The 257747-nt window shown below is 38.4% G+C and overlaps 1 long non-coding RNA gene across 1 annotated transcript; it reads right to left on the bottom strand.

The window, feature by feature from the left end:
• Window positions 1-17981: 17981 nt before the first annotated feature.
• Window positions 17982-199008, bottom strand: LOC131492590 (uncharacterized). The gene is made up of 4 exons (XR_009252152.1): window positions 198848-199008; window positions 152091-152176; window positions 121734-121861; window positions 17982-18640 (listed from the first exon to the last, which is right to left on the bottom strand). It is a non-coding gene; the product is annotated as an uncharacterized LOC131492590 (long non-coding RNA).
• Window positions 199009-257747: the final 58739 nt, after the last annotated feature.

The raw sequence follows: 257747 nt of genomic DNA, 5'->3' as shown, positions 1-257747 counted from the left end.
TATGAAGCCAGTATTACCTTGATTCCAAAATCAGACAGAGACCACACTTAAAAGGAAAACTATAGACCAATTTCTCTGATGAACATGGATGCAGAAATCCTCAACAAGATATTAGCCAACCGGATCCAACAATACATTAAAAAAATTATTCCCCAAGACCAAGCGGGATTTATACCTGAGATGCAGGGCTGGTTTAATATCCACAAAACAATTAACATGATTCATCACATCAATAAAAGAAAGGACAAGAACCATATGATCCTCTCAATAGATGCAGAGAAAGCATTTGACAAAATGCAGCATCCTTTCTTGATGAAAACCCTCAAGAAAGTAGGGATAGAAGAAGCATACCTTGAGATCATAAAAGCCATATAAGAATGACCCAATGCTAATATTATCCCCCAGGGGAACAACTGAGAGCTTTCTGCCTAAGGTCAGGAACAAGACAGGGATGTCCACTCTCACTACTGTTATTCAACATAGTATTGGAAGTCTTAGCCTCTGCAATCAGAGAGGCTGATTTCTATAACACAAAGAAATAAAAGGCATCCAAATCGGCCAGGAGAAGGTCAAACTTTCACTCTTTGCAAATGACATGATACTCTATATGGAAAATCCAAAAGATTCCACCCAAAAACTGTTAGAATTGATTCATGAATTCAGCAAAATTGCAGGATGTAAACTCAATGCACAGAAATCAGTTGTATTCCTATACACCAACAATGAAGTGACACAAAGAGAAATCAAGGAATCCATCCCATTTACAGTTGCACAAAAAAACCATAAAATACCTAGGAATAAATCTAACCAAAGAGGTGAAAAATCTATACATTGAAAACTATAGAAAGCTTATGAAAGAAATTGAAGAAGACAAAAAAAATGGAAAAAGATTCCACGCTCCTGAATAAGAAGAACAAATATTTTTAAAATGTCAATACTACCCAAAGCAATCTACATATTCAATGCAATCCCTATCAAAGTAACACCAGCATTCTTCACAGAGCTAGAACAAATAATCCTAAAATTTGTATGGAATCAGAAAAGACCCCGAATAGCCAAAGAGATTTTGAAAAAGAAAATCAAAACAGGAGGCATCACAATCCCAGACTGCAGCTTAACTATAAAGCTGTCATCAAGACAGTATGGTACTGGCACAAGAACAGACACTCAGATCAATGGAACCGAACAGAGAACCCAGAAATGGACCCACAAACATATGGGCAACTAATCTTTGACAAAGCAGGAAAGAATATCCAATGGAATAAAGACAGCCTCTTCAGCAAGTGGTGCTGGGAAAACTGGACAGCGACATGCAGAAGAGTGAACCTGGACCACTTTCTTACACCATACACAGAAATAAACTCAAAATGGATGAAAGACCTCAATGTAAGACAGGAAGCCATCAAAATCCTTGAAGGGAAACCAGGCAAAATCCTCTTTGATCTTGGCCACAGCACTTCTTACTCAACACATCTCCAGAGGCAAAGGAAACAAAAGCAAAAATGAACTACTGGGACCTCATCAAAACAAAATCTTCTGCACAGTGAAGGAAACAATCAGCAAAACTAAAAGGCAACTGACAGAATGGGAGAAGATATTTGCAAATGACAGATCAGATAAATGGTTAGTATCCAACATCTATAAAGAACTTATCAAACTCAACACCCAAAAAACAAATAATCCAATGAAGAAATGGGCAAAACACATGAATAGACACTTCTCCGAAGAAGACATCCAGATGGCTAACTGACACATGAAAAAAATGCTCGACATCACTCATCATCAGGGAAACACAAATCAAAACCACACCTTACCTCACACCTGTCAGAATGGCTCACATGAACAACTCAGGCAACAGATGTTGGTGAGGATGTGGAAAAAGAGGATCTCTTTTGCATTGTTGGTGGCAATGCAAGCTGGTGCAGCCACTCTGGAAAACAGTATGGAGGTTCCTCAAAAAACTAAAAATAGAACTACCCTACGACCCAGCAATTGCACTACTAGGCATGTATCCATGGGATACAGATGAGCTGTTTCGAAGGGACACATGCATCTCCATGTTTATAGCAGCACTATCAATAATAGCCAAAGTATGGAAAGAGCCCAAATGTCCATCGATGGATGACTGGATAAAGAAAATGTGGTATATATATGTGTATATATATATATATATATATATATATATATATATATATGTGTGTGTGTGTGTGTGTATATACACACATATATGTATACACACACACACACATTGGAGTATTACGCGGCAATCAAAAATGAAATCTTGCCATTTGCAACTACGTGGATGGAACTGGAGGATATTACGCTAAGAGAAAGTAGTCCGTCAGGAAAGACAAAAATCATGTGACTTCACTCATATGAGGACTTCAAGAGACAAAACAGATGAACATAAGGGAAAGGAAACAAAAATAATATAAAAACAGGGAGGGGGACAAAACAGAAGAGACTCATAAATATGGAGAACAAACTGAGGGTTATTGGAGGGGTTGTGGGAGGGGGGGATGGACTAAATGGGTAAGGGGCACTAAGGAATCTACTCCTGAAATCATTGTTGCACTAGATGCTAATTTGGATGTAAATTTTAAAAAAATAAAAAATAAAATTAAAAGTAAATAAATAAATAAAGCAAAAATCTTAACTTTAAAAAAGTACTTAAAACTTTTGTAATTTGACGAATATACTATTTATAATGTAAACATACATAAAAACATATAGTGAACCTTGTACAACTGTCAAAATACACTGACAGAGGTTTTCTCTTTGAACAAACTAACCAGGCTCCTCTGAATCATCTTCTCAACTGGGCTTCGACATGGCCCTACAAAAACTACAGATGCTCAACACAAAATATTTTATCCATTCACACTCCTCCCACATTAAAAGACTTAAAAATAATACGTTTCCAACAGCTTAACACTGCATGGCTAGGATGACCCAGCCCCTCGTAAAGTGTTCTCCTAAGAAAGCTCAAGGCCTCCAAAAGAATTTGGTGTTTGTTCAAGCCAACACTTGGGATAGGCTCCTGGTCACTTTCCAAAAAGGATTTGCAACTGTGAATTCTTCCTTTGTCTCTTTGGGCTGTATCTCCCACCATGCAGTAGTGTTTTCCTCAAGGAACTGAAAAACATTCCTTTGGAACATAACCATCAGCAAGGATGGGGCCTCTGATTCCAGGTCTCTCTGGGCGGATGGAGCCTATCCTAACTCCATTAACTGCCAGCAAGCAGACAAAATTGGCCTAATCAGCATCTACCCTGACTAGCCTCCTTGTACAAATATTTATAGTATATTTTTAGAACTGAGGATGAATTATTTGCATTCTTCTAATGAGGATCTGTATTCGTTTCTGACAGATAGCTAAGGCAGTGCAAAATCCGGGTGATAGGATGTTACATAAGGGCTCACTGGCTGGATCTTTTTCTCGTGTTCTAACACCAAAGTGATTTTTTCTTAGTTGCCTGGAGAAAGGGAATGGAGGAGATTTAGTTTGGTTCTCTTTTACCATAAAGTCATAGCTCTGGAATTAATAGGTGGGGAGACAAAAGTCTCCTGATGCCCTCTTCATCATGGACAAGCCCCCCTTGCCTGTAGTGAAATCATGAAAACCCCCAACTGTCAGGGTGCTAAATGCAACTCAGTGAGTTTTGCCTTCTGGAGGTGCCTTCACCTATGTTCAGGCAGGCATGATGAATTCTTCTAAACCAAGTTTGTTTGTTGATACTTTTATCAACACTTAACTATGAGTTGTTTTCTACTGGTAACTAACTTGATTTACCATATTACTACTGGAAATGAATTTCCTGGAAGCCTTTTAAATATTAAAGAAATTGTACAGTCCCCAAATCCCACAAACCTGTGATCTTTCTACCCTTGAAGCTACATCTGAGTGAGGTTTTTCAGCAAGACTGGCTGGGACTATTAGCCTTTAAAGCTCCCAGAGAGGAGGCTTGTAATGAGAAGTTTGTACTCCAAACTAAAAACAAACAAACAAACAAACAAATTAAAGGGGTGCCTGGGTGGCTCAGTCGGTTAAACGTCCAACTTTGGCTTGGGTCATGATCTCGCGGTACGTGAGTTCGAGCCCCACTTCAGGCTCTGTGCTGACAGCTCAGAGCCTGGAGGCTGCTTCAGATTCTGTGTCTTCCTCCCTCTCTCTGCCCCTCCCCTGCTTGTGCTCTGCCTCTCTCTCTCTCTCTCTCTCTCTCAAAAATAAATAAGCATTAAAAAAATTAAAAAGTGGCAGTTATAGTCATGTGAAGTTACAGTCAATGTGGCTGTATGAAAATTTCAAAAGTCAGGAAAGGTTTTTCCCCAATGTTCACACATAACAAGAGCTGCGTTCTGAAGGCTTCATGATCTGTACTCTCTCTGCGAAAGCCATGGTTCAATTTAAAACATTCACCTCAGTGGCATTTTCAATCATACTACTTTTAATCAGAAAATATAATCACCACATCATTTACAGCGCAACAGTCCTATTATTGTGACTGGCTAAATATCCATGTGCAGGTTAGTAATAATATGTGTACAATAGCAAAAGAACAACGTCCTAAACTTATTGAGTAAACTGAAGGGAAAAGAATATGCCCCAGGGTATTTTGCAAACCACCTGGGAACTGAGTGGTGGGCAGGGGAACACAAGAATCTGGGATAAAATAAATATGCATCTCTTAACCAGGAGTCTGAACGATTTTTACACAGCTAGAAATTTTAAAGTATGTACCTCTCAATCAAAAATATACCACACACAAATATAATAATCAGGTATATAATATCTTGAGCTAAATTAAGGGGAAAAATCTGCCTTCCAAAACAAGCATCTGATTAGCTATTCAAAAGCTATCCAAACTTGGGGTACCTGGGTGGCTCAGTCAGTTGAGCATTCGACTCTTGGTTTCAGCTCAGGTCATGATCTCACGGTTTGTGAGTTCGAGCCCCGCATTGGTCTCTGTGCTGACGGCTCAGAGCCTGGAGCCTGCTTCGGATTCTCTGTCTCCCTCTCTCTCTGTGCCTCCTCCACTCACGCTGTCTCTGTCTCAAAATAAATAAATAAACTTAAAAAAGAAAAAAAAAGGTTATCCAAACCTTATGTCCTATCACCTCACAGATTGCCTGACTCCTTGAAAGTAGAAATAGCTATGCTCATAGGGAATTGGAGTAATTACATGATATTGGCTTAATGCTAGACTGTATGTTATGAGTACTCCCAAGAAATGTTTCTGAGGATTTATTGTAAAAACTGGTGTTTTGGAAAATAATAGAACATTTGGGACTATTATATAATTTTTTTAATGTTTATTTATTTTTGAGAGAGAGACAGAGCATGAGCAGGGGAGGGGCAGAGAGAGAGGGAGACACAGAACCCGAAGCAGGCTCCAGGCTCCCAGCTGTCAGCACAGAAACCAATGCGGACCTCAAACCCGCGAACTGTGAGATCGTGACTTGAGCCGAAGTCAGATGCTTAATCAACTGAGCCACCCCAATGCCCTGGAATTATTTTACTTTTTTTTTTTTTATTTAAAAAAAATTTTTTTTTAATGTTTATTTATTTTTTGAGACAGAGAGAGAGCATGAATGGGGGAGGGGCAGAGAGAGAGGGAGACACAGAATCAGAACCAGGCTCCAGGCTCCGAGCCATCAGCCCAGAGCCCGATGTGGGGCTCAAACTCACGGACCGCGAGATCGTGACCTGAGCTGAAGTCGGACGCCCAACCGACTGAGCCATCCAGGTGCCCCCTAAATAGAGAAAATCTAATGAAAGAAAGAATGAAAGGAAGGAAGGAAGGAAGGAAGGAAGGAAGGAAGGAAGGAAGGAAGGAAAGAAGGAAGGAAGGAAGGAAGGAAGGAAGGAAGGAAGGAAGGAAGGAAGGAAGGAAGGAAGGAAGGAAGGAAGGAAAGATGGTCAAAAAGTAGAAACTTCCAGTTACAAGATCAATAAATTCTGGAGACATTAACATGTGACAACATGGTGACTATATACTTCATAATACTGTATTGTATATTTGTAAGTTGCTAAGAGAGTAGATCTTAAAAAAAAATGTATCTATATATGGCGATGGCAGTTAACTAGACTTCTTGTGGTGATCATTTGTCAGTGTCCCAAATCATTATGCTGTACAACAGAAATTACCATCATGTTGTATGCCATTTATATCTCAATTTATTAAAAAGAATGAAAAAGGTAATGTAAGGTTTTATTGTTATTGTTAAGTAGTACATTTGTCAGTAGTAAAAGTCTTTATTGCATTTAGCCACTTCAGGATTCCAAATGCTAGTTTCCTCCTTATGAATAAGTCAGTTCATACCAGAACATGCTGAAATTCTGATTTACCAACTCCCTGAACAATAGGAGCTAATAAGTTTGAGTCATTGACTTATTCATTTGTTTCATCTCTAACATTTCTATTATACTAAAAGTCCAAGGTAGTCCAAGGTGACACAATGCCTAACAAATAACAAAAAACGTTATGATTCAGCCATCTATTCAGATATAGATTTTTTTTTAATTTTAAGTAGGCTCCCCACCCAACGTGGGGCTTGAACTCACGATCCTGAGATCTAGAGTCTACAAGCTCTACTGACAAAGCCAGGCAGGTGCCCCCAGATTTAGACATTTTCTAATCAGACATTTACAACATATTTAGACTAGCAATACTTAATATTTATTTTGTGGCTGGATACAACTGAAGAAGGTATTACTAGGGCATTGCATGGGCAAAAAAGATTTTAAAATAGCACATAGGACGTGTGATCAAAATATTAATTAACTGATACTAATAGTCATTCTGTGACTGCATAGACCTAATGCATTTTACATGATGATATTTACACGTTGCCTTCTTTTGTATGCCTAAATTTATAATCATTAAATATATATTCAATTTTAAATATTTTGGAGGATGATAAGACATTAGAAAATATTGTTTCATATTGTAGTATATCCAAAAGTCAGGTAAAAGTAAGATTTTTTTTGTTGCTGTTAGTTCATATTTCACACAAGACTTTGAAGGGACTACAACACTAATATGCACTGAGGAGGTCCGGTGGAGAGATACACAGATCTAATACAAAGACTATGTTTTGAGAAACAAAATAACCTGCATTCTCATTAAGGAATTGTTTCAACACAAGAAGCACTGATGTTTGACTTCTGGAATAATTTATCCTGATCTAACTCTTCACAATTTACTTTGCATTATGTATTCTATAATCAAAGTAATAAATTTTATTTAGAAAATATATGTTGGGGCTCCTTGGTGGCTCAGTTTGTTAAACGTCTGACTTTTGATTTTGGCTCAGGTCATGATCTCATGGCTCGTGAGTTCAAGCTGCATGTCTGGCTCTGTGCTGACAGTGTGGAGCCTGCTTGCGATTCTCTCTCTCTCTCTCTCTCTCTCTCTCTCTGCCCCTTCCCACCATTCTCTCCAAAATAAATAAATAAGCCTAAAAAAACCCATATGTTTGTATTCTCATTATTTAGCATTAAGATTTTCCTCTGAAATTAAATGTATGCCACAAATATGATATTTAATAGCAACATCCTGTTCCATCTGTGGGTAAATTTTGGTAACTATTCCCTGAGTTTGACCATTTGGATGGCTCTTAGTTATGAGTTACAAATCATCTTTTGCCATTTTCTGTGCACGAATCTTTTTCAACATCTCTGATTTGTGCCTCGCGGTAGATCCTTATACACAAGCATTGAATTAAGGAGTTTCTAAGCCTGTGAGGTTCTCATGCTCATCATGCTCTTGAGAAATTATGTTAAGACATTTTTAGAATCATGGAGATTAAAAAGTTTCATATCTTTTCAATGGTTAATATCCACTCAAACTTACATAATGGAAATGTATCTAATTACCTTCCTGGAAATAAACATTTCACCTATTATCAAGTTCTTTTCTTCTATTGAGGTTTATCAGTCTAGATCTTTGTAAGCTCCTGCGATCTTGACGTCAAATGATTTACTTCCTGTTGGCCATCTTTTATCTTGACACATCCGGTGTGCTCCATCTAAGTGCCTCTTCACGGAGACCTCCAGGGCACTAAGCGGAGTGGCATGTCTGTATCTGTCATACCCTTACTACCCTCCCTTTCTTACTTGCCTAACATGGGTTCATGGGCAAACATGCTAAGCATTCATCTCCACTGTCCTTGTGCAAAGACTACCCACAAGCAAGGGTGTAGTGCAAAAGTAGTGCAAGGACTACTACATAAGCACAGCAGCCAAAGGGGAAAAAAAAAAAAAAAAAAAGACCAGGATGCTGCCAAGTCTCCCTCAGCGTTCATGACCCCAATTTTCAAATGCACACTCAAGGGTAGAGCACCGTGTGGCACACTGACTGAGATAACAGATTCTGCATTTCCTTAAGACTTACCCAAGCAACTTCCACACCATATTTTCATCTCAAAATAAGGATGCTAAACAGAATGTGCCACAAGTTATGTTGTGAGGGTTGAATGAGTTAAACAATGTAAAGCTTGTGTAAATGTTCTGTACTTACTGTTATTTCGGCATTCTCTAAACTTTACAACAAATATTGATCATCTCTTTTTTTTTTTTTTTTAATGTTTACTTATTTTTGAAGGAGAGAGAGACAGACTGTGAGTGAGGGAGGAGCAGAGAGAGAGGGAGACACAGAATCTGAAGCAGGTTTCAGGCTCTGTGCAGACAGCACAGAGCCTGAGGCAGGGCTGGAACCCGCAAGGTGGGAGATCATGACCTGAGCTGAAGTCAGATGCTCAACTGACTGAGCCTCCCCTGTACCCCAATATTGATCATTTCTTTTCTTAGATTTCTAACCCTACCCTTCAACTCTCACTGTCAGCTGATAACTGTGCCTTAACTCTTTGACAAAATAAAAGCGCTAGGGACTATTTTTTTATATCCCCTCCTCCCAATTTATCAGCCTAGCCCCCCCACTTTTCCTGCTCAAAACAACCTGATCCAGTCACAGGAAAGCACATGGCATGTGAATGGGTCAACAAGCATGTGCGGGACTCTACACAACGAAGGGTCTATTGGCACACCAGGTACTTCTGCTCCCCCGATGTCCATTTACCACAATCACTGCAGACCAGCTGTTACCAACAGAGACAGGATCCCCAGAGACAGAGAAATTCTCAATAAGATGAGTACAAAGAGCACCAAAGGAAAACTACCACCATGAACAGGAGGCAAAACACTCAGCAAACAGAAAATATCCCTCAAGAGAAAAAAAAAAACCCACAAAGGAATTTAAATGTATGCCCCCCCCCAACTATAGATAAATAACCCATCCACAAAAGAAATAAAACGTATTGCCAAATTTTGGAAATTAAAATATGATGGTTGAAATAAATGAGTTGATAAGTGAATAACTCAGTTAAATAGACTAATAACATGGCCAAAAAGTGGAGAGGGAAGCTAAAATATCAAACCAAAAAATTCACCAGAATACAAAATTTCACTGTAATAATATTAAAAAGAGCCTATACAGAAAATATTTTAAAAAACATTCTAGATAGATTCGGAACTTTAATACCCATACCAGAGTGGCTTCAGAATAGGGGAAAAGAGAGAATGGAACAAAAGAAAGCAGATATTTTTAATAATAATAATAATAATAATAATAAATTTTAAAGCGATAAAAGATTATTACTGATTTCTGATTGAATGGTGGTGGAAAGGGTGAATGAGAAAAATAACTTGAAATTCCAATGCATTTCTTTCTTATCACAGGGCGTTCTGAATCTCCGTGCTTCTAATTTCATTAAAAATACCTGTGGAGGGGTGACTGGGTGGCTCAGTCGGCTAAGCTTCCGACTTCGGCTCAGGTCATGATCTCAGCTCATGAGTTTGAGCCCCACATCGGGCTTTGTGCTGACAGCTCAGAGTCTGGAGCCTGTTTCAGATTCGTGTCTCCCTCTCCCTCTCTGCCCCTCCCCCACTCACACTCTGTCTCTCTCTCTCAAAAATAATAAATAAACATTAAAAACAAATTAAAAAAATAAAAAAAATACCTGCAGGATATTCATGTGAAGTATTTACAGAATACTTTCTTTTTTAGTCACCATACTGTATATTAGATCCCAAATCTTATTTACCTTAGAATAACTTCCAGGTATAGTTTCCATTCTAGATGTCAGAAGTTAAATTAAAACAGAGGAGTATGGGGGACCTCAGTCTCTTAAGCGTCTAACTCTTGATTTCAGCTAGGTCATGATCTCACGGTTGGTGGGACCGAGCCCTGTGTTGGACTCTGTGCTGATGGTATGGAGCTTGCTTGGGATTCTCTCTCTTTTTCTCTCTTTGCCCCTCCTCCATTTGCACTATCTGTCTCTCTCTCTCTCTCTCTCTCTCTCTCTCAAAAATAAATTAATTAATTAAAAGAAGGTAAAATAAGTTAAAGTAAAATAAACCAACTAACTTTGGGAATTGGTTAGAGAGCACCTGGGTGAATCAGTTGGTTAAGCCTCAGACTATGGCTCAGGTCATGACCACAGTTCACCAGTTAGAGCCCCGTGTGGGGCTCCATGCTGACAGTGCAGTCTGGTTGGGATTTTCTCTCTCTCTCACTCTCTCTCTTTTTTTGCCCCTCCATGACTTATATTTTCTCTCTTTCTCAAACTAAATAAAATAAACTTAAAAAAAGGTGTGTGTGGGTTGGGTTGGGATGGGGTGGGAATCAGGTGCCTGGGTGGCTCAGTCGGTTGAATGTCTGACTTTGGCTTGAGTCATGACCTGGCAGTTCTTGGGTTTGAACCCTGCACTGGGCTCTGTGCTGACAGCATGGAACCTGGAGGCTACTTCGGATTCTGTGACTCCCTCTCTCTCTGCCCCTCTCCCGCTTGTGCTCTGTCTCTCTCTGTCTCTCAAAAAAATGAATAAACGTTAAAAAAGTTTTTTAAAAAAGTAAGGGAATTGGTTAGTTGCCATATGTCTGTAATGTCCTGCTAAGAGTCTGTAAACCTTACAGGTAGATTTCATTCATGGATCACCAAAGTAATTGTACCGAGGAGAAAAATATAAATAGCTATTCTGCTTTGCAAACTAGTTAATAGTTTTAAATATAAATTAAAATTTGGCCAAACATCTATGGTTAATAATAGAGTAGAGAAGTAGAACAACCAAATTTTCATATTTCTTCCTTGCAATTGTGTATATTACTTTTCTCAGCTATCCACATTCAACTTTAAACTATCTTTCCATGCACAATTTTTCCTAATTATAATTTCTGCAGACAAATTAGCCAAGTTTTATAAATTGAGTGGAGGAAAGACTGGATTTTGTATCCCCAGTCAGTTATGGGTAACCTGTATTCCACATAATTTAGAAAGGTGAACAGTTGAGGCTAGAATTACCTAGGTCTTTCCTGTGTTTTCCTACCGATCAGATAATATCTTCAATTTTCCACACACATTCAGTCAAACTGGCATACAAAAGATCATGTGTTCCCGACCCGTTTGGTTAGGACTAGGAATGTTGTTATGTTTCCACTGCTCTGAAGGATTTTCTTCTTTGGCTTCTGATACACAGAGCTTCAGAGCTTCCTTACACTTAAACTTCACACAACTCTTAAAACCCCAAATCTCTGTCTTCGTCCAACATACATTATCTAACATGCCTCAAATGGGAAACCGTGCAAAAGAAGAAACATCAGCATTTGGGTGAGAGACACCATTTCATCTGCCTCAGCCTCTCATTGTTTTGTAGAAAGAAAGAAAGAAAGAAGAAAGGAAGAAAGAGAGAAAGAAAGAAAGAAAGAAAGAAAGAAAGAAAGAAAGAAAGAAAGAAAGAAAGAAAAAGAAAGGAAGAAAGAAAGAAAGAAAGAAAGAAAGAAAGAAAAAGAAAGAAAGAAAGAAAGAAAGAAAGAAAGAAAGAAAGAAAGAAAGAAAGAAAGAAAGAAAAAGGAAGAAAGAAAGAAAGAAAGAAAGAAAGAAAGAAAGAAAGAAAGAAAGAAAGAAAGAAAGAAGCCAGAACGCTAACCCTTCATTCAACATCGGGTCATTGCGATGACTGGGCATTTGGGAATCACAGCGTATAATGCTCAGCAAGACCCAATACATGCTAGTTTTCTTCCTTCTTTTCCCAGTTGATGGCGCTGACAGATCTACCTCTCCTGTGTGCTACCTGCCCTATACTGGAAAAGACACTGTGATGTTCATCTTCCTTCCATCCAATCTTCACACCTGCCAGGTGGAAGGTTAGGGCCAATTAAGCTACCTCTTCAGAAGCAGCTCTGCCAGTCATGACAAACTTGACTTTAAAGCACATGAACAGCTCGGAATATAGGGAGAGCCATTTGGGCTCCCCAGGTTGCCAAGGCTGAACATCCCTAGGCAACACTTCAAATGTATGAAATCAATCTTTGGGTGGTGGAATCAAATAATGTGTCTTTTTTCTATGATCCCGAAATGATTGTGATGTACTTGAAGTTTGAAAATTGGCCTTTTAAACCTATCTTCTCAATCCTTATATCAAATTCTTCTCACATGAGAAAAGTGACTTGCCCAAGGGAACATTGCCGGAATTACGGATTAAACAGTGAACCCACTTGAATTTACCCACTTAAAGCTCCTATGAATTAAACCCTTAAGATTTCCTCTCCTATCACTTTAGGCATTACTACACCTACTGGCTTTGTAGAAACTTGATCTTGTTTAAAATGAAAAAAAAAAAAATGCTCCCCTCTAAGAGAAAGGAACTATCAGTTTGGTAGGAAAGCAAAACCAAAACCACAAGAATATGATACATCAGAAATCAATGGGAAAAATAATTTCAAGGAGGAAGGCATTATAAACTCTGTCACATGCTGCTGACTGATCACTGAAGTAAGACAAATATGTTCATTGAGTTTAGCAACTTGTAAGTCCTTGACTATAAATATTTTTACTTGCCTCGGGGCACCTGGGTGCCTCTGTCTGTTGAATGTCTGCTCGTCATGATCTTGCGGTCTGTGAGTTCGAGCCCTGCATTGGGCTCTGTGCTGACAGCTCAGAGCCTGAAGCCTGCTCTGGAATCTGTGTTTCCCTCTCTCTCTGCCTCTCCCCTGCTCATGCTCTGTCTCTCTCACTTTCAAAAATAAATAAACATTAAAAAATTAAATATTTCTACTTGCCTATTTGTATTTATTTTGAGGTCTAAAGTTTTGATTTTCCTAATTAATTTTACTTATTAATTAGAAATATTAATTCTTTATAACAATTCACTATTTTATATTTCCATTGTTTAACTGACACAAATAAAACTTTTCATTGTAGACATACAAATTTTCGCCATTTTGATTTCATATTGTACTTATTTATTTATTTATTTATTTATTTTACAGAGAGAGAGAGAGAGAGGGCATGAGCAGGGGACAGGGGCAGAGGGAGAGAGAGAAAGAATCCCAAGCAGACTCCATGCTCAGCAAAGAGCCCAATGTGGGGCTCAAAGCCATGAATCATGAGATCATCACCTGAGCCAAAATCAAGAGTCAGATGCTCAACTGACTGAGCCGCCCAGCTGTCCCCATGTTTTTTTAAATAATAAAGAAAACTGGCTTTATCTTCTGACCATAATTGTTAACTCTTACTCATTAAAAGTCAAAAAATAAATGTGTGAGTAAAAAAAAAATTACCTGAAATCCTGTTTTTATATCTTAAAGTTCATAAATGTAAATGTGTTTGCAAACATTCTTCCAGAAATATTTCTGTACATGCACATACTCCATACACATATTTAAATAAGATTATACTTAAAATGCTGATCTTCTTATTTTTACATGATAGTCTATTATGAATATATATATATATATATTCCACTTTTTTCAAGATCTCCATGTGAAACTATTTAGAAGTAGAATAGAGGGTCAAAAGAAAGTACATTTTATGTTTTCATACATATGCCAAATTATCTTAAAGTTCATACCAATTATTTAATCCTCCTCTAGTGCTTTCAGACATTTTCACAAATTCTTTGATTCTTGTTCCTTCAAAGAAGTAGACCTTAATTCCTGTCCTCTTGAGTATGGTCTGTACTTAGTGATTCATTTCTCATAAATAAAATATGAGAAGTGTTGATGTGAAATCCCAAGTGTAGATCATAGAAGTTTACGGATTCTTCTTTGGGCTCTCTCTCTCGATCTCCTTTTTCTCTCTGTTGGATTACTTTCTTTGCAGACAGCCAGAAGCTGTGCTGTGGGGCCATTCTAGCTGCCCCTTGGAAAGGTGTGCATGGTGAGAATCTGGGGACCCTGGCTCACAGCCATGTGAGCGTAGAAGAAGACCTTCCAGTCCCAATCCAACCGTCAGATGATCGCAGCCCTAGCCAGACTTGGCTACAGTCTCATGAGAAACTCTGATCTGGAACCTCCAGCTGAATCATTCCCCAATTCATGGTTCACAGAATCTATGAGGCCATAAATGTTTATTGTTCTAAGCTACTAAATTTGGTGGGTAATTTGTTATGCAATGATAGATAACTAATACAGAGTTCAGAACCCAGAAACTGGGGGCTGCCATTACAAAATCATGAAATGTTGGCATTGCTTTGAAACTGGGCAACAGTGAAAGCTGGATAAACTTTGAACAGAGTGATAAAGACAGAATGAGCACAGAACAGACCGTGAAGCATGTGCTGGTAGAAACATCCGGGCCTTTGGGGAGGCTGCAGGTGTGGCCTTAAGGAAAGGTGAGGAAAGTAGCTTGCCAGTTAGCATGCAAGGGGTAGACAGAATTCCAGCCTGTGCTTTTAATTCTTAGGCAACATTGGAATCAGAACCCTCAGACTTGGAGAAATTGTAGAAAGCATTTGAACATCATAGGGATTCAACCATGTGATAAAAAGTACTTAGGACTATTACTTTTTAATATTATTTTTTCTCCCTTTTAAAAAGTTTATTTATTTATTTTGAGAGAGGCAGAGACAGAGTGGGAGAGGAGCAGAGAGAGAGAGGGAGGGAGAGACAGGATCCCAAGCAGGCTCCACACTGCCAGCACAGAGCTCAAGGCAGAACTCAAACTCACGAAACCATGAGATCATGACCTGAGCCGAAACCAAGAGTCAGAAAGAGTCAGCTTAAGCGACTGAGCCACCCAGGCAGCCTTTAATATTCTTATTTCTAAAAATTGACATGTTAAGGGATTTCAAGAACATTTGTTTAAAAATTAAGAAATCATTGTCTCCCATTGAGGAAACATCCCTAGATTAAGTGGTATTGGGTTAAAGTGTACAAGAAGCTACTTAATTGCACACATTTCACTCACTCAGTTTTAAGTTAAAAAAATAAAGAGAAATCCCACCCCATTATTTATTAATTATATGCAATTGCAGGGTGTAGACAAGGGAAGGATGAGTTTTTGTAACAAAACTATACATTTAAATGAACAGACATAAATGTTTAAGACAAAAGAGATAATGGAGAAAACCATGTTGCATTTCCTTTACTAATCATTATTTTATATTCTAAGTTAAAACAGCATATTGAATTCCGGTGGTAATCATCCCTAAAAATTAATTTTACGTAAGCTCTTTCCAAGTATTATGCTTCCTTCCAGAGAGAAGAAGACATTAAACACCAGTGATTGAATTTCAATGAGTAAGAGCCTCAGTGGCCAAAGCAGTAAATAAGTTTTTAAAAGTAAAACAGATTCTTTTTTTAAAAAAATGTTTTAATGTTTATTTTTTAGAGAGACAGACAGAATGCAAGCAGGGAAGGGACAGAGAGAGAGGGAGACACAGAATCCGAAGCAGGCTCCAGGCTCTGAGCTGGCAGCACAGAGCCCGATACAGGGCTCGAACTTGTGAGATGTGATATCATGACCTGAGTCAAAGTCGGACGCTTAACTGACTGAGCCACCCAGGCGCCCCTAAAAATAAAGCAAATTCTTTAAACAGTTACTGGTATCAAGTAAAACTTTTCACATGTTGGGAGAATTATGGTAGGAGAGCTTGTAAAGTAACCTTTTTTTTTTCTTTTTGTAAAGCAGAGAATAACAATAAATTGTGTTAATTAAAACTGCAAAGGAGAAAACCCACACCTCTCAGGAATTGCTTAGCCTTGAATTTCATATTTAGAAGGTGTCATATTTGCAAATACTTTCGGGTTTTGCATTGGGCATAACTAATCTTACTATTAATTTAGTGGGTGATTTGCCTTTTATCTGAGGATGGTTATGCCCTGAGTGAAAAAGGATTTGATTTACTTTTCCCAATTCATATGATTTAATCGTGACTGGACTGAAGCTTCTACATAGAGAATTGCTCAGCTTACTTTCTGTGAAATTAGTGGAGGGAATAATCAGGACTGCGGTGACTTCTGCGGATTGCAATTCATAATGTGTCATCCCCTTCTGCATGGCATTACTTTCCTCCCTCAGGATGGAATTTTGCATCGAGAACAGTCTTTGGAGTATGCTTGTCAGCTTGGTGGACAAACGTAGAACGAGCTTCTGATTTTCAGAAGCAGTGCCCCATCCATCGAATCTAACACTCCAAGGGCCAATACTATGAATATCTTTTTGACTAAAGCTATTGCCATTCCAGCTCAAGATAAAACAATAGTTATTGTCTACCTTCATATTTGCATTCATCCTTACAAATGGATTTACTAAGGGAAGCCTGGGTGGCTCAGTCGGTTGGGCGTCCGACTTTGGCTCAGGTCATGATCTCACAGTTTGTGGGTTCAGGCTCTGCATCGGGCTCTGCGCTGACAGCTCGGCGGAGCCTGGAGCCTGCTTTGGATTCTGTGTGTCCCTCTCTCTGCCCTTCCCCTGCTCACACTGTATCTCTCTGTCTTTCAAAAATAAATGAATGTTAAATTAAAAAAAAATGGATTTACTGAGAAAACAAAATCCTACCTAGTACAGTTTGTTGTAAGAATAGAAAAAGTTCAGACTTTTGTCCCAGAATATTCCCAAAGACTTTCTCCAGATCTCTCATTTGCATGCAGTTACAAATCTGTCAGAGTTTCTACGTTTCTGCCCACAGCTTAATACCAAAAGTTAACATGGTACTTGACTTTTGGCAAACTGCCTCAATCATAATGCTTTGGGTAGAGCCTACCTTGGTTTAATTCACAAAATAGATCTGAATCACCAGTGCACATTCTCTTTTCTTTTCTTTTTTTCTTTCCTTTCCGTTTCCTTCTTTCTTCTTCTTCCTCCTTCTCCTCCTCCTCCTCCTCCTCCTCCTCCCCTTCTTCTTCTTCTTCTTCTTCTTCTTCTTCTTCTTCTTCTTCTTCTTCTTCTTCTTCCTCTTCTTCTTCTTCTATATATTTAAGTTACCTAATATACAGTGTAATCTTGGCTTCAGGAATACATCCTAGTGATTCTTTTCTTACATATGACCCTCAGTGCTCATCCCGAAAAGTGCCCTCCTTAATACTCCACTCATTTAGCCCATCTCTACACCCTACCCCCTCCAACAACCCTCAGTTTGTTGTCTGTATTTAAGAGTCTCTTATGATTTGCCTCCCTTCACAATGAAAAAATGAAATCTTTCCATTTGCAACAACATGGATGGAACTGGAAGGTATTATGCTAAGCAGAATAAGGCAGAGAAAGGCAGATATCGTATGATTTCACTCATATGTGGCATTTGAGAAACTCAATAGATGTACATCAGGGCAGGGAAGGAAAAATAAGATTAAAAAAAAGCACATTTTCTTTTTAACAGATCTCGAGCTTCTTTGTTCCAACTAAGAATCCTTCTTTTTAAACCTTGACTACTGTCTAAATACCATTTCAGAAGAATTACTGCTGACAAGATGATTAAGGGAAATAGTGACCTCCCTGACATGAGAATGTGACGGCTGCCTGGATTTCTCTTAAGTGACTCTTCATGTCTCAGTCCCATGCCCAACCACTTGGATTTAAATCTCAACTCAGGAAAATTACAAATGACTATGGTTATTGACTTTCTGCATTACTCACAAATAATGAAAAACACGCATTTTTAACTTATATAATTTTACGTAGCACATATTTACCAGGGTCAAAAATATACATAAAGTCATAGCTGAGCTAGATGAAACAGGATGTCACCTATTGCTTCAAGATCTTTTCCTTGTGACCATATCCCTTTTCTCATTTCTGGCACCAAATGTGTCTAGTTGCCCAGAGCCTTCTAGATCTTGCTCAGTTTACCCTAACCTGCTCTCAAGTTGCACACCTAAGCCAGAATGTTCATGATAAACTAACTACAACTGCCCACTGAAAGCTTTTTCTCCACTGTTCTTTGTGGTTCCAGAATTTATAATGAATGGCTTGTAAACACTCATTATCATATCCTTTGGAGATAAATATCTCTAAGCACATATCTGTGTATATGAACTTAGTCTTCAAGTCTTGAAGTCAATTTAATAATTAAAACAAAAAGATAATTTCTGTAGCAGTGGAAAGCTCACAGCATTAAGATTAGAAGGTTTATGAGGAGTTGGCACTGTGAGGTCACATCAGGGTAAGCCTGTCCTGGTCACTTTCACTAATAAAAGTTAACTCTTTCTCAGGCCATTCATCCAGATGAACATGTTTCAAGCTCCAGAGGTGTTTGAGACGAAACTGCAGGATTGGTTCTTACCTGTAAGACTAGATGTGGCCACCAGACCCCTGTTGTTGACATTTCAGTGATAAGCTGACTCCACTTTAAAAGGTACACTTCCTAAAAAAATAAATAAATAAATAAACAAACAAATAAATAAATAAAAATAAAAATACACTTCTTGATTGGTAAGCCACTTAAAGAGACCTGCTGTGGCTTTGTCAACCCAGACTCTTCTCTAGGTGTTAAATGTACTTCAGAAACATCTTAGAGTCCTAAGGAATATCTTCCCTCATTTGTTCTTTCAATGAATATTAATTATCTCTCTTCTTTGGGAAAAAAAACTGTGTGGCCTTTGCCAAATTGTGTCACTTAAAAATATATACTCTTCTGAATCATCAGAGTGGTTGGTGTGGGGGTGTATGTGTGTGTGTGTGTGTGTGTGTGTGTGTGTGTGTGTGTATTTTTATCTGCGAAGTGGTATGTTTGGATTAGCTGATTGCAAAGAACCTTCTACCCGGAAACTATTTCCATGTGTTTTCTCTATGTATCTAACCACCACTTCAAGGGGGTGAAGTACATAAACTCAAATGAGCATCTATTTTCTAGCATTATGCAACAATATAGTTTTCTGATGCATCATTAGTTGGTAAGAAAGAAACATGAAGAGACGTGTTGTTGTGATACGGTGTTTGGGCTTGTGTTCTAATTCCACCCTTCTAATAACTATAGAACATTATGTCATTTAAACAGTCTGACCCACCATTGTGTTCTGCAAACTGAGATAACACTATCTATCCAGAGACTTCACAGGGTTAAGTGAAACAAGACTGAAATACACGTTAAAATGTTTGCACCATTATGGAGCTGTAGAAATGTCAATTAGCTACTTATGCATCCAAACTTATTGCTTTATTTAAACTTCTCTCATGGAGGAAGTTCGGAGATGATTGAGTTGGATGATAAATAAATAAGGGTGATAAAGATCACAAAAATGAGCCAACTGGGAAAAGAAGAGTTTTTATAAGAAATAAGACCGATGCAAGTGTTTATTTATTTATTTTGAAAGAGAGAGAGTGCCAACGGGGCAGGGGCAAAGAGAGAGGAGAGAGAGAGAATCTGAAGCAGGCTCTGCATTGTCAGCACAGACCCTGATGCAGGGCTCGATCTCATCAACCATGAGATCATGTCCTGAGCTGAAATCAAGAGTCAGACACTTAACTGACTGAGCCCCCCAGGAGCCACAATATTAGTTTTTATATAAAAATTTCAACAGGTAGTATTTTCCCATCCATGTTCATGACTCTATATATCTTCAATCTAGACCTATTTCTCTTACACAAAAAATGAAAAAATGGACACAGATAAAGTTCAGAAAATGATAAAGATGAAATGATAAATTTCCACGGAGAAGCTTCCACATAAAGTGAGTCAAAATAAAAATCAGAATTCTTTAGCCAGAAACATTTTTAAAATGGTGGAAGATATGATTCAAGAGAATGGATAAGGTGGATATAGATTATTTTAAGCCAGTTCTAAGATACTATAATAAAAGAATGCCAGTGCTGAAGATTATAGCCCCTGCCTCTGCCCACTTCCCAGTTTGACACCCTTAGTCATGTTTTTTCATCTCTTTGTGCTTCCTTCCCCATTTGCAACATAAGGGTAACATTATATCTCCCTTGGATTGTTTATGACCATTAAATGCATTACTATGCTTAAGCATTTAGAGTAGAACCAAGTACATGAAAAGTGTCCATTGTTTTAAACAAAGAGAACTTCTTTTTGTTTTTAAAAGTTTTTTGTTTGTTTTTGTTTGTTTGTTTGTTTTGAGAGAGAGAGAGAGAAAGCACGAGTAGGGTAGTGACTGAGAGAGACGGGAGAGAGAGAGAATCCCAAGCAGACACCCCACTGTCAGCACAGAGCCCAATGCGGGGCTCAAACTCACCAACTGTGAGATCATGACCTGAGCCAAAGTCCGCCATTCAACTGACTGAGCCACCCAGGCACCCCTGGAGAGAAAACTTCTCAAAGCTCAAAATAGGTAGGCTTACAGAGAGAAAAAAAAGAGGCACTATTTGCACATTGGATATTAACATTTGATATACACGCCTTATCTATTAGTCATTGGGGTTTTAACATTACACACATATGGCAAACTTGAAATAAAGATTTAGGAACACTTATGGAAACTAAATCCACGATAGGTTTAAATAATTATTTGACACTTATATCTAGTTTTTGAGAATGCTATCTAAATGTCAACCATAAAGGTGTCTGTGCCAAACAGAAACAAGATAATGGTGTTGGTGGAATTCAGGACTGAGTCCATAGAACATTTCTGGGGTTGTTACATCAATTCAGTGAATAAAGCAGATGGTCTTGTCTCTTTCATAGCCATGATGTCGTCTCATGTGCCTCCAAAGAGATTAGTTTTACAATAAGTGTGATGCTTGTTATAATCCTACCTAGACAAGTCAATCTTCGACTTTTCAATTGACAGAAAAGTTTAGATGCAAAATCAGACCTCTGCATATGAAGGTAAGCAGGACACAATTGGTAAGCAGGTAAGCAGGACCTCAATGGTAAGCAGGACACAAATTTCCAGAATGAGCATTTGCGATAGAAATGTTATGGACAAGAACAAAGAAATTACAAATGTGAGTAAGGCAGCTTTTAGAAAGATATAGCTAAATTATAGAAATATAGGCAGTAAAAACATCTACATTAAAGAGTTTTTAAAAAGTCGTTGAAGGGAAGAAAAACATCAAATCCTGCCAGCATTAGTTCTTCCTTGAGTAGTACATAGGAAACCTCTATTTCCCTGTTCCTTAAATTCCTTAAGTTTCTCTAAATGTAAATATTTAAAGTCCTCTTATATTTAAGGGCTTGAAAACAATATTGCTTATTTTTATTTTCTGTAGTAGTAAAATGTATAAAAGGCAGACCTTTATAGGTGGGATGCATGGCTATCTATAAAACATGATTTTTTCTTAAAATCTTAAGGGAAATTCACTTTAAAGTAATAAATGCTTTGAGAGCCTTGTCATGAGATCTTAATCAATACATTATCTCATCAAAAAGATGTCCACTAATGATGATATACAAGCACTGTCCAATTCAGTATCATATCATCCCATTCAAATTATCTGCGTGGCACTTACCACTGCTTGACCTTTTTTCTCTAAATAGTCATTCAATAAAATTTTACTGAGGACCTACTGTATCTATTGTGTTAAGTGTTGGGTATCCATCAGTGAGTAAAACAAGATAACAAACCCATCCTCTCTGTGCTGATGGCTCAGAGCCTGAAGCCAGCTTCAGACCTATCCACCATAGGTTTTCTTCCCCTACAGTCTAAAAAGGTTTAGTAAAGAGAGAATACAGCAGAAATTGCCATACTTAAGGGGTTTCACTAGGAACCTCCTAGAAGGTCAAACTTTAGAAAGTATGGCCCAAAAGTCAAAGTATATAACAAATTTAATGAGTGCTATTCTGGCAGGGGTGAGGTGGGGGTGAGGGATTTGATTCAGAGCTGCAGCCTGCCTCAGGCTACCCCCAGCCCACTCCTAGGCACAGAATTTAACAAAGACCTCTCCCGTTCAAAGATTAATCACTGGACCTGAAGTCTTTGAATTATTTCCCTTCTTCATTTTTATGATAAATTATCCATTTCTTGGGATGTAGATCTCAAGTCAGTTGGATTGTAAGCAGCAGATTGATGAAAGGCACATATTTGGAGATGGAAATACATGGCAAGTTGTTGACATTCCTATGTATCATCTCATGCTGAGGAAGAGGAATATTAACGAAGGCAGAAAGGTGATAGAAATGTCAAAAGAAGATTTGCCATTCATTCATTTTGGTTCCTCTTCAGCAGTGCTGGTTTTCCATCGACTGCTTATGTATTTGGTACTGTATTTCAGAATCGTGTTCCTCCTAGGGCAAATGGAGACAGGTTGGATCAAAGTGGGAGAGACACAGGTGAACTTGTTGCTGTGATATTTCTGGCAAGCATTTCTCACCCTCATGTCACAGCAAACAAAGAAATGTGATAAATGTATACATATATATATAATAAATATACATATATTTATTAAATATATAAATATAAATATATATAATATAAATAATAGATAAATACATGTATATTTATTAAATATATAAATATACAATATATATATTGCTGATTTTAGCAAGAATAAATGGATAAGCCAGGAAAAAGATTTGCAGCAATGCCTTTGTTACAATATTTGCTGTATCTGCGATCTAGTATCTATGTACCTTATCTTGAGAGCAGCAATACATTTTTCTTTGCTAAAACCTTTCTTCCAACACTTTATTCCATAGTATATGGGTCTATTAATTCTACCCATAGATCCAGAACTGCATATTCATTGACATTTCTAATCCCTTGGCCAAATTACTTGATATAGAGATGTACATTATCCAAATTGACCCAATTAGCTATCTGAAAACATATCACCTTTCCGTTGATCTAGAAGCCCTATGGAGTTTGACAGTATAACTCTTCAATTTTAAAATTTCCATACACTTGTGACGCCAGAATGATCTTAATCAGTGCAAAGTTAACTTTGTGGTTGGACAAATTCGTAGTTTATTAAAGATACCGAATTTGCTTATAAACAAAGAATGACAAATGGTAGACATACTTCTAAAAACAGAACAAAAAGGAAAGTCAGACCTCAATTCAAGGTTTTCTTTACTTTTTCAAATTATTGAATTAACTCTAAAATACTGTTTTTAAGTAAAATTTTCTGAATTTCATAAACCAAGCTCTAGTTTTTTTACATTTCAACATTTTTTTTTTCTGAGCTGAAGAAAGGTTAAGTCACCAAGGCATAAGCAACTGTTTAAAATGCAAAGGTAATTTCCAGGGAGACAATTTCAGACTTTCAGGGAGGTCAGTCTTACATATTTCCTTTTTTTTTCCTATGCAAACAAATGATAGAGGGAAAAAATGACAAAATGTTCTTTTTCACTTTTCCAAACCCTATTTGCCCACGTGCAAAGACACAGCAAACATGCAAATACACACAGTTTGCCACAATATTTGCAGAAGTCGTTCTCTCGGTGACAAGTTAACGGAAGTGGAATACCCTGGCTGCCGGTTGAAAATCAGAAATGATCCCAGGTGACTAAATGATAAAACATTCAGAACTGGATTTTATTTTCAATCGAAGTGAATGTATTTTTCAAAAAAAAAATTATTTTCTTTCCAATATTTCAGACATTTCAGCGCAAGTTTGTTAGTGTACTTGAAATCACCGTATTTAAATGCAGAGTACTGAGATTACTCAACATCTTAGTATGTAAACAATCATCACCTTCCTTGACAGCTAAGAAAAAGGATCAGTAGGGTTCTTCTTATCTTGCTCTAGGCTTCACTTCGAGAAAATTCTAGGTGATGGACACTGTGCTAAGGGCCATGAGCATAATTAATGGCTAATATCTTTTCTGCTTATCTCACAGACACGGGAAAATTCTAGGTGATGGACAATGTGCTAAGGGCCATGAGCATAATTAATGGCTAATATCTTTTCTGCTTATCTCACAGACAGTTCCAGTTCTGACTGTGTGTCCTCTCTCTTTCTCTCTATCTGGTCATTTTCTGTCTTTGTCTCTGCTTCTGTGTCCTCTATTTCTGTGTTCCTTTCCCCCCCGTCTCTTCCACCCTCTGGTTCTCATGTCCATCTGTGAACTACAATAGTCTTCACTGTGTCTCTGCCAGCCATGGTAATAGAACCAGGACTTTGGAGGTTAGGCGTACTGGCCAACACATGGGGAAGGTAATTCTCTTTGCTACTGCTGCTTGCTCACAAATCTCTGTTGAAACATCAAAGAGATGATAGCTATGGTTTGCATTGAGTTTTTACACTCTTAGATCTGCTGGCCACTAAACTTCACAAAGATTACTAACTGAGGATATGTTAAGGTTGACAGATTAATACTTGAAGAATGAATAGCAGATTTATGAAAAGAAAGTTCATTTGCTTCTCAATCTTGGGTAAAGCTAACCCCAAACAAAATTCTAATTGCAGAGCAGATGTCCCAGGAAATACCAGCTCACACTGTCATAAATTCAGATCTGCTATGACCTAAAAGGAATGAAATACTCCAGAACTATTTCCTATATAGTAGGAATATATTATATTCCTATTAAAAGGAATGAGAAAGGCACTTCTTAATACTTCCATTGGCTAGAGAATCTCAAACAAGATACTTAGTGAAGCCCTCGGTCAATGCAGGAATCATAGATTTCATAAATGATATTTCGGCAAACACAGGATATGCCTCAAAGTGTGATATATATTTCAAGTTTTAGGGTTATTTATTGAAAGACATTTAAAATTATATTCTTGATATCCCTTCCTGAATCTATTTTCATCAGTGTGAATGTTTGAGAGTATTTCCACAGGTTAAATTAATTCCCCAAAGGGATTAAAGAAGAAATAAATCATGCAAGGTCTACCTCACAGAAATTCAAACTTTGCAAGGTATTTGCAAAGTAGGAAAGTTATGACATGTTTGATGTGAAAATGGTTTTAAACAACTCAGCATGAAATTGACTTATGAGGTCTTTTGGTCTTGGCAACTGTGAATTTGTTCATAAAATCATCTTCCCAAAGTGCCAAATCATTGCATTCCTATACGCCTTGCCTTGAGATAAAGAAGGCAGCCACACAGTTTAACAATATTTTATCTAAGCGATTTTTTTATCCACTTATAATTGACCATTTCACACTTCAATATGTTTCATCCAGTGCTGAAAGAAGTCAACAATAAAATGCAGGGAAAAGCCCTGTATGAGATGTTTTCAGAACTAAATCTAGTGACAAAGTGAACACTGTATGGGCATTAATGCATGTTCTCACTTGCATACTGGCATCGTCAGTTGCATGTCTGCAGCAGACACTTGGGTTAGCAAGGATTAAGTATCTTCCCCACACCCACGTTGCCAGGCTCCAGAAATTGGCCCCAGGCTGTCTCTTCTGCAATACTCTGCCACTGCTACTACACCACACAAAACATCTGGTGGGGGGTGAACAAGGAAATGGGAAGAGAAGCCTGTCCCCCTAGGAAAGCAATAGGAATTTGTAGCCACTAGAGCATCTACCCAAGTCCAAGCCTCAGGGAAAACATCTGCAGCCTCCGTATCAGAGTCATAGATGGAAAGCTTTCTGCGGCCTAGAATCAAAGTTGGAGAAGGTAGTGATGGTTTGCTGTGGGAGGGAGAGATACCAAGATGGCTGCCTGGAGGAGAGGAGAGGAGGAACTTTTGGGAAAGGTGAAGGCAAGCAAGGCGCAAGAAATTATGATCTATCCTTGATTAACACCCTCCACAAGGAATTGCACCTGAAGGAAATACTAACTGATTCTTTTATTAATTAATTAATTAAAATGTTTATCCTTTTATTGAGACAGGTGGGGGAGGGGCAGAGAGAAAGAAGGGGACATAAAGAGAATCCCAAGCAGGCTCTGCACTTTCCACACAGAGCCCCAAGTGGGGCTCAGACTCATGAACTGTGAGATCATGACCTGAGCCAAAATCAACAGACTGACACTAACTGGACTGAGCCACCCAGGTGCTCCTAACTGACTGTTTTAGTTAAAAAATTCTATTTATTTGCTATGAAATAATTAAGATACAAAAAAAGATGCATAAATTGTTGTTTCAAGGGTGACTGGGGTGGTTCAGTTGGTTGAGCATCCAACTTCACCTCAGGTCATGATCTCACAGTTGTTAAGTTTGAGCCCTACATCAGGCTCTCTGCTGACAGCTCAGAGTCTGGAGCCTGCCTTGGATTCTATGTCTCCCCCTCTCTCTGCCCCTCGCCCTCTTGCACTCTGTCTCTCTCTCTCTCTTTCTCTCAAAAATAAACAAACATTAAAAAAATGATAAAAATTAAAAAGAGTCGTTTTAGACAAGGAAACCTGAAGGAAAGGAAGGTTTATTTTTACTAACTGGTAGAGAAGAGAGCTTCTAACGGAAGTGCTTTGAAATAAGCAGGGAAGGATTTTTCTAGGATTTGGGGGAATGGAGACACTGAGGACAAGTAGCAGAGGTTTTGGGAATGGAAACGACTTTTCAAGCACTGTGTCATTCAACTTTTCAGTCTCTCAGAATGTTGGCTAGCGTGAAAGTGGACACAATGACACTGCCGTTCCCTTGAGAAACACACAGGAGGTTATACCCCAATGACTTCACTTTAACAGGGCCAAGTGGTGTGAATTGATCCTGAGGAGAATGTTATGGGAGCAGAAGATTCCAGGTCGTCAGGAAAACTAACTATATAACAAGTTCTAGAACTTAAGAATAACAATATTCCACTACAAAAATATGTTCTTTGTATATTCCCTTTCCCACTGCCTCCCATTACCTCCCTGGCAAGTAACCACTATGGAATATACATTTAGGTGAACTAAGAACTTTTACCCAAAAGTGTATCACAATACTCTTATCTTGGAACGTTACTTTTTCCATTTTATTCTTGTATAAAGAATATTACATGCAATCTCATTTTTTTTTCTTTTCCAAAGTGTGTTTGTAGGAGTCATGCATGTTAAAGGGGTAGCTCTAGTTCATTCGTTTGCCCCTTACGACTTCTCTCCTTTAGGAATGTACAACTTTTTATCCAGTTGCCAATTGATGGAATCTCGACTTTAAAATTGTTTTTTAACGTTTATTCATTTTTGAGACAGAGAGAGACAGAGCATGAATGGGGGAAGGTCAGAGACACAGAATCCGAAACAGGCTCCAGGGTCTGAGCTGTCAGCACAGAGCCTGACTCGGGGCTCGAACTCACGGACCGCGAGATCATGACCTGAGCCGAAGTTGGATGCCCAACCGACTGAGCCACCCAGGTGCCCCAGAATCTCGATTTTTAAAATAATCTTTACAATTATTAACAATGCTGTTATGAACACTGCTGTGGCTATCTCTTAGTATATGTATGTGTGGTTTTTATCTTTTATAATTCTAGATATGGTCATACCTCCAAGGTAGAGAGGGTAAACTCCTTCCAGACACATACAATGATTTCTGGCAGCCTACAGAGCCTGCCAACACTTAGCCCTATCACACGTTTTCATTTCATAAACCAGAATGTAAAAACAACGATTTAATTTGTCAGTAATTTCGATTTTCCTAATCATTACTGAGGTTGACCATGTTTTCATATGTTTACGAGTATTCTTGTTGACTTTCCTGTGGATTTTGTATTTTTGCCCATATTATTAATTTATTGCTTTGTGGTAGCTCTAAAATATATTTTAGGACAATAATGTGTCTGTTATATGTGTGAAAAATACCTTCACTTTCTAAAGCATGTAAATAAACAAGGCTTTTTTTTTTTTACTTTGACATAGAAAAAAACTAGTCTTTTATTTTATGATTATACTCAGTAAATAAATCATTCCTTATTTAAAATTTAAAATGCATTATCCTTAATTTTTGTCTAATTTTTTTTTGAAATGTACATGACTCTTCAGCAAAGGGCTATCGAGTCTCTACTTGAAAGAGGTTATTTCTCCCTTCTGGGATCCAGTATCTTTCTGAGACAGTGGTATGAAGAAAGGCATACTAACCACATCATCCAGAGTTAGATGCCGGCTGGTTAATGGCCGTCTCCTTTCCCTTCACACATGTGCACACACATGATCGACCCGGGGATTCCTGGAAAGATTCTTTCTTATTCATTACTCATCCCACACCAGAAGGAGAGGAGTTTGATCTAGAATGCAGACTTTATCAAACAGTGAATCCGAACTCCTCCCTCTGCCCTAGCTTGCAAATGAGAGTTAGGAAAAGCACTTTTAGCTTGCTTGGGGAAAATAACTTATGACTTCATATCTACATTGTTTCATACCCTCCTGATTATTATCCAACTCTTCCTTCTGGCAGGAAAATAGCTTTACTTTCAAGATGAAATCTGACCCCAATCAGAGTCAACAGACATTGTTTTCTATTTGTAATTTTTCATCTCCAACTCAGAAATTTTTTTTTAAAATTTTTTTTTTAACGTTTATTTATTTTTGGGACAGAGAGAGACAGAGCATGAACGGGGGAGGGGCAGAGAGAGAGGGAGACACAGAATCGGAAACAGGCTCCAGGCTCCGAGCCATCAGCCCAGAGCCCGACGCGGGGCTCGAACTCACGGGCCGCGAGATCGTGACCTGAGCCGAAGTCGGACACTCAACCGACTGAGCCACCCAGGCGCCCCTCCAACTCAGAAATTTAACAGGAGTTCAAACAAAATCTTAATGGTGGTGGGAATAAGAAGAAATGTGATGGGGGCACCTGGGTGGCTCAGTCAGTTATGCAACCAACTCTGGATTTCGGCTCGTGTCATGTTCTCACAGTTGGTGGGATTGACAGTCGTGTTGGGCTTTGCACTGAGCATGGAGCCTGCTTGGGATTGTCTTTCTCTCTACCCCTCCCCTGCTCTCTCTCTCTTTCTATAAATAAATTAAATAAATAAATAAATAAATGAGAAAAGAAACATGACCAAGTTATTCTAGGTTTCCTCGACAAAGACTTAGGAATAGATTAGAAAGTTTGGAAAATAAATAACAATATTTAACACTACATTTTGAAAATTTTATTAAGTCACAATTATCCATGCTGTGGAGCTCCTGCACACATAGATAGTGAAAGGGAATAGGAAAAATCCCAGGAACAAACATAAGACTATAATAAGAGGATATTTTGTAGCAGTGATAGCCAGCCTGTTTTGAATAGTGCTGTAATAACAACATCATTAATGTGTATATTACAATGACATTGGGAAAATATTCTCTAGCTAACACCAGTCAAATCATTTCCAAAGAATTACCAACGTTATGAAGAGTAAATCAATGCTACAACTCAAAGAAAATCAATGTTTACCAGCTATTTGAATTGGAATGATTTTAAAGAAGAAATTCATGGGAAATAAGTATATATTATACTTATTTATACTTATTCATAATTTATATTTATTAACTATTTATACTTATAAGTATAATTATATATATTTATAGGAAAATTCAAAAATACATTAAAAAAAACAACCATGGATCAACTAAACAACAACTGAATGAGTTAACAAATACTTGAAAAATGTTTATAATGCAATATATTTTATGTAGTATATATCATATAAAATTAATAATACTTATAAACTATGAAATATATAATGTAAACATATCATTTGTGTACCTACTTCATTTAATTTTCTGTAAAATATTTTATATTTATATATTTATAATATTCAACATTTTATTTATATAAAATACATAATACAATGTACAATATATTCATAACTCTTACATAAATATAATTTATGATATATAAATACACTATATATTATTGGATACAATGATGTATAAAATTATAAAATGTCCTACTTTAAAGACATTTAATATTATGAAGTATTACTTATTACAATTCAATATTTATTCTTAAAAATGAGGTGTTCCTCCATATTGGTATATAATTGGTGGAGCTTCTTTAAGGAACATTTAGGAAAAGCCATGAATAAAATAATCATCCACACTCTTTAGACATAACAATAAAAATATGCATTTAAAATACTTTACCATACTACTAATCAAATAAATGGAAAATAGTATAATATTAACACTCTAGTGCTTAGATATTTTTAAAAAATAATATACAAATCCAGTTAAGAAATGGGCAGAAAACATGAATAGACATTTTTCCAAGGGTCAACATCACTCATCATCAGAGAAATAAATACAAATAAAAACCATGATGAGATACCACCTTACACCTGTCAGAAAAGCTAAAATTAATAGCACAAGAAACAACAGGTGTTGATGAGGATGCAGAGAAAGGGGAACCCTCTTACACTATTGGTGGGAATGCAAACTGGTGCAGCCACTCTGGAAAACAATATGGAGATTCCTCAAAATGTGACAAATAGAACTACACTATGACTCAGCAATTGCACTACAAGGTATTTACCCAAAGGATACAAAAATACTGATTTGAAGGGGCACATGCACCCCGGTGTTTATAGAAGCACTATCTAAAAGAGCCAAATTATAGAAACAGCCCAAATGTCCACCAACTGATGAGTGGATAAAGAAGATGTGGTGTGTGTGTGTGTGTGTGTGTGTGTGTGTGTGTGTGTATAACAAAATATTACTCAGCAATCAAAAAGAATGAAATCTTGCCATTTACAACAAAGTAGATGGGCCTAGGGTATACTATGCTAAGTGAAATAAGTCAGTCTGAAAAATACAATTTCACTCATTAGGTAGAATTTAAAAAAACAAAACAGATGAACATAGGGGAAGGGAAAGAAAAATAAAATAACATAAAAACAGAGAGGGAGGCAAACCATAAGAGACTCTTAAATACAGAGGACAAACTGAGGGTTGCTGGAAAGCAGGTGTGTCGGGGGATGGGCTAAATGGGTTATGGGCTTTAAGGAGGGCACCTGTTGGGATGAGCACTCCCATGGGATGTTACATCCCATGGGATGTTACATGTAAGTGATGAATCACTAAATTCTACTTTGGGAACCAATATGACGCTATATGTTAACTAACTAGAATTCGAATAAAAACTTAAAAATAAATAAAAATAATATACAATTATAAGATGGTTATAGTGCAATGGCACCAGCATACTCTTGTGGTGGTGTAAATTTATGTGAACATTCCATAATATTTAATTAAAACCCATTCACTGTGAATATTTCATATAGGAATTTTCAAATAAAATAATCAGATGTACCCAAAGATATATGATTAAAAATCTTCAGTATAGTACTACATTAGCATAAACAAGTTATATTGGAAACCAATTCAATCTTGACAGAAAAAAATGATAGTAGATACAAGATTTATACATTGGAACACCATGCAATGAAAGTTTGATGTCATGAAAAACTCTTATAATAAAAGGATAAGTAAAAAGCAAATTTACACCCACATGCACACACACACACACACACACACACACACACACACAAGCTTTATTGGACATACATAAACCAGTTATCCCTAGATGTACAAGTGGAATTTTTTTCACTTTTTATCTTCCAATGATTTTTGCAATTTTCAAAATGGCTATACACATATCATTATTTTACAATAAAACATTTGAATAGCTCAAACTTTTGAGCAGTAAGAAATTGTTTTATGGTTGGAAAGAAAAGTGTTAGTGGAAGGTCTACAGTGTATTTCTCCTTTACAGGGAATGCCTGGGAAAGAGAAAAACAGATGAAGGGGTCAAATCCCCTTACAAAGAGGTGAATGATAGGACACTGTTGGTATTTCTACCACTAGACCAGGGAGAATCCATGAGAGAATGCTTGTCTATGAAATACTTTCAGCAGAATGTACAGTCAAACTAGGTTAATGGAATATTAAAAGGAGATGGCCGATACCAAAGGGGCTCACTTTGTGCAAGTGATGCCCTGATGCCCCATTAGACCCTCACATGTTAACTTTTAAATAGAGCAAGTGGTAAGGGAAGAAGAGAGGGATCTCACATTGCTGGTCTTAGACTTCTCCACATTTATTCCTGTTTCTTGCAATTGCCTGTATCCTTTGCGTTAATGGTAAAATTTGGTAGTGGTTAGATCTATGATTCTTCTAAGTCTCATTTGATTTGATGCCGTGTGTTGTCTAATAACAAAGTTTCTAAAGGAGGCAAGTGCACAGCATGAACTAGAATTACTTTGTATACTGATGAATTGGAAACACTAGATAATGCTCAGCACATTAGCAGAATCAATATATATTTGTGTTAGGTTTCTATCCCTCATGGTTCTCCACAATACCCATCTCAATTTTGTCTTGTGTCACAGAATGCCTTTCTAAGATTTTTCTGCAATGTTTAACTCTAGTTTACATAAATTAAAGAGAAGAGAAGTGACTCCTCCAGTCCTGAAAACATGGCGGCAGGGAGGGGAACTGGGTTTTGCTAATATGAGAGGCGTGTGTGGAGGAGACAGCTTTTGCTCTGTGCCTGGGGTCCATTTATATCTCAGCAAAGAACAACGAAGAACAGACACACTTGTAGAGTGTGCATTATGCTAACATGACTCTCGAAACAGTTATACAGGATTTAAGAAATTTTACAGGGGCATCTGGATGGCTCAGTCGAGCCTCCAACTCTTGACTTCAGCTCAGGCCATGATCATAGGGTCATGGAATTGAGCCCCACATCAGGCTCTGCACTGAGTGTGGAGCCTGACTGAGATTCTCTCCCTCCCTCCGCCCCTCCCCCCAACTTTTCATGTGCTTTCTTTCTCAAATTAAAAAAAAAAATTACAGCATTATTTATTTGTGACTCAGTATAAAATACTTATTTAGAGGGATTTAGTGCAGCCAGCAGTTCTTCTGAGTCCTGGAAAAAGAAGCAATCCTAAGCTCACAGCTAAAGAATAACCTTTTTTCCCCCCTCTGAGAAGTTGAGTAATATATAAGCAAGGCAGAGAGTGGAAATTTATAATAAGAATTTGTTAAAAACCCAAGTAGTAAATAAAAGTTCTTGGGAAGCTATCTCTATGATTAGGACAACATAGGCATATAAATATTAAATTAATTGTATCAGGAAATTGTATGCACAAAAACTTTTACAACCGCAGATGCACACACACACACACACACACACACACACACACATGCACATAACATATAAAGCGATGTCTATTAGCTAAGCATGAGTTTATGGTTCCTAAGACCTGAGTACTACTCTGTCCTTTTATGAGACTTAAGATTCACCTCCTTGCTCCCCAACTGTAAAAAGGAAATACAGTTTCCTATCTCTTCTGGCTTTAGACAGTTGTCTGAAATGCTTTACCTACTGGCATATTAATCAATGTGCACACAAATTCATACATCTTTGTAACTAGTATTTTCCTAATTTCCCATCCTTCTCCATCTTTGCCTCATTCCTAGGCAATAATTACGTTTCAATTGGTACCGTTGAGCATATACCCTGAGCAGGTACCTCACAGCAGGTACTGTGATAGGCACTTGGAATGAGCTTGTTTATTCAGAGATTATATTTGTTCATGTTGTATTTTGACTAGAATTAAATTTTAAGACTTGAAGGAAACCAGAGATTTCTCCATCTATGGCTTGAGATTATTAAATGTAATTAAATGAAAGCATTGTAGGGCTCCACTTTCTGCACATAATTTAAAATAGGTACTTGGGGTGCATGGGTGGCTCAGTCGGTTGAGTGTCTGACTTCAGCTCAGATCATGATCTCATGGTTCCTGGGTTCCAGCCCCATGTCTAGCTTTGCACTGACAGTGCAGAGCCTACTTTGGTTCAACTGTCTCCCTCTCTCTCTCTCTCTGCCCCTCCCTTGCTCACGGGCTCTCTCTCTCTCTCTCTCAAAAATAAATAAACATTAAAAAATAAAAAAATAGGTACTCAAAAATTGTAGGGTCAACATATATTTATTACCAAGTATATATTTCATTGGGTTGAAATACCAAGAGATGATAAATCTAGTCATGAATTAAATACTTCAAGTATATTTTACTCCTGGCATTATTTTATAAAAATAAAGGAAGGAAGGAAGGAAGGAAGGAAGGAAGGAAGGAAGGAAGGAAGGAAGGAAGGAAGAGGGGAGGGAGAGAGAGAGACAGACAGAGAACAGGAGGGAAGAGGAGGGGAGGGGAGGGGAAAGGAGGGGAGGGGAAGGGAAAGAAGGGGAGGGAAGGGGAGAAGAGGAAAAGAAAGAAAAGTTTAAGAGATTTTCTTCACATGAAAAGAAATTGTTCACTTACTATTAAATGATAAAAATCAACACTTGTTTCAATTTGATATTGAAAGAGCCTTGGTGTAGATGCTGATATAACTCCTATCATTTTCTCCTATACATTATTGAACATGTAAATGGAGGAGACACTTCACAAGTAGTGAAGTAGAAAATAATTAAGAAATTTTATTGGAACAAAAGTGTTTTGAACATTTAATTTCCTTTGAGAACAATTATACAAAAATATTTTGTATATCTTCCAATCCAAACAAATTTTAATTTAATAGCTAGGTATTTGGAGCATTCAGCACATTAAATTTACATCTTATTTCTTTATTGATTCTATGCTGTCTATTTAGTAGATTCTGAATTTTTATCTTCATCTCTGTGGACCTAAAATTAATCTGATTCTTTTTTCTGGGCACTCAGTGCCGTGATTGAGTGGTTTAATCTCTATCCCCGGGAGCAGAACCCAAATTCATCTCCACTGAAATCTTGACTCCTCTGTGACTTGGCTTCGCATCTGTGTTCCCATCTGTCAGACATTTCACTAGGTTTTCTTTGTTCTTTTCTGGGAAGCTGTTTGAAGACAATCGGAAAAAATGCATGGTGGACCCAGCAATGTTCAGCTGCTATAATCATAATATAGCACCTCAAGGTTGTGGTGATTCCCACCATTGGATAAATAAAAAATGGAACACAAGAAACATTGTAAGTTAATCAGTGAACTGCTATGTATTGGCTATTTTTGGAGGCTATTATTTCTCTCTTTTCTCCATGAAGTACATGAAACAATGTTTTAAGCTTAAAGCATTCCTTAATTCTCATATGTGTCTGAAAGTGTCTAATTAAAAGTTTAATAAGAAAATTTCTCTTTCTTACTTCTCTCAAAACTTTGATATTAAATACTACAAGCCTCTAAGATTATCAAAATTAATGCAAGGAACTTTTATCCCACCTAGGAGAGAATTACGGTGGTATATTTCTCATAGCATGAGTCTTTACACCGTTGTTAATTGTTAATAATATTAATAATATAAGGAATAATAAGAATATAGCAGTAATTGGAATAGTGTTGGTGCTGTTGTTTATAGTTTGAAGAGGGAGATACTGAATTCAATGTTATTTTCACAACAAAATATATATTTTTTTCATATATATATGATATGTTATACTTGATTTAATATTCAGTTTACTTGGTGCCAAATAATCTATTACTTATGCAAAAATAAATCTGTGTGTCGTTTGTACCATAAATTAAAAAAAAAAAACAAAACCGAGGCATGCCATCACAAATTTTTTCTCTGGGTAATAACTTTAATTGAGGGTTCAGTGATTTATTCATTGTAAAAGTGAACATCTACTTATTTTGTTTACCTACTCGGGGCTCTTATATCTCAGCAATTTTATATTTGGTAGTTTTAGCATATTGGGGATAACATTTCTGTGTTCATTTTTACATCTTTCAGAAAATGTACGGTAGTGGGGCACCTGGGTGGCTCAGTGGGTGAAGCGTAGACTCTTGGTTTTGGCTCAGCTCATGATCTCACCGTTTATGAGTTTGAGCCCCACGTTGGTCTCTGTGCTGACAGTGTGGAGCCTGCTTAGGATTCTCTGTCTCCCTCTCTCTCTGCCCCTCCCCTGCTTGTTCTCTTTCTCTCTTTCACGCGTGCGCACTCAAAATTAATACACTTAAAAAAAAAAAGAAAATATACAGTAGAAATTCAAGGCAAATTCACAACGATAAGAGGAATAGGAAGCATTCATATCTACCAGGCTCTTTGTTTAGGGGAATATAAACGTCTTCTCACAGTTTCATAGCATCCTTCAGTGCTCTCCATCTGTGTGTCTGTCTCTGTCTCTCTCTGTCTCTCATCTCTCTTCCTCTCTCTGCCCATGTGTCTATTTTCACTATATATTCTTGCTGCTTTATTGGATTTTCAGAGAGGAGAACGTGGAAGTTACAGTGAGATGTGGTACAACAACCAATTCATTAAAATAGGGTTCATTTAAGAAAGTAGTTGGAGAGGACTTTTAGACCAGAAGACCTTAAAAATTAGCTTAAAACAATAAAAAATAAAAATCGGCTTGTGACATTTGCTGCTTTGTTCAGTAGGCGAAGGGATTTGGTGAAGACTTGCGTACAAGGAAGTGATATGTTAGAGAGAACCCTAATCCTGATTCCTCTGGCATTACAGGGAATACCTTGAGGCAAAGACTCTATGGCTATCATTGGTACAAACCAGGTAAGTGTGAGATGTGAAGGTCTTGAATCTACTCTAAAGCTAAGTCAACTCTTACCTCCAAGATCCCTGACCTGGGATCTCCAGGTGCCTGACTCAAGGAAGTGAGCAACTTTGGAAGACAAGCATTGTTGTAATAGACTCTTCCCTTAAAACACACGAGACTACCTCCTGGGACAAGGAAAGCACAGGGCATTGTGAAGGACCCTCACTGGGGAGACAAGCATATTGCCACTGGTCTCAACATTCCCTAAATGTATGGCCATGGGATAGTCTCCTAACACCTAGACATTCCAATTCTCTATTTGATACAAATGGACCAAAATTATCTCTAAGAATCTTCCTGCTACAACCTTGTGACACAAGGTGATTCTGAATTATCCCCTCAGCCTCTGAGTTTGAGCATGGAAAGAATGCAAAACTGTGTTACTGTGCTTTGTGCCACAAAATGGCCAGGCTTTGGGCTCTCACAATGAGCGTGTCAGAAGGGGCTCCCTTGCATCAAACTCTGTAACAGCTGGAGACACACGTGATCTTTTGCTCCCCCTTCCTGGGCAGCTGGGAGACATACTCTCTACCAATGGCTGATTTTCTGAACTCTTTTATTAAAGTTGTGATTTCAGGAGCACACAGTGGACCTCCTTTTCAGTGAGACTATGAATTCTTTGTGTCCTTAGAAAACTGTCAGAGAACTCAGAAGTGGAGGAGATCAAGGCACATAAGATTTCCTTTAAGTCTTCTAGAAAATCGATACTCTCCCATTTCGTTTTCCCACCTGCAGTGGAAAAGACCTGACTTGTTGATATTTAATTTGCTATCAATAACTTATTAAAAATGTAAAGAAGCAATCCATCAGGATAATTCTGCTAAATGTTAAGGCTTTTTAAATGGATTAAACATAAGGATGCCTTGTAGTTGCTCAGATCTGTACTCTCCATTCATTTAGCAGAGGGGGAAGGGGAAAAATGAGAAAGAATTTTCTTCAGGCAGGAATATTCACTTATTTTTGAAATGCTATGGATTCTTTGGATTAGAAAATAAGTAGACTTCATGCCATTTTGTCTAAATATTTCATTTCTGTGAATAAGCTGGTTAACTGGCAGGTGGAGAATTGCCTGGGCTCTGGGCAGAGTTAGAACCCTCATATCGTCCCTGGCTGGGGCTCAATCTATGGCTTGTCTGGTAGGAGACATTTCCATCAACTGTGAGTGATCTGGTAGCGCCCATGTGCACAATAGAAAGGAACACAGTTGAGGAGGGCCTGGGAGACTTGGTCGGTTAAGTGTCTGACTTCAGTTCAGGTCATGATCTCACAGGTCGGGAGTTTAATCAAGCCCCGTGTCAAGCTCTGTGCTGACAGCTCGGAGCCTGAAGCCTGCTTCGGATTCCATGTCTCCCTCTCTCTCTGCCTCTTCCCCTGCTCATGCTCTCTCTCTCTGTCTCAAAAATAAACAGTAAAAAAAAAAAAAACAATTAGAAAGGAACACAGTTGACAGTTTTGAAAAAAAATCTAAAGTTTCTGCAAAATCCATATTAGTGCATGGTTTGAGTTCTGACCACATCCATACAACAGAACTCTATTATTTCACATAGTGTTAATCATTTATATTTTGTAACTTAGAAACCTGCTTTAAGAGATCAGTTCAGTAGTTTTGCTTCTAACTTTTCCATTAACAGTTAGTTGTATGGAGTGCTTTCAGCCAAACCTTATTTATCTTCTGATGCGTGATGTCTTTTCTGGGTATTTCCTTGCAAAGGTATTTCCTTGCAAAAATCTCCTTCCCTCAATTAGCTACAAAGTCCTAAAATGTTAAATGGCTATGGGTGCCAATACCACACTGTACTCTAGAAATAGTGTTAAGAGTTACAGAAAACATGTTATCAAGTTTCTAGACACTTCAAAAGCATAGGAATGTTGGCACATCAAAGATTCGGATTCATTTTTAAAGTAACACAGAACAAGTATTTGAACTTAATGATAAATTGGCAATTTGCAATGAGTGAGCTATGGAATGCTGATTTGCTTTGAGACTACAGGAAGAATTACAGGAAAACTTCCTATTCTGAAGAATCAGTGGAACCCAGCAAATAGAAAAGCATATGTACACTTCCTAAAGTTTGCTGGCTGGTACCATTCCTCTGCCTTGAAAAACTAAACTCATTAACCAATTGAATACAAAGCAGGGCCTTCCACAGTTAATCATGCCTCTCCAGGCACATCAAATTAGCTCTGTTCAGAGAAGCATGATTTTTACTAAGTCCATAGCCTCAGAAAATAGTATCGGGAATTGGGAGTATCCTATGGATTGAAAATCAGTCAGAAAGGAAATGGAAATAGAGCTTAGAAAATAAAAGACACTCCATTTCCTAGTTAGAATATAGAAAAATCCTGGCAGTTTGCTTTCTTGTGGGGCTTGGTGTGTATGTCTTGCGGTCAAAGAATACACGGAATGACCACTGTACAATGTGCACTATCTTAAGGAACGAGAGGGCTAAATATAACATCCTAAATTGCAACATTTTGCAAAATATTAGGAAATATAGAAACAAGCACAAAATAATAAAACATTTCCAGGCCTGTGGTCCATGCAGATAGTACCTGTGTAAAGAGACATAAGAAAGGGGGTGCTTGGGTGGCTCAGTCGGTTGAGTGTCAGACTTTGGCTCAGGTCATGACTTCACAGTTCGTGGGTTTGAGCCCTGCATTGAGCTCTGTTCTGACAGCTGGGAGCCTGGAGCCTGCTTTGGATTCTGCGTCTCCCTCTCTCTCTGCCACTACCCCACTCAACGCTGTTTCTCTCTCTCTCTCTCTCTCTCTCTCTCTCTCTCTCTCTCTCAAAAATAAATAAACAACAACAACAAAGAATGGAGACAGAATAACTCAAGGAATCTGATATTGAAGTATATTTTGAAGTAAGGAATTGAAAACAGTTGGTATACAAGAATATACAACTCAACGTAATTCACGGTTATCAAGTACACAGTAGGCACCAGACATTCAGCTAGGTACTAGGGATGCCAAGGTGAACTGTACCTCATTCCTCTAATAACAGGCAGAAAGGAGAGGAAACTCGCCCTATGTAGGATATCGCAAGCATTTTTGCTTGGAGGATGAATCAGCATTGCATGGTAAGAGGAAATAAGGCAGTATGATGGGAAGTCCAGCTAGAACGTATACTTGCCATTTTAAACAGCCATGTGATAATGGGGAGAAAAAAAATCAATTGGCCTGGAAATACATTTGAAAGTAGTGTCATTAGAATGTCATGAGAATGATACCAAATTGCCAGCAGCATGCTAGATTTTGCAGTCAAAGACCCGTCAATATTCAATGATCACTCAACCTGTCACATTGACCATATGGCAATTCAAGTTGAGCTTGGAGAAAGCCAGGGTAAACACACGTTCTCGATGATACATTGTTTTCCAGCTCTGGGTAATGCACTTCATGAAACAGGACTGCCAAGCTCTGATTCTATTGAGCAGAAACCAATGTCAAGAGGCCAAAAATTCAAAGCAAAACACTTCTTCTCCATGTTACTACTACAAAGCACTTGAATTGCTGGGGTATAATCAAGTTAAGTGATTCAGTCATGGGGAAGCAGCTAATAAATGCACACTTCACAACCCAGTGAAAGGATGCTTTTCACAGATGGCTGAGCACTGCAGGAATTATCATACAATGAAGCTAACTCCTTCCCCTTATGCAGGAGGGCTTTTCTTGAAGTCTGTACCTCCTTCCTTCTCCAGCAATGCTGGATTACAGAACAGAGACTTACACCATTTGCAAATCAGATGCTGCTGTCTCAATGACAAAATTATGGTCAAGCTCCCAAGACAAGTTCCCAGCAGAAGAAGCAACTTTGAAAGAGACAAGGCAAGTGAATGAGCCCACAGTGGTGGCCCTGGCATCTGGGATCTGCTGATGTGTTCAGGGAGCAACATTTGATTCTTTGAAATATTTTAACACAGGTATGTACTTAAAAAAAAAATAAGGCAAGCATCATCTTGCCAAAACATCATTACAGTAAAACAACAGGTTAATTTATTTGATGAATACACTCTAAATGTCATTTCATGCTAAGTGCATCAAGAATATGATAAAGAGCTCACCAAACTCCACACCCGAAAAACAAATAACCCAGTGAAGAAATGGGCAGAAGACATGAATAGACACTTCTCTAAAGAAGACATCCAAATGGCCAACAGGCACATGAAAAGATGCTCAACGTCACGCCTCATCAGGGAAATACAAATCAAAACCACACTGAGATAGCACCTCACGCCCATCAGGGTGGCTAAAATAAACAAATCAGGAGACTATAGGTGCTGGTGAGGATGTGGAGAAACAGGAACCCTTTTATACTGTTGGTGGGAATGCAAACTGGTGCAGACACTCTGGGAAACAGTGTGGAGGTTCCTCAGAAAATTAAAAATAGACCTACCCTATGACCCAGCCATAGCACTGCTAGGAATTTACCCAAGGGATACAGGAGTACTGATGCATAGGGGCACTTGTACCCCAATGTTTATAGCAGCACTCTCAACAATAGCCAAATTGTGGAAAGAGCCTAAATGTCCATCAACTGATGAATGGATAAAGAAATTGTGGTTTATATACACAATGGAGTACTACGTGGCAATGAGAAAGAATGAAATATGGCCCTTTGTAGCAACATGGATGGAACTGGAGAGTGTTATGCTAAGTGAAATAAGCCACACAGAGAAAGACAGATACCATATGGTTTCACTCTTATGTGGATCCTGAGAAACTTAACAGAAACCCATGGGGGAGGGGAAGGGAAAAAAAAAAAGAAAAAAAAGGAGGTTAGAGTGGGAGAGAGCCAAAGCATAAGAGACTCTTAAAAACTGAGAACAAACTGAGGGTTGATGGGGGGTGGGAGGGAGCAGAGGGTGGGTGATGGGTATTGAGGAGGGCACCTTTTGGGATGAGCACTGGGTGCTGTATGGAAACCAATTTGACAATAAACTTCATATATTGAAAAAAAAAAAGAATATAATAGCACAGGTGCGTCTGGGTGGCTCAGTCAGTTAAGTGTCCGACTAGAGCTCAGGTCATGATCTTATAGTTCCTGAGTTTGAACTCCACATTGGGCTCTGTCCTGACAGCTCAGATCCTGGAGCCTGCTTCCGATTCTGTGTCTCCCTTTTTCCCTGCCCCTCCCCTGCTTGCTCTCTGTCTCTCTCTCGAAAATAAATAAATGTTAAAAAAAAAAAAAAGAATATGACAGCACAGTTCCCAAACAGCATTATTTGTTCTACTTATCTCATTAACAAATGGACCAGCAGAGAGATTAAGAAGCTATTTTAAAAAGGATTTGAAAAGTGGGGATTTATGTCATCAGTTTTTAAAAGGATACATAATAAGACTGCTAAATTAATTAGAAAACTGGCTAACTTCTTACAGTCATGAAAGCACCTTCAATTTTTGCAAATAAAATTCTAACTTTGGAGGATGTATTGGTTGAGGATTGCTGGCCACATTAACTGTCACAATAAATTTCATATGGGACTCAAGGAGACTTTCTAGAACATGCACCAACTTGACGGAAGACACATGCTGTGATCATCATTGTCTGTCTCCATGTGTGGGACACATTTTTGTTTCACAAGGAAATTCTCCTTCATTGTATCATTTCCGTCTGTCCATCATATATGTTCTTGATTATGCAGACACAGCCCCTCTAGGCTCAGATAAATGTACACACTAACTTCAGAAATCACCACCATCTTTAAAGAAATCTTGTTACCCCCTACATTTTTCCCATGTTGAGTTAATGGCAAGACAGGGTTAACATGTTACCCGGATCATACAAGTCTTTCAGAAGCAGGAATGGGACTGGTTCCCAGGGTTCCTGACTTCTCTGTAGGACTCTTTCCAACATACCATGCTGCTCATCTGTATACAAATTATAAAACTCAGGCATTCTATAAGTTTCATGCATTTCATGTAGGATTAAAGAGGAAAGACATTTTATGATGGAGTTTTTACTCTGTGGTTCTCACTGGGCTTTATTTCTGTATTTCCTATATTGCATCATTAACTAAGTTTTCAAAGCTGAAATGGAGGAGTTGAGCAGGTAAAGCGATGATGATAATTGCCAGCATGCATGGCTAGTAAGTAAGCCATAGACAGCAGTGCCCTGGGATGACTGACTCCTCAAGATCCCTATTCTGGATCACAAAAACTCAATACTGAAAGCACAGTACTAAAACAGAGACTAAAACACTGGGGGTCATAAAACTCTGAGTACAATTCAAGACATGTAGTTCTAGGGAGGAAGATGGCTAAGTCAATGGGTCATCTGTTAGAGTCAAAGCTCTGAACCATTGCCTTGAGGAAGAAAAAAAATCCTCATTTTCCAACTTTAAATTTCAAAGCTAAAACGTTGCTGGCCCTGAATTTTAATATCTGGTTTTTTTCAGTTAAAAAATATTAAATGGATTATTTTCCCTAAGTTTTATCATGTAGATAGAACTTGAACGCCTTATATTGAACAAGTTTTAAACTACATGTGTGATTTTTGTCCCACAGAATAAAAGTTCGTACATATTGAACAAGTAGTGGCAAGGATTCCAAGCAATAAATACCAAAGCATCTTCCAAACTTAATTACAAAAACCGACATTATAGAATCTGTAGACACACTTCATGTTTTGTTTTGTAGGGGAGCAGACTTTTATAATAACTTCAAATTATCGTTACTAAATGAGCCATATTATGCATATAAATAGTTACTAAAACCTGTTTTCTTTCATTTAATGTAATTGAAGGAGAATGAGCTACCCCAGAATTCTGAAATTGGGGGAAATAGCTAGGAAGAGAGAAGAAAACACTGTAAATTGTTACTAATCATTTATGCATAAAAATTATGCATAAAAAAGTTTTCCTTTCTCCATGTCCTTTTTTACCAGTGTGAAATGAATGGATATAATTAACTTTCCTATAGATGATATAATGTAGGGTTCCATCTAATTATGTGGTTTTAGAATATTTGTACGTATTCATTTCTTTATTTATTTAGATAGAGACAGAGAGCACGGGTGGGTGGCGGGAGAGAAGGAGAGACAGAGAATCCCAAGCAGGCTCTACACTGTCAGTATGGATCCGGATATGGGGATTGAACTCAGGAACTATGAGATCGTGACCTGAACCGAAACCAAGAGTTGGATGCTTAACTGAGTGAGCCACCCAGGCCCCACTGTACCATTTTATTTTTAAAAATTTTTTAATGTTTATTTTTGAAAGAGAGAGAGGCAGAGCATGAGCAGGGGAAGAACAGAGAGGGAGACACAATCCAAAGCAGGCTTCAGGCTCTGAGCTGTCAGCACAGAGCCCGACATGGGGCTCGAACTCACAAACGGTGAGATCATGACCTGAGGTGAAGTTGGACACCTAACTGACTGAGCCACCCAGGAGCCCCTCCCACTGTATCATTTTAAATAACCAACTTGACTGTCAAGTGCCATAAACACAAAGCTCTGTATTCTATGACTAATAACACATATTTAAAGTTATGCATAGATACCATCATCATCACAAAAAAATTTAAAAAAATATTTTTTTAAATAGTTCCCTATAACTTCAACAGTTTTGTACTTTTTAGAATGTCTGCCATCTACACGGGGATCCATAATGGTTACTGTTAACGGGTAGACTATCAGATAATGCTTACAGTGATCGAACATATTTATGCCTTTGCTCCTGGTTCTATGGTACCAGTGAGAAATGTAATATCCAGTAGCTATCAGTTATAACAACTGCTCACGTTCCAGTGTTTTATTTAAAACAACACTCCCTATACCACCTTCAGTGCACAGTATGTGCACCTTCATTTTAGAAACAGAAACACAAAGCTGTTCCAGGCAAACAGGACAGGAACTAGATTTTGTCTCTTGTAGCATTAATCAGCAAAATGCCTCTTTTCATTTCCTATCACTAGTCTAACAAAATCCCAAAGATGCAACCCTCCTTGGACTATATTTCCTTTTATTCACATCTTGAAATCCCTTGATAATGCCATCATTCACTTATTAATTCCACTGATATTTATCGAGCACACATTCTATGTCAACACTGTGAATGGGAAAGAGAAAGGCAAAGCCATCAGAGTTGACATTCTAGTTGGAGAGAGAGAGAGTAAATAAAGAAGTGTAACTCAAGGCAGTGATGAATTCTAAGAAGAAAAATAAAGCAGGTAAATTGATAAGAACTACCCACCAGGATGGAGGAAATATTACTTTTTATAGTGTCTTCATTGAAGACCACTCTGAGGAAACTATTTAAACAGAGACCCAACTGAAGTAAACGGATACACTAAGTGACTGTCTAGGGGGAGAGAGGTCAGATAGTGAGAACAGCCAACGTAAGCACTCTGAAGCAGGGAAGTGTTAGAGAAACCAACAAGAAAACCAGTGGGGCTGAGCAGAAGAGGGTAGCAGTGGGTAGAGGGGGAAGAATGGTGCATGCAGTACAAGACGTCTTGAGATCTAGGAAGGGATAATTTCATGCAGGACTTACAAGAGAAGCAAAGAGTTTGGATTGTATCCCAAACGGGCTGGTAGGCCATTGGAGGGTTTTGAAAAGCAAGTGATGTAGTCTGATTTACCTTTTTAATTTTTTTAATGTTTATTTATTTTTGAGAGAGAGAGAGAGAGAGAGAGAGAGAGAGAGAGAGAGAGAGAGAGAGAGAGAACGAATGGTGTGAGCCCGACACAGGGCTGGAACTCACGATCCATGAGATTGTGACCCGAACCGAAGTTGGTCGCTTAACCAATTGAACCACCCAGATGCCAATGATTTACATTTTTAAAAGCTAACTCTGTTGCTGTGTGTACATTAAGTGTATAAGGGAAGCACAGCAGGGTGAATACAAATTAGAATGTCAGTAGGTGAGAAAATTAGTAGGTTAGTCTAACACTTTGGCAAATGGAGGCAATGAGATGCAGTTGAATACTGGATGCATTTTTAAGTTAAAGCTCACGGGATAGGCTGATAAATTTAATACCAGGTGATAAGCAGGAAAACTGAGGCAAAAATAACACGTAGTTTTTTTGGCCGAGTAACTGGGTTTCTACTAGTGCTATTTAATGAGATGGAGATGGCTATGAGAACCAGGTTGAAGAGGGACACAGAAGTCTGATTTTGATGTATCGGGTGTGGGATACTTAGTAAACACACAAAGATTTTGAGTCGATTATATTCTGGGCTGTTCGGTAGAACTTCGTGTGATAACGGAAATGACTAACAGAGCAGCCATTAAATACGTGTGGTTATTAAGCACTTAAAATGTGACTCCCATGTGACTGGGGAAACTAAAATTTAATTTTAATTAATTTAAATCTAATTAAACACATGTGGTTAGTGGCTACCATATTGGACACATCAAATTTGGAGGGATGGAAGGGGAGGAAGAGCCAGAAAAGGAGAGTTAAAGGAAGACTCAGGAAGACAGGAGGCATATCCAAATTACGTGACACATGGAAAGACGTGTTTCCAAAAGGAAGTACAGAAAGTGGAGGAAAAGAGGTATATATGGGGCCAAATATAAAAACAAAATTATTGGTAGAAATTACGGTTATCTTTTGGACTAATGGAAATGATTCACTAGGAAAGAAAGAAAGATTTGGAATATGCCTATGATGGGGAAATAAACTTGTTCTCTTCTTTTCTTAATGATTCTAACGTCCTCGGCGGTCTCTTTAGTTTAGGAAGGTGGAGTTTTAAATCCCCATTGTACCTTTTGTACTCAGAGCTCCGTCTCAGCTTCTATTTCCCAGAAAACTCAGTACTGCACAGTGAGTAGCCGGAGTGTCCAAGAAGGCAAGTGGTAGTATGGGATTTAGGGACCAGATCACGGACTGCAGGGCTGGTAGAGAGGACCCCATCCTACTGAGAGCAGGTAGTACCGATCTCTTCCACACACCTTCTCTTCTGAAACTTCTCAATTAATCAATGCTTTTTGTGATGTAATTCTTTGTCTTCAAATTATGTGACCTCTGCATAATCTTAGAGATGGCCACTCTCTCCTTCTTGAACTATTCTTAACATTTTGGGCATTCGTATCACTTCCTTTTCCTGCTCTTTCTAAACTGACTTTGTTCTCTTTTCCACTCAACCGCTAAGTGATGCCACTCTTTGGGGACAGCTTTCAGGCCTCCTTTTAACTTAGTCTCATAACTTCTGTGATTGGATCATGCTTTTTTTTTTCACCGAACAGCAAGATTGGTGCTCTTAAAAAGCTAAAGAAGACCATGAGATTTTCCTAATTAAAGTTCTCTGGTAAACTGAAATGCTTTTCCAGCTTTAACTTACACCTGGCTATCTAACTGGCTTCTCATGGAGTGCCACTGTCTCTCACCCACTCGGGGTTCCTTTTTATTTCCCTGAATTGGTCTCACTTTTGTCCAATGCAGGGTCTTTGTACATGGGATCAACAATGCCTATAATGTCCTTTCTCCCAAATTATACATCAACTCATCCTTTACTTATTATTTGTTCCTGTAAATTAAAAAAAAACATTTTAAATGTCTATTTATGTTTGAGAGAGAGAGAGAGAGAGAGGAAGGGGGCAGAGAGAGAGGAAGACACAGAATCCAAAGCAGAATCCAAGCTGTCAGCACAGAGCCCGATGTGGGACTCAAACTCATGAACCACAAGATCATGACCTAAGCCGAAGTCAGATGCTTAACTGACTGAGCCACCCAGGTGCCCTATTTGTTCCTTTAAATGTAACCGTTCCATGTAAAGAAGTTGTTTCAATAGTTCTTTATTTCACGATTTTATTTCCTCTGTAACTTTTATTATAATTTGTAATTATTTATTATTCCTGTCTCCTAACAAAACAAAAATGTAAACCCCATGAGGGCAAGAATGGGTATTCTATTATATTTCTTATCTACCAAAAAATACAGCTTTAATAAATATTGGTAAAATGCGCGAATAAATAAATTGATAATCACTTTATAGCCCTGTATTTTTAAAATGAAGATATGAATATCTACCTAAATTAAAAATATATATTACAGTAAATATATGCAAACATCTGTCACAGTGTCTAGGGCACAGTGTTGTGCAGAATATAGTAGATACATTTTGAAATTATAATTTTCATCAGTTTTATGGATAAACTCTGTTTATGACAAATACAATAACAAGTTAAAAAATAAATAGAATATAAAATAAATAAATAGAAGAAACTCCAGGACTTGTTTCTTTATTAGATAAATTCAGGCCAGAGCCCAGGGAAGGACATTTATTATCCACAAAACTTCCCTGATGGAAATTCAAAGTCAAGCCAAGCTGAACTCTTCTCTAAATTTTTAGAAATCCTGGTGTGCAAAACTGAAGACAATAGTTCTTCAGGAACTCCCTCCTTCTTTCTGCTTTCCTCGCTGAGCCCTGCAAAATTCTCACAGACTCAGCTGTTCTCATTTCTGGAAGTCAGAGCTGTATCTCAGCCCTGTCCTGGTCAGACAACAGGGACTGAATGTGTTTGGCAACCACAGCGGGTAATCTGAAGTGACACCCTCTGGGAAGGGTCTTGAAAACAAATCTAAATTGAGACCAAGACATATTTGCGTTGAAAGAAAAAGCCTAAAGAAATTGGCTTTGGTTTGTGTTTTTATTTACCTTTTTTATCCTCAGAAAAAGCATGCCTAATAGTCAATAATGACTCTTGTAGACATATAGATCTACCTAGTAACATAGTTATCTATAGACAGAGATATAAATAGATATAACTCTCTGCCACCCAAATATTGTCTCAGCCATTGGTACTATCAGACATTTTCTAGTATTTGAATCAACTCACTTGAAGAAATAAATGAGCTCTGATCAACTTATTCAAAACTAATGCTAGATGCTTAACCAACCATAGAGTAACTGAGCAATTTAATGCTTGTTTTCTACAATAGAAAAACTGATCTCTTGCTAGAATGTAGTATTAGATAAGTTGCTTCCCTTGACCAGTAAATATTTCAGTGGCAGCTTTGTAGCATGGAAATGCTTTTCACCTACCAGCATTGTGATGAGAATTTGTTCCCTGGGCAATCTTCTCTGTCACTGAGGAAGCACCCCAAGCAGCCTGATTAGTGCTGAGCTGAACCAATTCCAACTGAATTTATTTCTTTTGTACCACTTAACAATACTTTCAAATTATCTCTTTCCTCCATACTCCTTCCCCCATAGGATTCTGTAGAACAAAATGAAGGCAGAATGGGCAAGTATGAAAATGCCCATCTGCTGGGAAGTATTTTCTCAAATAAAACATCTCTGTAGCAATGCTTGCTTGCTAAGAAATGCTGTTAATAAGAACAGTTCGCAACTTTTGAATCTATTAACTTATTTTCCAGCAAATACCCCTATTTCTTGGCTTAATGGAAAATTATCACTTTTAATTTTAATGATACATTAAAGACTATTTCCTTGATAGAATGTAGAAAGTGATTCCTTCAAGTAATACGTTTGTTCTATATTCCCTATCTGATTCCTTTCATGTTAATAAAGGGAATCCAGCATACATGTTACTGATACATAATAGCTAATAAAAAATCACAGATAAGATATTCAAAGTATGAAATTATTTTAGTGCTTTTATTATGAAGGTTTCCATTACTTTTTTTTTTTTTTTTTTTTTTGGCAAGTCAAGAACTCAGTATAACTTAAATATATTTTGGTCAGTATTATTCCACTTCCAGTATATTCAAAGTACAGTCTTCAAACTCTTACCTTCCTAATTTTGAATTTGAGCTGAAATCACATTAACTTTTTATTTTTGGCCAAAAAGATAAAAATGCTAACACATAGAGAATTATATACAACTAGTAAATATTTTTCATGTGGCAGAGTCAGTTAAAATGAAAGGCAGGATGATTTAAAGCCTGTTGAGAGTTTTTTTTCAATGAGACAAGAAAGAAAACTAAGAAGTAAACAAGAGATGAATTGATTACCATCACTCCCCATGAGCTCTGAATGTTGTGTGAAGGATGCAAATTCATCTCTTGAGAGTATACCGGGGTTACCTTAGAATTTGTGTGTTTTCAGAGCAACCAAATTTTATTTTAGGAAGTATTGATTTAGTTCTTAAGAACTTCTAATAATAAATTCCAAACTTTTTATTATTTCTTTAATTTGGCTCATGCTTTATTACTCTAAGTTGTGTCTTGTACTTTCTTTGATCTTTCTTATCCATTGATTCTAGGTTTCATTTAATTTTCTTGAGACAATCACACACTTGATCTCTTAATTTTCTTTTATTGCCCGGAATAGATCTTGGCTCAAAGAAGGAAATCTATGTAGATAGAGTCTAATACATCTATGTAGATAGAATCTAGTGCATTTTCTCTTCATACTCAAATGGCAAGAGTAACAGGGACCAGCACATCTTTTTAACGTTATATCTATTATTCAGGTATTGTCTTAGGTCCTTTTCCATGTCTACTTTATAAAAAGGAATGGACTTTCTTTGACTTTCTTATATAATATCTACATATTTGGGGTAAACAGAATATCTTAAACTAAGCTTACTACCTGTGTAGATCATTAAAAATATATAAATCCGTTTAGTTTAAAATTAACACACTAAATTAAGAAATTAATGAGTATTCGCTTCAACTTCTACTGTAATTAATGCAAATTTCTCTAGAGTACTTGAAAATCATGTGTTCTATTATGGAATACACTCTCTTTATCTATGGTTTATATTTATTGTTGGAGTTCCCCTCTTTAGATAGCATGTAAGTAACTCTATTAGCCCTGCTTTAGGGGTTATATGTTCTAGTAAATTCCAAATTTTTGAGATTTATAATTTTGATATGTTTGCTTAGTTCATGTATCTGAACTTGGATGAGAAAAGAAAGTAGCCTCTTAACTGATATATCAGCATAGAAAATTGTGAATTTCAATTTACTGAGATTAACATACATGCATCAGTGATTTTCCTTCTCTTGGTTACTATTGTGGATAAATCAAAGCTCAAAATTTGGAAAGAAGCTGGTTTCTTTCTGCACATTAAGCTTCTTAAGAAAATACACATTTGGTTACAGAGCATGCCATCCATCTGAGGAAATGTAAAATATAGGGCTTAGAATTACATTTTTAATGCAATCTACTACAGATTCTTAATCCTTAGTAATTATAAAAAATAATTGATATGCTAGGTAGTTGGTATTTGAACATATTTTCTTTTTGTACAAAATTTAAGTGCAACTATCTCTTTAACAATTATTTTTATCCCTTATGATTTTCATACATCTTTTAACTTAGTTTTATCTCGAGACAGAATCTTTGTTTTCTTTAACTTTCTAGAAAACAAAAATTATGTCATAATTTAAAATATTCTCAACCATTTTCAAATTGTATCTTCTTGTTAAGAATATGAAAAAGATGAGTAACAAAGTTCTAACTGTGGAAGTAACTTCATCCAATACTTTCCTCTTACACAGGCTTTAAAAGTACATACGTGCCTCAGACGCATGTAGTTAATTTTTGCTTGAGTTGCCACTATCAAAATCAAGGTCGGGGAAGTTTTGAACTGCTTAAACTTACTTTTTACTACTATTCATATGTGTGTTTCCCAAAATTTGGAGCCAAAATCACCTCATATCATTTGCTAGTCAATAAACATTTACTGAATTTCTACATTGCATACGTAGGATTCCCCAGCTTTATGTAATGTTAATATTTTAAGAATTCAGCATAAGTTTTGAAATGTTATGATTTCTCATCATTTGCTAATCAATCTCTCAAGATAAAGATATAAATGGATGAAAAAAAATGGATAGAGGTGAGTGGCAAATTAAGTTAAAGAAAGCAAACACCAAGCCCATTGTAGTAAATATTCTGGATTATTTTAATGTTTGTGCAAATAATGGTGCTTGAAAACTGCTTGCAAATCTGCCTAAAAGTAACAGACTGCAACATGATCCCTCCTCCCACCTAACAGTGCTCCTGTCTGATATAAGAGAGATAGGAAGCGAAGCTTGGAGGACCAATGTATATTCACTGGAAGTAGCACTGGAGTGGTAGAATCCTGAGGTTAACTTCCAGATAAATCATTAGTTGCCCCCATCAGCTTCACTGAAGTTTTCCAATGAGGATTTTGCTTCCATGTCTGTGAACATGATCCAGATCATTGAATCACTCAGTTCTGCTTTTTAAGATACATATCCCCAAATTTAAATATTTATCAATCACTCAGTTCTGCTTTTTAAGTTACATATCCCCAAATTTAAATATTTATCACCTAGTTGAAGAGAAGAGATGTAGTGTGGAAGAGATTTATTCATATGGTAAGAGGATTCTTCACTAGACTGGAGGCTTACACTTTTTACGAGGCTTACACTTTTTGAACATCACAAGGTTTCCTACAAATAATGTATTATTAAATTTTAGAAATTCACTTCTTGAGAATTTCAAAGTACACCACTACTACACTTGACCTCTAATATATCGTCACGTACTTAGTTTTCCCACCACTTATATTTTGCATGGCTTAGAGCCGCGCTGTCTATGATTGGAGTATCAGCACTGGCATGGTTATCTGCAATCTGGGAATATATTGTCTAAGGAAGTATTGTTTTGAAACTGTTTCACCAAATTATGAAATAGAGGGAAAACTTGGTGGAGCCTAACCCTGGTATCTTTGGCGAGTTTTTGTGATATCATTGAAATTCAAAAGAATTTCCATTTTCATACATAGCAAAAACAGCTCCAGACTGAATTAAGGCTTTGAAGCAAGGGTACTAAAAACATGGCTATCTAGTTCCTAAGGAATAACTACATAAAAGGTCATCCATGCATTCTAACAGCCAGATATCCTTTCTCAAATGCTCAGCTTCTGAAAATCTTCTCAAATGAAAAAATATTTGCTTTGTAGGAGCTGTTTCAAAGACAGTGATAGACACTGGGTGATGGCTGAGATCTGGTTGAGCATTCCTGTATTTTGCTTGTCATCGAATGACTCATATTTACACTGAGAATTTGTGTTATCAGTGACTTGGAATAAAAGAGCTTCTTGGAACATGTTTCTTCTGAAGTTTATAAGCAATTAAAATTGGGCTAGAAGTTGCATTGCATATTAAAATACAGATAAGTTGTTTAATCATGTCGTTTAATGCATTATATCCTTCTAAGCACTAATGAGTTCCTTACATGAATAAAGATGGATAGTAAGCCTAACAAAGACTGATAGGAAAGAACAATGTATAATGTGTCATTTGGTTACAGAATGATGAGTATTGCTTTCTGAATATTTTTAGTTTATTTTCTGTTAACTTAAAAATGAATGAAATACATACTATTTGGATGTAAAACATTTTTCACTGCATTCTATCTTTAAATATATAAAACATAAAAAAAGTTAATTAGCTGGGATATGCTGTTTTTGATGCCAACGGAATATTATATCAAAGCTACCATACACTTTGGCTTCTCTGGCTGCGATGTTGTCTTCAGACTCTAAGAACGTCTTAAAATGCAACCATCAATTCTGTTTTATTTGACCCAATTTAAATATAAATTTTTGTGTGAAAATTTTCTTCCCTTTAGTTTCATTTTACTTTGCCAAGATTACTAACAATCAGGGTGAAGTCTTACAAAATGTAAATTTTTATTCACACTTCAAAATAAAAATGATGAATTTCACATGTACCTAGTTTCAGCACGAAACACACTAGATCCACTCATTCAACAAACATGTACAGAGAATCCACTTCATGCCAGCCACAGACTTAACTGCGGAGAAAAACTACTGTCACACATTACTGACGAACCAATCTACTCATATGTGTGCTGATATAGTTATTGGGTGTCACCCTACTAGAACACGAGCACGTAATAGGTCCTTGATACATGTTTGCGAATGAAGGGATGGAAGCTAGTAACCAGTACATAGCTTTAGAGCTGCAGGCCTACGTTCACAACCATCTTAGAAACAAAGATTCAGCTAAAAACATACCATAAATCCAATCTTCTCCAATGGTTGTGTTTCTTTCTCATAGTTCTTAGATACTGTCTACTGCTACTATTTTCTGTTTGAAACATTGCTGTTTTCCAGGCCCAGACATTTTTAACCTTTTTAAAAGGAAGATCTTTCAAACTTGTTTGTGTTGCAGTGGGGAGAATGTTGAACCAAGCAATTTTTGAAGACAGTACTCCCAACTTTCACATTCTGACTATATGATTACAGCTATGAAATGAGACCAAGCCATTAATAGCAACAATACTACACACACACACACACACACACACACACACACACACACACACAGATTTTAACAGTATTATTGACCATGTCATGACTGTAAATGTGGTTGAAATGCAGAGATTATGTTTGGGCATAATCATTTTTATCCAAATGTCAGAGTATCTCCATTGGTCACAGGATATTATGAATTAGCCCCAAGAAAAATAGCCAGATATTATGTAATTTTCATCATAAATATACCGAGAGTTCAGATCACCATTTTTTTAACTTTGTTTATTTTAGAGAGAGAGTGTGAGTGGGGGAGGGGCAGAAAGGGGGAGAGAGAGAATGCCAAGCATGCCCTGAGCTGTCAGCACAGAGCCCTACAACAAAGGGCTTGGACCTCAGGAACCTGGAGATTATGACCTGAGCTAGAATCAAGAGTCAGACACTTAACTGACTGAGTCACCCAGGTGCCCCAGATCACCATTCTAATCCAAGAACACAAAGGATGAAGACAGACATGCTTCCCCCACACCGGAACTGGTTTGCAGATTTCAGCCTTCCCCAGCCCCTCTGCTCATCATCCCAGTAGTTGCATCAATTTAAAAATGCAGAAAGTACAATGTTTTTTTATTTTTTAAAGTTTATTTATTTTTGAGAGACAGAGACAGACAGAGCATGTGCAGGGGAGGGGCAGAGAGAGAGGGAGACACAGAATCTGAAGCAGGCTGCAGGCTCCGGGCTGTCAGCATTGAGCCTGACACGGGGCTTAAACTCATGAACTGTGAGATCATGACCTGAGCCGAAGTGGGACGTTTAACTGACTGAGCGAAATTTTTTTTGTTAAACAGAATTTAAAAAGGACAGGGTTCTTAATTCAGCAAGTGACATTTATTTTAGTCCTACATATACGTATGGTCCTTTTGCAAAGATTTCAACAGACATGTGTATTTAAATAAATGTAACCCTCAGTAACAGTTCTTCAGATTTCTAAAGACTTTGTTTTCTCAGTTGTCAGTTAATCCACAGTATAGGCTACGGTTTACTGATATGAATAAGTTGATTTCACTATTAAGCTTATGCATGTAGCTCTATACTTCTTATCTTGTTAAAACTGAAAAGCACTCTTTTGTATTCTTGAGGGCAAAGTGCCTTTGGTAGCCCACTCCAATCTTTTTCTCACACACACACACACACACACACACACACACAGACTTAGACAACACAGCCCAACAAAGTAACATTAATAATGGAGGCAGTTTATTCCACACAGCAAGTCCACATTTCACAATCTGATCATTTGCATTGGTCTATTTCCAGTGGAGATAAAGAAATGGAATGACCTTATTTATGAAGGACGTGTTCCTTAGATCATTTGGCAACTTAATGGCAGACTACTAGAATTCCCAACATACTTCTCCTGTGAAAATTTGATTTCACAATTTAAAAAAAAGTTATATGCAACTCTAAAACAACACATAACTCCAGAGAGCTTAACTCTAGTTAATTGCCAATTAAAAATCATATAATTTGGGGTGGGAAAACTTTGTCATATATAATGGAATTTCCAACCTTCTAATGGCACTTATCTTGTTTATCCAGCAATCTTTTTGCTTCAGATTCTACATAAGTATTGGTACACTGTCCCAGAGAAACTCAGCGCACTAAGTGTATGATTGATTAACCACTATGTTAAGTTTTAGGAGCTACTGACAGATGCATTGTAATATCTGAGGTAAACTCAGGTAAGCTCAAGTAACTGCTGCATGATATCTTTTCATCAGGAAAAGGTGTAAGACAACTTTTGCGGTAAGTTGTGCTAAATGAACTTTATATTTTTCTGGAAGCCTACAGTAAGTAATAACCAGAAGATTGACTCTTGGTAAGGTGAAATCTCCCCTTCTCCTGGAGTTCTATGAATGAACATGACTTTCTAGCTTCCTCAGGACCATCCACCTCAGCAATTCTCTTGTGGACGCTGGATCAGGACTGTGGCTTCCCACCCAGGTCATACCTCGTAGGTACCTGGGAAATTTTCCAACATGCTCATGCCTCTGTTCCACAACAGACTGGACAATCAGAAAATTTATATGCCCCCACTTTTTTTTGGAAGAATCCAGTGAACTGTTTTCCACTATGTTTAGTGTAAGTTTTTCTTCAACCTTGTTTTTATGCAAACAGTTTTGAAATAATTTCCAGTTTTCTCCTTGAAATAAATAAACTCAACCCCATAACTCTTTTCTCACAAATCATATTGATACATGGATTATCAATTCTGGAGATTGTCAGTGGTACACCCACCTATAACAAATGAATCCTAATTATGAAAGAAGTTCCTTTTCATTTCATTAATTCAGATGGTGAAGAAGAAAGAAACATCTATTTATTACTGCAAAAATGAATAATTCATGTGATTTTGTAGCATATTTTTACATTTATTATTGTGAGTCATGGTTGATACAACCCCTTAGGAATAGCTGACAGTCAAAGTATTAATGTCACTAGACTTTACATGGATTTCATGTTTTATTAGTTTGGATACATATTTGACAACTTGCAATTTATACTTTCACTAATATAGTGGGAAAATAAGTTATTGCCCATTTTAACCAATAAAACATCCAGTTTCTTACACCTCAGAGACAAAAGTGCACAGAAACTGTGACAGTGAAGAAATTGGCTACACCATCCACCACTCGTATGTTATAGTGGTAATACTCATAAATTTAGGAACTTTATAAGATTTTCTCATTTCAGACCATTAAGTGAATTTAAGGGATTTAGAGGTCAGTCCAATCAGGCAAATTTTCCAGATTACACAAGCAAGATTAATAATTTTAATGAACAATTGTAAACACCTTATTGAAATTTATCAATACTGGCCATAGTAGGGTCCTACTTTCTATCAACTTCTTGAGAATGTGTAAATGTCCTAACTAGAACTGAGAGATGGAGACAAGATCACTGATTTAAATTCATTAACTTTCTTCATGCACGTTAGTAATTTACCCAATAATAACAGCCAGAGCCATCCCATCATCACACAAAGTGACTTACTTAAAATTAATTTATTTTTTCTTCCTCTAAACAGCCTCTAGTAGACATAAGAAACAAAGACATAATGGCAAAATCTGACAGCACCAAATCGGAATTCCTCTTATGTGTGGGATCTCAACTTGCCATGATTTTGAACATTACAGAACCAGTAATCAGGAAGTACAGACTCTGACTTTTATTTAGCATAACCACCTGCCATGTTCATTTGGAGTAATTTGCAGGTACAAGCTTATATGTGAGATTCAAGAAAAGGGCTTGAGACTTATAAATATGATTTTTTAACATTCAAGGGGCACCTGAATGGCTAAGTTGGTTAAGCTTCCGACTTTAGCTCAGGTCATGATCTTGCAGTTCATGAGTTTGACCCCCGCGTCAGGCCCTGTGCTGATGGCTCAGAACCTGGAGTCAACTTCAGATTCTGTCTCTTCCTCTCTCTCTGTCCCTACCTCACTGGCACTCTCTCTCTTTCACTCTCTCTCTCTCAAAAGTGAACATTAAAAGAATTAAAATATTTAAATAAATTAACTTGATTTAGACTATTACATTTAGAAAAACTTAAAGCAGAATGTTAGAATATTGAAAGAAAAAAAAGAATAGTTCTACAATTTAGTTGCAAACCTAAACACATATACAAATTCTAGCCATGGTTAGTGTACAAACTGATGAACCATTCTTATGTAATAAGAATATATAACAAATTTGTTTTGTCCTAAACAAATGACCTCTCAGTTAATGCCCCTGAGCAAATGTAAATATCTGTATATAGGTTCTGTAAATGATATGTGTTCTATCGAGAGAATAATTCCTCCCAGTAGAAGATAAGGTTTTATTTTATCATTAGCTGAAGTCTGTCTCCAAAATTTAATATAAAATTTCAGTGGGCTAAGCCACATGATACAGAGATTTCTTTCCTTTCTTTTTGCTGTCCCTGTCTCTCCCTGAAAAATAAATACACATTAAATAAATAAATAAGTAAATAAATAAATAAATAAATGGGGAATATTTCTGAGCTCAGTGGCCACATAAGAAGTCCAATAGAGAAAGGAAGAGAGATTTTTGAGGGCCATCAGGGAGCCAGGCCATGTTTAAAACTGTAGCCCAGTATAGAGGAGAGAATCAGAGAGAACCTATTCACATGTTTACAGTATTTTGAAAAACCTTCCAAAGGGTTGCTTGTTAGGAGTGTGCCCAGGAAATTGTCTTGGTATTCAATTCTGTGTGTCAGTACTTTCCCTCCTCCTTACAAACAAATAAAAGATAAAGTTTATATGTATTTTTCAAGTTTATTTCTTTATTTTTGTTTTTTATATGTATTTTTCATTTCTTTATTTTTGAGAGAGAGAGAGAGAGAGAGAGAGAGAGAGAGAGAGAGAGAGAGAGAGGAGAGTGAGATGGGAGGGGCAGATAGAGAGGGAGAGAGTTCCCCAAGCAAATTCCTTGCTGTCAGTGCACAGCCCAATGTGGGGCTTGATCTCACAAATGTGAGGTCATGACCTGAGCTGAAACCAATAGTCAGACACTTAGCTGACCGAGCCACCCAGGAGCCCCATAAATAGTTTATATTTTCATCGCAAGGAGTTCTGCTGGCTTCCACAGACACTTAGTCAATTTCAGTTTTTAATAATTATTGGGCAGATCTACCACTTTTACCACAACTCAAAATATTTATTCAGTACTGATCATCTTCAATACTTTGCGCTTCGCATGGTGAGACATATAAAGGCACGCTGCACATATGACCTCCTCTCAAGGGACTTATAATACATCTGACAAAATAAGATACTAGATACAATAGGAGAAACTGTTATGATAGCCATTATTATATTTAATTTATTTTTCTAATTTTTTGATAAGCACGATTTAACTTGATGGCACAAATAGCTCTTTTATAAGCACAGGGGAAGATGCTATCATTTCTGTCTGGGGTTGTCAAAAAAGGCTCAATGTAGTGTTTGAAATTTGAATGGGTCTTAAAAGTTCAGTCATATTTGAGTAGGCAGAGAGAAAGGACACTGCATGTCAGGTGGGAAGTCTTGATAAAAAAAGGCATGGCAACAGGAAAGAACAAGCTATGTTTATATACATATATATTTGCAATAAAGCTGGAGCAAATATCCAATTTATGTAAGGCACTGTGTTCCGGAGGGCAACATGCTACCTAATTTATAAGACTAGAGCTGAGGATGAAGGGTTCACCTAGGAGTAGAATAAACACAGTTAGTTCTGGTATAAGGAGACATTTGCATTCCTAATAGTTGCTGCACCATGTAAAACTGAGCCATAAAACCACGGGGCTTATCAGAAAAGTGGCATAGGGTGCAAAACTCAAAACTCCATCAGTATACAGGAAAAATAAAGAAATCCAAAAAAACCCAGTAGATATATATGTATTTAGGAAATACCTAAATAACCCAATGAACAAACACCTAAACTTGAAAAAGACTTGAAATGTGCTGTGGAGGTGGCTGTTGGAAGGGCTGCAGTTCATGAGTCGCTGCGAGGTGGAGAAGAGAAGGATATTTGAAGGCTGATAGGAAGTTGGAAGAAGTCGGATGGGAGTAATATGGCTCATAACACACGCGGTAAAGGGAGGAGCTGGTAGTGGCTCACGATGCGTTGGTGTGTATGTTTGTGCATTGCTACATGGCTGGGTTCGGCTGGGGGCAGTTTTCTGTGTTCACTTAGTGCTTCTCACAGGCAAAATCACAGGTAACATGCATTAGGTGCTAAGTGTTCCACAATATATCAACTGTACTGGAACAAAGTCATGGTTTCAGGACAAGTGTTAGAGCCCAGATGATTGTATATGTCGCCATGAGTGCATTCAGACCTGCAGTCTACCCCCAGGGAAACAGTGCTATATGATGAAAATACAGGTAAGCCAGAGAGATAGTGGTTAGGGTGTTCAGTTAGATGAATAAAGGAATAATAAGTAATAGTCTAGGCAAAAATTATCTTTTGAAATTCTGTGTTAGTAATTAAACTTTTCCTCTTCTCTTACAGAGCTCATTTAGTAACATTTAATTGTCTTGGCCAGGTGCCCCTCCTTAGCAAGGTCATGCAGGGTTCAGAGTCCAGGGTTCAGTGCCTTCCATTATAAGTGCTAAGTCAAAGGTATAAAATGTATTCGAAAGCTTTATGCAAAATTGGGCTTAGCTCATCTGCAAAGAAGATCTGGAACTAAAACTTAGATAATAATAGAAATTATTCACTTGGGATATCTTTGAGCAAATACTCTTTAAGGGCCTGATAGTCTAGAAGGAGTAACATAGGCGATGAAAATATTGAGGTGTTCACTGATGTTGACATGGTTAACATTGTTTAGCATCAGACATTATCTATGTCTACTCATAGACATAGATACTACTCATTTTTATGGCAATGAAAATGTACTTATTAGCAATATCAAAACTCTACTGAACAAGAAATGGTATGAATTGATAAACAGAAAAAATGATTTAGAAGGTCAATTCCCTACATATTTGCCCATAAATGTTATGGGATTTGAGGTAAATACCAAAGATACCATTTGGGCAAAGATTTTGTTGACAAAATGATAACATTTGTCTGAGAAAATATGCATGCTTATATGAGCAGGATATATCTGGGGAGAAAAGAAAGGGAAAGAGATATGTCTGATTCTTTATATGTAAGACTGGGGCACCTGGGTGGCTCAGTTGGTTAAATATCTGACTCTTGATTTCTACTCAGACCACGATCTCACGGTTTGTGAGATCAAGCTCCATATCAGGCTCTGTGCTGATGGTGCAGAACCTACTTGGGATTCTCTCTCCCCCTCTCTCTGCCCCCCACTCAAAATAAATAAAGGAACATTTTGTAAAATACTGGCAAACTTCTTTTAAGCTTGATAAAACACAGTTCTTGGGAGAATGGGGTTAAACACATAATCTTGAATATAAATATAAACTGGTGGGACCTATTTGGAGGAAATCTGTTAATATCAATAAAAGAAAGATGGTGTATGCCTTTTCTGCTGAAATGTCACTGTTATGAATTCATCCTACAGATCTCCTTGCAATAGTACACAAGGATGTTCTTTGAGCATCATAAGATATTTAAATATTTTTAAATGTCTTACTTTAAAAATAACAAAATTCCTGGGGCACCTGGGTGGCTCAGTCACTTAAGTGACCAACTCTTGATTTAGGCTCAGGTCATGATCTCATGGTTTGTGAGTTTAAGCCCCACATCCACTCTGCGCTGATATTGCAGCACCTGCTTGGGGTTCTTTCTCTCCCTTTCTGCCCCTTCCCTGCTCATAATCTCTCTTTCTCTCAAAATAAATTAAAACATTAAAAAAATTCTTAAATAGCAAAGTTGCTAATACTTAAAGATTACTTATACATTTTATGTTTTTCAAATTCTTTAAGTCAATATCATCCCAGTCCCTAGATGAGTCTATTGCCATAATAATATTTCTCAAGATGGGTTCCCAACAGTTCTATGAATCAGATAGTCAATAGATTGTAATTAATTTTATATATCAATATCATCTGGGAACTTTGGAGTTGTAAGAATGCTTTGTTTTGTTGTTTGCCTGTAGTTTTAATTCATTGAAATGGGGTCAGAATGGCTGTTCAGCCAAACAATATACTTATTCCATTAAAACAATACTAAATATGAAATTCTTACTACACTTAGTCAATTCAAATAATATTAAATTTGTATTTAAATACTGTATCTTAATCTGACCTCTTTACCTAGCATAATGGCCTCTAGGTGTCCATCCACATTGTTGCAAATGTTAAGATCTTATCCCTTTTTATGGTTGTGTAATTATATATATGTCACTTCTTTGCCCACTCATCTACAGATAGACACTTGAGTCACTTCCATATCTTGGATAGTGCAAATAATGCTGCAATAAACGTAGAGGTGCATATATCTTTTCAAATTAGTATTTTCATTTTCTTTGGGTGAATGCCCAGTAGTGGAATTATTAGATGATATGAAATTTTTTCTATTTTATGATTGAATTCACATGTGGAATCTAAAATCAAAACAAATAAATGGAAAAACAAAGAGCAGAATCAGACCTACAAATACAGAGAGCAAACAGGTGGTTGCCAAAGGGAAAGGGGTTGGAAGGATGGGCAAAATGGACAAAGGGGAGTGGGAGATACAGGCTTTCAGTTACAGAATGAGTAGGTCACGGGAATAATAGGTACAGCACAGGGAACATAGTCAGGGACATTACAATGGTGTCATCTAGCTATATTTGTGGACCTGGAGCTATTAAATTACCATGCTGTACACCTGATGCTAATGTAACATTATGTGTCACCTATACTCAAATTAAAAATAAATAATATATCTTGCTTACACAGAATTGGTATTCTCTTTTTTTGGGGACTTTACTATTCATGGGGCACCCAACCCATTAATATATACTCTCATACAATTCTTAATTTATGCCCTCTGAAGAAAAAGGAATCAGAGAAAAGCATATTAGCCTAAAATAACTTCGGTTATTATATATAAGTAACATTGATTTTTTTTTTAATTTTCATTTAAAATATTAAGTATTGGTGAGGTGCTTGGGTGGCTCAGTCAGTTGGGTGTCTGACTTCGGCTCAGGTCATGATCTCACAGTTTGTGAATTTGAACCCCGTGTCGGGCTCTGTGCGGACAGCTCAGAGCCGGGAGGCTGCTTTGGATTCTGTGTCTCCCTCCCCACCTCCCCACCACTCAGCTGCTTGTATTGTCTTTCTGTCTCTCTCAAAAATAAAATAAAAACATTAATTTTCTTTTTAAATATTAAGCATTGGCTTGAAGTTTCTATGGAAAGAAAAGTAAATTGCCAACCAATATTCTGATTAAGTATGATTAAATTCCATAGTCTAAACTAATGTTTTCATATGTTCAGGGAACCAGTCAGAAGCCTAGAGCCCACTGAATCTAATATACTTTTATTCCATCTGACAAGACATTAGTGCAACAGAGGGATAACTCAGAAATATGCTTTTTGAGCTATTTCATTGAGCTAACATTAGGTACAAACACCAGCACTGCAGTGCATGAAAGAAGGTTTATGGTCCCTGTTCTATGGAAAAAAGAACATGCCATGGGAGGCACATAGAAATAACTACATGTGAGGGAAATTTATGTGAGTTCAAAAGAGGTAGAGGGTACATTGCCATCCCAGCAACAGTGCATTAGGTTATGATCTCAGGAATGAGGTAAGGCTTGCATCAAAGCCATAATAATGGGGAGGAATACGGTTCATGCCATGAGAAATATATCAATAAGGGAGAATGAGTCTTCAAATGTGAGACAGATGACCTTTAACTTGAGAGGGAAGGGAGCAAATTAGTGAAGGAAATTCCAGTTAGTGCTGAAACAGTGTAGGATCAAGGCATAGGAAGATTGACAGACACATTGTCCAGTTAGACATTTCAAAGGCTGTTTTAACAGAATTAAGGGAATGTGAAACTGAGAAAAAAAATAGGTTGAGCCTAGAATGTTAAAAAAAATATATAAGCCAGGATTGTAAGTTTAGACTCCATCATGTTGGCAATCAGGAATTTCACAAATTGAAACAGAGACAGGTATACACATCAGTGCCCAGAGGAAATTCATCAAGAAACAGTGTATCAGGTACAATACAGGAAATATGATTAAGGACAGTAATTCACATGAGTAGATTCAACATACAGACCACACCACTTAGAAAGTATGAACTGTTAGAGAATTATATCCTCCAAAAATGCTATTGTTTCTTTATAATCTGGCTTCCTTCCTTCCTTCCTTCCTTCCTTCCTTCCTTCCTTCCTTCCTTCCTTCCTTCCTTCCTTTTCTTCCTGCCTTCCTTCTTTCCAGCCTTCCTTCTTCCCTCCCTCTCATTCTTTTTTCTTTTCTTTCCTTTTCTTTCTTTCTTTCTTTCTTTCTTTCTTTCTTTCTTTCTTTCTTTCTTTCTTTCTTTCTTTCTTTCTTTCTTCTGCTTCTCCTCCTCCTCCCTCTTTCTTCTTTTGGCATTTGACAGTCCTTTAACTGAAGATATACCTAACAAAGTTATTTATTCCACATAGATCTAAAGGCATTTTTCACATATAAAGATAGACACACTCAGCCCAAAGACTTTCGGACTATCTTTACTAGACTCCTATCTGTAATGAAAGGTCTCCGTTCTTCATATACTGTATCTTGGCTTCTGAGATTGGGCATGTTCAGAGGAGTAAGGTGGTAGACTAATACATTGTGTCTTGGGACAAGGGCTGGAGAGTATGTTTAGGAATGTAGGAACTTTTTATTTTCTCATTCTCAATTCTGCTGTTTGAATATGGACCCCAGAAGTTGGCTCTGAGGGGCTTTCCATCATTTACACGTTTTTATCATATGAGAGCACCCACTAAGTATCCCAATAATTGATTTGATACAGTTTTTAAAGATTTTTTTTTTTAATTTTAGTGTTACACAACAAGTTAAGAAGCCTGAAGATACCGGGGTCCCTGGGTGGCTCAGTCAGTTAAGCATCTGGGTCATGATCTCGGCTCAGGCCACAATCTCAAGGTCTGTGGGTTCAAGCCCTGCATTGTGCTCTGCATTGACAGTACAGAGCCTGCTTGGGATTCTCTCTCTCCCCCTTGCTCAGCCCCTTCCTCACTCCCACTCTCTCTCTCTCTCTCAAAATAAATAAATAAACTTAAAAAAAAAAAAAAAAGAAGAAGAAGCCTGAAGATATCAAGTATCAAGTACATGTAAGGAAGTAGATATACTGGATCACTCATTTACTACTGGTGGCAATGCAAAATCATTTATCAGTTTCTTAAAAAATTAAGTTATAACCACGACATGCTCAATTCATTCCATTGCTAGTTATTCACCCAAGGGGAAAAAAAAAAAGCACAACCATCCAAGACTGGCACGTGAATGCTTGTGGAAGCTCTATTTATAGCAGCCAACATCTGGTAACAACTTAAATATCTTAGCAACAGATAAATGGATAAACAAAAGATAATGTCTCCATACAATGAATAGATAAACAAAAGGTAATATGTCCATACAATGAATAGATAAACAAAGGTAATACGTGCATATGATGAAATGCTACTCAGCAATAAAAATGAAAGCATGAACTACTGACAAATGTAGCAACACAGATAAATTTTAAGGTTTCGCTGATTTAAACAAATCAGGCCAGGAAAAAAAAAAAAGAGTGACTCTATTTCTGATCCTATTTCTACAGCTTTCTAGCAACTGTGAACTAATCCATATTGACAAAAAGCAGATTGTAGTTGCTGGGGTTTGCAGTAGCATAAGGGACAGACCACAGTGGAGCATGAGAAAACTTTGGGGATTAAAGGAAAAGCTCTGTATTTTATTGTGTTATGTTTTTCCTCCCACAGGAGAATACATGTGTCAAAGCTCTTCGAAGTGTATTCTTCATACTAATGCAAGTATTGCACTTAAAATATTCCTCAATCGATTTAAAAAAATGAAAAATTATATAATAGCTCAATATAGAAACACAGTGCTCTAGAAAACATGACGGAAGAGGCTCACCGAGTCGTTTCTCTGATACTTACGGTGTGAGTGTAGGAGCAGTATGAAATTTCTTTGGCAATTTCACAACTAAGAATAATTGTTTGACCAGAGTGATAAAAAGATTACCCACTGATACAGTTTCCCTCTTCCGTCAGCAAGAAATCAATATGTTAAGTCTTGTTACTCAAGCAAAAGGATCATGGGGACATGGTGGTAGGATAAAGGGAGTAAGTGCCATAGACACTCTGTTTTATAAAATAAAAATCCTCCAAACGCTAAGGAAGATGATCAAGGTTGACAACCATTCTATGTATGGCATCATCCAAAAGGGAAATGCATTTGCAACTAAGAAGTTTTGAAAGCGGGGGTCTAAATCCTATTTGTCTTCTTCAAAGTGTATCTGATGTAACTCTATTGTATACATTCATTATGGAAACTTACAAAATGTAGTCACGGATCCAAGCTTGGGAGTGGGAAGATTGGGTCACACGGAGCAGTCAAACTTGTGTGTAAGAATGAGAAGTAACTTTAAAGTATTGGAGGATAGGTCTTTCACATACCAACTGTACCAGACAAAAGTGAGAGGCTAAGTTAAATGGCACATTCAGAATAGATTCTAAACCTTTCTTATTGTATCTCTCATTACTAAAGTAGTTGGAGCATAAGAATGTCTTCATTTATTAATTCATTTATGTATTTATTACATAGTTGGCTGTTGTTAATTATAATCATAGACAAAACAATATTATGTACATTACAAAACAGAAGACTCTAGTGTATTATGCTAAGTGAAATGAATCAGAGAAAGATAAATAGCATATGATTTCACTCATATGTAAAATTTAAGAAACACAACAGATGAACATGGGAGAAGGAAAGGAAAAATAAATAAGGTAGAACAGAGAGGGAGGCAAACCATTAGAGTCTCTTAAACACAGAGAACAAACTGAAGGTTACTAGGAGGGGTGGATGGGGGATGGGCCAGATGGGTGATAGGCACTAAGGAGGGCACTTGTTGGGATGAGCACTGGGTGTTCTATGTAAGTGATGAATCACTGGGTTCTACTCCTGAATCCAGTACTACACTGTATGTTAACTAACTTGAACTTAAATAAAATTTAAAAAAAAACAACAACAGAATAAACATGAAATAAACAAGATTTTAATGAATTAAAATTTTTATTTTCTTTATTAATAGTACAAAAATGGCTGCATACCGCTTTGTAATATAGTTAGAGAAGTGTGTGAATCTATATTAAATATATATATTTTTAAAAAATTTATATTTTGGCTTTAATCATTCCCCAAACAGAAAAAGCAACCTTTTAAAGGTATAGTAATACCTTGGTTTGCGAGCATGCGTTCCAGAAACATGCATGTAATCCAAAGCACTTGTATATCAAAGCAAATTTCCCCATAAGAAATGATGGAAACTCAGATGATTCATTCCACAACCCAAAAATATTCATATAAAGATGATTACAATACTGTAATGTAATATAAAATAATAAAGAAAATACAAAATATCAAGAAAAAAACACTTAATCCGCACTTAACCTTTGAAAACCTTTGTGGCTGGTGTGAAGGAGACAAGAGAGAGGAGGGTAATTGTGTAGGACAACTTTCACTATCACTGATGGAATCACTGCTGTTTGTTGGTTCAATGGAATCTTTTTCTTTTCGTGCAACTTTAACAAGGAACCTAGCCAATGACCTAGATTGAAGCAAAGCATTCCTAAGCTTAGTCTTGCGTGGAAGAGCAAAGGACTGTCCACAGGTGCTTTAAAGAGACAAAAAATACACTCGTGCCCGTTGTGGGCACCTTCCAACGTCCTGAAAATTCACTGATTTCTGCCAAACGTTGTAGCCTGAGACTGAGCATCTGAGCATGGGAGACCAAACCCACAATCCCACAGTGAGAGAGAGAGAAAGAGAGAGAAGAGCCATTGGCTCAGTTGTGATCATGTGACATCCAGCATCATGTACTCCTAGTACCGCAAGACATTGCTCACTGATCAGGTTAAAATTTATTAGAAATGTTTGCTTATCATGAGGAGCACTCACAGAACAGGTTACTCGCAATCCAAGCTTTTGCTGTATTTGGTATAGATGGGAAGAGGACCTAATTTGCTTGTTTTTCGATCCCGCCTCTACTTTTGAGGTCGAGTTGCCTTTTGAGTAAGCTTTTATGGAAGAAAGACACAAAACTATACACACACACACACACACACACACACACACACACACACACATTCTTAAATTTTGCAAGGAAAACAATAAAAAATGAATCCAAAATTAGTAAGAAGTAGTTACCTCTTGGCAGAAGGAGAACAAATGTTCAAAACTTAGATCTGACTTTGTCACCCCATTACTTAGGTGATTTCCCAAGTCACTCAGGAAGAACACCAAAGCCCTCACTTACTTACTAGTAGCGTTGCTAGTAAGGTTCCCAGTTAAAATGCAGACACCCAGTTTCATTTTAATTTCAGAGAAACAACAAAATATTTTTTGGTATAAGCATATCCCACATATTACGACACGTTCTCATTCTTGGCTAAATATTAGATGCATACTATTACTCTTTTAGGAATACCACACCACTGCTGTACCCCACTTTTACTTGTCATTGTTTCATACTATGGCTTGTTTGATATTTGCAAATCTTTCACTCAGTTCCATAGATGCATATGAAGTTTTTGTATACAAGTGTTTTTTTCATGCTTTTTAAATGGAAAGTTGTGGATATCTAATTATAGATGTCCTCGTTGTCCAAGATTGATTTTAAAGATAGATTTGAAACATAGCAGTAGTTTAAAAAAGAAGAACAAACAACTTTGGGTTTGGATTCATATTAGAAGCCCAGCTTTCACATTTTATTTTCGGCATTTGCAAGAAAAATTGTAAAATGAATTGGTGCTTGTTTTCTAGTACCTTGGATTAATCCTTGAGCTGGTCTCCTTGTTTTTTGGTCATTAGAAATGCCTATTTCCAGGCATTTGAAAGTCCAGTCTGTGTTTCAAGTTTCCTCCATTTGTCCCATCTTCAAGATGCAGCCTGTTAGTCTTGCATAGGCTGCTGAGAAGCCCTATCCTCAGCTGCACCCGGGCCCTTGGGCCCTTAGGGACCTCAGGAGTGGGTTAGGGGGCCCAAGGCCCACATGGGAGACAGGAGGCATAGCTCACTTGGCCAGATGGGGCACCTGTGTTGCCACACTGACTGGGCCTTGCGGATCTGCATCAATGGGAGACCTGCTTGCACCTGGAGGGTGGGCACCCAGGAGGGTGAGGAGAACCTGGGGGACTCTAGTCGGGCCCTGCCAGCCCCAGGAGACAGAAAATGAAGGGAATCTGTGGAGAGGGACCATGGAAGAGCATGGCTACCCTGGGGAGGTAGAAAACAAAGACACATTGGGGCCAAGACACTCATCAAGACACTCACCAAGACTGGGGTTTGGAGGCATGGAGAGGTTTGCATGGGTGAGGAAAGGTAGCAAGATGTGCAAAGACCAATATTCAGTAGAAACAAGTCACCTGGCTCTGAGAGGGATGGCAGCACCCGAGGGAAGGGAAATAATGCATAAGATCCTGTTCAACAGAGCTTTTATACCAAGATCACTTTAAGACCAATCTTAGGGAGAAAAGAAAGTGCTCATTCATCCACTACTAAAACTCCAACCACCATCCAAATGAAAGCGATCCAAAGCACTTTCAACCCCACCCCAACCTCAGCTCTTGAATTTAACCAAAAGGTCAGGGTTGGGCAGAGGATGCTTAGACTTGAACTAGCTAATGGTTGTGACAGTTTTTCATGGAAATGAGTCTTTAATTCTTCAATGTCGATGACAGGCTCCAAGGGCATGATGAAGTCAACAAACCTTGATCGTTTGTGTTAGGGTTTCCCAAAAGAGCAGAAGTGCAAGGAGGGGTTAGGGAGGTCACCTATGAAGCTAAGAAAAGGAGTAAAAGCAAATTTTATTCTGCCTCTTTAAACCAGTTACCCTTGGGGCACCTGGGTGGCTCAGTTTTTAACTGTCCGACTCTTGATTTCGGCTCAGGTCCTGATCTCACAGTTCATGAGTTCGAGTCCCACATTGGGCTCTGTGCTGACAGAGGCTGCTTGGGATTCTCTCCCTCTCGCTCTCTCTCTCTCTCTCTCTCTCTCTCTGCCCCTATCCCGTGCGCACCCTTGCTCTCTCTCTCTCAAAATAAATAAATAAAGTTAAATAAAAAAGTTTAAGTAAACCACAGTTACCCTCAAGATAGAATGATAGAAGAAGAAAAGGCTATTTGAATGCAGACAGAATCAGTATCAATTTGTTCTTTAGCAACAGAAAAAAAAACTTCATTATTTTAGGGGAGAAATTATTGTAGGATACCAGATAGCTGGCCACACAGCCTTGAGAAAGGTAGAAAATCCTTGGGGAAAAGCCCAAAACCACAAGCAGGTTCCAATATATTGATTATGCATGAATATATTGTATAACACCTGCATGGTTTAGACTCATTCTCACATGCACACTATGAATAGAAAATATATTGAAAAGAAATATGTTTCAGCATTTACAAGGGCTTTTCTCAGTACTGGCATTATTAATGGATTTTATTATTCTCAATTTCATCTCTTTTTTCAATTGTACTAGAAAAAATATATTTTATATTTGAATCAGAAGAAAAGGAATTCATTTCATTAGAAACTACCAACCAGTCAAATTTTAAAGAACACTTTTGATATCTCTTAAAATTGTAGGTAAATTTATTTCAAATTACCTTTCCAAGTTTGTGGGGTTTTTTTTTTAGGATACTTTTCATCTATTTTGAATATTGTGATTTTTTTTTTTACTATAGACCCTATATGACCTATGATTCTCTATATCCAATAAATTAAACTTTTTTTCAAGCTAAATCATTTTCAGATGTTAACATTTTCAAAATTGGAATGAGTCTTTCAATTGATTTATATATACATTTTTTTTTTATTGTTTGCATCCCTTGGAAGGTTTTTTTCTCATATATATGGTGTCTTTTACATAAAAAAAAAACCTTGTTTTTGTTTTATTTATTTATTTATTCATTTACTTACTTATTTATTTGGAGTGCAAGCAAGCAGTGGATGGACAGAGAAAGGGAATCCCGAGCAGGCCTCTTACTGTCAGTGCAGAGCCCATCGTGGGGCTCGAACCCACAAACCACGAGATGATGACCTGAGCCAAAATCAAGAGTTGGATGCTTAACTGACTCAGCCACCCCAGCGTCCCAAGACAAATTCTTAAAATAAAGAAAATATATTATTTATTGAATGTCAGCTATATACTGGGTACTGAGTGCTAAATACTGAAAATATAGTTGTAGACAAAATAAAATCTGTCCATTGAAGTCACATTCTGATAGTGGGTGATGCAGTTATTACATAGGTCATTGCACAAATACAATTCTTAATTTTGTTACTTTCTCTGAAAGAAACTGCAGACTGTTTTGAGAGTCATAGATTGGGGTCTGGATGAAAAATGATTAGTGATGAAAGAACTCTTTGAAGAAGTGATGATTTAAGATCTGAAAAATAAGAGGTTGCTTCGAGGCGTGCCCACACCTGAGGGAACAGGCAGAACAGAGATGACATAGAACAACAGGTCTTTTCAACTCCGGGGACCACGCCTTTTCCTGGGACTTCCTGACATCTAAACTTCGAAGGATGCTTAATGAAGACGTAATGACATAATGGAAATCACTGATTTATAATGGAATTACTAATTTAGTTGTGGAATTAGCAAAAGACACAAAACTTTGAAGCAGGCAATACAACCTTTCCCACTAGACAGTGGGCATTAGGCTTCCCTTGGGAAAGTCTGTACGTTCTGCTTGTGTGAGTAGATGGGCTTAGCCCATTTGGGCTGCTACAGCAACACCCACTGGCCAATGGCTTGTGTAGAACAGAAATTGATTTCCCATTGTTCTGGAGGCCAGGAAGTCAGAGATGAAGACTCTGGCAGATTTGGTGTCTGGTAGAGCTGCTTCATAGACAGTGTTCTTGCTGTGTACTCCCATGGTAGAAAGGCTTACGGGGCTCTGTAGGGCCTCAAGTACAAATCCCTTTATGAGGGCACCACCCTAGTGACCTAATCACTTTCCAAAGTCTCTCCCCCCCCGATGCCATCACTTTGGAAGTAGGCTTCAATAAATTTATTTTGGTGACACACACATTCAGTCTATAGCAACTTTTTTTTTCTATAAGGAGATAGCATGATTTAGGCTATAACTTGATATTTAGTCAACTGCTCAGATTCATCAATTTCTTTTTTCTTCCTCTTTATAACCTTAAAATTTTTGTCTTTTAATGTGACACCTGCAAATAGCCAGTCTCATCCAATATTCATTTATTTAATTATTCATTTCTCACAATGTATTATTTTCTATTCCTCGAGTACATGGGGGTGGGGCTGAGATGAGTTATAGATTCCAATAGACTGTGTATTCTTCTTGCAGACAAAATCTGTTTCATTGTTTGTTATATTGGTATCAGTGCCTCGGAAAAGTCAAGGAAGACGTAAGTACGGCATGACAAGTAGAAAGGAAGGAAGAAGGAGTAAAGAGAAAGAGACAGGGAAAGAAGTAAGAAGATCAGGAAGAGAATTTAACATATAAAGCAAGAATATTGGGGCGCCTGGATGGCTCAGTCAGTTCAGCATCTGACTTCGGCTCAGGTCATGATCTCATGGTTCATGAGTTCGAGCCCCGCATCGGGCTCTGTGCTGACAGCTCAGAGCCTGGAGCCTGCTTCAGATTCTGTGTCTCCCTCTCTCTCTCCCTCCCCCACTTGCTCTCTGTCTCTCTCTCTCTCTCAAAAATAAATAAACATAAAAAACTTAAAAAAAATTAAAACAAGAATCTTGTTTACAAAGGTTATCGCTCTAGCTATTGTGCAAGGGTAGCCACCATGTGTTAGCAATTAAACCAGGCATGGTGAAATGCATATGTATTTTCTTTGTTATACCACTGAAAGATACTGCTAGGTGGATATTATTATTCCCATTCAAGAAATTTTGAAAACTAATATTCACCTGAGTAAATTATTGAAAATAATATAGCATGAAATATTGAAATGAAAAAAAAATGTCCATTGATAATTTGGGAGTTGGAATCCATGTATTTTAAGTTTATTTATGTATTTTGAAAGAGAGAGAGTGAGAGCATGTGCATGAGCAGGGGACGGGCAGAAAGAGAGAGAAAGAGAGAAAGAGAGAGAGAGAGAGAGAGAGAGAGAGAGAGAGAGAGAATCCCAAGCAGATTCTCGCTGTCAGCAACAGTTCAATGTGGGACTCATCCCACAATCCTGGGATCATGACCTGAGACAAAATCAAGAGTCGGACCCTTACCCAATTAAGCCACCCAGAATCCATGTATCTTGACCTCAGGGACACCAAGGGTTTAGCATTAAAAGAACGTCCCATTTTGACGCTTTATTCATTTGTTATTTTTATTTAATATAATTATAAATGACTAGTTTTATTTAACAATACGGTCATTTGGATTGTGCATAATTGAGAATTATTTTATGGCATGTTGTGTTTATGTAGTTCTTCCTATTTATGCTTTGATTTTAGGAGGCAATGTTTGGCCTTTTCTTTCAAATTTCCACAGTTAGCATTTGACTATCTGTTCCCTCACTACATCGTACATCATGGGTAAAATGTAAATAATTAGTGGTTCAGGGGGAAAGTACCAATATGATAATAAATAATAAACCACTGAGTATAAGTGCTTTCTAAGACTCGTTTCAGTTAATAAAAACAAAAAAAGTTTTCAGTAGGAAATAGAAAAATACAAACTCTTAATTCTGTACAAATCCTCAGTCTCCTGAGCAGAAGTATTTTTCCAATTGAATAGGATTATTTTACACAAATCTGATGTATTTTTTATTTATATTTTTACTTATTATATATTCCTTCTTGAATTAAAGCAGGTTAACACACTCAGGGAAATTATATAATTTTTGAAATATCAAAAACTTGTGTTAAGGTGATTTAGTTTGCTTAGAGCAATGTCACCATTTAGGAATTTGTAACACTACATAAATGCTTTTAATGACTGAATAGTTTGTCTCTAACTTGATGAATTTCAACTAGCAAGAGCTAACTACTATAAATAGATGTATGTGATATATAAATCATATATATATATGTGTGTATAAATGTATTATGTTTTAGCATCTATACCTATATCACTATCTATTTGTATCTATCTACATACAGATAGAGGTGATATCAAACATTCCCAGAGGGAAAGAGACACTGAATTAATTTCATTCCAAATATGTCAGACCCATTCTGAAATCCATAAGGCAGCTCGAGAGAACTTTTGCATTAGGTCTCAGAAAGATAAGTTGGATGCTACATTTTTTGATCCAGTGATGAAATATGGAGTAAAAATATTGTGACAGAAAGTTTAGAAAGGGAAAGAGATTTGGAACTTCATATAGAATGAAACAAAACTCATTTTTAAGCCAATATGTAGCACATAAAATATGAAATTCTCAGTAATATGATGGCAGGGCCTCATGCCTTTTATTATTCCTTACGACGCTGTCCAGATTATGAGTGTATGAAATAAACACATGCATGGGTGAATTTATTCATCAATCTAAAATTCAATTAAATAAATGTCTGTTTCTCACAAAATAAGCCGTCTTTATAAAAACAAATGTAAAGTTTTGTAGGTCTTTACCAGAACTCTGAGCCACATAGAAACTTGAGGAAGACCCTTTAAATAGTAGAAAGTAGAATCCATATATTCATACATAACTGTGGCACAGCGAGAAAATAATTGAGTGATGGTCTGCCTGCCCATTCTTCTCCAGTCTAAGAGAATATATAAATACAGAACAATAGGGGTTTACATACTGCTAACATGGCTGAGTACTCACTCAGGGAAGGGCTCTTAGAGGGAGAGTAAAGGTTATCAAGTTGCTACAACTGAAGAATCATTTCTATCAAGGCATATCCTCAGGTGAATTTTTTGCATTGCTTACCTTTAGGGGAAATAGCACACCAAGGGAAAAAAAAACATCTTGCAGTTAAAATGCATGTTAAATTTGCAAAGTTTAATTGACTTCACAGGCCATGTGAAGAAACAGGCACAGAGGAGCTAACCCACAGCATTCATCAAAGGGAGAACTGAAGGTAGGAAGGAAGGAAAGAGAAAGAAAAAGAGTCATGGAGAAATGAAGAATAGTAATCAGTACAGACAAAACAAAGTTTTGGTTTTTCCTTAATGATTTACATAAACACCACGACTCTTAATCATGCATAAAAATGACCAATTATTGATAGTTCACTATATGCTGTGCAAATTTTTTAAATTACTGCCTTAAACAACACCACAAGTTCAAAATTAATGACATCTTTGAGATGGGATTGCACCACTGAAAACCTCATTGCTGCTGATAATGGTGGAAAGTTCTGAACTACTCATAAACTCTGGCACCGCCATACCCTAAATTCAGAAGCTTCTGCTAAAACCTTATCAAGAAAATTGATTTTATTGACCACGGATTTCCTCACATTGTTTTTCCAAATCATTATTGATTGAGATTAAGTCTGATGCTTATGCAAAGGCTTCTAAAAATAGGAAATAAGAATGTAGAGTAGGACAACAGAAACTAACAGCATCGCAAATAATATGAAGCAACATCATTGAAGGGAGTGGAGGCACTCAGCTCAGGACCTTTCCAAGAACTTACTGAGTAAGTAATCACCAGTAAGCTTGGAAGTGGATCCTTCCCCAGTAGAGCTTCCATTTAAGATTGAGGCACTGGCTTACAACACCTTGACTGTAGACATATGGTAGGTGGAGAGATAAAGGGCCCAACTAACTAACTAGTGCCTGGATTGCTGAGTCACAGAAACTGTGAGGTGATACATGTGTGTTATTTTAGGTCACTAAGTTCTGGGGTAATATGTTGTATAGCAATAGATAATGAATATAAGCAATTATTTATCTCTTCATCTCATTAAAATGCTTTCCAATTAGACACATCATAGTCTACCACCCTTCTATTTTATGCATTCCCTATTTCTGTCTTCCTACCCAGACCATAAACCCAAAGTTGTCCTCAGCAGCTCTCATTTTCTTACCTGTAAGAAGTCTCTCGCTAAGTGACGTTACACTAATCTACTCTCTGCGCTTTGTCTCTACTAATGCTTCCTTAAATCAGGCACCCATCATCCCCTCAACCTGTACTATTAGTGACCACCCAGTACTGCATAAGCTTGATTGTCTGACTCAGTTTCAACTTTGACTTTAATCTGATTGAAGAATTTAGAAAGCTGAAAATACACGTCCCAGACTCCTTGAAACCCAGGGTCCGGAATCTCAACAGCTAGATGCATTCACATAATCTTAGGAAGGCAGGGGTGAGGCAGAGGCCATACTCCTTATTTTTAACACAATATGGGATAGTAGTTACCCTAAAGTTTTGTTATTTTGAAAGTCAGCCCCGTAGTTTTGCCTAGAACAAGTCCCTGAAACCTTTCCAACGGTATTGCAAACCCTCATTCCCTTCTATTAATTTCCTTTTGATTTAAATACCTAGAATAGTTTTTCATTTACTACATCTCTTACTGACATTGTCTCCACTTTGAAGCTTGCCGATTCAGTCTGTCCTCAGTTTTCTTCTTAAAAAAGAAAGTAACTATTTCAAACATCTCTGCTAAAACTTTCTAATGATAACTCCTTTCTAACAAGGTAGGGTCTAAATTCTTTGGCTTATGAAACTGGGTTCATGACCAGGTTTTTGAAGGTAAGAAGTAAATCATATTCATATTTTTTACTTCCAGAATTTTGCAAGCTACTTGTCATAGGATAAGTGTTCAATAAATATTTATTGGATAATTATATATTGATAAACATGATTGCTTTAAGTAACATATGAGTAGAAGGATAGATGTCCAGAGGAGAGAATGAACTTGAATAGCTGTAGTAACATGCATATATTTATCTATCTGTATAACATTTTATTATATATTGCAGTAGGATTCCATTATACAATTGTGATGGGAATTGAATAAACCTTCCTTACCAGGGCAGAAAATCTGATCATTAAATAAAATGACCTCAATAAAATGATAACTGGTTTCAGGTAATTCACTTAAAGTAATGTCTAAAACAGAGGAATTCCTTTGAATCTTTAACTGAAGACTGAACCAGCCCTCCTCCCCACCCCACCCCACCCCACCCCGCCACAGCTATATCTTTGGGTCGCAGAGAAATATTACCAAAGGATACTATAAGTGGTAGAACAAATTTACTTGGAAGAAGCAATGATAAGTATAAAATAGATGATGAAATGATAAAATGACAATTAGAGTTGTCACAGTATCTTGATGAGAGTCGATTGCTCTTGATGAGAGGAAGCTTATAGAAAGATCTAGGATCCAATATACCATGAAAAGGGAAGCCATGACAGATTCTCTCAGGAGAAGGGCAAAAGCCAATCTCATGATCAAGAAATGAGTACTATTAGGAAACCAAAGAATCACTTGAGAACCTGGTGGAAATATATTTTGACCTTAAGTGAAGTTTTCTGTACTTTTAAAAGGGAAAACAAACCAGTCACGGAATAAAGCAAGATAAGAAGGAGAAAACACTGGAGAAGCATTATGTGTCTTCCAGTGCAAGTTCATAATCAAAAAGAATAATCACTTAAAATTGCATTTCAATTACTTGATTGGAATGAGATTAATGATGTATATAATACAGTTTGCCCATATGAAGATGACAACATTTACAAAGAACTATTAAAGTTGAGTAACTGTATTTTGAGATTTATGATAAGAATTGTAGATAGCATATGGAACTTCAGCCATCCAAGAGACAATGGAGGGATTTTAGCTTGAAATTATTTTAATAGGCTACTTCATAAAAAGTCAATGGAGACTTTGACATCCTTAGCTTTTTAAAAAAATAAATAGCCTATAATTAAATGTGGAACTTTAATGATGAAGAACAAAGATTCAGACTGATACATAGAACAAAATTATTTATGTGCTAACCAAGTATATCAGAGCAATGAATTGAAAGCAATCAGAAGTGCCCTGCTCTTATGGGAATGCGTCTGAGATCCTGGCATGCAGAGGCACTCAGATCATGTTGTAACTGCAATTCTTGATTGGATCGGGGCAACATGCCCCAGTGTGCTTGCTAATCCCTCTCTGGTATTAAAGATCTATTTTTTGTGAACAAATCCACGCTGTTCCATTGAAAGCCCTCAAAGGGCTTTATTTAAAGCAAAATTTAATCACTGAATGTGCAAATGAGAAAATTTTAATTTTTTTTTCACCTAAAAAGGCAACAGGAAATAGGGGTGCCTGGGTGGCTCAGTCTGTTAAGCGTCTGACTGGATTTCAGCTCAGGTAATGATCTTACAGTTCGTGAGTTCGAGCCCTGTATTGGGCTCTGCGCTGACAGTGCAGACCCTGCTTAGCATCCTTTCTCTCTCTCTCTCCCTCTTTCACCCTCTCTGCCCCTCTCGCTCTCATTCCCTTGAAGTCACGAATGAAAAAGGCAACAAGAAATAGAGTTTATGGGGTATGAAAGGAAATATTTTGTTACTTAAGCTTAGAAAAGGCAAATGTGAGGTAGAATTATGTCCCATTAACTATTTACATATCTAAGGAGGCGCTGAAATATGGAGAAGTACAGAGAAATATAAGGTAGCATACTTAGGGTAGCATCCATAAATAATGGGATTTGACAGATAAGATGAAAATAGAAAAAAGTTTGAAAGTAGGAAAACATCATAGGGAACACAAGGTAAATTGTGTTGCATACATTTGGTGAAGAAAGGAAAATAGAGAAAAATCAGTACTGGGTGCTCAAAGAAGCAAAGCACAACCAAACTGAAGTCAAAGTATTAGTTAGAGATTGACCAGAGAGTGGCTTCAGTGACCAACATAAACCCACCCTTAGTTAACTATCGTATTTTTGCAGCTCATATTCACAGAGGCAGAATTTCTATAGTTTTACATCTTGTGGATTCTGTCTCCCAGAAGTTAACTTTATAGTTTTAAAAACTTTCAAATAACCCTCTTCTCAATGGCTTTTCATTTTCCACTCATTCTACGTTGCCATTTAATGATTTGCTGTTTAAAATTTGCCATTCGTACCCTTTAGAATTATTCAATTATCTCAGTATTACTTGTCGATGGTTGAGAGTGTTCATTCTCATAATTGGGTTCCTTTTATCATCCCATTTTATGTTTATTAAATTATCTGAAATTTCCTGTGTTTTGATTTCTGATAGACAAGAAGATTATGCAATACTTGCCTTGTGTTATAATTGCTCCAAATCAGTTTTGATGACAAGGTATTAGAAACAAATTCTTTCAAAGTAAATTCTAAAACCCCGCAGGCTTTAATTTACTTTTTGGTCTACATCATTTCAATTTAGAAAGACAATTTCTTCTTTTCCTCTTGAGGAAAACACTCCAGCTTTATTCCCTCACTTATTAACCCCCCTCCCCTGCACATATATGCACACATACACACACACAACGACATCATTTGGTAGGTAGTTACAATTTTTTATTACAATCTGTATATTTAAAATTAAACCGTTATGTTGTATGTCAGTTATATCTTAAAAAACCTGAAAAAATGAAATTAAACTCTCCTCCTCTTCTGTAGTTACTGAAAAGCCAAATGATGCTTATATGTATATATCACTTATGATATGACCTACCTCTTCAAACAGCATGATCTGGTCAACCACATATTTGAAAATGAGAGAAGGGAAGTAATTTTACTGAGACTGACTCATTTTATGATATTTTGCTTAAAATAAATGTGTTTTAAGAAATGTAGTATTGGCTTGCATTTAAGAGAAAATATAAAGCAAAACTTTTTCCTTGCAGTAGAGGAAGAAAATTATATTGAATCCCAAGTAGAATGTTGTATTATATTTATGACGAGACAAATACCTGTTTATAATTATAAACATTTTTTAACTGCAGAGACCTGAAGATGTCAAGCAGATACACCAGTGTGAAATACAATTGGAGGAGTTGAAAATATAAACACAAAGTAATAAAGATGAATCTGTAAATACCGCTTAAGTTAAAATTAAATCCAAAACAAAAGGAAAGAAGTGAAAGACAACCAAAAACTGACCTTCTTCTGAAGTAGCCAGGCACCAGGCTTATAATCTAAAATTATATCTATTATGCATATATAACCAGCTGGTATGTCATATAATAAAAATAGTCATATATTTATAATTATTGTTTCATAGAGCTCCATATACATGGATATATTTTCCCTTGCATTCTCATTCAAAAGTTGGCCAATGAAGCTGTTGGTTGTTGAATTTTCTTCTTCTTCATCAATATGCAGGTTGTAAGTATGGTCATAGTAATCATTCGGATATTTAAATATTTTTACATACAAGAGAAATACATTGATGCCTCTTTCATAAATTTCATATAGCCATAACTATTCATTTAAATATAACACTTCTGGAGACATTACATGCAAACACAGGTGAGCATCATTTACTGTGGCCTAATTTAAACAGACAACTATAAATCCGGCTATATGCGTGTGGGTTTATACATATACCCATACCCGCACACTTTATATGAATAGTACTATATATACTTCGTATATATACTATATGTAGTAGTTCACATAAAATATAATTATATTAAAATGTCCATTTGAATTAGATTTATGAGACAAACCAGAATTATTTAGATGAGGTTGAACTCAATTATCTAATCTCTACTTCTATGACCTGTTACGCATCCTAAGTTTCTGTTATTTGCCAGTAAGAGCCCGTATGACTGTTAAGTACCAATCCCTATGTGAAAAGAGCTTATTTCAACGTTCTTTCCACACAAATTGAAATGAGAAAACAAATGTACAGGAATAGCAAAGTTCGCCAGATTTCCCACAGTTTTCTATTCCATAGGGGGAGATTCGCTAGCAGATAATCCACAGATAACTATATCTGAGTAAAGAGAGCACATAGTCATCCATCCTTAACAATACCCCTGTTTATAAATTCCGCATTTTGTTCTTGGGGTGACTGGGGAATATTTAGGAAAATGGTGTTTAATGGCTCAGGTAGGAAGGAACACAAATGGAGGAGGAAGAGAAAAGTTTGTTTTACAAGAAACAAAATGTGAAAAGAGAGAATTCCAAGAAATAAGACTTCACCCAGCCCTAGCATTGTGCTCAATAATTAATCTGGCAAACAACTTCGAGATTAGTGACTCCATATTCGGCACGAGGGAAGTTTTCACGGATGGAGCACAGAGGATGAGAATAGCGAAATGAAATTACTCCAGTGGAACATATACCCAGGTGTTTTTTGTTTGCTTGTTTCCAACATTTAGGGGCTTCACAACATCACAGACACTCCTGAACAAGGACCCATGATCAGCCTTGGCCACTCTGTGGCTCAGCTACTTAACGAATTTGACTTGAAAGACTTTGAGAAGTAAATAAGTCAATGCGTTCCCCCAGCAGTTCCCAGCTACAGTTTGGGGACCGTTGGATATATTGTGCTCATGTTTATGATATATCAGGTTTAATCTGACATAACTAATAAAATTTTCAGGTTATAAATTAATTACATTCATTAAAATGATCTGAGAGTTCTATGTCTTTTTTATGTTTACTTATTTTGAGAGAGAGAGAGCACGAGCAGGAGAGGAGCACAGAGAGAGAGAATCCTAAGCAGGCTTCCCACCGACACTGGGCTCAAACTCACGAACCATGAGATCATGACCTGAGCCAAAATCATGAGTTGGATCCTTAACCAACTGAGCCAGCCAGGTGCCCCCACGAATTGTGTCCTTTTAAGAGGTATTCTCAATCACGTAGAGCCAGCCTGCTGCAGACTGACATCTTAACCAAACATTTATGTTATTTCCGGAAATGAAAAGTAGTATAGTCTAGATTTACCTACTCAAGGATATTGCATACGTGAATCTCCTGTCTTATTTGTATTACAGAAGAAAAGGAGGATGAGAATGGCTAAATAGCTATAGATGAAAATTGAAAAATTAAGTGAACAAATGTGTGCAAGAATATGTGGTTTGTGTGTATATATTAGTAGGTGTGTGCATGAGCATATGTATATTCTATGTTTTCCAGCCAAAGCAATTTTTTGGTCTCTCTTGCTCACCAATGCTCTTAGAACAGCATCTAGCATCATATTAGATACTCAGTAAATATTTGAAGTCTAAGAAAGTGAAAGAAGGAAGTTGTTCTGGAAGAAAAGAACGTGGAAACTTAATGTAAGATGTAGCTATTGCCACAGTGGAAAGGGGGCTTCTCAACATCAGCGTTATTAACATGTTGGAGCAGGGAGTTCTTTGCTGTAAGGAATTGCCCCATGCATTAGATGATGTTTCTTAGATCCCTGGCCTCTACTCATCAGATGCCGTTTCACCCCCTTCCCTAGTTGTGACACCAAAACTGTCCCCACAGCAGGGAGAGAAGATGAGAATATTCCTTCCAATGTCTTAGGAAATTAACATGCCAAGTTAAGGTGTTGCGAGGAACACTCTTATCTCATCGTCTGTCCCTGATTTACCTGTACAGGGAGCGGGAGCACATTCTTTGGTAAAACTATTGGTAGTAAGTGTTCTGTTAGTAATAAGGCTACTGCTTCATCTCCTTCTTTCTGATACTTCTGTCTTACTTTTGAAGCTTGTTTCTTACTTGGATGAAAACCTAAAAGTGTCATTTATTGACCCCCCCCAAAGAAGCCCCAAGTTGAAGAAAATAAGTCTACATTTGATTTGATCCTAAGCAGAGAAGCCAGCAAAATCAGTAATTTCTATACAAGGAAGAGGAAGTTGAAATTTGGGTCTTTAATTAGTGTCTGAAAAGTAAAAGCTGCTCCATAAATATCTACTAGCTGAATACAGAGGGCATTTGGGTTGGAAGAAACAAATGACCAGTGCCCCTGTATCTACTAAACTCAAAGTAGATATAGAATTGCCTCGAGTTGTCATTAGAGAGATGGCTTGCCGTTGACTAAGTAGAATATTAATTCAGTAGGTAAAAGAAGGCTGAGAACCCTGTACGTAAATGATTCCCAATACTCTTTAAATTAAGGTGACCAAAATATCTGCATGTTTTTGCATTCCCTTAAAAAGTTGAACTTTGTTATGCTATTGAGTAAAAGCCCCTGCTGCAAGCACACAGCTCAGCTCCAACCACAATAATGACAAAGGTTATTGTTCCCCAGAAATGTGTTTCCTTTAATCAGATGGCCCCTTAGAAGAATTCTATTTCCTTTCCCTGAAACCTCTGCATGTCACACTGTTCTGGATGGTGAGTTAATTAAGGATAGAGTTATTTTAACTTTTGATAACCTTGACAGATACGGAAAAGATACTTCATGTGTTTTTCAACCCTTTCCAGTAAAAGCAAAACAAGCATTTTCTTCCAACTTATTTTATTCTTACCTTAAGAATCTAGAAAGTATTTTTATTATTTTTATTCCTATTTCATCACTATTTGGGCAAATGTTTATTTTCCCAAAGTTATTCGAGGCTTGAAGGACCCATTTACTAATTCTATTTTTTTTTTTTACATTTATTTATTTTTGAGAGACAGAGAGGAACAGAGTATAAGCAGGAAGAGGCAGAGAGAGAGGGAGACACAGGATTCGAAGCAGGCTCCAGGCTCTGAGCTGTCAGCACAGAGCCCGACACAGGGCCTGAACTCACGGACTGTGAAATCATGACCTGAGCCAAAGTTGGATGCTTAACCGACGGAGCCCCTCAGATTCCCCCCCATTTACTATTTCTAAAAGCATTTTAGAGAATATTATGTACTTCTCAGTGAAATATAGAATATAAAATAAAGAACAAATATAAAAAGACACGTATTTTCACACGTCACTATATAGTAAGGCAAATATCAAGGAATAAAAAGCTGTGTACCTGCCATCCAGGTGAAGATATTGATGATTTCCATTATCGCCGATGTGCCTGTATTCCCATCCTTAACTTCATCTCTTTCCTCTCCCTCCCAGGGAAAACACTATCCTGAATATTATGTTAATATTCCATTGCTTTTCATTATAATGAAAAATTATATTGTATAAATTTATAAAATTTATAATTTAAACTTCATAAATTTTATATATCTCTATATCTGGATGTCTATTTATATAGATCTACGTGTATATATCTATGTGTATATATGTATATATGCCAATAACTCAATGTATAATGTGTGTATAATACAAGTATGTAAGTGTATGTATATACACTATACACTTATGTAATACTAAAACTAAATATGAAATAAGTCATTAAATCTATATATGCATATAGAATGTATTCATTATTTAGTATATACCATTTACATATATATATATATATAATTAACAATGTATTTAGTATTTAGTTTCATGTGCTCTCAGCTTCTACAATAATAGGAATTGTACTCTGTATACCACTGCAATGTTTTTTCAGTCAGAAAAGTGATTGTTGGGGCACTTGGGGGGCTCAGTCGGTTAGGCATCCAACTTCGGCTCAGGTCATGATCTCACGGCTCGTGGGTTTGAACCCTGCATCAGGCTCTGTGCTGACAGCTCAGAGCTTGGAGCCTGCTTCGGATTCTGTGTCTCCCTCTTTCTCTGCCCCTCCCCCACGCATGCCCTGCCCCCCTCCCCAAAAAAATTAAAATAAAAAAGTGGTTATGGTTAATGCATTATGACGCTTTTGCTGTTATTCATTTTATTTACTGAATATATTTTTATTATATGACAACACCATCATTTATTTTTTAATTTGTGTGTTATTGTACACTTAAGGCATTTCTTGTGTTATAATGAGTTGTGATGATAGGACCCCACTCTTGAAATCAGCATTTGGAGCATGAGAGCAAGAATTTCTCTGTAGATGATATCCAGGAGTGGAAAGTATATTCAGCTTCACAAGAAAATTGTCTCTGAACATGGTTTTAACAGATATGTTTTGAAATTAAAAAAATAAGAATTAGCATTAAGCATGAAATCTCCAGTAACTGGATTTGACAGCTTTTTTGTAATTTCCCAGGTCTACTGGATTTAGAATAATATTTTTTGTGGACTCAATATACAATTTCTTAATTACTAGTGAGGTTGAACATGCTTACGTTTTTATTCCCCGTCTGTGTTTGCTCTTCTGCTAAATCCTTCTTGTGCTTTGTCCATTCCTCTAATTAACTGGCTTTTCTTTTCCCAATGTAAGTACAAAAATTGTTAGTACATTTTAATTTATACCTCTTTTCTAGTTATAAAAATCAGAAGTATCTTCTGATGATGTGTAACTTGGTTTTATATTTTCACCATATTCATGTGGTATGTGCAGCACATTTTTAAAAATTTAAGGAAATGAATTTCAAATCTTTCTACGATTTTTGGTGTTTGTGTCTTGTTAAGTGATTCTCTACCCTGTAGTCATATACATATTCTTTTATTTTGCCGCTAATGATTTTGAAGTTATTTTTCCCACATAAAAGCCTTTCCCACATTTAAGCCTTTAATTACATAAAATACATCTGTGCACATTATGCAAAATGAGGATCCATTTTTGTTTTGCTCACATATTGAAAAAAAATTTTGCCCAGTATCATTTATTAATCATTTGATCTTTTCTGTCTGGTCTATAAAGCCATCTTTGTTACATGCCAAAGCCTGCATGTATGCGTGTATGTGTTTCTTAGTTCCATATTCTGTTCCTGGACAGGTAAACAAGTGGGACAATACTTGTCCCTATGAAGATGGAGAGACATTGCTGGAGGTAGATGTACAGATGTGTGTATGTTGGATGTGTTTATGCACATATGCACACACATGCACATGAACCATTAGCAGTGGGCATAAAGCATGCCTCGGTTTAATCTCTACATACAGTGTTCCAATAAAAGGAAGCAGGACTCTCTGAAAGAATGGCTGAATCCATAAAGTGGCTCAAAGAATACAAGATGAGCATAGAACATCTTCTGGTGCTAACACAGAAATTCTCTGATAAGGATGGGAACATGTCAAAAAAAACCACAAAGATCACTTCGAAGGGGCCCCTACTAGCAGAATTTGGGAGTATTGGAACAGTGAAGGGAATAATAGTAATAGATTATAACCCATTGGGATAATGAATGATGTTCCTTCACCTGCCATATAAGACAGGTCAAAAATGCAGGTATTTGCAATGTACATCATTTCCAGCCATGGGTCTAGAACCAAAATCACATCAGAGAATGATTTCCTGATTCCAGAAGAAAACAAAACCTAGATCGACAAGATAAGAGCAAATACAACATGGCATATTTTCATTATTTAGTAGTGAAAATCATCAAGATATTAATATCCACTTGGCTTTCCCAAAATAGAAACAACTCATAATGTAAGGTCCATGTTAACTGTAACATTAATTGCAGTATTTTTGCAAAACTGTGCCTAAGGATCTAGAGAATAAAGTAATTAAATACAAGACCTAAATAAATTTTTTTGAGAAAGTTAGCATAGTCTATATAATTTTATGAAGGTTTTTAGTATAGTGTAACATCTATAAGGCTTACGTATTTTTGTACCCTCCATGCTTCAGTGTAGTATCACAGCCAAGTAACAGGATGTCTAGGCCTCATTAATCTCACTGATATAGAACACTAATATTCCAGAAACCAACACTTGAGAAAACCACACACATTCTTTTCAAGTGTGCATAGTGTGTTCACCACAACAAATGATATGCTAGGCTATAAAACAAGTCTGACTTGTAACTGAAGGCTGTATGAAGAATATTTTCTGACCATGAGAGAATCAAACTAAATATTAATAACCATAAGTAGCAAACCACAAATAAAACCAAATATGTATAAATTATAAAGATGAGTCAAAGATAAAATATGATGGAGAAAATTATAAAAGTATTCTGGGGGCACCTGGGTGGTTCAGTTGGTCAAGCATCCAACTCTTGATTTCAGCTCAGGTCATGATCTCATGATCTGTGGGTTAGAACCCCGCATATGGCTCTGCGCCGACAGCATGGAGCCTGCTTGGGATTCTCTCTCTCTCCCCATCCCTCTCTGCCCTTCCCCCACTGGCTCTGGCTCTCTCTCTCTCTCTTTCTCTCTCTAAAAATAAATAAATAAACTTTAAAAAATTGAAAACAATATTCTGAACTCCATAACAATGAAAATAAAACACCAAAATTTGGAGGCTGCAGTGAATGCTATGCTTTTTAGACATTTATAACTTAAAGGTTTATATCGAAAAGAAGAAAAATCTAAAGTCAATGACCTAAGATTATATTTGAGGCAGCTAGAGGAAAAAAAAACAAGACAAATAAAAAGTACTTTGAAGAAAAAGAATATAAAGGTAAGAGCACAAATAAAGAAACTAGGGAACAGACAACAATAAAGATAATTAAAAGCAAAAGCCGGTTCTTTGAAAAGAGGAACAAAATTTATAAATCCCTGGCTGTACTGATGAACACAGAGGGCACAGATCACCGTAACAGTGATGACAGAGACCACAAACCAGTTTTATAAATGGTCAAGTACTTGAACAGGGTTCACAAGAGAAAGTCTGAACATAAGCATCTGAAAAGATCCCCAATGTCTTTAGCCATGGGGAGCAATGCAAATTTAAACCCTAATGAGAGATCCTTAAGCCTCAGTAACAGACCAGAAGTTTTAAAGGCTAGCAAAACTGGGGCACCTGGGTGACTCAGTTGGTTAAACATCTGACTTCAGCTCAGGTTATGGTCTCACGGTTCATGGGTTTGAGCCCCATATGGGGCCCTGTGCTGACAGCTCAGAGCCTGAAGCCAGCTTCAGATTCTGTGTCTCCCTCTCTCTCTGCTCCTCTCCCTCTCGTGCTCTGTCTCTTTCTATCTCTCAAAAATGAATAAATGTTCAATTTTTTTTTAATTTTTTTTTCTTTTCAACGTTTTTTATTTATTTTTGGGACAGAGAGAGACAGAGCATGAACGGGGGAGGGGCAGAGAGAGAGGGAGACACAGAATCGGAAACAGGCTCCAGGCTCCGAGCCATCAGCCCAGAGCCTGATGCGGGGCTCGAACTCACGGACCGCGAGATCGTGACCTGGCTGAAGTCGGACGCTTAACCGACTGCACCACCCAGGCGCCCCATAAATGTTCAATTTTTTAAAAAAATTACTTAAAAAAAAGGAAAGACTAGCAATACTAAGTGTCAGGGAGAATGTGAAGCAATCCTCATGTTTAGCTTCTGGGAGAGTGAACTGGTACATTTACTTTAAAAAGCAGCTTGGTTAAAGAGACTGTCTTTTTTTCCATTGGATATTCTTTCCTGCTTTGTCAAAGATTAGTTGGCCATACTTTTGTGGGTCTAGTACTGGGGTTTCTATTCTATTCCATTGGTCTATGTGTCTGTTTTTGTGCCAATACCATGCTGTCTTGATGATTACACCTTTGTAGTAGAGGCTAACGTCTGGGATTATGATGCCTCCTGCTTTGGTCTTCTTCTTCAAAATTACTTTGGCTATTCGGGGTCTTTTGTGCAACGTGGATGGAACTGGAGAGTGTTATGCTAAGTGAAATAAGTCATACAGAGAAAGACAGATACCATATGTTTTCACTCTTATGTGGATCCTGAGAAAGTTAACACAAGACCATGGGAGAGGGGAAGGAAAAAAAAAAAAAAAAAGAGGTTAGAGAGGGAGGGAGCCAAAACATAAGAGACTCTTAAAAACTGAGAACAAACTGAGGGTTGATGGGGGGTGGGAGGGAGGGAAGGGTGGGTGATGGGTACTGAGGAGGGCACCTGTTAGAATGAGCACTGGGTGTTGTATGGAAACCAATTTGACAATAAATTTCATATTTAAGGAAAAAAATAAAAATAAATAAAAATTTAAAAAATGTAGTTAAAAGCAAAAATAAATAAATAAATAAATAAACAAACAAATAAATAAATAGCAGCTTGGCTCTCTAAATAAAGTGAATCACATATATGCCCATCATTCCACCCCCAGACATTTACAAAAGATAAATTAAAACACATGCTCCCACTCCCATGCTTGTACGCGAACATTCATAGAGGCTTTATTAAAAATGTCCACAAACTACAAGTAACTCAAATGTCCATCAATGATTCAACGGGGGAAAAAAGTGACATAGTTTAACAATAAGACAGAATGAACTCTTGATGCCCCAACAACGTCAGGGAAAGGATCCAGAGACAAAAGAGCCATACTTATGAAATCTGCATATATTTATGAAGTTCTAGAACACACAGAGCTAAGAATGGAAATTAGATACAAATTAAAACAATATGACCTCTGAGCATGGAGTAGGAGAACTGACTGGAAAGTGGGCATAAGAGAATTTTCTGGAACAAACAAGATGGCTTATCTCTTTCTTGGCAGGTCTTTACAAGAGTGTGCACTAAACTCATTGAGCTGCATGCTTAAAATCTGTGCATTTTTGTTGTATGAGAATCTCGTATTGATTTGAGAAAAATGCAAACATTTTGCAAATGGTTGTAGTGTTTTTAGAGGTCTTCATAGTTTTTTTCAGATGCAATGTTTATACGGACAATTCATATGTATATCTCAAAGTAAAAAACCCTTTACTATATGTAGTTTTTGTCATGTTTTGTGTTTGCTGAAAGCAACAGAGAGTAATGTTGTTTTATCAAATTTGGCAGTCCAGATATATTTCAAAGTGAGCAAAGAAATAATACCAATGTACTAATGAAAGAGAGGAATAGTATAGGGGATCTGTTGCTTCTCTGCTGAGGCCATTTATGGCTGTGGCATTTGGTGCTGTTTCCAAAAACATTAGTATGGTTTTCAGAATTGTTCATCCAGAAATGCAGTTGTTTCAGTGACCTCAGAAGGTCTCAGGCCCTCTGCTAATGAACCTGATCACAGATGGGTACATAAACCAGTTTTCCTCTTATTGTATCTGGGAAAAATTCATAGCAATGAAGATACTTATAAGCATGGTGTCAAAAAGAAAGAGAACACCTTTTTTGCTTGTTTGTTTGTTTCGGCTGCTTTATTTCAACTATGAGATGGCTAATTGCTATGTTCATGCCTTGTAGTCACCATACCTATCATTTGAGCCATTTGCATTTGCTACCACAAATTCTTATGCTTCTTAATTCTTTACAAAGATATTATTTAAAACATCTTGCAGGACTATAAATTTATCAAACTGAGCTTGATTTCTACTGTGTAGAAACACACAAACTACTACTATTCAATTGCAGTCATATTCTATTCAGTTCATGGAACAGTGCAGGGAGGCACATGGTTGGGGACAGCTGGGTGTCCAAACTGAGGGGGAGAAAAGCAGGAAGATGGGTCTTTCAACTGGTGCCCCAGAAAGGTCAATGGGAAAGAAATTTCAACCATTAACTGGTCATTTTTATAGAAGGCAGAAAATTTCCAGGATTTTATTTTAATAGAAGAGGGACATTCGAAGGCTACAGATCTCTAATACCCGTGGGGAGCAAATAAACGTGTTTGTGCTTTGTAGCGATTATGTTGCTGGAAGCAATGCCTTGTAGCAGAACTGCCCTGGGAGGCTGCGGGAGCAAAGTCAGTTATTTTTTTCTTTTGCAACTTTCTTATTTTCCCCCTCCTAATAGTATCTCTTGAAGGGCACAGAGGCCAATATTTGATATATTTAATAGATGTGTTTACTTATTTATTTCCTAGACTGCCTGTCACTGTCTTTAATTTTTTAAGCACTGGGCTTCTCTCACAAGAAATGGACCATTTTCTTCTGGAGGAAGTAGGAGGACTCAGCCTGATGGCAGCCGAGCTATGGGTTGACTTTTAAATAAAGGTTTCTTTGTGGAGTTTGGTGTTAAGTGGATCCATGATTTGAAGCCAACCGAAAAAAACAAAACAAAACAAAACAACACAACAACAAAAAACATTCCATTATTTGGGACACTTACCATCAAACTTTTACCTGTCACCTTGGCTTACATTTTTATACCAGATACACTTGACAATGGGAAACTAATCCAAAGTAGCATAATATAAAGTTAATATAAACTGGAATACTGTCACATGTTTTATCATATTGATTTTTCATTTTAATATAACTTTCCCAAAAATCAGCCTAGTAGTGATACATCAGACTTCTTTCCTTCCCTTCCTCCCTTCCTTCCTTCCTCCCTTCCTGTCTCTTTACAAATAGTCCCCCCCCTGCCCTGTCTAGTTTATTGAGGTATAATTTACACTCACTTTTGATTGTACAAATCTATGAGTTTTGATAGATACCTTCAGCCATGTCACCACCATAGCAATCAATATATAGAAAATTTCCATTATCCAAATTTTTCTTTTGTTCCCCTTTGTTGTCAATATCATCCCATACCTACCACCTGAAAAACACCATGCTATTTTCTATCCCCATTTTGTGTTTTTTAGACCATCACATAAATGGTATCATACAGTATAACCATTTGAATCTGGCTTATTTCACTTAGCATAATGCATATGCTGTATATGTTGGTGAATATATTGATATTCCATTTTATTATCAAGTAGTATTTTCTTGAGCGAACATACCTAGTTTTTTATCCAGTCATAAACTGAAGGACATTTGGGGTTTGTCCAGTTTTTTTTAGAGTATAGATAAAACTCCTACAAACTTTCATATAAGTTTTTACGGGACTGTATGCTTCCATTTGTCTTATATGAATACGTAGCAGTAGGGTTGATGGGCTACATGGTCAATATATGTTAATCTTTATAAGAAACTATTAACCTGCTTTCAAACCAGCAGTTCTATTTGACATTCCTGCCAACAAAATATGAGGGTTACTCTACCTCCTTGCAAGCAGTTTGTATGACAGAGTTTTGTGGGTATTATTGTTGTTGTTGTTTGCTTCCTTGTCTTGTTTTGTCATTCTAATAGGCATGTAGTAAGTGGGTTGTTTTTGAGTAAGTAACTAACATGCCATAGTGATCTATCTATCAGAGCTGGCTCTCTGGCAGACTGTGTGTGTCTCTTCTCGATTCTGCATTCAGTTATGTCACAGTCTATAGCTTGGAATTAGCCCTGAAACCACAGAAACAGTCAGAAGTCAGGGTGGCTGTTCTGTTATTTGTTTTATTTTGTATTTTGTTGTTTTTTCTTTCCATGTAGTCAGCTCCCTAACATTCACCAGCACACCCCTGGTCACTGCCTTCACCAAACACATGTTTTAGAAAAATATGGTGAGTGTACCAAAGGGGAAAACAAATGTCTTCCAGAAAATATGGGGGAAATAACTCACTATAGTGTATTAAGCTATAATAGGGAAACTAAAGGTGTTATGGGTGCCAGATTCAGACACAGATCTTCAGAGTAATTTCAAAGATTAAGTAATGCCTACACTGAGAACCACATAACAAAATGATCTGGGTCAATGTTCATGGTGCATGGAGCAGAGTCAGGACCAGCTGGTGAGAGACACCATTAGGGGACACAACGAGCCAAGCCTGTAAACACACAGAAGGCACGGCAAAAGGAGCAAAAATGGTGTCTGGAGGTGGAAATCTGTGTCAGGTAATAAAGGGTCTTGTGAGCTGTGTTAAAAATTTGAACTTCATCCTGAGGATTCACAGAACCTGGATGAGTCTAAAGTGTAGAGTGAAATAATCAAAATTTTATTTTCAAGTAAAATGTGGCGAAGATGAAAAAATGCGTTGGATATAGGAAGACCAGAGCTGGGGCACCGCTGCAAAGATGAATGGAAGAGAGTTCAGGAACCACTGGTGGTAGTAGCTATGGTGACCCAGAAATGCGGTGTGAAAGCCCACATTCAAGTATGTTACATGGTAGCTGACCAGATTCAGAGTACCAGGCTGGCCTGAATTACGAGAACTGGTGAAATAATGAGACAGACTTGGGTAAGCATGTCATCACCTCAATTGACCATCCCCATACAATCAACACACATCCAGTGCGAAGGGTGTGTGGGTCAGGACACAAGGAAGGGTATACACATCATGAGGCGTGGAGGTCCTGTGGTATAGACAGAGTGGGGAATTAGCCAGCAGAGAGAGCTTAATACCATGGAAACATTTCATAACACAACAATAGGGAAGTAGACACTATGTCTTTTCAGCACATAAAAATTTCCCATATCATTATATAATAAGGAAATCTTTGCTGTCCTACATTTACTACTTTCTGATTCTACCTCTTACTTTTGTCACCCAGTCTTTAGCAAGCTTGACTGTGTCTTCATATAAATGACTGTATTCAAATGAAACTAAGAGCTGGTTTTTTTTAAAGAAAAAACACAATTAATAAGCCCCTAGCCAGACTTATCAAAAAGAAAAGAGAAAGGACCCAAATAGATAAAATCACAAGGGAAAGAGGAGAGATCACAACCAACACCACAGAAATACAAAAAATTATAAGAGAATAGTGTGAAAAATTATATGCCAACTGGGTGATTGGGAAGAAATGAACAAATTCCTAGACACTCACACATTACCAAAACGTAAACAGGAAGAAATAGAAAATTTGAACAGGCTGATAATCAGCAAAGAAATTGAATGAATCAATTATCAAAAATGTCCCAACAAATAAGAGTCCTGGGCCATATATGGCTTCCCAGGGGAATTCAACCAGACATTTAAAGAAGAGTTAATACCTATCTCCTCAAACTCTTCCAAAAACTAGAAATGGAAAGAAAACTTCCAAACTCATTCTGTGAAGCCAGCATTACCTTGATTCCAAAACCAGAGAAAGACCCCACAAAAAAGGAGAATTCCAGGCCAATATCCCTGATGAATCTGGATGCAAAAATTCTCAACAAGATACTAGCAAATAGAGTTCAACAGTACATTAAAAGAATCATACACAATGATCAAGTGGGATTCATTCCTGGGCTGCAGGGCTGGTTCAATATTCACAAATCAATCAACGTGATACACCACATTAATAAAAGAAGGGATAAAAACTATATGATCCTTGCAATAAATGCAGAGAAAGCACTTCACAAAATACAGCATCCTTTCTTAATAAAAAACTCTCAAGAAAGTAGGGATAGAAGGAACATACCTTAACATCATAAAAGCCATATATTAGAGGCCCACAAATGATATCATCCTCATTAGGAAAAAAACTGAGAGCTTTTCCCCTAAGATCAGGAACACAACAAGGATGTCCACTCTCACCACTGCTGTTCAACATAGTACTGAAAGTCCTAGCCTCAGCAACTAGACAACAAAAAGAAAGTAAAGGCATCCAAATTGGCAAGGAAGAAGTCAGATTTTCACTCTTCGCAGATGACATGATACTCTGCATGGAAAACCCGAAAGACCCTACCAAAAAACTAAAGAACTGATACACGGATTCAGCAAAGTCGCAGGATATAAAATCAATGTACAGAAGTCTCTTGCATTTCTATACACCAATAATGATGAAGCAGAAGGAGAAATCAAGGAATCTATGCCATTTACAATTGCACCAAAAACCATAAGATACCTAGGAATAAATGTAACTAAAGAGGTAAAAATATCTGTATGCTGAAAACTATAGAAAGCTTATGAAAGAAATTGAAGAAGACACAAAGAAATGGAAAACATATTTCATGCTGATAGATAGGAAGAACAAATATTGTTAAAATGTCAATACTACCCAAAGCAACCTACACATTCAATAAAATCCCTGTCAAAATAACTCTGGCACTTTTCACATAGCTAGAACAAACAACTCTGAAATTTGTATAAAACCAGAAAAGACCCTGAATATCCAAAGTAATGTTGCAAAAGAAAACCAAACCTGGAGGCATCACAATCCCAGACTTCAAGCTCTATTACAAAGCTATAATCATCAAGACATTATGGTACTGGCACAAAAACAGACACACAGATTGATAGAACAGAATAAAGAACCCAGAAATGGACCCACCAATGTATGGCCAACTAATCTTTGACAAAGCAGGAAAGAATATCCAATGGAAAAAAGTCTCTTGGGGCGCCTGGGTGGCTCAGTCAGTTAAGTTTCCGACTTCGGCTCAGGTCATGATCTCACGTGAGATCATGTGAGTTCGAGCTCTGCATCGGGCTCTGTGCTGACAGCTCAGACAGAGCCTGGAGCCTGCTTCAGATTCTGTGTCTCCCTCTCTCTCTTCCCCTCCTCTACTCATGCTCTGTCTCTCTCTCTCTCTGTCAAATATAAATAAACATTAAAAAAAAAAAAGAAAAAAGACAGTCTCTTCAGCAAACGGTGTTGGGAAAACTGGACAGCGACATGCAGAAGAATGAACCTGGAGCACTTTCTTACACCATACACAAAAATAAACTCAAAATGGATAAAAGATCTAAATGTGAGACAGAAGAAAACCATCAAAATTCTACAGGAGAAAACAGACAGCAACCTCTTTGACCCTGGCCAGAGAAACTTCTTACTCAACACATCTCTGAAGGCAAGGAAAACAAAAGCAAAAATGAACTATTGGGACCTCATCAAGATAAAAAGCTTCCACACAGTGAAAGAAATAATCATCAAAACTAAAAGGCAACTGACATAATGGGAAAAGATATTTGCAAATGACATATCAGATAAAGAGTTAGTATCCAAAATCTATAAAGAACTTATCAAACTCAACACCCAAAAACCAAATAACCCAGTTAGGAAATGGGCAGAAGACATGAACAGATACTTTCCCAAAGAAGACCTCCAGATGGCTAAAAGACACATGAAAAGATGCTCAATGTCACTTATCATCAGGGAACTGCAAATCAAAACCACAATGAGATACCACCTCACTTCTGTCAGAATGGCTAAAATTAACAATTCAGGAAACAACAATGTTGGCAAAGATGGAGAGAAAGGGGAAACCTCTTGCATTATTGGTGGGAATGAAAACTGAAATTAAAAATAGAACTACCCTACAACCCAGCAATTGCATTACTAGGTGTTTATCCAAAGGATACAAAACTGCTGATTTGAAGGGGCAATTGCACCCCCAATGTTAATAGCAGCACTATCTACAATCATCAAATTATGGAAAGAGACCAAATGTCTATCGATTGATGAATGGATAAAGATGTGGCGTATGTATATGTGTGTGTGTACGTGTGTGTGTGTGTGTGTGTGTGTGTATGTGTATATATGTGTATATATATATATATGTATGTATATATATATATGTATGTATATATAGCGGAATACTACTCACAGATGAAAAATTGACATCTTGCCATTTGCAACAACATGGATGGAACTAGAATGCATTACACTAAGTGAAACAAGACAGAGAAATATAAATATCATATGATTTAATTCATATGTGGTATTTGAGAAACACAACAGATGAACATAGGGGAAGGGAAGGAACAATAACATAAAAACAGAGAGGGAGGCAAACCATACAAGACTCTTAAATACAGAAAACAAGTGGGGGGGGGCAAGGAGTTAAAGGGCTAATGGGCATTAATGAGGGCACTTTATGGGATGAGCACTGGGTGTCATATGTAAGAGATGAATCGCTGGATTCTACTCCTGAAGCCAAGACTACACTGCATGTTAACTAAATTGAATTTAAATAATAAATACATATGTGTGTACATAATATACATAAATATATTATATGTCTATACACACATACATATTGAATGAAAAAAAATGAAATGAAATTGGAAAACAAAACTTTCTATCCCATTTAATGACTGAAATTTAAATATTGAATTATGGCATCGAGTTCAGGTTGTTAAGAAACAAAGAAACAAACAAAAAGCCTTGTATCCAAATTTACATAGACGTATCTCTCAAAGTTATTTTATAGATTTCATTTTTACAGTGGTGTCAAAATAATACCACTTCTCATAAATTCCATATTGATGAAAATATTTATAATGCAAACAAGGGATATGGTGTATTTCAGAGAAGTTAGAGAAGGGCCATGTCAGCTGTTTAATCTTTGAAAAACTGGTTAAATCTCATGAGAAAGTCCTTTTTTTTAGAATGAAAACCTCAGGTGACCCCAATTTGGCCCACTCCCTAATCTAGTCTGATTAATTAGGTCAATGTCACATATGCTATGCCCCATCTTTCTGTCAATGGGAAGAGTGGGATCAAAAGAAGGATTAATAAATACTTGGAATCTCATGACATCTAAAGAATGGTCTTTTATTGTTTTGGATTTATGCATATTTAAGGCCAAAAATATTTGATAAAGAAATGAATATTTATTTTACTAGTTCCTCAATGGAAATACCAGCTTTAATACTGCAATTCAGACATCATTTATACTACCCAATTAATACTGATTTGATATCTATCTAATAGATTATAGATAGATGGAATAATAGATAAATAGATAATAAATAATCTACCTTCTACAGGTGTGTATAAGTTTTTAAAACCAGGAAGAAATCTTATTCAATCCAGAACTCTAATTGGAAAGCTAAACATATGAGAAACTCTGGAAGACAATGTTTCTCTAGCAGAATCCACAGTGTATTTGTTGCTTGAATTCATTCATTCAGTCATTCAAAAAATATTTATGAAGCAACTACTAGGTACTTTTGAGCTCTTCCATGCTCTGGGCCCCAGTAGTAAGTAGAATAGACATTCAAATCCTAACTTTCATGAAGATAAAAAACAATTGAGTGGATTTGAGTTGTATTTTAGGACACAGATTAAGGATCTGAGTAATCCAACGTGAGGGATGAAGAAAATGAAGAGTCAGAGACAAGTGAGTTTTGGAAGATAGGGAGGAAAGATTTGGAAGGAGATGTACCAAGGATTTAACTCAAAGTGTCTTGGAGAATTACTTTGGAAATAATAGGTACACAATTGTATGTTAAATTGGATCTTAGAGGAAGCATCTGAGAAAAATTAGAAGCTGTGAGAATGTGTGTCATATTTTATTTTATTTTTCTAATGCTTATTTATTTTTGAGAGAAAGCATGCTGGCAGGGGAGGGGCAGAGAGAGGGGGCAGAGAGGATCTGAAGCAGGCTTTGTGCTGACAGCAGCGAGCCTGATGCAGGGCTCGAATTCATGAACCGTAAAATCATGACCTGAGTCAGTAGTTGGACACTCAAGTGATGGAGCACCCAGCTCCCGTGTGTCATATCTTTAAAAAAATTTTTTTAATGTTTATTTATTTCTGAGACGGAGAGAGATAGAGCATGAGTGGGACAGGAGCAGAGAAAGATGGAGACACAGGGTCAGAAGCAGGCTCCAGGCTCTGAGCTGTCAGCACAGAGTCTGACACGGGGCTCGAACTCACGAACCGCGAGATCATGACGTGAGCCAAAGTCGGTCACTCAACCAACTGAGCCACCCAGGCGCCCCTCTGTGTGTCATATCTTAAATCATTGGGGTCAGTGATAATACAAGACAGAAAAGAGAACAAGGTGATGACTGAGCCTTGAGGACTCCCAAATGTAGAGATGAAGTCAAAAGGAACCAGCAACAAACACTAGGAAGGAATCGCAGTAGAGGGAACTGGCAAGCTTTTCTACCAGATAGTGTGAGAAAAGCCACTTTATGCTACGCATACACTCACACTATTTACAGTGTTATACCAGCTGAATTTAGGAAGGCACAGTCAATTCCTTATGTCAACCTGGACAAGTCTGAGTTCTCTGCACCCTCTCTTGCACTTCAAGCAGCAGACGGTACATTTTCACAATTCGTGTCTCTGTGATGTAGCCAGGTTATAAAGAACAATCACTTGAGTTCCATGGCTTTTCCTAGGCCTTACTATGGGGCCTAATGCATTGAAAGACTGGTTACTGGTTACCGGAGGTAGGTTATGAGCAAGAGTGATATTGTGAAGTCGGAGGCAAAAAGGTGAATGTCCCTGAAACTAGGGAGGGAAGAAGAGAGACAGGTCAATTAATTTACCCACGCATCTGGGTGCCCTCTTCCCCATCCAGATCTTGCACAGTGGTAATGGAGGAACGCCTAAGTAAAAATGCCGATGTGGGGCACGTGGGGAGAATGCAACGCAGTATAGATGTTTCTAGTCCCGCCAAAGACTTCTCTTTCCCAAGAGTGGCCTAGAAGCAGAGAACATCAAGGCAATGGGGAAATTCAAGACTTGGTGGGACTGGATGTCCTCGGGCAACATCAGAGGGCTCTCCGGTGTCCAGTGCTATGGCTTTGAATAGACCTTGGAACTTCAGTGAAAATCAAACACGGAGGAACACAGTGTATTTCTCAGCAGTACAGGCTGATCAGTGACAGATGAAGGCTGGACGTCTAAAATTAAATGAAGTTTTGCTTTATTTTTTTTTTTTTACTTATTTATTAACATTTATTTTTATTTTTAGAGACAGGGAGAGACACACAGTGTGAATGGGGGAGGGGCAGAGACAGAGGGAGACACAGAATCGGAAGCAGGCTCCAGGCTCCGAGCTGTCAGCACAGAGCCCAACACAGGGCTTGCACACATGAACTGTGAGATCATGACCTGACCTTAAGTCAGACACTTAATCAACTGAGCCATCCAGGTGCCCCAAGGTTTTAAAAAGGAAGAAATTCCTATTTCTTGCATACACTTCTGAACTAAATTGAATTCATTTAGAAGTGAAGGAATTCACTACCACTATTTCCGACTTAAGGTGTATGGAAAAGTCCTCATGCTTCAAAATATTTTGCTCATTCTGTGAAATAACTCTTTAAATAATAATTGCACATTACTACAAACCTAACCCTCAACAGTGACTAAAACTATTTCACATTTTAACGAAATGCAACTTAGTCATACACTTTTCTGTACATAATTTGTTGAATTACTTCTTTTTTTGATGCAGTTAAGGGTAGAATATGGAGTAATTTTTTTAGAAAGCTTATTTATTTATTATTTCAGAAAGAGAAAGAACACAAGCAGGGGAAAAGCAGAGAGACAGAAGGAGACACAGAATCCAAATCAGGCTCTAGGCTCTGAGTTGTCAGTACAGAGCCCAACACAGGGCTTGAACCCACTATCCGTGAGATCATGACCTGAGCCAAAATCGGATGCTTAACCGACTGAGCCACCCAGGTGGCCCATATATGGAGTAATTTTGAGCATGGAGCCTTCAATAAGATTTGAGATAGTGGGAGGAAAACAAAGGGAGCAGGAGAAGAGCAAGGGTTCACTGATGAACGGAAGGTGGGGAGAGAGTGAAGGGAAATACGGCACAAATTTTAATAAGGGAAGATAACTGTTCTAATTTTACTGAAGGTTGGTACTGTTGATTACCCAATCTAAGCCTCAACAATCCTAAAATTCTCCTCCAGACCCTACACTGCCTCTGGTATACACTAAAATGATCAGACTAGGAACTTGGACATGAAGTATGAAATGAAATTATCTTGAATTAAAAACAAAAAGTCATGACAAGGATACAGGGAGAGACAACAGCACAGTGAACTGTGCTAGTCTGCAGTTACGGTATTGCATTTCATAGCGCCTTCTAGTGGCCGGGTCTGTGCTGGGTCATTTTATCATCAGAGGAGTTCAGCAGTTATAAAGCACTGGGTGATGTATGGAATTGTTGAATTACTATATTGTACATCTGGAACTAATGTAACACTGTAGGTTATCTGTCTTAAAATAAAATAAAATGAAGTTTTAAAAATGCCCAGCTGAAATTGTTTGCTCTTTATTAAATTTCTGAGTAATGATTCAAAACTCCATTCTTGGTCAAAATAATTGAAGACTATTATGAGAAATTCCTATCCTACAGAAGATCATTGTTTTTTTATAGTTAATTAGAAGTGAAAGTTGTTTCCTATTGCCCTCTCCTCTTTAGAAAGAGAAGGTTGAAATCTGACATCCCTCCCCCCACCAAAGAAAAGGAAAGGAAAATAAATTTACCAAAAGGATTAACATGCGTTTTCTCAGGCACTGTCAGATTCAGAGATTATTCTTTACTGTTTATGGTTTACTCCTCCATAAGTATAGACCTTGAGTTTAAAAATTAATGGAAAAGGGGGCACCTGGGTGGCTCAGTCAGCTAAGTGTCCATCTTTAGCTCAGGTCATGATGTCACGGTTCGTGAGTTGGGGTCCCTTGTGGGGCTCTGTGCTGACAGCTCAGAGCCTGGAGCCTGCTTCCAATTCAGTCTCCCCCTCTCTGTCCCTGTCCTCTCTCTGTCTCCCTGTCCCTCCCACACTCACGCTCTGTCTCTCTCTCTCTCTCTCTCTCTCAAAAATAAACATCAAAATTTTTAATTAATGGAAATGAATAACAACAGTAGATTTAACACAAATTCCTCAGATTACATTTGTTTGCCAAAAAACCTACCAAACTTCTCAACAAAATGGTACCTCCTATTGTACAGAAGAAATTTAAGGAAATGTGCTGTGAGATTTCACTTTGCCTCAAACGTTTTGCTTTTGAAAACAGCTTTCTGGAACATAGAAGCAATGTACACGCCTTACCCTGGTATTTCTTAAGGTGCCATAACAAAGAGACCAATGGACAGAGATGGACATGGGGAGGAGGGATGGAAAACTGTTCAATTCAGAAGTTAAATTGGAGAAGTCCATCGAGATTTATCGGCATTTACAGTTTAGTGCAGCGTGTATGCAACCCTGAGGGCCCCATTCCTGACTGACAAAAGGAGACCTGAGATGCCAGAACAACAGAGCTCAATCTTTCAGAGACGATGTTTTTTCTTAAGGTTAACCTTGAGGTTTTCTGTGCTCTGAAGTCCCTTGACCTTCCTTGGAGAATGAATTTTTGGATTAAATCTTAATGGATTTTCAGAGAAGACTGATTATAGGAGCATAAAATAAAATGAATTATGTAATGAGTTTCTTCATTACTGCAGATTGATGGCTTCCTTATTGTCTGGTTGGCTGAGAATGGCTTCCTAAAGAGTTTGAGACAAGGCACCAAATGATGGAAATCATTTACTTCTTAAGACAAATCATTAAAGTGTCATGTAAGTGTATTGTGTGTGTGTGTGCGTGCGCGTGCAGATACCTATTTACACATGCTTCCTGGTGAATCAGTCCAACTCCTTAAAAAGTATTTTCGAATTAATAGGAATTACTCAAGGAACGATTATGCAGAGATACAAAATCCGTGAAAAAAAATTTTTGTGGCTCATGTTACTATCCAACAGTACATTTTGTACCTATATGTTTCGTCAGCTATCATTTGTCAGTTCCACGAAAATCAAGAGTCACTGGTGTGTGGGGGGCGGGTGGGGCTTTGTTCTACTCCAAGCTGTATGTTTGGTACCTGGGAAGATCCTCAGTAACACAGTAGATGCAGAGAGTTATATGAATAAATGAAAGTATATGTTTATCAAGGAAAGGAAGGAAATGGGGCTAGTTAGTAGAGTCTTTGTTTCTGCTACTTGTCAAGAGAAGATAAGAAGTATTTATAATGTCACTCCTCCACAACCAACCTCTGTTCTCTTGACTTTAGTCTGCATCTCAATGGTTTGAAGATCTTTCATTTGTGAAGTGACCTAGTTCTTGACTCTTAAAGGGTCTGAGCCCAAAGCAGTCTCGCCACTGGGTTGATGTCGGTGTCCATCCTATTTACCACTAGGCTGGAAATATTAGAAGGATCCCAGAGGGTGTCCTCATACTTTTCCCAGCACCCATTATGTGGTGGAAATCCAATTTCCCCTCAATAATCAGAGGTAATAGCCGGTCAACACAAGAACCACCCTGTGGTACTTATTGGTCCAGTGACACAAGGAGCCACAATGGCCAGGTGGCAGCCTTAATTTCCAATTAATGCAACTATCGTATATCCTGCAGTGGAACCATTTTTTTCTTGCAACTGAGCCCAAATATACAGGATAAAAAGCAAAAATGTTATGAGCTAGGCACTATATAATAGGGTGACACTCCCTACATCTAACCTTTGGCTTCCGGACCCATGAGATCTAGCTCTGAGAGAAACGGTTCCAAATACCAGTTGCTTGTTCAGAGCATATACTGTGTCTCGTAGAACAGCACCACAGCCTTGCACAAACTACGTATTCAATAGATCTGTTCATCATTGTATTTAGCTGAGGTGTTTTTACCTAAAAGGGCAGGATAGTATCAATTAATCCCATGGTTGTGAGCTGATTATCTCTTCTATTTCTTTATAAAATAATCTCTTTATTCAGAACATTTGTTGTGTGAGACACTGCTGGTGGTGAATAAGGCATTCAGTTATTCTCTGGGTCATGACGCCGGCTGATTCTTTATGGTCAAGGTAAGCAATCCCATATCAAGAATAAACAACTCTTGAAGTGACACACACTTTCTCTTCTTCATGAAGGAAACCTGTTTTTTCCTTTATCTAATAGGAGCAACTTGCCCTCACGTGGCTGAAACACAAGGTGCTTTATTGAGGTCTCAGCTTTGTCTCTGCTCTTTGCAGATTGGGGATCGGTAGTGGCGTTAACCATTTCAACCTTGGTGAGGGAAAGTCAATGGATTTACATTTATATATCATTTCTCTCTCTTTCACTAAAACCACATTGCTCCTGAGCCCATGAGGAAGCACCAGGCAAGGAGCCTTAACAGGCATCACACAACATGGCATCAGGCTATCCTTACAATTTACAGCCATTTTTACAATTGACCTGTGGCACCTTTTGAGGAACATTAATTTCCTCATGCAAATCTCCTCATAATCTGGCCATTTGAAGTCCATTCTTTGTTTTTTCATCAAAATTTCTTATCATCAATGTTATAATTTTGCCCTATTTCACACTGTATGTCTTTTTGCTCTTTAGTGTATCTTATGATTGTTGGCTTTTATATTTTTCAAATGGCCCTAAGCGTCTCTCTGCTTTACCTAGTGAGTTTAACCTGTTAACAACTATTATGTTTATTGTCATACTAAGATTTGGTGATGTCATTCATATTTTCATTTAACAATATTTACCTTCTATTTGTTATTTCTTCATTTATATTTTCTATCAGATAAATCAACTTACGTGCTACTGATTTAAAAGTTATACATTGGGGAGCCTTGGTAGCTCAGTCAGTTAAGTGTCCGACTTTGGCTCAAGTCATGATCTCATGATTTGTGAGTTCGAGTCCTGGAGCCTGCTTCAGATTCTGTGCCCCCCCTCTGTCTCTTCCCCTCCCCTAGTGCTCTGCCTCTGTCAAAAATAAACATGGGGGGGGGTGGTACGAGGAGCCAAGATGGCAGAACAGTATGGAAGCTTTTTGTGTGTCTCATGTCCATGAAATACAGCCAGACCAATACTAACCCATCCTACACACCTAGAAAACTGATTGGAGGATTAACACAACAATCTGTACAACCTGAACCACAGAATTCAGCAGGTATGCGGCATGGAGAGGTGAATTTGGGGAGTGAGAAGCCTTGGAAGTTAGGGAACTGCATTTGTGGGTAGAGAGAGGACGGAGACTGGGGAGGGGGGAAGAATGCGGGAAAAGCACCCCTCCCCAAAAGCAGCCGGAGAGAAAGTAGAAAATTGGAAACAGGCACAGGGACTAAACCAAAAAGGGACAAAGGAGAAAGGAGAAAGGAGAGGGTTTAAATGCCATTAAGACTGTAAACAAGGAGAGCGCATTGTCTGCATCTCTGCAGCTCCATACCTGGCGGTGCTCTGATGGGAAGGGCGAATCCCCAGGAACAGAGTGGGTTCTGGGAGGTTCTTGGGCCACACGGGGAAAAGCGGTTCCACTGCTAGAAGGACACTTGGTGGAGACGGTTGAAGCCACCTGGTCCCAGCAGACCCAGGAAGATGGCCACGTTCACTGGTGCTGGGGAAGGTTGTTAAGGGTGAAGCCCGGTGCCAGATGTGTGTTGTGATTTTCCATAATCCCTGAAATGCTGCTGCTACACTGTCTCGCGAACTTTTTCTGGGGCGGGTGGCACCTGGCCGCAGTCTCGGGGCACCAGCAGCAGCAGGGTCAGCAAGCGTTCCTGGGTGCAGCCGACATTCGGCCATTGCTCAGGGAGACCCTCCCGCAGAGGGGCGGAGCGGGTCAAAGCCGCGGTCCTTCAGAAGTAAGGGGCTGGGGAAAACAGCTGCATCTCGGACAAAACTCGGGAGAGAGGTACTGCCTGGGGCCTGGTCACGGAGAGTGAAAAAGCAGGGAGTGGACTAGAGCTGAAGACAGAGGACAGGTGCGCGATTGCTGATCCAGAAAAACAGAATGGGTAGCTGGGTGTTTTGTTGTTTTTTTTTTTTACCGCTCCCAAGCATGCGCATAGGCACCTACAAGCACCGCAACAATCCACCCCAGTAGGCGAGCGGCGCCATCTAGTGGAGAGTGGAGCTGTTACGCTGAGCCCCGCCCAACTGGGCCAACTTCCCTCTTCAGGAACACAAGTCTCACCGCCTGCTTAATTTATGGACTATAAAGAGCCACATAGACTAACTTTAGGGGAAAACAAAGCAATTTCAGTCCTACTTCAATCTGTTAGCAGGTTCATCTATTCAAATTTCTTCCTTTTGTTTCTTTATTCTTTCTCTCTTTTACAATTCTTTTTCTTGAATACAGAAAAAGAAAAAATTCATTTTTATTTTAAATTTTATTAAAAGTATCATGGGTCGCCCGGGTGGCTCAGTCGGTTGGGCGTCCAACTTCGGTTGAGGTCATGATCTAGCAGTGCCTTAGTTCGAGCCCCGCATCGGGCTCTGTGCTGACAGCTCAGAGCCTGGAGTCTGTTTCAGATTCTGTGTCTCCCTCTCTCTCTGACCCTCGCCTGTTCATGCTCTGTCTCTCTCTGTCTCAAAAATAAACGTAAAAAAAAAGTATCTTTATTTATTTTTTATTATTATATTTTTTACTTTTGTGTATTATTATATTTTTTACTTTTGTGTAAATTTTTTCAAATTCTACTTTATTTCCAACATTTTATTTAAGTTTCCTTCAGTCTATTCACCTTTTCAAATTTTCAATTTCCTTTTTTTTCTTTTTTTCTCTTTTTGTTTCTTGTCTTTTTCTTGAGTGCAGAAAGAGAAAAACTTCATTTTTACTTTCAATTTCTATTAAAATATTTCTAATTAATTTTTAATACTATATATTTTTTGTTTTTATGTAAGTTTTTCAAATTCTATTTTACTTCCATCATTTTATTTAAGTCTACTACAGTGTATTCACACTTCCAAATTTTCAAACGATTTCTTTTTCTTTTTTTTCTTTTTTCTTTTTTTTTGTTTCTTTTCTTTCTTCTTAAATACAGAAAAGGAAAAATTCATATTTATTTTTAATTTTTTTAAAAAATATTGTTCTTTAATTTTTTCTACTATATTCTTTACTTTTGTGTATATTTTTTCAAATTCTATTTTACCCCCATCATCTCATTATAGTCTACTTCAGTGTATTCATTATTTCAAATTCTCAAACAATTTCCTTTTTTTCTTCCCCGTCCCTTTTTTTTTCTCTAATCTGTCAAACCACTTTCAATACCCAGACCAAAACACACCTAAGATCTAGCATCATCTATTCAATTTGTGTGTGTGTGTTTAATTTTAATATTTTTTAATTTCAATTTTTCTGACTCATTAATTCCTTTTCTCCCTTTAAAATGATAAAATGAAGGAATTTACCACAAAAGAAAGAGCATGAAGAAACGACAGCCAGGGATTTAACCAACACAGATACAAGCAAGATGTCTGAACCAGTATATAGAATCATGAAAATAAGAATACGAGCTGGAGTCGAAAATAGATTAGAATCCCTTTCTGCAGAGATAAAAGAAGTAAAAAAATAGCCAGAATGAAATTAAAAATGCTAGAACTGAGCTACAATCACGGATGGATGCAGTGGCGGCAAGGATGGACAAAGCAGAACTGAGAATCAGCGATATGGAGGACAAACTTATAGAGAATAATGAAGCAGAAAAAATGAGAGAGATTAAGGCAAAAGAGCACGATTTAAGATTTAGAGAAATCAGTGACTCATTAAAAAGGAACGACATCAGAATCATAGGGGTCCCAGAAGAGGAAGAGAGAGAAATAGGGGTAGAAGGGTTATGTGAGCAAATCATAGCAGAAAACTTTTCCTAACCTGGAGAAAGACACAGACATCAAAATCCAGGAAGCACAGAGGACCCCTATTAGATTCAACAAAAACTGACCATCAACAAGGTATATCATAGTCAAATTCACAAAATACTCAGGCAAGGAAACAATCATGAAAGCAGCAAGGGAAAGAAAGTCCCTAACATACCAGGGAAGACAGATCAGGTTTGCAACAGACCTATCCACAGAAACTTGGCAGGCTAGAAAGAAGTGGCAGGATATATTCAATGTGCTGAATCAGAAAAATATGCAGCCAAGAATTCTTTATCCAGCAAGGCTGTCATTCAAAATAGAAGGAGAGATAAAAATTTCCCAAACAAAAATTAAAGGAGTTTGTGACCACTAAACCAGCCCTGCAAAAAACTTTAAGGGGGACTTTCTGAGGGGAGAAAAGATGGAAAAAAAAAAAAAATATATATATATATATATATATATATATGAAAAGTAACAAAAGATTAGAAAGGACAAGAGAACACCACCAGAAACTCCAACTCTACAAGCATCATAATGGCAATAAATTCATATCTTTCAGTACTCACTCTAAATGTCAATGGCCTCAATGCTCCAATCTAAAGACATGGTAAAAGAGTAGATAAGAAAACAAGATCCATCTATATGCTGTTTACAAGAGACCCACTTTAGACCTAAAGACACCTTCAAATTGAAAATAAGGGGATGGAGAACCATCTAGCATGCTAATGGTCAATAAAAGAAAGCTGGAGTAGCCATACTTATATCAGATAATCTAGACTTTAAAATAAAGACTGTATCAAGAGATGCAGAAGGGCATTATATCATAATCAAAGGGTCTATAGACCAAGAAGACCTAACAATTGTAAACATTTATGCGCCAAATGTAGATGCACCCAAATATGTAAATCAATTAATCACAAACATAAAGAAACTCATCGATAGTAATACCATAATAGTAGGAGACTTCAACACTCCACGACAACAATGGACAGATCATCTAATCAAAAAATCAACAAGGAAACAATGGCTTTGAATGACACACTGGACCACATGGACTTAACAGAAATATTCAGAACACTTCATCCTAAAGCAGCATATACATTCTTCTCCAGTGCACATGGAACGTTCTCCAGAATAGACCATACACTGGGACACAAATCAGCCCTATGTAAGTACAAAAAGATAGAGATCATACCATGCATATTTTCAGACCACAGTGCTATGAAACCCGAAATCAACCACAAGAAAAAATTTTGGAAAGGTAACAGATACTTGGAGACTGAAGAACATCCTACTAAAGAATGAATGGGCTAACCAAGCAGTTAAAGAGGAAATTAAAAAATAGATGGAAGTCAATGAAAATGATAGCACCACAACCCAAAACCTCTGGGACACAGTAAAGGCAATCATAAGAGGAAAGTATATAGCAATCCAGGCCTTCCTAAAGAAAGAAGAAAGATCTCAGGTACACAACCTAACCTTATGCCTTGAAGAGCTGGAAAAAGAACAGCAAATAAAACCCAAAACCAGAAGAAGACAGGAAATAACAAAGATTAGAGCAGAAATTAATGCTATCCAAACCAAAAAAAAAACAAACAGTAGAACAGATCAATGAAACCAGAAGCTGGTTTTTTGAAAGAATTAACAAAACTGATAAGCCACTACCCAGTTTGATCAAAAAGAAAAAAGAAAGGACCCAAATAAATAAAATCAAGAATGAAAGAGGAGAGATCACAACCATTATGAGCAATTATATATTATGCATATTATGTGCAATTATATGCCAATAAAATGGGTAATCTGGAAGAAATGGACAAATTCCTAGAAACATATACACTACCAAAACTAAAACAGGAAGAAATAGAAAATTTGAACAGTCCCATAACCAGTAAGGAAATCGAATTAGTAATCAAATATGCCAAAAAACAAGAGTCCAGGGCCAGATGGCTTTCCAGGGGAATTCTACCAAACATTTAAGGAAGAGTTAACACCTATTCTCTTGAAACTGTTCCAAAAAGTAGAAATGGAAGGACAACTTCCAAACTCTTTCTATGAAGCCAGCATTACCTTGATTCCAAAACCAGACAGAGACCCCACTAAAAAGGAGAACCATAGACCAATTTCTCTGATGAACATCGACGCAGAAATCCTCAACAAGATATTAGCCAACCGGATCCAACAATACATTAAAAAAATTATTCACCACGACCAAGCGGGATTTATACCTGGGATGCAGGGCTGGTTCAATATTCGCAAGTGAATTAATGTGATTCATCACATCAGTAAAAGAAAGGGCAAGAACCATATGATCCTCTCAATAGTTACAGAGAAAGTATTTGACAAAATACAGCATTCTTTCTTGGTGAAAACGCTCAAGAAAGTAGGGATAGAAGGATCATACCTCGAGATCATAAAAGCCATATATGAACGGCCCAATGCTAATATCATCCTCAAAGGGGAAAAACAGAGGTTTCCTCCAAGGTCAGGAACAAGACAGGGATGTCCACTTTCGCCACTGTTATTCAACATAGTATTGGAAGTCTTAGCCTCTGCAGTCAGACAACACAAACAAATAAAAGGCATACAAATCGGCCAGGAGGAGGTCCAACTTTCACTTTTCGCAGATGACATGATACTCTATGGAAAACCCAAAAGATTCCACCCAAAAACTGCCAGAATTGATTCATGAATTCAGCAAAGTTGCAGTATACAAAATCAATGTACAGAAATTGGTTGCATTCCTATACACCAACAATGAAGCGACACAAAGAGAAATCAAGGAATTGATCACATTTACAATTGCACAAAAAACCATAAAATACCTAGGAATAAATCTAACCAAAAGGTGAAAAATCTATACACTGAAAACTATAGAAAGCTTATGAAAGAAATTGAAGAAGACAAAAAAATGGAAAAAGATTCCACACTGCTGGATAGGAAGTACCCAAAGCAATCTACATATTCAATACAATCCCTATGAAAGTAACACCAGCATTCTTCACAGAGCTAGAACAAATAATCCTAAAATTTGTATGGAACCAGAAAAGACCCCAAATAGCCAAAGAGATTTTGAAAAAGAAAACCAAAGCAGGAGGCATCACAATCCCAGACTGCAAGCTATACTACAAAGCTGTCATCGTCAAGACAGTATGGTACTGGCAAAGAGCAGACACTCATATCAATGGAAAAGAATAGAGAACCCAGAAATGGACCCACAAACATATGGGCAACTAATCTTTGACAAAGCAGGAAAGAATATCCAATGGAATAAAGACAGTCTCTTCAGCAAGTGGTGCTGGGGAAACTGGACAGCGACATGCAGAAGAATGAACCTGGACCACTTTCTTACACCATACACAAAAATAAACTCAAAATGGATGAAAGACCTTAATGCAAGACAGGAAGCCATCAAAATCCTCGAGGAGAAAGCAGGCAAAATCCTCTTTGATCTTGGCCACAGCACTTCTTACTCAACACATCTCCAGAGGCAAAGGAAACAAAAGCAAAAATGAACTACTGGACCTCATCAAAATAAAATCTTCTGCACAGCGAAGGAAACAATCAGCAAAACTAAAAGGCAACTGACAGAATGGGAGAAGATATTTGTAAATGACAGGTCAGATAAAGGGTTAGTATCCAACATCTATAAAGAACTTATCAAACTCAACACCCAAAAAACAAATAATCCAGTGAAGAAATGGGCAAAAGACATGAATAGACACTTCTGCAAAGAAGACATCCAGATGGTCAACCGACACATGAATAAATGCTCAACATCACTCATCATCAGGGAACTAGAAATCAAAACCACAATGAGATACCACCTGACACCTGTCAGAATTGGTAACATCAACAACTCAGGCAACAACAGATGTTGGCCAGGATGCAGAGAAAGAGGATCTGTTTTTCATTGTTGGTGGTAATGCAAGCTGGTGCAGCCACTCTGGAAAACAGTATGGAGGTTCCTCAAAAAACTAAAAATAGAACTACCCTATGACCCAGCAATTGCACTATTAGGCATTTATCCATGGGATACAGGTGTGCTGTTTCGAAGGGACACATGTATCCCCATGTTTATAGCAGCACTATCAACAATAGCCAAAGTATGGAAAGAGCCCAAATGTCCATCGATGGATGACTGGATAAAGAAAATGTGGTGTGTATATATATATATTACCCGGCAATCAAAAAGAATGAAATCTTGCCATTTGCAACTATGTGGATGGAACTGGAGGGTATTATGCTAAGTGAAATTAGTCAGTTAGAGAAAGACAAAAATCATATGACGTCACTCATATGAGGGCTTTAAGAGACAAAACAGATGAACATAAGGGAAGAGAAATAAAAATAATATAAAAACAGGGAGGGGGACAAAACAGAAGAGACTCATAAATATGGAGAACAAACTAAGTGTTCCTGGAGGGATTGTGGGAGGGGGATGGGGTAAATGGGTAAGGGGCATTAAGGAATCTACTCCTGAAATCATTGTTTCACTATATGCTAACTAATTTGGATTTTAACTAATTTAACTAATTTAAATTTTAAAAAATAAAAATAAAATTTAAAAAATAAACATAAAAAATAATAAAATAAAAGTCACATGTTATATTTTAGTTCTGACAGTTTAGCTTAACTTAAAACCTATCAGTGAGTTGACTGATTTTTTTTTTTTGGAGTTATCAGTATGTTTATCTTTTCTTTAATAAGGCAAGTCCTTAGAAGGCTTCATGTTTCTTTCTTTATATATACCTTTCATGTCACTTCTTAAGAGAACTCCTTGGCCTGGTTTTCTAGCTAATTAATAATTATCCAGCTACATTCACTCTATCATGCCACTCCAAACAAATTTACTTATGGTTCGTCAGCTTGGAGTAATATTATAGTAACTACAGAGGGTGGTATGCACAGAGCAAATCTTAATGCGGGTTGACAGTGGACGTCTATCGATGTATTTCCAAATTATTGAGAGAAAGTTTTGGTGAACAGGCTTTGGTAGGACTTTGTATAACTGTCCCAACCTGGCTGTCTGATAAGGCATTAAGAACATTCAATGCCACCAAACAATTAATGGTTATTTGACATCCTACAAAGGTATATTTACAAACTTAGCAAAATTGGGAGACAAATGGTTAACCAGCTGCATGAAAGTTTGACTTCCCATGATACTGACATTGTTACCGTACGAGTTTTATTAACATACATGAGTCCCTGAAGTCTTTTGATTCTGGATCAGATTAATAGAATTATTAACACCAGAAACTCGAAAAACAATTCCCTCTATAGCAAGGATGACTGGTGTGAACTTGCTTACATACAATGTAAGTGACAATGTTGCTCTTTATCTGATGCTTTCTGTCACAAGTCAGATCAGTGCCAGTTAGCATTTTGTATGAGCAGTAACTGTGAGTGAATTGATGCTATTTCAAGGGTTCGGAATACATTTTCCAGTTCTTTTTTTACTTTCTTAACTGAACCTTGACAGTATGAGGTTTTTAAAGAGCGGTATTAGCAATGATTAAGCAGAACAATCTAGTAAACTGGCCTGCTGCAGCTGTCTGCACATGAAACTGGATGTAACTGTCATCAGGGATTGAACAGTAACATACATTTTGTTAAGAGTGTGTGTGTGTGTGTGTGTGTGTGTGTGTGCGCGCGCGCGTGTGTGCGTGCGCGCGCGCATGCTCATGCACGTAATTTCAACCTGGAACCAAAAGGTTTGATAAGGTAAATAAAACATTGTACTTTTAAAAAGGAAAATATTTACTGAAGATGGAAATAAACTAACATTCTCCAGCTTACCTTGAATCAAAGATTGAGGAATAAAGATTCAGTAATACAAGAAAAAAAAGTCCTTATGGAGGTTAAATTGTTTTCTTATCAATACATGACCAAATACATTTTTTTTTCTCATTAGATCAATACATATGGCTACAACACTTTAAGAGGGGCACCTGGGTGGCTCAGTCGGTTAAGCATCTGACTTCAGCTCAGGTCATGATCTTGCGGTCCGTGAGTTCGAGCCCCGCGTTGGGTTCTGGGCTGACAACTCAAAGCCTGGAGCCTGCTTCAGATTCTGCATCTCCCTCTCTCCCTGCCCCTCCGCTGCTCATGCTCTGTCTCTCTCTCAAAAATAAATAAACATTTAAAAAATGTTGCATTAGAACTACCCTATGACCCAGCAATTGCGCTACAGATTTTTACCTAAAGGATACAAAAATACTGATTCAATGGGGCACATGAGCCCTGATGTTTACAGTGACATTATGAACAATAGCCAAATTATGGAAAAGGGTCAAATGTGTATTGACTGATGAATGGATGAAGATGTGAGATACACACACACACACATACACACACACACACACACACATATTCATATATAATGAAATATTTCTCAGCCATCAAAAAGAATGAAACCTCACCATTTGCAATAACATGGCTAGAGCTACAGTGTATTATGCCAAGCAAAATAAGTTATTCAGAGGACAACAAATACCAATATGATTTCACTCATATGTACAATTTAAGAAACAAAAAAAAAGAACATAAGGGAAAACAAACAAACAAACAAAAAAGACAGAGAGAGAGAGAGTTAGGCAAACCATAAGAGACTCTTACCGTAACTATAGGGAATAAACTGAGGGATGCTGGAGGGGAGGTGGGTGGGGCATGGGCTAAATGGGTGATGGTTATTAAGGATGAGCACTGGGTGTTATATGGAAGTGATGAATCACTGAATTCTACTCCTGAAACTAATATTATCTTTATGTTAACTAACTAGAACTTAAATAAAAATTTGAAACATTAAAAAAAAAAGTTCTATTACTTTGGGCTCTTAGCAATTCAAAATGGAAGCAAGAACAGTACCTACCAGAGCTGTTGAGAAAAGTGATTGGTCATATTTTAAACACAAAAGCACATTCCTCTGTTATGTTAGTTGTAAGTTTTTGTGGGAGTAGAATTTGTGTCTTCTTCTCACAGTGCCTCTCTCTACCTTGCACTGTGTGCTACACAAAACAGTTATTCAATCCATGTCTCTTGACTGGTTGACACGACTGTAGGAAGGTCCTTTTTTTCTCTATAGTCTATATTACATGAGAGATCTGGAGCCAAAGATACTTATGAATCTTCCTATCCCCATAACTTCACATCTAGCTTGAATCACATCATGAATTAATAAAAGCTTCTGAGTCTCACATAGCAATAGATACTAAAGACTTTCTAATTAGAGTAATATTTATAAAGTTTCCCAGTGAGTATGGTGTTGCAATAGACATAAAACAGAATTCATCAAAGTGACTCTTGGTTCTTTGAGGATAATATTTTAACACAACATGCTTTAACTCACCAAACAACAACTAACGAAACCAAGATAACTCTGTAAATTATGCTTGGAGGGTACCTCTCTGTTGTTACTGTTGCAAATTCTTTACAGTTACAAATTCGCTTTCAAAAATCTCTGAAAGGATGACACTGCTTCTGTAAGCCTACTCTGTGACCCCTGCATCTTGTAGCTCTGCTTAAATTAATATTCTGGAGTGGGGAGGGGTTGTCCCTTGGGAAGGAGAAAACAGCAATGATGCTCTCTGACGGTACAAGGGTGACCTCAGAAAATGAAATGAGTCACCTGCTTATGCAGTCCCACGAGTGGCTGCAGCAAAGGGGTAAAATGTGAGGTAAAGGGTATTCCTATTCTCCTGCCCTCAGGAAGCCTTCTGCCTGCTGGGTCTAGATCCTTGATGTGTCCCGTGGAACAGCTGGGTTGATACAAGTGTAACTGACTATGTGGGGCTTTAGCACAACTGGCATTAAAGTTAATACACGTCAATAATATTGGAATTAAATATACTATTTAAAATTCAACATCATGTACCCTAAGAAAGCCATGGTTATTTCTGCCTTGTAGACAGGACCCGATGCCTTCCGATCTTACCGCTGGCTGCCATCAGGACACACAGCATTCTGCTGCTGTGTTTGGATTTAACTCGTTTCTTCTTCTCCAGGCTACATATTAAAAAAAATTACTTACTCAGATATTTTTCTCTTCAAAAATTAGGCTCCATGCTCTCTCAGTCTCGTCCAATTCCAGCTTATAGAGTTTTGTAAATTTCTCATGTCTGCACCTCACTTCATATCCCTCCTCCTTTCATTCTTTCTTTCCTTTCTCTTCCCCTTTGTCAGACTCCTGCCCACATAGTAAAATATTGCAACACTGTTAGCAAGGACACTGCTGGAACTTTCCCTCTCCTTTTGCTCTCTCCCCATCAAGCTGCATTCTCTACAAAATACATTCTTGCCTTCCCTAGGATTCCCAAGGCAAACACCCTTAACTGAATTTACCATAATCTTCTTAAAGGAGAGCCCTACTTGTTTTTAAGGGTTTTTATAAAACTTTTATATAGAAAGAGATGGAATCATGATTATATAGAAATTCCCTAGAGAAATGTAATGTCCTACACATATTTTCAAAGTAGAAATTATTGAATTGAATTGCTCTGTCCAACCTGGGATTCGGATGCATTTTACCCACCCCTGTGAAGTTCCTCAAGGGTGTAGACCTTAATGTAGCATCTTTTGAAGAAATACAGTTTAGACTAAGGACGGAAAACTCTGGATGGAGATACACTTTCGGTTGGAATTCGACACCATTTTCTGTTATGTCTGGGATCTTTGGCAGGTTATTTAGTCACTGTATCCCCCTTCCAGATTATTCTTTACAGTGAGCTGTCCTGAGGACTAAATAAGATAATGCACGAGAAATAGTACAAATACCACAAGATGAAGTTACTAGTTACCAGCTAGTTAATAGTCATTATCGTTTAACTGATTAGCACTGTAAATACTCAAAAATTTTACCAAAAACTTTCATGTATTTTTTTTTTACTTTATATCGTTTAATCAATGCATAATGCATTAACTGGGCTAATATATTGAGAAAATATTACTGTTGGGGCACGTGGGTGGCTCAGTCAGCTAAGCATCTAAGCGTCCGACCCTTGATTTTAGCTCAGGTCATGATCTCATGGTTCGTGAGATGGAACCCGGCATCGGGTTCTGTGCTGACAGCGCAGAGTCTGCTTGGGATTCTTTCTCTCTCTCCCTCTCTCTCTTTCTGCCCCTCCCCCCAATAAATAAATAAATAAATAAATAGGCATTTTTTTAAAGCTTATTGCTAGCTGTTGCAGGGCTAGGTTACACAAAAGAAAATTTGAAAAGGACACCTGAGACATAGACAAATTAGAATTAAAAAAAAAAAGGAGGTGCGCCTGGGTGGCTCAGTCGGTTGAGCATCCAACTGCAGTTTGGGTCATGATCTTTGGTTTGTGGGTTCGAGCCCTGGTCAGGCTCTCTGCTGGAGCCTCGAGCCTGCTTCAGATTCTGTGTCTCCCTCTCTCTCTGCCCCTCCCCCACTCATGCTCTGTCTCTCTCTCTCTCTCTCTGTCTCTCAAAAATGAATAGATGTTAAAAAAAAAAAAGAGGCCACAGGTTGAGATGTGCATTATGTTCACACTGTGATAAGTGTGGCAGGATGTAAAAATATTGTCATGAAGCTCACAGGTGTCTACTTGTGCAATCTTTTTAAAAAAATTTTTTTACATTTATTTATTTTTGAGAGACAGAGTGAGACAAAGTGAGAATGGGGGAGAGGCAGAGAGAGAGGGAGACACAGGATCGGAAGCAGGCTCCAGACTCTGAGCTGTCAGCACGGAGCCCGAGGCAGGGCTCGAAATCACAGACCGTGAGATCAAGAGTTGAAGTCGGACGCTCAACCGACTGAGCCACCCAGGCGCCCCTACTTGTGCAACCTTTAGGTGCTCTGGCAGGACTGCAGGGTCACCAGAGTGGGTAAGACACAGTGCCTGCCTTTCCAAAGTAACTTGCCACCTTCCACTGTTCAAACTCTCTAGTCCACTTCTACAGAGCACGCGCTTTTATGCATCACATAAAAGTGGATCGAATGAAGAGCTGGAATTAGCCAAGTTAAATAAAAGTTTTTGCCAAGTTCATGGCAAAACATACATTTTAGCCAGACAGGGGCAAAAGAGGAAGGAAGTAAATTGTTTCTGAGACAGGAACATTTGTGAAGTTATCTGAATGGAAACCACGGATGAAATTACCCAGAAACACACAAAGCAACTTGCTTCTATTTACAGCTAGAAACAATTGTGTTCACAGTTCGGTCTCTCTGAACGTTTGCTGAATTACATAGACGAGGCAGCTGCAGTGCACTGGCCTCGGAGACAATGGATACAGAGAAGGCAGGCAGGGATAGAAACAATCAACGCGATTACAGGAAGGTCAAAGATTTGTGTCCAGAAAAATGGGAGCCACAAGCTTTTGCCTAAAAATAGTGGGAACCTCCTATTAGTATCTATGCCTCCTATGTAATTTCTAGAAAATATCCTATAATGAAAGCCAAAGGAGAATTCAGAACTGGGAAAGACTGGAGTAATGAGAGGCTAGAAACATCTAAGAAATATGCAAGGAGTGGCAACATAAAAGGTGAGGGAACCAGGGATGCATTTCACCTTGTTCCAGAGATATAGAGTCTCTTCTGTTTCACACCTGCTCCCAAATCACACCGGATTCACCCCAATCCTTCCTTCATACTGATGCCAACAGTGCTCTCAACTTCCTTTCTTTTTGCATTGCCTTCTGTGCATTTCTGTGAAAAGCTAATAGGTCACCCTTTAGCTCTAGGAAAAGCTTTCCAATGATAGTTTTCAATGGTTTAAAACCACTCGATTTTGGGGCACCTGGGTGGCTCAGTCAGTTGAGTGTCCGACTCTTGATTTTGGTTCATTCTCAGAGTTCTTGAGATCATGCTGACAGCTCAGAGCCTGCTTGGAATTCTCTCTCTCTCTCTCTCTCTGCCCCTCCCCTACTCTCTCTCTCCCTCAAAATAAATAAACATTAAAAAAATAAAGCCAAAAGATCTTGCAAATCTAAAATCTCAGCTTATAACAAGTTACTTTGAATGTGATCATAAATAAAAATAATGTTAAGCGTGTACCTTCAGTTTGCAAAAGTTTACGTGGACCAAAGATAGCAAAATTCTTAAGAATAAATCGCACGTGTCTGGGTGGCTCAGTCAGTTAAGCATCTGACTCTTGGTTTTGGCTCAGGTCACGGTCTCATGGTTAGTGAGTTCAAACCCCAAGTTGGGCTCTGCAATGATGGTGCAGAGCCTGCTTGGGATTCTCTCTCTCCCTCTCTCGTCCTATCTCTGCTCTCTCTCTCAAAATAAATAAACTTAAAAAAAATAAAAAGAACAAATCCCATGCATGTTATATTGGTCTGTCTCTAGAGTATTCAGTGCAGCACCCGATAATCTTTAGTGAATCTATTGCAAATGCTAAGAGAGAAAGGAATGAAAGTACTTCTGGGTATTTGTACAACTTTGTTTTTGATCAATATGTAGTAGACAAAACGTTTAGGGGGATTTTCTACAAATTTCATAAAGAATTTATCATGATTTATATTTTCATTGAATTATGCAGTAACATGGACTTGGAAGGCTAGGACTTAGGAATGTCTACCTAATCTTGAGCAAGGTACTTAACTCTTCATAGTATATTATTTATGTATGAATAGAAATAATTTTTTATATGTGGGTCACAGCTCTGTTATGAGGACAGAATAAGCTCATACTGTAGGGACATTACAAATTGGAAAGTATACCATTTCTAACCAGAAATGGGTAGATTCTAGATATATTTAAAAAATACAGCCAAGAGTATTTCCTGGTAGATCTTTGAAGAAAAAGCAAGGGTCAGAGTGCCAAGATTTAGGACAAAAAGCCTGGAAGGATGAGTTGCCACATACTGAAAGGGGTAAGACAATGAAAGGATTAGGTTTAGGAGTTTGGATTTGTATATATAAATTTAAAAGGACTCCATATCCTCCCAAGAGGAGATATAGAGTGAACAGTTGGAAATATGTGTCAGGAGATCAGGGGAGGGGCAGGAGAGAGGTAAAACATATGGGAGACATTGGTTTACAGAATGTATTTTATTTATTTATTTTTAAATGTTTATTTTTGAGGGAGGGAGGGGCAGAGAGAGGGAGACACAGAATCTGAAACAGGCTCCAGGCTCTGAGCTGACAGCGCAGAGCCCAGTGTGGGGCTTGAACTCACGGACCATGAGATCATGACCTGAACCAAAGTCAGACACTTAACCTACTGAGCCACCCAGGTGCCCCTATCGATTGCATTTTAAAGGATTGAGACTGGATGTGGTCACCACGTGAGTGAGGGTGGGTAACGGGAAACCATCAGAAACCCAAACACTGAAACGCTGTGGTGTTTGAACATTGAGAATAGATGAGAAACCTGCAAGGCCAGATCAGTGGGATAAAAATTAGGAGAGTACGATGTCCTGGAAGCCACGTGAAGAGAGTCTTTTGAGGTGGGCAAGACATACTGTTTAGATCTATCATATACTGATAAATCACGTATGGTGAAGGAGGGATGTTGATCATTGGATTAACAGCATGGGTGCTGTGGTGACCATGAAAAGAGCCACTTGGTGGAAAGAGGAAGAGGGAGAGCAATTGGAATATAATGAACAAAAGAGAAGAGTTGGAGAGACCAACCACCATAACCCTACAACCCTTTCATGGAGTTTGGTGTCAGGGATGGGGTGGGTGAGGGGACAACACAAATGGTGACTCAGGGAAACTGAAGGGACCCTATAAAAGAAAAATAAGCCACTTTTTTTCCTTTGCTTTTTTTCCTGCTTCTGTTCTTGCTAGGACCTGCACCCCTGCCTTACACATATACATATAGTAGATGGCCTCCTTGTAAAGGTCAAGGAGTTAATGATTTCTCTGGAGTCCGCCAGCACCACAGATGATATCTAAGGAGTGACAGGGTGGGCTCGTCATAAACCTTCTCTGGGACCACTGAGTCTAAACACCTTGAGACCAAGACTTCTGGCTCCAGGGCATAAGTGACATATGGAGGACACCAGAGCACTCGTCCTTGACTGAGCGGTTCCTGGATTCCAGAGAGGACACATGCACCTGACCACAACTGTCATTAAAACCCCAGACCCCCAAAGCAAAGACAACACTCACGATCCTTTCCTTCGAGTCTCCCACAAACTCCGTCTGTGTCTGTACTCTCTCTTCACCTTCAGTAAGTTCTGCCCTCACCTCACGTTTGATTTCTACCCTGTGTGAAGCCAAGAACCCTCTTGGCTTAGTCCTGCGGGACCCCCTCTGGGTCCTTGGACCCAGCCCGTCAGCATCAATGGGACAAGGCCTGAAGTGACTGTGGTATTTTTGTTAATTTTTAATGGAAGATATTGCAGTATATTCTTTTTTTTAAGTTTATTTATTTATTTATTTATTTTTTGAGAGAGAGAGAGAGAGAGAGAGAGAGAGAGAGAGAGAGAGAGATGGCATAAGTCTGGGAGGGAGAGAGGCAGAATGCCAAGCAGGTTCCCCACTGCCAGATGTGCAGAGCCTGATGTGGGGCTCAGACTCAGGAGCCTTGAGATCATGATCTGAGCCAAAACCAAGAGTCAGACATTTAACCCACTGTGCCATCCAGGCGCCCTGCAATATGGTCTTACGTTGATAGCAGTGATCCAGCAGGGGAAGAAACTTTAGTAATGCAAAGAGAGAAAAGGATGAGTAGCTGAAGTCAAGACCTTGAGTAGGGGATGCATTACAGTTTAAAAGTATAAAATTGGGGTGCCTGGGTGACTCAGTTGGTTAAGTGTCTGACTTCCGCTCCAGTCGTGATCTCACATTTCTTGAGTTCAAGCCCCACATCAGGCTCTGTGCTGACAGCTCGGAGCCTGGAGCCTGCTTCAGATTCCGTGTCTCCCTCTCTCTCTGCCCCTTCCTGGCTCACTCTCTCTTCCTCTCTCTCTCTCTCTGTCTCTCAAAATAAATGTTCAAAAAAATTTAAAAAATAAAATAAAATAAAGGGGTGGGTGTAGGAGCGCCTGGGTGGCTCAATGGGTTAAGCTTCTGATTCTTGGTTTCAGCTCAGATCATGATCTTGTGAGTTCGAGCTCCACGGCAGGCTCTGTGCTGACAGTGTGGAGCCTGTGTGGGATTCTCTCTGCCTCTTCCCCACTCACACTGTCCCTGTGTCTCCCAAAATAATAAAAACTTTAAAGAAATTTAAAGAAAATAAAGGGTGGGTGTAATTTGCTGCAACACAGAGCATCAAGGACCAACCGCATGCTACAGGTTTCACCCTGGGTATAAAGCTTCATTTTAGTCTCTTCCTTTGGAAAACCACAGGTAAAGGAGTAAAAGTAGCAACCTATGTGAACTGCACAGGTACTCGATTAATACCACCTTTTCTACTATTTTGATTATTTGTGGCAAAGGTTTTGCCTGTCACTTCCACTCAGACCACCTTGCCCTTGTCAGTGTCAGCTTGTGACTGTTTATTGGCCGAAAGTCAACAAACAAAGCCTTGCTTCATTGCTCAGCTTGTCTTCTCCTTCTGGCATGTATTTCAGGAGTGGCATTTTGTCTTCATGACTTTTCCACAAATACATAAGTAAGACCTTTTGGTTCTCTTCTGCATTTCACAGTAAATTAGTTCTCAGGCCCCCCCATGGATCAAGAGCCACAGAACTGGGGCTGGATCATTTAACTCTAAGCCTGTGAAGGGGGTGAAGGACTTACAGGTTTAAAGGATTCTTTAACTCCTGATTCTAGCACTTTGTGGAAACGCTGTTCATGTGGGATATTCCTCAGACCCGCAGAACCTGGCTCTCTGCCTCTCCACCTCATATGAGAAGCCCTCGCTCAGAGCCAGATAATTCACATTCTGGGTGAGTTTCCAAGCCTCCTTGAGAAGTGTGCACCATTAGGGTGCTCATGTTTGGGTTTGGAAGCAGTGCAGAAATGCTAGCTTCATTAATATCAGGAAGCACAGAGCGAGGAGCCAAGTTTGTTATAAAAAAGATAACAGAAAAAAAAATCCAACAACCACTAAGCGACATTCTGGCAACTCAAAGTGATATTTGGAAAAATGATAGTTGTATTAGGCTAGGGAAAAATAAAATAGAGATGAATACTAGCAAAGAAAAACTTCTTTTTTCCTTAAACTCTGTGGCTCATTTGGAACAGAGGTAGTTAACTTATTCAACTTGGCGTTTAAACCTTCTTTATATAATTGAAGGTTAATTTATTATTTGTAGAATTATGGAGCCATCTACCATTTGCCAGTGAAGTGATCTAAAATCTGGTTTTAGTCACTTCAATTCAAAACTCATCCCTTATTGTGCACCCAAAAATAATATAACACTGTATGTTAACTAACTGGAATTAAAATAAAATAAATAAACTCATCCCTTAGTATTAACTCTTCCACAGGTAATATGAAACCATTCAACCTTCCATATTGTGAAGATATGCTTTATGTGCAATGTTGATGAACATTTAAAGTGTATGTATCACTTAATTCCCTATGTTGTATTAGAAATTAACTAACAGAGGGGCAAAAAGTAAGGATATCTAAAAACTCACTTCTTACCAAATAGCATAGTAGTCGAGAGTGGGCGGTGTGGGGGCAAACATCTGAGTTAGAACTCCAGCTCTGATCCATGACTTACATGCTCTGGGTTTCCAGCAGGTTACTTTACTTGTCTGTGCCTCAGTTTTCTAAAGTACAAAATGAGACAAATAATTGCTCCTACTTCATAGAATCACTATGAAGGATGAAAAGAGGTAACATGCATAAAGCAATTAAATACTCCCTGCACACAGAAAGTGCTCAGTAAGCATTAGCTGGCTTTTCAAAATAGTTTTTATTGTTATTTGTTATTGCTATTTGTTACATTATTATTATTACTACTTGATTATGCATCCCCAGGAACACCAACCACATTCTGGTAGGCTTGAGGACCAAATCAAATATGGCAGAGGATCTTGGTGATGGAAAGGTGCTCACAATATCAGCCAGATCACATGGAAACCTGGCATACAATGGGCACACTGATTTATGTTGGAGGGAGACATCAGGATCTATAGCCAAATCGTGACTCTCAGGGGCAAATCATCACTGACATGACTTGGGGTGCCCTTCTCTGGGTTGTTCCCCTCTGCCTCATAGCATCCTATGAAATAAGTGTTTGGGGGGGGGGGTGTCTGGGAACAAGTGGCTCTAAAGGTCACTAGAGAAACCGTAGACAGAATAAGCTTTTAATCCAAGAAAAATTATGAGAAAATATAGAATCAAAACATTATTGGCTTATTTTTAAATACAGAATATAGTGTGAAATATAATATAGAGGACTGAATTAAACATGTATATTTTAACAAATAAAATGACCACTCATGGAAATACCCAACAGGTCAAGAAATAGAACAATGCCAGCACCCCAATATTAGCCACCACCCTGCTGCGGGCTCTGCCCAATCACAGCACCACAGCTTTGAGGGAGACCCTTATCCTCACCTTTGTCATAACCATTTCATATTTTTCTTCTGTATGGTTTTACCAATTAGGTATGCAATGCTAATCAGTATTGATTAGGCTTGCCTATTTTTGAGCTATTTATGAATAACTCATGCCATTTGTCTTGTTTTGTTTCTTGATACTTTTGTTCAACATTATGTTTATTTGTTGTTTGGTTGGTTGTTTGATTAGTTAGTTGTTGAGTTTTGGGGTTTTTTTTTTGTTTGTTTGTTTTGTTTTTGTTTTTGTTTTTTTTTAGGGAAAGGGCTAGAGTATACAAAGCTGACAGAATATTTATGTTATATGCAGTTTGGTGCATATATGTGAGATTTTGATTAGAATATGCATAGAGGGATAGACCTGTTATGCCATAGAATGTTTATATTGGGCATTATTAGATAATGCAAATAGTTTTCCAAAGTAATTTTACCAAATATCAACAAATGCTGCATCATAGTTTCACTGGTCCACATCTTCAATATCATGATCTGTATTACGCTCTGTAATTTTACATGATCTATTGAGATACTTATGGTATCTTTTTGTGGTTTTAGTTTGTACTTATTAAGTTAACTGTTTTGCTCACCTTTTTGGTCAAATGCCTACCCAATTATTTTGTCTACCCAATTACTGTTGTGTTATCTGACCATTTTTAAAAAATTGATTTGTAAGAGTTCTTCGTGTGGTTTGGAAACCAGTTCATCAATTATATGTGTTGCAAATATCGCCTGGCAGTCGGTAGCACATCTTTGTGCTCTATTCATGCTGTTGAAAAAGAGAAGCTGTTAAACTTAATGGGGTTGATGTTATCAATTCATTATTTTATGGTTTGTTCTTTTTATGTCCTGTCTTATGTAAGAAATCCACAATGTCATAAAAGCATTTCCAGCATTAACCTCTAAAAGATTTATAATCTTGGCGTCAACATTCTCACTCTGTGCTGTTAGTTTTTCACAATTTATTATGAAGAATTTCAATTATAGAACAAAACTGAAATAACTTTACAATGAGCACCTGTATGCCTTCAATTTAGATTCTAACTTAACCTATTGTTATATGTTTTATCAAGTGCTTATCCATACAGCTATTTACCCTTGTATAATCTATTAATCATCCTTTCTTCATACATTTCAAAGGAAACTGTAGACAGCCAGAGACCTCCCAATAGGTAACCAGCATGCATATTATTAACTAGTGTTCAATACTTCCTTATAGTTTTTCTTTACATGTGAAATTTACTAAAATGAAGTCAACCAATCTGATGTATACATTGACTTTTGAAAAATATATACACCTCTGAAATGCAAACTATTATCAACATATAAAATATTACCACAAAAATATAAAATTTCCTCACATTCCTTTCCAATCAATCCCTGTGCCTCCGCTCTCACAAAAAAAGTACTGCTCTTCTATTTTTCATGATACAATAGTTTTGCCTGTCCTAGAGCCATACTTAAATGAAATTAATACACGATACATGATTATGTATCATTCAGCAAATCTTTTTTAAGTTTCATTTACATTGTTGTGTACATCAGTAGTTTATTCCTTCATTGCACTGACTAGCACTCTGCCCTGTGACCATGCCACGCATTACTATTTCTGGTACCGTTAATCAATTTGTGTGGAGTTTAAATTACATGTGATATCAATTTCCTAATACCTAAGGAAACCACTTCATATTTCTTCTTTCATTCAACTTTATTTTACTTTCATGTTTGAAAGATATTCTTTGTGGGTATAGAAGTGTAATACAATCTTTTTTTTTTTTGAGAGAGAGAGAGAGAGAGAGAGACAGAGAGAGAGAGAGAGAGAGAGAGAGAGAGAGAGAGAGAGAGAAACCCAAGCAGTCTCCACACTGTCAGCACAGAGCCCCACCCAGGGCTCGAACTCACAAACCTCGAGATCATGACCGGAACCAAAATCAAGGGTTGGATGCCTAACCAAATGAACCACCCAGGTGTCCCCCTCTGCTTTTTCTTAATTCTTCAAAGATTCTGTTCTTTTCTGGGTTTCATAGTTTCTTACAAAAAGTCTCTTATAAGTGTTATCTTTATTCCTCTGTATATAACATCATTTTTTTTCTCTGCATATTTTAAGATTTCTTTTCTTCATCATTTGTTTTGAAAAATAGATTATGTGATTTGACATATTTTTTTTCATATTTCTCTTCCTGGGCTTCTCTAAGCTTTTTGCATCTATAGGTTTATAGATTGCATCGTATTGGCCAAATGTTGGCCATGATTTCTTCAAATATCTCTCAGCCCCTCCCTTTTCTCTGAAACACACACACCTTCCTTGTCTTCTTACCACATTTTCATATTCTCCAGTTTCTTTTGTTCCTCTATACTATATGCTTCATAATTTTTTTCTGACCCTTTTTCCGTATCATCTTTTTTACTATCAGCAGGTTCTATTCAGCTGTTAATCCTTCCACTGAGTATTGAATTTTGGGTTGTTTTGCATTTTTTACTTTAATTTCTAGAAGTTCTAATTTTTCAAATATACTTAGTTATCTTTTAAAGTTCTCTACTCACCAAATACACTCAAGCTTTTATTTTTCCCTCCATACACAATAACCTAGTTGTTGCATAATCTATTTGAAGTCCAATATCTTGAGTCCTGATTAGTCTAAATATTATTTTTTCTTTATTATTTCTACAGGTTTTCCCTCACTGTGCCTCATTAACGCCTTCTTAACTTGATTTAAAAAAAATTTTTTTTCTCCATGTCGTTCTTTTAAAATATGCAGGTGGAGATCTGCCAAGTCTAGGATGAAAGATTCTTCCTTTGTAGTAGGTTTGAATTTCTTTCTGTCAGGCTCATGGAGGCACTGATAGTCTAGAACTGCTTAGAGCAAGTTCCTGTGTAGGGTTCCCTGGACCACAGAGAGACAGTGCACAAGGAAGATGTAAATTCCTGTCAGAACTGGATCTTTGCCACAACCACTTGGGGTCAAGTTTTTCCCTTGTTCTACTCTGCTCACATAGAATCAAGGTATGGTAAATGGCGTCGCTATCCTGACCACACTGTATCACAACTCATCATTTCCATTCATGATGATGGCATCCTACTACAAGTAAGAGATTCATTCTTTGACCACAGGGGAGTGCTGGTATATCTTGCAGACAGGGTGGAGATGCTGAGGACGTGGCCATGGACAACTCTGAAAACAACCTTCCATCCATGACGAATGGAAGTTGGTGGAAAATACTGGTTACCTTGTCCTTCTAAGGACAGTTCTGCAGTGTCTCCCAAGGCTCCCCAGGGAGACTGAGCCACAGTTATTCTGAGCAGTAATCAGTTGCTTTACACAACTGACATTGACCCTCTTCCCTTCCTGGGCTCACAGCCTCACTCTCTGGGATCACTTCCTGTCAGTTTGGTTTCCCAGGAAACAGACCCTGAGGTTCTGAGATGTTATATACAGAAGACTTACGGGAGAGTACTTTCTCCATATGTGAAGACAGAAGAAGCAGGATTGGGCAGAGATAAAAGTTGAACCTAATATAATTGCACCTGAAGCCCCAAGTGACCCCACAGGGAGGGAGCTCCAGAGTTAAATGCCTTCAGACATTTCCCACACTGAGACAAAGAGGGCAGGTCTGCGTACCCCTGGCAGAGACTGCTCACTGAGTGTGGGCTGCTGCCAGGGAGGGGATGACCTCCTATGAGAAGCTCTCTTCAGTGGAGTGTAGGTCCTGAATAGGGACTCACCTGAGAGCCAGCTGCAACCTACACTCCTCGGTATAATGGAATGAGTATGTCATTCCTGAAGGGGGAATATAGACTGCATAATACAGCGCCCACTACACCTACCAATAAACCATTTGCACTCAAATCTAGCTCTAACGTCAGCTTCTGTGGAAGCCCAATGTATGGTTCAAAGCAACCATTTCCCTGCTGCCCCCTGTGATGGGTGAAGTGTAAATGTAGATATAATTCACCTCTACTCTGACAGAGTTGACTTTGGGATCTCAGATTAATGCAAAGCATTGACACCTCTTTTTGAGCAGACAGACCATGGTCCCACCATCTCTGAGATCCACAAATAACCTCAAGCCTAAAGGGCTGTGGTCATCAGGTCCCCCGGCTATTACGCTCCTTCATTTCCTCTTAGATGTTGGCCAAGAAGCACCTTACTTTCTAATTAGCAATTTGCTGTTTCTAAGGAGTTTATAGGTAATTTCATTGATAGTTTGATTTGAACACCCCAACTTGACATTACTGTCGAGAATTTCTGATGAAAAAAATCTAGTAGCACCTAAGTGGCTCAGTTGGTTAAGTGTCCAACTCTTGATTTCAGCTCAGGTCATGATCTCACAGTTTGTGAGTTTGAGCCCCACATCGAGCTCTAGGCTGGCAGTGCGGAGCCTGCTTGGGATTCTCTCTCTCCCTCTCTCTCTCTCTCTCTGCCCTTCCCCTGCTTGCACTCTTTCTCAAAATAAATAATAAACTTAAAAATTTTTAAATCATAAATGAAGGATTTCTGGTAGTCAGTCAATAGTAAAATGAGCCATTTGGTCTTGAAAAATGCTGCACACCATTCGGTTCTTTGTAAAGCAGATATTTACCACAAGGAGAAGGAGAAGGAGAAGGAGAAGGAGAAGGAGAAGGAGAAGAAGAATGAGGATGAAGAGGAGGAGAAGGAGGAGGATTTTCTTGACTCCATGTCAAGAAAAGGAAAGATATATACCCTTATCTTTTTATACTACCAGGAATAAATGTCTGGCTGTCTGAGGAAAGGACTGTATAAGGGCAAGCTGTGTGGAAGGGATAAAATGCACCTTTGTGGGGGTTCTTGCAGAGATTTGGAATACATGGCCTCAGCATATTCTGCAGCTGACGCCTCAGAATCAATGCTCTGGGCATGAAACTGGACAAGTGAGTATAACTCAAGATGTCAAAGTTTGCTGATCTCTTATTTTTTAAATAATATAACATATTTGGAAGAAAATAACAAAAAGTCACATAGTCAGTTTTACTCTCAGCTCTACTATAAGTTGAAAGCACCGCCCATTGTGCTGGGTAGTCATGCATGTTTTGCAAGCAGTTCTCATTTTGTGACTTCTAACAGCACTTAAAAAAAGTTTTTTTGGGGGGGAAGGGGTAGGGGCAGAGAGAGAGGGAGACACAGAATCCAAAGTTGGCTCCAGGCTCTGAGCTGCCAACCCAGAGCCTGATGTAGGGCTCAAACCCACAAAACTGTGAGATCATGACCTGAGCCAAAACCAAGAATTGGATGCTTAACTGACTGAGACACCCAGGCACCCTATTTTCTAGAAGCAGTTTGCGTTGCTGTCTTGCTGCCTTGCATCTTCCTCACTAAGCACTCCCTTGGTGTAACACGCACAGGTCTGACGCCAGTCCACTGGCTCACAATATGCAGCAAATCTATCAATATTTGAATACACGAAGAGAATCCCATGAAGATACAACTTCAAAAATACTGGGAAAGATGGCATGAAAAATCAAGAAGAAGAATTAGGAAAAGACTTTGCGTGGCAGAGAAGTGATTTTTTCTGTTCAATATGACCTAGCTCCACATACTCTCCCCACCTTTTTTCCTTTAGATTTTAATGCCAATCAACCAGAACTGAAAATAAACCTGAATGGCTTAAAATCACATTTGCAACTTGTTCATCTCTGTTTTTCTTGTTTCTGTGATTTTATTTCAGTTTTTTAAAGGTTTATTTATTTTTTAGAGAGAGAGCACAGCGGGGAGGGGCAGAGAGAGAGAGAAGGACAGAGAATCTGAAATGGGCTCTGCACTGACAGCACAGAGCCCGATGCGGGGTTCGGACTCAGGAACCCTGAGATCATGACCTGAGCTGAAGTCGGACGCTCAACTGACTGAGTGACCCAGATGCCCCTTGTTTCTGTGATTTTAATAAGTTATTTGCTTTAACAACTCATCAGGAAAAAATTTTCAGGCAATAGAAATCTCGTTGGATTAAGTCTGAATTTCATTCTCTATAAAGAAATCCATTTCGTGATGAATTTTTCAGTGGTGTGCCTATTATAGATCAAACCCTGTAGTGATATATGTAAAGCAAATATTCCTCTCTCTCACTGAGTCATTGTAGTCATATTCATAGGAGCCTCCCCTTTGAGCACTAACCATGCACTAGGTGTGCAACAGACACTGCCGGTGTGCAATCCGGATGCTCGTCCTCGGAGTCACTGACCAGTGCATGTAGGGCTGCACTTGATGGGGGTACACAGTGGATGGCAGGGCTGAGAAGCAGAAGGAAATGGCAGAAAGGTTTTGACACTCATGCATTCAGCGGCCAGTACCCTTGATTCAAAAGCCGCGTGTCAGAGAGCAGATGAGTTTCTCCAAGAGGCACCTTTCAGACACACACTGGACTTTGCCAGACCTCTCAAGGCTTCCTTGCCCAGCTCTGGTTCCACATCCTCTTTGTCTTTTATTGCTAAAATCTTGTCCCAGGACCGGCCTCTTTTAACAGCACCCAGCTGGTGCACAGGAGACATATGGATTCCTGCCCAGGGGGGAAGTACAGTCCCCACCCCCTTCCTCCCTCCTCACTACACATGCCTTCCACTCCTGGCCAGGATCTCCCAGCTGCACCAGTACCCCCTTGTATCCACCTCACTTCTCAGGACATGCTTCAGGACCTTCCTGAACATTCTCACCTTGCCCCATACTATGATTGTGCATGACCACACACCTCCAGCACATCTCTGTGCATACCTTCTAGAGACTTCTCCCTTCTAATTTGAACTGGTCTTGGAGAACACACTCCTCGCTCCCTGACAGAAGAGAAAATGCTCCCCTACTGTCATGGGGCTGACACTCTTTTACTCCCATGAATGTTTCCCAAATCCTTTAGTCTTCTCTTATTATAGACCTACGGAGATGGGAGTTTGAAGGTCACAGTAAACCCTGGAGAGGCTCTTAGGCTCCTCCTCAGCTTTACCTTTCGAATGAAAGCAGATTCATCCCTCACCTATTGGTCTCTGCCTTGCAATTTCTGCAGGACGTGTTGTCTCCACTTCAACAAACTTCAGACTTCCAATCACACGAAATTTCAGCCTGCGCAGACTGGACACCCCTCAAGCATCCATGAATAGACGTCTGACGAAAGTGTGCATTGCCTTTGTTCCAAGTCGATACATGACACCACTTACGATTTTACTTGCCTGCAAGCATTTTTGTTTTCCAATAATCATTTGAGTTGGACCCTTTGTTGAATTTTTAGAAGAGGAAGATCTTTTCGTGGCATGTCTCAGAATTGAAGAATCGCTTTCATGACTTGGCCCCTGTTTGGAATCCTCGCCCGTAGCCCGCCTGCCATCTTCCTCTCAGCCTTAGGTTGCTGGTAGGGAATAGCACATCACACCCCTTTCCTCACAACCACAGAACTAATTCAAATTCAGTGAGACTCCCCAAATTGAAATCCAGAGCTTGCCTCACCTATCTAATGATTGTTCTCTTCAGCAGCACGCGAGCTCTGAAATGCAGTGTCTTGAGCCGAAGTCTGAATGGCATTCATCCACATTTCTACTGCTTCCATTTAACAGAAAGTGGCAGGACAAAACCCTCAGTAAATGAGGTTCTGAATTGCCAGCATTTCTAAGAATAAGGGGCAAGGTTATTGGTCTCTGGGTATACTAAACTAAACATGTCGGGGGTGGGGGAGGGATAAAACCGTAATACAGAAACAACCATCTTGGAGAATTGGATGAGGGCAATTGGACAAAAGCCTGGAAATGTGTAAGGAATACATCATAGCACAATTCAATCAGGGTCACCAGCATATTCATAATGGAGAAATCGCAGGGCAACTGTACCCCATTCATAGAGCAATCAGAATGCTGGCCCTTCTCTCTGAGCCAACGTGCCCCGCTGTCTGAAAGGTTTACATACAGCAGGCTTGCTTAACAGGCAGCAGGCCCAGAGGTACCTGCTTTGAAAATGAACAGCCATGACAAGTATGTGAAATTGCATCATAGGTATGCTCCCACAGTAAATGACTTTCCCGAGGCAAACTTCATCGTTTGCCTCTTTATTTCAATAAGTAGAAAATATTTGTGGGCTCTTAATGTCCAAGAAGTGAGCTCAGGCTTTGAGAAAAGCAAAGATAAATATATGTTTCCTACATATTTCTCTTTCTAGCAGTCCTGAAAATAGCTGAAATCCAAGGCTACGCGCAGACATCAAAGCCTTCTGGATGATGCGTGGTCATCCAAAAATCTCATTCACCTCAACTGAACCCAGTGATATGTCCCCACCTTTCCAGTCCATGAAACTACAAAGCATCTTGATTTCCACTGACCTGGTGCTAAGGCCACAAGTCATAGAATTCTGTAGAATTCTATAAGCTTGATGAGGATAATGGATGGCCAGAATCTTCACAGACGTGATATTGATATCATGCATCTGGTTGCCTTATGGATGATCACTCTCCCCTTTCTCAAAAAGGACTGCCATGTTTGTAACTATTTCACCGGAGAGGGAAATCTTGGAGCAAGGAGAGATCTGGGAAACTCCAGACTATCTCTTGTTTGGGTCAGAGAACTTATTCACCCTGAGTTCCTCTAGAGGATTCTCAGTTCACCATGTCACCCAGTACTAACACACTGCCATATTACTGTCTTACCATGGTAGAACGGTGCTTTAAATGCTGCATATGTTACATCATGTCATTTTTACAACTTACCGAGGGAGAAGTTCTGCCCTGTTTTACAAATGCAAAAATAGAAATTCATAGAGGTAAGAATTATGTATGCTTGTGGAAGTGAATAATTAGTAAAGTTAGGCCTAAAATATTATATATATAATATATAATATATATATATATATATATATATATATATATATATATATATATAATATGAATTACATTTTGCAGTGTAGTAGAAGTTAGAAAGTGATCCACTGCCTCTGTCAAGCCAGTTGATGGAACCCTAGGGGATCGTGGGTTAACCTTGAAGAAGGAAATGGGGTTTTCATGGAAAGAGATTGAGCTCTGAGTAGGATGCAAACAGACAACACATTCCATATCTGTCTCAAAAATCATTTGTCCCCCTGCATGAAACTTCACAGACTTTGTACTAAACCTTAGTGACCAAGGGGCTGCAAATCCAAACCAAGAGACACGTTGCTTTTGCGAGACTTCAGGGTGTAGGCGCGAGTAACAAATTGTGAAACCAGCTGATGGTGGACGCAGCACTCTCCCCACACCACACAGCTCCAGCATCCTGCTGGTAATTCCAGAGATCAAGAATGTGCTACTTGGACACTCTCCAGGGACGCATCTGCAGTGGTAGTGGTAAGTGTAGCAGAGGAACCAGGCATAGAGCCAAAATGGGAGAGTGAATTGACGATTACACTTGGAACTTAATAAGCCCTTCTCACGAACATCATTGAAACGTGCTCTAGAGACTCACAAAACTAAATGCAGACATTGCACAAAGGTTGGAGACTCTGCGACTACTGGTGGGGCAGATGTCAAAGTAATAAGAGACTATTGCTCACTGACCCCATTCTGAGCCCTGAGATTATGCGGCCCGAGGTATGAAGCACAAGTCAGGCAGTGAGAGACTTCACTCATATGTGGAATCTAAAAAACAAAACAAAATACAAGATAAAAGAGAAACAAACTCATAGATACAGGGGAAAAAATGTTGGTTACCCAAAGGGGTTGGAAGGTGGGAGGTTGAGGAAAATAGGTGAAGGGGATGAAAATATACAAGCTCTCAGTTATAAAACAAGTCATGGGGATTTAATACACATCATAGTCAATAGTATTGTAAAAACTTTGTATGGTGACAGATGGTAGCTACTTATTGTGGGAATCATCTTAGAATGTATAAAAGTATTACATCACTATGATACACACCTGAAACTAACGGGATATTGCGTGGAAATGATACTTCAACTTTAAAAAGCGGTTCAAAGAACTCTAGAGATGGATAGTGTTTAAAGAAAACACCATCATCACCATCACCGTCATCATCATCACTATAACCAACAACAGGAAGACTTGCACGTGAGAGGATTATAAATATTTTTATAATTTAACATTCTAACGTTTCTATTAAAGAAAAAGAGTAAAGTGTACGTTTAGGGCAGTTAAGTGTTTCGTGTCCTTGATTCTCCCTTCTTTTTACAGCCATTCGCCCCCGCCTTCCAGCACCTCAGCACAGGGTTCCCACACGGCAGAGGTCTTAGATGCTTGCTGAATGTGATTCTCTGTACCTCTGCTCTAGATATAACCTCCACAAATCGGTAAACTCAAAGCACAGTCCAGGAGAATAATTCCTATGTTGTTGAAAAGCAAAAACTTTTCCTTGAACAGACCTCAAAGGAAAACCTCAGTGCAGCTGCAGCATATTAAGGGATCTTGCTTCATGTGGGTTATCCCCAAATCCACCTCCACTCTATGGTAATAGGAGTAATTCAGTCAGGAATTCAGTCAGGAATAGGAGAATCAAAGACTTGATTCTCAAAGTGCAAGTGTACCTGACCATGTCCCTGAATGCCAGTGGCGGGACTATAATGCTCACTTATATAAATAACCCTCCAGGAAGAAAATAGTACTCATATAACTAATAAAAGTGACTCCATGGAGAAGGGATTGCTTCACTTGAATCTTGGCAGCTATAGTTTATTAGAGAAGAATCCACGGTTGCACTGTGATTTTTTTCCCAACTATTTCCATAGTTTTAGCATAAGTTTACTACAGATTTCCATCAATTCCCGGAGACTGAGACATAATGACCTGCATTCTTTGTTTTTAATAGGCATGATATATTGGGAATTAAGTCTTGTTAATGCTTAAAATACATTTTTGTTACTTACCTAAAGTTCCCTGGCTACAATTTTTTAGCTTCTGTTGAAATGGGACCAAAATATGGAACAAAATTTGTGTCACTAACTGGCCAAATGTTTCAGCAGAAGCATTTTTATTTTCTCTTAATGAAGCATGCATAACCAGTATCAAAGTAATTAAGGTTTGTTATAGAAAATGTGAGAATATATTAAAAAAAGAATAAAGTTGATAATCATCCATAGCCTCAGCATCTAGAAAAGTGACAATCAACCATCGTGCTATATTTCTTCGGAAACGTTTTGCTGAGTATTGTATTTATATAGCTGCGGTCTTGTCAAACTTAACAATTATTAGGTGCCTACCTTCTTGGAGGGAATGGGGTAGTTGATACATGATACAAGGTAACATAAGAACTGGGATTAGCATAGTTCATGCATTTTAATAGCTCCAATACATTTTTAAATAAAGAAAACATGCTAAATGTCATTAATTATTTCGGTAAATATTTACTAAGTGTCTACCACATCACCAGGCACTGGATGGGTGTATTTAATATCTAATCAAATGTTTTGTGGTTCATAATGGAATGTGTTTATTATGAGGAGCATTGAGAACAATACCCAGAGCTATCTGTCTGTCTGTCTGGAGCATCTAATCATAATATGTATGTTGACTGTCTCAATCCTCTGGTTTGGGAAGGGTTATGAGTGGAGCATTTGACTTGTTCTATGCTCACCCTACGTCTTCCTGGTGCACATGAGGTCTGTTTAAATTTTTTGTAATGTTTATTTATTTTTGAGAGAGAGAGAGAGAGAGAGAGAGAGAAAATGACAGAGCGTGAGTGGGGGAGGGGCAGAGAGAGAGGGAGACACAGAATCGGAAGCAGGCTCCAGACTCTGAGCTGTCAGCCCAGACCCAGGCGCCCCTTTCTGGCCCTCATTTAGCAAATGTCACTCAATTGCTGCAGTTCTGAGTGGATGCGAACTTCTGCAGTGTAACCTTACCTTACATATTTGTACACACCTCCACCCTCCCATCAAAGTGTGCTATGTGGATTCAGAGAAAATTTTGAAGCGATTGTCTTTAAGAAATGAGTGACATTAGGGGCGCCTGGGTGGCTCAGTCAGTTGAACATCTGACTTTGGCTCAGTTCATGATCTCAGTTCATGGGTTCAAGCCCCGCATCAGGCTCTGTGCTGACAGCTCAGAGACCGGAGCCTGCTTCCGATTCTGTGTCTCCCTCTCTCTCTGCCCTTCCCCTGCTCATGCTCTGTCTCCTCCTCAAAAATAAACATTTTTTAAAAATTAAAAAAAAAGAAATGAGTGGCATTAGCCCTTTATGGTTTGTTTCCCACTCCCTTCCTAAATTCTATGAGGTCCCTTCTCATTTATTCATCACTTCTATAGTTGTTCGATCAGTATTTTCAATACCTAATGCATTACTGAAGACAAAAATTGATAGGAAATACAGAAACATAGGAGTTGAATAGTTTTTGATAGGTCTATCTAATACGACAGAAAACTGACAGTAAATTCAAAATGGAAAATAGGTTTGACCCACTTTATGGGTGGTGGCTACTGGAAAACTGTGAAGATTTGCAAAATGATGTTAGTGGTGGAACAGGGTGCTGCCTGTCAGATGGCCACAGCTGTCACGTGCAAGAGAGGGACAAGTGGAAACTTTGGAATTGCAATTGGCAATACTTGTCCTCTATGCTTGAGAAAATAAAGAAAATGTTTAAAATTCACGCTGTGCATATCTGTCTGCTTAAAGCTAAGTTTCTCATTTTTTTTGTTTCTTTTTTCAAATTTAGATCACCATTTATATAAAGATTGACTGAATTTGGATTTCTGAACATTCCTAATAGACCATGTTGTTGGTGCATGATAATATCTGCATGCAATGAAGCATCATGTTGGAGTCCCATTCAATAACAGGTGAGCCCATGCCTCGGTAAAACAAATGCTCTGTTCGTTCGCTCCAAATTCACGAAGTATAACATCCTAATGAGGTTGCTCCATGGTATACTACAGTGTGAAACGGTCATGACTAATTGTGGGGTGTATTTGCAGAAAGAATTTCTCTTCACTTCGCATTATGGCTGTAGCAGCGGTGGGGGGTGGGGGGTGCGGAATATAAAACACATCCCTGGATCTGTTAGCTCTTTATCCAATTTATCAAATTTGATTGGTTTAATTGGTATATTGCCAATTATGCACATAAATATCTGTCATCCTCACCTCTCCCCCAATTTTCCTCAATTGCTAAAAACATTGTATAACTTTTAATTAGATAACTGATTAATTCAATTTGGATGAAGTACATTTGCTACCTAATGATAAAGAAGAAGTAATGAGGCTTCAAATCAAAAACACCCAACAACAAGGGAATCCTTCCAGCTCATTGGGCGTTCATTGTTGTGGAAAATGTACTGGAGTTTGTATTCACTCTCTGACGGAGGCTTTGTAGAGATACTTTTGCTTTTTTTGTGTGTGTTTATTTATTTATTTTGAGAGAGCGAGAGAGAAAGAGCAGGGGAGGGGCAGAGAGAGAGGGAGAGGGAGAGAGAGAGAGAATCCCAAGCAGGCCCCACACTGTCAGCACAGAGCCTGATGTGGGGCTTGATCCCATGAACTGTGAGATCATGACCTGAGCCTAAATCAAGATTCTGATGTGTAACTGCCTGAGCCATCCAGGCGGCCCCAGCAACCTTCGCTTCCCACAAATTCAAAAGGGATTCCCCCTAGAAAATCAGTGATTAAATTAAGGTCACATATATGTTATTTAAATAATAGTACCTATGTTTAAAGAGAGAGGGAGAGAGAGACCATTAAGAGAGCAAAAGTTTTGAATTACAATTAACATACAACCCTAAATACAGTTCAACTTGGTTTTATCACCAAGTTGGTAAATTTGTGATTCACATACTGGAATTTCAGAAATTAAAGTACAGAGCCTTGCAAGTCAAATTCTGCTAGTGGACATTCTGCCAGAATGTATGTTGAACATGTCAACTAATATTAAACTTTCTTTCTCCTTTTCTATTATGGCTTTTGACTTTTATTTAGAAGAATATATCTTCTGGATGAAATAACATTGCATTACAATATCCTATTATTCCCCCAGATGACTATTCTGTGGCAATATCAAACAACATGCTTCCTCACATTTTTGCCACTTAAGGATTTACCATTTGGCAGTTCCTTTCTGGTTTAAATGGCATCCTTGCAAAGTTCTGTGGACATTAAAGGCATACAAGACATGGCCTCTTGTGTCACTGAAAATCCACTGATGGATATAATTATCCAAGTGTAACGTTCTGCCAACCAAAAGAAAGTTATGAGGAATGTTGGAAAATTTCCAACAATGACTCCTAAAATTTAGTCTAAAGAGTAATTGCTTTGAGTGTCTCTTGAAAATGCAGCTTCTAGATGCATCCAAAATTCTAATACTATATATTTGGATGTTATCATCAATCTCCATAAAGCCTAACAAATCCAAATAAAAGCAATAATTAGTCTTTGATCTTGAACACTGTTCTTTCTTATATAGTGTCTAGAAAAAATGCCATTAGGAAGCATTGCTATTTTTATGAATCTGTAGCATTCAATCCAAGTAAAAAAAGCATATATAAGATGTTGACGCCACATTAAGACAGATACTTTAAGCACTATGACTCCTAAAACTATGTTAAGAAAACGTCTTCTGTAGTACTTGCTATAGAAATGCCAAAGGTGCCTCCAGGACAAGAAATCTGTATTTTTTTAATGTTTGCTTGTTTGTTTGTTTGTTTGTTTGTTTGTTTATATATAGAGAGAGTGCACATGCAGCGGAGGTGCAGAAAGAGGGTGAGAGAGAATCCCAAACAGGCTCCACGCTGTCAGTGCAGAGCCTAACACTGGGCTTGATCTCATGAACCATGAGATCATGACATGAGCCAAAATCAAGAGTCAGATGCTTAACCACCTGAGCCACCTAGGCACCCCAAGAAATCTGTATTTTTAATAAGCTCCTTCCTGCCCTCATCAGATAAGTCTGGGCAACTTTCGGATAGAGAGATCAGTGAATCTTTATAGACACACAGAAAATTTCAAGTTGAGAAATTTCACGCACGGGTGACAACGCAAGATACATTCTAAAAAAGTACATAGATGAATTTATCTGGAGTGTAAGTCACCAGCTATATAGTGACCTGGAAATGGAAAGGTAAATTGTAGACACAGGGCCTATAGTGTGGGCCATGAGGAGCTTTGACATTTGGAGCAGGTGAACGCCACGACCGGAAGTGTGCATGAAGAACTGTGGGTGTTTGGACAGGAGTGGAAACAAAACAGATGCAGACCATGGTTTTAGAATAAGTGTAACCCACATTTGGCAGAAAACAGTGACCTGGAGAAGGGAGAAAGAAAAGCAGAAGCCAATTAGAGACAAAGGTCCCGGTGAATCTGTTTCCAGTCCTGCAGTCCTCACATCTGTGCAGGACTGGCCTCCACAGAGAAGAGCCCCTTCAAGAACACACCGTATAATGGAGGGTCCTTCTCACTGTCTTTCCCTTTGAGAAGATTTGCTTTGTCTCTTTGCCTGAAGGTTGGCTCTTCCATCAACGTGCCCAGGCTCTCACTACTGAAGTCTTAATCAGAAAAATGGCAAGTATCTATATTCCTGGACACAATCAAATGTTTCTGAAAGAACCCCTTTATCTGTTTTTGATTGTCAGGCAAAGAACAGCTTTTGCTTTCCAATTGCAGTTTGTGGACTGCTCAAGTGATACTTAACCTCAGAATAGAGACATTTTCTAAAATGTCACAAAGGACAGATTGGAAATGTCTTAATCACATTTGGTTCCACTCCACCACTTGAATTTATTTTCCAGCATTCATTTTTAATGTCACATTTTCATAAGATGTGATATATTGAAAAAAAAAAAACAACTCTCAGGCTGAAGTCAGAAAATGAAAATGTTGATCCTAATCCTTGCCTCTTATTCAGTGCGGTACATCAGCCACGTGCCAGGAAGTGTGTGAGGGTCTGGGAAAGAGGACACATGAGGCAGTTTTTACCTTCAGGAAGCATATCGTCTGGAAGGGGAGAGAGATAAACTTGGACATGGAATTGCAATATCATGTGATAAATTGTCAGGCATAAGTTTGCACACAGTGCTCTAGGAGCGCAGATGAGGAGCCTAATGACTTTGGGTGAAGGCTGTGGGAGAAGATGGCTGAGCTGAGCTGAAAGTCAAGGGAAAGACAAGAGCAATGGGCTGGAGGGTGTTCCCTGCAGGGACAACCATGAGCAGAGCTGACAAGCAGCATAGCATGTGCAATGGTTTTCTCCTTGCTGTAGGATACAACACCGCTTCCTTGCAAAAGTGGTCTTAGATGGAGCTGGAAACACAGGAAGGAGGAGGACCACAGAGGTCCTTGCGTGCCCTTCCCAGAGCCTTTGAATCTGTCCTGAAGACACAGGGAGCCATTGAAGGGTTTTAAGCAGAGAAGCATACTCTACAATCTGTGTCTTAGATGCATCACTATGAGAGAAAGGTGAAGTACTAAATCTACAAATGGACAATGGCCAGACCATATGCAAAAAATAAAATTCTGACCCACAACCTGCAGCATCTTGCCCAGGAAAGCAACCACTTATGTATAATAAACAGCCTAGGCTGCTATAGGTCATACTTATAAAAAGACAGACTGCTATCCCCAGTAACAACCCAAAACTCAAACAATAGCTTTTATAAAATTGGCCCAAAGTAGCCAGGACTTGATTAATAACTGACAGTTTTTCTAATTTGTATGTCCCTACTTCCAGCTTAGGACCAACCAGGCAAAACTAAATATGTTCCCCTAACCACAGGATGCCTTGTTTAGAGTTAGCTTGTCTCTAGCTTCCTGATGCCAAAAGCCTACAATCAGGGCATACCTGATGTTTCCTCATTTTTCCATTATAAAGCTTTCTCACTCTTCTGCCTGTCTCTAGTCTCTGCCCAAATGTCCGTGGTGATGACTGACTTCCTTGCTATAGCAAGCTCTCAATAAATAGCCTTTGCTTTTCTCATTTGGTTAGTTTTCATTTATCTTTACCAAGATCAAGAATAGACTACAAGCACTAAAGAAGAGTAAACCTGGAAGTGGGGGGAGGGGCGATCAGATAAGAGGTAATCATAACCAATAATAAAGCAACAATGATAACATGTTCTAAGCATTTACTATGTATCTGTACCACACTAACCACTTTCCCTCTTAGAATTTTACTGAATTCTTGAAACAGCCTGTTACACTATGTGACATCATCTCAAATATGCTATGAGACCGAGAAAGAGAAATTTTCATTTCTTGATGTTTACATCCAGTTAGTTGTAGTTACTAGGTCTTTCTGACAACAAGGCATATGCCCTAAGAATTCTGCAAGCTGCTTTAACACCAAAGTCAACATAGAGTCAGGGCTTACACTCACTCAAGGACTTCATTACATTTCTGTGTAACTCAGATGTGAGATAAAAATGATTACATGGTAAAATTTATTTGGGAAAAAAATGAGAATTTGGAAACTGATAGGATACGGCTGATGGGCTGAATAAAGAATCCAAGGTAAATCCATGCCCTGAGTGATGGTTGATCCCCAACCTCACCCTGTTTACTGTTGCCCCCCAGGACCTCCCCCACCCACATACAAGTTTTGAGAGAGAGGAACAAGGGCGTTAGGGGCTAACTCTCACTGGGGCGTTGGGATAGTCATCAATTTCATCCATAAAATGGCAAGAATGACTGTCTTGCCTATCTCCCATGACTGTTTTTCATATGAAATAAAATAATGGATATAAAAATACTGAAAAGCTATACACAGACACTGGTTTCACATAATTTCTGGTAATATAGAAAATACTTTGTGACACATCTGGTGATAAATTAGAAGAGTTCCATTGTTTTTCAAACTTAAATTCAAACTCAAAGAATTTAATATGAATATTTATCACACAGGTGACTTAATAATCACTTTTAAAAAATTTTTTTAAGTTTTTTTTTTTTTTTTTTTTGAGAGAGAGAGAGTGCACAAGCAGGAGAGGGGCAGAGAGAGAGAGAGGCAGAGCCAGAATCCAAAGCTGGCTATAAGCTCTCAGCTGTCAGTGCAGAGCCCGATGCGGGGCTCAAACTCATGAACCGTGAGATCATGACCTGAGCCGAAGTCAGACACTTAACCAACTGAGCCACCCAGGAGCCCTGATTTAATAATCACTTTTATTTTGTATGATCACTTCTGTCTTTTGTTTTCATACTAAAGACCTAAGAAATTGCCTGAAAATGTTGTTGCCTTTCTAGCAAGTAAACACAGCTGAGACTTCTTACATAAGAGTATGTAAAATGTCAAATCTCACTTGGCCAATACTCTTTGTAACATCAGGAAAATAATGCAGTCTAAAAGATATAAGCATGCAGAACCATTCAAAGAATAAAATTTTGCCTCAAAGTAGCCACGATGCTTCAGTTCCCTTTCTGCTTCTTGACTATTTAGCCTGCCTTCCTTGTCACAACATGGTCCTTATTTTTCAAAAGAGTAAACCTAGAGATAGATTTAAATATAAATATCTGTTCTGGGGTGCCTGGGTGTCTCAGTCAGTTAAGTGTCCCAACTTCAGCTCAGGTCATGATTTTGTGGTTCATGAGTTCAAGCCCCGTGTCGGGCTCTGTGTTGACAGTTCAGAGCCTGGAGCCTGCTTCAGATTCTGTGTCTCCCTCTCTCTCTCTCTGTCTCTCTCCAGCTTACACTCTGTCTCTCTATATCTCAAAAATAAATAAAAATATTTTTTTAAAAATTATGAAAAAATAAATATAAATATCTGTTCATACAAATATTGGTATGTAAGTATAGTTATATAATATTTTCCACACTAAGTAAAAAATATAAAAGTAAATACACACACCCATTCCTTTCTTTGGAATTCAATAGTCAAATCAGGACTGCTTATAAAATGTGATGAAAATCAGACACTTGGAATACAAAGAGACGATATGCTAAAATTGCCTTTAGGAACTACTCTGTAGGTAACTTTGGACTTACTGGTCTGAAGTCTGTGTTCTGTGAATCCTTTCCCTTCTTGTCTTGGCCAGATAGATCTTAAAGGCAAAGCCACGTCATATACAAAGTGGTATCAGAGGATTCGAATGGTGACTACAGCAATGAACCCCTACTACATACCAAGATCTGCACCATTCCACTTAAAAAAATCTTATCTCATTGGGGTACCTGGGTGGCTCAGTCTGTTGGACGTCTAACTTCAGCTCAGGTCATGATCTCGCAGTTCAGGAGTTCGAGCCCCACGTCAGGCTCTGTGCTGACAGCTCAGAGCCTGGAGCCTGCTTCAGAGTCTTTGTCTCCCCCTCTCTCTCTCTGGCCCTCCCCTGCTTGTGCTCTCTCTCCCTGTCTCTATCTCTCAAAAATAAATAAACATTAAAAAATAAAGTTTTTGCTCAAAAAATAAACCAAAAAATTTTGTTTTAATCTTATCTCATTTAGTCTTAATAACCCTAAAATCTAAATACTATTATTCCCCCCAATGTATAGCTAAGGAAACAGAATAAAGAAGTTGAGCCGTTAGCTAAATTTCACATAGCTAGTAAATTGTGAAGCAGACGTGTGAACCATCTATCAGTTAGGATAGGTAAGTTAGGCTGCAGCAAAAAATAAACCCAAAATTTCAGTGACTTAACATGATGAAAGTGTATTTCTCTTTCATGCTGTATGTCTATCATGAGCTGATAGCAGGGGTCTGCCCACCAGTTTGTCAAGAATCCAGGCTGATGGAGCATCTACTATCACTAGTTCATCATTACTTTTCTTTTCTTATTTTAGATATAGAGAGAGATCACGAGTGTGGGAGAGGGGCAGAGGAAGAGAGAGAGAGAATCCCAATCAGGCTCCATGATCAGAGTGGGCCCCAAAGTGGGGCTCAATCCCACACCTCTGTGTTCTTGACCTGAGCCAAAATCAAGAGTCAGACATTCAACCAACTAAGCCACCCAGGCACCCCTCTAGGTCACCATTTCTTTTAAGACAACAGAAGATCTTGAAATAGGAATTAAGTGCTTCAGCATAAAATGAACAATATCAACTAATTTCCCAGAGCTTATCACATGATCCCATGGCTAACTCACAAAGAGGTCAGGACGTGCAATTCAGAAAGCTGGAAACATCTGGGGAGGAGCAGTAGCAACCATCATAAATCATATCTATTCAGAACCTGTAGCAGTGCTCTTTCCATTATACTGGGTCAAACAAAACAATTATTCCACAAGGCATCTGGGTCTTTGACAGCATAAACATAAAATTTCCATTTGGAGTCTATAAATTTTACTATATATTATAATTTTCTGGTCTCTTTTGAATTAAACAAGAACCTCTTAATATAAAGATCTAACTGAATCAGAGAGATCATTCCATAAACATTATCACCTGCATTGGGTTTTTTACTGCCATGTAATAAATTGCCACAAACTTAGCGGTCTAAAATGATACATATTACCTCACAGGTTCTGTGGGTTAGGAGTCCGAGCATAGTTTAGCCGGATGCTCTACACAGTGTTTCACAAGACTGCAGTCAAGGTGATGGCCAGAGTGCGTTTTCATTTGGAGGCTTGACTGGGGAAGAATCTCTTTCCAACTGAATGGCATTCAGCAGGCATTGGTGGTATAGTGGCAAGCATAGCTGCCTTCCAAACTGAATGACACATTTGACAGAATCCATTTTCTTGGCAATGTATGACTGAGGGCCCTGGCTTTTTGCAGATTGTGGCCTTAAGCTCTACAGGCCACTCACAGTTTCCTGCCACATGTCCCTCAACATAGGCAGTTCAGAACATGACACCTTGCTTCTTCAATTTCATTGAGAGGCTCTCACAGTCTGCTCAGACAGATTCTTATCTAATGTAATAACATCATAGGAGTAAAATCGCATCACCTGTACCATATAATCTTGGTTAGAATCAAGTTATAGATTCCACCTTCATTGATAAGGAGATTTCAAATAGATATGGACACCAGAAAGCAGAAATTATCAGGGATCACATTACATATCCATCAGATCAACAAAGAGCTAAAATATGAAAACTGGTTCTTTGCATGATGTCTCATCTACCCAAGTTGTCTTTGACTTCTACTATGTAGATCTCTGTTGCTATACCTCTATTCATTATATAACTCTGTAACTCTTTATAAGCTAACCATCTCTTACTTAATAATAGCTATAAATATTCATAATTAAACCTAAAATGTCCTAGTCTTTAAAGTGCATTAGTCTTTAAAGGAATCTCATTCTCTTTTTCTCTTTCTCTTTCTCCCAGACACCTTAATCTTTATAAAGTTCTTGGGTTTTTTTTTAAATAAAATCATTAGTGATATTTCTGGTCTCAGGTCCAACATGTAAAGTTCTTAGAAATTATCACTCCGTGCTAAGAAAGACCTGGACAATGACTTTTCATGAGTCCATCAAAGAAATGGAGTTGCAGTGTGAATAACCACCCCAAAATCTGGAGAGACAGAGCATCTAGAGAGGCTCAGTTGAGATCACCTTACCTGGAGCAGAAGCCACTAGAGCTGTTAACCAATAGGAGAACTTAAATGGTGATTTTGATAAATTGCTGGAGCAGGTGGGAACCAGTGTGTGCCCTCCTGGTGGGCACAGGTTGTGGGCCAAGGTAATGTGGGCTTTACCTTCAGAAACAATACCAGGGTCTCATGGTGAAGGTCCAAGAAGTTCATCGTGGCTCTGGCGGGGGGGAAGGGGGAAGGAAAGAGTAATCCTTGAAAAACACACAGGATCCTTCTTAACAAAGGCCTACTTGTTGGGGTAAAGGACTGTGCAGAGCATTATTCTTTATTCCTCCCACTTTAGCCTCTCTGTTGCAACTAAGGAAGGAAAAGCAAAAACAAAAATAAAAACGTAGTCAATGGGACAACAGGGATTCAAGGAAAAAGAACAGAGGTCAGTGGGGCTGGAGGGGAACACCAGAGAAACATTTATGAAGGTTACAACATGCAAGAATAGGTAATACACAGCATGATGATGCAGAGAAATGGAAACTCTAAGAAAGTATCAAAAGGAAATGGTAGAAATAACAAACATACGAACAGAAAGGAAGGATACCTTTTACAGGTTTACCAGTAGTCCTGACAGGGCCAAGGAAAGGATCAGAGAACTGCAAGATAGGTCAATAGAAATTTTTCAAACATAAATGCAAAGAGGGAAAAAGATGGGGGCTGGGAGGGGAGAACAAAAATTTCAAGACCTGTAGAATGATTTACAAATGTCTAACATAGATATGATTGAAATACCAGAGGAGAAAAAGTCTGGAAAGCAGTCTGGGAAGACAGGAATCTTAACTATAGAGGGAAAAGAATAAGAAGTTATTCAGACATCTTGTCAGAAATGGTGCAAACAAGAAGAGAGTGAAATGAAACACCCCACCAACTTAGAATTCTATATCCAGGGAAATTGTTTTTAAAAACTGATGAGGAAATAAAGACTTTCTTAAATATACCAAACTGAGGGAATTCATCACCAGGAGATCTTCTTTCAATAAATGTTAAAAGTTCTTCAAGTAGAAAAAAAAGGATGTATGTAAGAGAGTTGGAACTACCTGAGAAAAATAAGTGTGTCAATAAGAAATAAATGAGGGTAAAATAAAAAATTTCATTTTTATTATCCTTAATATATCTAAAAGGTGCATTTCTGTTTAAAGAGATAAAAGTAACAATGTATTGGGTGGTTATAGTACATGGATAAGTGAAATGAATGACATCCATGTCACAAAGGATGTGAAGGAGGGACTGGGAAGATTTTGTTACAATGTATCATCACTAAACAGAGAGCAGCACAGTGTTATTAGAATGAGTATTTATGTTAGCCGACCTATGATCATGCCAACCAGTAGGTTATTTTAAATTATAATTGATATGCTAAGAGAAGAGATAAATCTGAATTATATAAATCCTCGATTAGGCCCAGAGAAGGGAGAAGAAAACAAAACATAAATATTCAGTTAATGGAGAACAATTACAAACAGCATAGATATCAATCCAACGCTACAGCAATGAAAATACGATCATTAGCCTAGATAGGAAAACAAGACTCAAATATATGTGTTCTAAAAAGACAAACTCTGAAGACTCGGATAAAAGTAAAGGGATAGAGAAAGATATACCATTCTTTCACTAAGCAAAAGAAAGCTGGAGTGGCTATATTAATCTTAGACAAATCATACTTCAGAACAAGAAAGATTATCAGTATTAAGGAGGAGCTTTACATAAGAATAAAGTGGTCAATGCTATGAAAAGATATAACAATCTCAAGGGTTTATGTACCTAATAGCTGAATGTCAAAATACATGAGAGAAAAACCCATAGAACTGAAAGGGGAAATAGATAATCCCACTGCTAGAGTTGGAGACTTCAATACCTCCCGTCAATAATTCATAGATCAAGCAGACAGAAAATCAGTAAGGATACAGAGGTCTCGAAAAAGTACTATCAGTGATTTCTAATCTAATTGATATTTATAGAATATTCTACACAACAAGCCCATTATTTTCAAGCTTGCATGCAATATTCACCAATATAGAGAAGATGAGATTCTGGGCCTGGCAACACACCTTAACCAATTAGCAAAATGGAAATCATAAAAAGTATGTTCTTACTCTACAATGGAATTAGACTAGAAATCAATAGAAAGAGAGTGGCAAAATTCCAAAATAATTGGGGATTAAACAATATACTTCTAACATCTGGATCAAAGAATAAGTCTTAAGAGGATGATATAATATATTCAGCTAAGTGAAAATGAAAATACAAGTTAGTATTTGTGAGGTGCAGCAAAATGAGTGCTTAGATGGAAATTCATACCATTAAATACATATGTTAATAATAATTAAATATAAAATAAAGGATGTAGCCTACATCTTAGGAAACGAAAACAGTAAGATAAAATCAAGCCTAATGAAGCAGAACAAAATAAAAAGTAGCTGAGAACTTGGAATAAGAACCTTTTAACACTGAATATGTGCTCAGACCTTCGTATCATATTAGAGTTTCTGCAGTGACATAAAAACTAACTTATATATACTTTTAGTATTTATGTATCAAATTTTGTAGCAATTTATACAAATATAGATGCCTTATATGTATGGCATCTATACATATCATGATACATACCCTATCATTGACATCTTATATTAGTATAGTACATTTTGTCACAATTAATGAACTAATATTTTTTTAAATTTTTTAATGTTTATTTATTTTTGAGAGAAGGAGAGAGAGAGAGAGAGAGAGCAGGGGAGATGCAGAGAGAGAGGGAAACACAGAATTCGAAGCAGGCTCCAGGTTCTGAGCTGTTCAGTACAGAGCCCGATGCAGGGCTCAAACTCAGGAACTATGAGATCATGACCTGAGCCGTAGTAGGATGCTTAAGTGCCTGACTGAGCACCCAGGCACCCCAATGAATTAATATTAATATATTATTATTACCCTCTTGCCCTGGTGGTGGGAAAACAAACTGGTGCAGTCCCTCTGGAAAACAGTGTGGAGGTTCCTCAAAAAATTAAAAATAGAATTACCCTACGACCCAGCAACAGCACTACAGGGAATTTATCCAAAGGATACATGAGTGCTGATTCATAGGGGCACAAGTACCCCAATGTTTACAGCAAGGCTATCAACAATAGCCAAAGTATGGAAACAGCTCGAATGTCCACCAACTGATGAATGGTAAAAGAGCAAAACTAAAGGATTGAAAACAGGAAAACAATAAATCAAGTCAAGGAAACCAAAGCCTTGTTCTTTGAACAGATTGATAAAATGTACAAATCTCCAGCCAGGCTGACCAGGGGAAAGAGAAGACACAAATTATTAAAATCAGAAATGAAATTCTGAGAATTGCATTGTAATTCTTGAGAATTGCAAATTCAGTTGAGCCTAGGATTGGGCAAAGTTTTCTTAAACGCAATAGCAAAAGCACAGACAACAAAAAAATACATCAACTGGACTTCACCAAAATTAAAAGTTTTGTGCTTCAAAAGACACCATCAGTAAAGTGACAAAACAACCACAGAATGGGAGAAAATCTCTGCAAATCATGTATTTGACAAGAGACTTATAGCTATGATACATAATGAACACTTACCACTCAATTAAAAAAAAAGACAAAGCAATTTTTTAAATGTTTTATTTTATTTTTATTGTTGAGAGAGAAAGAGACAGCGTGAGCATGTCAGGAGCAGAGAGAGGAGACCCAGAATCTGAAGCAGGCTTCAGGTTCTGAGCTGTCTTTGCAGAGCCTGATGTGGGGCTTGGAACTGTCCAGGAGATCACGGCCTGAGCTGAAGTCGGACACTTACCCCACCGAGCCACCCGGGCGCTCCAAAGACAACCCATTTTTTAAATGGACATAGAATTTGAATAGAGATTTCTCTAAAGAAGATTTTTAATTGACTAATAAGCACATGGAAAGGTATTCAACATTATTAGCCCTCAGAGAAACAAATCAAAACCACAGTGAGATATTCCACTTCACACCCACTCAGGATGGCTAGAAGACAGCCAAGGAGATGGAGATACAGAGGTTAGTATACTGATGGTAGAAATATGCAATGGTGCCCTTTGGGAAAAAGTCTGGCTTTTCCTCAGAGGCTAACCAGAGTTACCAGGTGACCCAGCAAACCTATTCCTAGTTACATACCCCCCCCCAAAATAAAAATAAATATAAACAGGGGCGCCTGGGTGGTGCAGTCGGTTAAGCGTCCGACTTCAGCCAGATCACGATCTCGCGGTCCGTGAGTTCGAGCCCCGCGTTGGGCTCTGGGCTGATGGCTCGGAGCCTGGAGCCTGTTTCCGATTCTGTGTCTCCCTCTCTCTCTCTGCCCCTCCCCTGTTCATGCTCTGTCTCTCTCTGCCCCAAAAATAAATAAAAAACGTTGAAAAAAATTTAAAAAAATAAATAAATAAATATAAACAAAAAAGTCTGCACATGAATATTCATAGTAGCATTGTTCATTGTAGCCAAAAAAAAGTGTCAATCAGTTGATGAATAGATAAATATAGGTGATATATCAATATAATGGAATATCATTCAGTAATAGAAAAGGTCTGACTTTTGTTGATACTGAAATATTCTACGAGATGGATGAACCTTAAAAATATGATTGTGTGTGAAAGAAGCCAGCCACAGAGGGCCACATATATATGATTCCATTTACATGAAATGTTCAGAATAGTCAAATCTATAGAGACAGAGGTGGTTTCGTGGTTTTGTAAGGCTGGGAGTGATGAGAAGATTGGGGACAGGGAGTGATGGTCAAGGTGCACAGGTTTCTTATTGAGGCTGAAAATGTTGCAAAACTGAGTATGGCAATGGATGCACAATTGTAGGAATACACTAAAAGCCATGGAATTGTACACTTCCAATGGGTAAATTGGATGCTGTATGAATTATATCTCAGTAAACGATGTTTGGAAAAAAGCAGGGTCCTAACAAAAGTGCCCAGTGAAGTGCTTAGAACAGTGCCTGAAACAAAGTTAAATGCTATGCATATTTGCTAAATAAATAATCCTGTATACATACCACTTTAAAAAAAAGAAAAAGAAAAAAAAGCACAGAGTCTTTGGACTTGGACTTCAGAGGGAGGTAGTTTGTCTTCTTCATCTGACAAGTGGGGGCATTCAGCACTCCGATTTGGGAACTGAAGCAACTTTCCTTTTCTCATATCAGGAATTGAAATATTTTCAAGAACTAGACCTCTACTCTTCCTGATTTCTATTCCAGGGCTCTTTGCTCTGGACTGGACAGCACAATTTTTTTTTGGGTGGGGAGGGCTTATTTTCAATCCGCTACCCATATTATGGCCAGGCTGATATAGAAGGTAAGTTTTTGGTTTATCTTCAGGATTCATCTATGAAACACAGTTGTACATGGATTGGTACACTCAACTACATTCAGAGCTGCACCAAATATGATGTGGAAATATTTGTTAAATTTTTGTTTACTAGAGCCCTTTTAAGTATGCAATGATTTATGCTGGAGAGTATTGAAATGATATTGTTTAACGATAATTTTATGGATTTAAGTTGTTCTGTTTTGAAGTGTGGCTGAGTAGCAATTGAAATCTGAATTTCAAGTAGCCACCTATCACAAAAACTATTTTGACTGAGCTTACAAATTGCAGCATGTGTCTAAAATGATGTTCTAGTTATTTCATTCTTACTATAACAATCCCGTGGTTTCTAGATATTGAAGTCATGATGCATAATGATAAAGACCTTAGAAGACAGAAGGGGATAAATGTGAAACCTCATGTTTTTTAATGTTGTCTTTATTAGCCAAAAGAAGCTGTTTGATGAAAAGGATTGAAATGGCTTCAGCTTTGAGATGTCAAACTGAGAAAGGTTTTCTTTTCTCTCTTTTTTTTCACTGAAAATGTGACTTTATATTAATTATCTTATGGATTGTCTTAATTAGATCTCAAATGAGACGTTCTGGTGCGTTTTTACAAATACTGCTAATTACAGTCTTTATGTGGTCTACTCTAATCTTAAAAATTAGTGGAAAATATTATAATAAATAATAAATACTACTGCTTTCTTAATCACTATGGCTGAAATTTAGGCACAGTGATAATTCTGAAATAGTATAATTAAAGCTTAAGATTGATTAATGAATATACTGGCTTTTTTTCTCTAGCAGTAATATCTATCCCACTGAAGCAACAATAATGAGTCATGGCTGCAGCTGACATTTACAGAAGTTATCTATCTATTCTGCTCACAAACAGGAATATGTCAGAATTATGCTAGAAAAGGAGGACCTACGCACATATTCTCATCTCTGTTAAGTTGCTGTGCAATTTTCCTTGAAGAAAAAATTCATATTTTACAGTCCTTATATCACAAAACTCCTTCACCTATTAAAATTTTTTCTATCTTGTATCTTTACATTTTTATGTTTTGTGTAATTTACCTGTAATGACTCACTGAGGCTAACGAATCTGAAGATCTTTTGTAACTTTAAACTTAGAAAAATTCATAAACAATAAATAATTAATTTGAACTGTGATGCTCCTTAGCAAATATAACACTTTATAACTAGATAATATTTCTTTGACTGTGTAGAAGTGTGGAACTCTTTAGACTGTCTGGAAATGTGCTTTTCATAGGAAAAGCTTACTTACTAACTAGCTATGTGACCTTAGGTAAACCCCGCCACAGATAATACCATTCACTGCAAGACAGATTTTCTAAAGATAAGGGAAGCGTACTCAGCAAGCCAAAATCCACCTCGGTGACTCTGTGGTTCTAGAAGCGTGTTCAAAATCTTAGGTTAGTTAGCAGTGGACTGAAAGCAGTGAGGATTTCAAAGGAAAAAACCAAACTACAAACCTTGTATTTGAAGTCTGCTTGTGACTTTTAGCAGCTGCTGGTCTTCTGGGCCAATTACAGAATTCTTTTGAAATCCAGTTTCCTTGCATAAAAAATAATGCTCATACCCAAGTAATAGCATCTCTTCAAGCTGATGAGAGTTTTTTTAAGTTTTTTGTTTTGTTTGTTTTTTTACTTCTATTCATTTCTGAGGGACAGAGAGAGAGCGCGAGGAAGGGAGGGGCAGAGAGAGAGGGAGACAGAATCCAAAGCAGGCTCCAGGCTCCGAGCTGCCAGCACAGAGCCACAGAGCCGGGTGCAGGGCTCAAACCCACAAACTGTGAGATCATGACCTGAGCGGAAGTCAAACGCTTAACCGCTTAACCGACTGAGCCACCCAGGCACCTCGATGATTATTTTATAAAGCAGTATTCTGCCTCTCTGTCAGCCCCTTGGGTCACTCCTCTGCATAGCTGGCTGATGGCATAGTCTGCCTATCCTGCTAAAGGTAAACTGCTTCCCCCAACCCCCGCCCCAAGAAGTGCAGTCAGAGGCTCCCTACTCTCCCTCTCATTCCAGAGATGTTATTTACACCCATGGTTTCATAACCTATAAATAGTTGAAAATCTGAAATCCAGCACTGAACATTGAAGTCAGGGGGTGCATGACAATATATATGTATATAAATTCTAATAACAATAAAAGACATCATGTAATTAGTGAAATAAATAAAAAAGTGAATACCCATAAAGTTTTAACAGAGAGAAGGATAATATGTAGTAAGAAACCCTCCATCATTCTTGCTTCCCGCTGTATGAGATACTCCTTTGACAAAATGTTCTGTGATCAAATTAGTTTCATAAACGTCCCATACTGTATTCTCCTACATTGACATCAGAAAACCAAAGGCTCTAAGGAATACTCCAATGTAGAAATGCCAGCTTTGTTCAACTAGAATTTCAAAAATTATTTGGTAACCGAAATTATTAATATGTAGTATCTATTAATATATTGCACCATATAGCTTAGGAAATGTTGTCAAGACCTATTCTTTTTAAAAACTTTGATTTACACCTGAAAAAGTCAATGGATTTAAATACCATTGTTCATATCATCCAGTCTAAGGGAAGCACAATTGGAACTCCCATTGGTCATAAAGTAGACTGTAAATTCAGCGGATAATTTGATCTGAATTCTCTGCTCCCATTTGGAAGAAATACCAGCTCATACCTTGCAATGAATGAAGATTGCAATATTTCTTCTGTAATATATCACTGAAGAATATCATCTTTTTGGAACTGGGCTTTTCCCATAATCTGTATAATAAAGAGTGAGAAAAAATATATACTGAATTTTAATGGTTTTTTTTTTCACATGGTAGAACCATAGATAACCAGTCTCTCTTTTTCATGACTAATACACACTTGAATGTGTGTATTCTTACCAAACACAAATACAAATATTCTTTATATAAATGTAACTATCTGTATGGTTGAATTGTATCTTCCAAAATTCATATGCTGAGGTCCTAACCTCCTTCATATGTGACTATATTTGGAGAAAGGGTATTTTTTTTCATTTAATCCTTTTTTTTCAGTTTTGATTGATTGATTGCATGTGTGTGTGTGTGTGAGAGAGACAGAGAGAGAGACAGAGAGAGAGACTGCAAGTGGGGTAGGGAGAGAATCCCAAGCAGGCTCTGCACTGGCAGTGCAGAGCCCGACGCAGGGCTTGAACTCATGAACCGTGAGATCATGGCCTGAGCCGAAGTCAGGTGCTTAACCAGCTGAGCCACCCACTCGCCCCTGCAGAGAGGGTAGTTAAACAGGTAATTAAGGTTAAATGAGGTCTCTTAATTTAACCCCTAATGAAATTAAATTAAATGAGGTCCCTTAATTTAACCCCTAATTAAGGTTAAAAGAGGTCCCCTCTTCAGTCTGAAGAGAAACCCATGCAATATCAGCTCTAGCATTTTAGATTTTTTTTCAAACCTTTGTGTTGTGCATAACTGGGCATCTTGGAACCATCTTAGACTATGGGAGAAAGTTATTTCTAGTAAGATCACAGAAAACAAATTCATTGACATTTATTTCATAACTGCCATTTAAATTTGTACCATTTTGAAAGACTAATATTAACTTAGATGAAAACAATGGAAATATCTGTTTCTAATTATGTCTAAAAGTGGTGAAATAAATCTCAAATGACAATACAGTACACTTAGGGAAATTTTAATAATCTATGTATTTGACATTTTTTTAAGTAGGCTTCGCACCCAGCGTGGAGCCCAATGTGGGGGGCTTGACCTCACAATCGTGAGGTCAAGACCTGAACTGAGATCAAAAGTCAGATGCTTTCTGACTGAGCTACCCAGGCACCCCAATGTATTTCACATTTAATGCCATAATTAGCCACAAGACAATTGAAACATGACTTAATTGATAATATTGAACACACCCATAACTTTTCGAGAATGTCTTTTAGAGTCAAGGTAGACCTCTCTGTCCAGAGTTTAATTTCAGATCAATAGGTTATAAAGCTTCCTCTATCCAGACTTCAGTTTTTTCATCTTTATATTTTGATAATCATATTCTCATTATATAATAAATTACATATGGCTTCAAAGTCTTAATGTTTATGACATTACATGTTTATATTATACAGCGCAGTTAAAAATTATGTTTAGATTTTAATTGTAATTCCTTATGTTGTCTTTAGAAAACTCAGAAAGCTTCTGTACTGTTTCTCTGGAGCCACTCTGCCACGAGCTGGAGAGCTAGAAAGTACAGATGTTTATTATCTCACCATTCTGAATGCCCTAAGTTCAAAATCAAGGTGTCAACAGGGCCACACTTCCTCTGAAGTCTCTAAGAAGGAATCTGTCTCTTCCAGCTACTGGTGGCTGTCTGTATTCCTTGACTAGTGGCCACATCATCCCAATCGCTGGCTTTGTGGTCACATTGCCTCTTCTGTGTTCCCTCTTTTTGCCTCTCTCTTAGGAGGACGTGTGGGTTTGCATTTCTAGTCCACCTGGATAACCCAGGATAATCTCATCATTTTAGGATCCTTAACATGATCACATCTGCAAAGACTCTTTTTTCAAATAAAGCAACAGTTCCATAACCCAGGGATCATGACTTGATATATTAGGGTGGCTCTTACTCAACCTATCACACCTTCTTTCCCTTAAAAAATATAATTATATCCCTGTATTAATTATTATTCAAAACTAATATGTATTATTTGTATTAGATAGAATGTGCTAAATTCTACATTTTTATTGATTGGTTTGTAAGCAAATTTTTTCGCCTAATGTATAACTTTTCTGACTTACTGAGACACTGATGTATAATCTCCCTTTGTTTAGTGTATTTGTTACATTTTCCCTAAACTCTACAGGTTAGATAAATGGGAAGGTTGTAATTGTTCCTATATTTCTCTTGATCTCTTCTCCTCCTAAGTCCTTCACAGATGCTAAATATTCCCACTCATTTTCAAACCTTCTCACACAACGATAAGCATCTGTCTGTTTCTGTAGAAAACATCCACATAAATGAGGTTTAGTGAAGGTCAAACCTTGTTAAACAGATACTACAACATTGAACATCTCTAATTAGTGAAAAGATTATCAACAGTCCATTGCTGATCGGATTTCAAGAAGTTCCTAACACGACAAATATTGTACGACACAGATAATGTGCAAACTACTCCATGCATATTATAATGAGATTTGACCTGTAATTTAATGATGTTTGATGCTTTCGATCCTTCCCTGACCCTTCATCCTCTATTGAATTTAATACCAAGTTTCTGTCTCATCTCATAAATATTTTCTCAGATTTTTCTGCATGTGGCAAGAAGGCAGAAGATTCATGACCAGATTAGGACTTTAAACTTGAATCTGAAGGAGAGGGAGGCAAAGATGAATCATCTTAGATGCAGTTCCTGCTCTCAAGAAGTCTGCTGTTTGAGAAGTGATACGGTTAGTCACCCACACAGTCATACTATAAAGCAATCAGGGATAATTGATACCATAAATCTGAAAACAAAACACAGAAGAATAGGCAACAAATTCGGACTGAAAAGATTGGGGGGATTTAACGAAGACTTGCCATCTCTTCTCCATTTATTAAATGCTTTCCACTCTTCGTTCAAGTATATCAAGTATTAAGTATATCACCCCCCTGGGAAGGCTGCTCCCATGTCTTCCATGACAACCAATTGATATCATTGAGGCACTCTTTTTGCAAATAATTTTATAAGTAATGTATTCCAGTTAGCATATAGCATATCGTATTTTACTTATTATTGTGTATGCCATTTTTGTTTTTGTCTTTGTGTTACCCTGGGGTTTTCAGATCCTTGAAAAAAGAGATTCTATTGTATTCGTTTCCAAATTATCTACGCTAGCACACTCCATGGTCGATGAAGAATTAAGTGCACGTTTTTTGAATAAAGCACTAAAGAAATCCTGAAATGTCCACTTTTGTCCATGAAATTAGTAAAATTTGTCAGAATATTTTTCCCACTGATTTAAACTCATAACCCAGGAAAACAAAAATGAAACAGCTATTTAGAAGGGACGCAAAGGACATGATTTTTGCCACCATCTCAGGTCACCTGGAAGACGTTTCTGCAACACAGTGCAGAGAAAGAGACCCTAGAGAAACATGGAGGTCTCTGTGACTTGAGAAGACAATGATTATTGTTCCAGGAGACAAAAGTGACCAGGGAAATGAAGGCATAAATGAACACATATTCAGCAGATGAGAAAAATAAGCTTAGAGAATCTAAGTGACTTGCCCAAGCAAACACACTTCTATTACCTTAAACAAATTAAAATACATGAACTTCATCAACACATTGAGGTCATTTTTTTTAATTGCCTTCCTGCAAACCAGGACAAATAAATTCAGAGAGGATATAAGCTCCCCAAATGTACAAGGACAGTAAGAGAACAGAACAAGCATTTAAACCCAGATATTCTGTTACCAAGTTTATCCTCTGAAGCTAAAGGCAATTTGACCTCCCCTATCTCTTCGTATGACTAATCCCTAAATACTTGAACACAAATTATCCTCTCAACTTCTCCAGACAAAATGCCCTCAATTACTTTCATCACATTAACTTTTTAAATAGCTACATCACAATTCTAAATATTCTCAGGTTATCGGTGAACAAATACCGTTAACTGTTTTTTACATATTGACTCAAGAAAATAAGCTCAAATGGTCAGCTACGTATGTATAAGATGAAAGAAACAGCTTACTGACCAATAGCAGTGTGAGAATAAGGCTTACTGTCAGTAATTGATTGTTTACTATTAGTTCAATCTGAAGCAATTCTGATGCCTGACTCCTAAAAATACCTGCTATAACCTTCAATAGTATTATAGGAAGAGAGCACAGTCTCCAATTTGGAAGTAACAATCCCACTTCCTCCAATAACAATGTTGTACGATGTTCATTTCTAGATAACACATAGAGAAACTGAAGTATGTACACAAATGAGTACACACAAATTAAGATATTTAACCTGAAAAACGAAAAATCTGGAGAACATTAAGTGTTAATATTTAATATTTAAAAGTCCTCCTACAGAGAAAGGACCAAGCTTATTTTGCATAGTTCCTTCAGATGTTTAGAATTGTGAGAATTTGGGGTGAACACAAAGAATAGCATCCTAACAAAGTAGTAAAAATTAGTTTCCAATTGCTACTGGAAATATCAGACCAGAAGCTCTGTGATTTTTCAGAAATGTAATGTAGAGAACATGTAGGCACTCTGATCCAGGTTTCCTTGAGCTAGCCCCAAACTTCCAGACGTCCATGGGCCCAGTGAGTAACAGATGTGAGCCATGGCCACAGCATATCCTTAAGATCATGAGATGGGTCTCTCTTCTCTGTTTCAAATATGCCTACTTTCTTAGACCTGGCTCTATTTCCTATTCAAAAATGGCTCCTGTCCTTTCTGTTTGTTATTGATATTTGAATTCTCAGAATCTGATTTCTCTTTCTCCTTATAAGTGTTCTAACTTGGAGTTAGTCCCACTGGGAGTTAGTCTTTCCTCTTTCGAAACTCCCTATTCAACTATGATGCAGTCTAAGGAGCTAAACCAAAAATGGGGTTGTATTGTCAGTACTGTATGGCAGATTGATTAAGATAACCTACAAAGTCCCCAGTTACTCTAAGATCCATCATTCTATTAATATTCCCTGAAATTTCATCCATATAGCCTTCAAATTCTTAAATGATACCAGTAATTAATTGAAAACGTTTTACTTACATATCATAAAACAACAATTTTGATTATTGTTTTTACAAATTAAAATTTCAGTAAAGATGCTTATCAATCAAATTCATCTTTTCTCATCAATGAAATCATTGCCTTGATTTCTGTTGTTCCAGTGGGAACTGGAATAGCTCTGGCTCCCAACTGAGAAATTATTTTCTCTTACTTTGATCTCTCCTCACCCTCTTCTCCCTCCTCCTTGCCCTCCTTCTTCTTCATACGTAGATTTGTCTGTTTCTTTTGCTCCCCACACTGTTTCAACTTTATCCTGAATTTAAAATAATCATGTCCATTATTATATGTCATCTTCCTGTACGTGACTGAAACTTTCACTGAGATTAATAAGGAACATGAATTCTTCATTATCTCTTTGTAGTACATGATATTTCTGTAGAGTTGTCACCCTTACGCCAAGTTTTCTATAAGTTTTAGCAAATTTAGTGGGAATATCATTCTTCACTAATGTAACAAAAGCAAACATCAAGACAAAAAGTCTTGATGACTTTTCAACAGTTCTGTAAAAATTTTCTTCTAAATTTTTCAAAAATATAGTTCAGAATGTTGTTTATATATCATCTTTTTCAATGTTTCCGCGGCTTATTGATCCTGTTAAATCAGTAATAACATGAGGTGGTAAAGAAATGATTAATTCTTCAAAAACTGGGAAGGAAAGAAATGCTATCTAGAAATGTTCTTTTATGTAATTTTTTTTCTTTAAGTATTTAACACAATGTATAAATCTGTGAAAACCTTCAAATGATCTAGAGTTGATCCATACTGATTTTTTAATAGTAAATTAGAAAAGATAAACCATAAAAAGTTTTGAAAGACTTAAGGTTTAGTGATTTTCTGATAATTTCAACAATACAAAAAATATATATAAGTTTTGGATGCCTTGTTACAGGTGGTTCCTGTGACTTATAATTTTTAAATTTATTTTGATTCTATCCTGATTTCCCTGTTATGAAAGTAAACTTTAGACACATTTGATCTATAGTTTGAAATTCTACTTCAATTGAGATTAACCAACTTTAACTTATTTTTAGCACAGGTAGATTAGTGGGCAATTTTTTAACTAATTAGGGCTCAGTAAGTTGCTTTTTCTCTTAATGCCTAACACCCATATTTTGGTGTAAAAATGGTAAATGTCTGAAAAATCTTCAATGGAAGGCCAAGTTCATTCAGTGACTATGTTTCTACTGATGACAGTTCCAAAACATTTGTGTGTGTGTGTGTGTGTGTAGTGTGTCTGAAAATTGAACCTCTAATATGTTGTTTACAAATTTAGGCTTCAGTTCCCATGGCATAGAGACAAAATCAGAGAAAATTGTAAAGAAATCTTAGAATCCTGAATTTTCTACATGAATATCTACAAGAACAAACATGATGATAAGGATCAGGAACAACATAATTGCTTCATACATTTCACAAAGTGGAAATCTTCTAGTACGGGGATAACAAACTTTCTGTTAATGGTCAAATACTGAATACCTTTAGCTTCGAGGTTGAGAAGGTCTCTGTCACAACAATTCAACTCTAGTGTTTTAGTACAAGGGTAGCCACAGACAATAAGTGAGTAAATGGTCACGGATGTGTTCCAATAAAACTTTATTTGCACAAACAGGCAGTGGGCTGAGTTTTTTTTTAAGGTCCATTTTTGCCAGCATCTGCTTTAGGGCATAGTCTTCTAGACACAAGTTTCAGTGTGCGGTAGGTACCAGTCCTTACACTTTAGAGAGAGGCACACAGCATCAATTAATCCAGAGAGTAGATTCAGTGAAGAAGTGTTAAGAGTTTTCTACTGTAGTTATAGTATCACAGCTTCATGCATACTACCAGAAATAATGACCTTGATTTTGAAAGTATAAGTTTAAATAAAATGTCATTCATACTTTTTTCAGTATGAGATATTTGACCCATATTTTCTCTTTGGCCCATATTTTAATAAAATTAAGCAAATGACTCACAAAGCAGTATTGAATTTATACTTTATTTTTAATGTAGATTTTAAAATATAAAAGGAGAAGTTTAGTTTGCCTTAGGCATAAGGGGTAAAGTTTAAGAAATGTCCTTTCAAAACATTTGTAAGAAGGAAGCTGGGCTGTGATGCAGCATTGATTTTATGATGTATCAGTCATCAGTTCATTAGAAATGGTACTTAATCTTTAGGATGTGAGTCATCTCAGACCCACAGCCTCCAGAAGTTTTTCATAGAGTTATACGATATAAGGAAGCCATTAGCTGAGGGACAATAACTCCAAAATGACGCATATATGTTATTGGCAGCCTCTAGATTGCCACCGTTTGGCAAAGCCCTCTCACATTTCCGGTGCCCTCTATATCTGATAAACTTTCCATGCTGAGGAAGGCCTTATCTAACCCAGATTTATTTAATGCTGTTGGGTTCCAACTTGGCCCTCAACACCACAGCTTGCTGTTCGAGTTTCCTCTCTTTCTCAAAGAACATCCCACATTAGCTTGCTGGCCATATTCCCACAAAAATTTACCTTAAGAGGGTCTGAACTACAACCAAAAGTGCTGACATTTTCAGAATTCAGTATTGCTTTCATAAGGGCAAAACTCTAGGGGCGCCTGGGTGGTTCAGTCAGTCAAGCATCCGACTTCGGCTCGGGTCACTATCTCATGGTTCCTGAGTTAAAGCCCCACATGGGGCTCTGTGCTGACAGTTCAGAGCCTGGAGCCTTCTTCAGAGACTGTGTCTCCCTCTCTATCTGCCCTCTCCCCCTCACACTCTGTCTGTGTGTGCGTCTCTCTCTCAAAAATAAATAAATAAATAAATATTTAAACAATCTTAAATAAGGGCAAAACTCTAGGTCAATGGTTAGGGTTATTCATTCAAAACATACACATTTATTCACAACTAGGTAGCAGGGCCTTTTTAGGTGCTAAGGGATCAATTTAGTACCTTCCTTCACAATGCATAGTTAAGATGTATGTGTGTGTATGTGTGTATACAATAAATATGTAAATCAATTATTGCAGGAAAATTAAATTATTACAGCATAAAATTGTGCCATGAACAGGTACAATGAGTATGCAAAGAAACAAATCATTATTATCCTGTCATGGATCAGGCAGAGAGGTTAGTTCTGAGGCCTTACAAAGAAAGTGAAATAGTCTGAGCTTTAAAAATAGAAGGAATGGGGCGCCTGGGTGGCGCAGTCGGTTAAGCGTCCGACTTCAGCCAGGTCACGATCTCGCGGTCCGTGAGTTCGAGCCCCGCGTCAGGCTCTGGGCTGATGGCTCGGAGCCTGGAGCCTGTTTCCGATTCTGTGTCTCCCTCTCTCTCTGCCCCTCCCCCGTTCATGCTCTGTCTCTCTCTGTCCCAAAAATAAATAAAAAACGTTGAAAAAAAATTTAAAAAAAATAAAAAAAATAAAAATAAAAATAGAAGGAATTTGTTCATTTATTTATTTATATGTTTATTTATTTATTTTTAGTTTATATTTTTTGAGAGACAGAGAGTGAGACAGAGAGAGAGAGAGAGAGAGAGAGAGAGAGAGAGAGAGAGAGAGGCAGGGAGGGGCAGAGAGATAGAGGGAAAGAGAGAGAATCCCAAGTAATAGGGAACTCTGAAAAAGGGAAGCAGGGTAACATAATCAGTTTGGTGATTTATGTTGATCGCTAAATGATTTCCAATGAATGTGTTGGATACAGAACTCACCAGAGAGAGTTCTAGGATGGAGATTCAGGTTTGAGAGGCACCCACATGAATATGATTTCTGAAAAACAGACTTAGACAGTAAACAAAAAAACTAAAAAATAAAATAAGCACACAGAGCAAGAAATGCAATTCTAAGGAACATATACACCTGTAGAACAAAGGAAACTGGTGAGCAGTGACCATAGAATAAAAATAGAAAACCAGGAAACATTTCTAGAATATGGTCATTATTAAAACATAACATGTAAAATAAGGAGTGAAAAGATGATATAGTATGAAGACCATTATTTTAACAGAGTTCTATGAAGTGAGCGGCATGGGTGATAAACAGAAATCTGTTGAAAGGTGAATGGGAGGTGAGAAAGTATAAACAGAAATAAACAGCTTCTGCACAGTGAAGGAAACAATCAACAAAACTAAAAGGCAACCTACAGAATGGGAGAAGATATTTGCAAATGACATATCTGATAAAAGGTTAGTATCTAAAATATATAAAGAACTTATAAAACTCAACCCCCAAATACCAAATAACCCAGTTTAAAGATGGACAGAAGACATAAATAGACATTTTTCAAAAAAAGACATCTAACAGACACATGGTCAACAACCACATGAAAAGATGCTCAACATCACTCATCATCAGGGAAATACAAGTAAAACTTCAATGAGATAGCACCTCACACCTGTCAGAATGGCTAAAACCAACAACACAAGAAACAATAGATGTTGGCAAGGATGAGAAAGGGAAGAGAAAGGGGAAGCCTCTTACACTGTTGGTGAGAATGCAAACCGTTGCGGCCACTATGGAAAACAGTATGGAGTTTCCTCAAAAACTTAAAAAATAGAACTATCCTATGATCCAACAATTGCACCATGAGGTATTTTCCCCCCAAAACAAAAATGATTCAAAGGGATACATGCACCCCAATGTTTATAACAACATTATCTACAATAGCCAAATTATGGAAAGAGCCCAAAAGTCCAGCAACTGATGAATGGATAAAGAAGATGTGGTGTGTATGTGTGTGTGTGTGTGTGTGTGTGTGTGTGTGTAATATTACTCAACCATAAAAATAATAAAAATAAAAAAGAATGAAATATTACCATTTACAACCACATGAGTGGAGCTAGAGAGTATTATGCCAAGCAAAATAAGTCAGTCAGAGAAAGACAAAGACCATATAATTTCACTCATGTGTGGAATTTAAGAAAGAAAACAAATGATCATAGGAGAAGAAAATAAAGAGGAAACCCACAAAACAGATGCTTAAAAATAGAGAATAAACTGATGGTTACCAGAGAGGAAGTTGGTGGTGGCATGGGTGAAATAGGCGCTGTGGAGTAGGGAATGCACTTGGGATAAGCACCGGATATTGTATGGAAGTGCTGAATCACTAAATTGTACACCAGAAACTAATATTATACTGTATGTTAACTAACTGGAATTTAAATAAAAACTAAAAAAAAATTTAAGATACCCTCCTTCAACTTTCAAAAATCAGTCAATGTAATTCACCACATTAAAACACTGAGGAAGTACAAAACACATGACCTTCTCATTACAGAAAAATCCTTTGACAAAATTCAATATCCTTTCTCAATAAAACAAAAACTTGTAGCAACCTAGGAAGAGAAGGAATCCCCTAACCTAACAAAATGATTCTAGAAAATACTTCAGTGTTAATATTATAATTAATGGAGAGACTGAAATTTTTCTATTAAGTTTGGGAACAAGAAAAGGATGTCTTCTCTCACCACACCTATTTTCTATTATAATAGAAGTTCTTGCTAATGCAATAAGACAAGAAAAATAAAGTCATACAAATAAAAACATAAAATTGTCTCTATTCACAGACAACACGATTGTTTATATAGAAAATTCTAACGAATATTTAGAAGAGCAATACCAAATCTAGCTGTATACCAAAGAGAAATAAAAATGTATATTCACACTTGGCAATACATACATAGTAGGCAATAAAAAAGTATTAATCGGACAACATGGATGAATCTTAAATGCATTTTGCTAAGTGAAAGTGGCAAGACCGTAAAAGTTACATATCCTATTATTCCATTTTTTCTGACACTCTGGAAAAATAAAAAGTGTATCCTAAGGCAATCAGTTATTGTTGAGGTCAGGAGTGGAGGGAAGAGGGTGTCTGTGAAGGGATATCACAGGAGAATTTAGGGGTGTTGGTATTGTTTTGTATAAAGTACAGTAATGCGTATACAGTTCCAAACACTAGTCTAAACTGATTGAACTGTATATCACAAAAAGTGAATTTTACTATGTGTTAATTTTTAAAGATCTACCAGATTGTGAAAAAAGTGCATTACAAATGAATCACATAATCATACTTAAAGATATGTGGAAGAAATAAATGACTTAGCTAACTGAAAAAATACAACTTTGACTAGATACTGTAATGCTAAAGAAAAAAAACTCTACACAAACACTGTACTGTAGTTCATAAATTTGTTTCTCACAGGGGTTTGGATTATGAATCTTAACATTATTTTAATTATGTATCAGGACTGAATAGATTAATAATGTGTGGTAAATGATGAAAGCTGGGTTTCTTAATTTTGAAGAAAGAAGTTAAAAATAAGAAAAGTGGGAAAGCTAGAATGAACTCTATCATGCTGGACTGGAGTCAGAGGTATTAATATGGGCTCATAATTTAACATACAGACACCAATAGACACAGAAATGTAGTCGTATGCATATGCGTGAGGTGTTATAAAGGCGTGTATATCCTAGTTCTCTTCATTGTAGGATGTTTGAAGAGGTGGTGTAGCAAAAGTGAGCATACCTGGCGCTTAGGTTCTTGTTTCTAAATAACCATGCTGCAATAAGGGATCCAAGGCTCATTGGCGAGACGGTTGATTCCAGGACTGAGGTAGGAAAAATACAAGATGATCCTGGAGTGCTGTGTGTGTTGGCAAGTAAGAAAGTGCCAAAAAATAAAAAATAAAAAAAAGAGAGACATAGATAGAGATGATATAGATAGATATAGATACAGATACAGATACAGATACAGATACAGATACAGATATAGATATAGATATAGATATAGGTATAGATATAGATATATAGAAATAGATACAGATATAGACACATAGAAACAGAGACAGAGAGGAAGACAGAAAATCATGAGAATAATGACCAAAGGCAACATGTACCAAGGAATATTAAATCATATATGGTTTTGAGCTACACCAATTCTAACGCCATGTTGTAGGACAATAAAATCACTGTATTGTTGCACAAAACAATAAATAAATTCAAATAATTCTGTGAAAATACATTTCAACATCTATGTAGAAATAGCTATAGAAGAAAAAAGGACAATTCAGAATTTCTTGCATATGTTATAAATATTGGGCTTAAAGTTTGAAATTTGGATGGATTGGGGCACCTGGGTGGCTCAGTGGGTTAAGCGTCTGACTTCAGCTGAGGTCATGATCTTGCAGTTCATGGGTTCAAGCCTCACATTGGGCTCTGTGCTGACAGCTCAGAGCCTGGAGCCTGCTTCAGATTCTGTGTCTCCCTCTCTCTCTGTCCTCCCCCATTCTCTCTCTCTATCAAAAATAAATAAACATTAAAAATTTTTAATAAAATAAGAAATTTGGATGGATTAAATGATTGGCTAATTCCATGAACATTTCATGTCAACCTTGATTTTATAGTACAGTCACATAAAATTATTACTTTATTTACAATACACTGAAAAAGTCAGTCTGGTTCAGGCCATTGACAAAAAAAATAATTATTAAATATTATTGAACAAGTGAAATTTCTTAAGTGATCCCATTCTCTACTTCCTTGCCCCAGGATCACTTCCCCTAACCCTATGCCTCTTCCCGCATTCCAATGATGAACAATACTACCCTTTGAGTTGCTCTGACCAGAAATTTTGACTCATCTCTTCTCTTCCAGTTCATTCACTATGTCCCCAAGTTATGTGGATTCTCATAAAACAAATCACATATCCCCACCCCTGCTGCTAACACCTCAGTTTAAGACTGTTTCTTTACTGGGTTATAACAACCACCTCATAACTTCTCTTCCTATCTCACTCCGGTCAACTGTCAAAGTGATCTTTGAAAGGTACAAATCTGAATGTTCCAGTCTCTTCCTTGAGATCCTTCGGTGACTCATGAATTTATGCATGAAAGCTCCTTATGGGTTGTCCTTCCTGATAAAACTCATATTTATATTTCCAGCCCTAATTATTATTTGCAGTCCTCTGTAGTTCACATTTTCCTAAAATGGCCTCTGTACCTGCTCCTTCTCTCCAAGGAGACCTCCCAACGCCCCCTCCCCCAATTCCAATGACTGTCAGCCTCCAGCTTTCCTTTAAAGTCCCCTACTTGGCTATCAGCTCCTCTAGAGTCCTCTTATGGGGCCCAATAGCCAGGAATTGGTGCCCCATCTATTGACCCCCCCATTCCCTTTGCTCACTCCTACTGGATCACTCTGCTGTTTCATAACTGCTTGCTTAGTTATCTGCTCCCCTCTATACTGCAAAATCTAAGATAATTACATATTGATTATTGCTTTTAAAATAGGCTGAGACCAGAACTGTACCTGTCAAAGCACATTCAACAATTAATGAAAGAATGGCTTTAAAAGGCGTAGAGCACACTGTGAGCAAACCTACTTGTCACCGCTCTTAAGTTGCACTATCAAATGATTTCAAATGACAGTTTCATCACATACCTGTGGTTGCAATTATCCTTAACAATCAAGATTTTCTTATAGATGCCAAATTAAAAGGGTCGGGGCTTTTTTTTTTCTTCCTTACATGGATTATTTTCTCACCATTTGGTCTTTAAGGAAATTACTATTGGACCTTATCCCACGTGAAAACGTTAACATATTTCTACTAATTAAAGAGCTTATAAAACATCTACTTAAAATTGCATTAAACTTTATGCACCTTAAATGCTAAACGTACAACTTTTTCATTTAGAAATACGCTCTGAAGGCCTAGTTGAATTTTCTCCTTTTAAAATCTGGAGGATGGAGGGAAGGGATTCACGTTCATAGACTACATGAGCTCATTAAGGATGGGCAATGAATCCTAAGTGCATTCTTCCAGGGAAGTCGCAAAGCAGGTTTTAGATACGTCTTAGGCTCCTGAGCTCCCGTCTCTGTCCTGGCTCTTGGTGGGCTCTGTGTCCACACAGATGCAGTCTAACAGGACCTCACATCTTGCCTTCCTGGCACACGCCTAGCCCACCACCACTGGCTTCCCTCTCAATGCTGCTTCAGGGTCCTGCTTGGTGCTCATGCTCACTCACACAGGCTCAACCTGGAGGTTCAGAGGTTAGTGTCTTGCAGGATGAACATTTAAGCAATTGGAAAAGGGGACTGGTAGCTAACGTAGATAAAGGGAGTTAGTGGAAAACTCACCCTTTGCCCTCTGAGAGATGAGCTGCATGGTGCCATCTTATCAAGTGGTCAGTTCTATAACTCATCTTTGCATTGGCTCTCCCCCCTTCCCTGTCTGGAAGGTAAGTCTACTTACCTTCCACTTCTGCTTTCTGGGTTAGGCTTTCCAGAAAACCATAGCACATAAACTCTCTCCCTCTGTACATATATTCTGGGAATCCCAGGCTAAGATTCCTTGTCTAGGAAATATGTCTTTGCATGTCTCTACTCTTTGGGTTAATCTTGGGGTTTAAAAGAGATCATTTCTTCTGTAGCCTGGCATTCCAACATCTGAATGTACTCTATATCGCTGATTCAAAAGAAGTAGGCCACAATTTTTTACCCTATTCTCATTGCCATTGAACACTATTCTCTGTAGCTTAATTCCAAAGATCTGACAATGACCTATACTTATTATTTCTTTTGATTTCATAGTGCTTCTAGACATGGCCCACATCTCTAAATTTCTAAAATTTATTTATTTATTTATTTATTTATTTATTTATTTATTTATTTATTTATTTATTTTAATTTCTGAGAGAGACAGAGACAGAGCATGAACAGGGGAGGGGCAGAGAGAGAAGGAGACAGAGAATCCAAAGCAGGTTCCAGGCTCTGAGCTGTCAGCACAGTGCCCGATGCAGAGTTTTAACTCACAAACCGCGAGATCACAACCTGAGCCAAAGTCGAACGCTTAACTGTCTGAGCCATGCAGGTGCCCCTCACACCTCTAAAATTCTGCATTAATATACAACTTCATTCCATATAAATTCACATTAATTTGACACGTTGCTTCTGCTGTGTTGGTGTTATTGTTGTTTCTAAGTGCAAGATACTTTGCCAGGCCAGATGTGGACTGCGACCGTGAGTCAGGGACTTTTTCCCTGCCCTCAGTGAGCTCTCTCACTAAAGGGCAGGAAGGATAATACATATAACTCCACAAGTCATATACAGGTGTTGTAACAAGTTCCTGAAAAGGAGGTCTAAAGGAACAGAGAATAGGTAGGGCTACATCACTCAGAGTGACCACAGAAATCAGAATTTCAAAGAGGGGTCACCATTCAACTAAAAGTGTGCATGTTACAGTTCATAAGGTTATAGTTCATAAATATTTAGCAATGATCCACATAATGTAAAAGTCAACTGAATTGCTGACATTGACATAAACTCCAAAGGAGCCCAAAGCAGCAGAGATAAAATGTTTCTTTTTTTTTTTTTTTTAATTTAGTGTTTATTTTTGAGAGAGAGAGAAACAGACAGACAGAGCATGAGCTGGGGAGGGGCAGAAAGAGGGGGAGACACAGAACCTGAAGAGATAAAATGTTTCTTCAAGTCCAGATCAGTTTTTTATAGATCTCTGCAACCTCCATAAAAACCTTGTATGTGTTAGTCTTCCACATGCTATCAGGACATTAATTGTTTGTAGGAAGGGTGAATGCATAAATTCACAGTAACAGAAGCATGCACAACAGCCTCTCTCTTCAAAGTCTTTCCCTCATGGCAAACTGCAGCCCAACAGGCTTCTAGCTTCTAGCTCCTGGCTCCCCCAGGCACCCTACCTGTGCCTACCAGAATCCACACTCTTAGTCCTTTAAGGTTTGAATGATACCAGCTGTGCTCAGCGCAAAACAGAAAGAGAATGCAAGAACTTTCATTCTACTGGATAAGGCTCCAGGGAAATGCTAAATAAATGTTAGATACTCTTTGTGCAATGTCCCCCCTGCTCCCCCGCGTAAAGACAAACTGGTATTTATTTGACGATTAGAGCAATGTCGTGCTGATTTCAAAAGTTAAGATGGGGAGATTATTTGGATAACATAGAACACAATTCAACTTTAATCCTTCACATTTAAAATGTCTTCAATTTGGAAGGCTATCAGCATTTCCTCAATTATTTCTTGACATTCTCTGGTTTTGTTGCTATGTAGGACTTTGGGAAATATAAGATCACTTTTTTCTTTTGCTTTCCTTACAATATGTTCATAATTTTGGCTTACTTAGTGTTCTTACCAAAGGCATTCCTTCTGTTAACTGTTTTACATCCCTTCCCCCTGCCCCAGGTACTAACTAGCTAGTCTGAATAGTCTACATGTCCTCTCAATACTGGGAATAAAGCATCCTTGTAATTCTATGTATCCTCTTCTAACAATAAGGCATCAGGATGGGTTGTTTGAGCACTAGTGAAACAGAAGATCAGGCAATGACAAGAAGCTTGTATATGTTATCATAGATTCTATTGTTTTGCACCAAATATCCCATTTTCCTGTTTCCATTGACTTTCTGGGGGCTGGAGGTAAAGGTTGGCTGGTTAGACAAACCATGTGACTTGCTTCAGCCCATAACATGTGAGAAGTGATGTGTATCATTTCTGGGCAGAAGCATTAGGTGGCTCATTACGTCTCTTTTACTCTGCCATCATCACTGGCAATGTTCCAGAAAAAGGACGCTTTGTCACTTAGGGTCCTAGAGAGAAGATGATGCAGGGCACAACAGAAACCAAACTTTGATAACTCATGATCACGTTTTCATAAGCCATTGAGCATCTGAAGTTGTTATTACAACACAGCTAAGCCAATATTGACATACATAAACTTTCTTCAGAGAATTCTCTATCCAAAAAAGGTGTCCTGCCAAGTGTGGTAGGCAGAATAGCCCCCAAAAATGTCGATCCCAAAGACATTCCCTAATCTCTGGAACCTGTGACTATGTTATGTTCCACGGCAAAGTGTGTAACTAAAGCCATGAACCTTAAAAGAGGGAGGTCTTCTGGATTATCCAGGTCAGTCCAGTCTAATCACATGAACCGTTAAAAAATGAAAAAAATTCTCTGGATGGTGGTAAGAGAATTGTAGCAAAAGGTCAAGTCAGAGAGATGATTCAAGCATGAGAAGGATTCCATGGAGCTGTGGCTGATTTGAAGTTGGGTGGGGGTGGGAGAGGGGGTTCAATGTTACTAGGAGCACGGGTGGCCATAAGGAATCAGGAGAGCCTCCCATCCAAGAGTCTGCAAGGAAACAGGGACCTCAGTTCCCCAACCACAGGGAACAATCAGATTGGCCAACAATCTGAACAGATGAGCTTGGGACACAGATCCATTCCCAGAGCCTCCAGAAAGAAGGCATGAATCATTGGAAATTGATTTTGACCTTGTTATATTCTAAACAAAGGACCTAGCCTGAGCTACATACAACTGGACCCAGCATTCTGACCTACAGATCTGTGAGATAATAAACTTGTGGTGTTTTGTTTTTGTTTGTTTTCATTTATATAACTGAATTTGCATTAATGTGTTATGACAGCAGTAGAAAATGAAAATACCAACTTGCACTTGGAGTAATGATATGCATTGACTAGTAAAGGGACACTCGCCTTTCCAGGGAAGATTAGACGATTTAACTGAATTAACCTTGGTGGTCAGTGACAGGGAAAAGCAGATGCTAATAACAAGATTCGGTCTCTCACCTCCCATCTACTTTGCCTATGGCAAATTACACATTTATAAGAGTTTCCTAACCTACAAAAGAAAACTAAACATGTTTACTTCAAAGAGTTATTGGATACATTTTTTTAATTAAATGCATATAATCCAGTCTCTGACATATGATCAATGATCAGATATTGACAGTTATAAAAATATAGAGATTAACATAAAGTTACTGAAACTTGCCAAATGACCCAATTTGTAGGAGTATTAGGTTTCTTATATCAAGATAAAACAATATTATTTATTTAAATTTTTAATGTCCATTTACTTATTTTTGAGAGAGAAAGAGACAAATTTTGAGTGGGGGAGCATCAGAGAAAGAGGGAGACACAGAATCTGAAGCAGGCTCCAGGCTCTGAGCTGTCAGCACAGAACCCGATGCAGGGCTCAAACCCACAAGCCGTGAGATCATGACCCGAGCCAAAGTCAGATGCTTAACTGACTCAGCCACCCAGGCACCCCTAGATAAATCAATATTCTATCCTATCTATGCCTATCTTTGATGTTTACGGCACATCTGCTTGACATAGACAACACTGTTATTTTCAAAACAGGACAGGAATTACCCACCAATATAATATATTCAATTAATTGCATTTATCTATTAACCTTTAAGTATCTACTATATGAAACTATTCGTAATTTCAACCTTTGTCATGTCTTCAGGTCATATTTACAAATAAGATTGCCTCATCATTTCTAACCATGCCTAGTTAGCCCATGTATTGAGAATATTTCCCCAAATTCTGAAGGAATGAGATGAAGAGAAATTTTGAAAACAATCTTTCACAGGACTGCAGTTTCTTACTTAATCATCCATTCATAATTTTCCTGGACCAACAGTTATTGGACATTTAGCATTTACTTAGTTCTACTTGTAAGTATTAGAATGAGTAGAGATGAAAAAAATATGCTCCTTCTCCTGGTAAAGATCATAATTAGAAAGCCAAACACTGAAACAACCATTAATGTTTCTTCACTGTAATGATATTGTCTAGCACAAAAGAGGGCAAAAGAGAACTTAGCTGAAAGAGTAGGAAAAACCTTACAGAAGAGGATAAATTTGATTTGGTTCTTGAGTGATTATTTGCACTGCTATTCATTTTGCATTTGCCAACTCAAAATTGTTGTCTTGTGATACATATCATTTCAATGCCAGAAGCCTATCCATATATATATATATATCAAAATTTATATAGTATATATATTTTTGTCATAGTATCTTCTTAAAATGGGCAAGACAAACTTTTCTCTAAAAAGCCAGAGAGTAAATATTTCAGGCTTTGCAGCCACATGGTCTCTATCACAGCTACTCAACTCTGCAATCCTTGGGAAAAAGCAGCCACAGATAATATGCAAATAACAGTATGTAAATTGTGGGTAAGGCTGTGTTCCAATAAAAGTTTATTTACAAAAACAGGCAGTGATCCAGATTTTATCTATCAGGTGCTTATTGCCAACCCCTGTCTCAGATAATTAAAATAAAAATACAAACTAATTAAAGGGTATTGTGCTTTGTGCCATGGCTTGGGAAGACACAGAAAAGAAAAGGGAGACTGGTTCCTGCCTTCAAAAAGTTTACCAATGTACAAGCTTCATGTTAAAGGAATTCTACCAAAATTTAAGCTTATAATTTTAGTCTGAAACTCTCAATACCCATATTGAATGAGGAAACCATACTTAATCTGGTTTCATCTCATTTTGATATGTTGCTTCAGGAATTAACCAACTTATTAGGATTTGTTGGTTTGTTTATCTATTTCAAGGAATCCGTGTCTGTTCTATAGACTTCAGTCCATTCTGGTCACAGGAAAACATTCTTATGTTTCAACTGAGTTGTGATGCCCAAGGGAGTCCACATTAGGCACAGTTATAAGGCAGGACTGTGTTTCTAGATTAGAATTATAAACAGGGATCAAAAGGAAGAACCAAAAGAAATTTCATTTTTATGTGTGTATGGGGAAATAGATTCTACTTACATAAATGGGTTAGAAAAAGGCTTAGGGAGGAAAGCCACCACCGCAGGGTGAAAGCACCCGAGATTAGCTAGTGAGATATTGTAATGGGATCATGAGTAACTTGTTAGATCATCTGCAGAAAATTACTTTCCATCTGATGCCAATATACTATTGTACTCTGGCCACAAACTCTACTTGCCCCCCAAGACCCTTTGCTTCTTACACACACAAGTTAACAATTACTGTCTGATTGTTTTCTTCATATTCACATGTGTAAGATCTTGTTTTCTTCACGTTCACCACGTGAGTAATATCTTGTGAGCTCAGTAAGTATGGAGACGAAACCCCTGTTCAGGGCTCTTGTCTCCTCCTGGACATTAGCCTCTCTCATATTCAATTCTGCATCCACTCTCTTTCTGGACAAGAGAGAACTCCAGACTCATAGTCTGCGACATAGTCAGATTTAGTAAAAGGGGAGAAAAGACTGTGGTTCAGAAATAAAGGATAAGGCTGGAGAGGTAGGTCGCCAGGGAGCAAAATATGAGGGTCTGAGATACCCAAGACCCAGCCGACTCTAGGGTAAATTTTATGTGCTGAGGCAGCTTTTTACCATATAACTATACTCTCTTTAGGATATAATTAGTGCCTATTTAGACTAGGGCTGGGGTTAATGTAGGAGTCGAGAGATGTTGAGAGCTTGTTGATAACTACTAGGCTGGATGTCTAAGCTTCAAATTTGATCGAATCAGGGCACTGAGAGATGGAAAGAATTTAAAGGAAGAAAAAAACAAAAACAAAAACACTGGATCCAAGGAGAATCAGGATACTGGCCCTACTGGAATAGAGGCTTCACATTAGAAAAGACTGGCGGCAGGAGGCACCTGGGTGGCTCAGATGATTAAGCGGCCAACTTCAGCTCAGGTCATGATCTTGCAGCTTGTGAGCTTGAGCCCCACATAGGGGTCTGTGCTGACAGCTCTGAGCCTGGAGCCTTCTTCAGATTCTGTGTCTCCCTCTCTCTCTGCCCCTCCCCAGCTCACACTCTTTTTCTGTCTCTCTCAAAACTAAATAAACGTTAAAAAGTATAAAAAATAAATAAAAGATTGGGAAGTAAGATGGAAAACAGGGCAAATAAAGAGTTTGGAGACCTTTGCAAGGAGAGTCTTGATTTGAAACGTAACAGAGGCAGAATTTAGATTTTTCAGCCGAGGAGTGACATATTGTTTGAGAGATATTTTTTGGTGTCATAATTACAGATGAGTTTTGGTGTGGGGACAATATTCTTGAAATCCAGTCAAATGGTTTGCTGAGTGGAATAAAAATGAATCACTATAGGCCCAGATTTAGAAGGTGTCAGGGGGAACAGCAAGAAGTTTTTAATTTTTTGACATCCTGAGAAAAGCAGAGATCTGTCAGAGAGAACTCCAAGGTTTTGAGTGAAAGTAATTGGAAAAATGGTAATATCCTTAGAAGAGACAAGGAAATTGAGGAGAGAATCTAATTTGGAACACATAAGGCAGGTTCACCTAAAGACATATCTGGAGGAAGAACTTTCTATTAACTTTCAATCTGGTGCAAATGTGCAGGAGGCTTTTTTTTTTTTTTAATAATGGAGAAGTAACTTTGGAAGAAATAAGCACTAAGTTTCTAAATAGCCTCTCTATCCAGTATCAAGACTATTTGGTTACAAAAGTTGGTTCAGTAACACAAGGCTACTCCTCACGCCTGACAAACTCACTTCACACAGACTGCTCTCAGCAGGATATAGACCAGATTTGGCTTCAGAGCCCAGGAGACTTTGGGGGGCCTACACCGCCAAACCTCAGCAGTAACTTGCCTGAGATCTTCCAGCTGTCCAGACGAAGCAAATGGTATAATTTATTATCTGAGGAAATGTTTTATTTTATTCTATTTTATTTTATCTTATTTTGTTTTATTTTATTTTAAATAAAATGTGTTTGTTTATTTGTTTGTTTGTTTGTTTGTTTTTGAGAGAGAGAGTCGGAGGGGCAGAGAGACATCAAGAGAGAAAGAATTCCAAGCAGGCTCTGCACTGTCAGCACAGAGCTGATGTGGGGCTCGAACTCATGAACCATGAGACCATGACATGAGCCAAAACCAAGAGTTGGGTGCTTAACCAGCTGAGCCACCCAGGTGTCCCAGGAAAGGTTTTTAAATAAATATCTGTGTGTCAGTGTCTTCATCATGGAATACAATTCATAATTTTGTAGTACCCACTAATAGAGAGAACATGGAGACTAATCTGATGTATACTGATTTATGAAGAAAGATTTACATAAAAGTGTAAAGGTCCAATGCGTACTTTGAGACATAAGAGTGGAATTTCCTGTGAGTTGAAGGCTGGAATCATCTGTGTATGTAGCCACTGAATGTGAACCTGTAAGAGTAGGTGAGTTCTCCAAGTGTGAGACTATAAAGGAAGGAGCAGAGAGTGGGGACCAACCACAGGAGATGGTTTCACCGACATCTCCCCTACATAAAACTGGTACACAGTGGGAACCATGAAAGGGCTTTCTCATACAAAAACAAAGGCTAGTGTTATGATATCCTGCCAAGAAATTAAAACAGGAAATTGAAATGTATTAAATGAACTCTGTAAAGCTTGAGTAAAATGACAAGACTATTACCTGTATGAGAGAAGTGAACAGTATTTTTTCGCCAAGAAAAATTTTCCAACTCTCAGAGTAGCCTTTAGTGAATAGAGTTAGAAATCAATGTTATCTCTAGGAATCTATCTTGATATCACAAACTTTTTGAGGCAATACTGAATATTGCTTTTTAATGTTTATTTGTTTTTGAAAGAGCACAAGTTGGGGGGAAGAAAGAGAGGGGGATCAGAAGTGGGCTCTGCTCTGACAGCAGAAAGCCTGATGTGGGACTTGAATTCACAAAGCGTGAGATCACGACCTGAGCCGAAGTCAAACGCTTAACCATCCGAACCACCCAGGCACCCTAATAATGAATTTTCTTAATGAGACCCTATCAATGCTATGCAAGTAATAGGTCTTCCTAAGTGGGAGAGGCAGTGAAGAGAAAACAGACCATCTAAAGAGTATGGAGGGTGAGACTAAGAAACTCAGGGAATAAGTCAGGAGACCTAGGACTCATCCCAATCACCTTGATGTTTGCTTCTGCTGTTTCCTGCCTTCTTTACTCTTTCCAAGTGCCCCCCCACCACCCACCCCAGGTTTAGATCCTCACATAGATACTTGCATTGGCCTTTGCCTCATTTAGCAAATTGTCACACTGTGCTCCAAGCATCTGTATGTCAGTTCCATCGGCAGATCAGATGTCAAAATACCTCTTAGCAAATAAATAAATAAATAAATAAATAAATAAATAAATAAAATAAAACCTCTTAGCGATGCTGCTTTGTCTAAAGAATAACAAAAAATTATTTAGGGAACAAAATTGCCTGTTGAAAATACCTTTGCACTCAGACTAAATATATTTGCTATAATTGTATGTTCTCCAAAATTGACTCAAAAGAGAATTGATGGGGAGCCTGGGTGGCTCAGTCAGTTGAGCATCAGCCTCTTGATTTCAGCTCAGGTCGTGATCCCAGCATCAGAGGCTCTGCACTGGGCATGGAGCTTGTTTAAGATTCTCTCTGTCCCCCTTTTCTTCTCTCCCCCACTCACACACACACTCTCTCCCTGTCTCTCTAAAGTAAAATTTAAGAAAGAGAGAGAATTGGCTTTTTCTTTTATAAAACCAATGTCCATAGTTGAGAGAATTGGCTCCTTCTGTGTGGTCTTGGTATATGAACGATATGTGTGTTATCAACCACCCATGTGTCTCCTTTCCCTTGAACTTGAACAGAATCTGTTGTCATATATTTTATCATGACAATTCTCACTTCAGTCAGGAGTGGAGCCAAAGCTTCTCTGGAAACATGGAAAAGATGTAAACAACCTTATTTACTGAAATAATAAGAAAGTGCAGCTCAAAAGAGTAAAATGCTAAAAGGTGGAAATATTATTTGATGTACTAAAAAGTGGAAGAAGTGAAGAAAAAAATCCTATTATATTGTCAGAAAGTGGGCAGCTTAAAGAGACATAAAGAGAAAGTGATGGATTATAGTTAAAAGGGAAACTTGAAATAGACAAGGAAGTTTTTGTGCATATGTATGGGGAGGGGGGAGAAAAAGGAAGAGAACACTTGAGTGATATGGTAAAAAGCCAGTAGCAAGGCCAAGTTTAAGGTGTAAGAGAAAAGGAAAAGGGAGAATGTTTCATGGATTTAGGTCTAGAGTTGTGAAGAGAGTAGGCAGGTGACAGCTTTAGAAAGGAAAATGTCTTTTTTTTTTCTTTTGTAACTAGGAAGGTAGAGTAATTAGTAATGACACTGGGGAATTTTGAGGTGGAAGGGCAAAACTTTAAAATTTTTTTTTAATTTTTATTTATTTTTAAGAGAGAGAGACAGAGTATGAGTGGGGGAGGGGCAGAGAGAGAGGGAGACACAGAATTGGAAGCAGGCTCCAGGCTCTAAGCTGTCAGCACAGAGCCCGATGCAGGGCTTGAACCCACAAGCTGTGAGATCATGATCTGAACTGAAGTCGGACGCTTAACCAACTGAGCCACCCAAGCGTCCCCAAAAAACTTTTAAAAATTGAAATCAAATTTGTGCTTTCTCTTCTGGGAGTAGGAAGAGAGGCCATCTTGGAAAATGAGATTGGACCTTTGAGGGAAGGGAAAAATCAATCAAGCAGCCATTACAGGGCATGACATAGACATGCTACAGAATGATTTATAAAATGACTATCTATAAGAAGAGGTGTCTAATTGAGATCAGGTACTGACATGGTAGCTGATAGAGTAAAGGAACAGGGAGAGATGGGGGGAGAGACAGGCATACAGAACAGAGAGAGTGGGACAAAAAAGGAGAGAAAGGTAAGAGGAGGGAGGCTTTCATGGAGAAATCATGAAGGTGGCCAAGGTCCCTGGAGGTACCATGAGTGAGGGACACTAAGGGAATAAAGATTTAAGTTACTGAAATTGAAGAATTTGAAGAATGGTCATTTTCTGCAAATATTCTAACTGAAATGCATGGGCCAATCCAAATTCTTAGCTTAGCCCATCAATGCCTGTTCATCTAAACATCTAACTTTACCTACTTAATGCCTATTTACCTATCCTTAATGCCTAAGGATGCCTATTCATCCTTAAAATCTCAGCTCAAGTATTACCTGCTAAGGAAGTCTTTGCCAACTTCCCAGAATCAAATGTCCTTTTTATAGGCTCTCATAACACCATGCACTACTTGAGAATTTAGCACAGTTATTTTTTTTTTAATTTTTTTTCCAACGTTTTTAATTTATTTTTGGGACAGAGAGAGACAGAGCATGAACGGGGGAGGGGCAGAGAGAGAGGGAGACACAGAATCGGAAACAGGCTCCAGGCTCCGAGCCATCAGCCCAGAGCCTGACGCGGGGCTCGAACTCATGGACCGCGAGATCGTGACCTGGCTGAAGTCGGACGCTTAACCGACTGCGCCACCGAGGCGCCCCAATTTAGCACAGTTATTGTGTGTGTGTGTGTGTGTGTGTGTGTGTGTGTGTGTGTGTGTAAACATTTCACTTATTTCTGGTCTTCTAAATAGACTGCACATTTCATGAAGGCAGGGTCCCTTTCTGGCCTTACGATGTTATGCCCACAAACCTGTCCATGTCAAACAGAACATGTTACATGACGGACTGATGATTGAATGGATCAGGGTCTTGATTGTCTCATAGCCTCAGGGTAAAGGATGTTACCTACAACAGAGAAATGGCTAAGAATACGAAACATCTTTTAGGAATATTTTTGGGGGGGTGGGGCGATAAGTATTTAATTGTACCATTTACTTTTTTCCTCAGGGGAAAATTGAATTTGTTTTGTCTACTTTGGTTTGGAAGAACTGAAAGAAAGAAAAGAAACTTTCCCCACTTTTACCTTTTTTCTCTTCCTGGACCTTCTATTGCTTTAAGGCACATTCTAGTATGTAATTTTTTTGCTCTAGTTTTCTGGTTATTAAAATGACACCTCAGGTAGATCAAGTGGTGAGTTGTGATTACAGAAATTGTCCCCAAAGAGATAGCAGTTGAGGCTTTGAACTTTTTAGAGAAGATCTGAGTTATCTAGAACAGGCAGTAATGCACTCAAAGGACTTCGAGGGTCAGCCTGGGAAGGCAAGTGAAGGAAGCGTGTGAGTACAAGACAACATGCAAGAGTGGGGGCTATGGACTTCCAAAACACCAAACGATTTTATTCTGTGTAAAATCACTCAGATTCCAAATTTTTTTTGACTCTGTAATGGCCAAAAGACCACCTCCTGCTATTATCTAGTGTATCAGACATCTTCCTATGGTTTGACTTGATTTGTTTTAAATCCCTAGGCTAAGTAGCAACAGGCTATTTAGATGCAAGCTGTCAAGTCAAAATATGTAGACATGTATATCTACCTACCTACCTACCTACCTACCTATCACTTCCCTAACACTGTGCTTTAAATCAAATGTTGGAAAAATAAACCCTGAAGTGTAATTGTACACTTGTTAATAGGTTGATGAGATGTTCGATTTAATTGGCTTTCTTCATGCTGTGTTTCTGGTGTCAGGGAAAAAAAAATAGTACTTACTGTCAATTGCTTCCTAATTTATCTTGTATACTATGCCCTCTGCCAATTTACCTATTCAATTACAGCAATATCCATTTCTTTTACTTACAGTTTAGCTCTGGAATGACCTGCATATTTGAAAGAGATGATTAAATGAGCATCAACTCTGTTACTTGTGGTAATGGAGGACTGGGATACTATGATAAATGAAATGCACTGGTAATCCAAAAAAAAAAAGCTCATTTTAGATAAACACATCAATATTCTACTAGAGTGACTGTTATTAGTCTTGGCAGCAAGAATCAAATAGTTACTGCATTTCCTTCCTCAATATGTCACTTATTAGAAGTGCAAAATGGCAAGATATTGACCAATAGGGAAATAGAGGAAATAAGTAAAAGGTCCAGGGGGATATGCACATACCAAAGTCAGCTTAGAGAGAAATAAATGAGCCATTTATTTGTTTTACTTTATTTGATTTGTTTAAATGAAAGCAAATAAATAGGACATTTATCCTCGAAGAAATATTGAAGGATTGCTGTGAAAATATCTAATTTTCTTAGCTATTAAAAGATATAATTTTATTGTTAAGGTAAGCAGTAGATAGTCACTCATTTTTATAAGTAAGGAAAATATGATTAATACCAGAGGCAAAAATGACAAAAACATAAGTTCTAAAATAAGCAAGAACAGAGGACAAACTTAAACACTGACTTCTACCAAACCACGTTTGTAGTCTTTTCCAAACCATAAGTAATTTGGTATCTCCATTTTTTTCCATCTGTAAAATAGAAACTAATATTAAAGTCTTTTCCTAAAATCATATAGTTGGGAGCCTATTAAATAAAAATAATAAATATGAGTGATAAAAGCTAGTAATTTTGAAAACTGCTTTAGATATGTTGAAACTACATTTTGGACTAAAACAGAAGGTCATTTGTAATGGTCTTGTCTGACGCTGTTTTTTCCTGATGCTATGCCACTTTCTTATAAAATAACCAATAATTAACACTACTTTGAATCCCTTATTTGAACTGTAAGTAAATTATACTGCATCCATCAATCACCCTAGTTTGATTACTCATATAAAACGTTTTTAGCAACATAACAAATAGTGAACCTACTGAATGGGAGAAGGTATTTTTTCAAATGATGTATCTAGTAAGTTACAAACATATAAAGAACTTCTACAACTCAACACCAAAACAACAACAACAACAACAACAAATAATAATAATAATAATAATAATAATCTGCTTAAAATGGACCTTAATAGACATTTTTCCAAAGAAGACATACAGATGGCCAATAAACACATGAAAAGTTGCTCAACATCACTCACCATCAGAGAAATGCAAGTCAAAACCACAGTGACATATCACCTTACACCTGTCAGAATGGCCGAATCAAAAAGACAAGAAATAACAAGTGCTGGCAAAGATGCAGAGAAAAAGAAATCCTCATGTACTGTTCTTGGGAATGGACATTGATGCAGCTAGTGTGGAAAACAGTATGGAGGTTCCTCAAAAAAGTTAAAAACAGAAATATCAGATGATCTAATAATTCCACTATTGGGGATTTACCCAAAGAAAAGGAAAAGAGTAACTGGAAAATATATATGCACCCCTATGTTTGTTGCAGCATTATTTACAATAGCCAAATACTAAAGCAACCCAACTGTCCATTGATAGAGGAATGGATAAAGATGTGGTATGTATATGCAATGGAATATTACTCAGCCATAAAAAAGATGGAGATCTTGCCATTTGCATCAACACAGACGGACCTGGAGGGTATTACACTAAGTGAAATAAGTCAGAGAAAGACAAATATTATGTGGTTTCACTTATATGTGGAATCAAAAAAAAGAAAAAAAAAACAAATGAGTAAACAAGCAAAAAGCAAGAGGTTAGAGTGGGAGAGAGCCGAAGCATAACAGACTCTTAAAAACTGAGAACAAACTGAGGGCTGATGGGGGGCAGGAGGGAGGGGGGGGTGGGTGATGGGTATTGAGGAGGGCATCTTTTGGGATGAGCACTGGGTGTTGTATGGAAACCAATTTGACAATAAATTTCATATATTGAAAAAAAAACAAAAACAAAAACAAAAAGCAAAATCAGACCCACAAATACAGAGAACAAGCTGATGGTTGGGGAGACTGGCAAAATGGATGAAAGGGAGTGAGAGATAAAAGTCTCCCAATTATGGAATGAATAAGTCATGGGTGTAAAAAAACACAGCATAGGGAATATAGTGGATGGTACTGTAAAAGTGTTGTATGATGACAGATAGAACATATAGAGATATTGAATCACTATGTTGCATACCCGAAACTAATGTTAATGTTCTGTGTCAACTATACTCAAATAAAAAAATCAGCAAGGTTTGAAAACTGTATTAATTTCAGGCTATTATATGAATTGATTTGATGAACACATATTTAGTTTTCATAGATGTCTCTGTTGTATCTTTTCATTATTATTTATATATGCTTGAATGATTAATTTAGACATAATATTTTTAAATTCTATTTCCATACAAATAAGATTTCATCCTATTCCTCTCTATGCTGCACTAAAAACAAAACAAAACAAACAAACAAAAAAACCATCTACTCACTTGAAATCTTTCACAAACCCACTGTGTTTGATGGCAATGGGATAAGAGAAGAAGATATTTTTAAAGAGAGAAATGTGGTAAATTGGAGGGGTAAGTGTAGGAGAAATCTTGAGAGAAGTGTTATTCTCTCTACAAACGTTCTATTTCTGGCCCATTCTGGGGCACCACTACATGTACAGTGGATGGAAAGTTTAATAATTTACACAAAATCAACAACATATGAGTGCATCCTGATGTCTCCCAGTTTAAAGAAATGGGAAGAACCTTTTTCTGCCCTCTAATCCCACCCTCAGTAAATGCCCAAGAAAAGTAAATATAATTTTCAGGAAAGAAAAAATAAGGTTGTGGGACATGCCTATAGAGAATGCAAGACTTATCCCAAAACTACAAGTAATTTTGCTGCAGGTTTAGAAAAACACATTACTGGAATAGCATAGACCCCAGATACATGCTGATATGGAAATGAAATATACAGTAGTGATAGAATTGCAGATGTATGGGGAAAGAAAGGTCAGTGAAGTAGATGGTGGTTGGGTAACTACTTATCCACAGGAAAATCTGAGCCCTACTACACTCTAAACAACAAAATCAGTTGCAAGTAAATTGTGGATCTAATCACTTTTATTTAAGGGTGCATAAACATAAACGAAACAATTAAGCCACAAACAAAAAACCTCATTTCACTTTATATGCTTAGGAAAAACTGTAAGTGGATATTTGTATGACTCTAAAGTAGGAAAGAATTTATTCAGCAGAGCATCAGAAGTACAAACAATAACACCATGATAATGATAATAATGGTATAGTGATAAATATGACTATTTTTAAATGGTATAAAAAAAGGCACAGTAAATAAAGTGAATAAGCAACTTCAGACAAGGAAAATATATTTGCTGTCCATGTAAATGACAGAGGTTCCATACTCTACACCTAAAAATAACTCCTATAAATTAATAAAGACAAAAAAATAGAGAAATCACAAAGGATATGAATAAGCAATTTAACATACGCCTAATACTCAAATGAAAAGGTATTCAATTTCACTAAAAATCAGAGAAGAACAAATTAAAATAATTGATGCATTTCACCCACTGGAACAGAAAAAAATACTGATGTCTGATAATACCAGGTGTAGATAAAGATTGGAAACATCTCTTCTCACACTGCTGATAGGATTGTGAACCTGTGCATCAGGTTTAGCAGTAAATCCTCCAAATCTTGTCAACTTGCACTGCATTGAAGAAGTGATTACATTTCTAATTTCATACTCTAGACTAGAGGCATTGATTGATATGTTCAATATATATGTATATACATTCAAGGAGATATTGGAAAGACTATTCACTGCAACATTGTAAATGACCAAATTGCTCACCAAAACCAGAGCAGATAAATGCATCACAATACTATATTATTCAATTACCTCAAAAACATAATTTTGAATTCAAAAAGTAATTTGAAAAAGGATGCATAGTATTTGATACACTTCACATTAATTGTGAAATATGATAGACAATATTCTACAAGGAAATAATGACATTGATTTCAGAAGATTTGTCTTCTCTGAACCTGAGAGTGAAATGAAATGGCAACAGGGAAGGGCATGCCAGAGGCTCATTTGAGTCTGTTATTTTCTTTGAGACTCTGAGTCTGTTACAAGCAAAGATAAAGGGCGCCTGGGAGGCTCAGTCGGTTGAGTGTCTGACACTTGATTTGGGCTCTGGTCATGATCCCATGGTCTGGAGATCAAGCCCCACATCGGACTCCACACCGAGCTTGGAGCCTGCTTGGAATTCTCTCTCTCCCTCTCTCTCTCTCTCTCTCTGCCCCTCCCCCCACTCTCTCTCTAAATAAATAAACAAGCAAACAAACATGGCCTGATAGCAAGGGTAGGTACGTAGGTTTACAATGCTTCACAGTACAATAAATGAATTTAAATAAAAATAAGGCAAACAGTGTGCTATTTCTTACACTGGATATTGTTGAGAAAACAACAAACAACAACAGAACTACACAGAACTCAAGGGACTGGAAAACCCAGTCCGTCTATCTACCAAATATCAATGATGAAAGCACTAGTTTTCTATACTAATTTTTACTGACCACACAAAGGGCACTTTCTTCATCCCTTTCTGTGTACTAACCTGTTCAATGCCCACAACGATCCCAAAAGGTAGAAAGAGGCACAACTTATACCAGGTCACTCCCCTCCCAGATGCCAAGATTACCAGATTACTACTACCACCACCACCAGCTTACTTCCTGATATGGCGGCAGAGTTCGCAGCTGAGAGGCCTTAGCAGCTCTCCATGAACACTGGCATCATAGGCTGGGGTCAGACTGCTACACTTCCAGAATCTTTCTTCGTACACCATAGCTTCTCCGTTTTAAAGTAGTTTGGTTATAATAAACATCGAGGGTGCGTCATGGTGAGCCATCCGAATCCCCTTTTCAGGACTGAGGCAACCTTCCCCAGCTGCCCGAGTGCAGGCTGCGACAGACAGCTCATGGCTAAGGCCCAGTCTCAGAACTGCACTCAAAGGGAGCTGCCTTTCATACAATGACTGGTAGATGTGGGGCTCCAAGGCCTCTGGCGCCTCAATTTACAACTCTGAGCGACCATCCCAGCTCCATGGGATCCCCTGAGGCCTCACTTAAGAGCTGAATCACACACAGTTCTCTTGCTCCCCTGCCTCACCTCCTTGTAGGCTGCGTTCCTGAGAATGCTCCCCACTGAGCCTCCAGCGTGCAAAACTCCCTTTGGGATGTCTCCTAGAGAAGCCAGCCTGACAGAGTCAGGGCAGGAGTGATCCCAGGAGCCCAATTCCGAGGCAGGCTGACTGAGCACCCCCTGCCTGCCTGCTGGCCCCAAGGACTGCAAGCTGGCGATGAGCAGAGGCCCAGGAGCTCTGTGCAAGGTGTAATTATACTGAGTTGTCATCCCCATGGTGACAACTGAGGTGGGAGACCAGTGGAGGGGACACCACCAGCCGATGCATTTGCAGCAGTCATTGCAAGGACAGAAGAACCAGGTGAGTGGTACGGAAGGTCATCAAGCCACTGGGGAAAGACCAGGAAAGCCTGAGGGTGATGATCAGCAGTGCAAGGTGAAGTGTGAAAGCCTGCAAAGCAGACATTCTCATCTCATCTCATTATGACAGCATAAGAAAAAACTGATCAAGCCCTAGACACAGAGATCAAAGTGACAAGCTACTGCATGGCCAGAGGAGCCCTACCCATTACTGTAATCCACTACATTTAAATGAATCAAAATAAATCAAAATTTCAGTTCCTTGAGTACATTAGCCAGGTGTAGGTGCTCGGTAGCATACGGACTGTGTAGACTCAAAGGGGCGTTTCCATCATCACGAAGCTCCAGTGGTTCCCACAGAAGGAGTGATTTCACTGGGGGAGGCACAGGAAGGCCAGGCCCCATCAGTCTTTATGGTGTGGTTGCTCTCTGGTCAACTTCAGGTTCCTCAGGCAGCGAAGGGTGGAACCCAACCGGCTAAGCATTGACGCAGATTATCAGAAGGAGGTAGGGCTGCTGTGGGCACAGGAAGGAGTTGGCTTGGCATCTCAGGGATGCCCTGGAGGGTCTCTCAGGAGTCCCTGGGCCAGTGTTGTTACACAAGGGCTGGAGAATCTGGAGTGGGTGGTGAGAGACAAAGAGCCACTGTGTTCTCAAGAGCAGCTGTCGCAGTGAGGGCTGCAGCCTATCCTTTGGGTTTCCCTTTGGTCAGTTCCCCAAGAAACCAGCCAGCAAGGCCTATCAACTTATGATACAGAACAAATACATTCCAGTGGCAACGCCGAGGAGCTCTGTGCGTCCCACCCTCCCAGCTGTTGGGGGTCCTGCTCGCTGGCTACTCACAATCTCTCTACCACTTGCCCTCAGCTACGGAAAGCTGCCGACTCAAGGTTTTACCGCTTTCCACTGACAAACTGCATCCACTGGTCGATGTAGGGGTACAAGAGCCACATCCTGTTGCCTCAACTGAAAGAACTCTGAATGACCCTCTGTATTAGTTTGCTAAGGCTGCCCCAACAAAGTACCTCAAAGTGGGTGACATAAAAACAGACAAGCATTGTCTCAAGCCTGAGATCAATGTGTTGGATGTTGCTCTGTGAATCTTCTAGGGAAGAATCTGATCTCTGCTTCTTTGGTTGGCTTTGACCATATTCGGTGTTCCTTGGTTTCTGCTGCATCATCTGACCTCTGCCTTCATCTGCACACAGCTTTCTCATGATGTGATGTCTGTCTGAATTTCCCTTTTTAACGACACCAGTCATATTCGATCAGGGACCTACCCTACCTATTTGACCTCATCTTAACCAACTATATCTGTAATGACCCTATTTCCTAATAAAGTCACATTCTGAGGGACTACGAATTTGGGGGTAGGGCAAAATTCAACCCACAATACCTTCCTAATATTAATCACTGATGCCAACTACTTCCTAAAATAGCCAATCTGCATCCCAGTGTTTCCCAAAAATCCAACAAAGACAAAGCATTCGCAAGGTAATGACTTCTTGGAAGATATAATGCTAATCCTGTATTAACCATAGTTTCATTTCAGTGTTTCAGAAAAAATTTATGGCATACCTGCGATATTCCAGGAATTGTCCCAAGCTTTGGAGAAATCAATAGGTAACAAAGTAGACAAGATCTTTACTAACAGATAGTTTTTAGGGGGTGGAGATACACAAAAAGCAAGTAAGCTAATTAATCGTGATAAGGGTTTGCACCAAATTCAAATAAGACGATATGTTAGTGAATGATTGGATGGTTGCATTACACTAAAAATGTAGTAATTAGTCGTTGCCAAGTAGTATCATTAGTAGCACTATTAGAAATTAATTAACATTGGTAATTAATATTAGTCAGTAATTAGTAATTCCTGAATTACTCCCTGCCTCTCTGTCATTTAACCTGGAGTCTAAATAACAAGAAGGAACCAGCCAGGCAAAAGAATAAAGCTTCAGCATCAGGAGTAGCGGCAGCCTGCGGATGGAATGAAGTCGTTTATAAGGAATAAAAATAAAGCGAGTGTTTCTGGAGTGTGGTGGATGAGAGACAAAGGAGGTAGAGCTGAAACTCAAGAGGCAAAGAGGCTGCATCACAGGTGGGCATCTCCCCACAGGTTAAGGAGATCAGGTACCATTCTACATATGATAGGAGTAATTTGGGGAGTAATATGGCACAACTGACATTTATACACAACTGGTTAATGACCAGTGCTGCAAAAGTGGAAGGAGAAAGACCAGTGAGGGCAATTCGGCAATAATCTAGCTTATTAACCACCCTGCCATTCCCTGGATGATATTCGTGGATATGGAGAGAAGCAGTGGGTTTCGAGGACGTTTTTTGACCTGCATGTAACAGGACTTAGCATGACTGGCTGATACACTGAACGTAGGAGTGAGGAAATTAGATGACTCAGGGTGAATTCATCTTGATTGGCCATTTTAGCGGGCAGTGGTACCAATTATCGGCATGAAGACCCCAGGAGGAGGTGGATCTCTGGGGATACATCAAGAATTCTTCTTTGGCCATGGTAAGGTAGACACACATGTTGGATAGCAAATAAATACATCAAGCGTAAGCAGTTGATATGTGATTTTAGAGTTCTAGGATTGATCTTGGCTGGAGCTACAGGTTGAGAAGATATCAGTATATAAAAAAGCACTTAAAGCTTTGTTTGGATAAAGAAGAGAATGTGGTTAGAGTAGAGAAGCCCCAGTCATGACAAAGCTCTCAGGGACTCCAGGATTTAGAGAATAATTGCTTATGAAATAAAACAGAAGTCACCCGTGAATTTGTTAACGTTTAAGATCTTTGGCAATGTCTATGGAGAAGTAGAGATAGAAGTTCTATGAAATGGGACAGAACAGAGAAAATAATAATGAGGAAGCAAAGGAAGAGTATAAACTCCTTCAGCAAGTTTTAAATGGCACTGGATAACAGAATGATGGTTAGATAGAGATGCATGGTCAAGGAAAAGTTCTATGTTATTGCTTTTGTTTGTTGTTTGTTTGTTTTTAGGAAGCATCGGTGACAGGGGAACCTGGGTGGCTCAGTCAGTTAAGCGTCTGACTTCGGCTCAGGTCGTGATTTCACAGTCTGTGAGTTCGAGCCCCACGTCAGGCTCTGTGCTGACAGCTCAGAGCCTGGAGCCTGCTTCGGATTCTGTTTCTCCCTCTCTCTCTGTCCCTCCCCAGCCTGTGCTCTATCTCTCTCTGTTTCTCAAAAATAAACAAATGTCAATTAAAAAAAAAAAAAGAAGCATTGATGGCAATGATTTTGTAGAGCAGGTAAAATTTGCTGATGTAAGAGAAGAGGTAATGATCATAGGATTGCCTTTGCACAGCGTGAAGTAGTTATTCTTTGTCACAAGCTAGCACAACCATATTGAATTTCAGATTTCACAACTTTTTATTTCTGAAATGTATCCAACTGTTTCTATTCTCTACCACCATTGTGACAAATGTAAATAGAAGACCTTAGTTTCTAAGGTGAGTTTCCACACCCAAGATCTCCCTTCTGTAGAAGACCTATCAGGGACTGAATCACATAGCATCCTGTCAGGAAACAGAAGGCACACTCAAATGGGATTCTTGATGGAGAAGTGTGAATGCACTCAGAAACCTGGTAGTTGAAGAGGAAGAGAGAACCAAAGAATTGTACTTTGTTAATGTTTTTGGTTTTTATGATAGGAGATTACTAGAGCATATTTATATACTAATGGTATTGAATTAATGGAAGAAGAAAAATTGCTCAGGAGGGAGAAGTAATAATATTAAAAGTAAAGTTTCTAATAAGTTGACCAAGACTATGACACAGAGGACAAGTGAAGGAGTTTGCATTTTATACGAGCAAGAATACATCACCTGCAATGTAGCCAACCATGCACTAAGCTAATTCCTCTCTCTGATCATACAACTATACTTTCCATGTATCTTGCATCTAAAGAGGGCCGCGTGATTGGCTGCAACAAAAGGAACACAGAAATAAATGAAGTGTCACTTCATAGCTAGAGTTGTTAGGCCTTCTCTGCCATCAGTCTTTGCCTTTATGGTGACCACAGAAGCCATGTATTGAAGATGGCCTCAGAACAGGAAAATGATGTGAATCTCTAAAGCATTGGTTGAAGGAGAGCTGCACAGAAAGTCGCACAAAAGCTCCACTGGACTGGACTCCATGTGAGATAAATAGCACGTCACATGGGAAGCCACTGACATGCTCGAGCTCTTTCACTTATATCTCAACCTACCTTAGTAAATATTCAAAGTATGAAAGAGAGCACATCTCTGGACGCACATGGATTGACAAACTTCATAATGGGCAGGTGGGGTTAACATCTAAATTTGCGTTATTTAAAAATGAAGCGAGTCCATCAAAGAAGGAGGGAAAGGAGACTGGGTATTGGATGTCTGAGGAGGAAATTAATAATAAATCTGTCATTCTGGTGAATGAGAAGGTGAATATGCTGGAGAAGTTCAGTGGACCTGCTGGGTGATGGCAAAATCCTATTTGAGACTTGAGTTCACAAATTTAAAGTGTTGCTTGTAAGACATCCCAATTCGTGAAACGTTAAAATGAACACATAAACTCGTTTATCTTAAAGTTAAGGTAAAGAATTCAGACTTCATCTACTAATTACACTGATGAAAAAAGGATATTATAAAATATTTAAGACTAAAGACAATAATTTCAGGTGGACCTAACAATAGGACAAGAAAAGGCAGAGCATGGGACAATGGCTTTTGTTGCTGTAAATAACACTGTGGGGCTATAAGGGAATCTAAGGGAGAGAAAGTTGTGCCGGAAGTTTGAAATAACCACTGAAGACTTTTTCTCTTGAAACTACGCATCCTGTATGTTCCATTGGTTCCCCATTTTTGGCATCCCTATACCACTCTGCTCCCTATTACTGTTTAACTTGCCCTGAGTGTAGCATCCCAAGCTCACCCAATAGCTTGTTGGTTGACAGGGACAATGTAGGAACTTTCTTTGAGTTCTACAGAACCTACAATTCTATTGTGAAGAAGTGTTCAAAAACACTTTCCTCATGGACTCCTTCCTGGGGAATAATAACACCAGTTTATAGAATGCTGACCATGTGCCTAATGGTGCCCTAAGTAGGTTACATATATGTAACATATATGCCCTGAGTAGGTTACATATATGTAATCCTCACTATAAACCTGTAAAGCAGGAATTAATTTAAAATTTTTTTAATGTTTATTATTCATTTTTGAGAGATAGGGTGTGAGGGGGACACAGAATCAGAAACAGCCTCCAAGCTGTCAGCACAGAGCCCGATGCAGGGCCCAAACCCATAAACCATGAGATCATGACCTGAGCCAAAGTCGGACACCCAACTTACTGAGCCACCCAGGCACCCCAATAGGCATTGATTTTAATGTCCTCCTTTTAAATAGAGGAAAGGAAGGCTTCATGAGTTTAAGAGACTTGCCTAATGATGAGACAGTAGAAAGTTGTGTGGGGCATGAGATTCAACCCTCGACACCTGACTCAAGAACCACTGGTTTCTGAAAGCCCTACTACCCACTCCCTCTCTGCTGAGGGCCTCTGAGTAAAATACTCAGCCCTGATTCCTTCATCACCTCACTCCTCTGGGGCTGGAAAAGGAGCTGAGGGAAGCATGAGTGTGCAAGAGACAGTGTGCTTCCGCTGGTGTTTCCACAAAATAAATGAACCTTTAACCTTGAAAACAAAATCATTAAAAAGCACAAAAGATGCTGATACCATTCTTATCTTCCTCATTCTCCTAGCAAGTTCCTCTAAAATTTCAAGGAGAGAAAGTGCTTATGAAGTTCTGTTTTTAAATGAAGAAGCTATATTTAATCTATATGGGCTTACTCTTCAGTCAAAATACACTTCGGTCTCTTACTCTGCCACACTATCACGGCTTTGAGGCAATTAACTCTTATGTCAATTTTAATGTAAAATTATTTGCTCTAAAATGATTTTGTTTCTTTGGAATTAACTATAAAATAAAGGTGCCATGAGATCACCTACATGTCTTCTGTCAAGCATATTTCAGTAATGTGACAATTTCAGTGATTTGGGGTGACCAAAGTTCACCCAAATGAAACTTGGCATTATGACCTGGATCACTATCTGTGTAAACAAGTCACAAAGACAAATAATCGCAGGGTCAAATTAGTTTCCTCTAGTTCTGATGTTATCTCCTAGCCGATGTGCTGCCCTTGAAAGAGCTAAGATTTCAATATGGCTTTTTCTGTTCTGTCTTCCACATCTGTGAGTATCTTCATCCATCTATATCCTCTGTGTTTTATGAATTGAATGAATCAAGTAAAACTCATTAACTGAGACCACTAGGGAGGGTCCTTCTTAGCCTCCTCATGTAATTGCTGAAGGGAAAGTAGAAAATGAATACATGAAGCCACTTAAAGATGTTAATTCTTGTAGCAGCTAATATAGAGAATATATATAGATACAGATATATAAAATTATGAAGGAACGTCAGTAATAGCACTATCCTGAAACATCTGGGTTGCTTTGAAGGCTGGGATAGTGTATCAGTTTCCTACTGCTTCTATAACAAATTACAACAGACTTTGTGCCTTAAAACAATATGGATCTACTACCTTACATTTATGAAAGTCAGAAATCCAAAATCAATTTCACGTGGCTAAGATCAAGGTTTGGCCAGGCTGCATTCCTGCAGGAGGCTGCAGGGGAGAATCTGTCTCCTTGCCTTTTCTAGCTTCTAGAGGACACCTGCATTCTTAGCCTTCTGCTCTTTCCCTCCACTTTTTTTAAATGTTTATTTATTTACTTATTTTGATGAGAGAGAGAATGCAAGCCTGCATGAGCAGGGGCAGGGACAGAGAGAGAGGACAGAGAGAACCCCAAGCAGGCCCGATGCTGTCAGCATAGAGCCCAAGGTGGGGCTGGATCTCACAAACTGTAAGATCATGACCTGAGCAGAAATCAAAAGTCAGATGCCCAACCAACTGAGCCACCCAGCTGCCCCCACCCCCACCTTTAAAACCAACATCTTCTCTCCTTTCTGATCCCTGCTTTCATATGTATATCTTCTCTCTCTGACTCTGACCCTCCTGCCTCTCTCTTATAAGGACCCTGGTGATTATATCGATGTCCCTGGTCATCCAGGGTAATCTCTCCCATCTCAAGATCCATCACTTAACCACATCTGCAAAACTCTTTTGCAGGCACATGTTACTTTGTGGGTAACACATCCACAGGTTCTGGGGAATCACGGTGTGGATATCTCTGAGAGACCATTATTCTGCCTACCACAGGTAGTGGAATCAAGAGAGCTGGATTCTAGTCTCCCTTCAGCCATAATTGGACATGACAGCCGGGGTGACATCCCAGGTCACACCTGAGAATCAAAGCCCAGAGAGGACCCCCAGATTACCCAAAGCCAAAAGCCAAGAAGTATCAGAAGAGGAAGAAAAATCACCCAATCTCAGAGGTTGGGAGACCTCTGAGAGTGGCCTCTGCTGTTTCACAAGGACATGTGACCTGGCACACCCAGTGTGTGCCCAGGAGATTGTTGAGAGAAACAAGTGAGACGGTACAAGTGAAAAGTCTTCTGCTTCTAGAAAATGCTATTCTGTAGAAGGCATTTATATTGCTTCCACAGGAATAATACAGTGCTGTCAAAAGGGTGTCAGATCTCTCCCCAATGGGCAAAGACCAAAGCTTTGAGAGGAGAGAACATAGCAAATGAAACTTCAGTGCTTAAAGTAAGGGGGGAAGGGTAATTAAATATCATTTTCTGCCCAGGAGTTTTGCTGAAGGCCAATGCCAGACAGAAATATTAAACCCAGCATCAAACTGGTTATTTGCAAAATGCTTAGATATTTAGAGAGCAAAAGAATTTCAGGAAACATCAGCTTTCCACTCAGTGTCCACGGTGCTGACTCACAGGTCATCTACAGAGATAGAAATTCTAAATTAATCTTCAAATGCAGTTAGGGTCTTTCTCAAAATTAAACGGCCCTGACCATTCACAGAGTCCTATTTAATCTCTGGTTGTTTCAGGGCTAAATTTGACTCTTTGGCACATGGGAGCATAACGAATGAAATAAAATGATTAACATTTAAATTTCATGGATTAAATTCAGTAACGTGGCAATCATGAGAGAAGACCTAACTTTTGGCTCCTCTGTGGCTTGTGAGGACACCCTTCAAATCCCGGAATTACTTTTGAAGAGGAGGGCCTTCAGGAGAGAGTTAATATGTTGAATTTGGGGAAAGGCAAATGGGCTTCACTCAACAGTTTCATCCCCAAAAGGATTAAATTACTTAAGGGAAAATGGAAGTACAAAGTTCAGTGACTGAGTATGTGAGAGGCTGGCCAGTCTCATACAGTCTGAATTTGATTTAAAAAAAAAATCCTACAGGTTCTGTGAGCCACTTGTTTTGTTAGTTTATTTTTTGAGAGAGAAAGAGAGAGAGACAGACAGAGACAGAGACAGAGACAGAGAGAGAGCGCAGAGGAGGGGCAGGGAGGGAGAGAGAAAATCCTAAGCCGACTCCACACTGTCAGCACAGATCCCGATGTAGGACTTGAACTCATGAACCGTGATATCATGACCTGAGCCAAAATCAAGAGTCAGATACTTAACTGACTGAACCACCCAGGCACCTCTGTGAGTCTTATGTTAAGGAGAGGGAAAGCCCTTGCTATAGACCTTACTAGAAATCTGAAAGTAGAAACTCTTACTCATTTTGGCCATTTTTTGTAGCCTTGACATTCCTCTTGCAGCCTGAATCGTTCCATGCAGTATTTCAAGACTGGAGCCCTGTGCCCAAGCTTATACAATGAGCAGGGCACTTAGCCTGGCAACATCCACCTCCCACACTTTCCCCACTTCACCGTAGTTGACAATCTCTGAATTTAGCAGCTTTAACAAACTGCTTTAGACAATAAAAAGCATTAAATAGTCACAAAGACCATTGTGGATTCTATTTCCCAAGTTCAGAGGTTTCTAGGTTACATCTTCGTGTTAGAAAGCAGGGCACCTTGTGTATTGGAGTTCACTTTAGGGAACAAGACGCAGGAACCCCAAAAGGCAAAAGGGAACTGAATCAGGTGCATTTCCACAGACTTGTCACTTGCACATGACCGGGGTACAGGGAACACATGTGGAGGCAGATCACATACAGTAATAAGCCTGTCACCACTCTTTGCCCATCAGAATCTTGGTATCCAAACATCAAAATTATGTCATTCTGAGGCTGGGTCTGCGGGAGAGGAATTTCCTAGCACATATGGGTCCAACCATTCAGTTGATAAAAGATGTTGTATCCTCTCCTCACTGCATCTACAATACACACACACACACACACACACACACACACACACACACACACACCTGAATCAGCCCTTAACCATGGGTTCTCTATTCTCTACACTTGTGGAAGGAACAACATAAACCATAGAAAAGCCTAAATACTTGTTGTTTTCTGACTTGTTTCACTTAGCATAATGTCCTAGTCTATCTGTGTTGTCATAAATGGCAGGATTTCCTTTTTGTAGGGCTAAACAATATTACATTGTGTGTGTATACATATACATACATGTATACATATACATATACATATATATATACATATACATATACATATAATCCATTCATTGTTGACAGAAATTTGGGTCATTGCCATATCTTGGTTATTGTAAATAATGCTGTAACAAAAATGGGAGTGTGGATATCTCTTTAAGATAGTGATTTCAGTTCCTTCAAATATATACCCAGAAGTGGGATTGCTGGATTATATCATAGCTCTGCTTTAAAATTTTTGAGGAACCTCCACACGGTTTTCCGGAGTGGTTGTATCAACTCACATTCCCACCAATGATACATAAATGTTCCCTTTTCTCCACAACCTCACCATCATTTGTTATCTCTTGTCTTTTTGGTAATAGCCGTCCTAAGAGGTGCGTGGTGGTATCTCATTATGGTTTTGATTTGAATTTCCCTGATGATTAGTGATGTATGTTTTTAGCTGCCAAGTTGTATGTGTTGTTTACATTTTGTGGGGTTTTTTTTCAAGTTTTTAAATTTAAATTCTGGTTAGTTACCATACAGTGTAATAATTAGTTAGGTATATAATTATTAGGTATATTATTAGGTATAATATATTAGGTATATAATTTATTGATTCCACACTTGAATACAACACCCAGTGCTCATCACGACAAGTGCCCTCTTTAGTACCCATCCCGTACTTCACCCATCCCCCTCCCAGCCCACTCCCTTCTGGTGACCATCAGTTTGTTCTCTGTAGTTAAGAGTCTGTTTCTTGGTTTCTCTCTCTCTCTCTTTCCTTTTCTCCCTTGTTCATTTGTTTCTTAAATTCTGCATATGACTGAAATCAGTTGCTTATATTTTGGATATTGACTTCCTATCAGATAATGATTTATGAATATATTTTCTTATCCTGTAGGTTGTCTTTTCATTTTGCTGATCATTTCTTTTGCTGTGCAGAAGATGTACTTGATGTAGTCCCAGTGCTTTTGTTGGTTATGCTTTTAGTGTCATATTCAGAAAATCATTGCCAAGACATGTCAAGGAACTTTTTTCCCCCTTGTTTTCTCCTAGGAGTTTTATGGTTTCAGGTTTCATATTTAAACCTTTAATCCTATTTAAGTTAATTTTTGTAACTGCTATAATATAGGGGTTCAGTTTCTTTCTTTTGCATGTGGCTATCCAGTTTTCTATGCACCATTTATTGAAGATATTGCATTTTCCCAATGATGTATCCTGCATTGTTACCAGATACCCAGTGGCCAGCTCCATTGGGTCCCCCAGTGGTCCCCATGAGGTGAGACCTTAGTGAACCTTCCGGGAAGCAACCTATAATTCTGGGGAAGCTCTATATTCACTGTGGGTTTTCTTTTTCCTCTTTGGAAAAACTATAGGCTTGGGGCGGAGTTGGGAGGGTGGCGGGCGGGCTCTCAATATTGCACTATGCTGGCCTGGGGGAAGAGTTGTGCACACCTGGTTCTGGGATTTTCACAGTGGTGTCTCATCTAAGGATAGTTGCTAGTTGGTCTTCTAGAAGAAGGCCGAAATTGGGAATACCTATGGCACCATCTTGATGACATCATTCCCCTGAAAGTAAATCTTATGTCCCCTGAAACAGTCTTGTCCGGTATATTTCATGCCACATCCTTGCACAAAATCCATTCCTTGAATTCACATCCTTAATTCTTAAATCCTGTCATGACTGAAGAGAATCTCCTCTTTTGTCGTGGAAATCCATCTTTGTTCTGCCTCTTCAGGATCTTTGTAGCACATGAAGATGGGGAGGGATTTGATTTACACACAGAGCTCAGAGTTCTTCCCCCGTCCTCTTTTCTTAGCAAAGCCTGCCTAATTGGTGTGAGGATTACATTGAAGATATTTCCTTTTGGGGGAAATCTCTATAGTTTTAATCTTTCTACAGTCTAAAGATTTCAGGCAACATCTTGAGTTGAAACTAAAAATATTAAGAATCACTTATACAAATGTACCACTTTGGTGGGAGGTGTTGATAATAGGGGAGGCTATGCGTGTGTGGGGCAGGGGATGTGTAGAAAGTCTCTGTAGCTTTCCCTTAATTTCACTGTGAACCCAAAACTCCTCTAAAAAATAAAATCTTACTTAAAAAAAAATCAAGGATGCTAGTGATAACCTCACATCCCTAAGGAAGGGTCTAGTTCTCAACTGGGCACTAATTTGCTCCATCAGGGAACCTCTGGCAACATTTGGGGACATGTTTGGTTGTCACAATTTGGGGAGGGAAACTACTGGCATCTAGTAACATATTCATATCCATATTTATGTTCTTCCAGATTATGGAATGGACATCTTTGGTAGAGGGGGACTCTGATGCTGCTCAGCAGTTACTGATGTGTAATAAACCTGAGACGGTGATATCTTAGCTCAAGAGGAGTAAATTACAGAATATTATAGATGCATCTGGGTAGTCATGGAACTAAGCTAGGAAATGTATATTTCACTGTGGTTCTTAATACTACCAATACCATGCCTGATCTCCCACAGAACTGAGTGGAAGACAGCAAGTGAAATTGGTCCTAGGTCAAAAAGCTCTAGACTATCAGCAGTAGAGCTCCATAATCTCATTTCTCAAAATGCCTCTCTGCTTATAGCCTTCTTTCTTACTTCTTTCCAAGCACCCCACGCTTCTTTAATAATGAACTATTTCTTGCCTCAGTGTTCCTTCTCACGATGTTCCTTCTGTTTGCCTAGTCACAACTGTCATTAGCATTTAAGGTATCCTTCAAACCTCATCTAATCATCCACCAGGTCCTTTCTCCATTACCCAGTTCCCCGCAAGCCAATACCAATCCTTCTTAAATTTCTTGTGATTCTTCATCATCTGTCACATGAGATTGTAAATGTGTGTGTAGAAGGAAAAGAGAATGACAGTGCCATGCATAGTTTTCATTAACAAATATCTGTTAGAGTAAGCTGAAATCTTTAAAATTTATTTTTGTGAATATATATATATATATATATATATATATATATATATGTAGTATTTATCATTGTAACCATTTATTTTTTTTAAATTTTTTTTAACGTTTTATTTATTTCTGAGACAGAGAGAGACAGAGCATGAATGGGGGGGGGGGGGCAGAGAGAGAGGGAGACACAGAATTGGAAGCAGGCTTCAGGCTCTGAGCCATCAGCCCAGAGCCTCACGCGGGGCTCGAACTCAAGGACCGCGAGATCGTGACCTGAGCTGAAGTCGGACGCTCAACCGACTGAGCCACCCAGGCGCCCCATCATTGTAACCATTTAAAAGCGTGTAATTCAGGGGCATTAATTACATTCTCAGTGCTGTGCTCCCATCACTGCTATCTCTATCCAAGACTTCATCATCCCCAATGTATATTAACTCTGTACTCATTAAACGATTACTCCTCTTTCTCTCCTCCTCCCAGCATCGGGTAACCTTATTCTGCTTTCTGTCTCTATGAATTTTCCTATTTTATATACCTCCAGTAAGTGAAATCATATAGTATTTGTCTTTCTGTGTCTGCCTTATTTTACTTACCCCAATGTTTTGAAGGTTCAACCATGTTGCAGCATACATCAAAATTTCATTCTTTTTCATGACTGAATGCTATTATATATTGTGTGTATACTGCATTTTGTTTATCTATTCATTTGTTGATGGACATTAGAGGTTGCTTTCACCTTTTGGCATTGTGAATATTGCTACAAATGGACATGGCTGTTCAGCGATGTATTCAAGTCCCTGCTTTCAATTTTTTTTTTTTTTTTTTTGATATGTAACTCAGAGGTTCTTGCTGGGTCAATATGGTAGTGCTACGTTTAACTTTTTGAGAAACTGTCAAACTATTTTCCACAGTGGGAGCACTATTTTACAAATGAAAACAAAATAATTTTTCTAATTGGTACATTCATTCTACAGCCAAAGCATTTGCTTTGTTGTGCAATCTACAACATTCTAAGAAGCAGTAAAATATATCATTTATTTTAACCTCCTATTCTCAAAGAGGATAGGTAGCAAATACATCTCTTAAATTTTTAAAATTTTTACAGTTCGTGAATACTGGCAATAATATGGAGGTGTCTATAGGGACCCTAAAGTAACTAGATAAAATATAAGTTTTGTAAACTATATAATATAGGAAGGATAGATAAAATAGCATAAATAAATGTAATGATTCTAAACAAATGTTGACAAAACAATCTATTGGATGTGTATCTTGGAAAAAAGATGTTATTGAAAGCCATAAAATTTCATTTAACTTTTATAATGTATCTGTTAACTAATTTCAACAAACTAAGTAATGTACAGTGTTAAATATCCTGTAAATTTCTTTTCAGTTAGGTCAATTACCTCCCTTTCTTTACAAAATGAGTTACTTTTTTAAGTCAGATCTAATTTAGAGCACAGGAAGACAGAACTCCCATTCAGCAGTGTCTCATTGTTGGCAGAATTAATTTTTGTTACATTTGTCATATTTGTTAAATAAGGAACCAGAATGTTTTAATTAAATGATGGTATCGTGGAGGGTTTTTTTTAATGTGCACCTTCTGACTTAAAAATATTCTAATATAGAGTACAACTTAAAAATTAAAACAATGGTGTCTTGGCCCTTCAGAAGTAAATTGTTAAAATACTAGAAATGTAATGTCTAGGTCAGTTATATGCTGCTGTGATTGACATGTACTGACAAAATGATTTTTTATTTTATCTATAGAGGTCAGAAGAAGAAATTTTACTCAGTATGTTTAAGAAATTTGAATGTTTTGAATTGAGAACGTCACAAGGACTCATTTATTGTAAAGCCAGCAGACAGCACTTAGGTTGCATAAAAAGAACTGCTGTATCTCCTCAAGCATCTTGAAAGACTGTTGATGGTGCCGTGTCTCCACTACTTTTAGCTACGGTAACTAGAGACTTTGGTCTCCACCCATAATCTTGCCCTGGTGCTAAGCCAATCCTGATGAGGACAGGAGGCTGTTCAGGCAACGTTAGGTCCACCATCTGGAAGAATCTAAGTTATTCTGCCATCAGCCTGGAACTTGAATCACTAAGGATGAGCCCTGGGTTTCCATGCACAGTCAAGTCCACATTTCCCTACTCCTGCCAACAACAGAATTTCTTTAAAAGCACTTCTGTGTCCCACAATGACTGGATACTCTCCCCAACTTCCTAAATTAAACTTTTTTGTTTGTTTGTGACTGAAAGGGAATAGGTAGATGGAAAGGCAGAAAAACTGCTATAACTTGTTTGTGTAGTTCCTTCAACCATGTGGGTCTAGTTCCTCTCAACTGACCCTTCTGTTGACTTTATAAACTTCAGAATGAAAATAATACCTTCACGTAAAGCCAAAGAGAAGAGTCTCGGTTCACTTGCATTGTGTCCTGACCAGGTAAGCTTATCTCTTCAGAACAATGTCCAAAAGGGGGCTGGATTATTCATGACACTCTCTCTTCTATCCAGCCTTATCCACCGCACTTGTTAGCCTCATTTTCCACCTCACCCTTTTGCATTCTCTGCGCTGTGTTCTTGGGGACCCCTCTATGATGTCATCCTCCTGGCTCCCTTGCCTTCTTACTTTCTATTAAGTTCTGTCAATGGGATGCACCAGAAGGAGCCTCTGTGGTGGTAGCAGACCGAATTCTGGGTATTGCTTCCCCAGCTCTCTTCTCTCCTCTGGTTTCAGAGGAGGCTGCATCCGTGGGACTAAAGGACTTTCTAGGACAGCCACTTCTCTGTGGTTCCAGCTTTTACCTCCCAAGGGTCTACAAATGGAAATGGGCTCCCAGTTGCCACAGTTACTAGTCCCCGGATGCCTCAGCATCCCCTATCGACTTCCTAAACCCTGAACACATTTACCCTTGTAAATCATCCCTTCATTACACTGTCTTCAGGATCTGATCTGATGGGTTCTGGGCCTCCAGCCAGAATTCTGATTGGTAAATCCAAAAGATCTTCCCTGGAGGGGTGAATTTGGACTTAGAAACCCGGGTTGGAACTCTAAGGTTTTATACCTCTAACCCAGCATGCTCACGATAGAAAACAAAAGGAGTCGGTGGGAAAGTTTGAAATGTAAAACCCAGATCACATCCAATATGAGGGCATCAGACTGTGACAGGCAGCACACAGAATACTTATTTTCACCCTGTGCAAAGCCCAGCCAACCGATCTGGAGAAAAAAGCGCATCCACTGAATACATTTCAGCTCCCTTCAATCCGATGTGTCATGCTCTGAATCTGTTAGCTCTGACAGGTCTCAAATGTTCAGCTGTGCCAACCTTACTTGTCAACATTTCTGAACTACCTGTAACTATAACCCTTTCAAAAGCCCTTTCAATAAAACAGCTCTTCTCCCTGTTTAAAACTCCGTTATTTATCTTGACTAAAGCAGGTTCTGCATGGTAAGTAATATTAAATATTACCCCCGGTGACTTTATAATCTCAAGCACTTAACAGATGGTTAATGAGGATTTGCCCTCCTCCCTCTGCAGAGCTCGTCCCCAGGTGTCAGTCCAAATAAGAAGAAGGAATGAAATGATTTTTCATTATGTTAGTAATTTGAGTCATAATTTTGTTTCCCTTCCATTTACAGAAGCAGCATGGTGAAACAAAATCAATGTCCTCTAGACAAAATATCATTACAATTGGAATTTAAAATGTATTCTCAAATTTGCTGTGTTAATAAACTGCTTCATGGTTACGGTGGCCTGATTCTTTGGAAGGAATTATTAAGTGATATCAACTTACTTTCTGTCCCTTGGTGACGCCATCAGTCCCTTGCCCGTTACTGATGGAGTACTGAATAAATGTTGTGCACATGATCAATAAGGACCTACAAGTGCATGCACATTTGTGAGGAAGACTCCCCGCCAGGGGTGTGTGTATGCATGTGCGCATATGTGTAGGTATGTACATGTCAAAATTTTACCAGAACACACTTCTTTCTGTCACGGAGAACTGACACAGGATACTTCACTACAAAATACGTCTAGATCCTGGTGCAATTCACTCCAGAGTCCATTCAGATTACATAGAATCGTCAAAAGAAATAGAGTAATGAAAGCCTTCCACATGGGATCAGACAGTAGAACTTAATGGGAAGAGGTAAAGAGAGCTTTACGTTCCCAGGCGGTTATCCAAGTCCAGTCATCTGAGAAATGCCAGCCTGGTGACCCTACTCCCCACAGCCACTCACCAGCCCAGCCTGCTGTAAACCAGAGTCAGAATCACAGGGGAAACTTCCACAGAGGAATGGGAATCTTGAACTAAGGGGATGGAGAGTTGTATTTTTAACCATTTGTCTTTGGTAGCCTGTGTTTCTCCAATCCCTGCCCCTTGAAGCAATCCTCTGGCTATGCCAATACATATCCTGGCAATGGTTTGGAGTCATTTGCCTGCAAAAACCCATGTAATCTTTAGGCGATTATGGCACAGTATCTGATTCATCAAGATATTCTGTATAGGCATTCAGATTTCTTTTTATCATGCATGTTACCACAATGAATTGATATAGTTTGATCTCACATGAAATGAACTAGGCATTTCACTTGGCTGCACATCTTGAATACAGCTAAATGAACATGTATTCATTTTCTGACACACTGAAAAGGATGAAATGAAAGAACATTTCTTTCAGTTTTAGTGACTTCAAATGGCAAAATGACTGACATGGTGGGATCTCAAGAAATAGTTGTTGTATTAGTAAAACAATGTTTAAACAAATTAATAATAACATATCTTGATTCCAAAAGAGAGTCTGGTTGTGTCCTCACGTCTCTGATTAAATCTGGAGTCGACTTAAAATAGGGATGTATTGGGGTGCCTGGGATGGCTCAATTGGTTAAGCATCTGACTCTTGATTTCAGCTCAGCTCATGATCTCATGATTTCGTGAGTTTAAGCCCCACATAGGGCTCCATGCTGACAGGGCGGAGGCTGCTTGGGAATTCTCTCTCTCTCTCTCTCTCTTTGCCCTCCCCCATCACGCCGTCTCTGTCTCAAAAATAAATAAATAAACTTTAAAAAAGTAGGGGTATGTTTTATGCAGCCCCCTCCAGATTGCCCCCAAGGAACAGAAAGGTACAATTTATAAGTAATGCAGAGAAACTCGGAAGATCATCTAAGCCAACCCTTTCATTTCACAAATGAGAAAGCGGGCACAGACATATGAAGTGGCTGATTCAGGGCCACAGTGAGATAGGCACAGAGGTCAGGGATACCATAGTGCAGGACAAGCTGGGGAAGGAGGAGAGAGAAAAATGGGCCAATTTTAGCACCAGCTTCCCCCCTGTAGCCTCAACAGGAATGACAGAAGCCAAGCTAGGGAACGTTCCTCCCCACAGTCATAGCCCTGAAGATGCTCCTTATAATCTGTTTGTGTTTCATAGAGGTTGACTCTCTGATTTCTCAAGAACATACTTGTTAGTTACAAATTTAAAAACATGGATGGGCACCTGTGTGGATTAGTCAGTTGAATGTCCAACTCTTGATTTCGGCTCATGATCTCACTATTTGTGAGTTAGAACCCTGCATCAGGCTCTGTGCTGACAGATCGGAGCCTGCTTAGGATTCTGTCTCCCTTTTCCTGCTCCCCCGCCCCTTGCTTGCATTCTTTCTCTCTCTCAAAATAAAAATAAAATTTAATGGTACATGTTGTTGTTACCTACCCACCTGCCACTGATTTTGTTCAGATTGCTGATAAGGGTCAGGGGTTTTGAAAAGCAGTGGATTTCAGACTTGAGCCTGCATCAGAGTCAACATGAACACCTTGTTAAAATACAAATTGTTCAGCCTCACACCCAGAAGTTCTGATCCAGTAGTTCTTGGTCGGGGGTGGGGGTGGGGCAAGAGTGTGCATTTCTAACCCATTCTCAGATAATGGTAAAGCTGCTGGTGTGGGAACCACACTTTGAGAACCACATGTCTATACCTATCAGGGCAATTCTATTTCCTTTTCCAGTGATTAGATAGGTGGAACAATTCCAAAGGGTTCTCTCAATAAATGTTTATTGTGCACAAATTATGTACAAGACATTGATCTGTGGGCTTGGGATACCTCAGTCAATAAAACAAAGATCCGTGTTTTTCTGGATCCTATATTATGATTAGGGAAACATACAATAAATTAAAAAAAATAATAGATAAACTTTAAGCTGATGCAAAAAAGAAAAAGTAGAACAAGTAAGAGAATCAGGGATGATACAGAAGTGAATGCTGCAGGGGCGCCTGGGTGGCTCAGTCGGTTAAGCGTCCGACTTCGGCTCAGGTCATGATCTCGCGGTCCGGGAGTTCAAGCCCCGCGTCGGGCTCTGTGCTGACAGCTCAGAGCCCGGAGCCTGTTTCGGATTCTGTGTCTCCCTCTCTCTCTGCCCCTCCCCCGTTCATGCTCTGTCTCTCTCTGTCTCAAAAATAAATAAACGTTAAAAAAAATTTAAAAAAAAAAGAAGTGAATGCTGCAATTTATAGAATTAAATATGATGGTCAGTGTACGTCATACCAAGAGGGTGCGATATGGCTAAAAGGAGGAGGAAGTCAGCAGGAAGTTCTCTGGGGAGGAGTGTACCAGATAGAGGGAATGGCAAGAGCAAAGGCCTTGCTATGGACTGAATGCTGTGTCCCCTCCAAATCCATATGTTGAAGTCCTAACTCGCAATGTGATGGCATTTGGAGGTGGGGCTTTTAGAGGAGGTCATGAGAGAAGAGCTTCCATGATGAAATTAGTGTCCTTGTAAGAAGATGAAGAGGGACGCCTGGGTAGCTCAGTTGGTTAAGCGTCAGACTCTAGATCTCAGCTCAGGTCATGATCTCACAGTTTGTGAGTTTGAGCCCCACGTGGGGCTCTGTGCTGACAGCTCAGAGCCTAGAGCCTGCTTCAGATTCTGTGTCTCCCTCTCTCTCTCTCTCTGCCCCTCCCCTACTCATGCTTTGTCTCTCTCTCTCTCTCTCAAAAATAAATAAAATTAAAAATAGTAAAAAAAAGATTTTCCTATTAAACAAATTAAAAAATTAAAACAAATAAATAAAGAAATAAGGAAGAAGAAGAAGGAGGAGGAGGAGGAGGAGGAGGAGGAGGAGAGCAGAGCTCTTTCTCTCTGTCTCCACCATGTGAGGACACAAGAAGAAGGTAGTCGTCTACAAGCCAGGACGAGAGCTCTTATCAGAGCTCAGCCATGCTGGCACCGTGATCCCGGAGTTTCAGCCCACAGAACTCTGAAAACAGATGTCTGTGTTTAAGCCACTCAGGCCATGGCACCTTGTTACAGCATCTTACACTGACTAAGACTGGCCCTTAGGCTGGAGTTTGCCCAGAGCATCAGAGGAGCAACAAAGAAGCAGGGGTGGTGGCATAAACACACAGAACACCCAATCTCCAGGTCCTTCATCTCAAAACTCTCACAGGCCTGATAGATTGGTTCATCCAAGTGAGTACAAACGTGCACCACCGTGTGCTGGCTTTCAAGTCACATAGATGGCTACACTTCTGAGGCTGTGAACTGAATCCTGCATTCCTACATAGCAGCTGTTGAGGAGCACCGGACTAGGAGTCATAGACCAGGGCATTCCTAATGATTCTGTCATCAATTACACAGGTGATATGAGGATAATTACATGAGATCTCTGGGGTCCAGTTTGCTCGGCTCTATAACCAATATGAATATAGTTTTTTAATGTTTTATTTTATTTTTTGAAAGACAGAGAGAGGCAGAGCATGAGCAGGGGAGGGGCAGGGAGAGAGGAAGATGCAATTCAAAGAAGGCCACAGCTCTGAGCTGTCAGCACAGAGCCCCACGCAGGGCTCGAACCCACGATCACGAGATCATGACCTGAGCCTAAGTCGGACACTCAACCGACTGAGTCACCCAGGTGCCCCTATAAATATGAATATAAATGATGATGCTGGATTGCATCATCCTGCAAGGTCTCTTCCAGCTCCCACATTCTTTTGCCTCCAGTGAGTTTTCTAAGGCTGTAGTGCAGCAATTACCAGGAGTGATCAGCAATACACTGCTACAAGCCCACTGAAATAACTTCACATGCTCTGGCCTGACTGTGTGGCTGGGAAAGGCCAGAGGTTGATGTATCACAAGTCTGAGAAATATAGTCACATTGTCAAAAAGACTTCAGGTCCAATTTAAAAGCCAAGTCAGAAATGAGGAAAGGCATTCCAGAGAACAGTGCAAACGCTAGCAAAAAAAACACACTGTGCTGAAATGTGGTAATGAATATTGATCCTGAGTTAGATTTCAAGTCACAATTGTACCTATAGATCTTAGTCAACACCGCCATACTTGAAATAGATTATACGAAGACTTCCCCAGCTATTAACTTTACTTGTCCTCAGACGTAACATATGTGTGTGTGTGTGTATATATTGTTACTAGCATTATTTGTTGACCATTTGAGCAAGTTATAGTCCTGATGTCTCATTACCCTCATAATATAACCCTCCAAGTTAGGACATCATCAGTGATATGACATCACCTTCCAATCCTTAGATGTCATTCAAATTTTACCAATGATTCCAGTGAAATCTCTATTTTCTTTCAGGTTCAGATTTCCATTCAAGAACACACATTGCATTTAGCTGTCATGCCTCTTAAGTTTTCTCCTAACTAGAAAATCTCCTCCATCTTCTGTGTTCTTTTCGAGCCTCAGAGTTCTAAAGAATATAGCTCTTAAACATTGTCGGATGGCCCTGAATCTGGGTCCACCTAAGGTTTCCTCATTACTAGACTCAGGACATGTTTACTTGGCAGGAAAACCACAGAAGTCGTGCATTTTTTCCATGCTTCACATCAGGACCCCACAATGGTGATACAGCTTACCAGTCAGGAGGTTAACCTTTAACACCTGGTGATGTTCATTCAACCAGGTTTCTCCATATATTCCCCTTCCTCCTCCTCTTTTTGTAACTGATATATTCCAGTTATGGGGAGACAGTCAAGGATTCTGGCAATATCCCGCTCCCCATCGAACCGCCACTCATCAGCTCAACCCCCATCGACGATGCCCACCTGAATCAATTGCCACAGTGATAGTGGGCCCGTGATGTCTTTGGATTCCATTATTTTTTCTTACATTTATTATTAGCATTCTACTGTATGGAAGATCTTTAACTTTTCCCAAGTACTTACTGACTCATTCAGCCAGTCAATATCGGTATAGACTCACAAATTCTAATTTTTATTCAATGGGTTATATTCCATCACTATTATTACCTATTTTGTAGCTCCAACTATCCTCAATTTGGCCAGTGAGTGTACCCAAAGTGGCATTGTGGCATGTTCCTATCATTTGTTAAGCATTTTCTCATTTTCTGACACAAGACATTCAAAGAGAATTTGCCCTAGCCTGGGTATCAACGATTCCTCCAAAGATTCTTGGCTCAGTGTAGGATTTGTATTTGGAAACCAAGTACTATATGCTTATTGTGATCATTGCTATGAGAGTGTCAGCGTGTCTAGGCTTGTTCAGTGGACACAGCCAGGAAGTACACATATGCATGCATGCACACACATACATACATACGCACACGTACATACATGTATCTCTAATTCTGCATCCCTATATCTCTATATAGATACAGATATAGATATAAATACAGATATATTTTATCCATATTTATATATTTTAACAATATATAAAAACAGATATATTTTAAAATTGGTCCATACCAATACATCCAGTTACATTCCATCGCTTCAGGATATTTTTTCAGCTTTGTTTGTAAATACCTTCTCCAGCAATGGTAAGCTTGGCTTTTATCACCATCCTCCGTATTTTGATTTATGTGATCTGTCTACCTCTTTTCTCAAGCCAAGCAGATTCCCTATGCACCCCAATGCTCTGCATCCTCGGGCACACTGTTGATGGGCCTTCACACCTGTCAGCATTACCTCCCAACCTAGAACCCCACCCTTGGGAATCTGTGGGTGTGCTCCCGGCAAGCCTCCATGCAGAGTGTCTGTCTTCAACTCATGGCTCTGTGGGCCATGCTCCTCCCTGCCAAAGAGAGAAGGACCAGTATACCTGAAAATGAATGAAGACTACAAAAGAACAGAGCTTGTCTGAGGCAAAACTGGATGCTAAGAAAAGCTAATTTTTGACACCACTTAACCCTCTTCCTCTGTTTTCTGATGTGCTGGCCTCACACTCCCTTCCCAGCACCGTGCATTCTTTAGCCTTATGCCGCTCTCCATCAGCCCAGATGGCCTCACCAAGGAACCCTGGCCTGCCTTGCCTTTCTTGCTCATTACCAAATCCTCCCCTGACCCCTTCTTCCCTGCAGTTTGATTAATCCTCTTTAGGCATTAAAAGAAAAATTTAGCAAAAGAAGAAAAAACAACAACAAAAAGCCAAATAACAGAAACAAACTCATAAATATGGAGGACACACTGTTGGTTACCAAAAGGAGGAGGGCGGGGTGGGCAAAATAGGTGAAGGGGATGAAGAAGTACAAACTTCCAGTTATGAAATAAGTAACTCACAGGGATGAAAAAGTATAGCATAGGAGGAACAGTCAATGATATTGTAGTAACGTTGTATGGTGACAGATGTTAGCTACACTCACTGTGGTAAACAGTGCATGAAATATACAATTGTCAATTCGCTAGGTTGTCACCTGAAACTACTATAACATTGTATGTCAACTATGCTTCAACTTTAAAAAGGGGGGGGGGGTAAATTGGGGTGCCTTGGTGGTTCAGTTGGTTAAGCATCTAACTTCAGCTCAGGTCAGGATCTCACAGCTCATGAGTTCGGGTCCCGTGTCCGGCTCTGTGCTGACAGTTCAGTCGGTTGAGCATCCGACTTTAGCTCAGGTCATGTTCTCACGGTTTGTGAGTTCAAGCCCCATGTCAGACTCTGTGCTGACAGCTCAGAGCCTGGAACCTGCTTTGAATTCTGTGTGTGTCTGTCTCTCTCTCTCTGCCCGTCCACCACTCACACTCTGTCTCTCTCTTAAAAGTAAATGAACATTAATTAAAAAAAAAAAAAAGGAAAATTAAATGATCTGTCATTGGTGGAATTTTTGACAGCACTGGAAAATGCAATCTCTTTCAAACAGGGACACATTGAGGGGTGGGGTACTTCTCAGTCTCCCTTACCGCACTTTAAAAATATGACTGTACTCTGATTAACTAAGGTTAACACACATGCGCCAATGATTTTCCTTACGATCTTTCGGATTCCATAATGAGAAGCAAAATCACATAGAGAAGAAATGTGAGATGCATTTATTATCAAAGTATTTGAATAACTATTGCAGAGAAGTTTCTATTTTCTGTGTTAGTGAGTAGATCAGTGTTTACAACTAATTTGGACTGATTCGGAAAAAAAAAACACTGTTAAGTAGCCAAATTAAGCATTAAATAACAATCATTAAAATAATATTTTTAAACTATAATAAATGTTTTCCTGTAGTGCAGATTTTTACTTATAATAAATATTTTAAGGTAAAATTTAGATATATCTTCTTCATTATAACCATAGACTCAAACTGTTAAAGTAATGAAAACAGCAAATAATTATAATAGAGTTCCCGTAACAATGGTGGTGCTATAAATGCTATGTAAATATGGATGTATTTTTCATTTTATCCTCACATTGATGGGCCTAGCCACTGCACACACTGCTACTTATTAATATGGTGACACATTTAATGATTAAAACATATTTTTTAATGTTTATTTTTGAGAGAAGGAGACAGAGCACAGTGGGGAAGGGGCAGAGAGAGAAAGGGAGACGCAGAATCTGAAGCAGGCTCCAGGCTCTGAGCTGTCAGCACAGAACGCAGACACGGGGCTCAAACTCACAAACCGTGAGAACATGACCTGAGCTGAAGTCGGATGCTCAACTGACTGAGCCACCCAGGTGCCCCCAAAACATATTTTAAACAAAGATAGGACTTCTTCTTTTTCTTCTTTTTTTTTTTTTTTGAGAGAGAGTGAGCAGGGGAGGAGCAGAGGGAGTGAGGGAGAGAGAGGGGGAGAGAGAGAGAGAGAGAGAGAGAGAGAGAGAGAGAGAGAGAGAGAGAGACTCTCAAGCAGGCTCCATGCTCAGTTGGAGTTGGGCTCCTCCATTTCAGGACCCTGGGATCAGAACCTGAGCCGAAATCAAGCCTCAGATGCTCAAATGACTGAGCCACCCAGGGGCCCCAAGACAACATTTGTTCTGTTTTGTTTAATTTTTTTTTTAATGTTTATTTCTTTTTGAGACAGAGAGAGACAGAGCATGAACGGGGGTGGGTCAGAGAGAGGGAGACACAGAATCTGAAACAGGCTCTGGGCTCCGAGCTGTCAGCACAGAGCCCGATGCAGGGCTAGAACTCACGGACCGAGAGATCATGACCTGAGCTGAAGTCGGCCGCTCAACCGACTGAGCCACCCAGGCGCCCCGACAACATTTGTTTTAAATGGCACTTCTCAAACGGTTCACCTTTGTGTAATATACACCTAATAATGTTACTAAAGTCCTGTGTTTTGAGGACACACAATTACTTTCTCACAATAAGCAATCGGTTTCAGAAATGGGATATTAATTTATACCCTCACCACACCTATCCAGCTATGGAGAGTGAATTCAGTTGTTAAGAATACCTAAGCCACGGGGCGCCTGGGTGGCGCAGTCAGTTAAGCGTCCGACTTCAGCCAGGTCACGATCTCGCGGTCTGTGAGTTCGAGCCCCACGTCAGGCTCTGGGCTGATGGCTCAGAGCCTGGAGCCTGTTTCCAATTCTGTGTCTCCCTCTCTCTCTGCCCCTCCCCCGTTCATGCTCTGTCTCTCTCTGTCCCAAAAATAAATTAAAAACGTTGAAAAAAAAGAATACCTAAGCCACAATCCCCATGTGGGCAGGGAATTGAGTAAGCGAATATTTTATATCAAAAAGGGGGGATGAAATAAGTGCCATGTTTTAATTCTAAAATTTTAGTGAAATGAGAACAAAACCAGACAAATCACTGCATTCTTTGCCATCTCAGCAAAAAAGAAAAAAAGATTGCCTAGAAGAGAGGAAATTTGTCTTTCTTCCTTCTTAGATATGATGCAAAGATTCTCCCTCTTTCCCTCTGCCCCTCTTCCCTGCTCGCACTGTCTAAAATAAAAGTTGAAAAATTAAAAAGTTTAAAAATTAAAAAACACGTAAACATGGAGAGGATCAACTCACTCAGGGAGTTGACTGGAAAGATATGCTTTAAAAAATGGCTGTTCGGGGGCCCCTGGGTGGCTCAGTGGGTTAAGCGTCTGACTGCGGCTCAGGTCACGATCTCACGGCTCGTGGGTTCGAGCCCCGCATTGGGCTCTGTGCTGACAGCTTGGAGCCTGGAGTCTGCTTCACATTCTGTGTCCCACTCTTTCTCTCTGCCCCTCCCCTGCTCATACTCACTCTCTTGCTCTCTCTCTCTCAATAATAAATAAGCATTTTTTTTAATGGCTTCTTTCATCTTGATAGGAAAGTGATGGCTTCAGGGAGAACTTTCTCTGTTGCTGCCATCAGCACATTACTATGCGAAATGTGTTGTACAGAACAGCAGCCGTTAGCATCACTGTTGCTTATTAGAAATGCAGATTCTTGGACCCTACTCTAGATCTGCGGAGTAAGACTCTGGATTTTCAGAAAATCCCCAAGGGATGCACTGCTCTAGAATGTGGTAGAGTGCTGACTGGCCCTCATCCAAATTATTTGTCAAGTAGCCACTAGAGGGATTAACAAACCAATCTGTGACATATGTAACCCTATTTAAAACCCTTCTATGGAATTTTGCTGTGCTTCTAATAATTCCCCAACTTCTCCCCACAGGCTCCAAGGCCCTGGCATACGTGGTCCCTGCCCCCCCTCTTACCTCATCCCGAACAACTGTCTCCCAAGCTCATTGAGCTCCCTTCCCGTATACTCAGGACCTCACACACATGTTTCTTCTGCATGGGATGCCCTTTCCCTTCCCTGTTCATTTGGCTAACTAACTCCTACTCTTACTCTAAGCTCTGCTCAAATTTGAGTGCTTTCCTCAAAGAATCTCTTTCCGAATCCCACACACAATTCATCCCCCATTTCCTGGCTGTTCTCCATTTTTGTTTTTTATCCTTCAAAGCTACTTATCTTTTAGTCACTGTTGCCTGTGTGTTAGAGTGTGCAATCACTCACCCGTCTGTCTCTTTCACTAAACTTATAGTGAGGTTTCTAAAGCCCTCAGAGGGCAGAAACAATTATGTTTTGCTCAAAATTGTATATTTATTACTTATAGGACCTCCTGAATACTTGTTTTTATTGAATTAATAACGGTTGGAAAAGCAAGTCAAAGAGGGAAAAAAAGGAATTATTCCCTAGTAACTCTTTAAAATGTTATCCTTGGGGCGCCTGGGTGGCGCAGTCGGTTAAGCGTCCGACTTCAGCCAGGTCACGATCTCGCGGTCCGTGAGTTCGAGCCCCGCGTCAGGCTCTGGGCTGATGGCTCGGAGCCTGGAGCCTGTTTCCGATTCTGTGTCTCCCTCTCTCTCTGCCCCTCCCCCGTTCATGCTCTGCCTCTCTCTGTCCCAAAAATAAATAAAATAAATAAATAAATAAATAAATAAAATAAAATAAAATAAAATAAAATAAAATAAAATAAAATAAAATAAAATGTTATCCTTGGGGTGCCTGGGTTGGGCACAGTCAGTTGGGCATCTGACTTCAGCTCAGGTCATGGTTTTGCATTTCATGAGTTAAATCCCCACATCAGGCTCGCTGTTGTCAGCACGGAGCCTGCTTTGGATCCTCTGTCTCTCTCTCGCTCTCCGCCCCTCCCCTGCTCACACTTTTGCCCTCTCTCTCAAAACTAAATATTAAAAAATAAAAAAAATAAAATGCTATCCTTTATCATTTCATACGTGTATGTCAAACACAAGTAGATGGCATACAAATTATTAAACTTAAGTCTAGCTATGGGTTGATTAAATCACTCTGTCCTTTTAAATTTGCTCGACATATCCATAAATTTACAAATATCATTTATTAACTCTGCACAACAGCACAGGTTCTGACCTTTTTCATCTCAAACGCCTGGATCAGTCTGGATCAGTCTTTTGTCTACTTGTTTCTATCCATTTCACAAAAATTACAGAATGTCTTCCTTCTGCCATGCTTATTTAAAGGTCACTTGTTACAATTTCCCTGAAAACAGAACCAAACCCAAAGGGTAACAGTTGACAGATATGAGATTCCTTTGGTTTCTTGTACAGCCCAATGTACTACTAGTCTGTTGCCGGGCAGTGTGTTTCTACAACCTCTTTGAATTCCAATGCAGGAGTTTTTGCAAAGGCATATTTAGACGACATCCCCTTCTTAAGACTGTTACATGTTCTGCTTTTCAACATCACAGAGATCTGTGCAAGAAAATTTAAAGTGAAGTTACTATTTACTGGAGATGATGAGGCTCCCAGTTATAGCATTCATGGCAGAAATGGGGAAAAGCTAATACTCCAGAGATATTCTGGGGTACAGTCAACAATGCTTGAATACTGCAATCCTATGGAAGGGGAAGGAGTAAAAATGATTCCAAAGTTGCTTTTCTTACCTTTCTTTTCCTTTTTTCCCAGCTTTATGGAGGTATAATTGACAAATAGAAATTGTATATATTAGGGTATACGATATGATGATTTAATATACATACACATTGGGAAATGATTATTGCAATTAAGTTAATTAGCATATTCATCAACTGACATAGTTATTTTGTGTGTGTGATGAGAACATTTAGAATCTACTCTCTTAAAAAATTTCAAGGACACGTTACAGGATTATTAACTATAGTCACCATGCTGTACATTAGATTCTTAGGACATATTCATATTATAACAGCAAGTTCTGGCATAATTGAAGGGAAAAATAAAAGAAGCATCATTTCAGGTAAATGGTAATGAGTTCAATTCAGTATGTACTGACTTTGAGGTATTATGAGATAAAAAGATAAATTCTATATGTGTGTATGTGTGTGTAAATATATGTGTATATGCATATACATATAAATATGTACATATATAAAGATTAGTATACACACAAATATACATATATACATGTATTTGCACATGGATATGAATAGACACCAGTGAAAGATTAGTGAATAGGAACACCTGTTTCATTCATCCACCAAATATTTACTGAGCACTTGTTACTAGGGGTCAGGTCCCTTATTATGCTCTAGAGATAATAATAAACCAGTAAAAAAAATCCTTGCCTTGTGGAGCTTGCAATCTAGTGGGGGGGGGGAAATAAAATACAGATGTAGACAGATATAGATATGACAGATGTATAGATTTGCATATACCAAGAGGAGATGAAATTTTAAATAAAGTGCTTGGGGAAGACCTCCCTGAGAAAGAGACATTTGAAGAAATACCTGAAGGACGTAAGGAAGAAGTGAGCCATGAGGATATGGGATGAAGAACATCACAGGTAGACAGAGCACTGAATGCAAGCTCCAAGGTAGGACCATCCCTCATCCCAAGATGGGACCATTCCTCGTCTACACAAGGACCACTGTGATTGGTGAGAAACAAAGGGAGGAGGATAAGAGAGTGAGCAGTGGGAGATACGGTTGATGGTGAAATTTTGGCTTTCTCTCTATGGGAAGGAACTGATCAAAGCAGTGATAAGATCTGCCTTTCATTTTGATAGACTCTCACAACATTGAGAATACACTGAAGAGGGGGATGGGGAAAGTACTAAATAAAGTTAGGAGAATGATACATTTACCCAAGCAAAAAGTATTGGTGGTCTAGTCCCCATGATGATGGCAGAGGCCTGACAAGCAGTTAATCTCTGGACATATTTTGAGGGTAACAGTAACAGAAATTGCTACTGGAATGGATAGGTAATAAAATACAGTGGCAGAATATGGGATAAGACCGGATTTTTTCTGGACCAACTGTAAGGATGGAACTGTTTTATGCTGACATGAGAAGGACCAATAGAGGAACATAATTAGGGATGAAACAGAGATGAAGAACCCAGCTTTGGACCTTTTTATTTATTTTTTAATTTTTTTTAACGTTTATTTATTTTTGAGACAGAGAGAGACAGAGCATGAACAGGGGAGGGGCAGAGAGAGAGGGAGACACAGAATCTGAAACAGGCTCCAGGCTCTGAGCTGCCAGCACAGAGCCCGATGCGGGGCTCGAACTCACGGACCGTGAGATCATGACCTGAGCCGAAGTCAGACGCTTAACCGACCAAGCCACCCAGGCGCCCCTGGACCTTTTTAACTTAAGGAGATTTCATTAACCATCACAAAGACTCAGACATCCTACTCGGAGATATCATGGGACCATTGAATTTATAGGACTGTGGCATTTACAAGTGTGTGGGAGCAGGGCAGGCTGGGAACATACATTTGGAATGTGTAAGTTGTAGAGATCATATTTAAAGTCACAAGACTGAATGAGATTGGTAAAGGAGTGAGTCAAGGGAAAATAGAAGGATGTAGTCGAAGCCATACAAGTAGAATGTTTTCCTAGGGACTATGTAGAGTCAGAAGGAATGGTGGTCACAGAAAGAATGGAACCCTGTCCACTAAAAGAGTAGTTAGAGGGGAAATGAGAGCCTTAAGAGTGAGGCAGAGAAAACGAAAGTGCTTTCACATTAGCCTTTGAGAAACAGAGCTTCAGAGAGGAGGCCATGATAACCATGGGAAGGTGGGACCAACCTACTTCCACTGAGAATGGCAGTCAAGAGTGAGTAACCAATATATTGAGATCGCTTTCTTTTTTTTTTAATTTTTTTTAACGTTTATTTATTTTTGGGACAGAGAGAGACAGAGCATGAACGGGGGAGGGGCAGAGAGAGAGGGAGACACAGAATCGGAAGCAGGCTCCAGGCTCTGAGCCGTCAGCCCAGAGACCAATGCAGGGCTCGAACTCACGGACCGTGAGATCGTGACCTGAGCTGAAGTCGGACGCTTAACCGACTGAGCCACCCAGGCGCCCCGAGATCGCTTTCATTGTGCAGTTTGGTAAGAAGTGAAACTGAAGGGGTGCCTGTGTGGCTCAGTTGGTTAAGTGACCTACTCTCGATTGCAGCTCAGGTCACGATCTCACAGTTCATGGGATTGAGCCCCATGTTAGGCTCTCTGCTGACAGCCTGCTTGGGATTCTTCCCCCCCACCCCTCCGCTTTGCCCCTCCCCTGCTCACACTCTCTCTGTCTCTCAAAAGAAAGAAATAAAATTTAAAAAAAAGCTTTTTAAGTGAAACTAAAGTGGAGTATGAGTAGGATGTTAAGTCGAGAAGATGGCACCTGCAGACTGCACATGGAAGGGAAGGAAGAAGACAGGGCAGTAAATAGAAGGTGACAGAGAGGTAGGAAGAAATTCTGTCTTTGGTTTTCAGTATTTGTTTTTGTTAAATTTGGGGAATGTGTGTCCAACAGTCTTAGCTTTTCTAGACTGAGGAAAAGAAAACAAGGAAGAGGAGCAGGCTGAGGTCGAATAATAAATGAGGAAAACTAACAATGCATGCCCCAGTAAAAATGAAATGGTTAGAACCAAAAGAAGTTGTCATTGGACAAAGAGAGAGATGCCTTTCGGGGTTTTTGTTTGCTTGTTTGATTGATTTTTTGAGATCTAGTAAGTATTTAAGGTGGGTATAAATGCAATATGCCTTAGTAAATCATTAATTTATATATTTACATAGTTAGCAAATAGAATCACTGGGGTAATATATAGTACAATTACAATTTTCAGTTGCAAATTGTTAAGTTTTATTCCAAACATAGTTTAAATTACAGGTCTTAGCTAAACCCTAATAAATACGTGGAAGAGACTATTAATGCACTGTACATGAGAAAAATAGACTTAGTATCAGAAGCAGGCTTGAACACCACTAGATATTTAGCTAATAGTCAAAGAAATAAACCCTCAAACAATAATGAGCTATAATTTCTTAACTTGTTAAATTACCGAAAATATTTTAATTACAATCTGCAAGATTGGTTCGGATGAAATAAAAATAGTACATTTATTCATTTATTCATTGCCACTCTGATTATGGTTAGGACTAGATAGGAAACTAGAGATGGACCATATGGGAAAAAATAAACGGCCTACATAGCTTTAAGGATTATAGAAATGGAATCCATAGATACCAATTTGTCATATGTAAGCAACAGCCATGAAATGCCGATACTGTTTTGCTTCTTGTGAAAATGACACCAGAATTAATTCTGGTACCCACTCCGCCCCGCACACACCATGGGCAGTGAGGAAAGATGATGCCATCCATACCTACAAGTGTGGGGCATAATTCCCTGGCCCGAGTGGGGCACAGACTGCCATAGTCTTCACCAAACAGGTTTCTTCTTGTTGTTGGGCCCACAGCTAAGATATTCATCCCAGCCTCCTTTCCACTTAGATGGGGCTGAGTCGCTGAGTCCAAGCCAACCGGATGTAACTGGAAGTCATGTGCATCGAAAGTTTAGTCCTTAGAAGCATTCCCATACAAGCCTCCCTGTGTCAGCTGGCTTAAGGCAGTGAGCATGCTGACCTTGGAAACCACATGCTGAAGGTCCCCAAGCCACTGTTTAGTGAAGAGGTAACTATCGGTCAAGAGCACCCATGTCTTAGCCATTGTATATTTAAGACGGTTTGGGACAGCATTGTCACTACACTAACAAATCAAAAATCTCTTAATTTTGGTGCAGTCATGACAAAACACTAACTTTCATAGAAAGATAATCCTCTGACTCCCCGCTCTTGATCATAAATATTGGTCTAAGAAGGGCCACACACTAGTGTGACTGCAGGAAACACTGGCTAGGGGTTTCAAGGAGAGAAGTTTTTTCTTTGTTTTTGTTTTTGTTTTTCATCTTTTCTAAAGAGCTATGGCAACAAAGCCTGCCTGTCCTCTGCATGGAGTTGTATATGCTGAGCTATCTAGATCTACTGCATGCTGTTTTCTGCCATAAGGGAATCCAGACTGAGGAAAAGTTGCCAGAGATGAAAGGAAGAAACAGCAACAACAACAGAAACGAGGCTTAGCACTAGACTCAGAACTTTAATCAGACAGGATTTCTGGATAGCCAAGAATGTGCATCATCTGTACCCTTAAAGCCAGTTTACTTGGATTTCTATTACATACAAATAAGGCATGCTACCTCATAACTCTGAATGGATTATCATTTCTGGAAATGCAGTTAAAGAAAATGCACTCTAAGATTTTAATTAAAATTAAATTTGATATTTTTGTGTTGTTTTTTTTTTAATTTTTGAAGGACAGAGAGACAGAGCGTGAGTGGGTGGGGGCAGAGAGAGAGGGAGACGCACAATCTGAAGCAGGCTCCAGGCTCCGAGCTGTCAGCACAGAGCCCCACGCAGGGCTCAAACTCACAAGCTGTGAGATCATGACCTGAGCCGAAGTTGGCCACTTAACCAACCGAGCCACCCAGGAGCCCCAAATTTGACTTTTAAAGATAAATTCTTTTGGCTACAGTTGTTCATTGAAAATTTACATGTTTTAAAGTGAGGAAATCATCAAAATGTTCATCAGTAAGGTAAATGTTAATTTAAGCACAGCATATAATTATATAGGATTATGTAGACTAAAAATAAGGACAAAAAAAGTGCATGGCAGCATGGATGGGACCACATTCACATACGACAGACTATCCCAACCTGTGTCGGGAAAGAGATACTAGTAAGCTGAGAAAATATTACAAATATCCTGAAAGGTTTCTATTTAATTGCACAAATATAATTTCCTTGTGTTTCATGATATGTAAAAGTTGCAGGGAACATGGGGCGCCTGGGTGGCTCAGTCTGTTAAGCGTCTGACTTTGGCTCAGATCATGATCTCATGATTTATGAGTCCAAGCCCCGTGTTGGGCTCTGTGCTGACGGCTCAGAGCACGGAGCCTGCTTCGGATTCTGTGTCTCCCTCTCTCTCTGCCCCTGACCCACTTGCATTCTGTCTCTCTCTCTCTCAAAAATAAATGTAAAAATAAATACGTAAGTTGCAGAGAACTGATTCATGCAGTGACCTCTACATGTTACAGTGATTATATTTGTGCTACTTTGTTCTTCATCGCAAACATTTTGTAGGTCTATTGCATTAACAGTGGAACAAAGAAAATGAAAATACAGTATTATTTGACAGCCTGGAAAAAACAAAAGGCTTGAGAAATGAAAATAATAGAGATCTTTTTCTCATTGAAACTGAATCTGCTCAATACTGAATTGCATAGCACGTTATGTTTTATTTCTCTTAAAATGTTTGAAATCCTAGCTCACATGTTGTCAGAATGAAAGTCTGCAAGGCAGGGAGAGCAATATACGTATACGGGGAAGACCAGGGATTCCCAGTCCCTTGTTAGTTCCAATTCTGACCCTGAAGGTGCTGTGTGATCTTGGGCAAGTTACCGAAACTGTGCCTTAGTTTCCCGTTCTGTAAAGGGGTGGATAATTATAATTTTCACCTCAGGAACTGTTTGACAGTTAAATGACTATATATATGCACAAAATATATATGCATATATATATATATATTTATATATATAGTTATATAGTTACATAAATGCTTAGCTAAGGACATGGCAGGTAATAGCAAGCAAGCACTCTAAAAGTTTTATCTATTCTTATTCTAAAGCTGAGACACACACAGACATTTCTATCAGGCTGACACTATAATAATTCAATTAGGAAAAAAAATGGAAGTAATGTACAGTATATTGGCAATTGTAGGGTTTTTAAAAAATCATTAGAGGCATACTCAACTCCATTTCCTCCTCAAAGTTATCTTCCACCACCGCACTTCTTTGGCAGCTCAAATGATGAAAATGGCCCCTGTGACAGCAAGGTCAAGACAATCACCCCTACTGTGAAAGAGGGAACTGCTTTGTGCATCCCGTATTTATAAAGTTATTCAGAAAATATAACGTTACATTCTTTAATACCTTCAGGTACAAGTAATTCTCAGTGGACAAACGCAAAACAAAATAAAAACACATAGGAGTAAATGATACTGGTAGGTTAGGAAGAAGGTGTAGCGTTTGTACCTAATTCTATTCCACCAAAAAGGAATTGGTGGACTGGACGGCTGTTCAGTTCAGAGTTTTCTCTACACACGCAAGCTTCCACAATCACCATAAAAAAAGCCCTCTTGGGCGGGGGGCGCTTGGGGTGGCTCAGTGGGTGGAGCATCTGACTTGATTTGGGCTCAAGACGTGATCCCAGGGTCATGGGATAGAACCTCGAGTCTGGCTCTGTGCTGCATGTGGAGCCTGCCTGAGGTTCTCTCTCTCTCTCTCTCTCTCTCTCTCTCTCTCTCTCTCTCTCTCTCTCTCTCTCTCTCTCTCTCTCTCTCTCCCCTCCCCCCTCTCCCCTGCTCATGCACTCTCTCAAAAAAAAAATCTTAAAAAAAAAAAGGAGATGTGGGCGACTCACGAATCTGCTGCAGATACCAGAGCAAAGGCGGTAGGTTTTCGGCCGCTAGCTTTATTCTATCCTGCTTCTCTTTGGCTCACTGGTTGCTCCTTGGCCAAAGGGGAGATGGGCTTTGTAGCTCCACATCACCCCCTGCAGGCAAGGGGGAGCCGAGGCACCCTCCTCTGGCTCCCCTACATTCCACAAGCATGTGCACGCACCTGCACACTCTGATACAGGAAACAGTGTCCTACTCCTTCTGAGATCATCACTGCTGATATGTGATAGCTTCTATGAAGCAAAACAGTTGGACAGTTTCCATAAGGGAAGAAAATAAACGGTCCTCCATAGCTTTGGAGACGATAGCAATGGAATCCGTAGACATCACTCATATATGAAGGGGAGAGAAAAGGATAGAAAGAGAAAATTGTATAGAACTTCACATTTTCCGATGCCCTTCCGCATTCATTGTTTCTTTTATGCGACACTTTTATCAGGCTGAGTGAGCAACACCAAATTTCACCAACCCTCCCCAAGTCACTGACACCGCCCCCCCCCGCCCCCCCCCCCACCTTACCAAAACCACTCAACATCTCTCAGGATCTGTGTCTGTAGAAGTTTTAAGTCCGTCAATAAACAATTAGAGTGCAATTGTGAAGATAAATAAATGTGCAGTCATGTGTGAAAACTCACACACCACACAGAGATAAACCTATTGTTACCATGGTTCCTAAACACAAAAGTAGTTGGCTATGCATTTCTTTTCAAATGCAAGCTACTGATTGAGAGAATTTTGCATATAATTAAGATGCTTTAGTGATATTAGCTGAGTGCAAAATGTCAATTGCTCTCAAGGGCAACGTTTTCTTTTATTGTTCTGTACCAATTATTCAAACGTGAGAGGAATTGAGATATAATTACACATTAGCTGCAAGTATTTTCTGTGAAAATGAAGAGGTCACTTTTTTATCTTCAATCAAAAATTAGAATTTGTTTCTTAATGTTGGGATTTGGATTTATTCTTGGAATATAAACATGAGTAAATAAACATATTAACCTTATTAGTGTCATTTCCCCAAAGAAAATGACAAAAAAGCAAAAGTTGTAAGTGGAGAAACCAAAGATATTATTTTTACACTGGTCTGTGTAACCTTGAAAATGTGCTTTGGCGGGGTGCCTGGGTGGCTCAGTCGATTAAGCTTCTGACTTCGCTCAGGTCATGATCTCATAGTTCATGGGTTTGAACCCCACACTGGGCTCTGCGCTGACAGCTCAGAGCCTGGAGCCTGCTTCGGATTCTGTGTCTCCCTCTCTATCTGCCGCTGCCCCACATGTGTTCTCTCTCTCACTCAAAAATTAATACATAAACATTAAAAAAAGAAAGAAAGAAAATGTGCCTTCCCATCTATTTATTATATGATAGGATTCCCTACCCTGATTGCCTCGTATGCAATGAATAAAGACATCTCAAGTTTTATGAGCCATTTTGGAAGAGGACTTGACCATTATAGCAGGAATCTCTAAGAAATGGACTTCTAGAAAAATCTCAAAATGATGTTTTTCAGTGTTTAAAAACACAATGATAATTGTATCTTTTTCAGGAAGGCCTTATTTTACAACAACGTTGCTATGTCTTGTGTGCTGTTAGTTTAGGAAATGTATGTAGGGTCAGTAGTTCAATGAGCAGATTACACCTGCTCATGCAACACGTATGGTGAGAGCGAATAATTGCAGTAATTCAATTCCTCCGGTACGTTGACAACTGGGGAAAGGAGAGCCTTGAATGTTTGTTCAGATGTCCTACATTTCTAGGTTTGGTTCCGTGTATGATAAAAATGTTCAAAGACATATTTAGCAATTGGCCACAGGGGGTGCTATATGCCAGGGTCCTCCAAAGACATCTACCTACTTGGAGGTTACTCTGAAGAAGCACTTTATAGAAGGACTGGAACACATTACCTAAGAGCTTCTGGATGAAAATATCTACACTCCTCTAAAGATAGATTCTGATCAAAGCAACAGCATCAACATAAATACATGCAGTAATACATCCACAAATACACATCATGGATTTGCTATTTTCAAAGTTGTAACATATTTATGCTGATGACCTCAATTCCACTCTTCCACTCATTTTACCTTCCATTCATTTGCCGTTGGATTCCTCTCTCAATCCCTTCACATAAAATCAGAATTAGGAGTGGTTTAACAATCATGATAATCTGGAAATACGCAATTCTTTTTTTTTCTCCTGTCATTTCCATCCAAGGACTTACTGCATATCGAGTCACAGACCCAAAAACGCTGCCTTCAAGTGACATATGAATCATCACTGAAAATAGTTTTAACACAAAGCAGAAAGCGAATCAGTAGTGTCCACCTGCACTTTGTTTTTTAATCTGTTTTTCGCAGCCCAGAAACATATAGGTACTTCGAAGTTATCTGGTCTGAAAATTTCAGGAAGTACTACCATGAGTAGTCTGCGTTTCTGGTATAAAACCAAGATTCAAATAATAACAAGTGTATGCAGGTTTTTTTAAAACCATTCATTCCTATTAAAACTGATAATAGAACTCACAGAATGCAAATATAATTTTCTGATTTAAAAAAAAATTTTTTTTTTAACATTTATTTATTTTTGAGACAGAGAGAGACAGAGCATGAATGGGGGAGGGTCAGAGAGAGGGAGACACAGAATCCGAAACAGGCTCCAGGCTCTGAGCTGTCAGCACAGAGCCTGATGTGGGGCTCGAACTCATGGACCGCGAGATCATGACCCAAGCTGAAGTCGGCCGCTCAACCGACTGAGCCACCCAGGCGCCCCTATAATGTTCTGATTTTTGAAGACACTGTTTAAAACATACAAATAGCAAGTGTACACATTCACAGACCTATTGGAATTGTAGGTAGATTTCAGCTTACCATTTCTGAGAAACACTTTAAGAATCTCCAAATAGACTCCGTTCTCCATGCCAAAGAAACTGTCAGAAAACCTGTCAAGTGAGGCCTCATGCTTAACTCGACATGGAGGGGAGGGCGAAAGTGTGAGAAGGACACTCACACAGGCAGTGTGAAACCCTCCATCTCCCCCCAAAACTTTAAGATTGTTATGACTCACTTGCACAAGACACATAGTTAGCTGGCTTTGGGAATAAAACATGGGCGAGCAAAGGATTCAGAGCATTTATTTGAGTGAAAATATTTCAGAAAAAGAGAGAAAGATCAGTGTGAAGGATGCAATATATTTGTGTTTAAAAAGATGTTGAAGGTTCCAACTATATGGTGCATTCTGGAAAAGGCAACACTATGGAGACAGTAAAAAGATCAGTGGTTGCCAGGGATGAGGGAGGGAGAGAGAGAGAGAGAGAGAGAGAGAGAGAAACGAACAGAGCACTGAGGCTTTTTAGGGAAGTGAAAAATACTCTGTGTAATGTATATGACTTTATCCATTTGTCCAAACCATAGAATGCACAACACCAAGCGTGAACCCTAAAGTAAACTGTGGACTCTGGGTGATTACAATGTGTCAACGTAGGTTTATCTTGGTCATAAATGCACCACTCTGGTGAGCCATGTGGGGTGAGCTATGCATGCGTGGGGGGCAGGGCTGTATGGGAAATCTCTGAACTTTCCTCTAAATTTTGTTGCAAACCTAAAACTGCTCTAAAAAAATTTGTCTTATTATTATTTTTTTAATCAGATAGGTTGATAATCAAAGATGCAAGCATTTCCTTACACGGTCAAATATGATGGAACCCTTTTATGAATGTTGTGTTAAACATAGGATTTAAAGGCATATAGAGAAACATATCTCTTTATGATTGTGTCTAAATAGAATCTTTATGATAATAGATTGCATCATAATTGGGTTGTAGTATTTACTTTTCCCTATACCAAAAGATTACTCGCATGGTGTGTGCTTCATAATCTATAAACAGAGATGGAGGGAGTCCATAGATGGAGGCTTCCTGTGGTAGTGTATGTGAGCATCTGGGCTCTCCACTCTTGGTTGCTGATTAAAACCAGAGTATGGTAGGATTTCTGTACCTAGTGCAATACTTATAAAATGGAAATGCGATATCTACATTGCAGGATTGTTTTGAAAAATAAATCAAGCAGTATGCTTTACATGGCATCGGCACTCCATAAATGTTAGCTCCTCTCTTTAACATACTATGTCCTACGTTAGTGAACAATACTCTCTGAGTACCTATGGATTGTACCACAGGAATGGTCATTAAGTTTTGCAATATAAATTTAACTACTCAAATTCATCGCAGATGACTGTAAGTTCCTGACCTCTTCCCAAACTGGAATATGTTGTAAAGATGTTTTGATTCCCTACCCCCACCCCAGTTTGGGCCAACAATCCTGTCTTCCTGCCCCCCCCCCCCCGCCCCCACACCTTAGTATTGCTAATCAAATAACAGCTGAACTTTGGGGAGGTCTTTTGTTTTAAAAAGAACCATTCTTTACAAAGAATGAAAAAGTTATCAAATATCCACTCATTTGAACATACAACATGATTGATTAAATTGGCTTTTATTTACAATTATCCTCAAGCATGGGGTTTCTAAATGAATTCTCCTGTAAACAAAGTACAAATCACCCATTCTCCTCTGACTTTTTTTTTTTTTTTTTTGGCTTTTGAAACGCTTAAGGGGATTATATACAAATTGCACCATTTTGTAACAAGGAGAAACTTAGCAAGGCTGACTCTGTTTCCCTCTCAGCTGTGACCTATAGCTTAGAAACTTCTGCTTAGCCCTACAGGTAGGCATGTTAGTCATTGAAGGAATTTTGCTTACAGCTGAGATTTGCAGAAAACTGTTTTTACCCAAAACCTACGTGACTCAAGGAGATAAGGAAGTATGTACAGAAATGACTATACCATGTTTAAGATTTACAAGAATGACATGGCCAGATTCCTGTACACAAAGATCATCTGACCAAGGAAAAAGAGGTTATACAACCTTCCTGTCATTCACCTTTTGACTCCAACCCCCTTACCCCTCCCCCTAATGTAAAAGAAACTCACATCTCATGCTGGGGGAGATGGTTCTTTGGGACAATAGTCCATCATTTCCCTGGTTCTCTGGCTTGCTGAATAATTGTTAATCATTTCACAATATATACCTATATCCAGTATACTTTAAATATATTTTGATTTTATGTGTCATTTATACCTCAGTGAGGCTGGAAATGAAAAAATAAAATGCAATGTCCAGAAAAAATAAATCAGTCTGTATATCTATCTATCTATCTATCTATCTATTTATCCACCTACACATGTTATAGGGTCAATGTTTGTAGCATGAGAATAATTTGATTATACAATTACATAACTCAATACGAAATAATAATTTTGAAATGTATCTGTATTATTTTTGGGTATGTTTATTTTCAGATAATATTTGTATGTTTTCAGAGTTATTAATGCAGAATAGTCAAATATGACAGGAAGTATTCTAGTGGAAGCAAGAAATATAAAGTAAAATTAAAAAAAATCAGCAAAACCTTCAACGTGTCAAAAATTCTTGTATCACAGTAGAAACTAAAACAGCTGATGGTCAAAATCATGGATTAAAGAAAAAAAGAATCGGATGCCTGGGTGGCTCAGTCAGCTAAGCGTCCAACTTTGGCTCAAGTCATGATCACACAGTTTGTGGGTTCGAGCCCCAGGTCAGGCTCTGTGCTGACATCTCAGAGCCTGGTGCCTGCTTTGGATTCTTGTCTCCTTCTCTCTCTGCCCCTCCCCCACTCACTCTCAGTCTCTCTCTCTCTCTCTTTCTTAAAAATAAATAAACATTAAAAAAATTTAAAGGAAAAAAGATTCATGCATGATAAGACAACACAGACACTTCAACCAATAACTAAATAAATAAAGACATCATGGGAATCAGAACACCCCCAGGCATAAGACTGAAAGATGGAATATGAAGATACAAGCATGAGTTCATAAAATTGTCAGAGTATGGACAAAGAAAACCAGCAGTTTTGCTTCAATAAATTTTATGATCATTGAGTAAGACCTGGTATTATGAGTAATGAACTCATTCCCTTGTATACAGTTTGTATTCAGAAAACACAGTCCATGACTTTTAAATTGTGATAAAATAATACCTACAGAGAATCAAGTATAAACATATTTACTACTTTTTAAAAAATCACTTTTTTATTGTAGTAAAATAGATCTCAAATAAAATGTGCCATTTGACCCATTTGAAGTGTTAATTCAGTGGAATTAATCCATTTGCAAGTTGTTCAAACATCACCACTGTCCATTTCCATGACTTTGTATCATCTCAAACAGAAACACCATAACCTTTAAATAATCACCCCCATCATTCCCCAACTTCTCATCCTTGGCCAAACACCGCCTGTTTTTTTCTAAATTGTAATATTTACACTGTTAGTATAGTACATCTTATTCCAAGACTAAAGTTCACACATATGCTTTTGTTTGTATACTGTGCTCAACAAGACAGAGATCACTGACTTGGAAAAAAATGAAGACTCCAGCAAACACTAAATGGTTATATTGACCTGCTTTACCCCCATATCATTATCCCCACATCAGAGATGTAGCAGAGAGAACAGTGTGCTCACCTCTAAGCATATAAAAGTACTTATCTCAGTATTCACTGTCTTATATAGCATGTCTGCCTTTCAACCAAAAATTACAAGACACACAAAAGGTCAAGGAAAAGAAAAAGAAAACGAAAACACACACACACACACACACACACACACACACACACACACAGTCTAAAGAAACAAAACAGTCATCCAGTGCAGACTAAGTAATGACACAGATGTCGGAATTATCAGATAGGAAATTCAAAACAACTATGATTAATATATTAAATGCTCTGATGGAAAAATAAGTGACATTAAAGATCAGATAGGTAATTTCAGCCCAGAGATTAAACTAGAAGAAATGATTCAAATCAAAATGCTAGGATTAAAGAAAATTGGTAATTGATGCAGTTTTGGAGTGGTGGTGGGGATCCAGAGCCAAAAGCCAAGAATGAATTCTTGAGATGTCCTTGTCTTTGGTGCAAAAAGGTGATTCTATGAAAGCTTGGGACAGGACTCAAGGGCAGGAAGAGCTGCACTGGGGTTGTGAGGAGAGACTGATTATACAATCTGTAGTTGGGAGAGGTCAAGGCAAAAGGAAGGCCTCCAAAAGGACTTTCATATGCTAAAGAGGACTCTTAAGATAATGGAGGCCTAACCGTCAAGCTAAGGTTGTTTTTCCTCCTATCATAGCCTTAAAAGTTCCTAGAGAAATGTTATATACCCAGCCTGCCCCAAGTATTTGTCATTAGGCTGCAAGTTATAAGGAAATTGAATTTTATTTACATTTTCCTCTTGCCTCTATTCCCCACACCACTATGGAAGGGAGGGTAATGTTAGGGTTCCAGGAAGCTGAGTCTATGGGTTTCTGGAGGTTAGGCTTTGATAAGATTTACTAAGACATTTGTAAACTAATTTGTTAACCATTTGTTTTGTTTTGTTTTGTTTTGTTTTGTTTTGTTTTTTCCTTTTTTAGCTTTAGGGCAGACAGGAGTGCCTGAGGAAGTCCCCCTTACCCCACCTGAGGCGGGGAGGGGGTTTGGAGGGTATCAGCTTGCCTTATGCTCTCTCATTAGTAATAAAGATAAGTAATAACTTTGATAAGCTCATCAGATGGTTCAACTAGGAAATCACCGAGCTGAAGATAAGTTAATGGAAATTACCCAAACTGAAATGCGAAGAGGAAAAAGAGTAAATAGAACAAAACGAAAACAAAACCCAGAGCATCTTGAAAGCTATGAAACAATAGCAAAAGGTCTAACATGTATGGCATTGGAATCCCAGAAGGAAAATAAGAGAGAAGAGGGCACAATAAATACTTAAGAAAACAACTGATGAGGCTTGGAGTGGTGGGGGTTCAGGTAAGATGCCAATGGCCCAGAAAGAACTGAGTCATCTTTGATGCAAAAAAGGTGATTTAATGAAAGCTCTGGGATGGGAATTGTGGGTAGGAAGAGCTGCACTGAGGTTGTGAAGACTGACTGGTTATAGACTATGGAGTTGGGGGAGCTAAAGACAAAAGGGGGGGGGGCTCCAGAAAGACTTTCATATGTTAAAGAGGACTCTTAAGATGCCAGGGGCCTTGCTATTGTCAAGGTTGTTTTCCTTCTAGTAAGGCATTAACATTGGGACAGTAGGGGGTTCCTGGAGAAATGTTCTACACTGTATTTGCCTCCAGTATTTGTCCATGGGCTGCAGGTTTATAAAGAAATTTAATTTTACCTGCCATTTTTTTCTTGCCTTTGTTCCCCACATCACTATGGAGGGGTGATGTTGGGGCTCCAAGAAACTGAGTCTATAGGTTTCTGGAGATTCGGCCATTGATAAGATTGCCTTTTTCTTGCAATTTACTACGATATTTGTAAACTGATGGAGACTCCTGTCCTACACAATTGTGATCTCTATAGTTAACTATTTGTTTTGTTTCCTTTCCTTTGTCCTTGGGCAGCCAGGAGTGCCTGAGGAATATCACACATGTCCCACCTGGGGTGGGGGTTGGGGGAGGGTGGTGTTGTTTGCAAGGGGTCAGCTTGTCTTATGCTCCCTCATCACAATGTCCTGGTCTGATTCTGACACCAATTACAATGTGTGTGTGTGTGTGTGTGTGTGTGTGTGTGTGTGTGTGTGTGTTTTCCACATCACCAAGCAATTAATTCTATTCTGACACTGTCTACCTGAAGATAGCATCAGATCCCACAGGTTAAGGGCTCAGTCCTATGAGCCTTTAAACACCAATTACTAATCCAGGTTATCACCCTGCTATAGATGAGGTTACAAAGACCCCCTCCTTGGGTTTAATGTACTAGAATAGCTCACAGAACTGAAAGAAACATTTTACTTACTACATGACCAATTTATTACAAAAATGTATAACTCAGGGCAGTCACACGGAGGGCATGTGCAACACAAAGTATGTGGAAAGGGTGTGGAGATTCCATACTCTCTGGTGTGCCACTCCCCCCAAATCTCCACACGCTCACCAATCCAGAAGCTCTCTGAATCCCCTCCTTTTATATTTTTAATGAAGGTTTACTTATACAGGAGTGATATATACAGGCCAAATCTTTGGCCATTACTGATGTGAACTCAATCTCTGGCCTCTCTCTCCTCCCTGGAGGTCTGGGGTAGGATTGAAAATTCTACCCTCTCATCACATGTTTGGTTCCTCTGGTGACCAACCTTCCCCCGACCCCTGCCCCCCCCACCCTGCCCCCCACCTCCTTAGGTTAACTAGGAGCTTTCCAGAAGTTGCCTCACTAACATAACAAAAGACACTTTAACAGCATTCTACACTTCGGAAACTCCGAAGATTTTAAGAGCTCTATGTGTGGAGTAAATGCATAATTCCTTATTATAAACCACAATATTGCACTGACTGTTTTCCAAAATTAGTGATAGATAGCAAACCGTGAATTCAAGAAGCTCAGAGATCACCAAGCAGGACAAAAACCCCAACAAAAAGCTCATCTTGGCAAGTCATCTTCAAACTGATGAAAATCAAATATAAAGAAAAAATCTTGGAACAATAGGAGAGGGAATCACATCACTTACAGAGAAACAAGTATAAAAATTACCATGGGCTTTTCATCAGATGTCATGTGAGAAGGAAGACCAGATACTTTAAAGTGAGAACAAAAAAAAAAAAAAAATCTGTGAACTCAGAATTATTTACCCAGTGGAAATACTCTTAAAAAAAGTGAAGGAGAAATAGACTCGCAGACAAACAAAAACAGGGCATTTGGTGCCAGCAGACCTACACTGATGAAAAGTTAAAGGAAGGGGCACCCGGGTGACTCAGGCGGTTAAGTGTCCAACTCTTGATTTTGGCTCACGTCATGATCTCAAGGTTTGTGAGATTGAGCTCCGCATCTGGCTCTGTGCTGACAGCCTGGGCCTGCTTGGGATTCTCTCTCTCTCTCTTTCTCTCTCTCTCTGTCCCTACCCCACTCATGCGCGTTCTCTCTCTCTCTCTCTCTCTCTTTCAAAATAAATAAATAAACTTAAAAAAATAAAGTAATAACTCACAATTATAGGATGCTCTACAGTTGATTGGCATGAGGTGGAAACTTCACAAATACTAATAAACAACTTGCCAGAATTCTCTTCTGAACGACAGAAGAAGGGAGATGAGGAATAACAGTTTAGTTACTTTATCCTAGTTTAATAAATCATTTATTCTAAGACACTGTAAGAATACATCATTAGGATATGGTTTTCTCGCTGTTTAGAAAGATCAAGTGATTATCCAACATAACTCTTCCCCAACAGGGGAGGAAGCTCATACTCGGATCAAGTAACTTTCCCATAGTCAATGGTATTGGTTGCAGGGTTGAGATGACAATTCAGTTCTAAGTAGATTGTCGCTGAAATGTGGCTGGGAAAAGGAATGGGATGAAATAGGACTTCCAGAGAGGACACCTCTAACCCAAAGGGAAGTGGAGATCTCTCAAAGCTGAGAGGCTAACTCTGCCAGAGGCCACAAGGGCACAGAAGCTGCAGGGGTCAATTCTCAGGTTCACAGTCAAATTTTAGGTCAACCCCGCGGATACTATTGAGGAACATCATATGATGGAACAAGTGATCAATCCGATTGTTAAAAGAGTTGCCCTTCCAATGAGTGCAGCTCACGCATAAACATGCCTTTCTAGGAAGACTTTACAAACTGCTACTGGAGAAGGCTTTCAGCTCTGAGGCTAATCCAGGTCACCCTCTTCCGGTCCCCTGCAGCACCCTTACACCCACTTCCTATCCTTTTTACTCACCCACACTAGCCACCATATTTCTACTCAGCTCAGCACTAGTTACTTCCTGCTTCGACAGCAGCCCAGTGTAGAATCATTTTCTCATAGGACCACAGAGCTTCCCTTTGCAAGAGATGAGTTTTCACTTCAATCTTAAGGAAATCATTTGCTACCTGCAGCTTTTCTCTGGTTTCCCAACTCCAGAGCAGTGAGTTGGCTGAGAATAAGTAAAATGCAGCCCCAAGATTATGAAGGTCTATAATTTAATGTAAAACACTGGATGCAACCCCTGAAACACTGGTGAGTGTACAGATTTTACAGTGTCTCTGAGTGTGATCTACCCCAGGATGTCTGTTTCCTGTAGTTACTCAGTCTCTGGCAATGTCACCAAAAGAGCATGTTGACTGCATATCAGTGCCTTTCAATCCAAATGGAAGAATCAGTACAATCAGGTCTTTTGCAAGTTCCTGATACCACCTGCCTCTTACAACTATCGTAACTGAATATTAATAAGCCACACAGGATTGTCGCAGAAGGGCACGAAAACATATGGTCCATCTTAATCCATTTACCATAAATCACTGTGCCTTATGTTGGGTGGAAACCCGTGAAGAAAAGTCAAATTGCATTTGATTTCACTCCTTTCATTTGAAATATAAAACTCCTCTTTCTAAGGTAACATGACAGGGGTGCCTGAGTGGCTCAGTCGGTTGAGTGTCTGACCTCGGCTCACGACGTGATCTCGCAGTTCGTGAGTTGGAGTCCCACGTCAGACTCTATGCTGACAGCTCAGAGCCTGGAGCCTGCTTCGGATTCTGTGTCTCCCTCTCTCTCTGCCCCTCCCCCACTCACACTCTGTCTCTCTCTCAAAAATAAACATTAAAATTTTTTTTTAAGTGACATGACACAATCCTAAGTGAGTTTTTCAGAACTTGTGCCAGCTTTATCTAGTAAGACAAGCAAATAGATACACATTGTTCATACCATTTTTATATGAATAATTTAAGTTTTTAAATTTTTCTCTCCCTTTGTGTCATTACTAATACACTAGAAATAGTAATACAAAGAGTAAGTGGCTAGTATTATTTAAATAATCACACCATTTACCTAAATGGTTTTTTCTACCAACTATATGCCAGGACCAATAAATTTGTTATTTATATTATCCCCATAATGCTCAGATGTTGAGTATTATAATCCCACATTTATGACAAAATTGAGGTTCACAGAAGTCACATGATGATCTCAAGATTACACATACAGCAAAATTTTTTTTCTCTGCTCTATCCTATGCATAAAATAATGTTTGCACAGAGTAGAATGGCCATAAATATGTTTAGTGAATAAATGAGCATGAATACACACAGGTCTGCCTGTGTCCAAAGCCTATATCTTACTCTATGCTGTGTTTGGCTTCATCTTCTGATGTCTAATAAATATTTCACCAGGTGGTAACACGGGGCACATAAAATGGGGCGCCTGGGTGCCTTAGTTAAGCATCTGACTCTTGATTTTGGCTCAGGTCATGATTTCACGGTCTTTGAGACTGAGTGCTGAGTTGGCTTCCTGCTGGGTGTGGAATCTCTCTCTCAGCGCCTCTACGACTCATGCATACACACACACATGCTCCATGTTCTCCCTCCCTCTCTCGCTCTCATAAATAAATAAATAAATAAATAAATAAATAAGGGGGGGACATAATCTAATAAAAGAAGGAATGCAAAAGAATAGATTACAGTATCACAATCCAAATGCATTCCACTTTTGTCCATGTCTCTGTCTTTTTCAAAGAAATGGCACACTATAATTTGACACCATCGATAAACTGTGAGTACCAGTTGAGACTCCAGCATAGACGATGTGTGCTGAATACACCTGAGCTATGGACACACCTCTCAGCCAATATTACCCAGGATTGCTAGCATCAAGATTTACAGAGCAGTTATTTATTGTGGCTCTAAGTGAGAAGAGGGGGTATAATTTAGCAGGCTAGGCCTTTTGCTTGAACCAGGAATCTCTGTTTCTCCTATGACCACAGCTTTTGATGGAAAAACTCATCAATAGTCAAGAGAGTTACCAGGTTTTCCACCTGCAGGCATTACTCAGCTACAGCAAGAAAACAACATACACAGGGGCACCTGGGCGGCTCAGTCTGTTAAGCGTCTGACTTCAGCTCAGGTCATGATCTCATGGTTTGTGGGTTTGAGCCCCACATTGAGCTCTGTGCTGACAGCTCAGAGCCTGGAGCCTGCTTGGGATCCTGTGTCTCCATCTCTTTCTCTCTGCCCCTCCATGGCTTATGTTCGTTCTCTCTCTCTCTCTCTCTCTCTCTCAAATAAATAAATAAAGCTTTAACAAAAAAAAGAAAACAACTTACACAATAACACAGGTGAAGAATAGTGTTTCAGTTTGACAGTGCTTTCCAGTGGGGTTGAAATGCACGGAGTTAAAACTGACCCACCCTAAATCAAAGGACCCTGTTATAGACAATGATGGTTTCCTCTCCCTGGATCCCCAGTGGATGGATTCACTGACAGGAGGCCTGAACTGCTCACAGGTCTACTGATGTGAGAGAAAACACATCAATAAGCCACACAGATAAACAAAGCTTGCCACTTCTTTTATATTTTGAAATGGTGGTTTTATAGTATAAGAAAATATCAGGCAGAGTTTTGTTCTCTGTCAGCTATAAATAGTGCCAGTCAATCTGCAAGTATGACAAGATGATTATACATTCATTGGGATGATAATTGTCCCTACTGTTCTGAGTTTTCATCATATAGAAAATTTATCACTTCCAATTCACTCCAAAATATTATTTTGAAAGGGAAAGAAGTATAGATATCATCTTATTTTATAACAGTCACAATTATTACAATTGCACAAACCCAAAAACCTACTACCTTTTTATGAGAATTCCTCATTTTATAAGTAATGCGGGTTACTCTGTCACTCAAGGCATACCTGCTGAAAACTGGAAGGTTGGAAAGGTAATGGTTACTTCAATAGTAGTGTTTCATTAAGGTGTCACAGATGAAAATATGGTTTTTATAGAATGCAGAAATATGAAAGAAACCTGCAATAAATATGTATCAAAGGTAGATATACTTTTAAATTGCAAAAATAAGGATAAAAAATATTTTATTTTCCTTTCATATGATTCTGTAAATTTCTAACCATTTTGAAATATAAAAGTAGAATACATTGGTTATGATGTAGAGAAAAAAAAAAATCACCAAACTGATTTTTTTTCTTTTTTTTCCCCTCAGAACCTAGTAGAGTCTGATAAAGGGTAATGTGAGAACACATCATAGGTCTAAAGGAAGCTCGCTAACTCCTTCAAACCTCAAATGTGGGATGGGTGCGTCCTGGCCTGACAAAACTCAAGGACAACAAAGACTCAATTTAGCAATCCTGACACACAGATCGAAGAAAGCCAGCACAACTGGCAGTTAGCAGTGTGGATTCTAGAGGCAGATTCAAAAACACATCGTGTGACCTTGAGCAAGTAAGCTCTTCACACTCTATTCCTCAGTCTCTTTATCTGCAAAATAGGGGTAAAAGCATACCTACCTCACTCCTACCTAAAAACCTACCTTACTTTTGTAAAAATGAATGGAGTTAATATTTGTAAAAGGTCTGTAACAGTGATATGTAGTGAGAGTTATGTATTTGCAAGTACTGCCATTATTAGTATGTGGACTCATGATACGGAAGGCACAGTGATAGCACTCACTGAAGCGTTGTTCAATTACCGCCTGAGATTTAATAGTATTAATACCACTTCTCTTTTTTTTTTATTAAAATTTTAAACGTTTACCTATTTTTGAGAGAGGGACAGAAAGCAAGCAGAGGAAGGGCAGAGAGAGGGGAAGACACAGAATCTGAAGCAGGCTCCAGGCTCTGAGCTATCAGCACAAAGCCCATAGCAGGGCTCAAAGCCACAAATTGCGAGATCATGACCTGAGCCGAAGTCAGACACCCAACTGACTGACCCACCCAGGCACCCCAATACCACTTCTCTTTTGAGGCTAGAGTTAGGAAAAATATATCAGTCTGGCCTAAGGGGAAGGTAGAAATTTCTTTTTGGTCATGGTGTTATCTTAGATAACAGTTGTAAAATTCAACTTTTAGTAAATGTCATTGAGCTTCCTCCATATTGTTGACAATTTGTTGGAAACTAGGAATAGAACAGTAAGTGAAAAAATACCAGTCAACATCGATGGACTTGGTTTTCAAAGTTGTAATACAAAAGGCCATTGAGAACTTTAAAAAAAAAGTGTATCCATTAATTTTATGAGCATATATATGCAGACACATATACATACATACACATATACATATATATATAATATATACACATGTGTACACATCATATATACACATACATATATATGCACATATACATATATGCACATATACACACATATACATATATAATATACACATGTGTATATACATATACACATCATATATACAAACATACATATACACACATATGCATATATATGCATATATACACATGTATACATATATATACATACACATCTATCTCCATCCCTAGTGATTCATAGAACACTACAAGATGCCTGCCTTTAATAAATTAGTTATTGTTCTCCCTATACCTTGGAAAGTACAAGAGCTGAAAAAAGAGGAAAGATTAAAACAAAACAAAAACACGTCTTCAAAAACTAATTCAATACCAATTTGTGGGAGATATGTTAATTCCTGTTACTAAATGCATTAAATACAATTAAAATAACACAAAGACAGAAACTAATCATCACAGAGGTCTATCAGCCTTCATGGTGATAGCTGGTGTCATTCATGTGGTAATCAATATATATTTATTGAGTGTCTATGATGGCCCAAACACCGGTCCAGTTTCTAGTGAATATAACACTTAAAAAAAAACACTAGTAAAAATATACCACATAAAGTGTGCTATGTACCATGAATAAAGCAGAGTTAAGAGGCTATATAATATCTGAAATCTACTTCAAAGGTTTATATAATCAAAAAAATGTGTCCTTTTATAAAAAGTTTGCATTGCCTACTATCACGGTGTCATGGTACCATGAGTTCTATCACGGTAGTAATCCACATTCCACAGAAAATATAAATTGGGAGGAATTTTATCAGAATATACCTGAGAATCCAACCTGCAAAATGTCTTTCACCTCCAATTTTGAGATCATTCTCCCGTATTTGATGTCGCGGGCTCTGGGAACAGGGTTAGAGCAGCACACTTGTGCGGTGGAGCATTGATGTGGCAGGACCCAAGACTGCCCCACTGAGCAATGCCAGCTTGCCAGGGGAGCCCTTGGCCAGTGACCGGGAACTGGGATTCCAGGCCAGTTCCCAGCACTGCCTAACTAACGAGAAGGTCCTCCTGTGCCTGTGTTCGTGCTAGTGAAATGTCAGTGTAACCAACATGGTTGTCCCTCCTCGGCTTTCCTCCTGGGAGTGTTGGTTCACACTCAGCAGTGGGTGCCTACATGACCGGCCCTCAATAAAACCCTGGGCATGGAGTCCCTAATGAGCCTCCCCAGGGGAGGATGCTTCACAGTTGCTGTCACAATTCAATGTTCCAGGACGTAAGGATGTTGTTAATGACTCTACTGTGAGAAGACTGGATGTTCGCACCCGGTTTCCTCTGGAATTGGCCCCATGTGCCTTTTCCTGTGCTGATTTTCACTGAATCCTTTCCCTGTAATGTATCTTAGCCATGAGTATGATTGTACGCTGCATCCTGTGAGTCCTCCCAGCAAATCACCAAATGTGAGGGTGGTCTTACGACCCCCAACACAACGCCCAAGATGCGTATTCGCTTTCTCTGCAAGTTGGCAATGAGAGGATTCAGGTAACCGCCCCCCTCTCATAACCTAACTGAATAGAGCAAATATACATCAAAATAGTAAGACAGTCCCACATGGTAAGAAACCCTGCAACAAAGAAATAAGAATTCACAGGGTAACCCAATGACCCTTTAAAAAATTGAGGGCTGCAATGGTACTTAATCATAAATAATAAAGATAAAGGGAATACTAGCCAGATAATATTGCACCCCTTGCACCCTAAGCAACAAACAGTATAAATCCTTCTCAATGTGCATCATTTTATAAAATTTGTAAGTTAGAAAACAAGTATAGGGGCACCTGGTGGCTCAGTCGATTAAGCCTCTGACTCTTGATTTCAGCTCAGATCATGATGTCTCAATTTGTGAGATCAAGTGCCATGTTGGGTTCTGTGCCAACAGCACAGAGCCTGCTTGGGATTCTCTCCCTCCCTCTCTCTCTGCCCCTCCCCCACTCTGGCTCTCTCAAAATAATTAACTTATTTTTTTTAATATTTATTTATTTTTGAGAGAGAGAGAGAGAGAGAGAGAGAGAGCGAGCACAAGTGGGACAGGGATGGGGTGGGGGGGGGGGGGAGGGGGGACACAGAATCTGAAGCAGGCTCCAGGCTCTGAGCTGTCAGCACAGGGCCTGATGTGGGGCTTCAACTCGGGAACAGTGAGATCATGACCTGGGTTGAAGTCAGATGCCCAAGTAACTGAGCCACCCAGGTGCCCCTTAAAATAAATAAATAACTTTTAAAAAATTCAAATTATTTGAATAATCCTCATATTTTCATTTTAACCCATATAAGCCTCTAATTTTTTTTTTCTGAGGAAAGCTTTGGTTTATGAGCTGTTTTTTCTTAACATAGGAAAAATTGTAAAAAAAAAAAAAAGTATAGAAAAAAAGAACTTCAATAGATATTAAATATTTTCAGTGAGTGGATTCACGCCTACTTACTTCAAATCTATTCTCTATTTAATCTGAGGTGTGATATGGGTATATAAAGACGAACGACAAACACATCACCCTGATCTCAAGTATCACATAATTGAAAGAAAAGAAAATATACAAACCCCACAAATAAAAAGTTTAAACATATGTAGGCAGTCATGGTGATTTACCTAACCCAGCACATGGGCCTGGGGAGATGGCTTTCTATCGAGGGTGGACATGTACCGATTCTTATCAAATAAAAACTAGATAAAATAAGAAGGACTTCACTTTCAAAATATATTAATGGGGCATCTGGATGGCTCAGTCAGTTAGGGGTCCAACTTCAGCTCAGGTCATGACCTCGCAGTTCGTGAGTTTGAGCCCTGTGCTGACAGCTCAGAGCCTGGAGCTTGCTTTGGATTTTGTGTCTCCCTCTCTCTCTGCCCCTCCCCTGCTCACACTGTGTCTCTCTCTCTCTCAAAGGTAAATAAACAATAAAAAAATAAAAATATATCAGGTAACAATAATTTTTATCACGTGTAGGTATTTAATAGTCAAAGTAAGGGGTGGTTGCTTTGGGGGTGTGTATGAATTATGTTCTAGTTGCATTATTTTGTCACTGTCACAAGTATATAAAATAGATAACACGTTTATATATTACAACTCTGAAAACATATATCAGGCTCAGAGAAAAATAAGAAAGTGTGTTTCTTGATTTGTTCGCTTTCATTTTTTTTCACAAAGAGACTGTAGTGAATTGTCAATTCGAGACTCAGATGTGGACTCAGAGACAGACTCAAACAAATAACTTTCTATGAATCATAAAAATTTGGTAAGACAAAAAGAATATCAAGAACATTTGAAACTTTGCACTTTCTTTAAAACCATGACAACTATTGTGGCAAAAAAGAATACGGTGTTAGGTGACGGCAGCTGAATGTGAGACAGAGGCAGTCACAGTTGATGGCTGAAGCCACTGTTAGAGACTCTACAAGTCCCATGGGTCACATCTAGGCCCCTTACTTGATTCTCGTTTAAGGTAAAATCAAAGTGAGGTATTTCAGTATATTTTTACACGAAGTATTTACAGGCTCATAAGTTGTCAATCAACAAAGTTCTTCAAAAACAATTTTGGTGGGGAGTGCCTGGGGTAACGCAGTCAGTTGAGCATCTGACATCAGCTAGGTCATGATCTCATGGTTTGTGAGTTCGAGCCCTGCATTGGGTTCCCTTCTGTCAGCCCAGAGCCTGCTTTGGATTCTCTGTCACCCTCTCTCTCTCTGCACCTCCCCTACTTGCACTCTCCCTCCCTCCCTCCCCCTCTCTCTCTCTGTGTCTCAAAAAAAAATATTTAAAAAATTTTGGTGTGGTAAAATATATATAAGATTTGTGATTTTAACCATTTTGAAGTCTATAATTCAGGAGTATGTACATTTACAATGTTGTGGAATCATTATCACTGTTTCAAACATTTTTTCATCCTCCCCTCAATAGAAACCCTGTAACCACTAATCAATAACTCCCCTCCTTCCCCCTTTCTCCCAGCCCTTTGAAACTGATTCTACTTTCTGTCTCTATGAATTTGCCTATTGTAGATATTTCATTTACATGGAATCATGTAATATTTGTCCTTTTGTGTCTGGCTATTTTTTTTTACCTGGCGTGCTATTTTCAAGGTTCATCCATGTGGTAGTGTGTATCAGAACTTCATACTTTCCGTGGCCAAATAATATTCTATTATATATATATATATATATATATATATATATATACACAAACACACACATATACATATATCACATTTTGTTTATCCATTCGATTGTCAATGTATATTTGGGTTGTTTCTACCTTTTAGCTATTGTGAGTAATGTTGCATTGAAGCAACATTTTTTATTCTTTTGGAATACACTCAGGAACTGAATTGCTGAATCTAATGGCAATTCTGTGGTTAGTTGTTTGCGGAACCACCCAAGTATTTTCCACAGTGGCTGTGCCATGTTTCATTTTCCCTAGAAACACATGAAGTTTCCATTTCTTCTGCGTTCTTGCCAAAATCGGTGATGTTCTTTCTTTAAAATTACATATTTATATTTTGTAAGCATAGCCATCAAAAAATGGCATGTCATGGTTTTGACTTTCACTTCCCTAATGACTAATAATGTCGAGCATGTTCACATGTGCTCATTGGCCCCCTGTACACTTTGGAGAAATGTCTATTCAATCCTTTAACCATTGTTTTGGGGGGGTTGTCTTGCTTTGTTTTGTTCAGGAGTGGTTATTCATTTGGGATATTAAACCCTTATCAGATATGATTTGCAAATGTTCTCACATTCTGTAGGTTGCCCCTTCACCCTCTTGATAATGTATGCTTATGCAGAGAAATTTTTAATTTGATGATGTCCAGGTCATCTATCTTTTCTTTTGTTTCCCGTGCGGTTGACCTTATATCTAAGAATCCACTTCCAAATTTAAGGTCATGAAGATTTACCACTGTTTTCTTGTAAGATCTGTATGGTTTCACGTCTTACACATTTAGGCTGGAACCCATTTTGAGTTAATTTTTGTGATTGGAGTGTGGCAGGTGTTAGCAACTTCTTTTGAATCTAGACTGAAGCGGGAATGGTAATTGTGGCCTCTTTTTTTCTCAGGAACAGTTCAAGGTATAAGTAAATAATGTGTAAGAATTTGTCTTCTTTAAGTATAGTGTCTCACTCAGAGCAGATTTTCCATTAAGCTAATGAAGCTTAGCCTTTAGGCCTCCACACTTGTGAGGGCTTCTTTCAAGACCCTGGAAGAAGCTTAGCAGGTTCACATGCTCATGTTTTTGTGAAATTGAAATGCTAAGATATTTTTGCTGCAATTGGTTAATGCTGCTGTCTCTTTTTATTTTGACTTTCCCCTTCTCTACTTCCCTCATATCAAGAGGCTTTGAAGTAGCCAGAAGCATTTCTGAAATCCAGCTAAAGGGAAATGGGAAATATGCCATTTTAACTACAATTTAGAAGGACATTTGGGACATTTCCATTTTTTTAAATGTGAGAAATTTAAGAGGTTTGTCATCCTCAAATGTATTTATTATAGAACAAAGACAAAATTCTGATGAAAAAGTAGATGAAATAAAGGTAATAAAAATGGGTGATGAAATTAAAACAAATGGTCTGATATCAAGAAGCCAATTATAAACAAGATATTCTTTTTTCAGGTCATACCAAAAGCAGCAATATATTACAAACAAGAGATAAATTGTGAACAAAATAATGACTAGGCTTTGGCTTCTTCCATAAATCCAATTAATAGACAAGAATGAATCATATGAACACAATAAAAAAGGTTATTTTTTTTTTCCAAAATGTTATAGTTCATTAACATATAGTATAATTTGGGGTTTAGGAAATTTTATAGTGGAATTTTTGGTTTTACATACAACACCCAGTGTTCATCACAACAAGGGCCCTCCTTAATACCCTTCACCCATTCAACACTGATGAAAATAACATAAAATTCATAATGTATCCCTACACTGAGGATACTGATGATTAATGGATGTAGATAACTGAAAGAATATTTATGATAGTTCTCTGGGCAAAATCTTGTAATGCCCCGAAACCCCTCATACTACTTATATATGAGAAAAACTTGATACATGTTTTTCCAAATTTGGCTGCAACACTTATTAACATTGAGTTGTAAAGGTGAAACTTTTCTAAACTCCCATTAATGAGACGATAACTGATAAACAATGCTAAAGACTGAGTGATCATTTTGTTCTGTCCACCAGAATGGTATCAGACCATCACAGTTGCACAGAGAGGCCGATAAAATACATGTGCTCCAGAAATGTAGAACAAAGTGTGTAGAGATGAGGCAGGCAATTAATGAAATTATTGTTATTTTCTGGATTTCAGTGATGTTTGTAGAATTTGGCAGTTTTTCAAAATCAGCACTTCATTGTGGCTTTTAAGTAAATATTTACTTCTTCTGTACTTAATATTGTACTTGTATTTTAAATTTTTCTTTTTTTTTGGAGGAGGACCCTCTATAAGTTCTGCAATGACTAATGTTGCCTAAAGATTCCCAGGTCAATTTTTATTTATTTAATTATTTTTAATCTTTATTATTTATTTTTGAGAGAGAGAGGGAGACAGAGCATGAGTGGGGAGGAGCAGAAAGAGAGGGAGACACAGAATCCAAAGCAGGCTCCAGGTTCTGAGCTGTCAGCACTGAGCCCAACGCTGGGCTTGAACATGAGATCATGTTCACATGAGATCATGACCAGAGCCGAAGTCGGATGCTTAACTGACTGAGTCACCCAGGTGCCCCGCAGGTCAATTTTTAAATATATTCTTTTTTTTTTTTTTTTTTTTTTTTTTTTTAATTTTTTTTTCAACATTTTTAATTTATTTTTGGGACAGAGAGAGACAGAGCATGAACGGGGGAGGGGCAGAGAGAGAGGGAGACACAGAATCGGAAACAGGCTCCAGGCTCCGAGCCATCAGCCCAGAGCCTGACGCGGGGCTCGAACTCACGGACCGTGAGATCGTGACCTGGTTGAAGTCGGACGCTTAACCGACTGCGCCACCCAGGCGCCCCTTAAATATATTCTTCATGTATTATTTTATGCAATGCAGTGCCTTTGAATGCATTTGGTTGGGGAAATATGGATCTGTATTTTAATATTTCGGGGAGTTCAGATTATCTTGGCCCAAGAACATCACATGATTCCTATTACTGGAGATATTTACATAAAATTGTAACTACAAATACACATCCATACACACTTTTTGTATATATGTAATTTATTATATGATTATTTTAAAATATAAATTATAAATATTTGCATATTTTAATATAAATATATATCCTATCGGTTCTCTTGTTTTGAAGAATCTTGACTAATATGGAGTGCTAATGAATTAGCCCTAACAGAACTAATAATGTAATAATGAGTAGACTTCCCGGTTTTTGTCATTTGTGGACTCAAATTTCTGTTAAGATGCCTCCCAAGTCTGGGATTTAAGCATTTAATTCTATAATGGCCAAGTAAAAAGAGGCTCATTGGGATGCCTGGGTGGCTCAGTCCATTAAGCGTCCAACTTTGGCTCAGGTCATGAACTCACGCTTTGTGGGTAGAGTCCTGCATCGGGCTCCGCACTGACAGCTCGGAGCCTGAAGCCTGCTTTAGATTCTGTGTCTCCACCTCTCTCTGCCCCTCCCCCACTTACACTCTATCTCTTTCCCTCTCAAATAAACAAACAAACAAACAAACAAACAAACAAACATTAAAAAAATTTTTTTAAGTGGCTTATTTTTTTAGTCTGTTAAATATCCCTTTAAGGCAACAACAAATATTAATACGTAATTAAATTACCACATTCCCACATTTTGAAAAAGCAACGTTAACTCACACCTACAAATGCCCTCAAGGAAACACTATGTCACTGATCTTTCTTGGTGATAATCATAAGATTACTTAAATATGATTGACACAAGTTCTTCAGATTTTTAATGGCTAGAAATGTCTGTTCAGCCTAACAACAATAGATACGCCAAGTAGGAATACCTTACTCAGTAAGTGAGGAAGCAGTCAGTCTTACTAAGTAAAATTGATTGAATTAGAGTACGAGAATAATCCCCACAGAAATAAAAGCCACACTGGAAGTTGCACAAAGGAGAATGGATACTGCTGGGCATGCAGGAAAGGGTGTGCAGACAAGCATGAGAAGAAAGTAACGTCTCAAGTGAAGAAACTTTTTAAGAAGCAGAATGAAAACTGTAGCTATGGAAGACAGAAATGGGGTGCTCAAACACACAAAACCGAAGGTGCCAAAAAGTGAAAATTTGTGGAAAGTGAAAAGAGAGACTATGAAAATCGGGTATTCAATTGACACCTTATTTGACAAAGACTGTACTTTTTTGGTTATGAGTCCATAATGAACCTCAGCCTTGCACCCACCATGGTGTCTGCCCGGGGTCATGCACGTGAGAAGTACCACACAAGTGTCCTGGATTAATGTAGGACAGTCTGAGATGCAACCAATAATGTGTACATTTTCTTTGCTGAAGTCACAAGTTGATAGTAAAGCATACCCAGTAATTTAAAACAGTAATATGTTAACAGGAAAGCTGCCATAGGTCGTAATATAAATTTTTTAATTTGAAACCTACTGAGGCACAGAAACGTACTTTTATTTTATTGCAGATATTTTCAACTACACAGCATACTCACTTCCCAGTTTAATAATGGAAAGCAGGCTATGTCCCATCTGTTATAATACAGCTTTCGGCTTCAACGTGTGGTCTTGGTGAATTCTCAAATCATCAGCTGCTGGATCGGAAGCAAAGATCTTTTTTGACATGTAAAATGCTGTTCATGAATATCCCTCTGTGTGCTCTCACATATTCTAATCCTATCTGTAGATTCTCCTACACTAAAACTATTAAATGAGATCTGAGGTGACTTGGAAAACAGTCCTACTTCCTTTAGATTTGTTAGATTTGTTAGATTTGTTAGATTTAGAAAAGGACACACAGTTATATTCGCATCCCAAATAAACAATCATTTTTCAGTATAAGCATGAATGTTTGGGATATACATATACTAAAAACTAAACTTGCTGGGGGCACCTGGGTGGCTCAGTTGGTTAAGCAGCTGACTTCAGCCCAGGTCATGATCTCATGTTTCATGAGTTCCAGCCCTGCATTGGGCTCTGTGCTGACACCTTGGAGCCTGGAGCCTGCTTCAGATACTGTGTCTCCCTCTCTCTCTGCCCCTCCCCCACTCGTGCTCACTCGCTCGCTCTCTCTCTCACTTTCTCTCTCTCTCTCAAAAATAAACAAACATTAAAAAATATTTTAAAAAATAAGAAATTTGCTGTTTTATTTGAAATTCACATTGACCAGGGCAGCCTATATTTTATCTGATAATTTTTATGATGGAATAAAAGCTCTTTCTTATGTGTAGTATGATACCATTTGTTGCTTTCTTAAATGCAAAAATACAAATCACGTAGACCTTATTTTTGGTAGGGCAAACGCGAAAGGATTACTCGTAGCGGTAAAGTGCAGAGCAGGAGAAAACAAGGTGTGTACCACACAGGGGCTCACTATGGCCACTGTTACATCCTCCAGAGGGCCAGGAAATGGTGTCTTAGAACATGGACAATGTTCTAAGACAATGCAGTGTGCGAGAGACAAATTGGAATAAAACATAAAACCATAATAGAGGTAGGTGTCCACACAGCAGGCAGAATGTGATACTGGAAAGGCAGGGCATCCCAGGCTGCTTCTAACACGTATGACTTCGTCCAGAAGGAAAGCAGCACCACTCGTGGGAACAAGAGCCCTGGACTCCAAAATCAAAACTTCGAGATTCATGCCCACTGTCACTTCAGGCACATCTTTTACCCTCTCTGACCGTTCATCTCTTTGTATGTAATGAAAGGAGAGTAATATCTGTGTTGCCAATGGCTGGAGGATCAAATAAGATAGAAACTGTCTTCCATGCCATCCATTATACAAACACAATTTGTTGTGTTTCTTCCACTGCTGATTAATATGACTGAAGTATTATGATATTATCAGTACTAAATTCTAAGCATGCAAGTCAGTAAGGAAGAAGGGATTTAAAAGGTGACACTTTTTCATTAGTAAATACAACTATATATTCAGGTTCTAACTAGATTATATGGCTCAGCATAGAATTATTAGGGAAAATTCTTTCTTTTATGCTCTTAGTTTTTTAGGTAGGGAGAATTTTATTTTATAATCTTACTTCTTTCAGGCACTAAAATGTCTCATCATTGGCTTCATCTGCTTCCCAATTTCTCCCCCCCAAAATTATTTTGCTTCTATGAAATTTATATTCTTACATTTACACTTTTTGTTCTGCCCTTATAGACAGAAGGAGATATTTCAAAAATAAAAGTTTTCTACTGTCCAAAGAAATCTCGGAAAAAAATTTTAAAAAGTTAGATATAATCAAGCTGCGTCTATTGACATTAATCTTTTTTTTGGATGTGAACATTATTCATGCAGCTCATTTTCATTCAATAAAGGGTGACACGTTCTCTTAAAAAGAACTACCATAATACAAATAGCTACAATAAGCTCATTTCATCTAGAAAGTCAAGGTTCCATTTTTCCTCAATGTTTGTCTGCTCAACAAGGTCATGCAGATGTTGAAAGCGATCTTGCATATATTTGTTCCAATAAAATGGTGAAATAAAATGTGACAGGACTGATAAAAGACAGAAGAATCAGATAGAATGGGATTGTCAAATCCTGGCTATATTACACATCTTCCGAACATAAAATAATTGTGTGTGTGTGTGTGTGTGTGTGTGTGTGTGTGTGTGTCTTTCTTGACACTTAGCCCAGTAACTAAACAGGCTTCTAATATTTCAAATGCAAAGTTGCAATTTCTAAGATGATTTCTCCTCATAACGTTCAGACTTAAAGTGAGATATACATTCCATTCTCACATAAGATGTTCCTCCTTGGATTGTTCAGAGCTGATAGTTGTAAATGTCAGTGAAGGTTGACTCAGTTGGTTAAAACTAAATGCAAGAGCACTACACTCATAGGTCTCAGCCCCTTGCCTTGTGTGAACTTTTCTCTGTTGAATAAGTATAACCTGTATAACCTGAGTCCTGGTCCACTACTTACATAGCCATGGTCAAGCAGGATGCATGACAATAAAATACGAAAAGGGAATGCAGTGGGCTCCCTTCATAAATATTAATGAGGGTGTCCGATGGGATAGGCATTGTGTTGAGTGCTGGAAATGTGCCCATGGGTAAGACAGATGGAACCTACATTCTAGTAGGAGACCAAAGGAAGGAAGGAAGGAAGGAAGGAAGGAAGGAAGGAAGGAAGGAAGGAAGGAAGGAAGGAAGGAAGAAGGAAGGAAGGAAGGAAGGAAAAGAGGGAAGGAGGAAAGGAAGAAAGGAAGGAAGGGAGGGAGGAAAGAAGGAAGAGAGGAAGGAAGAAAGGAAGGGAGGGAGGGAGGGAGAGAGGGAGAAAAGGAGACAGGGAGGAAGGCAGAAAGGAAGGCAGGGAAGAAGGAAGAGAGGCAAGGGAGGGAAGGAGGGAGAAATCACAAACTAAGCACTACAGATTTAGAGAAAAAGCACTGATAAGTAATATGAACTTTAATAAAGAAATGAAATAAAGGTAGATATAAGGAGATTTTTCTTAGACTGGATGATTAAAATATATCTCTCTGATGAAAAAAACCTAACTTTGAGCTAGTTTGGAAATAAGCTAGCCATTACCACTATTTGGAAGCGAGTTCAAATTAATGAGTTCTTCTTTGGATATTATTATACCTAGCATGTTTCAAATTAAACCAGATTTTGTTGAGATAACACAAATTTCAAATTTAAGATGAGATTGGACTTGTAATGAAGTTTAACTTCATCCATAAAAAGCCAGTGTGCTTAGAATATCATTGGAGGGACAAGATAAAAGACACAATGTATAAATTGCTTTGGGGAGCAAGGTTATTTAAACTGCTAGGGGTGCCTGGGTGGCTCAGTTGGTTAAGTGTCTGACTCTTTGACTTGGGCTCAGGTCATGATCTCATGGTTTGTGAGTTTGAGCCCCATGTCAGACTGTGCTGATAGTGCAGAGCCTGCTTAGGATTCTCTCTCTCTCTCTCTCTCTCTCTCTCTTTCTCTCTATGCCCCTCCCCTGCTCATTCACATGCACGTGATCTCTCTCTCTCTCTCTAAAAATAAATAAATAAACATTTTAAAAATTAATTAAAAAATAAAAATAAAATACTGATAGGGGCACCTGGATAGTTCAGTTGGTTAAGCGTCCAGCTCTTGAGTTCGGCTCAGGTCATGATCTCAGGGTCGTAGAATCAAGCCCCACGTAGGGCATACTAGGCATTCTCTTCTGGAGTGTAGAAGGACTGGAATCTGAATAAAATATCCTCGGTCCCTTAGCATATATTCTGAGTTTAACACGTTATTTCTATAAGCAAGTTGTATTTTAGGAAAGAACTGCTTTTATTTCAACTTATTGGAATTAAATCACCAAGTCTTGCATGAATACAAATCTTTCACTAGCTTAAATCACGTGTTTCCACATAGGTGAAACTTTCTGGTGACATCCAGATGGATGATCACCTCTGGAGGAATTCAGTGATACATAAAACTCTTCATGAAACAGACATGTGTCAGTGCCTCACTTTATATCAAACACTACTCTAGGTCCTACGAAGTCCACATTAGAAACAGTAAAAGGTCATTTCTACTCTCAAGGAATTCATATTATCAGAGACATAAACAAGTAAAATCTAATAATAGTACAGTGTGATAAAGGTGTTGCCATATCAGAGACACTCATACAAAGGAGCCAAAGCTTGCCCTTGTCTACTAACCCTTGGCTGTGTATTTCTTTATATTTTTTAAGTTCATTTATTTACTTTGAGAGAAAGAGAGAGAGTGAGCACACAGGAGCAGGGGAGCCACAGAGAGAGTGGGAGAAAATCTGAAGTAGGCTCTGCACGAACAGCACAGAGCCTGAGGCAGGGCTCGAACTCCCAAACCGTGAGATCATAACCCGAATTGAAACCAAGAGCCGGAAGCTTGACCTACTGAGCCCCCCCCAGGAGCTCTGGCTGGGTATTTCTTTACAGTGCTCTGAGACCTATTTGCCCACCAGTGGCAAATTCAAATTTTTATATGTCAGTTGTTAAACATCACTCAAGCAGATTTTTAGCCATTTAGAGTCTCCCTGCTTTGTAAACCTTGCATAACTGTACCCTATGCCTGCTACCCATAGATAGGATAAACCCACAAGTCCCAAGCAGATAACCCCATTAAGAGCTGTCTGAAAAGAAGAGTCCTGGCCAGGGTGCTGAGCAACATCACCTAGATGCAAAAGCTCCTCCCCTTTGGGAGTTTTGCCCTCCTCCTTTTCTAGATGGTGGTCCTCACACCTAACTGTCTCCTGCTATGGGATACCTCCCCTCCACGCATAAGTAGCAAAATAAGTGGCAGTCGGAGAAAAGGGTAAGGGCAATCACAGCAACGTGGACAAAATGTGTAACGATCTGAAATGTAGTGCATTCTGAATACAACCTTCCAGGAATTCAGTGAGTGTCAAAGGCAGAATAGTGAGAAATGAGACCAGACAGGTACACAGCAGGTGGACAGTGTCATGCCAGGGGGGATGAATTTATCCTGGCAGCACTGGAGAGCTGTTTAGGAATTTTAAGCAATGGAATAAGTGATCAGAATTGCATTTTAGGAAGATCAACCTGGCAGCAGTGTGGAGAATGGTTTTGAGGAACACAGTATGAGCAAAAAGTTGCCAGAACAAGAAGCCATTACAGTAACATCAGTAAGAAATTATGAGGCCTTCGATAAGATGTGGTGGAAACTGTGAAAAAAAAAAATGAGTGTTTTTTTGTTGCTGTCGTTTTGTTTTGTTTTCTTAAGAACAAGAATTGATAGGATTTTTCCAATGGATTTGACATAAAGGGTGAGAGGGTATGAAGGAAAAAAAAATAACTTCCTCGTTTGGGCAGAATGGATGCACCATGGTGAGTTGATTAAAACTGACACAGACAATTTAGAAGAAGGAATAAATTTTTGTGTTGGCAGGTCGACATTAATTTCAACTTTGGAAGTGTCGGGTTTGAGGTTTGGAGTCATTCAAACCATCACAGAACTGACTAGAAGTCAAATGTCAGAAACCGTGGATCTAATCTATGAGCAGTAGCCCATGAGCACTCAGAGGAGTGACAGGATTGTCCAAAGATAGTGATAAAATATAGAAAGGGAGAGTGGATCCCCGGAAACACCAATACATAGTGCGCAGTGAGCGACTACAGACAGGGGTCGAGGACAGAACAGTGATGTGCAAATGAAGAAAGAGGAAATGCACAGAAAGAAGGAGAGGAAAGAAGCTTTCCACAACCTCTCGATCTGATCAAAGTAGTTAATAATTTTAAATTCAAATCATCGGATTTTTGGTTTTTACCCTGAAATTTCACAATAATTCTGAACTCATGACTATCTTTAAGCTGAGCTCTGCACACTGTGGAATGTGGTCCACACGCATCAAAGTCACCTAAGACTTTGGTTTAAAATTCAGCTCCGTCTCCAGGAATCTGAGCCGGTGGTCTAGGACGCGGATCCAGGAATCTGAGTTTCTAGACTTCTGGATACATCTTAGTCCTACTGCCTTGCAAGGAGCTTAAGCTAAGAGCTCCCCAAGTAAGGAGAAGAAGTGAAAACCAGGATTTAGGACATGACGTTTGATTCTAAAGATCTTTTTAATCACTTTCTATAGTGTACTCAAAGATGATAAAAAATAGTTAACCATACAAGAAAGATCACACTACTCATCAGCTTCTGAATCCAATTGAAAAGTCAAATACTTGGAAAACAAAATAGATTCTATTCATGAACAATTATCTATATATCTTTAACGATCATACTTAGATCCATAAAATACCAATCTGTGCTGATAATTAACAAAAGGAAATGAGTGTTTCTCTTTCAGTTATTTCAGCAAAGCCAATGAAGTGTAAAATGTCCACTAAATTTTAGTTGAACAGAAATCTTTAAAGTGTATCTTACCTTGTTCTTTTTTAACACGAAGGTTAAGAATAAATGAGTTGTTGAATGATCAGCTCCTGTCATAGAAATAATAGCCCAGGAAACTTTATAAGAACAGGGACCACAGCTATCTGCTTTGTCACAGCATCCCCAAGCTTAGCAGCCTTTCTGGTAAGTAAGGTCCTCAAAAAATATGGTTTAAGTAAATGGGCTTGTGATCCAAACAGATCAGTGTTCCAATACACATCTACCAATCCTCTGACCTTGAAAAATCATGTTACCTCCCTGTATTAGTGAGGGTTCTCTGGAGAAACAGAATTAGTAGGTATATTTGGATATATAGAAAGAGGTTCATTATGAAGGATTGGCTCAGAATTGTGGAGACTGAGAAGTCCCAGAGTCTGCCGTCTGCAAGCTGGAGGCCCAGGAAAGCTCGTGGTGTAGCCCCAGTCCAAACCCTAAGGCCTGAGAAACAGGGGAGCCAGCGATGTAAATATCTCCAAGACTAGGCCTGAGAGCCAGGAACATGGATGGCCATGAGCGAAAGATGAGAGAGTGAGAATTCCTTCTTCCTGTGCCTTTGTATTCTGTTCAGGCTCTCAACAGATTGGATGGTGCCCACATATTGGTGAAGGGGATCTTCTTCTTTTTTTTTTTAATGTTTATTTTTGAGAAAGAGAGAGAATGAGTGGGGAGGGGCAGAGAGCGAGGGAGACACAGATTCTGAAGCAGCTCCAGGCTCTGAGCTGTCAGCACGGAGCCTGACACGGGGCTCAAACTCATAAACCATGAGATCATGACCTGAGTCAAAGTCAGATGCTTAACTGACTGAGCCACCCAGATGCCCCAGAGAGGATCTTCTTTACTCAGTTTACCAATTCAAATACTAACCTATTCAAGAGACACCTACAGGCACACCCAGAAATCATGTTCTACTAGGTTTCTGGGCATCCTTTAGCCCAGTCAAACTGACACATAAAAGCAACCATCCCACTCTCTCAGACCATTTCCCTGTAAACTTATTCCAACATTACATGGTACAGTGTATGACAAATGACTCACACAGCATAAACCATCAATACATGCAGAGGCAGACTAATCTCGAGCTAACAAAATTTAAGTCAGGGCCCCTCACTCGCAAATGCGCCTTCCAAGGCATTGGGGGTCTCTATCAACGGGATAATATGGTCTGGCATCTTTGAATGTTTACACAAGTAGCGTATTTTTCATATTCACTTTATTAAAAGGGTCCCCTAAATAAGTTTTAGGTCCCACAAAACTTGTGAGTTTGTCTAATGTATGATAGAGATTATTATCATCATTACTATTATGCAACCTATAGAAAATTCCTAGCACATTTATTGGCACTCAATAAATAATTTTTATGTATGCTTTAAATTGTTTATTTACAATGTAAGTTTTTCCAGCAAGAACACATGGTGGTTTATAAATATATATAAAATACATCAAAATAAAAATGAGTGGAAGATGTTAGAAATGAAGTTTTCTAGCAGAACAGATGTAAGATGAACCCATACACTTTCTAGCAGTCGAAGCAAAAAAGGAAATAAAATTAGGTACTTAACAGTGTGCAGAAGGCTAAAACAGATGAACTGCTAAGTAGAAACGCAACTATTTCCAGTATGGAGTAAGATATTTATTTTAGGAACTTTTTGTTAAAAGAATACTATATTGGGAGCGCCTGGGTGACTCAATTGGTTCAGCATTGGACTCTTGATTTCTGCTCAGGTCATAATCTCAAAGCATCAGGCTCTGTGCTAAGCAGGGAACCTGCTTAAGATCCTCTCTCTCCCTCTCCCTCTACCCCTCCCCAGTTTGTATATGTGCTCTGTCTCATTAAAAAAAAAAAAAAAGAATATTATAATGTAGTGAACAGTATCTTCAGGGCATTCTGAGAGTTCAATCAGCAACTGATATCACATGTATGTTAAAGTCCCAATAAGAAATGTGCGGTCATGATTATAATTCTATTTTTAGATGTCATGAATTCTTAGTAAAAGGATGTGAAAAAAGAAATATTTAGGTGTGCACTTAGTTGTTGAATGAAGACGTTAATGGAGGAGATAGGAAATGCCAGCTGATGGCAGATGTTTGCTAAATGAGGTTGCATTTGAATGGTAATAAGTACAGCTAAGGGAGGAAAAATGTGTGTAGTGGCCTGAACAGTGGGAAGGTGGTTAAAAACAGATGCAAGTATTTGGGGTGGAAAAATGGATTCAGGAAGTATTTATATAAAATTCTCTGTATAAAGTCTAAAACATAATGGTGGCTGCGAGGCTGTGACATCAAAGTTCAGCAACTTAAGGGATTAAAGGGCATTCTACAAACAAATAATAGGATAACTTTATTTTCTGAAACAGAATCTGCTTTGTCCTAGAGAATGTCAATCAGAAATTTAACATTTTCTAGGCACAATATCTAAATTTTGAATCCCCTCAATGAGGGGTTGGTCAACCTTTTCTGTACAGGGCCATGGAATGAATATTTGAGGCTTTGCACGTCACATGGTCTCTGTCTCAACTACTCCCTAGTAGCAAAACAGGAGCCATCAGCTGTGAATGAATGGGGAGGGCTATGTACCAATAGAAGTTCCTTTAGGGACAATGGCATTTGAATTCCCATATGTCAGACTACTATTTTGATTTTGATTTATAAAGTCATTCTTGAATACTGCAGTGTTCCAAAAGAGATGGCAATCAGGATATCGCCATTAGGAAAGAGTTTGCCAACCCCTGGCCTAGATGTCATTCAACAAAGATTCCTTTTTTTCCTCCAATAGAGTAATAATCTTGATTAGATATAATTGGTAATGAACCTAAAAAGAGATAGAGAGGAATAAAATTCTCCTAAATTAAGTATGATGTGACATTTGTCATTTTAAACAAATAAACAAAAAGTATCCCAAAATATTAGAGAATTTGTCATATCTTGAGAAAATACTTTTTAATAATATGCAGTAAACTTGTTATATTTTTGGTTGGAATTTTTAAAAAAAATAAGTACTAAGATGTCTTATAATGTTAATAAGTCTTTGGCTTCTTTAAAATCATTTTGAAAAAATTTTGTCTCCCTCTTTTCAATCTGCGTGTCTGCTTTAATGCCTGATTGATTTTGAGAATATTGATTGAACTAATTTAACTTTTTTAAAAGTCTTAATTTTATAGATAACCTTATTTCCTTAATATATAAATATTTATAAAAGTTTCAAAGTAAAAATCATATGGCCTGAAGCCTTGCCATTCCCCTTTTAATATATAAAATACACATTCAATATCTTATTTTTTACCTCTTCAATTTATATGCAAATATTTGTGTGCTATTTCATATTCAAAAATCCTAGTTCAAATGATCTTCTTTGCAATAAGGTAATTTAAATAATTCTCTCCTAAAAGTTTAAATTTAACCAAAAAAAATGTATATATGCATATTTCTTAATTTTAAACACTTTCTTTCCCACCAAGTACATTTTTGTTATGTACATGCATTGATAATGCCATTTCTTTACTGGTGAGACCCATGGTATCACAAACCGACCAAAAGTACACAGACTATCCCATCACCTCCGTGATTGAAAACGAATTTGTTATGTAGTGGAGACCCTAAACTTCCAGTCTCTGGTAATGGGCATTTCAGTATCTTCATACGCCAAACAGCCAAACCTATTCAATTTTAAGAACATCTTGCTCTCCCTCCCTTCTGCCACAATAAAGTGGATTGCACTGGTCCCACCAAAAATGGCACTTAGTATCTAACCTTCTCTTGCAATCTCAAGGAAGGATCTTACCCTACTGTTAATCGCTTCGATTTCCTGCACATTCAAACTCTCATTGTCAATGGATTCTTTCTAATTGGAGGTGGTTGTTTTTCTGTTGTTATTTTGGACTTAATCAGGACCTAGTTAGATTCCTTGTAATCCTGTTTTCATGATACAATCTCATCATTAATCCATTCATGTGCCTATTTAATTATTTAGCTAGTTACCAAGTTATTTTAAATAATATAGCAAACAGACCTAAGCCCTCCAACCAAAACACAAAGCCAAGATCTTCACCTATATCTAAATATTTCGTCTTCCTGTCTGATGTAGCATCATTCTGAATTTCATGCTTATTTCATTGTTCTCTAGATATATAATTTTATCATGTCTATCTATATAGTTAAGAGTATATTTTGCATACTGTTAGCTTTATAAAAAGGATATCATTCTGTACTCCTTTTGGAGTTTTTCCACTGGCTATTCTGATAGTAAGATTTACCATACATTGTTTCATTGTAGCTTACTCATATTGACTGCCTGTATAATATTTCATTGTAGGAATATAACACAGTTTATTCTTCCATTTTCTCACATAGAAGAATTGAGTTGTTTCTGTTTTTATGAAAACAGTGTTGGGCATCTGGGTGGCTCAGTCGGTCGAGCATCTGACTTCAGCTCAGGTCATGATCTCATTGTTTGTGGGTTCAAGCCCCACATCAGGCTCTGCGCTGACAGCTCAGAGCCTGGAGCCTGCTTCAGATTCTGTGCCTCCCTCTCTCTCTCTGTCTCTCTACCCCTTCCCTGCTCATGCTCTGTCTCTGTCTCTCAAAAATAAATAAACATTAATTTTTTTTTAAAAAAAAGTGTTTCCATGAATATTCTTATACATGTCTCCTATTAAGGCAAAAGTTCCTTTTAGACATGTACCTAGATGCTGAACAGCTAAATCATAGCATATATAAATGCTTGACTTTAGGAGGCAATGTCAAAAAATGTTTTCATAGTGTCTGCACAGTGAGTTTAGATTTCTATTTACTTTCCCACAAGCAAAGTATAGCAGATTCTAGGGACCCACATCTCTCTTACACTTGGTATTAACAAAATTTTTCATTTTGCCAATAGGATGGTTATAAAATGCTACTTAATTATGGTCTTGAATTACATTCCCCTGGTGACCAATAATCTTGAACTTCTCTCCATTTATTTATTCCCTTGCCTTTTTTTCCTGATGGATTACCTGTGCTCATATATTCTTGATACTAATCTAGTTATGTGTATTGTGAATCTTTTTCTGGTTTGTAACTTAGGTTTGAAATTTCTTTAATTTGAAAATTAGTATTTGATGAACAAAAGTGATTAGTCTTGGTATTTTAAGTTTAGTAAACTTGTCTTTTATAGAAAATTGAATCATGCCTTATTCAAGACAATACCCATATTCTGAGCTCTAACAATATTCATTTACAATTTTTTCAGTGCTCAAATGTTATGTTTTTTAGATTTACTCCTAAATCTATAGGGAGGTTATCATTTCATTTTATTTCATTTTTTATTTTAGAGAAAGAGAGTGTGAGTGGGAAGGAGGGGGCAGAGGGAGAGAGAAAATCTTAAGCAGACTTCACATTCAGCACAGAGCCCAACAGGGGGCTTGATCCCACGACCCTGGGATCATGACTGAGCCACCCAGGCACACCTGGAGGTGAGTGTTTTAATGGTGTGTGGTAGGAATCCAATTTCAACATTTTTCCACATAAGTTATTTTTCAACTCAATTTATTGAAGCATCTCTTCATGCATTCCCTACTCATCGGACATACTACCTTTGGCATATATTTAATATCTCTACCTACGTGCATCAGTCAGTCTCTGATGTATCCTATTGGTTAGTTTGCTTTTCTTGAGCAAAAACCAGTCACATATGCTGCCACTTAATAAAAAGTCAAAGTAATTATTCTACCTCTACATACATATATGTGTACACACAAACGCACACACACACACACACACTGCTTGGACATTGTAGAATTATGTGTAGGCTCCCTGACAAATCCTGTTCAACATTGCATGGAATGTAAAGATCAATTTAGAAAGAATGACAACTTCATAATACCAAGTCCTCCTATATATGAACATGATTTACCTGCCCATCCGTTTATTCTTCTTCAGTATGTCTCAGTAAAGTTTTTCCCAGTAAAGATCTTAAACATGCTTTGTTATATTTATTCCTGATTCTTTAATATATAGTCTGATAGTCTCATAAGTAATATATTCCCCTTTATTATATTTCCTAATTATTTACTGCTGATAAATAGATTTCTACATTAACCTTATATCCAACTGATATTGTAAACTGTCTTACTATTTCAAATAACTTATCTATATATTCTTTAGGGTTTTCAATGTAAATGTAAAAATAGATGGAGATCATTAATTTTGAGGCAGTCTTCTTTATAAAGTACTTAAGCTATAACTTTGTACCTTCATATGATATTACAGCCCACCCCCCATCGATACAAATAGTTATCATAGTTGTTCAATCCTAAATAATGTTTAAATTTATATTTTTATTATTTTATAAACCCATGGATCAGTCAGAAGGTTTCACTTTTACTTCAAAATATTCAGGGTTTTGTTATTGTAGCTTACTTTTCATTATTTAATTCTACATTGATGATTTTGTGGTCAAAGATCTTGATATCAAAGATCTTGATCTGTAGGAGATCTATTTTTAAAGTATATGGAGGGGTTTTTTTTCAACATCCTAATAATCATTTTCTATAAATGTTCAATGTGTGCTTGAAATAAATGTGTATTCCTTCATTGCTGGATGCATAAATATCTTTTAGTTTATTTTAATTCTATTTAAAACACATGGTCCATCTGTTCTAATATGTCTGCTTCTGTTCAAATCTGTAATCTTGAAGACTTTTTTTTTGTTCAAATGATTTTGCACCACCAAAGTCTTTGTGAGCAATTTTATCCCAGAAGGAGAAGTATATCTGTAGGATAGGGAGTAATTTATTCAGCTTTTTTATCAAATGAGTCTCTGCAGCAAAGGGACCAGCGATTTTAAATTCCTTTAAATATATTAAAAGGGATAAGGGAATTTGAAATAAGAAAATAGAACAGAATGTAGCTACTCTCTCAAAAACTTGGAAGGCAGAAGGATGGACCATGCTCAGTGGGCAGAGAACAGGTAAAGCCTGAGGGGATGCACATTCCTAAGCACTGCTGAGCCCTATCTATCTACAGAGAACCGCAATTATTCACCCTCTCTAAAAATAATTCTTAGGTCTGATTTTCATCCCTCTCCTAGGGCACCGTGATAAAATACAGATTCTACTTTAGGAGGCCTGGATGGGGCCTGAGATCTTTCACTTCTAACCATCTCCCAAGTGATTTTATGCTGCTAGTCCTAGACAACATTTCAAGTACTAGGCTAGATTAAACTTAGGCTTTGCTTAAACTGGAGGAGCAGCCTCTTCTCAACAGGAAAATGACAGGGAAACCATATCGAAGCACATAGGAGAGGCTTAGACACAATCCGCCCATGGACTCCTCCTCTGGCACAGTGACCCACAACTGGGAGGCAACTCAAAACCTGGAGCTTCTCCCTGAAGAGCAAAGCATTCCAAACCCACATTGGGTGCCCCAACGTTAAGACCAGCACCTGAGAGATGAGCTCCCAAAACATCTGGCTTTGAAGAACAATGGGGCTCACACCATGAGACCTGCAAGGCTGTGGCAAACTGAGGAATGGGTCTTAAGCAATCCGAAACAACAACCAATCCTAAAATTTGTATGGAATCACAGATGGCCCCAGAGAGCCAAAGCAAGCTTGAGAAAGAGAAAAGAGCTGGAGACATCATGCTCCCTGATTTCATACTATGTTACAAAGCTATAGTAATCAAAACAGTATGGTATTGGCATGAAAACACATAGAGATCAATGGAAAAGAACAGAAAGCCTGGAAATAAACCCACACATACATGGTCAATTCATTTATGATAAAGGAGCCAAGAATATAGATGGGAAAAAGACAGTCTCTTCAATAAATGGTGCTAGGAGGGGCGCCTGGGTGGCTCAGTTGGTTAAGTGTCCAGCTTCGGTTCAGGTCACTATCTCATGGTTTGTGAGTTCAAGCCCTGCGTTGGGCTCTGTGCCTACAGCTCTGTGTCTCATTCTCTCTCTGCCCCTCCCCCACCTGTGCTCTGTCTCTTTCTGTCTCTCCAAAATAAATAAATGTAAATAAATAAATGGTGCTAGGAAAACTGGACAGTCACATGCAGAAGAATTAAACTAAACCACTGTCTCACACCAGTCACTGTAATTAATTCAAAATGGATTAAAGACTTGAACGTAAGATCTGACACCATAAACTCCTGGGAGAAAATATTGTTTAATTCTGCTGTGATCCAAGAACGTATTTTGTATGATTTCAATTCTTTCAAGTGTTTTGAGACTTTCCTGGCCCAGGATATTATTCTGTACTGGTAAACACTCCTGCGTGCACTTGAAAAGAATATACATTCTGAGGTTTTCACTATTTTGATGGAAAAAGTATGGTGGTCTTCCCTGCCAGTTAGCAGACTGCAAGCTGATAGCCAACTCATAGATAGTTTAAATTTTTCCTCAGTTACACAGCAGTGATAGTCTGACATCAGGTTATCAGGGCTGAGTACATGCTCACAGGTAGGCTTGGCATCTACTGCTACATTGTACCTGACTTACCCAATCTGATGCGAGAAAAAAAGGTGAGGTGGGGGCATAAAGTAGCTTTGCCTATCAATGCTCCCTTTAATTTTATACAGAATGCAAATTGGCTGATGGTGGATGAACATAAATAGAGTGTTATCTACCGTTGATCACTAAGCTTATTTAAAGACCAAAATTTTTGATGCAACCTTCGTAT

Source organism: Neofelis nebulosa, chromosome 13 (assembly GCF_028018385.1).
Source record: "Neofelis nebulosa isolate mNeoNeb1 chromosome 13, mNeoNeb1.pri, whole genome shotgun sequence".
NCBI lineage: Eukaryota > Metazoa > Chordata > Mammalia > Carnivora > Felidae > Neofelis > Neofelis nebulosa.
Note: the sequence above shows the minus strand (reverse complement) of the source record. Positions and strands in the feature narration are given on the sequence as shown.